The sequence below is a fragment of the Equus caballus genome, chromosome 26 (assembly GCF_041296265.1).
Source record: "Equus caballus isolate H_3958 breed thoroughbred chromosome 26, TB-T2T, whole genome shotgun sequence".
Lineage (NCBI taxonomy): Eukaryota > Metazoa > Chordata > Mammalia > Perissodactyla > Equidae > Equus > Equus caballus.
In genome coordinates this window covers 47,414,557-47,677,730 of record NC_091709.1, presented here as the reverse complement: position 1 = coordinate 47,677,730, position 263,174 = coordinate 47,414,557, and the positions used below count along the sequence as shown (strand labels likewise).

Here is a 263,174-nt window from a genome sequence, read left to right as displayed (position 1 = left end):
AACCCCAGGCCACCAAAGTGGAGTGTGTGAACTTAACCACAATGCCACCGGACCAGCTCCCTATGGGCTTTTGACAAATGCATAATGTCATGCATCCACCATTACCATTTCATACAGAGTAATTTAAGCACTCTGAAAAGTCCCATGTGCTTCACCATCCCATCCCCAGCCCTCCTCACGAACTCCTGGCAAGTTCCATGTGGTTGTGAATGGGACAGTTTTGTCTTTTTTATGGCTGAGTAGTATTCCATTGTATATACACACTACATCTTCTTTACCCATTCATCAGTCGATGAGCACCTGGGTTGCTTCCATGTCTTGGCTGTTGTGAATAATGCTGCAGTGAACATAGGAGTGCATAAGTCTCTTTGAATTGTTAATTTCAAGTTCTTTGGACAGATACCCAGTAGTGAGATATAGCTGGGTCATATGGTATTTCTATTTTTAATTTTTTGAGAAATCTCCATACTGGTTTCCATAGTGGCTACGTCAGTTTGCATTCCCATTAGCAGTGGATGAGGGTTCCCTTTTCTGCCCAGCCTCTACAACGTTTGCTATTTTTTTCTTGGTGATTGTAGTCATTCTAATGGGTGTAAGGTGATATCTTAGTATAGTTTTGATTTGCATTTCCCTGATGATTAGTGATGTTGAGCATCTTTTCATGTGCCTATTGGCCATCTGTATGTCTTTTTTGGAAAAATGTTCATATCCTCTGCCCATTTTTTGATTGAGTTGTTTATTTTTTGTACTTCATTTGTGTGAGCTCTTTACGTATTACGGAGATTAACTCGTTATCGGATATATAATTTGCAAATATTTTCTCCCAGTTGGTGTTGTTTTTTTATTTTGATCTTGGTTTCCTTTGCCTTACAGAAGCTCTTTAGTCTGATGAAATCCCACTTGTTTATTTTTATCTTTTGTTTCTCTTGTCCAAGGAGGCATGGTATTCAAAAAGATCCTTTTAAGTCTGATGTCAAAGAGTGTACTGCCTAGATTCTCTCCAAGAAGTTTTATGGTTTCAGGTCTTCCCTTCAAGTCTTTGGTCCATTTTGAGTTAATTTTTGTGTGTGGGGGAAGATAATGGTCTACTTTCATACTTTTGCATCTGGCTGTCCAGTTTTCCAAGCACCATTTGTTAAAGAGGCTTTCCTTATTCCAGTGTATGTTCTTGGCTCCTTTGTCGAAGATAAGCTGTGCAGAGATGAGTGGTTTTATTTCTGGGCTTTCAATTCTGTTCCATTGGTCTGTGTACTTGTTCTTGTTCCAGTACCATGCTGTTTTGATTACTATAGCTTTGTGATATATTTGAAGTCAGGGATTGCAATGCCATCAGCTTTGTTGTTGTTTTTCAATCTTGCTTTGGCTATTCAGGGTCTTTTGTTGCCCCAGATGAATTTTACGCTTCTTTGTTCTATTTCTGTGGAGAATGTCATTGGAATTCTGATTGGGACTGCATTGAATCTGTAGATTGCTGTAAGTAGTATAGACATTTTATGTTTATGTTTATTCTTCCAATCCATGTACATGGAATATCTTTCCATTTCTTTATGTCATTATCGATTTCTTTCAGTAATGTCGTGCAGTTTTCTTTGTATAGGTCTTTCACCTCCTTAGTTAAATTTATTCTGAGATATTTTATTCTTTTTGCTGTGATTGTATTCTTGAGTTCTTGTTGTATTAGTTCATTATTTGAGTATAGAAATGCTACTGATTTTTGTAAGTTGATTTTGTACCCTGCAACTTTTCTGTAGTTGTTGATTGTTTCCAATAGTTTTCGGATGGATTCTTTAGGGTTTTCTCTATATAAAATCATGTCATCTGCAAACAGCGAGAGTTTCACTTCTTCACTCCCTATTTGGATTCCTTTTATTTCCTTCTCTTGCCTAATTGCTCTGGGCAAAGCATCCAGTACTATGTTGAATAAGAGTGGTGGGAGTGGGCATCCTTGTCTTGTTCCTGTTTTCAGAGGGAGAGCGTTCAGTTTTTCCCCATTGAGTATGATGTTGGCTGTGGGTTTGTCATATATGACCTTTATTATGTTGAGGTACTTTCTTCTATACCCACTTTATTGAGGTTTTTATCATGAGTGGCTGTTGGATCTTGTCAAATGCTTTCTCTGCATCTATTGAGATTACCATGTGGTTTTTGTTCCTCATTTTGTTAACGTGGTGTATCACATTGATTGATTTGCAGATGTTGAACCATCCCTGCATCCCTGGTATAAATCCCACTTGATCACGGTGTATGATCCTTTTAATGTATCGCTGTATTCAGTTTGCCAATATTTTGTTGAGGATTTTTGCATCTATGTTCCTCAGTGATATTGGCCTGTAATTTTCCTTCTTTGTGTTGTCCTTGTCAGGCTTTGGTATCAGGGTGATGTTGGCCTCGTAGAATGTGTTAGGAATACTTCCATCTTCCTCAATTTTTTTGAATAGTTTGAGAAGAATGGGTAATAAATCTTCTTTGAATGTTTGGTAGAATTCTGAAAAGCCATCTGGTCCTGGACTTTTATTTTTGGGGAGGTTTTTGATAACTCTTTCAATTTCTTTACTTGTGATTGGTCTATTCAGATTCTCTATTTCTTCTTCATTCAGTCTTGGGGGATTGTAAGCGTCTAAGAATTTATCCATTTCTTCTATGTTGTCCAGTTTGTTGGCATATGGTTTTTCATAATATTCTCTTATAATCTTTTGTAAGAAATCTAAAATTTTGATACGTTGTGTTTTCATTTTCATCCAATCCAACATGCTTTCTAATTTCCCTATTGGTTTATTTCATTGACTTCTGGGTCATTTAGACATCTGGGTTAAGTCTCTAAATATTTGGAGATTAGCCAGCTTTTTATTGATTTCTAATTTATTTCCACTGTGGTCAGAGCATACTTTGAATGACTTGGATCCTTTAAATTTATTGAGAATTGTTTTATGGCCCAGAACGTGGTCTTAGGATCTATTTTGGTAAATTGTCTGTGTGTAGCTGAAAAGATTGTGTATTCTGCTGTGGTCGGGTGGTGTGTCCCATATTATTAATTTGGTTGATACTATCATTCAAGTCCTCTATGCATCTACTAAGTTCTCCGTCAATTTGTTCCATCAATTACTGAGAAGGGTGTTAAAATCTCCAACTATAGTTGTTGATGGAATTGTCTACTTCTTCCTGTGGTTCTAGCAGGTTCTGCTTTATGTGTTTTGAAGCTTTGTTATTAGGTACATAAATGCTCAGGGTTGTTAAGTCCTCTTGATGAACTGATCCCTTTATTATTATGAATAACCCTTTTTATTCTGTATAATGTTCTTTACTCTGAGATCCACTTAGTCTGATGTTACTGTGACCACTGCAGCTATCTGTTAGTGTTATCATAGTATATCTTTTCCATCCTTTTACTTTTAACCTATTTGTACCTTTATATTTAAAGTGTGTTTCCTGTCAGCAGTGTACAGCTGAGTCTTGCTTTCTTATCTAGTCTTACAATTTCTGTCCCAGTTGGAATTTAGGCTATTAGAAAATCAATGGGATTATTAACACGTTTGGGTTTAAATCTATCATCTTGCTATTTGGTGTAAATTTGTCTCATCTGCTATTTTTTCTCTGATTTGGATTGAGTTTTTAATTCCACTTATCTCCTTTGTTGGCTTATCAGCTTTAACTCCTGTTTCTCTCTCATTTGTGGCCATAGGTATGTAGTGCCCATCCTGAGCTCCACACAGCAGCGTGTGTGACCACAGTGCATTCCCATCCCTCCCTCCCAGGCTTTATGCCCTTGTCCTCTCACATTTTGCTTCTGTGTTTGTGATAAACCCCACAAAACACCATCAGGATTTTTTTTTCTTTAAGCAGTCAGTTATATTTTACAGGGATTTTAAAAATAAGCCTCTTCTGTTTATCCACATACTTTCCTTTTCTGATGCTTTTCATTCCTTTGTGCAGGTTCAGATTCTCCTTCTTCCTGAAGTTCTCCCTTTAACATTTCTCATGGTGTGTGCCCACTGCTGCCGCTGGAGCCGGGGGTCCAGGGCTCACAGCGCTGGGGCAGAGCGTCTGAGTCCCAGGGCTGCCCCCACTGAGGTCCAGCCCGTCCCCACCCACCTGAGCTTGGGGAGGTCAGTCCATCACCTGGCCTGAGCTGTCACCTGCAGTGCGGAGACCACCACCAGAGCTCCTTAACCACGAAGACAGAGCTGGGAGCAGGGGCATGGCAGCTGTTTAAAACATCGAGCCACTCGGCAGCCTAATTTTGAAAGTATGACCCTAAAACTATCCCTGAATAGGTGGCCTCGGTTGTACCCTCCAAGGAAGGGAGCACATGTCGAAACAGGAATCAGTCTTCTCTTTGTTAGACATGGGGGTCAGGCGTGGGCTTCCACCCAGTTCTCACCACCTCAGTCTCAGGGGACCAAGGCCAAGGGCTGCGGGGTGCGGTCACTAACACACCCCATTTTTCTCACAGGCAGTTTCTTTTTTTTTTTTTAATTGAGTTAATGATAGGTTACAATCTTGTGAAATTTCAGTTGTACATTAATGTTTGTCATTTGCGCTGCAGGTGTGCCACCCCACCCCCTGTGCCCACCCCCCATCTCCCCACCCCCTGGTAGCCACCAATCTGTTCTCTTTGTCCACATTTTTAAATTCCTCATATGAGTGGAGTCATACAGAGATTATCCTTCTCTAACTGACTCATTTCACTTAACATAATTTCCTCAAAGTCCATCCATGTTATTGCAAATGGAATGATTTTGTTCTGTTTTGCAGCTGAGTAGTATTCTACTCAGTAGTATATATATACCACATCTTCTTTATCCATTCATCTGTTGCTGGGCACTTAGGTTGCTTCCACATCTTGGTGATTGTAAATAATGCTGCAATGAACGTTGGGGTGCATAGGACTTTTGGAATTGCTGACTTCAAGCTCTTTGGATAGATACCCAGTAGTGGAATGGCTGGATCGCATGGTAGTTCTATTTTCAATTTTTTGAGGAATCTCCATACCGTTTTCCATAGTGGCTGTACCAGTTTGCATTCCCACCAGCAGTGTATGAGGGTTCGTTTTTCTGTACAACCTCTCCAACATTTGTTACTATTAGTTTTAGATATTTTTGTCATTCTAATGGGTGTAAGGTGATATCTTAGTATAGTTTTGATTTGGATTTCTCTCACCGGCAGTTTCTGCTCATGCTGAGAGCATCTGTGTTGTCAGCTAAGCCGTGGGTTCCTCGTCTGAGCTGTGATGAGCTCTTCCTTCTTGTCACCCCAAGAATCGTCGGATTCCCCCAGGACACGGGGTACAGAGGGCAGTGAGGACAGTGTTCGGGGGATCCTGGCACCTCCCAGGATGAGCAGCACCAGCCAGTGCCACTCTGTCCCCACCTGCCATCCACCTGTGCCAGGTGAGTCAAGATTTCGACACTTGAGAGAACAGGGCACTCACACAGCTCCATCTGGTGACTGTGGTGTCCGTCGGCCACACTGGCCGCACCCAGCGGTCAGCCCTGAGACCTGGCTTCAGGATTTGAGAGGCAGCCCCTCCTTTCCCCAGCCCCAGAGCACCTCCTCTGCCTGATTCAGGGCAGTGAGTGACCTTGGGTTGGGTCTCTGCACCTCAGTCCTGGTCACTCGCACAAACCCCAGCCCTGCCTAGTCACTCTGCTGTGGCCACACTAGGGGACTGCAGCTGGAGCTTGTCCCTCCTGGGCAGACCTTCACGTGTCAGGGGCCTCCCTGGCACCCCCACCTGTCCTCATGCATGTAGACCCCACATGCCAGAGAGCAGAGACCAGAAGGCCGCCCCCGGGCCTGGACGTGGGTCACAGGGTTCAGGAACACATAGGAACAATGAGGCTGGCAGCCGCGCCTGGTTCACCCAGAGTGGACGAGGGGCCAGGGAGGTGGCAGGGGAGACACAGCAGAGCCGTGGCACAGGAGGGGCATGCATGGGGCTGTGGTGGGGTGCGGGGGCACAGGGAGGGGACACCGTTCACCAAGGAGTGTTCTGTGGGCTGCAGATGGCCCCTGATCCCGCCCTGCAGCAGCTCCAAGCAGGACTGGGGAACCAGGCTGGCGGCATCTGTCTTCAATCCTGCGGTCAAGGACAGGTCAGCACCAGCTGTTCCTCAATGTCTCCTTGTGCATCATCAGCTCTCACACCCACCACTCAGGCTGTCCCCCCGGGCTCAGCCCCTAGGCTGCCCGCATAGCCACCCACACAGCCGCCACCCACCAATACACGGTGTTGGGGGTTTAGTCTGCACGGTGCTTTGAAAAGAATTCAATTAGCTTTAATTAGCACAAATTTAATCAATTTTAATTAGTTTTAACTAATTTTAAACTTTTAATTAGTTAGAACTCAGGGTTTCACAGGAAAATGTCAGATTCCAGGCTCCTCCTGAGAGCCAGCAGCACCAGGAACCCGTGAGGGGGGGTGGTCAGCTTAGCTGAGCTTCGCAGGCGGCCTGGCCCCAGGGCCCAGCCTCCGCCTCCTCGCTGCCTGTCGCCCCTGCAGCCAGGGGCCTGCAGTCTGGGCCAGCCCCACACTTCCATCTGGGCTGGGCCCCTTGCCCCATCTGAGCAGCACCACACAGACTGAGGGCCCGGGTGACAGCGCCTGGGGCAGGAGCCGCCCTCCTCTGGGGACCCAGTCACCCTCTGCCTCTGTTCATGGGAGCGTGGTTGTAGCCTGGACGGACACTGCTGGTGGCCACCCAGGTCCTCCGGCCCGTCTTCCCACTGCTCTGTGTGCCCCCCACACAGCTTCTTCCTTCTTCATGGCTCTGACCCCCGGCCTGGGCTGTCCTGGGGCACAGGCTCCTGCCCACCAGAGAACAGAAGGGCCAGAGTTCACGGACTCCCTCGCCACACAGCGCCTTCCCGCCTCCCCCAGAACAACCGAAAGCCATGGCTGAGGGGCAGCTGGACGTGGCAGCCCCGTCTGAGGCTGGACAAGCCCTGAGGGGCCTCTCTCGGGGTCAGGCAGAGTTGGGACATCACCTGACACTGCGCCCCCGCCTGCCTTCCTCCGCCTCCCTGTCCTGCTTCCCCTCCATGGCCCTGGCCTTGCCAGCTCGGGGGACGCAGTGGCCCCTCAGGGTCAGCAGAAAGAGGCGGTGGAACCTGCAGCCCCAGGAGTCAGTGTGTGGCCTGGTCCCAGGTGGGACACCCTCACCCCCAGGGCCACCACGCCACCTCGCCCTTCCGCTGTCAGCTCCAAGGGCCACAGGGGCAGGAGCCTGGTCAGCACAGGTCCCAGAGCTGGGAGGGCAGTCAGGGCAGGCGAGGACAGGTCAGGGCAGGTGAGGGAGGGCGAGGACAGGCGAGGGCTGGTGAGGACATGTGAGGACAGGTGAGGACAGGCGAGGACAGGCGAGGGCAGGCGAGGGCAGGCGAGGACAGGCGAGGACAGGCGAGGGCAGGCGAGGACAGGCGAGGACAGGCGAGGACAGGCGAGGACAGGCGAGGACAGGTGAGGACAGGCGAGGACAGGCAAGGACAGGTGAGGACAGGCGAGGGCAGGTGAGGACAGGCGAGGACAGGTGAGGGCTGGCAGGGACAAGTGAGGACAGGTGAGGACAGGCGAGGACAGGCGAGGACAGGCGAGGACAGGTGAGGACAGGTGAGGACAGGCGAGGACAGGCGAGGACAGGCGAGGACAGGCAAGGACAGGTGAGGACAGGCGAGGGCAGGTGAGGACAGGTGAGGACAGGTGAGGGCAAATGACAACAGGTGATGTGAGGACAGGCGAGGGCAGGCAAGGACAGGTGAGGGCAGGTGAGGACAGGCGAGGACAGATGAGGACAAGCGAGGGTGGGTGAGGACAGGCGAGAACAGGCGAGGACAGGCGAGGACACATGAGGACAGATGAGGACAGACGAGGGCAGGTGAGGACAGGTGAGGGCAGGTGAGGGCAGGTGAGGACAGGTGAGGACAGACGAGGGCAGGCGAGGACAGGTGAGGACAGGCGAGGACAGGCGAGGGCAGGTGAGGACAGGCGAGGGCAGGTGAGGACAGGCGAGGGCAGGTGACGACAGGTGACGACAGGTGAGGACAAGTGAGGGCAGGTGAGGACAGGCGAGGGCAGGTGAGGACAGGTGAAGGCCATGTGCACTCCAGGGCTCTGCTTTTCCAGTCCCACATCTTCCTGCAGAAACTGCTTCCACTGCCCTGAGCCTGGTTGCTCCTGCTCCCAGATGTTTGTGGTGCGCATCGTCTCACACCATTGAGCATTGTTACTACCCACTGACCCTTCTGCCAACAGAGACTCCAGCAGTGACCGCTGCTGCTGGGCTCCAGCCTCAAGGTCTGTGGCCCCCAGCTCTGGGCTCCTCCACGTGCAGAGCCCGGGTGATCCCCACAACAACCCTGCATGCCGGCAGCAGCCTGGCACGCTGGTGTGGACTCAGTCCACTCTCCTACCTACGCACAGGGTGGCCGTCTCACTCAGCCCCTCGGCTCTCGGGGGATCCCGTGTGGGTCACTTTGTGCCACATTCCCTGCCCTTGAGCAGAGCCCACTTTGAAACGCAGGTGTGTGGTCACATGGCCCTGGTCCCCCTGCACCCCACCCAGCAGCCATATGTGGTTCTTGCATCTGCCCACCAGTGGGGCTGGGATGCCTGCCGGAGCAACCCCTGCCTGCGCCCCATCCAAGCCACGGGGCCCTGCCTGCTCTCCTCTTCCCTCGCCTCACCCCACTTGCTCACCCGCTGGCTGGATCCCGGACGGTCCAGGTGGGCCTGCCTGGTGCCATGTCCACCTCAGCTCTTAGGCTCCAGAGTGTGTTGTCACTCACAGATCCGGGGCAGATACCAGGAGCCGCCTGCCAGCTGGTGGCCACGTCCCTGACACGGGCACATCCCAACAACATGGCACTCAGAGGAAGGCACTTGAGAGCCTTGGTGCAGCATGGTGCCGCCTGGAAACTGGAAACTGCTCAAGCGGCAGGAGATACGTTTTGGAAACATTATAGCATGAACCAGCCCTGTCAACCCTGAATTCCTGATATGCAGTCCTTCTGGGGAGAGGTGGGGGGTGGGGGAGATGGCTGGTTCTCCATGAAAACATGGAAGCAAGGCAAAATGTTAGGATTTGATCAATCTAGATGGAAGGTTAACAGTAAAAAAAAGTAAGTATGAACGCCCCAAACACTAAGAAAAATTTTCACCTATTAATTTTTAACAATAATAGAAGTAAAAATAAGGGCACAGCAGGGGCCAGCTCAGTGGCATAGCGGTTAAGTTCACAGGTTCCGCTTTGGCAGCCCAGGGTTCGCTGGTTCGGATCCCGGGTGCAGACATGGCAGTGCTTGTCAGGCCATGCTGTGGCAGGCGTCCCACATATAAAGTAGAGGAAGATGGGCACGGATGTTAGCTCAGGGCCAGTCTTCCTCAAAAAAAATAAGAGCACAGCAGCATCGTTCACTACAGTCAAAACGTGGAAACAACTCCTGTGTCTGTCTGTGGATGATGGACAGACAGAGTGTGGTTTATACATTGGACTATTACTCAGCCTAATAAAGGAAGGAAACTCTGACACCTGCTACCACGTGGGTGAACTTAAGGACGTTATGCTCAGTGACATGAGCCAGTCTCAAAAGGCAGATGCTGTGTGATCCCACTTCTGCGAAGGACATAAACTTGTCGGATTCATAGAGAGCAGGAGGGCTGGGCGAGGGGAAGTTAGCATTTAATGCGGACGGAGTTCCAGCTTCACGAGACGAAAAAGTCGTGGAGGTGGATGGTGGTGATGGTTGCACGACAATGCAAATGTACTTAATGCCCCTGAACTGTACACCTAAAAATGGTTTAAACGGTCAATTTCGTGTTATGCCCATTTTACCACAACAAAAAAGTAAAATCTGATAGCAAGGCCCAGGGTTGCCGTGCCGTTGGGGAACGGGGGTGGAGACAGGTGCAAAGGGCAGGAGCAGGCAGGACCCCTCAGGGACCCATCCTGGGGACAGCCTCTGGGTCGGCAAGAGGACTTGCCCTCGGTGTTTTGTGACAACCTGGTCGGGTACCGCGTCTGTCGACAGGTCTTAAACATTCAGCATCTCTCGTCCCTGTGGATGCAGATTGAACCACGGGCACCCGCAGAACAGCCAGACTGACAGGACTCGCTGACCTCGGAGCGCAGCGCCCGCCCCCCTCTCTCCTTTGGGGAGCAGTACCCACTTCCCAGAGGCCCCCACAGCCCTCCAGCCCCCATGGGTCCCGCTCCTGGTCCAGGGCTGGCCCGGCAGACACTGCCCAGCCCCGCAGGCGGCCAGCGTTACTCCCTGCGTCATGTCGGCTCTTCCTCTGGACAAGGCAAAGCAGTGCTGTGAAGGCGTCTTGAATTTGGGAGAATCTGTCTGTTCAGTTTTCTGGGAGGAAAAGAGCTTTTATGGTCCTGAGACTTGTGTAAAAATGAACAAAAAGCAGTTGTGTAGTTTGTGAAATATCCTCCTTCCACCCAAACGTGGGAGCAGGACTGGTGGACCGGGAGACACTTCTGTGTCCGGGGACGGCGGGCAGGATGCAGGTGGGGCTCAGCCAGCGCCCAGGAAGGGCTCAGGCAGGCTCTGAGTCTGGGCACGCTGCTCTGGGCAAGGCACATCCTTCTGTCCCGGGGATGACGGTGACTGGCTCGTCCCTCCACCCGGGGCCCTCAGGAGGTCCTGCACCCCGGGGGCTAGGGCTCTACCCACAGGGGACTACTGGGCGCTGGCCCTGGGCCAGCCTCCAAGTAGGCGGCCTGTGCTCCCCAGCCACACTCCGTGGGCAGCAGTGACCAGCCTGGTCCCTGAGCGGTCCTAAGTGTCCCCAGGACCGATGCATCGCGCAGCAGCAGGCAGAGCCACACTGCCCCCATGTGGCAGGCCCTTGCCCTCTGCACCGAGGCTTGTTGACGTGGGTTCATCTGGTTCCTTCTTGAACAGACCAGCAAACAGCACAACTCACACAGCGCAGGAACAAGGCACATTCGGTCTTATGCTTGTCCTTGGGGCCAGCACCTGCTCAGTTCTGCGCATGTCCTTCTTTTGGGCCCTGAGACCTGGTAAGGGGACGGTCCATGCCCTCAAGCATCCTAGGGGCCTGGATGGGCCAAGAGATGACACGCAGATCAACAGGTGAGAGAACCAGAGTGTGCACCTGGGGGGGGTGGGTAGGGCAGGAAGGAGAAGAGGGGTGCTCCACTGACCTGTGGTCTCTATGGCTGGACCTTGCCATCTCAAGCTCTCTTAATGTCTCTACATGCTTAAACACGCACTGTGGCTGTGAAGGGCGTCGCACAGTCGCATTGCACGTTGCAGATGAGTTTGTTGTCTGCCTCTTCCAGACGTTGCAGTTCTGTGCACATGTCTAGGCCATGGCTGTAAGGCCCATGGTGTCCTCGCACCGTGTGCCACCACTTATGTTGCCAGGGCCCAGTGTTACCCAACCAGGTTCGTGTTTGCCCATCACCCTGAAAGCCAACTACTGAGACACGAGATTGTAACAGAGAGAGGGTTTAACCACAAGGCAGCCAGGCGAGGAACAGGAGCATGAGTCTCAAATCCGCCTCCTGGAAAATGGGGGCTCAGGGTGTGCATGGGGTGGGGCCAAGGTCTGAAGTGTGGAGATAGATGACTGGAGATGAGGAGAGGTGATGGAATTGATGATGTGGGTGAGCATGGTCACACTCCGTAGCTCTTCACGGGACGCGTGTTCACAAGATGGCGGCCTCATGATCTGAGGGTGGAGATTTAGCTCCTTGACGTCAAAAAGGCCACTTGTTGAGCATTTGCACAGACCCAGTTAACAGATTGGTGGTCTCAACTGGCCTGAACTGGACAAGGGGTCTTAATTCCTGAAAAACAGCTCAAACATCTGTCTCCATGTTAACCCAGGCGCCAGGGGGATGTTCTCTATAGGAACCTAGCGGGAGTCAGATAGCATATTGCCCAAGCAGCAGTTAACAATGAGTGGATGAATAACAGAAAGCTGTAATTAATAATTGCGAAAGAACTTCAGTTACTAGCTACCTGATCATCAACGGCTCGCGGTTCACTGGTTCCACCAACTGACGTGCATGAGTTGTCTCTAGCATCTCTTTCTTCAACAGCTGCACTTCTGTTCCCCATGGTGGGTTCTTCTGTCTGATTCGGCTTTCCTGAGTGGGATGTTCCGCAACGACAAAGTCTCATTTAGTTTCTCGCACCAGCAGGCAATGAGGTCTGTGTGTCTTTGCCCTCTCGGCATTGAGAAGTGCCTCTTTTTCCCTTTTTGTCATCTGGCTCAGTCCATGGGGTCTCACGGGCCCCCTGAGCAGCCCTCTCTCCCCAGGATGCTTTGAAAGTAGCAGAGAGAGCAGTGGAAAGTCACCCTGCCTCATCGGTGAGAAGGCCCTAGTCCGGGCTGACCTGACACGTTCTGCCCGTGGGTGGGTGGCAGTGGGTCCCAAAGGTCTGGGGAGAGGAGGTGACCGCTGATGCCGCGGAACGTGGCTCCCCCCATCCGGCTTCCACGTGCAGGGCACCAGGCCTGCAGGAGAGACCTGGGCTGGAGGAGGGAACTTTGGGAGGTTGAACCAGGGGCCCGGCCGGCCTTGCCACCCCTCCATGAAGCCCCTGAAGTCAGATGGAGGCTGAGCCAGTCATTGATCCTCCCAGAGAGCCCATGAGATCAGTGCCACCTCGGCCCCTCTTTGCCTGGCATGTCCTCCCACCTGGCCTGTCCCCCGCCTCCATTCCCTCTCCTGACCCAGAGCAGAGCCCTGACTACAGCATCCTTATGGTGTTCCTCGAGTGGGCACCAGCCCCTGTTGACACCTCCTGGCCCAGGAGCAGCTTGGCCTTGGGTGGACCACAAACCACTCACACTGACCCATCCCCCAGCTCTCCCAGCAGTGATGTTACCGGACATGTCTGAATGGCCCAGCTAATGAGGGAAAAGGACATTTAAACCTCTTTGGAATCACAATAATAAATATCAAAGAACAATAGGAAAGTGCTCAAAAGACATTCAAATAACCAGTAGAAAAGGGCCAGTCCAGGTGGAATTTGAGTGTGACCATTTTGAAGCCTGTCCTGCCCGGTTCTCATTTTCAGAATCCGTCCCTCCCTCCAGGAGCACTGGCATCCTCAGCCTTCTCACCCACATGGAGTGTCACCCTCACTGTGTGAAGCCTCTGGGGTAAGTGGGGGTTTTCATCCAGCCCCAAAATCACTGGTGGGGTTGCTGGTTGCAAACAAGCTATTTTTTGAAACCTCTGTGTAACATTATTCTTAGCCGTAAAAGACTAGGTGCTTTGCATCTTAGGTAGGGAACAAGGCCAGATGTTGGCTCTCACATGACAGCCAATGTGATAGATAATACAGGAAGAAGAAATAGAAAATGTAACAATTGGAAAGGAAGAGATGAAGTCTGTTCACAGATGACATGATTGTCACTGCAGGAAATAGATCAAAAAATACTAGTATTAATAAGGGAAATTAGCAAGGTTACAGGATACAAAGTTCATTTACAAAATCAATTGTATTTCTATGTACTGGAGACAAATAATTGGTAAATGACATTTTTAAACACTTCATGTACAGTAACATAAAAAACATGAAATATTTAAGAACTAATTTAATGGAAAATGTGCATATTCTTTACACTGAAAACTATAAAGTGTTGCTGTGAGAAATCAGACAATCTAAACAAATGGGGAGATATACCATGTACATGGATTGGATGTCTCACTATTAGGGTGAATATTCTCCCCAAATTGATCTATAGATTCAGTGTAATCCAACCAAAATCTCAACAGGCTTTTTATTTTGTGGAAATTGGGAAGCTGACTCAAAATTTATATGGAAATGTAAAAGACATACAATTTTGAGGAAGCAGAGCAAGTGGGAGAGCTCATACACGCAGAAAACCAAAGCGAAAGAACAGAGTCCAGAAACAGCCTTATATGTACATAGACAACTGACTGTCAACAAAAGCATCAGTATAATTCAGCCAGGGATGGGACAGTCCTTAGATCAAATAGTGCAAGAACAACTGGATATCCACAGTCCATTCACAAACTCTAATTTTTTTTTTTGAGGAAGATTAGCCCTGAGCTAACATCTGCCACCAATCCTCCTCTTTTTGCTGAGGAAGACTGCCCCTGAGCTAACATCTGTGCCCATCTTCCTCTACTTTATATGTGGGATGCCTACCACAGCATGGCTTGCCAAGCGGTGCCATGTCCGCACCTGGGATCCGAACCAGTGAACCCAAGGCTGCGAAAGTGGAACATTTGCACTTAATCGCTGAGCCACTGGGCCAGCCCCAACACAAACACTAATTTGAAATGTGTGATGGACCCAGGTTTAAAGTGAAATCTGTAAAACTTCTAGACCTGTGCTGTCCATTGTGGTAGCTCTGGAAGACGACATGAGTGGAGCCATATTAAAACAGAGCCAGAGCAGCCATTTCAGAGTGTTACCACACAAAGGGCACAATCTGCTTGCCGCGAGACAAAAGCCAATCATCAAGAGGCAAGATGGTGGCAGAGAAAGGGCATTTTATTACAGCTTTCTGGCAAGAGGGAAGATGGCCAACTCATGTCCAAAAGAGCCATCTTAAGGGGGGCACAGAATCTGGAAGCAGCTTATAGGCCAGTGGGTTATAGGGGAAGGGGCTAAGGAAGTTGACCCTCTGGTGCTACAGACTGGGAGTTGCCACACCAGATCTTTCAGTTGTCAATGATGATGGCCATCAGCATAGACTCTCTGTTTGGGGGGGTCATCACATTCCTAAGGAATTCAAAAGAATGAAGTTATCATCTTATCACAGGTGGGAGATACGTGCACAAGCATGGGTCACAAAATCTATAGAGCAGGTGAGTCTCCTGGAGGGTGCTTGTCAGCTGGGTTAGTTAGTCAGAGGTCATTCAAAGTTACAATGTTGTCTCTTTTCTACAATCTGGCTTCCCTTATGTCAACCTTGTGCTGAGCCAGTATCAATTCCCCCTTTTTGTTTTTCGTCCCTAAATCTTGAGGGACATCCTGTTGATGAGGGGCATAGGTTGTTCCATCTCATCAAACCAGTCTCTTAGTAAGATGGTGATTCAGGTGGGCTCCCAAAGTTAGGCCTATGTTGTGTAAGGAAGTAACTAGTTATTTAATAAGAAGTATTCTAGAGAAACAAAAAGAAAAATGAGGTTGATGGTGGGAGAAAATTATAAACCAGTTCCAGAGCCCCAGGGGCAGCCAGTCAAGAAGACTTATAGATGTCAGGGTCAAAGCATCTTTTGCAGTTTGAAATGTCCCTGATGATGTCGTCGGGTGTTCAGGCATCTTTCTGAGGGGCTTACACAGCAACAGACATGAATCTCTCTTAAGTTTATACCAAGTCCACCAGCTTCAGTTTGCAAGGCTTCAGGAAAAAGGGCAGGTTCAGTTCTCATTGATTCCAAGTGAAAATGATGGAAAAGGGGCCGGCCCTGTGGCTGAGTGGTTAAGTTTGCCTGCTCCACTACGGCGGCCCAGGGTTTCACTGGTTCAGATCACGTGTGCGGACATGGTACCGCTCATCAGGCCACGTTGAGGTGGCGTCCCACGTCCCACAACTAGAAGGACCCACAACTAAAATATTTACAACTGTGCACTGGGAGGATTTGGGGAGGAAAAATAAAGCAGAAAGAAAAAAAAAAGATTGGCAACAGTTGTTAGCTCAGGTGCCAATCTTTAAAAAAAGAAAAGAAAATGATGGAAGAAATTGAAAATGTTAGTTTGGAGATTAGTAGCCAGATATTTCAAGAGACTAGAAGAATTCAGGATCCAGTCCAGTTAACAGATATAAAACAAAAACCTCAAAGACAATTAACACAACTAGAATCTAATATCCATGAATGTATAACATAGTTTCTACTGAAACATAATGTTTCTCTCTAAATTACACTCATTTTTACCAAAGATAGGCAATTAAGACTCATTGGTTTGCAAAATAAGTCTAGTTTCAATAAAACTTAATTCAATTCTTTACATAAGTGCAGCAAGAATAGCCATTGATCATATAGGCTCTTTTAAATCTGCTTTGCTGGAGCTTTTTATAAGGAATCTCAGGTTGAACATTAAAGGCCTCTTGAGGCCAGAAAAGCCAAGCCAAGGACTTGTCATCAGACTTTGCCTGTAATACCTTAGATTTGGGTGAATTCCTCTCTTCTCTTGAGGTCCCCCAAAATATTTCGAGGTTCCAGGCACCTGCCAGATAGGTGACCTTCGTTACTTACCCAGTTGCTGGAATCCCTGTAAAGAGGTGCCGGGCCAGTATTTGCAAGTGGTCTTATTCCAGGAAGTCACCCTCTCTTCCTCAAAAGCTGTGTTGTCATATCTCTGTATGTTTCTCTCAAATGTGACATTACAGTCAAAGCCTTGGTAAGATAACCAATGTTTCCAATTGTGTCCTGCTGTAAGGAGGACAGATTCTTATGGAACTTATGCAAATAACTATACTGCCACGAAAACAATACGCACTCACTAAGAGTTTCCAAATTCTGGAGGGATCAGGTAGAGAGAAAACATAAATGTTTAAATTCTGCTTACAAAGGTATGATCTCACCAAACTGCTATAAGTCATAGTTAGCTTAAGGAAAAAAAGAAAAAGATTTCCTTAAATCTGAGAAAGCAAAACATCAAAAAAATCAGCAATATTTCAAATGAAAAATCATAAAAATTATAATCATCCTCACCAGTTCATTCAGTCCTATGTAATCGATTCTTGATTTTAATCTTCTGTTAATAGTTTCACGAAGTCATCAGTTTCTCTATTAGAGTTCTGTAATTTCTTACCTAGTTCAGTTTTACAATCTGAAAGTTTATCAGATACCTGTATTCTAGAGTGTCAGAGTCCTTTCCATGAATTTCTCTGAAGATGAAACATATTTTGCAAAAGCATCAGAGTAAAACATTAACTGTCTGTAAACGACAAGATTCCAAAATGGCAACTGACAAAGAAATTCAGTTAATTTTGTGACATACAACACTTTAAAATAATAACCAGAATTATCACTGACAACGAGGATAGATCAGAATTTTAGGAATGTTATATAATGTTTAGAACATTTATATCAATAACATTTACCCACATGATACCACATAAGATGGTTTACCACCACTTATTTGACAATGCGTCCTATGCAATTTAACATACCAAATAAGTCTAATAAGTTTAGTATCTTCCTCCTTATAGGAAGAGAGAGTAAATTTCTTTGAGAAGTCCCAGGGGCCCTCTGAAAAGTCTCAAAGAGAAAAAAAATCTTTTTTTTCCTTCTTCCAGGTCAAAAGAAAGACTTCATTCAGGATTTGACTTTTTCTTTTTGACAAAACAAAAAAATCTCTATTCTTTACACTGTCTCTACTGGAAACATATATCTCACTTTCCTTGAATACAAAGATGTTTTCCTCATTAATTTTTAGTAGCCTTAATCACATATATTAATTAGAATTTTTAACCTTTACAGACCCTAGTAAAAACTTAAAAGCAATTATGAACTGTATTTTATATTAATATTCTGTGGTTTGGCAAATTCATAAACACTTTTTAATAATTTCTAGAAACATGTTACTTCACAGAACAACCTTTAATAAAATACAAGACATGTTTACTAATAGACCCAAACATATTTTAGTTTTTCTGTAATAAGAAGCCAAAAGTAGATAAACCAGATCTAATAATTAATCTCTAATATTCTATCTTATTTGAAAATGATCTGGATACTCAATGAATTTTCATCATTCAGTTTAACCAGCAAAACTTCAATGTTTCAAGTTACCAAAGAGATTTTGGAAGCTATTTTAAGTACTCATGTCATAAACTATAATTATTGCTAAAAGTTTACCTATAAACTCGTATCTCGATTACATCCAGGCCATTTGTTTGTAACAATCATATTTAAATTACTCACAAAAATTTCATGTGACACTAAAGCAGTTAGCCATAAGCTTAAGTTGTTTTAAGTACATACATCATAACACGTAATCATTGTTAAAAAGTTTTCCCAAAAACGTTTATCCTTTTTAATTTATTTAGTTTACCTGTTTCCAATAATTACTTAAATTGCCTACATAACTTCATGAGACATTAGACAAAATCAGTTATCATTCTGAGCTATTATTTTGCTGCCCAGTTTGTAAGAGGCATAACACGGGTTTATTTGACTAGTGAACCAAGGCTGCACGTCTGCATCATGTCCAATGCTGATAACTCTGGAGGACATGTCCATTCTCATCAAACCAACAATCTTAAATAAGCTTTCCGTTACCAAAGATTAATTTTACCATGCTAACTTGAATGACATTTGGGTTAATTTATTTTCCTTTTAGAAATAATTTAGGTAAGCACTTACTTTAAGCCAATTAAACAGAGCCCCTCATACACATATAATGTACTTATAGACAGATACACAGAGGCTGCACAGCTGTTGTTTTAAAATTACCACCATGAATCAGGTACAAGGCTCCCTAGTTATAAATCTAAATTTTGTTTTAAGTCTTTTTTGCTAATATTTGTGGAGAAGACACTCAAAATGCTGGATTTTTGGTGAGGGCACTCTTATGGCCATTTTTCCTGGTTTTTCCTTTTTTTTCCTTCAGTCCTAGGAATTAGTGATGAGCTGGATAACAGTTCCTGGAGAGGCAAGGCCACAATCCTTTATGAGATAAAGGAACAGGGTGGAACCTGAACCACCTCTGGAGCTGCTTTTCCAGGCTTACAAGGATTTTCCAAGGACAGTTGCTCTTGATTTCTCAGAAATTTGGTTGTAACTCAAATGGCATTATAGGTTGATCTACCTTCCAACTACATCACAAAGGCACAGAGAAACGACTCAAGTTTTCTCCAAGATGGAGTTTCTGGGTCATATTTGCCTTATCAGTTTTTAACGTCCCAATACCTACAAGCATTTATGGCTTAACTATGGATGCAAGCGGCGTCCCCAAAAGAGAGTGCAAAAGAAGAGTGAAGATCTAGAAACTTTACTCTCCAAAGCAATCCAAGGAAGCAAAGGCTTCCGCTGCACTGACAAGCAACAAAGGTTGAGATGACAAAGGCCCTAATGGACTGGGACCCCTCATGACCAGAGAGGTCACAAAGCCAAGCTCTCAAGACACAGCACTAGACAAAAGAAAAGAAAAGTTCATCTTATAGCCACATTAACAGTTTTAGCTATGCTTTGGGTCTCTTGGAGCCAGACTAATACCTAGGGGGGAGGTGCTGCAGGGTTGGGGATTGTGTTTGCTTTACAGAGTACCTCGTCATTGCACATTTTCTTGAAGTTGGCAGGGGACCTGTGTCATCTATGCCGTTCCATGACCAACTCATCCTTCCATGGGAGACTTCTTGAGGTGGCGAGCACCCTAATGGCTCTTAACTGCTCAACCCACACCCACGAATAGTGCGGCCCTTTTGGCTTCCAAGAGCCCTTAGTGACAGCTTCCCCCTTATGTGCACACTCCATAGGCCAGCCCTGCAGCAAAGCCCACTGCAGCCGCCAAGACAACAGGCTCACAGAGTGCTTGCATCTTGCTCTATGGTTTTTCCTTTTTATGAAAAGTGACATACACACAAAACAAAGCTACAATATGGTTTCTTTTCTACAATATGGCTTCCCTTATGTCAACCTTGTGTTGAGCCGGTATCAAGAGGAATTAACTTGCAGGTCTCATTCTCTTTATCTCCCAAACTGGACCAAACTGCCAACATTCCAAAAAGTCAGTAAGGACAAGAATATCCTGTTTGTAAGGACTGATGAAACTAGACTTTGCTGATGACCGGATCAATAACCAATCAATGAAGTCTAGCCTTTTGCCTGATGACGAATCTCAAGCCAATCTATGAAATGCAAACCCAGCCTGACCTCATCTAGCACCAACGTATACTTCCTTAAGACAACTAACCTCATCTTCCTCCTCTTTTTCCATAAAAACCCTGAGCCCCTCTATTGCAATCAGGACACTATTTGGGTTTCTACCTGGATCTGTGTTCCCTGAATTGCAATTCTTTGATTCTGAATAAACGCTTTGCCTCTTAAACTGGTTTCTGTTTTTGTAGGTTGACACAGCCTTTAGCTACACACGATATTTAAATTTAAATTAATTAAAGTTAAGTTAAAAATTCAATTCCTAGTCACATTTCTAGGGCTCACATGCAGCTGGTGGCTACCACATTGAATAACAGAGATTTAAAACATTTCCATCATCAAAGAAAAGTCTATTGGACAGCACTGTGATGGATGAAAACATAGGAGAAAATCTTCCCAACCTTGAGTTGGGCAAATACCTCTCAGGATGCAGGAAGCAAGAGTCATGAAAGGAAAAATGGACGGACTGGATATCATCGAAATCAAATCTTCTGCTCTTCAAAGGATAGCTTTAAGCCAACAAAAAGACAAGCCACACCTAGGAGAAAGTATTCGTACTCCAGGCATCTACACAAAACTTGCATCCAGAATACATAAATAATTTTTACAACTCACTAAAAAGAAGACAACCCAATTGTTTAAACAAGCAAAAGATTTGAACGGACACGTAATAACAAAGACACACAAATGACTAAGGAGCACATGAGAATGTGGTCGGGCTCACGATCATTTGTCATCAAGGAACGAGATACTGTTTCACTCCCACGAGAAAGACTAAGGTTTACAAGCTGACAGTACTGACCGTTGGGAAGCATGCAGGCACGTGGTGGTGCAACCTCGGAAGACAGTCGGCAGTTTCTTGCAGAGCTAAACACGCACCTACAGTAAGACCCACCGGCCACTCTTGGGCATCCATTCAGGAGAAGTGAAAACTTACCCTCACACAAAACTTGTGCACAGACGTATGCAGCATTTTTATTTATAATCGCAAAAACTGGCAGTGACCCAAATGTCCATCAAGGAGTGAAGGATAAACACACGGTGTCCTTCCATACGATGGAGACACTCAGAAGAACAAGGAAAGAGCCGCTGAGTGAGTCCCAGAAATGCTGCTCAGTACAGAGTCCATCCTGCCTGAATCTCTCTACCTGCAAAATGCTGTCCCCGGGAGCATGTCAGTGCTCTCCTGACGCTGGCGTGCAGAGAACAGCTGGAGGGCTGGGGGCTCTCCGGGTGGGTGGAAACGTTCTGTGTCTGGATGTGAGCAGAGGTGATGGGTGTGTGGTCAGAACGTATTGAACGGCAAACTTCCAGCGGGTGAAATTCATTGCATATGAATTGCACCTTGATAAAATTGATTTTTAAAACCCTGCGCTGCTGGAAGTGGGTGAAAGGCCACTGGGCAGGCAGAGAGCAGGGAGGCCTCCCCCACCTCCCTCCTTCCTCCCCTGAGAGGCAGTCCCGGCTTGTGGTGGTGGGCTTGGTGGGGAGAGGTCAGCTGTGTTCTTGGCCGGGGCACACTCTCGGCCACACAAGTCTGCATGTGATTTTACACGTCTTCTCCCACAGAGACCCCCTCCCTCTGCCCCTTCTTAGCCCCAGGGGCTGCCCTCCTGCCCTGCAGGGTCTGTCTCTCCCCAAACCCCAGATTGATGCCCTCAGATGTACCAGGAATGGCCCCAGGTCGTCAGTGCAGAACACTGAGCAGTGCCTGCCAGGGATCCTCCTGTCCTCACCTCACCATCCGCCCCAGTCCCGAGTCCCTCACATTCGGTCAGCGTCCCTCCTGCCCACCTGGCCCAGGGCAGTGCCTCCTCCTGGTCTGAGTCACTCCATGGTTTGGGGCTTCCTCCCTGGGGGAAGGGTCCCTACCGCCTCCCTGAGACCTCTGTGTACTACAGGCCACGTGGGACTTGGCTCTCTGGCCCCCTCCCCAGTGGTGGCCAGTGGTCCTTGCCCGTCCTCTTCCCACGTGCCAGACCCCACTGTGGACACTACTGCCACGTAAAAAAAAGTGACATTTCGAGATATGAAGGGTGTGCTCTCGTTGGAATTTCTTTGACTTTTTTGTCTTATTTAGTCCTAAAAATGAACTTTAAAATTTACTTGCCAAGGTTCGTAAATAGAAAGATCCTCCTGAGATTTCAGCGGAACTATGTTAGACCAGGAGGCAGCCCTGGCCAGCGCTGACCTCTCTGCGCACTGAGCTCCTGCCCAGGGTGGAGCTCAAAGCCCCAGGGCCGCGCAGTCTGGCCCCACCTGGGGCTTTTCTGGCAGTGTCCCCTGCACCTGCGTTCTGAGCAGCTTTCTCCATTTCCCGGGTGCCTTTGGGGTCCCCATCTTCTTGGACCTCCGGCAATCTCCTCTGCTCCCATGTGCAGGTGGGGCTCCAGTCTTCCCACCTTCACGGACCCCAGGCGGCGAGCGCCTTCCTCGGCACTGACCGCGGACATGCCATTTCACTGCAAGCTCTGTGCCGTGTTGTCTCATGGTTTTGAGGAACTGTCTTTTGGATTAAAAACATCAAGTTTTATTTGCTTTCCAATTGATGAGTTTCCACTTTTCTCCTCATTACTTCATTCTTTCGTTTGTCACGTTGTTCCCTTTCTGTTCCAGTTTCTGAGTTAACTGCTATGTTTCTTTAATTTGAATAATCAAACCAGGAAACAACAAACAACTCAGTTAAGTGTGAGTTCTCCTCCGAGGCCCTTGGCCAGGTCCCCTTGGCGTCTGTGGCCAGCACTCACTGCCACCACCCACAAGCAGACACGACGTGGGCCTGGGCTGCCTCGGACCCACAGCCCACCCGGCAGCATGATTGAGGATCCTCAACCAGGCCGTTTTATTGCAACTTTTTGCTTCATTAATATTTAGTTTTTAGAGTTAAGATCTGAGAGCATGGCCTAAGTGGTTTTTCATTTTTTGAAATTGTTTTGAGCTTTGATTTGCAGTGTGGTTTAGGGCCATCTTTTAAACTTTCTCATCAGAGTTTGGGGGAAAATGTGTATTCTCTCCATGCATACTGCATTTTATATAAAAAATAAAATCAAAATCGCCAACAGTTGTATCGCCAGGCTGTTATATCCTTATTACACATTTCCTGTGCTCTGCCGAGTTTCCACGAGAGGCGACGTCCTGGCACACCTGCGGCCATTTCCACAGCTCTGTGCAGCGTCGTGGGACTCTGCTCTGAGAGTCCTGTGGATGTGCTGTGCTCCCTCCGAGCAGTTCACTCTGGCCCCAAGTTCTGGTTTCTCTGTGTCACTCTGTGTCGCGCACACTCTCTCGCTGCACCGGCCGAGATCACCTCTCAGCCTCTCCATGCGCACACTTCCTCACCACCTTGCTGCAGGCGCGGCCCTGGCGGATTTTGCTTTTCTACACAAAGGCAGTCCACTGGTGTTCCTGACCGCTGTCCCAGCCAGCAGCCACCCAGGCCGCTTCACGAGGCAGCCGTGGTGGGCACCTGCGGCTTCCCTGGGGAACAGGCATGACGGATCTGAGGACCCAGGGCCCAAGAAGACAAGCCTGACCGTGCATCAGCCCCGGACAGCACCTGCTCACCGTGGTTAGAGCCAGGGCACGCTTCTCGGCCTCAGGGCCTGAACTGCTGTTGGGGAGGCTGGTCCAGTGCCCGGGGATGTCCCAGAGGGAGTGGCAGATCAATGTCGGGAGACCCAGGGGACCGCGTGGGGGAGGGTTGCCCAATCCACCAACTTGAGTGGATTCTCTCAGCCACCCCACCTGCTGCAGAGTGGGACAGGTGTCCCCAAGCCCCAAGGCTGCACACAGGGACAAACTACAGCCCTCTCTTCAGGTTCAGCGAGGACTCCGCTGGCTCATCTCCTTCTTAGCAGGTTTTTTCCCCTTTACATTATAAAGCTGATGATGTCCTGGCTGTGAGCTTGCTGTATAACTTTGCGATATGTCACCATTGGTGGAAACTGGGGAAGGGCACGTGAGCTCTCTGTGTTATTTCTAACAACTGCGTGTGGATCTATAACTGTCTCAAAATAAAAAATTAATTAAAAGAATTATAAGGCTGATAGCTTATATAATTAAAGAAATAGCTACCCAAGAGTGAAGATGTTAGAACATGCAGTGGAGAGTATTTCACTGCATTCTTGCTGCATCTGGGGACACTGTGCGTATGTACAATTGTTTTAATCCTCGAAACTTCTAGCAGCCCGTTGGTCTCGACTCCTTTGCCTCCTCTCGGCCAGCCATTATCACCACAAGGCTGTGTAACAAAGGACCCAAGCTCAGCAGCCGCCAGTGGAAAACATTCTTCCCCCTCAAGGGTCTGCGGCCGCCTGGGGATTGGCCTGTCCCCGGGCTCCGGGCTGCAGGGGGTCTGACTCCTCTCTAACGGCTCTGGTCCTCCTTGGACTCTCAGCCAGCAGGCCACGTTCTCAGAGCGAGAGGCGGGAGGGAGGGGCCAGTCCGCCTCACTGCACATTTCACACCTCCACCCCGCTCTCTGCTAAAGCCCGCTGGCCGAAGTCCAGGGGGAATGACTCTGTCCCTGAGGTCACGACAGCCACGGTGGGGTGGGGGAGGCACAGAGCAGGCAGCTCTCTGCTCCTGCAGCCCTGGGCACCCACCTGTGCTTACACGGCTCCCCGTGCTTGCTCCTGCCCTGAGACAGCGTCACCCGATGCTGGCCGAGGGCTCCCTACCCCTGGGGTGGAGCTAAGAGCACTGGAGTGTCCATTCATCCTGGTGGAAGGACTAGGCCCATTCCCCGAAGTCCTGAATTCCTGGTGTTCTCCTGTCTTAAGACGCTCGTGCAGAACTGCAGACTGTGGGCCTCCCTCGGGGCTTGGCCTCGGAAGTGCTCGGATCCAGAAGCCCCCTCCCTGAGCGGCTGTCTGGACTCTTCAGATCTACTTGCTGAAGACTTCCAGGCACCAAGGAAGCCAGAACGCTCTTCGCTGGTGAAGCACATGCCGGGAAGCCGGAGCTGTGTACTGAATTAAGAACACGCAGATTGTGACCTGCTGAATGAGGGCACATGCCACTCACACGGGGTCACGGGCAGCAGGCGGCTCCCTCAGCATCCGAGCTCCCAGTCTGGGGAAGCGAAAACCCAGGAGTTATTTTGAATGCAGGTGCGGTTTCAATACACCCACACAGTGGAAGCAGAGTGCCAGGATCTACTCAGAGATCCCAGGTCAGGGACCACAGTGAGCTGGGAAAAGGGCCATCCTCTGTCCCGGGTCACGAGCCAGCAGGAGACGGACAGCAGGGTGGCAGGCACCTGTTACTTACAAGGTGGCTCAGCCAGAGGTCACTAACTTTTTGGGACCTAACTCTGAGTGACTATTTTAAAAGTTGCCCCGGGGAAAAGCAGAGCAGGAAGTTGCGGCAGGCCTTCCAAACCCAAGTGCTTATCTAAATATCCAGACTCTGGGCGTGAGCAGGGTTGTCATACATGCCAGGGCAGCAACTCAGAAAGCGAAAGCTGTTTTCCTCTTTACAAGGATGGACGAATGTTCGAAGCAGCGCAGAAAGACTGTGGGGTCCGCTCCACCCCGCAGGGACCACCTCCAGGGCGGGAGCCAGGTCCTGGGCCCCTCTCCGTGGAGGACGCTATCCCTGGCCTGACCCTGTGGGAGGCGGGACCCTGGGTGCCCTTGTGGGGATCTTTCCTGGAAGGTGCTTGTTGGGGTGCTTACGGCACTCATGTGTGTGCACCTGTCTGTGTGGCTGTGTGCATGTGTGCCTTCTGCACATGTGGGCTTGTGTGCATGTGTGTGCACGTGTGTGTCGGCCTTTGGTCTCAGCCCTGCTTCCATAGTGACACCATCACTTGCAGCCGAGGTGGTGGGGAAGGCAGGGTCCATCCCACCCACCTTCCAGGCCAGAGGCCACCAGCTCACCAAGGGATCCTGACCACTGAGACAGCCACGGTATGCTAGGCAGGTTCATGACTGTGTGTCCCTCTCTCCAGTGCTGAGCACCAGCCTCTTGTCCGGCCCCTCCACCCTTCTGTCTCTGTCTCCCTCCCTCCTCCTTCTCTCCACTCCCTCCACCCTGATGCTCATTTCTGTCTCATTCGGCAGAGGTGAATGGAGGTCAGCGGCGGTCAGGTTGGCTCCTCTCCCTGTTGGGCATTTTGCGAACAAGGAGTCTGCTCCCCAGCTTTGCAAGATAATCACGTTCCTTCTCACTTCTCTCCCAAACAGAGCTCTCCAAGACCACCCCCAAACCCCGTCCCTCGGGCCCTCCTTTTGGAGGGGGGGGCATCTCCCTGGGTCAGAGGCCCGTGTGTCCCAGCAGAGCCTGAGGGCCTGGGCAGGAGCCTGCAATCAGAGGACGAGTCCACCTCCTGCCACCCTGGAGCCTGGGAGAAGCCCCCGAGAGAGAGTGGGACGTGGGTGACCGGCCAGGACCCTGAAGCCTCTGTGCGGCTGGGGGAGCAGGGACAGCTATGTTCTAACCGGCATGTGGGTTATGTCTCCCAAGACGTTGGGCCTCGCCACCTTCGTCCACCGTCCTTGGTCAGCAAAGCCTCATTTCAGGCTGTGAGGGGTGGCTGAGGCTCGGGACGTGTGGAAGCTGCACCCTTGGGTGACCGCAGCTTGCCTGTGGGACCCTTCTGTTTCCAAACTGCCCGCTGACCCCAAGGACGAGCCTCCCTTGAAGACCTGCTGGGAGGAGGTGAGCCAGAGAGACAGACGCTGGGGGCTGGCCTGGGACAGCGCTGGGCAGGCCACGGGCTGTCTTGACCTGGATGGTGGGTTGTGAGTTCTATGCGGTGGTGGGGAAGGAAGGGGGCATTGGAGGGATAAAGGACACTGTGGGGGGTGGTCCCAGGAGGTAGTAGTATGGCGGCAGTCACAAACTGACCGGCTGGGGCCCTGCTTTAGGGGGGAAGCAGGGCTGGGTGGGCCAGGGTTGGCTGTGGCTGCCACTCAGCACGGGTGCAGAGCCCACCTGAGCCCCTTCGGGAGGGGAAGGGGTCTCCGTGGGCCTGCAGACCCTGGGCATCCCTGTGAGTCAATGTGACTGCAGCCCACAGGCGGTGAGGCTGTGGTCAGCGCCCCTGGGCCCATCCTGACCCTCTGGATCGTGGTCCACTCAGTGACCGGCTCCCGCTCCCTCCACCACCCCCACAGCAGTCAGCCCTGCCTGCATACAGCCCGTCCTTCAGTGTCTGATGAATTTATTATTAAGTACACAACAACCACCTGAAGCTTATGACAACTAAAGCACAAGATCCATTCCCAAAAATGACTGCTCACCCCAAACCACCTGTTTTTGTAAGTCTCCATGTTTGGCAGTCACACTTTCTAACCAGCTGCACTGCAGAGCCTCTGGAAGCACAGACCTGCCACCTGCGGCTGCCCCTCGACAGCGGGCGGCACACCAAGGATTCTGGCAGCCCTTTGGCTCAGGGCCACCTGCTCTTCCCCGGAGAGCTGCACCTAAATGACGACTCCCATAGGGCGCTGTCAGTCACCACGGCCCCACCAGACACTGCAGCCTTGGCTAGCTTGTCTCGGGGGGCAGCGGTGAGTGTGGCCCCTCCACCTGCAGCCCCTGGGGCCCAGCTCTGGCAGGAACCCTGGGCCGGGGAAACTTCCAGAAGCTCCGCCCAGCACAGCAGCTGAAGTCAGCTGGGGACTGGAGCGAGGCTCCGGCCAGCCAGCATGTTACTCTGGCTCCATGCTGCAGAGACGGAGCACCAGGTGAGGGCTAGGCTAGGAAGCACCTGGCCCTCGCTGCAGGAACCTCCTGGGGCTGCTGCTCTCTGCACATCCATGCTTGCTGGGAGTGCCCACCCCTTCCTGCACCCAGGCCAGGTCGTTGACCGACCACCCTGCTCCATGGGCAGGGTCCTTCTCACCAAGCATCGTGGGGGTCACTGACCTGTGCTGCCAGAGTCCCCACTGCCGTCCATCCTGCTCACCAAGGGGCCGCACTGTGGTCCAGCCTGTTCCCAGCGGGGGGCGGGAGGGGTCCTGCCAGGGTGCCTGCTCCCTCCTCAGCTCTCCCTGACATCCTGGGAGCCACCCCAGGCGCCACGTAGGAGCCAACCCTTCTGGAAGGCCCCAGAACAGGTGCAAGGCTGGAGCAGCAGATGGCCAATCCCACGCAGGGCCCTGGGCAGGGGTGGGGGCAGGTGGGAGCCTGGACAGGCACCCCACACTCCAGGAGACCCCGCGGCCCTCATACAGCCTTGGTGGGGCTGTCGAGCAGACGCTCCCACCGTCCTTCGGTTAGAAGACCCAGGCCCCAGTTCCCTGGCCAGACCACAGCCGGGAGCGGCTCACTGGTGCTGGGCGCCCAGTGGCCCAGGCCTTCGTGCCTGTGTTTTGGGCAGGGCGCGGGTGTAGTGAGGCTTCTGAGGCTGTGAGGCCGGGATCCCGGCGCTCCTCCTTTCCCAGCAGAGGGTAGGGGAGAGCAGTGGGGGCATCTGAGGGGCTCCCTGTGGTTCCTCCAGCTGCCATGTGGGCTGCCTCCCACTGCTCCAGCCTGAGGGGCACAGCCCACGCAGCCCCCAACCTCCCTGACCATGCCCGGACCAGCCCCGAGGGCTTAGCTTGTTGCCCAGTGACTGGAGGCCAGTGCCCCTCATGTGTCGTGGGCCTCACTGCACCACGGACAGGCCAAGTCCAAGGGGGGGGTCTGCGGTGGAGAGTGGGGAGAGGCATCAGCAGGGGAACTGCAGGTGCCCACAACTGGGACTCCCTGTTCCCTTCCTGGGCGGGAGTCCCACAGGGCAGCCACCACATCCCCAGGGCATGCCTTTCCTTCTGCTCTCCAGCCAGACCCCCTGTTCCTTTCTTTGTGCCCCTCCCCCCACCTGCTTTGCCTCCTTCCTGATGGGCGAGGCCTAGGTCCTGCCCCAAAAGTGTGGCCAGGGTAGCATGACCACAGGGGACCCTCCCGTGTGCTGCATGGGAACTGCAGGCCTCTTTGGGAGAATGGCTGGTGGCCAGTGACCCCCTTCCCACACTGTCCTGCAGTGGCCCACAACCTGCTGGGTTGTGCAGTCTGGGACCTGTGACTGCTTCTCTCCCAGTTGGCTCTCCTTGCTGGTAGCCTGGGCATGGGGGGCCCTGGGCCAAGTGGCCCCCTCCCCCCACCGCCCCCCAGCTTCCTGCTCCTCTGCACACAGCCTGGCTGGCTCCTGGTCAGTCCTGAGGGAGGACTAGGAGATCCCAGGGTACCATGGGGGCCTGGGCACTGGGCGCATGCCAGGTTGGGGGCTTGCTATCTGCTACCCCGAGAGCAGGCATCTGTGTCTGGGCCCTGCTGGAGACCCCAGGCAGCCACCAGACCAAATGTGGGTCAGGGCGAACCACCCAGGCCGCTGCTGTGCTGGGGGAGGGGACTCCACTAACCCCTGCAGTCCTGTCCTGGCGCAGTGACCACGTCCCAGGCTTGTGCTTGTGGGTTTGCCAGGAAAGGGACGTTTTAAATGAGCGTAGAAGAAAAGCACTTGAACTTCTTGCTCAGGACGGCCGGGGGAGGGAGGCCGGGGTCAGGGGCCGGCACTGGTCCAAGGGGCGGTCGCAGCTGGGTGGGGGTGGGAGTCCTCCCTCCAGGTCGATCCGGACAGCAGGACTGCCAAGGGGCTGTGACCAGGGCCGGGCGCCTCCGGGGTAGGCAAGGGGGCCCTGAAGGGGGCCGGAGGGGGATCAGTGGGACTGCGGTGGGGGGGTGGGAGGTGGGGTGGGCGGTGGTGGGGGGGTGGTCTTCCCCCTCCCCCCGCGGTACCAGCGGGGGCTCTAGGAGGAGGAATGGGGGTAAGGGTATGCAGCAGGTGGCCAGTGGGGGCTGCTGCGGGAGGGGACGGAGGTAGGCGGGGGATCGGGGGGAAGGTAGGGGGAGACGCAGAGCGGTGGCCAGTGGGGGCTGCGGGAAGGGGACGGGGGTCCAGTGGGGTATCCGGGAGGAGGAAGGGGAGGACGTAGCCAGGTGGCCAGTGGGGGCTTCGGCAGGGCGCGGGGGTTCCAGCGGGGGATCCTGGAGAAGGAAGCGGGGACGTAGCGGTGTGGCCAGTGGGGGCTGCTGCAGGAGGGCACGGAGGGTCCGGCGGGGCTCCAGGAGGGGTGGTTGGGGCCCGCGCCACACCGCGTGTCAGGGGGCGGTGACCGGCCGGGGATGGGGCGGGGCGTCCAGGTGACGGCCCGGGCACGCGGGCCGAGGGCGTGTCCCGGAAGCGCCCGCCTCCCGGAAGCGGCCGCGGGGCACTCTGGGCGTTGTGGTCCGGGCGCGCGGGCGGGAGGTCAGTCGGGGCCCCGCGGGAGGAGGAGGAGGAGCGGCTCCCGCCCAGGTACTGCGGCGGCGCGGCGCGTTAGGGGCGGGTGCAGGTGGATGCGGGCCCCTGGCCGCGCGGCGCGGGAGCCGGGGTCTCGAGCGCGGTCGAGGGTCAGCGTGCGGCCCCGTCCCCGCTCTGCCCGCCGGGCCCCGCCGCCGAGTTTGCCCCCCGCGCTGGCGGCCGCGCATCCCGCGGGCCCCTCCCCCGGGCGCTCGGAGCCGCGTGGGGCGGCCCCGCGCACGTGCTACTGCGGCGGGAACCGGCGGCGGGCGGCCCCGGGGAACGCACGTGTCCGAAGGGCCCCTAGCGCGCCCGGGGTCTCGGCCGGGCGGCTGCTCGTCTGTTCCCGCTGAACGACGCCCCTCCGGGCAGCCCTCGGCGCGGCCGGCGCGGAGCGCGCGAGGTCGTCCCGCAGCCTCAGCCGGTTGCCCGCAGTCCGTCCTTTCCTGAGGGTCTTTCAAGCGCCTCCGCGAGGGGAAACTGTGCCCGGGTTCCTGTTTACTCCGGGTCTGAACGCTTGCCCTAGAGGGTCCGGGGGAGTGGCCCAGGCGCACCCGTGTGTCCTGGATTCCTCGCCCTCTCGGGGTCTCCGCCCCAGCCTGCTCGGTCTCAGGATACGAATCAGAGTCTGAGCCCGCTCGGAAGTCTGGAATGCATGCAGAACAAGCTGTTTTCCGGGCCGCCCACAGTGCAGGCGCGTTCCTAAAGTACCTGAAGCTGCCTGCTGGGCGCCTTGCGGAGGAGTGACCAGGCGCGCCCTCCCTGAGGGAGACTGGAGAGCCCCCTGCAGCCCTGATTGAATCCGCAGACCCAGGACCCTCTGGCCCAGCAGAGCTGCCCCTCTGCAGGTGTGGGAGCCCCGCGCCCGGCCCAGGGTTCCCCGATGGCTTGCACCCTGCTGCCTCGGCTGGACAGTATCGCTGGGCCTTTGCATTCTCTTGCGTGTGCACCGCTCATTGCTGTCCTTGGGAGGGTCTTTGCTGTCCTTGTCCGTGCTGGACAGAGATGACCAATGCCTCCAGGGCCTCTTAAACTCGTGGGTTTGGTATCTACAGCAGTGGTGGCCGGAGGATTTCATTTTATTGTTTGGAACAGGGAAGTCTGTCATCTGACCTCGGGAAAGCATGTAAGGATTCTTACTTTTACTAACAGGTGTTTGAAAATGTAATGAACCTCCCTGGTTAACCTGTGGCAGTAGCGGCTGGTTTAAAACAGAACGAGAGAGCTGATGTTTGCCTTTGTTCTGCTCTTGGGACCCCGTCCCTCCTAGGTGCTGGGAGGACAGAGCTGGGGGAGTAGCTAGTGCCCCCCCCCCCCACCCCCGCAGGTGCTGGGGTGTGGTCAGGGTCAGGTCGGTGTGGGAACTGTTGAGACTTCTCCTGAAGGCAGAGGTGTAGGTCCCTGGTCCTCCCCCATGACCCTCCCCCATGACCCTTCTGGCTGGAGGTACTTCTTTGGGTTGCCCTGAAGTTGCCTGGGGCTGGGCTGGGGCCAGGCACTGGGGGTCCAGGCTAGTCCTGCTGCCCGCTTGCCCTGAGCTTGGGCACATTTGTTGCCTCTGGGCTCCTTTCTGTGGCTCTGAGCCGGTGACAAGGTCCCTCTGCCTCGGCTTCCTGGAGCATGGGGCTGGGCCCGCCTGCGGGTTTGGAAGAGCAGTCTGCACTTTCTGGGCGGAGGGCTTTGAGCCTTAGCCATGCAGCTGACTACTGGCACCTGTCAGTGTCGGTGGTTGTGCCCACCCCTTGTGAGTTTAGTATACTGACAAAATGAGACTTGAGGCAGACGCACCCCCCTGAGAACACGGGCAAGGCCCTAGTCTTGCTGTCTTCTGCGTCTGTGCTCCCTTTGGCCCTCAGTCCCCAGCACAGATGGCCTTTCCTCCCCAAACGCTGAGGAGCAGGGCCCGAGGCCCCCACTGAGCCCTGGGGAGGAATCGTAAATGTGTGTGGGTCGTGCGGCTCAATGTTTTTTCCGTGGTGGCCAGTGTTAAAAATGGCTTTCAGATAAGACCGTGGATTCTTGGCCCCTGTGCCTGTATGGCAGCTGCTGCTCCTGGGGTGGGCCGAGCTCCTCCCCTGGCCCTGTCCTGCCTGGCTCACTTCGCAGTGACCTCCTCGTCCAGCCCAGAGGAGGGGCTGCAGGTGACAGCCCCTCAACCTGTCTCAGGAGTTTTTGAAAGCATGTTTGTGACAGTGCAGAGCAAAGAGACACAGGAGCCTCAGGAGCCTCGTCTCCCCAGTGGTCCCTTCAATTCAAGTCAGTGTTACCCCTCACGCCCCAGCTGGTGGTCTTGCCTGCAGTGCCAGCTCCTCAAGGCCGGCCCCTTCCTTCTGTGAGGCCATTTGGTGGCATTTCAGCCCGTGAAAGGTGACCAAGCTCAGCACTGCCGCGTGTCGTCCCCCGCCCCCCCAGTCTGTGCTCTACCCTGGGACCCCTGCAGCACGACCTCATCTCCACCTCATCTCGGGAACCAGGAGGTGTCCTGAGGGGAGGTACAGACCAGGCCCCACCCCCATTGGAGGAGGGGCTGCATCAGGGGAGGGTCGGGAACCTGCGAGGATCCTGCACCTTCTGTGCTCCTGCACCTTCTGTGCTCCTCTGTGCTCCTCGGGTTTCCTCGCAGGGTCTGCCTCCTCCTGGCACGGGGCAGGGTCAGGGGCCGGCCACGTGGCAGTAAACGTGCTCTCAGGACAGGGGCTGCCTTTGTCCTGGGCGGGCGTCTGCGCTCGGCAGCGCTCCTAGAGCCCGCTGAGTGCTGAGCAGAGGGGGCTCAGTCCCTCCTCCTGGTGTTCGAGAGGGCAGCTGCTCCTACAGACCCTGCTGGGACTCCGCGAGGACCCGCCGGCTCTCTGAGCCAGTGTTTGTGGGGAAGGCTGGTGCCCAAGGGGAGACCCACGTCAGCTAACAGGCCGCAGACGCAGAGGGCGGTCCCCAGAGGGAGATCAGGCCCACGTTACAGAGCCCAGGGCTCCGAGTGAGCTGCAGGGTCCATGGGTCCTTAGCATCCTGTGATCACAGATCAGAAGTGGCCCGAGGCCTGGGCCACCCATCTCCTCCTCCTACCCCCTACCCCCCTTCCCTGGAGGAATTCTGGCCTGGGCTTCTCTCCCGAGGCTGCAGCTGCTCCTTCCCTCTGGCTGTTGTGTAACTCAGTAGACGCTGGAGGACTTCACTATTGTTGCTGCTCAGCAGGCTGAGTGCTGCACTGGGCAGTGTCTCCAGACGGCAGGATGGAGCTGGAGGGGCAGCTGTGAGGGCAGGCGCTTGATGGGGTCAGCCCTGGGGGGGCTGGGAGGGAAGGGGTGAGCTCGTAGGACACACCCTAAGAGGTGGCGTCAGGAGAGCCCTGATGTACACCCTGTCCCGTCTGCCCTGCTCCCCGGCGTCTGCAGACACTCCCCCTCTGTGAGCTCCTCGGGCATACGGGGCTCCCTGCCGTCACCTGGGATGGCTCCCTGTGTGTCCACCCTTGTGGGGAGTAGGGCTGGTCCACTGCTGCGTTGTGACCCTGGAGGCCTCTTGCAGCCCCTCCTGGCTGGGCCCTGGGGGGCTCTGGGGGCCAGGGGCTCACCTGATCAGTGGTTGGGGTGGGGTTGCCGTGCGTGCTGTCTGGGGATCCTGGATGTTCAGAAGGAGCTGTTTTCCATGACCAGCCAGGAACCCCGAGGCGGTGTCCCACTGCAACATGCCTGTCCCCTGCCATGCCCATCCATCCCCTGCCATGCCCGTCCCCTGCTGGGCGTGCCTCTGGGTTAAGGTGCAGAGTCCTGGGCTGTGCCCCAGACCTTCAGACTGCGGTGTGGGGCGGGCCCAGCTCAACTTTCTTTAAGAAGCTCCGCCTCCGGTTTCAGAAGCCACAGGGGTCTGGGAGGTAGAAGGGAAGGCGGTGTGTTTGGCGCTGGTGTCCAAGACGGTTGCCTGGGATCTGGGGACACCAGGTAAGGGAAGTTCCTGTCGCTTCTGGAGGTGACGCCTTCGGAGCAGGAAGGCCAGGTACGGGGAGCTCTTGAGCCCCCGGGGTTGAGAGGGTGGGGTCCCCCTCCTGGGGACCTTGGGCTTAGTTCTTGGCTTTCACCCCACCAGGCGCTTCGCTGGTGAGAGTGCAGTTGCTCCCTCCAGGGGGCCGTGCGCTAGGGGAGGGAGGGACCCGAGGGCGTCCTGGGGCTGCAGTGAGGTCTCCAGCTGGGTGCGCAGCTCTGCCGGGAGCCCCTCCCCTCCTGTTTCTGCAGCTGCCAGGGGGTCAGAAAAGCGGGCACTGGAATCTCTTATGCAGGAGCTGCGTGGCTTGTGCTCCGTGCTGGGCTCTTTCCTGGGGGCCGGGGCGGGGGCCGAGTTCCAGCTCCCTCCCTGGCTGATTGATTCATTCGGACCCTTGAGAACATTGGGGGGCTGTCCCAGAACCCTTTAACTCCTGGGGCCACTGTTGCACCCCATCGTCCCCTCCCTTTGAAACTCTCTGGAATTCTCACGGCTGCCTCTCACTCCCGCCCTGCTCTTCCTTGTAGCCCCCAAACGAAACACCAGCCCCGGCTTCTCGAGGGGTTTGCCATTACCCCCCTTTTCTCTGAGTCACAGAAACAAACACAGGAGCTTTGAAGGTGGAAGCCATCCCGCTGTCCCACACAGTTCCCTCTGCTGAGGCCCAGGGCTGCGGGTGATAACCAGGCCCCTGGTGTGAGGTCTCACTCTGCTTCCGGAGCCCTGGGGGTCTCTGCAGTCACCTGGCTTTCGTGGGCCTTGTCATGGGAAGAGTCAAGAAGCTTCCTGCTGGGTGGTCCCTGAGCCACAGGCTGGCCCCAGCGCAGGGGACCTAGTGTCAGGAATCTGGGCGGCTTTGCCTTGGGGCCCCTGGACCCCCAAAACTGGTCCCACATCTTGGGAACTTTCTGTGCCCACTGCTTGGGGATTAGAGGGGATTCCCCCCAAATCCAGACCCGCTATGGACACCCTCCCTGAACAGCCATGCAGTGGCACGGAGTTGTCCAGCGTCTTCCAGCCCAGCTGCCTCTGCGTCCAGGGCGTCCCCACCTGCTGAAGCCGGGGGAGCGGTGAGCCCTCCCCGATTTTCACTGTCTACTCAGCGTGGGCGCCCGTCTGCACCTGACATGGTTCTTCCTGGCTGCTGGCTTTCTGACTTGCTTGGAAAGGAACCTTCTGTCGTGCCTTCAGTGGAAAACCAAGGTCACGTGGCACCTGGAGACGTAGTAACGAAAATGAGCAGCAGAGAAACTGCATTGAGATCCATAGACGTGGTTATCTGCCTCTCCATGTTAGAGGGCTGATTAGTAGGGTCAGAAAGGGGCTGCTCACCCTGTACCAGAGGGAGGCCCGGGAATGTTGGGAGGTTCTCCTTGCGGGAGGCACACGGGCTGGGCAGGCCGCCTGAGCCACTTCTCGAGGGCCTGTTGGCTGGGATGCTCCATCTGGAATGAGTCAGGCCCACCTACCGCCCACGCTTCACTTCGGGGAACCTCCGGGGATACCAGGGACCCTAGGCTCCAGGTCTGGGCCTCCGTCTGTCCTCTGCACTGCCTGCCTGTCACCTTGTCACTCCCTCAAGGGCTCCTGCCTCACTGTCGGCTCTACCTGCCAACCCCGTCTGCTGCGTCCCCCGGTCTTGCGTGGAGTCCCCGCCATGGGTCGGTGCTCCAGGCTGCAGTTCGTGCCCCTGGCCTCCCGTCACTGACCACCTGTGCTGTGGCCAGGTGTGTGCCTGGCCTCCTGGCGGGACGAATCGTGCATCCCAGCAGGGCCTCTTCCTGCCCACACCCTCGGGGCCACCTTGGGGCCGGGCTGCACTGCAGTAGCTGTAGCTGGGATTCCGCACGTGGACGCGTCCGGGCGCTGTGACACCAGCCACCGGAGCAGGCTGTGTCCCTGAGACCTCTCCCGGGAGAGACATGTGCCCAGCCCCGCAGCCCCAGCCACCTGCTGTGAGCGCTTGAAATGAGTCTGCTCTGCCCCAGAAACTGGATTTTAGACTGTATTTAGTTTTAGTTAACATTGTGGCTATTTGTGGGACTGCAAGCCCGGAGGCCCCTGGAGGTGGCCGCAGCCTAGTCTGCGTGGACCTGGTGCCCAGGTTGTCTCGGGCTGGTGGCCCCCTCCCTGCTCGGTGGGTGTCAGTCCTATCTGAGTGAGAAGGGGAGGCACCTTTCAGCTGAGTTTGGGGTGGGGGGCCCGGCTGTCGGCTGAGCTGTCCTGACTCTTGACTCTTCTTGCAGGAGCAGCATCACCTCCCGTCCCCCAGGCTGCGCGGGGCCTGGGCGGCATGGCGCCCTCCGGCCAGGCAGCAGAGAAGCAGGCGCCCCCGGAGCCGGGGCCGGGCCGTGAGCTCAAGTCCTGGCGGTGCCTGGTGTTCTATCTCTGCTTCTACGGCTTCATGGCGCAGATGCGGCCTGGGGAGAGCTTCATCACGCCCTACCTCCTGGGCCCCGACAAGAACTTCACGCAGCAGCAGGCATGTGGGGCAGGCGGGTGGGTGTGGGTGGTGCAGGACTTAGGTGGCACGTGGTGTCGCAGGTCCTGCCCCCCGGGGCCCTTCGCACTGAGGGGCCTGACTCCCATCTACTAGCCAGCCAGTTAGAGTGACGGCAGCCCACGTGGGGGTCTGTGTCTGTGGGTCTCCGAGGGAGGGGGTGCCCCCTGTGCCCCCAGCGCAGGCTGGGCGCCCTGGTGAGAAAGCCTGTGTGTACCCACCGGGCACCGTCTTCCAGCAGAGACTTGGCAGCGTTTGCCCGAGGAGGTTACCCAGGGGATGTTCCTGTCCCTCGGCGGCAGGACACAGGGTCTCGCTGAAACTTGACGAGCGAGCTTGTGCCACATGGGCCCTGGGCGCAGGCGGTGCAGAAGTGGCAGCGGCTGCCTCCCAGCGCCTGCCTTCTCCATAGAACGAAGCAAAAGGAGAACGTGAGGCCCGTGGGCCCTTGGTTGATGGAGCGCCTGGTCAGGCTCCCGTCCCAGCTGGGTCACCACCGTGCTCACCTCCCTCCGCGTGTCCCCTGGGCTGACTCGCTCTCTGCTCCCAACCTCCATCTGTCCCCTCCACCATGGCCCCTGGCCTCTGCACCCCTTGTTGCCATCGCTGGCCCTGCAGGGTCCCACGACACTGCTGGATTTCTTCCGGAAGCCCCTACCCGTCTCCGTCTGACCCAGGGCTTGGCCCCTGCCCGTCACAGACCCTAGAGTTTCTTTTTTCCTTTTAAGGAAAATGAGCTGTGAGCTAACATCTGCTGCCAATGCTCCTCTTTTTGCTGAGGAAGACTGGCCCTGAGCTAACATCTGTGCCCATCTTCCTCTACTTTATATATGGGACGCCTACCATAGCATGGCTTGATAAGCAGTGTGTAGGTCTGCACCTAGGATCCGAACCGGGGAACCCCAGGCTGCTGAAGGGGAACGTGTGAACTTAACCACTGTGCCACCAGGCTAGCCCTGCAGACCTAAATTGTTTAAGTCCGTGGCGTCACTGTGCCGGTGAGGTCTGTCCCCTCAAAGTAGCCATCTTGGGAAGATGCCCATGACTGGCTCAAAGCCCTGGCTGTGTGATTGTGTGCGACGCACAGCCACTGCTGACCGCTAGAGCGGGTCACTTCCCAGGTAAGGCCCGGGTGGGGACTCTGCCCATCCTCTGGGGCTGGGGCCTTCAGGGTTGCCTCCGTGCCCCCCAGACTCCCTGCCTCTTCCGAGTAAGGGGTCCCTCACCTCCCTTGCTCACTGATGGCCAGAGGGCTTTCCCCTGCTCTGTTGACATTATTTATAGGAATAGGATATGTGTGACGCTTCCTTAAAATAGGAATAAGAAAAATACAGCAAGAAAGTTGTAAATCCCATCCGCCCACCCTCTCGGGTCACATGTTAATGGATTGAATCCAGTAGTAATTTCCCAAAATCATGCCACTCCACCAGGCCCTCGGGTACCTGCAGAGGGTCGGCAGAGGCAGGCTGGCCCGGTGGGGCTCGGCCTGCGGGTGCTGGGAGCCGGGCCTTCCAGGCCTGGTCTGGAAAGCACCCTGGGCCGTGCCCGCGGCAGCCTCTGCGGCCTCTCCTGCCGCGGGACTTGGGCGAGTTACCCGGTAGGTTCTGGGGGGGCCTTCCCTGCGTCGTGCCCCGGGGGGCTTGAGCACAAGGCATCCTGTCTGCTCCAGTGGTCTCCAGTCTGTCACCACTGCGGGAAATGCCGATGCAGTGCACGTCCTGGGCACCACCTCTGCTCGCTCCGCATGTGCAGCCGGCTTCCCGTGTCCCTCTGGCCAACTCCTGGGTGGCCATGTTGAGTTTCTGCCCATCTGTTGGAGGCAAAGGCCATCTTGCTGCTGGGTTAGCGTTTCCTAGGTTTCTGCCCTGACCAGCCTCTCCCTCTCTGCAGGGCTGTCTGCCTTCTGTGCCATGTGAGGTTCATGGCGCTCGCGGGACCTGATGACCGACGGCCTGTGTGTCCCGTATCTCTGCCATCTGGGCCCATGGAGTCCTTTATGCTGGGGCTGTGCATTTAGTTTGGCCAGATCCTCCCTCGTGGTGGCGCTGAGTGTGGCCTCCCGCCCTCTGTCCTCCCTGGTTTAGGAAGCGGGCTGTGAAGGTGCAAAGGCCTGCTTTGTACCTTTGGGTTGAGTCCCGCAGCCCCCCGCCCTGCCGATGGTGAGCGCCCGCCCAGGACCCGTCACAGCAGTCCCTCACCAGGGTTGACACGGCCCGTCACCCCATCACTGGTGGGATTGCTGGCTGTCCTGCTGCATGACGCTCCCTGCCCTCTCATCAGGGTGGACTCGGGGCCCATCCAGGTGCTTCCAGGTGTCGGCTCTTGATGCCTCCTCTTGGATTTCGGGTCACCTGTGGCCTAGCCCTGCCCTGCCCCCTCATCCACTGATCCTCAGAGCCCCCTTGCCCCGTCCTGCTGCCCGTCCCTCCTGCTGACCCCACATCCCTGGCCCCACACCCCAGCTCAGCCTGGCCCCTGGGGAACCTCTCCCTTCAGAGAAGCTGCTGTCCTGCAGCTGCCTTGAACCAGGTCTGGGCACAGTCCTGCGCTCTGCCCATCAGCCTGGCCTTGGCCTGTCCAACCACTGAGGTGCTGGGAGCATGTCCAGGCTATGCTGGGCACAGGCCAGTAGGAGGCCGTCCTTGTGCCAGTGCCGGGCCGCCTGCCCCAGGGACTTTGTGGGCGCCCCCTGCCCCCAGCACCTTTAGCCTGTGATGTGAGTCAGTCTCCTCTGCTGGCTGGTTTGAGGGGGGAGGGAGGAGGGGTCAGGAGAGGAGGACAGAAGGAGGGAGACAGAGGGAAGGAGGAGTAGAGAGGAGGGAAGGAGGTGGGGGCAGGAGAGGAGGAGGGGAGGACGAGACCAGCTGGTCTCCCCAAGGCTCTGACCCTTCCGGCTCTGACAGGGAGGCCCCCGCAGCTGAGCAAGCTGTCTGCCAAGAGATCTCATTAACCAAGGGGCTGTTTACTGTTCCTGGAATTTTCCGTAAACTCGGCCAGACCCCTGTAGCCAGGCCCCCGTGGCTCTTCCTGACCAAGCGCAGGTGGTTCAGCTTCCCCACTGGGGACTGACGTGCGCTACAAACATCCCCGAATGCCCGGGGGACCTCTAGTGCTCAGTGTTTTGGGGACCACAGGCTTTGGGGTCAGCCTCGGCTCCCAGTGGGTGTGTGGGTTCAGGAGACCACAGGGCGCAGGACTTCCCGTTGGAGGCCTGGCTGCTTCAGTCTCCCGGTGGCTGGTGAGTGGTGGGCGGGAGGCAGCCCCACATGCAGACCCGGGCTACTCTGCAGAGGGGGCCTTGGTGCCTGCTGACGTCGTGGGGCTGAGGGGCACCCGGGCTGGCTCGTGGATTGCACTGTTGAGTTAGCAGGTGGTCAGGCCCAAGTCAGGGTTAGCACTCTCACTCTGGTGGGACCAAGGGAGGCTGCAGCTGCTGAGAGCCCAGCAAGGCCCCCGGCTCACCTGGTGCATGCCCTGCCTGATCTGAGCTGTGGCTGGGGCCCCTGGGTGGGGTCTGCTGTCAGGTGGGGTCTGGCAGGGCTCCTGCATGGGGCTACCGGCTGAAAATCCACCTAGGCCTCAGGAGATGCTCCAAGCCCAGGTGCCTCTCATGTCCGTCCCCCAGGAAGGGGACAAGGCCAGAGACCTGGGCCTCTGCCAGGCTGGGGCCACCTCCTATGGAGTGGCGCAGGTGAGCCCAGGGCAGCCCCTCCCTGGGCAGCCAGGGGGAACTTCTGGCTCTTGCCCTGAGTGGTCTGCAGTGGTGCCCTCTGCCCTGTGTCCCCAGGAGGGAGCACTCTCGCTGTGCTCAGCTCCTCGTTTGTGTGGAAGGAGAATGCGCTGAGGCCACAGGCGGCTCCCTTGGTGAAGGTGGGAGTCCTGGCTCCCACAGAACGCGTTCCCCTGGTCCCGCCTGATGCAGGGGGCCATGGCCCAGTCCTCCTCCTCCCTCGAGTGGGCTGGGGCGGGGCAGCCAGGGGCTCCCTTCCAGCGTCCCTTGTACCCTGGAACTGAGCAGACTGGCCACTATGCGGCGGAAAGCATGAGGAGAGTCCTGTCCTGTCTCCTCTCCTTTCCATTCTCTCTTCTCACTCTCCCTCTTTCTCGTTTCTTCCATTTGTCAACCGTAAAAAACAGAAGAGCCAGTTATTTTACCAGCAAAATGAGCTTCTTCAGGAAGAGCGCGGGAATTGCAGTTGGGGCTTCCTCCGTGGGGAAGGGGAGGCTGGGAGGGGCCGGCGGGAGGTTCGGGTAGCCGCCTCTCTCTGGCTGGGCTGTTGCTGGGCCCGGAGACATTCTCCCTTCCCGCTGCTGGGGAGCCGAGGCTCCGGAGTGCCGGGTGTGGGAGCCCCTTCAGCTTCCCGACCCCGTTTTAGACGAGGTTCCCTTTATTTGATTTCACCCCCTCCTCTATTCTGTGTCACCGTCGTGTGAGCTTTCCCTCCCTGCCCCCGTTTGCCTTTCCTCCAGGACCCGGGCAGCTGTGCTGGGTGAGTGTGCAGTGGTCGCACCCTGACTTCCATCTTGGTAGATTGAAGGCAAAATCAAATCATGTTTTTATTTCATTAAAAACAAGCCTAGAGGGCCCGGCCCCATCGCCGAGTGGTTAAAGCTCTGTTTCGGTGGCCTGGGGTTCCCAGGTTCGGATCCTGGGTGTGGACCTGCTCCACTCGCCATCCATGCTGTGGAGGCTTCCGCATACGGAGTGGAGGAAGATGGGTGCGGGTGTTGGCTGAGGGCGAATCTTCCTCAGCGAAAAGAGCGAAACAAAACCCAGATTAGCATGACCTAACATGTAGATAGTGACTATTTTTCTGGTAATCACCAGCTTTCTGGAGGCAAACGAGTCTTCTCTGTGCCACACTGGTTGGCAGTGGAGGTCCGAGCACAGCCTGGCACAGGAAGCGTGCCGGTGGGGTGGGTGTGCTGAGGGCGAAGCGTGATCTGGCGCGGGCTGTGTTACTCCCTGTTTTCCCCGCTGCTTGGACCGTCCTGACGGGCTGTACGTTTTAGAGGATGTGGTGGCCTGGGGCAGCGCTCCCGGCGTGGTCTTGGTGGGGGGCGTGGGGTCACCAGCCTGCTGTCCTACAGGTCACCAACGAGATCACGCCGGTGCTGTCGTACTCCTACCTGGCGGTGCTGGTGCCCATCTTCCTGCTCACGGACTACCTGCGCTACAAGCCGGTGCTGCTGCTGCAGGCGCTGAGCTACATCTGCCTGTGGCTGCTGCTGCTGTGGGGCCGCTCCGTGCTGCACATGCAGCTCATGGAGCTCTTCTACAGCATCACCATGGCCGCCCGCATCGCCTACTCCTCCTACATCTTCTCGCTCGTGCGCCCCGCCCGCTACCAGCGCATGGCCGGCTACTCGCGCACAGCCGTGCTGCTGGGCGTCTTCACCAGCTCCGTGCTGGGCCAGCTGCTCGTCACCGTGGGCAGGCTCTCCTTCTCCACGCTCAACTGTATCTCGCTGGCCTTCCTCACCTTCAGCCTGCTCCTCGCGCTCTTCCTGAAGCGCCCCAAGCGCAGCCTGTTCTTCAACCGCAGCAGCCCTGTGGGCAGCGGGGCCACCCCCTCCGAGCTGGACCGGATGAGCCCGGGCCCCGGTCGGCCTGCGGGCAGGAAGGCTGGCTGGATGCTCTTGGACACCCTGCGGCGCTTGACCCTGGTGCGCATGCTCTGGGAGCTGCGGGACAACCTGCGGCTGCCGCAGCTGCGCCTCTGGTCCCTCTGGTGGGTCTTTAACTCGGCCGGCTACTACCTCATCGTCTACTACGTGCACATCCTGTGGAATGTGGTCAACCCCACCAACGACACTACCGAGGTCTACAACGGGGGGGTCGACGCCGCCTCCACTCTGCTCGGTACGCCCTACCGTCCCCGCCCGCCCTTCCTGCCCTGCAGGGACGGCCGTGACATGTCCTATCTCCCCAGGTGCCATCACCTCCTTTGCTGCGGGCTTCGTGACCATCCGCTGGGCCCTGTGGGCGGAGCTGGTCATCGCGGGCGTGACAGCAGTGCAGGCTGGGCTCATCTTCCTCATGTACAGCACGCGCAGCATCTGGCTGTGCTACGTGGCCTTTGTGCTCTTCCGCGGCTCCTACCAGTTCCTGGTGCCCATTGCCACGTAAGTCGGGCCGGGCGGGGTGGAGGCAGGAGGGCGCTGGCCCAGGCAGCTGCTGAGAGGCCAGAGCCCAGGGCCTGGCTGTGGGCAGGCAGCTGGAGGGCCATGCACTGTCCTCCTGCCAGGTGGGGCTGTGGGGTCATCGGTGTATATTAAGAGGCCTCCCTTCTGGAATGTTCTCTGGGGAGTAGAAGAAGTGTGTGCCGGGCAGTGAAGCAGGGCTGGTGCTTTTGCACACATGGGAGGAGCAGTGGCCCCTGGACACCTTTAGCCAAGGGCCCAATTGTCCCCTTGTTCACAGCACGTCCCGTCCCAGCTGCTGTGACCCCGAGACTCGGCACGGAGCTGGCCCCTGTGGCGGCGCCTCCCACCGGGCTCCCTGGTGGCCCTTGTGAAGTCCCTTCTCCCAGCCTCCCCCCGTTTCCGGGGCCCCACGCGCTGCTGCGGTCCCATCTTGGGTGGCCTGGAGCCTTTCTCCTCTCCTGCTGGAAACTGCGGCTCACGGCCAAGAAGTGCCCAGGTGTCCCAGCTTGCCCTCCGCCAGGGCTCTCCTCATGCCCTCGTATTGCTCACACCGCTGGGGACTCTCCTGCTCCTGCCCAGGGACGTCCCAAGAGCTACCTGCCAGACCGCTGTGCCTTCCAGGACCCTCCCTGGCCCGTGTGCTGCTTGCTCCTAACACCCCCAGCGTGCTCCTGTGGCCTTTCACAGCACTACATGTTCACCACACACGCTCATCCCCCACACACTCACCCCACACACGCTCACCCCCCACACGCTCACACCCCGCACGCTCACCCGCCACACGCTCACCCGCCACATGCTCTCCCCGCACACGCTCACCCCCCACACGCTCACCCCCCACATGCTCTCCCCGCACACACTCACCCCCCACACGCTCACCCACCACATGCTTACCCCCCACACACTCACCCCCAACACACTCACCCCCCACATGCTCTCCCCCACACGCTCACACCCCACTCGCACACAGGAGCCTGTCTCCCGCCCCCAGCGCATGGGTCTTTGGCCCTAGTTCCCGTCTAGGCCTCACCTCCCTGGGCCCCCAGGCCTCGCCTCCCTCTGGTCATGCCTGCGTCAGAGCACCTGTCCCTCCTCGTCTCGCGCTCCGACAGTGCCCCAGGCTCCTGATGCCTGCTCTTGTCACCCCACGGTGTGGTGGCCTGACTCGTGCCCCCTCACAGAAGCACCCAGCACCCACACCTCCCTATCCACTTTTGCCACACCTTCCCGGGCTCCGAGAACCTGATCAGGCTCGGGTCCTTCCTTTCCCGCACTCGAGGGCCAAGCGCTGCCAGATGCCCTGCTGCACGCCTGACCCGCTGGGGTCGACTTCTGCGGATGATGCCCTTCCTGCTCCCCGTGCCCATGGCCCAGGCCTGGCCTTCCTTGCAGTCTGAGGCTGTGTCCTTCCTCCCGCCCCACCCTTTCTCAGCCCCCAAAGGTCCCAGAGCTTTCCCTGTGGGCAGGCGCTCTGCGCTTCTGTTACCATCAGTGCTGTGGGGTGGGGGGCGCCAAGCCGTCCTCCCTTCTCCCCGTCCCTCCCTGCCTATCAGGATGGCACCCTGGTTATAACGTCCATCACAGGAAATGTCAGGTACGATGCAGAGAGGCACGGGGAGGAGCACAGACTTGCTTCTCAGACCCCTGTCCTCCTGCTGAAAGTCGGGGGTCTGCCTGACGTAGGGCTCCACAGCCCTGCCCGTCTCCCTTAGCTGTGTGGGTCAGGGTCGGCACAGACGGGGCTGGTCCTCCTGGTGACGAGTGACACGCCACACGGCCCCTCCCCAGTTGATGGGAATGCCACGTCCAGTGTTTTCCTGTGCCACACAGCACTGAGGGCGGCGTCTTCTCACCTACACTTTTCTTTCCAAATTCTGATTGTGGCCCCAGATGGGTCCGAGAGGGGGCCTGGCCATGTCAGAGCATGTGCTTTAGAAAGGGGCTGTCGGTGGATGCTGTAGATGCCCACTGGGCACATGCAGCCCCTGCGGGTGGTGGAGGGCAGCCCGCGGCCTCTGGCCCTTCCTTGATGACGGTCGGCCTGGCTCTTCCCATTCATGGACGTGGACTCTGTCTGCTGGGTTTTTCTCCTTTTGCACGTCATGCACTTAGACCTCCAGATGTGCCGGGAGTCTCGTGTCGTGCGTGGGCTTTTCCTTCACGCCCATTGCCGAGTGGTGGGGCGAGAGTGAGACCCTTGGGTGGGACGTGGCTTCACTGGTGGCTCCTGGCCCAGCTCTGGTGTCGCAGGAGCTCGTCTGTCACCCTGCACTTTGGTGACAAGCTCCTTCCCACGGTTGGCCTGCCGCCTTCACCGTACGACTGCTCGTCCCGTGTGTGCCGTGTTTCCTGCTCCCCCAACCCCAGCCCAGTGGAAGCCCCTCGGCCACTCTTGTGAAAGGTCTGGATGTTCCTGTTGGTTTATTCTTCAGAGCTTGAGAGTGTTTCTTGTCTGGTTGCTTACACTTTGGGGATTTTGGTTGGAAGTACTTTGGAATGTTAATCTTTGCAGGACTGGCACTCTGAGCGTGTCGGTTCCCCTGCTCTCCTGTGCGACTGTCCTGTGCCTGATTTATTCAATCACGTAGTGATGGGAGACTCTCATTCCTCCTGCTGCTCTGCCGGTCCTCGTGAGAGGGATTTTCACGGATTCTGCGTTGATTCTCACTCTCTCTGCCCCTTGGCCACCAGGAGACGTTTAAACGTCTTGCCGAGGCTGCGTTGGCGCCTGGTTCTCTGTTCATCTTGTGAGGCTGCGGCAGCTTGGAGCGCGTGCCCCAGGAGGGGTGGGCCGCTGGGCCCCAGGCTGGGCTTCCGGGTCTCTCGGGGCCTCAGTGGGCCTGGTCAGTCCGCAGGCCGTGCAGGCTGTTCCTGGCGCCCCTGGCTGCCCAGGGAGCAGCTGCTGCCCCCCGGCGGGTCCTCTGTGCGCTGCGGGCACCTCGCGTCGCCCCGTCGAGTCTGACCTGAGCCTGCTTCCCGTTCAGTTTTCAGATCGCATCTTCCCTTTCTAAAGAGCTGTGTGCCCTGGTCTTCGGAGTCAACACATTCCTCGCCACCATCCTCAAGACCACCGTCACCCTCGTTGTTTCCGACAGGCGGGGCCTGGGCCTCCCGGTCCACACGCAGGTGAGCCCCCGTTCCAGGAGGGAGGCCTCGAGGGGGATGTCCCGGCCAGGGCATCCTGGTGTCCAGCCACCGGTGGCATCGCCCCCTCCAGGGACCCAGACACAGATCCACTGTGGGTGGGGCTTGCCCAGGGGGCCGGGCATCTCCAGCTGGACACACTGGACCGACTGGGTCAGAGCAGGAGGTGAGAAGCAGCCCCGGGCAGGAGGGGAAAGGTCAGAGGGCAGGGCAGCAGGGAGCCATGGTGTGGCTGCCCGGGGCTGGCCTGTCCTTCCTCCTGGGGCCCAGGTTGGGGACATCAGCATCGGCATGGCTGATTCCAGTTAGATCTCTGGGACCTCCAAGGTCGGCCTAGATGCGGGTTGCTCTGGAGGGGCTCCTGCTGGCCTGGGCGTCCACCACGCTGCCTGACGTCACTGGGAGGACAGAGGCGTCCCCGTGCTGTCCTCGCTCACTGCCCTTATTCAGGTACCTGCCTGTGACGTCAGGCGGTGAGACCCGGGCCTGGTTCACGTGACAGCTCCTTGCCTTCCTGTTGGAGGATGGGTGGAAGGAGAGCTGGTGGGGTTGATGTGGGTGCGCGCTGGCCCCTCTCTGGTCCTCTTCCCTTGGTCCAACTCTGGGCGTGTTCTCAGTGCTTCTGAGAAGAGGTCAAGAATTCCTATCCACTGTGAGGTTGGGGGGCACTTGTGTGTGACTCCTGTGGTCTCAGGCAGGGCAGGACCCCTCTGGACAAGCTAGAACTAGCCAGAGGATGGGCCCTCAGGAGGGGTGGTGACTGGGCTTCTCGGGGACCACCCCGTGCAGCCTGTGGCCCGACAGGCACCCTTGGCCTGAGGGGACGCAGCCTCCATCTGCTGGGAGCCGGGACCTCTGTGGGTCCTGGGCTCCCTCGAGGTCTGACCCTCCGTCTGAGGGTGCTGAGTCTGCATGGCCTTGGTGACCCCATGGTTGGCCAGGCAGGAGGTGCCGGGCAGGAGCAGACCCTCTCGTCTAGAAATGGTCCTGGGGGTGGAAGTGCCCCTTTGGGGAAGAGCATCAGGGTCTCTCACCCTTGGCGTCCACATGGGCAGGTCAGTCTCAGGCCTGCTTCTGCAGGGCCCTCCAGACGCACAGCCCCTGGCTCCCTGGGCTGGACACTGGGAACTGTCTCAGGGTTGGCGCAGCCCCTCTGTGGCCGAGCTGGACTCAGGTCCACAGGTGTGTGGACAGCTGCACCAACCAGGTAGGCCAGAGGGGCCATCGGGAGGGCATGAGCCCTGTGCCCAGGGATGGACATACTGGGGGCCTCCCTTGCAGGGGTGTTGGCCGGCAGATGCTTCTGCTGACTGTCCAGGGAGGCCTCCCCCCAGAAGCAGCAGCCTCTGTGAGGGGAGCACCCCTTGGCCCCAGGCCTTTCCATGGAGCCTTGCCTGGCAGTAGTCCAGCTGGCCTGGGAAGAGCCCTCCATCCCGGACCCCCAGTTCCTGCCCAGCAGAGTGGGGCAGTTAGTGTGGATGGGCAGAGGCCTGTCTCAGAGAGATCCCTGATCCTGGTGGACCCAGCCACGTGGCAGCTCTGACCTGCCTGTGGGCCCTGACCTTTGAGGTCCCTATACCTGTCGCTGTCCTGTGTCCAGCCCGTGGGTCCAGGCAGTGTGCATAGAAGCAGGCCTGTCACCCAGCGCCCACGCGTCCTCCCTGAGGGTGGGCCTCCCTCGCCGCCCTGGCGCAGCCCCGCCCCCTGCTGGCTCCTGTCCACGTCAGGTCGCATCGAGAAAAGCGCATTGATTTTTCTGTGGCTGGTTTCACTTCCGAGTTAAAGAGTAACTGGAGGAGCAGATGGCGTGTTTGCAGTTAGAGGCTCTGGCGGTCGGGATGTAGGAAGTGGCGCTCATCTTGCTCGCTTGTGCCCATTCTCAGTGCTCCGTGTGCCCCTCACGTCTGCCTGAGGGGTGGGGACAGGCCATGCAGACACGGGGCCAGGACGGAGCATGGGGATCGGGCCTCTGTTGGCTCTGTTTTAAATTAAACTTCCTGTTTCTGGGTGACGCACATTCATGTGCACCTGGGAGGTGCTGCAGATCCGTGTGCCCGTTCCTCTCCCCCGGGCACATGCTCCGTTCTGCGGTGCAGCGTCTACCAGGATGTTGACCTCACTCAGTCTGGAGTGAGATGGTCCCCTCCCCACAGGGTCCCTCCAGCTGCCTTTTCACCCCAGCTGACTCCCTTCACATCTCCCCCCGACCCCCGGCCACTGCAGTCTGCCCCCATCTCTGTCACGTTTGCGTTTCGTGGGTGTTATTTAAATGGAATCTGGCTTTTTTTTTTAAATCAACCTTCTAGGTCTTTTTTTGAAAGATTCGCACCTGAGCTAACAACTGTTACCAATCTTCTTCTTTTTTTTTTCCTCTTCTCCCCAAAGCCCCCTAGTACATAATTGTATATTCTAGTTGTGGGTCCTTCTAGTTGTGGCATGTGGGATGCTGCCTCAGCACGGCCTGATGACGGTGCCATGTCCGTGCCCAGGATCCGAACCAGTGAAACCCTGGGCCGCTGAAGTGGAGTGCATGAACTCAACCGCTCAGCCACAGGGCCCGCCCTGGAATCTGGCCTTTGAGATCCATGGGGGCATTGCTGCCCCCCTAGCTGATGCCTTTTCCTTGCGCGGTGTCCCTGGTGTGGAGGGACGGCAGCTCGTTTACCTGTCCACGTGAAGGACTCTGGATTGTTTCCAGCTTTGGGCTGTTGGGAATGAATCTGCTATCAGTGTTTGTTTACAGGGATTTGTGTGAACGTGGGTTTTCGTTTGTCTGGGACAAATGCCCAGAAGTGCAGTTGCTGAGTCACACTGTTGTTGTGTGCTTTTGAAGACGCTGTCTGTTTCCCACGGTAGCTGCACCATTTACATTCCCACCAGCCACGGACGAGAGATCTGGTTTCTCCGAATCCTCATCAGCTTTTGGTATTGTCACTGTTTTTTTTTTATGGTGAGGAAAATTGGCCTCGAGCTAACATCTGTTGCCAATCTTGCTCTTTTTGCTTGAGGAAGATTATTGTTAACATCTAGGCCAATATTTTTCTATTTTGTATGTGGAACACTGCCACAGTATGGCTTGATAAGCAGTGTGTAGGTCTGTGCCTAGGATCCGGACCTGCGAACCTCAGGCCAACAAAGCAGGGTGCACAAACTTAACCACTATGCCACCAGGCCGGCCCCATCACTATTTTTTGTTTAGCCATTTTGATGGGTCTGGGTGCTATTTTATTGTGGTTTTAATTTGCATTTCCCTAATGGCTAATGACGTTTTCTCTCCACGTGCTGGTTTGCCGTCTGCACATTCTCTTTGGTGAAATGTCCCTTCACTCTTCTGCCCATTTCCTGTTTGGATGGTTGTCTTTTTACTCTTGAGTTTTGAGCACTATGTCGTGTAGTGTTAGTCGTTTGTAGGATACACAGTCACACATCACCTGACAACAGGGATACCTTCTGAGAAATGTGTCCTCGTTGTGCGAACATCACAGAGTGACTTGCACACACCTGGATGGTACAGCCTCCCACACACCCAGGCGTGTGTGCTGATCTTACGGGACCACCGTCATACGTTCAGTCCGTCGTTGACTGCAGTGTTATGTGCTGCCTGACTATATGGTTTGCAAACGTTTTTTCCAGCTCTGTAGCTTGACTTTGTTATGTTTGTAGAGTGAAGGTTTTTAATTTTGATAAGGTCTGATTTGTCCATTTTTCCTTTTATTTTATTTTATTCTTTTGAGGAAGACTGGCCCTGAGCTAACATCCATGCCCGTCTTCCTCTACTTTATACGTGGGACGCCTACCACAGCATGGCTTTTGCCAAGTGGTGCCATGTCCACACCCGGGATCCGAACTGGCGAATCCCGGGCAGCCGAGAAGCGGAACGTGCGAACTTAACCACTGCGCCACCGGGCCGGCCCCCATTTTTCCTTTTAAAAAGAACTCTTTGCCCAGCTTGGGATCTGAAGACTTTCCCCACATTCTTTTGAAAAGCTTTTTAGTTTTCCATTTAAGGCTGTGATCAGTTGGAGTTAATTTTTGTTTAAGGTGTGAAGTCTGCATTAAGCTTCATTCTTTTGTCTGTGGACGTCCAGTTGCTTCAGCACCATTTGTGGGGAAGACCAACTTTTCTCCGCTGACTTGCTCCCTCACCTTTGTCAGCATTCAGCTGGGTGTGCTTGTGCGTCTCTGTCTGGGTGCCCTGTTCCCCTGAGCTGTGAGCCTCGCCTTCCCTGTCACCACCTGTCCTGCTCACACAGCTGTAGGGTCAGTTTGGAAATTGGGTAGACTGGTTCCCCCAACTTTTAATTTTTTTTCAAAATTGTTTGAACTATTATAGTGTCTTTCCCTTTCCCTGCAACTTTTAGAGTAATCCTGTCTGTATGTACAGAAACTCTGACTGGGATTTTGTTAGGAGTAGCACTGAGCCTGTATATCGTTTCTGGGAAACGGACAGCTTTGCCGTGTTGAATCTTCCAGTCTGAGAACACGTCTGTCTGTCCATTTATTTAGAATGTCTTTGGTTTCTTTCACATTTTGTAGTTTTCACCACACAAGTACTGCACGTGTTTTGTTAGACTGAGACCTAAGCGTTTCAGTGCTTTTTGAGCACTTGTCAGTGATGTGTATTTTTAATTTCGGTGTCTACATTAGTCTGCTAGGGCTGCCTACTTTCAAGATTCTCCCTCCGTCTTTGTCTTCAGCTCTCACAAGTCTGACTTTGGATTTGTTGGCCTGGTTATTCTGGGTTTGTCCTATTTGGGATTCCCTCAGCTGCTGGAATCTGTAGGTTCATGGCTCTTGCCAGACCTGGGGAGCTTTCGACCCTTATTTCCTCACTGCTTTTGCAGCCCCATCTTCTTTCTGCTTGTGGACACAATGTTACGTCTTTTGCTTATGGTCCCAAAGAGAATGAGGCTCTGCTTTTTTTCCCATCTATTTTCTTTGTTGTTCAGCTTTAGTAGTTTCTGTTTTGTTTTCCAGTTCACTGATTCTTTTCTCTGTCCCCTCTGCTCTGTTGTTGAGACCGTTCACTGAGTTTTTATTTTAGTGATTATTGTATTTTTCAGTTTTAAATTTTCCTCTTTGTCTCTCCTGTTTCTTTCCTGAGACTTTCTTTCATTTGTTTCAAGCATGTTTGTTGCTCGTGGAAGCATTTTTATGATGGTGGCAAGCTGATAAGCTGGGTCTCTGGGCTAGGTCTCGTGGAATGTCAGCATCCCTGTCTCCCTGGTGCTGGTACCTGCTGGTTGTGTCCTGTGTGGGTGGAGCTCCCCGTGGCTGTGTGTGTGAGCGGTTTCTGACCGACGCCTGGGCCTTGTGGGTGTCAGTATGAGACTGGGTCGTACCTGATCCTTCCGTGTTAGCTGACTGCTGCTCATGCCGCCCCAGCAGGGGAAGTTAGGGGTGTGCACCTCATTCCAGCCATGTGGGGTGACAGTCTAGGCCCTTCACTCAGCCCTCCTGATGCTGAACCAGGCTCCTCCTTATGCTGGGCAGGGAAAGGGTTTCCAGCTCCCCACGTGCCCTTTAGTGACAGGGCTGTGGGGCATTCTTGCTGCAGCTGAGGGGTGAAAGTCCTGACCCTGAGGGGGTTGGGGGTCCCTTCCCAGGTGGTCTCTGTAGGGGTGAACGTTCCAGCTCCCCACTGGGCCTTGTCCAGCACCACCCCAAGGTGGGCGGGGGCCTTGTTACAGCCTGGGTAACAAGAGTGTGGTCTAGCTGGAAGCTCCCCCCTCGTCCTTGCTGGGTGGTTGGGAGGATGGGAGGGTGGGGTCTGGCTGGAGTAGCATGGTTCCCATCTCTCAGTTTCCTGTCCTGCTGGGCATCCCCCTCTGATCCTTTGGCCATAGAAAGCAGCTTTAGTTGGGGCATTTTTTCTGCATTTTTCAGCATTTCTGTGTTGCTGGGTTCTTTAGTTCAAAAAGTCATGCAGCAAAAAGAAAAAGCCCAGGGAATGCATCACCGTGTTGCTGCCTGGGGTCCCAGGTCCCTGGCTGGTCTGCCCCCGTCCACCCGTCAGTCACCTGTGTGCTCTGGGCACACAGAAGCATCACACGCAGGGTCTCAGGCACACCTGGGGGGGAACAGGTGGAACACGTCACCTCCATCTTCATGGAAGCACAGTTCTTGGCGACTCATTTCCTGGTGTTGTTTCTGACAGTGGGCTTCCCTGAAGGGCTGACAGCGCAGTGACGAGGGGCTCCAGGGGGCTGGCCTGCAGAGCTCTGGGCTCTGGGCGGGGCCCGCGCTTGTTCTGGCCCATAGACACCGGGACCTCCCCGACCTGTCTCCATGGTCTTGAGAATCGAGGGGGACATTCGTGTGCTGGGCATGCCTTCCCTTGTGTCACTGCTGTGCAGTCTCGCCTGTCACCAGGGCTGCCTGGCTCTCGGGCCATGGGAGACGCAGACTGCCATCCTCCTCGCCCGGCTCCGCTGAGCACAGATGTCCGTGAACCCTCGGCAGCCGTGGGAACTCGGCCCTCAGAGGGAAGCGGGGCTATGGTCATGGGAAATGAGCAGGGCGCCTCGGGGGAGCTCCCGGAGGCCACAGGGCTGCGGGGAAAGTTCCGGGGTTCTGTGGGAAAGTGGAGGGAGCCCCCCAGGGCGGCGCCCAGCTGTGGCAGGGAGGAGGGCGAGGGTGGTGCTTGCGCACTGTGGGACCTGCTCGCGCGCTGGCCTCTGACCCCTGGGCGCCTCCAAGCCAGAGGGAGAGCGAGGGGGGAGCACACAGTGCCCGCCCTGACTGCCCCTCCTGGGTTGCTGGCCCCTCCCGCCCCGCCCCTCACCTGCACCCTCTCTGTTCCAGTTCCTCGTCTACTTCGTGTACTTCTTGGTGATGTCCGCCGCCTACTTCCTGGGGGCTGTGCTGGTGGGCCTGCGGCACCTCCACGAGCGCCGCCACCAGCCCCTGCCCCTGGCCCAGGACCTGAGCAGCCCCGAGGAGGCGGCCACGCAGGTGCTGAGCGTGCAGGACGGGGCCCTGCTGCCGGACCCAGAGATCAGCACATGGGCCACCGGGCCGGCCTCCATGGAGCAGAGCGAGCAACCGGAGGCCAAGGCCTGACCTGGCCTGACCTGCCCTCCCAGCCCGGCCCAGCGGGTGGCCAGATCCCTGACACCAGAGGCAGCACACCCGTCGTCTCCACGTCCTCACCGAGCCTGAGACTTTGGTCACCGCGCCTCCTGGTGTCCAGGTTTCCAGTGTTGTCCGAATTTCAGTGTTCAGACTTTGGAGCCCCTACATGGTCTGGTCCCATGACCCATGCCTCAGTGAGGGGGCTTGGCTTGTCCCAGGCAGCCCCGAGCCCTGCACCCCTCACCCCCACTTCACCTCTGCCATGGCCTGGGGCCCGTGGGGACTCTGGCAGCTGCTGGCTGCTGTGGGCTAGGTTGCTGTGCCCGGCCCTCATGTGGACAGTGGTGGGTTTCCTGTGCCCACCACACCACCTGCCCCTCACTTTCTTGGGAGGCAAATCCTGCTTGCCCCTGGGGACTGGCAAGGTGGCCCTGGATGCCAGCCCTGCAGACTCCAGCCCCCATGGGGTGTCCTGGGCCCTTGCATTCCTGGGCCTGTGGCTAAACGGTGACATTTCCGGTTGTCCAGGTGCTTGCATTTTAAACAGTGCAGTGTTCCTTTTTTTTAACTGACTTAATTGAGAAACCTCATCTGGCTTCTCTTTTTCTGTGGGAGAAGCTGGGTGGGGGCAGGGCAGCGTTCCCCGCCAGGTGGAAGCAGGACACTGGGCCCTGGGAGCTGGTTCCTCACTTTACCCCAGGCCCTCCATCGTCCTCCCTCCATTCCTGAAGTGGGCTGATGCTGACCTACCTCCTGCTGGTGGAGGGCCGCGTGGGGCTGCTCACATGCCAGCCCAGAGGACTCACCCTGTGCCACCTGGGCATGCCACCTGGGGGTCTGAGAACCAGTCCTGCATCCCCCTGAGGTGTGAGATGGTCTGCTCTTCTCGAAATGCATTAAAGACCACACAACCTGTGTGTGAGGTGGCTGCTGATTCTTTGCGGGCCTGGGGGTGGAGGCTGGCGGTCCATAGGGAGGCCGAGAAGGGCATCCCGGCCCCTGCCCCAGCCACCCGCAAGGACCCACTCTAGGCACTGTGCCCTTGGGCTGAGCTCCCTCCTGTGCCCCTCCGCCCCCGACCAGGGCAGGGCAGCTCAGCAGCGCCGGCGCTCCACGGGGTCCAAAGGGCAGGCCAGCTGCTCGGAGCCAGCTTTCAGTGAGGAGCAGCACTCCTGGCTCAGGAGGGGCCACCAGAGCTGGCTGTACCCCAGGGTGCCCTGAGGTCGGCTTGGGCGAGTGGGGCGTCTTCGGGCATCCTGAGGGCCGAGGAGGAGGCTGTACTCACTCGGTGCTTGGTTCATCACAGCCGACTATGGGCCACAGGGCGAGTGGTCCCCACGCGTGTCCACACAGGCCCGTCACAGCCACCCGAGGACCCTGCTGGGAAGGGGGCAGCATGGAGTCCAGGGCCCAGCAGCATCCTCCTTCCGGGCCCAGACACCTAGTGTGACGCCCCCTCCAGCTGTCTGGTCCTCCCCCCAGCCCCCACCCGCTCCCTCCGCAGCCTCCCCACGTGTGCCGTGGCCCCCTGCTCAGCCTCTGCCATCTCCAGGCCCTGAGGACCTGATCTCTCCTGCTCTCGAGCTCCTCGGCCACCAGGATGGGGGCAGCATTGGTTCCAGGCACACAGTGAGCCTGTGCTCCCTGCGGTGTGCACGGCCCAGCTGACTGCAGCAGTGGGGCACGGAGGAGGCGAGTTCTGGGGCTGGAGCCCAGGCTGCAGAACAGCCCCCTCCAGCCTGGAAGGAGGAGCCTGTGAGGACTGCTGGCTGCCCCCAGGGAGACCCGTGAAAAGAGAGGAGTGCAGCACCTCCACGCACACTGTGTATGCCTATGTTTCCATGCACACCTATATATGTATCCGTGTATGTCTGTGCTCACCCGTGTACCTCGTGCACACCTGTGCTCCCTTAGCAGGATCTGCCAGCTGGGCAGTCCAGGGACAGAAGGCTCCTGAGGCCCTGACCGATGACTCTGAAGGCTGCCTGCATCCAGCGTCGTGTGCAGGGTCCTTTCTTGAGCCTGTTGGAGAGCTGCACCACCTGGCTGACAGGAGCAGCCTGGTTACAGTCCCAGTGCTGACAGCAGACCCTGGGCAGCGGGACTGTGGTCCCCCACCCCTCCCAGCACGGCCCCCAGTGCAGAGCCCCGCTAGCTCCCCCAGAGAGCCCAGAGGCCCCCCCCCCCCCGAACGTCCTTTCCGGTCCTCCTGCAGGGAGGGCAACGACGTGGATTTCCTTTCAGAGGTGCTGGTGTACCCTCTGCCTTGCACACGTGGCTCGTGGACACGGCCCGGTCCCGTCCTGCACCAGCCCCAACCCTTTATGTGGCCTTGTCTGTCCCAAGGCTTGGCGGGGCAGCCCTGAGTTGACTGTGAGCTGTGTCCTAGCCAGGGGCATGCGTGGCCATCGCCCTTGCCTCCAAGGTTTCCTCAGCTCTGTGTCCAGTGCTGGACTCAGGAGGACGCAGTTCTGGCCAGGGACCCAGGCATCCTGGGTTTGGGCCCAGTTGGGTCCCAGGACATGCCCCTGGGCAGAGCTCGGCAGGCATCAGCATTGGGCATCCTTACTCTAGAAACAGAGAGTTGGGCATGGGGTCGGGGCCCCAAGACAGGACGCTGCCACGCCCTGGTTGGTAGACCCCCACAAAACTCTCCCAGCACAGCCTTCTCTGGGGTCAAGCCCTGCACTGGGTGTGACCTCATGGGTTACTTGGGAAGCCGGCCCAGGACAGAGGTGCAAAGACAGGCGCCACATGGCAGGGCTGACTCAAGGGATAAGTAATGCACAGGCCACCTGCATACAGTGGTGTCGGGGGCAGGGGACAGAACCCACGAGGCCCCGAGGAGGTGGGGTCAGCAGCGGGGCACTGAGCTTGGAAACTGCTCCAGCCAGGGGAGCGTTGTTTTGAGGGGCAGTGGTCTTCCCTGGCACCCATGACATGAGCCGTCCTGACTGTTCAACGCATGGGGACGGGGTGCCCCTTCTCTGCTGCTGGCACAGCCCCTGGGCCAGGTCGGGAGGGGAAGAGGGAGACTGTGGGTGCAGCCCCCCAAGGCCCTGTGGCTGGTCTATTTTGTGCACGAGAAGGAGTGCCAGGCAGGAAACTGAGTCAGCACCTGCCCAGGCGATTGAGGGCCCCACCCGGCAGCTGTGAGGCCCCGGGCGCACAACCCTCCCCAGGGCAGTAAGTTCTGGAGTCGGCCTCTTGCCAACAGGGACCCAGGTCTACCTGCTGGTTCATTCAGGCCAACAGGGCTCCTTAGGCACCAAGGACAGCGCCCTGCAGGGCCAGGCTGCGGGCTGGGGGACAGGATGGGACAGGGAGGGGCCAGAAAAAGAGTCTTGCCACCAGGCTTTCTGTTTTAAACTTTTTAAAAAATACACTCTTTGGCTTCCTTTTATTTCTCGAGGATTACATGAAATGTGAACCATACAGGAGAGTGTCCCAGCCAGGTCCCCACCCTGGGGGCACTGGCAGACTCCCTGCCCTGCACTGGGGGCTCCACCACTCCCCCTGCTGCCTGGCCGCCTCTCCGGCCATCTGTCCGTCCGCCCATCTGTCCGTCCGGGCCAGCAGAGGCCCTACTTGGAGGAGGAGGTCATGAAGCTGTTCTCGATGCAGAGGACGATGAAGGCGTTGTGGCAGCTGGCGGATTTCTGCTCCAGCAGCCGGCCCGCCAGCAGCGAGGATGCCTGGCCTGTGGCTGCCGTGGCCTCGGTCCGCCACGTCTCGCAGTAGCTCTCGGTCAGCCGGCGCCCACTGGGGTCCGAGCCGTGCCACACGCTCTTCTGGGGCCTGCAAAATGTGCCAGCCGTCAGTCTCACCTGGGCCAGCTGCCCCCCACCCCCAAAAAGGGCGTTTCTCAAAGACGGAGGCTGCGGCTGGACGTGGGGGCCGCTGGGAGTCAGGCCATCCCTCGTCACTGGAGGCTCCACCACCTCGACCACACCCTGTGCTGCTGCAGGCTGGGGAACAGGGCCTGGAGCCCCACGGCTGGTCCTCCTGGGCTGGGCAGACCTGGCTCTGAGCACCTGTGCTGGACCTCCGAGGACGGCCCTGGGTGGGCACTTCCCCGTGAGGGCAGGAACCCCAGGGGAATCTTGTCTAGACCCCTGTAGCCATGCTTTTCAAAGCGTGAGCACTGCGGGAACAGGCGCCCACACCCCCACCAGCCCTCGGAGGGACAGCCGGTGTGAGGCTGTTTTGAGGGCAATCCGGCAACTTCTGCCAGCTTTTAAGTGCACGCGTTCTCCAACTCGGAAATTCCACTTTGAGGAATTCACTCTACAAAGGAGATGATTCGCCATGAAGTCTCGTGATAGACGGCGGGGCTGGTTAAACCATCGAGGGCATGCGGAGCCCGTCAGCCGTGGGCCACCAGACCGTCTCCCTGACCAGGGCACTTGCCCCGAGCAGCTGGCTAGATGGGGTGTTTATACAACCCCACAGACAACACTTAATTGTTCTTCGTGCTCTGCTGCATTTTATGACTTGAATAGCGAGCACATATCAGGAACAGGGAGGGCTGGGAGGGTGGGGTGGAATCAGGAGCCTCGTCCTTTGCTTAGGTTCTGGAGGACTCAGAGCCACCCCCGGGCTGCTGCCTCACACGGGGACCTACCAGGCGGGGTGCTGCAGGACGTCTCTGCCATCGAAAGAGAAGATGCGGGCCCCGGGCTTCAGCCGGCCCTCGGAGCCCGTGAACAAGGCCTCCCAGCTGGGGAACAGCACCTCGTCCTGCAAGGAGAAGCGCAGGGGGCTTATTCCGTCTGGGCACGTCCTGCCAGAGGGACGGGTGGCCAGGCGGCCTCAGCAGACCCCACACCTTTCCGAGGATGGGCCGGCCCGCAGGACACCCTCCCGTGGCCTGGGGCAAGTCCATGCCTTTGGTCCTGGTGCTGGTGCTCGGGGGCATCCGGAAAGCACACGATCCGTTCGTGGGAAGGAGCCACGGAATAATCGTGAAGGGGCCACGGAATAATCGTGAAGGGCACTGTGGCACAGGGGCAGCCAGGCCCTGGACTGACACTCAAGGAAGGACAGCTTGAAGGATGTTTCCTGACCCTCAGCTCCTACACGGCCATGTGTGAGCCCGGCCCTGCCTCCTATGACTGGAGACGCACACATGTGACTGGCAGGTGGGTGCTAGGGTCAGGGGCCACGTGGGGGCTTCAGGCCCCCAGGGATGCAGGGCCCTGCCAGGCTCTCAGGGGCTGATGGCCCCGTGCCCCCTGACACCCAGGTCCCTGCCCCGTGCGCACAGAGCTGCCGCACCCACCCTGAGGTTGACGATGGGCACACTGGCACGGTCAGCACGGCGCACGATGCTGTAGAGGTCCTGCAGCCGCGAGGACAGGAAGGCGCGGAAGGTGCCGGCCAGCCCCACGGCGCGCGCCTGCTGGAAGCACTGGAAGTCCGCGCCGCGGATGCCGCGCAGGCCGCCCGACTGCGGGCTGTTGAGTGCGATCAGGTGGAGCTGCGGGGAGCCGCGAAGCATCAGCGCCAGCCAGAGGGCCCCCAGGACCTAGGCGCGCCCCTGCCAGCCCCACCCAGCCCTACATGCCCTCGCCTCCCACACCCTGGCCTCCCAACATGGCCCACCCTGTGCCCTGGCCCCAGCCCTCCATGGACAGCAAGGGCAAGTCTGAGTCGGAGCTCAGGCCCCGCCAGGAAGGCCGAGTGCGTGAAATGCCCGCGTGGCAGGCGCTTAGGATCCCATGAGAGCCGGTAGGCCGACCCCTCAGCCGGCTGCAGAGACAGCTCAGTGGGCTGGGAGGCAGCGCCCTCAGCTGCTGGGCCCACAGCAGCCACCGTCAGGCCACCCCCACCTCCACGTCCACCTCCCAAGCAAGTCCCTGTCCTCAGGCCTCACCAGCTGCCTCCGTGGAAAATGGGCTCCCTAGGGCCCCTGTGCCCAGCGCTGTCACCACCGTCGTCCCAGCTTCCCCAGGACATGAGTAAGGACTGACCTTGGAGGCCTTTAACTATAATGGACAGTCACTCACCACCGGCTGAAAGTCCTGGTGGGTGTGGGTGAGTGAGCTGGTGGGGCGCGCCGGCCGGAGGTGCACATAGGAGCCATGGTGCGGGGCTCCAGGGTAGGGCTGGGGGTCCGGCAGACGTGGGGGGCTGGCCAGGATGTCGTCCGCCCGCCAGGGTCGTGCCGTGGAGTGGGGAACCTCCCGCCGGGGGTACGGGTTGCCCTCGTGGAGCTGCACCACGGGGGGCTGTAAGGCGGCCACTTCGTTGTCCTGCGGACCGAGGGGCAGACAGTACCGTGAGGCCCTACCGGGCGCCCTGTGCTCTGCTCTCCTGCTCCAGCGAAATCTGGCTGCCTGGCCCGGGCACCCCTTCATCTGTACCCCAACCTGTGCTCTTGGGCAGGAGAGGGCTGGACTGGAGGCAGAGAGCTGGGGGTGCCCCGAAGTACTGGGGGGAGCCGGGGGTGAGGGGAAGCTGCACCAGCCTGTTTAACGCTGGAATAGGGCCAGAGGGCCCTCTGCTCAAGGTCCCCGGGCTCCGTGACACCCAGAAGCCACCTCCTTGCTGTGGCCCTGGGGCCCTCAGGCCACTACAGCCCCCTGACCTCACGGGCCCCTCCTGGCTGCAGCTCAGACTCCCGGGGACCCGGGTCTCGCTGCCTTAAGCCTTTGCTCCGTTCCCACCTCAGAGATGACCTCCACCTTCGAAGTCCCAGCCCCTGCGCCCCACCCGATTCCCACTTTTTCCCCACAGCAGCGAACACCTTCTGATGCACCATACAATTTACTACCTGCGACCTATTACCAGGTCCCTATTACTCATTAATAATTTGTAACGTATATGTTACATACAATATTATACAGTATATGTAATATAATATGACGTTTTGCTTATCGCCTTTACTGCCCGTCTCCCTGACACAGTGTCAGCTCCACGGGGTGGGGGGCTCTGCTTGTGTCATGCACAGCTGCACCTCACACTGCGAACACTGCCCAGCACACAGGTGGGGCCGGTGACTGTGCTGAACGAAGGACGAAAGGAAGGAAGGAAGCAAGGAAGGGGGACCTGCCACCTGGCACAGGGCCTCCTTCCTGAGCCGCCTGAGAAGTCGTGTCTTCTACTCAGGAGCTCTCAGCAGCTGGACTGACACGGACTTAGGAAAATTCACTATCTCGGCCCCTCTGTCCCCCATCCTCGCTCTCCCTCCCCTCTGGCCCACCCTACAGGGGTCAGTCCCGGGAACACACTCTGCATGAATAAAGACAAAAACTCAAATAAGAAGTGGACTTCCCAGGAGTGGATCTCCCGCCCGGGGAGAGTGACAAGTGTGCACTGAAGGGAGGTGCCCCTCGGGGTCTGCACACCCTACTCCCCAGCAGGGGTGGCCGCACAAGGGGCTCCAAGACCCTAAAGCACCAGGGGTCGTCCAGAAACATGATGCAGCGTGCAGACCACCACACTTGCACGCCCTGCGTCCTGGCCGTGCCCGGGGCCTGGAGCGCAGGTGTCCACTGCACGGTCGTGGAGGGACGAAGGATCCTTACCGTCCCGCGGGGGAGGGGCATCCGGGCGTCCAGCTGGAAGAAAACGTGGGGTCAGGCCGGGGCCCCCAGCCCACCACACCCAGACCCAGGCAGCCTGTCCACTCGCCCGCCTGGCCCTCCCCATTGGACGCCAGCCGGGCTGCCTCCTAGAGCCTGGCCCACGACGCAGTTAACACATCATCTACTATAAAAGGCATAAGGGGTCACTTCTCTGTAAACCTAGAATGGCTCAAGCAAACAGTCTACTAATTAAAAGCTTAAGGAAAGAAGGGTGAGGAGAAACGTGGCTGTCACTGCACGGGGCGCCTGCCCAGCGGGACGGTCCTGACTCGGCGAGGCTCGCAGTGGACCCTCTGCGCGCCCCCCACCACCCGGGGCTTCCTGCTCTGCCTGCATCTTCTCTGGCATCCCTCATGCCATGAGCGAGGTGGGACGGCCGCAGGCCCCTTCCGTGTGAGGGGAAAGTCTGGCCGGAGAACTCACCAGCACCCTCCGGAACCCGTTCCGGACGCGGACGTACAGCTCCTCCCTCTCGGCTACGAAGATGAGCCAGCCCTCCGGCACCTCGGGCACCTTGTCCAGCATGGTCTGGTACGTGGCCCAGATCCTCACCTGCTGGAAGCCAGGCCCATGGGTCCCGCTGGGCAGAGGCACCCTCGGGGCTCACGGGGGGGCGGTGGTGGGGCACATGGTCCTGACAGGGTGGGGCATCCGGGGGGCCGTGTTGGACATTTCAGGAAGCTGGGTGGGGACACAGACGCCCCCTCGTGAGGGACAGTCCTCAAGACTGAAGTGGGCGCCTTTCTCGTCGGGTGGTCCCCTCCAGGAAGGAGGGGCGTCTTGGCATGTAGTCTTTGAGGTGCCCATGAGCACTGTGGGGGCCCGGGACCTTCTCAGGGGCCACCCTCCCAGTCTGCCCACCTTAGACCCCGGGATCCCTGCTTCCCCTTTGGAAACCACGTCTCAGGGCTTCTGTGCACCTGCTCGGGGCAATGCCGGCCTCAGCCGCTGGGGTCCCTGTGGGGTCCAGCAAGGGTCCCTGAGGCAGCCCTCCATGGGTCTCCACGGGGAAGGGCGGGGTGACAGGGAGGTCTAACGGGTTAGGGTGGGCGCTGCTTACCCCTGAGGAGGTGCCCATGGTGCCGGGGGGTCCTGGGGGCCCAGGCGGGCCTGGAGGGCCTGGAACGCTGATGGCTAAGAGAGAAACCAGAGGTGGGATCCGTGGCCCTGGCTGGATGAGGCTGGAGCCCAGGCCCACTCCTGCTTGACTTACTCTGCCTGTAAGGGCCAGGAAAGGAAGGGGGCCCTGGGGGGCCTGGGGGACCAGGGGGTCCGGGAGGCCCCTGGCGTCCTTCATAGCCGATGCCAGGGGGTCCCTGAGGTCCAGGTGGGCCAGGCTGTCCTCGGATGCTCTCTCCCTTAGGACCCTAGGGTGGATGACAAAACACAGAGCATTGTCACCTACGTCCCTCAGGCCCGGGACAAGCAAACTTGAGGGTCTGGGCTGCATCTGCCAAGAGCCCCCGCAGCGAGCACTGCCTCCGAGCCATGGTCACCTCCCCGCCCAGGCCACAGGACCTAGGATGGGACCCCAGGATGGAGACCTGAGTGGCCCCTGGACAAGGGTGCGGTCCCCGGGGGGCCCTCGATCCCCTTCCACCCGCCAGATAGAAGCTGGGGCCCACGGTTCCCTGGAATCTTTTAGGACAGACAGTCTCCCTGAGGGGTCTGGTAGAGTCCCGCTGAGGAGGAACAGCGCCCCCAGGCCAGCGAGTCCACCCTGGGAGGACAGGGGCTGAGCCCCTACCCACCTGCCATATCCCCCCACACAAGGACAAAGAACAGGAAGAGGGCGCCCTTGGGGCCCAGCTCGCAGGCACAGGCTGTGGCCTTGGAGGGCGACCCCATTGGGCTGGACTCGCCCTCGGCTCTGGCCCCAGGGACCTCTGGGGACACCAGTTCTGACACAGGCCTGGGCCTGGGCAGGCATCTGCAGGGAGGCCCGGGGCCCAGACTTACCGGAATCCCAGGGTAGCCCGGTGGGCCGGGGGGGCCGGGCACACTGGAGCCGAAGAATCCGCCAGCTCCGGGCTCGCCCCTTTCACCTTTCTGTCCGGCAGGCCCTCGGTCACCCTTCTCCCCCTGTGGATAGAAATGCCAGTCAGGGACAGCCCAGCTCTCGTTGCCAGGTGGGGAGGGGCGGGGTGTAGGCAGGGTATGACAGCCGGAAGCTTCTGGAGCCCAGGCCTGGCAGGCCCTGTGGGACAGGGCTCGGCTTCCCAGCCTCCCACTGCGCCAACCAGGTCCCCCAAAACTGAGCCAGGACTGCGCGGATCCTGCAGCCAGTGCCCAGCACGGGGTGGGCAGACAGCTCCGCGGGACGACGGTCTGCACCAGGCTCCCCTGAGGACCAGCGCTGTCACCCACCTTCATTTCAGCCTCCAGCTGGAGGAGGTCCAACGGGAACTGCCCTGCGGGAGGCGAGATTGGGTGAGCGTCCTCGCCTCCCCTTCACCACCACCCGCACCTGCCTGCGTCCTCCTTCCCCTCCTGTCGTCGTTTCTGTGTCTCTGGGTAGAGGCTCCACGTATTCCCACTTACTTGCTATTTCTTGATGTTTTGGTTAACGGTGCCTTTTTCTTTCAGTTTTGAGATACAACTGACAAAAAGCACGGCGTGAGTTTAAGGTGTAGCATGATGACTTGACTGACATAGCATGAAATGATTACCGAGTAAGATGACTTAGCATCTGTCATTTCACATAGGTTTAAAAAAACGGTTTTTTTCTTGTATGACAGCTTTTAGGATCTACTCTCAGCAACTTTCCAATAGACGATACAGTGCATTATAGTCACCGCGCTGAACCTGACACCCCCAGGACTCAGTTCTCTAATAACTCACTGGAAGTTTGTACCTTGTGACCCCCCTTTACCCCTTGTCCCCACCCCCCACTGCCCACTTCTGGAACTGCCAATCTGATCTCTTTTTCTAAAAGGCGCCTTTTTAAAATTTCATTTCAAGTATGACGGGTCACTGATTTCTGTAAAGTGCCCTTGTGACCTTGGCAGATTTACTCCTTAATTCTAACAGTTTATTGGTCGATCCTTTTGGGTTGCTGACATTCAAAAAGCATTGTCTGTGAAAACAGCAGGTCTGTTTCTTCCCTTCCCAAAACACATGCCACGTACTTCTCGCCCCGCCTCTCACCCTGGCTGGGCCTGCACCCCCGGGGAGCCCGTGTCCCCCCCGAGGGTGGTAGGTGGGTGTCCAGGCGACACTTGGCAGAGGAGCCCTCTGCCAGCTTCACTTGTGGCATCTCATCCCTCTCAGGCCTGTGAGGGGCATATCAATGTTATCAGCCTTTTCAAAGAACTAACTTTCCAATTTTGTTTTTCCTTGACACTTCTATTACATATGTGGACTTTTTTTTCCATTTACTTCTGATCTTTACTATTTCTTCCCATCTATTTTCTTCAAACTAAAGCTGCTATTGGTTTTCTAACTTCTTGAGCTGTATGCTTAGAAACGTACAGGACATACAGCCGTAATTTTGTAAACGAAGAGTTAAGAAAACCCGTTCTCCTTCCAGGGAGGAAAGTGACCTTGGGCTGACCTTCTCCAGACCCTTCCCCTGGAAACCCGACAAAGGTGGGATGTCAGAGCACTGGGGTGACAAGACCCCCGCTGGGTAGACCTGATGGGGGAGCTGGCACCCCATCAGCCCCACGGAGTTGCAGGGCTGCCGGAGTCCTGGGCCCCCCGCTGGGTAAACGGCCTGGGGGAGGCCAGTGTGAAGCCCTGACAGGCGGGAGCCCCAGCTCTGGGCTCTGCCTGGGCTGTTACGGGGGAACTCCACGCCCACCCAGGGCCAGCCCAGCTCACACGCCGTCGCTGCGGCTCCCGTCCCAGGTCCTTTGGCAGAGCTGGGCGACCCAATGCAGAGGCCCCATCAAGTGGGGGTCTCTCGGCTCCAAGGCCACCACGGGCTGCAGAGGGAGGGCTGAGAGCCCTGCAAGCAAGGCCCTCGCTGCCCCCTCACTACCCTCGACGAGTCCAGTCTGGTCATCCTCCAGCTCCAGGCAGGTCTTCTCCGTTCCCACCAGGCAGTGCACTGCTCTCGGGCGTTTCCATGTCCCTCTCTGATGCTGACTTCCCGCTCCTTCCACTGTGGTCAGATAGCCTGCTCCACATGACCCAGCTCTCCAGAGCCACAGCGTGGGCCACGTGGTAGAGATGGCATCTCGGTGTTGGTGCCAGGCACAGAGGTGCTGGTTGCCACCACGGTTGGGACCCGCCATCTCCCGATGACCTGTTCTTGTGTCTGCTGTTCCATCCCTTACTGACAGCAGGGTTAAAACTCCCTATGAAGAGTGATTTCTGTGTTTTTCCTTTTAGTTCTATCAACTTTACTTTTTATATCTTGGGAGCTATGTCGTTATGTGCAAAGAAACTTAGAATTGCTGTGTTTCCTGCTGGATTTCCTTTTTGATGATTATGAACACTTTCCGATTTCTGGCAACGTCTCCCGCCTTGAGATACACTTGTCTGATTTCACATGCACACACGTGCACACAGGCACACATACACACACACGTGCACAAAGGCACACGTACATGTGTGACCACCTTCCCCAGCTCCCTTCTCACAGAACATCCTCCCTCTCACCTGCAGTCTCGTGTCCTCCCGTTTAGGGGTCTCCTGTGAGCACCATATGGTTTGTTTTTTCTCCACTGGCGTATTTGTCTTCAGCAGGAGCATTTCCCTCTTCACGTGTAACGCACTGATTGTACACTTGGGTTTAAATCAGCTATTTTACTCCCTGTTTTCTATTTGTTCCAGCTGTTGTGAACTCCTTTTCTCTCCTTTTTCACCATCTTTGGATCGAGCTTTTTCTCTGCAATTTACCTTCTGATAGGTTGTTAGGCGCACTCTCCCTCCCGCCCTTGGCTCCTTCCTGGTGACAAGGTGCCTCCTTGCCTCAGTCCAGTGTCTTCCCTCCAGGGTCTCGGGCCTCCACTGTCCTGCGCGGTGTGGAGCAGAGCCGTGGGGGTGACTCTCCTCTCTGCTGCTCCTCCCTCGCCCCCTACCCACGCTCTCTGCTGCGTCACTTCCTTCTCCCCAAAGGGTCTCAGCGTCCCCAACAAGGCAGGTGTGCTGGGAGGGCCTGGCTGCCTGCTGCATTTTCCCCATGAGGGATGTCTTCCCTGCTGCAGAACTCTAAGCGAGCAGTTACTTCCCTCCGACGTTTGGAACCTCTGATGGCCTCCTCTCATTTCTGTGCAGGAATCAGCTGCCATATGAGGCGTCTTTGAATCGTTCCTCATTTTGGAAATCTTTCGGCCGACAGGCCTCCAAATGCTCTTTACCTGGTGCCCCCTCTCTGTGGCGCCTGACAGCAGCCAAGTCCTCACCCTGCAGTGTCTCTGCTCCGTCAGGCTGTCCGTCCTCCTGGAGCTCGCGTGGACTGACCTCCATCCCCCCCTCTCTCGGGCTGTGTCCCGTCTGACAAACTTACACAGGGCCCTCGAGTCCCACGCCGTGGCTTTCAGCCCCAGAATTAAACCCAACTCCTTTCTCCGGGTCCAGCTCTCTGCTGACATCTCCACCATTGTTCACTTTTGAACGTCACTATCACAGCTAAGCCCGAGTCTGGGCGCTCCTTCCTGGTCCTTGTTAAATCCCGGGCCTCAGGGAGCTCGTCCCGTCAGCAAGGTGTGCTTCCACCGCCACCTGGCTCTGACCTGCCCTCGCTCTGGGCAGCAGCCCCCGACTCCTGGAGGCCCCGGCTCTCAGCCAGCTGGCAGTGAGGAGGCGCCTCAGCTCTTGGGGCCCAGCCCCAATCCTCAGTGGGCGGGGTGATGGGACATCCTGCCTGGACATCACCTTGGCCCTGCTTCCTCCAGCCACCTGTCCTTGCAGTCCCTCGCCCTGGCCCCGAGGCTGTGGGGCCGACCAGGTGGCCCCGAATCAACACCCAGCACCACAGGCCCTGTCAGGGCCCCCTGAGCCTGGAAGGGGCTTCCTTTCTCCGGGAGGGCAGGATGGATGACCAGACACACAGCGAGCATGGAGGACCCACCCACCACGCTTGGTGCCCTGGCCCCATCAGCCCAGAGCTGCCTAGAGCACTCACCGGGTGGTCCAGGGGGACCCACTTCTCCTTTGTCACCCTTCGGTCCAGAAGGTCCCTGGTGCCCTGGAGGGACAAAGAGCCAAGTGCCCAGTGTCAAATGTGTGACCTCGACCTCGAGGACATTCCCTCCCACCTGCACATGCCCCCGACCCTGGTGAGCACTGTGTACACTAAGGGGGGCCTAGGTCAGGGAAGGGGACGTCACATGGACTTGGGGGCCATCAGAGCAAGAGCTTGCGGCCGGCAGAAGCGCTCGGAGGTCCCACCCTGCCCAGCGGTCAGTTCCCAGAGGCCACGTCGCTCCTGTGGGCAGACCAGGCGCTTCCGTGGGTAGGAAAGCCAGATCTGAATTTCGGATGGCAAGTGGGTGGCCATTCAGTGTCTACTCCCATCCACGGTTAGGCTGCCTGGAAGGTCCTGCCTGGAGGAACCAGGAGGCTCAGCAGAGGGGACCATGATCAATCGGGACTGGGGGGCGTGGGCCACGGGGAATTCATGCTGCCTCGGGGATGGAGGAGCCCAGGGTTAGTGGGGAGCTCGAAGTCCTGCAGAACCCCGCAGCCCTGTGAGGGGCCCCCGCCCCAGCTCCAAGCCGAGGCCAGAGAGGAAGGGACCCACCCTCCCCGAGGACCATCACCTGGCAATCCTGGAGGTCCAGGGCGGCCAGACTCCAAAAACGCCTGCAAAGATAGGCCAGAGCTGGCTGCTGAGGGAGATGCTCTAGAGCCAAGGCCACCACCCACCCAGGGGTCTCTGAGCCCTGAGGCCCCAGACCCTGTCTGCAAGGTCACATGGGGAACCCGCTCCCAGACAGGGGTGCAGATAAGGGCAGGGAGAGAACACGGGGTTTGGTGTATGGAGCCGTTGTCCTGATGAGACCGGCCCCTTGTGAGTCATGCCATGTCCCTGAGCATCGTGAAATGGGGGTGTCTGCCCCCCAGGACCACAGGGCTGGGAGCTCTGGGCTCAGACTCTCAGATCATAGAGCCCTCCCTTCCCCCAGCCTTACTTCCCCCAGCCTTACAGCCAGACAGCGTGTCTTCTAATCAACTGCCCACCAGGTGCAGCCCACAGACAGGCAGGCCAGGTCCCCCACCAATCCCTCCCAGAAACACCCACCCTTCCCAGAAACACCCACCCCAGGGACATAGAGGCCATGGTTCAGGCTGCCTCTCCCTGGGGATCAGCTCCTCCATGAGGGTCAGCCCCTCCCTGGGGTCAGCCCTTCCCTCAGGGTCAGCCTCCACCTAGGGGTCAGCCCCTCCCTGGGGGGTCAGCCCTTCCCTGGGGATTAACTCTTCCCTAGGGGTCAGCCTCTGCCTAGGGGTCAGCCCCTCCCTGGAGGTCAGCCTCCACCTGGGGGTCAGCCGCTACGTGGGGCTCAGTGGTGGGGATGGGAAGGCGGCAGCTCCTCCGAGGAGCAGTGTAGGGAGGAGGGTAGGGAGGCGATGGTACAGCGAGTGATGGGTGACTCACGTTCGTGTCGTAGACAGGAGTCCCAGGAAGGCCTGGGGGCCCTGGGGGCCCCGGGGGGCCAGGCAGACCCTGCATGGGGAGGACAGAAAGTTCTGGTCAGTCATGTTCACAGCTGGGCCATCGACACCAGCCAGGGTGGCAGACTTGGGAGGAGCATCTCTAAAAATCACAATAAAACCAGAAAACTGAATGCGTCTGACAGCATAACCGAGGAAGTGCCCAGTTGGCTCTGTGGTCCCGGGTCCCTGAGGACAGAGCTGTCCCCTCCTGCTTCCAGGATAGTCATGCTCAGAATGTTCCTGGGAGATGAGCAAGGGCGTCTGGACTGTATGTGAAGGTGGACACGCCACCCGCATGGCCGTGAACTGGAGACCCTTCCAAGTTCAGCTGTGTATTTCCAGGTGAAAGGGCGCCCCAGGAGGCCGCGGCCAGCTTTAGGCTGCGTGCGTGAATGAACCTGCGTGTATCTACTGACTCTCGGAAAGAGAGCAGGTGGCATCAGAAGTACTCAGGCTGAAAGTGAGAGCCCACTGAGCACAGGCGGGGGCTGGGGTTCGAAGGCACCGTCGGGACAAGGCAGGACGGCAAGCTGTGCTTCTCTCCTGCCATGCATCACTCTGCGGGACTGGGCACCTTCGCCACCCACCCGCCACCCTGTGGTCACTCCCCAGGCCACTGTCTCACTGTGGCCGAGGAGGGAGAGGCTGGAGGTAGGACCGGAGCTGGGAGCTCGGGTCCACAGAGGGGCAGGAGGGCACGGAGCCCAGGCCCCTTAGAGGCAGCAACGAGGGGCGTGTGCACGCAGCCACCTCACACCCGCCTTGAACCTCCGGAGCCCGTCTTCCTTCTGACGAGCGTGACCTGCTGTTCCAGCGCCCCTTCAGGACTCGGCCAGATGCTGCCCCTGGCTCTTGATCTTTCACATGCTGAGAGCCAGTCTCAGTCCAGAAGAAGCAACAAAGCCTCGAGGAGGAACCAGCAGCGAGGAACAAACCAGAAGAGGAGATGGCCTCAGGACCACGTGTCCCCAAAGGCTGGGCTCGCGGAGCAGGAGGGATCGGTCAGGGAGGGCCGGGCGGGGGCCGGGGCCCTGACCCACATCCGACTCACACATCCAGGAGGACACCCATGGCGTGCAGGTCACTGGGCGCCTGGTCGGCTGAGTCAGGGGCAAGTGCTGTCTGGACGGCAGCTGTCTCAGGCAGACGATTAAAAATGCCCCACCCTGCTGACGTGACTGAAACACAACCCATGGCTCCAAAGACGGTAGTTACCGAAAGTTATAAAGTGGTGTCGAAAGACAAGGACCCCCGAGGCAGGGAGGGGGCCGGCCCAAACCCACGCCGGCCTGGACGCCCTTCCGAGAACAGCATGCTGGGCTTCCGTCCGGGGCCTGGGTTGTATGTGTGTGTGTGTGCACGTGTGTGCGTTTGCACATGTGCGTGTGTGCACTGTGCACCTGTGTGTGTGGGGGGGTGCTGTGTGTCAGAGGACCAGCACGAAGTGGTCACACCCCAGTGCCACTCAGAAGCAGCTCCCACAGATGAAGTGCAGGCCCTGAGGACATTCCAGCTGTGCCATTCCAGGGCCCTGAGGACATTCCGGGGCCCCTCGAAAGACACTCACCTTCATACCAAACCTGACGCTGGCGTCTCCTGGCTCCCCTTTCTCCCCTTTCAAGCCGTTCATCCCGGGGCGACCCTGGCACAGAGCACAGTGGTGGGGACAGTTGGCCAGCACTTCGGCCTCGGCTGGTGCCTCAGTCCCCAACCCCAGCCTCACACGCCCCAGCCCTTGGGCCCTGGGGGTCTGGCCCTGCAGCTCCTGCCCCAACCCAGGGCCTCCTTGGGGTGTCTGCCCCTTGGGGTCGAGGGGCCTGTGAGCAGGGCCCAGGAATCCCTTGCCCACGTCCTGGAGAGCTCTGTGCTCAGGCAGGGCTGGCCCCTGGGAGGACAGTGGAGGAGTGGCCATCCATCCCTACTGGGCCCCGTGGCTCTGAGCCCGCTGCCCACACACACCGCACAAGACCCCTGTCCTTACCGGCCGTCCGGGGAAGCCAATCTCTCCCTTGTGCCCAGGCCGTCCGTATGGCCCCTGCAGAGGGGAGGAGCCCCATCTCGGTGAGCAGAGCCTGGTCCCACTGTGGGCCCCGGCCCAGCACCTGCCTGCGCTTTAAAGGTGCAGCTGGGAGGTCAACTCGGGCCGCCCGTGCCCGCTCAGCACCAGGCGCTGACAGGTGCCTCGGGTAGCCTTGTGTGACCTTTCAGACGGCAGTACACGTGTGTTCCCTGTGGGAAAGTGGGGGCATACTCACCGGGGGTCCTCGGAAGCCGGGCTCACCCTGAACAGAAAACCAGAAGGCACATCAGGTCACCCCCACTGGGCAACCCTTAGACGGGTCTCACTGCCCATCTGGAGGCCCCAGGGAACGCCTGAGGCTCTGACAACACCAGGGGAGAGAAGGCTAGGATTGGGACCTGTGTCCCAGGGGTGCATGGACAGGGTGCACCCTGGGGGCCCGGAAGCTTGGGGGCCCTGCCCGTGCAGTACCCTGGCCGGGGTCACTACAGGGCCCCACCTCACATGTGACGCCGGGCAGTACAAGCAGAGAGCTCTCTGGGCCTGGGGATCCAGGGACTCACGGCCCATCCCCAAACAATCCTGGGAAGCTGGGGACCCCCTGCAGGCCTGCCCCCAACGGCCACCCGACCCAGGCCCAGCTCCTCCCCAGGACACTCCCCAGGGGCTGTCTGGGGGGGCCACTTGCCGGGAGGGGAGACCCTCAAGAGGCCCACAGCTGACCTCAGCCACACTCGGCTCCCTCCTGAGGAGGGAGGTCAAGACCCCAACCCCAGCAGTGGTGCCCCCAGAAGAGGCCAGAGACACCTGGACAGCACAGGGCCAGGCTGCTCCCACTGGGCAAAGCCTGGGAGCCCACAGCCATGGTCCCCGAGTGCCCTCAGTGGCAGAGGCCGACCAGGGGCCATGTGGGCTCCAGGGGACCTTGAGGACCCTCCCAGTGCGGCTGCGAGAGGGGAACAGACAGGGAAGGTTCCAGAACCCTGCTAAAGACAGTCTCTTACATGGGGTCAGGAGCCACCCCCTCTCAGGAAGACAAACGCTCTGTGCTGCCCCCATGACCCCCTGCCCACAGGAGGGACGAGAAACAAGGCCCAAGGGACCGCCTCACCTTGGCTCCTTTCTGGGAGGCGGTCAGCACTCCGCCATCGGGGCCAAAGACTGCACCCGGCTCACCCTTCTCGCCCTGGAAGAGTAGGAGGAGTGGGGCCTTGCACCCACCATGGCGAGGCCCCACCTCAGGGCTCCAATGGGAGCCCCCGGCATGGGGTGAGGGGGCCCCCTCTCAGGGGCTCTGTGATCGGGGGTCTCAGCCCAGAGCCTCCAGAGAAGTGACCACAAGGAGAGCCCACGTTGGAATCCATCACACGCTCCAGGTCACAGCTCCCCACATGGGACATCTGCAGGTCAGCCGTGGGGGCACCCAGGTCCCCCCCAGCCCGGAGGGGTCACCTGGGTGAACCAGGACTGCCCCTCAGTGTCACAGAGGGGGCTGTTCCTGTAGACGGTGCCTGAACCCCTCACCTTGGGTCCTGGGAGGCCCTGCTGGCCTTTGGAGCCCAGGTCTCCCTTCGGCCCGGCTGGTCCCTGCGGGGAGACAGGCAGGAATGAGGGGCCATAGCAGTGACCCCACCTCTGCGATGGCTGAGCATGCCCACTCCCAGCACGGCTGCCTGGACAGCGCCCGCCCTGAGGTCCTGACCAGTTATGGCCCGAGGAGGGCCTGCCCCACCCCCACCCCCACCCCCACCCCGGACCCCGGGGGCTTCTGCTCCAGTGCCAGGAGCCTCTCAGCCTCTCGGGTGCCACCAGTGCCGGGCTTGCCTGGGGCTCCCGGTCAGGGCAGGGGCGAGGCCACAAGGTGACTTACGGGAAAGCCAGCGAGCCCGGGGCGGCCCTGCGGGAGAGAGGACAGCGTCAGCTCAGGCGGACGCAACGGGCACGCGCGGCTCCCCGACAGGATGGCACCTACCTCGGGTCCTGGCACGCTGGCCACTGCTCTCTATGTGTAAGTCGGCAAAAACACAAAATCATGAAAAAGAAAGGAAAACCACATTTGCAATTAAAACCCCACTTGTGTGCCACCATCACAAGATCAGCAACACGACACCAGGAACTAGACGTGAAGGAAACTTTTCTTTCAACTGTCTTTCCGGCTCCTGCCTCAAGCTCCTCAGATAGAAGAGAAGCTGCTCCTGCACCGTAGAAGCTTCCGGTGACCCTGGGACCGGGGACCAGTCCCCCACCTCCCTGTGCTGTGTGCAAAGGGCCAGAGGGGAGAGGGCACCTGGAAAGCCCGGCTCGATGACCGAGATGCCTATAAGACTCAGCAGAGAGGGAGGCTTCTCTGCTCACAGTTTCTGCTACAGAATTTCCGATTCTCTCTAGACACCCAAGCATGCATCCTTTTTCTCTTTTAAATAATGAAAAAGTCTCAGCAGAAGGAGACACGGTCTCTAGTTCTGAATGAACCAGCAGACTAGAAACCCCAGTGTCTGTGGGAGTCACACTACACGGGGAAGGCTCGCGGCCCTGACCCGTGGGCTCCCAGTCCCACTGGAGTCAGAGTGTGGCCCAAGGCCATCAGGACTGGGCCTGCACCAGCCGGAACCAGTGCTGGGGGTCCAGGCAGAGTGCGTGCCCACCCATGCAGTGTCCTTACGTCCTGCTCCGACACGTAGACGACAGGCCCTGGGGGTCCAGGGGGTCCAGGGAGGCCTGGCTGCCCCACTCCGTCCTTCCCTGGGTCGCCCTGGAAGAGAAGCCAGTGTCCAGCACTTGGATTGATTCCAGGGGGTGCACTGTGATGGCGGCTCTGGCAGGGACCCCCAAGCCCACGCAGGACTCGGAAGGGGATCCCGGAGCCCAGGAGTGAGCAGATGCTCAGGGCTGAGGACCGCGGCCCTGAGAGCTTCTGCCCCAGGCAGGGCAGGCTCCGAGCCGGGGGCCCTGCACACCAGCCCTGAGACCGCCCCAGACCTGAGGGTCTCCGCCCCAAGTCTCCAAGGCCTTGTGGGTGGCGTGGGGTGGAGGGCAGCCCGCCTCCCAGCCTGTGGCCCCAGCCCATCCCCCCACTCACTTTCTCTCCCTGGGTCCCTTTTTCTCCTTTTGGCCCCTGTGGAGACAGGAGGGAAATGGTCATGACAAAGAGAACACCAGCTTCCTCCCCTAAGACCTGGCACCACAGAGACCGGCTCTGGACGAGGACGTGGAGAGCTCCTCCTCCTCCTCCAACCAAATGGGGCCCGAGGGGGGCAGGGGGCTGGGGGGGGGAGCCGGGCAACTGTAGGAAACCCCCTCAGACAGCTGGGACCTCCACTCACGTCCCACAGAGCCGGGGTCTCCGGGCCCCTTGGGGTACAGAGAACTGGGCCAGAGACCCCCGGAGACCACACTGAGGTGCCAGCCCTCACCCAGGCACAGCTCCTTTGGGGGTGCCACCCCAAACAGCCCCGGGCCCAGGGCGGTCACTCACCTGGGCTCCAGCCGCGCCCTCTCTGCCGGGGAGGCCGGGGAACCCGGGACCTCCATCTGCTCCGACTTCTCCCTGCAACGGACACAAGGAGGGGACCACATGTCAGCCCACGGCCACGAGCCACAGCACCCGGGGAGGTGACCAGGCTGGGGTTTCCGTCGGTGACTAGCTCACACCCCTGAGGGCAATTCAACCTGATTACAAGTGTGTGCCTAGGGGGCTGTGGAGGGGAGGAGGGGCCGGGGGCAGGGGGCAGTCAGACAAATTATGCGGCTCCTGCAAGTTACTCGATGGAGCCAGGAGGAGGACTGGGGGGTGGGTGCCCTGTGGGAAGGGGGATGGCTGAGGGGAGAGAGTGTCTTGCAGGAGGGGAGCTAGGGGTGGCAGGTGCCCTGGGGGGTGCCCAGAGGAGGTGGGTGTCCTGGGAGGTGCTCTGGGGGGTCCCCTTTGGAACAAGCATGTCAAATTCTGAGGAATAAAGTCAGGGCCGACACGACACAGGAAGGACCAGAGGAGGGGGGCTGGCCTGGAACGGAGCTTGGTCCCGGGCAGGCCTCCGAGCTCAAGGCCATGCTGGGCCTCAGGGATGAGCCCAGTCCTGATGGGGCCGAGGGAGCCACAGCCCAGTCAAGGGTTCTGGCCTCAGCCTGGGGACCCCCTGCCCCTCAGACCAAGGCTGGTCAAGACCACCCATTTCCTGACCCTAAGGAAAGGTCCTTACCTTAGTGCCCGGTGGCCCAGCTGGTCCAGGATCCCCCTAAAGTGGATAAGAGGCTCTGTGAGTGCAGTGTGCAGGCCAGCCCACCACAAGGCCACCCCTCCTCTGGGAGGAGGGAAGGAAAGGGTCCCCCCGCTCAGAGAGCCAGTCTCATCCTAACGGTACGCAGCCTGGACTTTTCTGGAAATTGCCCCACACCTTCCATCATTTCACTCCAAGAAGCTGTTCCACAGAGATGACTTCATTTTTAACAACTTAAGAAATCTACTAAGTTGGTCCTTCTAAAAACTCAACCTTTTGAAATGTCTCAAAGTTTTTGCAAATCAGAGCAAAACTCCAAAAGAAGCAGGTGCAACGGCAGCAGCTGATCCTACGTGGACCCTGCGCACCTTGAACCCGAGGTGGTCCCACCCGCCCTTGCCACCAGGGGTCAGGGGGCTGGTGTCCTCCAGGGGCAGGGAGCAAAGCCAGGCGGCAGGAAGATGCGGGAGGCTGCCCCCGAGGGTAGGGGGTCCCCCCTAAGCCCTTGTACCCCCAAGTCAGCAAACACTTCAGACACGTGAAGCCAGGGGTCACGATTCCCGGAGCCTCAGAAGACGGGTGGGCGCCACTCCAAGACCCGCAGGCTCCGGGCAGTGGTGCCCGCTCCCCGTTAGGCTTCCCTGCATTTTGCAAACTCCCCTCGAGGAACTCGGGCCCTGAAGCGGTCAGTCCCAGCTAGGAGGGAGGGTGCAGCCTGGGCTGATGGCCCTCTCACTGACCTTGACTCCAGGCAGGCCGGGCGGTCCCTGTGCGGGCAGAGAAGGAGAAGCCCCATTAGTGCAGCGCTGGCCCCGCGGGGGACCTCTCTCCCCAAAGAAAACAAGCCTCCCCCATGCTCAAAGCTCTGACTGAAAAGGGAAGAGCCTCGAGTTTGTCAACAGGAGCCAGCACAGCCCTGAAATCCCACGAGAGGATGGCCTGTCTTCGCACCACCTAGAGCCCCAGAGACGTCATTCGAACCACCTGAGCGGGAGTCACCCCAGCTGGCGCCTTCAGCACAACACCAATAAACCTGCACTTTATTCAACTGAAAATGCATGCACCTGAGCAGACAGGATGCTGCCCAGGGCCCTGGCTGGTCTAGCCACACTGTGACCCCCGAAGTCTCCATCACCTCTAAGGTCGTGAAACAGCCTGCCGACCCCTCCAGAGGTCAAGGGGCACTGCAGCTGTGTACTTGGGCCTAGAACCCTAAAAAGAGGACCCGTGCCCCCTGACCTCGCTGCTGTCGCCCACAGGGTCCTCCCCTCCTTCACATCACGGTGACAACAATTCTGTCACTTCTGGCTCACATGTCACCTGACGCCAAGTGCCACTGCCACAAACCAAGATCTTTAAATATACGAAAGGAGGGCACTAACTTAAAACGGGGGACCCATCCTCGCTTACTACAGAGTTGGTTTCTGCCCAGTGAAAATTCTCGTTAACGGTGCTGAGAATAGGAATCTGTCCCACTGCGCACTCCTGCCGGGCTGACTCCCAGGGGTCAAGCTGGACACTGGTTGAAGGTCTTCCCCAAGTGTCCCGGGCAGGGGCTGTGACGGCCCAGGGGCTCCTGAAGGAGGAAGCGCTGGCTCCACGGCCACGCGGGGCAGCTGCCTGGCCCAGGGACGTGCCCCTCACGTCTGTCTCGTCTAAGCCGCAGTTACTTCGTGACGCCAGTGGCTTCAGCTGACCCCCATCCCAACCAGGGCACACGTCCACAGCACGCCAGGTGGGACTCATAGGAACGCCCCATGTCATTTAGCCAGAACTCTACTCGGCAAAAGTCTGTTACCTCCTAAAATTAGAGCTATGAGAGAACTCAACGACTGATATTCCCCTAAAAGACTCATCTTTCAGGGCCCATCCTGCCCCACGTCATTTATCTCGACCACCAGAGGCACTGCGCCATTTTGAAGACTCGATTCTATTCTCTGGGGCCCCCAGGATGGACAGGGCCCTGGACTCAGGCGGCCTTGCCGGCTCTGCAGGGCTGCGCCCGGTCCACTCGGGCCAGCCCCGGGGACGCCCCCCTGACCAGGCCCAGCTCGCGGGCAGTACCTGTGGCCCGTCAGCACCTCGCGCTGTCGACCAGAAGGGTCCCCCGGAGCCTTCCATGTCATCCTGGAGGAGAACCCACGAGGGACACTCAGATCTGCGTCTCTTCTTGAAGGAAGAGATCGCTCCCTGAGGCTGGCCACTGGCCCGAGGTGGACACCCGGCCACACTGAGCGGGGCGGACTCCAAGGGCTGGGGTCGCCTGGAAGCGACCATGCTTCGTCCTCAGTAAGAACGGTCTGCTGCCTGCAGGGCCCTGTGGGGTGGGGTGGCCCCCACTTGGCCTCTCTTGGGTTCAGGTTCCTTACACCTGGTCTGAGCTGCACTGGGGGCCTGGCCACACAATGCTGTTTAGTTTCCGTTTGTCCCCTTTGAGCATCACGCACGGGACATGATCCCTGAGCAGTGACCGTTTGCAGATGTGGGCCTGCTGCTCCCTCCCAGTGCCCTTGGCTCCACCAGGGGGCACTGTCCAGGAAGAGACGCGGTCAGGAGACACGGCCGGCCGTAAATACCCTGCGGTCAGTGCGCTCTGCAGCCAACCAGCCTGTCCTGCTGGGCCAGCACAGCCCCTCAGGGCTGAGACCAGAGACTCCACCACGGGGCCAGGGACAAGCCCAGGTGGAGGGAGGACGCCGGTCTGGCTGCTGCTCGGAAGTGCCAATCAGGGTGTGGTGCCCCGAGGGAGCTGTGGGCTTTCTGGGGGCCAGGAGCAGTCGGTACTCACAAACCCTGCGGCGAGTCCTGGTCCCGGGGGCCCCGGGAGCCCGGGGGGCCCTGGAGGCCCCGGCGGCCCAGCTGGTCCGGGGGGTCCTGCCAAGCCGTTCTCGCCAGGAGCGCCAATGGGGCCGGGGTCTCCCTTGTTTCCCTGCACAGCGGGGAGAGGGGATGTCACCACTCTCGGCCACCAGGGTGTTGGCTAAACCCCAGTGCGCCCACATTTCCCTACGATGCTTCTTACAGATCTGAAAAGCCAAAGACCCTACATTCCAGGAGGCACGCAAACCCCACAGCACCCGCTTTCCATCCGACTTTAAGAAACGATTTCATCCACTTAAAAGAAAACAACTGAGCGAGAACCACAGATGCAGGCGCCTGACACACGTTCCAGGGGAGCTCAGTGCTGGTGGTTTGGGGCACACTGTGCACGGAGAGCACACGGGGCCCAGGCTTCCCGACGAAGGGATGGAGAGCAAGAGGGGAGGAGACAGGAGGGCCGAGAATGAGTCGGGGGCTGCCAGGACCCTGTTACCACCAGAGGGTGGGGTCAGAGTGGGCACCAAGGCCTCAGGGAGGAGCGGGAGGGCCGGGAGGCGTGCGACATGGGGCTCTAGTCCCACGAGCGTCTGTGACACGCAGCCCAGACAGCCTGGCCGCTCAGAGTTCGAGGGTCCCCAGGGCCCAGCCCAGTGTGTGGGAGGAGGGGACACAGGGACGTGCGGCAGGCAGGCCCTCTGCAGAGGGCTCAGCTCCACGCAGGGACAGCCCTGAGGCCAGGGTCCACCTACCCATCGGCCCAGCCCCACCCCTTCGAGGCCACCTAACCTCCCTGAGCCTCAGGCTCCTGGTCTGTAAAGGACCGGTTTTCTGCCAGGCTGTGGGGGGTGCTGAGGCCACTGGCCGGTAGGGAGGGCAGGAACGGGACCCGCTGCACTGTTCCAACAGCAAGTCCATCTGGACGGAGTGCCACCATCCCACGGCCCGGGCAGCGCCCACCACAGTCTCTCCTCCCGGGGCCTCCTGGAACCTCTCTCCACTTGGACCCCACAGCCAGTGCCATGCCCTCCTCGGCCCCTCCAGTGGGAGTCCCTTCGCTGCCCCCACACCCGTCCTCTGCAGGCGCCCCATCTTCCATTGCCACCTCCCCGAGGGAGCGTCTCTGTTACCTCTTGGCTCCACTTCCACCTGTTTTTATCTAACAGACATCTAACATCCGCTTCGCCCGAGGGCGAGTTTGACCAGAATCTTGGTCGGGATCCCAGCCTTCCATCCTGTTATCGTGTTTAACATCTCACCTAATTTCTGATCTTTAACAAGTTAAGGTTCCTACAAGACAGTTGGTTCTCTGAAACCTCTCTCTAGTCTCTTTTTTTTTCTTCAATTTGCTACTCAGTTTTTAACTGGGTTGGAGGGGTCTGGAATTCTTACTGAAGTTACTCAAGCTTCTTCTAAGCCTGACTCATCTTCGTATCTCAAGATCTAATGCTGGCGTTTGGGATCTGGACCATAAACGTGATCACTCGCTTCCACGGGCCGGAACCTGGTCTCGTCTCTAATGCCTGATTTTGTTCCCGCTGTCTCCTCTCCCTCGTTTTAAACCTCATCAAGTAGGATTCCTGGCTGATCCCCGAAGACTGTACCTACACGAGTGTGTGCATATGTTTACACACACACGTTTCTACTCTGCACCTCGTCTCTTCCTCGAGGCCCCTCCTGACCGTCTCATCCATCGTCGCCTCTCCCTCCCTTTCTCCCCACGGCGTTTTCCTAGTGGACCCCGAGCCTGGAGCTGCGCCACCAGCTTCTGTCAGTGACGCCCCTGTCACTTGCTGGGGAAGCTTCTGGTTAGTGCTCAGCAGGTGTGGCCCTGGGGAGCTGGATTCTCCAAAGGGACCCCGGGGCTGGCTGTGGGGGGGCTGGCACAGACCCAGCAGTGAGGCCCAGCCCTGGGATGGCCTCCTAGGACCAACTCTTGTGTGACAGCATGAAGGACCCCCTCTGGGGCCCCCGGCAGCACCCCAATGTCTGGCATCCTTCTCCCTCCTCCTAAAGCCCCTGGGGAGCCGCTTTATAGTGTAAGTTTTCACTGGGAGCTTGTTTCCAAAGGGGTCGTCAGCTTCTAAGCACATCTGGTCTCATTTCATCCACAGACCAGGACTCGAGTGGAAGGGACCATGCAGGACAAACGGGATGCCCGCCGCCAGCGCTGGTGGGGCGGACGGAGCCGGGGCTGCAGGCCTGACCCCACCATCAGGCCCAGGAGAGCTGGCTCCCTCGGCCGCCAGCGCCCACCCTGCCCGGCCCCCTCCCAAGGGCGCTTCCACCCAGCGGTGGATCCCATCTGGAAGAGCACAGACCCAGGCAACCTGTCTGTACCTTAGGTCCTGGGGGGCCGGCTTCACCCTGCGGGAGAGACAGAATAATTAGCACAAGTCAGACCAACATGCAGCCAGCGAGAGAACAGCAAGCAGCGCTCCACTCATTCTACCCCACCCCGGGAGGTCTGGTTTATGCTGACTGAATCGTCTCGGATTTTCCTCCCTCCGGGTCTAGGAGCCCGGATGCCTGACGCGCCACTCCTGGAAGACACAAGTCTCAACTCAGAGTGTCTCCTCTTGGCCCCAGGGCAACTCTGTGGTCCCCGCCATCACCCGTTTCAGGGGGAGACGAAGGCCTGGGGAGGCCTGGGGTGAGGGGTCAGGACTGACCAGCTGCCAGGCGCCAACGCTTCCCTCAGGGAGTCTTTGAGCTCAGTTGGCAGCAGAGACGAGCTCTGGGCACAGGAGAGGTCCCTTAAATACCCCCTCCGCTCAGCCCAGACAGCCAGGGGCTCCCGGAAAGTTTCAGGGGGGCATCGTCTCCCAACGGTTGCAGAGCACCTCCCAGCCATTCACTGAGAAACCTCGTGGAGACCACAGGGCTGTCAGAGCCTGTGCAGCCTCGAAACTTTCTCCATTATCAATGTAAGAGAAATTGAAACTCGAAAAACATTTCTAAATCAGGAGAAGAATCATTCTCCAAAAAACCCGCTAGTCCAACCATCGTGAAGCAGCAGGGACGAGGTCCTGGCTCCTTCACGCGCCCTAGCCGGCTGCGTTCCCAGCGACTTCAGGAGACCGAGGCCCCGGCCGTGGGACCGTGACTGCAGCAGCCGGTGACGGCCGGGTGTGGAGCAAAGCCACCACAGCCTCAGGCATCACCACACTTGTGGCATTCCTCCTCCACGAAGTCACCAGGACCATGTCCGCAAATATCTGGGGCTGGGTCACTCTCTGGCCACACCACGTGGCACCTGGTCACCTCCACCCCTGGCGCTGGGGAAGTGACTTACGAGGCTGCCTTTCTGGCCGGTCCCTCCTGGCCGCCCGTCTCTTCCTGGAGGCCCTGGGGGTCCCTGTGGGGAGAAGGGCAGAGTGTGGGGCCATGTGGGATTCAGGGGCTGAGAAGGATCCTGGGTTAGCAGACGACCACCTGGGTGTCCACTCATTTCCAGAGACCCGAGGACACCGGAACGTTCCCCAGACACGGCCCAGAGTCCCGGCTCACAGGAGACCCGCTCACGGGAACGCGGTCGAGAGCTCAGACGGCTCTGCTCAGGTGTTTAATTTCTTCCCTTTCCTTTTTTAAGACGTTTTTGAGTTGCTGATCAAACTGGGGAGGATGAGAAGGGCCGCCAGACCCCGTGCTGAGGGGGGCCGCCTCACTCGCTGCCGTGGGGACTTGCCACACTGGGGGGCAGGCCGTCAGTGGGACGACCCCACACTCTCACTGGATGGTACGTCCGCGGCATGTCACCCAGTGAAAACCAGGCCACACGCACCTGGTTCACGTGGCCCGATTACAGCGGCCACACCTGTGGGCACCCGCCAGGCCACTGTGACCCCAGTGCTGGGTGCAGGGGGCCGCCAGGGCTCTGAGGCAGGGCCGTGACAGTGAGTCGGCTAAATGTGGGCTCCTCAAGGCCCCAGGGGCCTCCGGGCAGCGGGACCCACCCCCGACCCTGTCAGAATCGTTCCCAGAGTCAGCCTGTGGGAGGTCAGCCAACCCACTGAAGGCCAGAGAGGGCTGGGGCGCTACGTGTGGTCACCCAGCCGTCAGCCTTGCAGGTTCCTCCCCACCCTGGGGCCAGAGCCAGGAGCCCCCTCCTTGCCAGGATTCAGGGAGCGGTGGTCAGGACAGGGGAGTCCAAAGGTGGGGGCCTTGTGCTCAGACAGGGGAGAGGCCCCACGCTGGGTGTTCACCCCCTATTCGTGGCCGAATCCCAGAGGGGACAAGGCGGGGGCAGGCCTTACCGGGGGTCCGGGGAGCCCGGGGGGCCCCTCGCGCCCAGGCACGCCGGGGAGGCCTGCAGGTCCTGGGACGTCTGAGCTGTTCATACCGAAGCGGCCTGGCTCTCCAGGCAGGCCTGGGACGCCAGGAGGCCCGGGGGGGCCGGGGAAGCCTCGTGGGCCCTGGAGACGGCAAACACAGAGGGTCAGGCCCACAGCACCTACCAGGGCCGCCTCCCCGGGCCTCGTCCACTGGCCGCTGGGCCAAGGGATACTCACCCGGAGGGTCTCCAGGTCGCCGCCGAAGCCAGACCCCTCCATGTCAATGAAGGTCTGAGGGGGAGAGCAGGGACACGTCCCCAGGGGCCCAGACCCCTGGCCCGGCTGGCCCACATCCCCCCCGCAGCCCGCTCGCCCCACGAAGGGTTGCACCCTGAGCACCGCTCGAGCCACCAATGGTTCAAGACGCTGACGACGGGAAGCGGAGAGAGTGCACGCGGCTCCCCGCTGAGAGAGACTGCAGGGACTCCTGCCTAACCTGCAGCCCACAGCCCGTCCGGCCGCCTGTCCCCCCAAGGCAGAAGCTGGTGCCCTGGGCCTGGACGCCCTCCCGTGGCCGGCCCCGGATCTGAGGAGCGAGGCGTTAGGAAGCCAAGCACGAAACAGGACAGGAAGGCCCCTCCCACCTCCCGGGCTGGTGGGCCAATCCCTACAGGCAAGACTCACCAGCTTGTCAGGTCTGAATGAGGGTCCTGGTGGTCCTGGAGGCCCTTGGGGTCCTGGGGGTCCTCTTGGCCCAACACCAGGATCCCCCTGGGAACACAAGACAACGTGTCACACCAGGGTACACGGCTCCCGCTGGGGGTCGGGGTCCAGACTAGCGCCCGCCCCAGACCCAGCCAGGCTGACTCTCACCTTCTCACCCTTGGGGCCCAGGTCTCCTGGGGTCCCCGGGAAGCCCTGCGGCCCAGTGTCGCCCTGGAAGACAGAGGTCATGTAGCTCAGTCAGGGAGGAGGCACGTCTATCCTGTCCCCGTTCGAGCCACCACCAACACGTGGCTTTGTGCTCTAAGTGTGCAGCACGGAGCAGACGGAGCCAAGCCCTCAAGGGTCATGGGAGGAAATCGGGAGGCCCCCGGCCCCAAGTCAGGGCCAAGGGTGCACAGCTCCAGCCTCAGGGACCCCCAGGGCTCTCCACAGGGGCCCATCTTAGAAACAGCACCTGGGAGAGTCCACACAGGGGTGACAACGGCATCCCCAGAGATGTCCTTGCCAGAGCGAGTGCACTGTCCCTCACGTGTGTGCATATGTGCCTGGTGTGTGCCAGGTGGGGAAGTGGGCAGGCGGCCCTCAAGGCCTAAAGGACCCTCACTGTGTCTGAACATCCACGTGCACATGGGAAGACCCCACAGGCTTTGTCAGACTTGAAAACTCCAGTGCAGCTGTCAAAGCTAGCTTGTCGATGGAGTCATTCGGATCCTGGACACACGTGCACACACACGCACATGCACATAGGCATACACGGGCACATGCATACACGCATGTGCACACACGCACATAGGCACACACAGGAACATGCATACACACATGCACGCACACAACCCGCCCCGTGGGAGCCCCCTGGACTGAGCACTGGCTACCCTCCTCACTCATGGATCAGTCTGACTGCAGAGCTGTCAGCTACGAAGGTGAGTGAATGGTCACTCTGTTGTCACTGTGACAGCCCCTCGGGCCCGAGTCCAGGGTTGACCATGGACAACCCCTCCCACCTCCTCTGTTACCATTGGTCAGGTCTGGTGGTTCCCAAATCTTTGTTTGTGACTCACTTGTGTCATTGTATCGTGTTTCTTGGAAACAGAATTTCTTGACTTAAAAATCCAAACTAAGTGTTTTAAGACAGCAGCTCTCCACCTACTGAAACCACGACAACCCCCGCTGACACCGCCACACCTTGCTTCTCTGTGGTCGTGCCCCGTCCACCTCCCCTCTCGGGGCAGGTTCTTGTCTCCTCTGTCACGTGTTTTTTCCACCACGAGTTTGGCAGCTATACCCTTTATTTCTTTTTTCTCCTAGCTGTCAGCCTGAACGTCCCAATGCACATGCATAACTCTATTTTTCCATCGACACTGAGACTTATATTTTCTTAACAAAAGTGAAATTGCATTTTCACAATGGCTCCATCACGAAACCCCTTCACTTTGCTGAGTGTAGAGTGTGGGGCAGAGGCCTGAGGGTCTGACACCGACGCCAGAGACAACACCCGGCTCAGAGAGAAACGCAGACTTACAGGTCTGCCATCTTCACCGGGATCCCCCTGAAATGTGCAAGAGAAACCATTAGCACTGGAATCACACCCCATCCGCACCCTGATCTGGACATGGACACGGACCCCTGCAGATCTGCACGCCCACATTCTCCGTGTGCAGGTGAAGGCCTCCCCGCCAATGCACTGCAGCCTCCATCTGCGGCCAGCTGGCCCTGAGCTGGCCCTGCCTCACACCCTCCCGCTCCCCCACAGACAGGAAGCCGGGGGCCGTCCTGGGGTCTCCTGGGGTCTCCAGGGTCCCGAGGGCCTGCTGCTCTGCCACATCAGCCACAGTCGCACCCTCTCCTGTCCTGCCCAAGTCCCCCACCCCCAGCTGGACCGAGGGGAGACACATACTCACCGGTTCACCGTCCCTTCCGGGGGCACCATCCTTCCCTGGGGGCCCTGGGGGCCCGGGGGGTCCCTGTGGCCCAGGGATAGGCTGTGCATCGGGGCTGTGCATGGCCGGGCCTGCAGGACCCTGGGGACCAACTGGACCAGGTAGGCCAGGCTCCCCCTTCTGCCCCTTGAGGCCTCCCTGGGGATGAAGAGAAGACAGCGCAGGCTGGGGGACCACACACGCTCGCCTGCACGCCCGCAGCTGCGCCCTCCTGAGCCCTGGGCTGGGCTCGGTGTCACATAGGGGACACAGAGTGGACACACAGAGGACATGCATGGTGGAGTGGACACACAGTGGACATGCATGGTGGAGTGGACACACAGTGGACGTGCACGGTGGAGTAGACACATGGAGGACACGTATGGTGGAGTGGACACACGGAGGACATGCAGGGTGGAGTAGACACACAGTGGACGTGCACGGTGGGGTGGACACACAGAGGACATGCATGGTGGAGTGGACATACAGTGGACGTGCACGGTGGAGTAGACACAGTGGACGTGCACAGTGGAGTGGATACACGGAGGACATGCACGGTGGAGTAGACACAGTGGACGTGCACGGTGGAGTGGACACACACGGACGTGCACGGTGGAGTAGACACAGTGGACGTGCACGGTGGAGTGGACACACACGGACGTGCACGGTGGAGTGGACACACGGAGGACGTGCACAGTGGAGTGGACCCACGGACGACGTGCAGGGTGGAGTGGTCACACGGAAGACATGCACGGTGGAGTGGACGCACGGTGGAGTGGACACAGTGGACGTGCATGGTGGAGCAGACACACAGTGGAGTGGACACACGGAGGACGTGCACAGTGGAGTGGATACACGGAGACGTGCAGGGTGGAGGTGACACACAGTGGATGTGCACGGTGGGGTGGACACACGGTGGAATGGACACATGGAAGACGTGCACGGTGGAGTGGACACACGGTGGATGTGCAGGGTGCAGTGGACACACGGAGGACGTGCAGGGTGGAGTGGACACACCGGAGGACATGCACAGTGGAATGGACACACAGAGGACATGCATGGTGGACACAGAGGGCCAGGCACAGCAGCACTGACACCTACAGGGCTCTGCCCATGTGCCAGTCGGATCACGGGTTCCTCGTGTTGCCAGCCAAGGAGCCACTCCAGCTGTGGCTGCCAGGGGCTGCTGCTGCTGCCCATCGTGTTCAGGTCACAGGAGGGACTCAGAGGAAGGGGCATGAGCCCCAGGAGCTCCCTCAGGCCACAGTGAGCAGACCAGAGGCACCAAGTGCTCTGGGTGCCCGCAGTCCTGGGTCAGGGGCGGTGGCCTCACCTCTCGCAGGCTGCCCCCAGGGCTCCAGGCACTGCCGTCCCACGTGGCGGCGGCTGGATCTGAGCCGGGGAGGGTGTGAGCTGGGGGAGGAAGAGGTGGCTGTGAGGTCCCGGAGCAGCGGCCCAGGTTCTGCTCTCAGCTGGCTGCCCCGTCCCCAGGGCTGCCCGCCAGCCAGGCGGCACTCGGTCCTGGCCTGGAGCACACTTTCTCTCTCACACACACTCACACACACACACATACACACACTCTCCCTGAGCCATTTGAGAGTCCACTGGTTGCACTTATCGTGACCCTCCTCCCCTGAAGGTCACAAGTCTCCTGAGAATGAGGACATTTTCGGGGGAAACGGGGACGGACGGTCACTAGGCAGTTCAGCGTCTTTACACACAGTGATAACAGGCAGCCCGGATTCAGATTTCTCTGCTGCCCCCCAGCGTCCTCTGCAGCTTCTTTTTGGGGGCGGTGATGGAGGGGGTTCCGGGACCCCAACAACAGTCCTGTCTGTGGGCCAAATCAGCCCTCGGCCTGGTTTTGTGGGGCCCTGCTTCCCAGGAGTCAAGAGAACAAGAAGACAACCCAGAGCAGAAGGTCACATGGCCCCACGCGGCCCCAGGAGCGCAGCAGCGCCCGCCCGGCCTAGGTCATCTCTGCCCCCGCCTCCGTTTACGGACTTCTCCACAACGGGCTTCAGGAGGAACGCCCTATGTGACTGACACGTGGGGTGAACTCTGAGACCTAAGCTTCTCACCCAACAGCGCCAGCACCGCGGAGTCAATCAGAAACTCAGGACTCAGGCCACGCCGAGCCCCGCACTCCTGGGGCCCGCCGAGGCCTCGCTTGCTGAGGGTCTCGTGGAGGGTTCTCGGCCCCCTCGCTGGGCCTTGACAGGCGCTCTGACAGTGCAGCGGCCGAGCTTGGGGACTGGACGGGGTCTGAGGCCCTTTGGCCAGACGTGGAGTGGCTCATGTTCTCCAGGGCTGCGCCAACCTCCCAACTCGCACGGCCCTGTGGGATGCAGGTCCCCATTTCCAGAAGAAATCAGAGCCACATCCATGTGCCACAGCAGGGGCTCCGGCCGCCACCCTTGACCACGGCCCTGCCCCCGCTCAGCTCACTCTGCTCATAAGCAGTGCCCTCAGGCCCAGGCTGACGCCCCTGTGGCCCCAACCAGGCCTGACCCCACCCACTGTGGACCCACCGCGCCTCACAGGGCAGCCACAGGAGGGCAGCCCCACCCCTTCCTCAGGGACGGTGTGGCTGGAAACCTCCCAGGACACAGTTGAGTATTAGCATGATTCAGGGCAAACTTACAATTCCGGCCTCAGTGAGCCTGTGAACTGCGGAATACTGTTGGCGGAAGAGAAGCCCTAAACCAGGGGCCTGTGCTCGTGGGTCAGAAGGCACAGTGCCCTTCAGACGTCCATGCAGCCCCGCAGCTGATTCACGGATTCAGCGATATTCCCATCAAGCCCCAGCAGGCTGTTCTTACTGAGACTGACGAACTGATTCTAAAATTCACAAGGAAACGCACAGGGCAGAACACACTGAGATTTGGTGAAAGGGGGACCAATTCGGAGGACTCGCATGACCAGGTTTCAGGACTTAGGATGAAGCTGCGGTAACGAAGGCAGCGTGGTGCTGCCATCAGGACAGTCAGACAGATCCAGACAGAGTCCAGAAACAGACACCCACACACACGGACAGCTGAGTTCCAACAAAGGATGGTGTTTTTGATAAATGGTGCTGGAGCAACTGGACATGCATATCAAAAAAAAAACAAAAAACAAAAAACAAAAAACGGGGGCCGGCCTGGTGGTGTAATGGTTAAGTTCCACAGACTGCTTTAGTGGCCCGGGGTTCGCAGGTTCAGATCCCAGGCACAGACCTACACACCACTCATCAAGCATTGCTGAGGCACACCCCACAAACAACATAGAGGAAGATTGGTAAAGATGTTAGCTCAGGGCCAATCTTCCTCACCAAAACACAAATGAACAAGAACCCAAAAAGAGCTACGATGCATACTTTATGCCATATACAAAAATGAACTCAAAGTGGATCACAAACCTAAATGTAAAACCTAAAACCATAAACCTTCCAGAACACAGTGGAAAACCTTTGTGACCCTGGGTTAGGCAGATTTCTTGCATACGACACCAAAATTAAGATCCATAAAAGAACGAACTGATGAATTCCATTTCATCAAAAGAGAAAACTCCTGCTCTCCTAAAGACACTATTAACAAAATCAAAGACAAGCCACAGACTGAGAGCACCCCTCTGATAAAGGGGTCGTACCCAGAATACACAAAACTCTCAAAACTCAGCACCAGGAAAACAAACGGGGCCACTAAAAGACGGGCGTGAGATCTGAACAGATTCTTTACTAAAGACGACACGTGAACGGCAAACAAGCCCATGAAGAGATGCTCGGCATCACCAGCCTGCAGGGAATGCAGATTAGAACCACGACGACACCACCGCGCATCTGTGAGAACGGCACCACTGACTCCACCGTGTCGGCGAGGGCATGGAGGTGCCGGGCTCCGGGGACGCGTGTGCAGCTGCTTTGGGAAACAGTCTCCTGAACAGAAACAGCCCCATTGTGATCCAGACACTCCACCCCAGGTGCTCATCCGACATGGGGAAAGCAGGTGTCCACACGGAGCCGGCAGCAAAACCCCAAGGCGGCCTCATCGGCGACAAGTGCCCCCGGGCAGGGGCTCCAGGGACAGCCTGTCCACCCACACGGGGAAATGCCACTCAGCCCCAACGAGGAGCGAGCTGGTGATAAATCTCAACATGGACAAGTCTCAGACGACAACACTGAGTGAATGAATCCAGACAAAAAGCACAGCAGCCCTCCAGGGCCCCCAGGGGACGTCCTGGACCCCAAATGCTCCCTATTTCACAGAGGTGCTGGGCAGACATTGTCTTTGCTGCAACGCCACCTCCTCTCTCAAAACCTACTCTCACGTCCCCCTCAGGACCCGCTGGCCGCAGGCTGGGAGGTAGCAGCTGACTCGGGCAGGCCCTGAGGACGGTCCCACCAATCCCCGGAAACAAGAACACAAGAAACAGGACACGTGGAGGAGGTGGCCACGTCCAGGCAGCAGCTCTGCCCTGACTCCTCCTGCGGCTGCTCGTTCCCACTGATGACCCCACAGCCCCGCGGCAAGGGTGCCAGGCAGGTGCTGCCCCCTCCCAGCCACACACACACACTCATATACACACATGCACACACACACACACACACCACATACTTATAAACACACACCACACTCATACACACACACACACACCACACATTCATATACACACACAGGCCACACAATACACACTCGCACACATACACCACACACTCATACATGCACACACACTCCACACACACCATTCATATACACATGCACACACACAACACACTCATACACACAGGCACACACCCCTCACACACTCATACACACTGCACACACCCACCACACCCAGAAAAGAGCTTTACCTCCTAATGAAGACACAGTAGTTTCTTCCTCAATTTCTTCAGTTCTGGAATCTTCCACGTCGCTGCTTCCAGCCAAGGGTGGTGAGGTGACTGGGGGAGCGTCGGGGAGGCCAAGTGTCAGGGACGTGCCCTGGCAAGGTGAGAGCAGGGGAGAATGCTCCGTTAGGCAGCCAACGGGGACGTCCTGTGGATGCTCCTGCCGGCCACTCTGCCAAGTTTAGACTTACTTGGTTTGTAAAATGAGATATTTATGGACTTGAAGAAAGACAAGAAACCCTCAGGGGCTTCGTCTCAAACAGGAAGAAGCCAGGACCCTCCAGGCTGTCTGCTCTAAGCAGCCTGTGGGGATGTGGCCCCCCCGCCCTGGAGGCCCCCCGCCCTGGAGGCCCCAGCCCTGCGGCCCAGCAAGTCATGAAACTCCCGCGCCCGGAGGCTGTCCACGTGTAGGGACAGGCCAGAGCCCGCTCCCCTTGCTCAGGCCCAGGACAGCCCCTCAGGGACGCTCCAGGGCCCTGGCTCCTTCCTGTGTCCGGACGGGAAAAGGCGGTGAGGGGTCCACAGAGTCCCAGATGCCGGCCGGGGAGGCAGCCTCCGGGATTCTCCGCACAGGCTGCGTATGGCTGCACCGTGTCCCCCGCGGGTCAGGACTCGACTCCACACCCAGAGATTCCCACCCTTGGGGCACAGGGCCCGCTCTGCTCTGAGACCCGTCTTCCCTGTTCCCAGAGGCACCACAGAGCCTCAAGGGTGTGGACACAAGGGGACGATCAGATATGCAGTCAAGACGCCTCCCACATACCACATTCCACACACTCCCTGGGACACTGTACACGGGTGACGGTCATCCGCGAGGCTTGGCCCAGGGCTCCCCCCACTGACTGGCCGGAGCCAGACACCAGGCCTTCCTACCACTCTGTCATCGCGGGCAAGGCCCCCAGGGACCCCGAGCCCGGCCGGCCCTCGACAGGCCTGCCCACAGGACTTTCTGAAGCAAAGCCTGGCAGAGATGGGTGTCTAGTTACAGCACCACGGGTTACAGGCAGACGATGAAAACGTGTGAATGGGGACCCCATTTTTGGTCGCTGACCCCTCCAGGGTACCCTAGGTAGAGACGGGAGCTCGGTGGGTGAAGGGGCGTGTTCCCTGATCCAGCCCCATCTGTGAGGAAGAGGTTTAGTGGTGGAGGAATGCATAGGCCAGCTGACCCAGGCAGGGCCACAGGGGGCCTCTACCCCGTGGGGCCGTATCCAGGGGGCCCACACCCCCACAGCACAGATGGGCTCCTAGTGCCGCTTCCCTCAGAGCTGCTGCCCCTGCTCTGGCCAGCACAGGGCCACGGTGTCCCCACGCCCCTGAGTGGGTGGGGGCCACCCACCGTCCCCCCAGGACGGCCGGCACTCTGCCCCATTACGGCCCCTAGATGTCCATCCTGGGCCCAGATGACGTGAGATGGATGCTGGGCAAGGGGACAAGCCATGGCCGTTAGTCCAGAGGGGAAAATCCGCGTCTCTTTCACGTCCCTGAGGCGCCCCTCCCTCCTGCGTGTTGTTTCGGGGGGTGAGTTGGCCATACCCATCCGGCCACCCGGGAACCCTGCCTCACCCAGCCCCCCACACGCTTCCCCGTCTCGCCTGATTTACACCCCGCCAGTCCCTCACGGTCCTCCAGCCTAACGGGTGGCAGACAGAAGGTCGAGGGCACTTCGGGACCAGCGGAGCGTTTAGAATCTGACACAGAATTTCCAAGCACGTTCCCCACAGCAGAGACGAGAGGAGGCCTGGCCCCACCACTGGGACCGGGCCCTGGGCCGAGACCCGCCTGCCCCGGGTCAGGGGGTCCCGGCCTCGCTGCACTCACCGGTTCCTCCCCGAGACGCTCCCGGGGCTCCTCGAGCCCGCTGCCGAAGTCTCCGGATGCCTGAAGGTGTGGGGACAACAAGGAAAGAGATGGTGACCAGCGGGCCTGGGAGCAGAGGACAGTGGGCACCCCACCCCGCCCCGGGCAGTGTTGAGGGGCTGCCTCCTCTGCGCCCGTCCTGGAGGGCGAGGGCAGGGTCCGGGGCCTCGCCTGCAGCGATCAGCCTGGCGCTCAACAGGGCCTGTCCCATCCGACCAGGAGGATGGCCCTTTGAGTCCACTGTGCCCAGCCAGACGTACAGAGAACCTGAAGAAGTGTTCTCTTTCTCTTGCCCTCTCACCCTGCTCCAGGGGCACCGTCCGGGATGCGCCAGAGAGCCTGCAGACAGATGCTCGGCACAGATTTGTCCACGTGCAGGCTGCACTGTGATGGACGCAGAGCGCAAGCCGCCAGAAACAGGACGGGATGGGACAACCTCACTCTGTTCACAAGTGCGTCCACTGGAGGTGCAGCTTGTGATCTGGGGTCTCCCCCGGGACGTGGCTTTCCTCCCGTCCCTCCATCCTCCACATACCTGAGAACTAGAGGTTTTCTTCCCCAGGTCTGACGCGACTGTGTGCACCCACGCACACACTCATGCAGCACAGACTCACACACGCACACCTACACACGCTCCTGCACCACAGGCACACTCACACATGCTCATGCACCACAGACACGCACATGCTCATGCACCACAGACACACACTCAGGCTCATGCACCACAGACTCACACCCACACATGCTCACACACCCACACATGCCCATGCATCAAAGACTCACACACACCCACACACACTCACACCCACACATGTTCACACACCCACGCAGGCTCATGCACCAAAGACTCACACACTCACATACATGCACACTCACACACCACAGACTCACACACCCACACACACATGCACACTCCATGCACCACATTCACATATTCACACATGCTCATGCACCACAGACTCAGATGCTCACACACCCATGCACACTCACATACCACAGGCTATGTTCACACACACGCTCACGCACCACAGACTCACACATGCACACCTACACACACTCATGCACCACAGGCACACTCACACATGCTCACGCACCACAGACTCACACTCACACACCCATGCACACTCACGCACCACAGACTCACACGCTCACATACCCATGCAGGCTCATGCACCAGAGACACATACTCACACAGGTTCATGCACCACAGACTCACACGCTTACACCTATGTAGGCTCACACACCACAGACTCACACACTCACACATGCTCACGCACCCATGCACGCTCATGCACCAAAGACTCACACACACACACACCGCAGACTCACACGCCCACACACCCATGCACACTCATGCACCACACTCACACATGCTCATGCACCACAGACTCAGACGCTCACACATCCATGCACACTCATGCACCACAGGCTATGTTCACACACACACGCTCACGCACCACAGACTCACATGCTCACATACCCATGCACACTCACACCCACTCATATTTTTCGCTATGGTGACTACTGTCGACTGTATTGCCCACCCAGCTATTCTGGGGCCGGCTCCCAACATCCACTTTGTGTGCAGAATGTGTTTTTAAACGGAGACTTCCAGGCAGGAAAAGGCTGACGTTACAGGGTGAACACAAACGTTATCCCAGGCTCCTGGTACCCCAAGGGCATCTTCAAAAGTGACCTTTCCAGCCCCATGGCTTTGGGGTTCCAGGGAAAGGCCAGCCCCACCAGCTTCGGGTCCCCCTCCTACAGGGCGGGGGTGGGGGAGGGAGCCCAGGCTGCACAGTCACTCACCCCATCGTCATCGTCATCGTCGTCCTCCAGACAGTGCACGGGGCTCACATGGGGGTCCGCGCGCACTCTCAGCTCCGCGATCATCCCCTAAACGCAGAGGGAGAGAGGTCACCAGCGGTCCAGAGGCGGGGCCCAGGGTCTCCCCGAAACCAGGGACAGATGGGTCAGGGGAGGGGGCGAAGGGGTGAGCAATGAGCTGAATCTGAGTCCAGGCGGCTTCATGGACCGACGGGGGTCTATCCACGGAAGACGCCGCGGGCAGCCAACAGGGGCCCGGGAGAGAGGAGGCCACCGCCCCTGGGGCCCGGGAGAGAGGAGGCCACCGTCCCTGGGGCCCGGGAGAGAGGAGGCCACCGTCCCTGGGGCCCGGGCCCGGCTGCTCCTCAGCTAAACCAATGAAACGCAGTGGGGGTGCGGGGGGTGCGGGGCGGGGGCAGGACAAGGCCACCTCTCCACAGTAAACAAAGGCAGGGCTGGGACAGCAAAGAGCCCGCGGCACCCGGAGCGAGCTCTGTGCTCTGCGTTGGGCACCTCCACTCAGCCCAGGGCCCATTCTGAGGCCACTCCCTCACTCGTTCACTCATTTATTCACTCCCTCATTTGCTCACTCATTCATTCCCTTACTGGCTCATTCTTTCGTTCATCCACTCACTCATTCCCCCTCTCACTCACTCCACACACGCTCCCTCACGTGTTCTCAGCCCTGCCCTAGGCGCCAGGACGCAGCAGAGAACCGGGCCCTGCCCCCTCAGGTCTCAGTGTGGAGAAGAGGTCAGTGGTTGGAGGGTGCCCAGGCCGGACAGTAAGACAAGGACGAGGAGTGTCACTGGAGGTGGTGTCCCTGAGGGACACAGGCAGATGGCGCTGGGGGCATGGGGAGGTCAGGGGGCAGCAGACACCAGCCGGGTAACGTCCTGAACTAGGAGGCCGCCCCTGGGAGAGGACAGGGGACACCGGCTTCAGTGGGAGGTCGGAAGCCTGAGGGAGAAAGCAGGGGCCACCACCAGCTGAGGACAGCACGGGTGGCGAGGCTGCACTGGGGCCTTCGCCATGAGGCCCCGTGACCCCCAAAGGGCAGGGACGCATGGCGACGGCAAATGCAGGTCCTAAACCCCGGCCGAGGCCTTGGAGCCAAGCACACAAGGATGCCGGGTCCTGGGGTCCCTGACGCTGTGTTTTAAAGGCTTCCCTGCCTGGAAGTTACGAGTGTTCACAGAGGCTTTCTAATATTCTCTCTGTGCTTTATTCAACGTTTTAATCCACTGGGATTCACTTCGGTGCATTTTCCCTAAATACAGACCTCACTTCATCAATTCTAAGATGCACATTTAACCACTTAGAACAGGTCAGGGGTCAGCAAACATCCTCTATCAAGACCAGAGATAAGTCCTTCGCTCTTTGTCATAACCTCTCTCCGGCTGTCCCAGGAAATCGACCGCAGACGGCAGGGAGGGGCTGGCGTGGCTGTTCCAACCAAACCTGGTGGACACACGTTTTCACTGCATGTAATTTTCACGTGTCACGAAATACTATTCTTCCTTCAATTCTTCCAACCATTTAAGCACGTGAAGGGCCCCCTGCCTCGCGGGCTGTACTGAGACAGGGGCGGGTGGAATGTGTCCTGAGGGCTGTGTACTGACCCCAGCCGGGCTACTCTGTTTATTCTTCTCAGTGCCCTTCGGACTCCCTTTATCAGTTGACCCTCGACCTCCTGATCCTCCTGCTCCCCGCCAACAAGAAGCATGTGACAGCAAACCAACAAACACCCCCTCACCCGAGGGCTCCGTGCATCTCTCGTGGCTCGGCTCAGGCCGCTGCTTCCAGGTAGCACTCCTGGATTCCCTCCCAGGAGGGCTGGCACCTCCAGGGGCCAGTTCTGCCCGACTCCATATGCCCACTGAAGGTGAGGCCTGTGGGGCGGTGTCCCATCTCTGTGTGCATGTGTGTGTGTGTCTAGATGTGTGTGCACCTGCGTCTCTCTGCACCTGTGTGCGCCTGCATACGTGCGCGTGCAGGCTCAGGCACACACCTGCTCCTGGGAGGCGGATGAGGACTCTCGGACTCAGGCTGGGGGAGGGCTGAGGGAGACCCCTGCAGCCCCCACAATTACTGTGAGGTTGTCATTCTCCCCAGCACCACTCCCAGCCAGGCCAGTGCCTCAACTCGCAAGGGGAGGAGGAGGCCAAGGACGCAGGCGAGGGACTCTGGCTCCTTTCGCACAGATGTCACGGGCAGCGGGCACCGTCTGGGTGACCCAAGCTGCTGCTGCCTCGCAGCCGACACGGGGGGAGCGTGCCAAGTCACTGATGACCGCTTCCTGCCTCGAGGTCCATCTCCGGAGGCGGGAAAAACGGTGTCCACTGGCGGGACCACCTCATCATCACTGATCTCCCCTCGTAACCACGGCAGGCTCCAGAGGATCGAAGGCAGGAACTGCCCGTGGCGCCGTGGTCAAGGCCCGCCCTGCCCTGGGCAGAGCTCGGGGTGGGGGTCCTCCTCCCGAAGCTGCAACCCACAGGCCTCCCGGGGCCAGGGCTCCAGTCCCAGGGCAGCGAGCAGGGGATCTGGCAGCAGGCGGCAGCTGGATTATTCGAGGGACAACTGTCCTTCCCCCCAAATTCTGGGATGCTCCAACCACCATGGAGGGCGGCCGCGCTGTCCAGGAGGGGCGTGGGAGCATGCATGTGCGTGTGCGAATGTGTGTGTGTGTGAGCAAGCACTGTGGGCATGTGACCACTGAGAGTGTGAGCGCCTTGTGTGGCATGTATTCGAGTGTGAGCATGCGTGTGAGCACAGGTGTCAGGAGGCGCAGAGCAGGAGCAGGGCGTCCCGAGCCGGAATAACCAGAGGGCAGAGGAACAAGCGCGGCCAGGCCAGGCTGCCCCCCAAGGGAGCTCCCCAAGGACACGCGGCCGGGGAAGGCGTCAGGGCCCCGAGGCCACAGCGCCTGCTGCAAACACTGAGCCGACTCAGACCAAACGTTACGAAATCCAGACACTGCGCTTTGTCACTAAAGATGGTCTAAAACATGACCCGTCACGGCCGCCCCGAGGGCCGCACATCCCACCGTCGTGTGTAGACGGTCAGAACCCGACGCTGCGAAATTGCGTCACTAAAGTCGCTGGTGTGGGGGCTGCCTCCCTGGGACCCCGACTCCTGGGCCCCCAGGACTCTGGGGTGGCCTCTGACCCGCCCGTTCGGCCCCCCGGAAGGGCCGTGCCCTGGCTGAGGGGCCTGCATGGGGGAGGGGCTGCAGCGCTCCTGGCCGCCCCCGCCTCTGCCGGCTGACGCCCAAGTCGGCCTGGTCCCTTACCATCGACCCCAGCCGGGGCTGTGACGGGGCCAGGACGCCACCGTGCCACTTCTTTACACCTCTGTACCGAGCGGCTTCTGACCACCTCACTTGCATCAGACTCAGACCCGTCCCTGCCTTGCTGCACGAGGGTGTCGGCTCCTCCGAGCTTTCCTCCCAGGGGGTCTCGCCCACACCTTCTTCCACTACAAACCATGTCCCCTCTGTCTCCTCCCTCAGTCAGCTTAGGACGCTGCACAGATGCTGTGACCTGTGTCTAGGTCAGGCCGCCAGCGTGTGACTTCAGAGAGCGTCAGAGGGGTGCACAGTCGTAAAGAGGGGTGTCGGGAGGAACAGGTGACAGGGACCTCGGGGGCCCCGAGTCCTCCCTCAGTCAGCAGCGGCAGGTATGGTGTGGCTGGCTTAGGGGCTCTGGGGGAGGGAGACCTCGGGGGCCTGGGGGTGCCCACACTTCCTCTGTCTGGTGGCCCAAAGCTAGCGATGCCGGTGGGCATCCTGGCTTCAGTGGACGGGGCGCTCACTGTTTATGTAATGGAGCCAAACAAGCCTCGTGCTGTGAAAAGTATCAACCTCCAGTGCGTTTGTCACCGAACAAAGTAAGTGACCACCCACCCCGGAGGGCCGCAGCGGGAGAGCAGCCCCCTCCTGTCCCCAAGCACAGTCCCGCTCCTGGTGTGGTGCCCGATACCGACAAGGGGTCAAAGGGCCTTCTCGGGCAGCTGTTCTGAATAAACAGGCCACCGAAGCCTAAAGAGACCAGAGGCGGGGGGCGGGGGGGGGGGCCTGATAAGATAAAGCAAACAGTGAACGAGAAATGGGGACGCTTCCAACGAAGAAATCAAGTCAAGAAAAGTGTGCTGCAGAGCATTTAAAATGGTAAAAAAGAAGATGCAGAACCACAGGAGAGAGCTGGAAGTCACGCTTTTAGCAGGTCACGCTTTTAGCAGAATGTTGTAACAACCGGATGGAATCAATATTTCCCGGGAGACATTCATCATTACCAAATTGGACTCAAGAATAAACCTGAAAAGACTAATGACGTTTAGGCATTTTTCTGACGGGAGAAAACAATGCAGGTTCTGTGCAGATGCGTCTGGACTGGCGCCGGGCTGAGCAGCTGAGCGGCGTCAGCGAGGGGACGAGCGGCCTGTTCTGGAGACGAGGGGAGGGAGGGCCCAGGCTCCTCGCAGCTCCCCAGGCTCTGCGCTGGATTCTGCCAAATCTTACAAACCACACGACTCCAAGGATTCTTTCCCAGGAATCTCAACCCAGAAAGTCTGAGAAACCTGGTACTAAACCCGTTTTGTCTTCCATCCTTCCAGACAAGCCTGCCCCTCCTCTCATCTGATCAGACACCCACAGGGAAAACTCTCGAAACTTCCCATCCTCGGGGACAGACGGAGCGGGACCGAGCTGACTCAGCTGGATGTGACATGAGTGAAATCAACTGGAGGTCAAGCAGGACACAGCCCAGGGCCACACAGGAACCACACACGCTTCTGTTTCTGTCTTCCTAACCTTCAAAGACTGCTGGGATGTTACATGCTGTGGGTGTCTTCTCCAGGCCAGACTTCACCACATAAACACTTTAAATATCCCAGCAGTTAAAAAAAAAAAAAGGACAAGGTGTAAAGGCAAATGACAAACTGGGAAATAAAATTTGCAGTGTACACAACAAAGGATCGGTTTCTTCCATATATAAAGAGCTTATATAAATCAATGACAAACGGTTGAACTCATCAAAACCAAAATGCAAAGAACATAAACAAGCCAGTCACAAAAGAAGAAATACAAACAGCCAAGAAACACATGAGAAAATTAAAGCTTGTTTTCACTGACAACCAAGAAATGCAAATTAAAACACCCAGACACTGTCTGCCTACGTATCCAACTGGCAAACGCATTCTCCAGAGATGCCAGGCAGCCCTGGCGAGGCCTTCGCTGCACGGTGGTGGTGACCACCACGCCCCTCCATCAGCACCGTGAGACAGGTGACCACTGCCCCATCAGCACACGGGCAGCTTCTCTGTCCAAGTGTTGAAGACGTCTGGAACTTGGACACTTTTCCATCCTGAAACGCCTGGGAAATCTCACACAAGCTGCCAGTAAACAGCCCCACCCGGGTCAGGACGACTCTCCGACTTCTTTCCAGTTAATCACATTCGAGCACCAAAATGAAAACACAAAGAGGCCCAGTTTGGTATCAAAGTCCTGCTGGCTCCCAGACCCCAGGGTGAAAGCTTTTGCCAAAGGTGAAAGGTCAGCTTTCAGAACACAAGTCGCCAGGACTTAGAACAACTTTAATCAAGCAGCCTTTGTCTGGGCAAGAATTAACCTTCTGTCCCCTGCGGACACATCCCCCGGGAGCTCACACAGGGACCCCTGTCTGGAGCCTGGGCAGGGGTGAGCCAGCTGCAGACCAGCTCCAACTGCAGAATTCGGGGGCTGTGAGTCAGCCAGCTGAGGGTGCCCACCCTGAGCTTCCAGGAGGTCGGGATTCCAGAGGTGTAGGGGCTGAGGGCATGGGAGAAAGACTCCATTCCCGCTCTGGGATCTCCCTCCAATCCAACATGAAGGCCAGGGTCAGTCCCAGGAGGATGGGGTGTCCCTGGGGAGCCACGGCCCACCACCGCTGGGGAAATGCCATCCACACGGCTCTGAACCAGAGCCCTGCCCTGGGCTCACAGGCCGTGGGGCCGCTGCACAGCTTGGTAGAAATAATGACCAGCACGATTAACGGCGGTGCAGTGTGAACCCCTGGGCCCGGCCCAGCTGGTGCGCAGCCTTCACGGGTGCAGCCAACTCCTGGAGGGCCCAGGCTCAGGGCTACACTCTGCTCTTGCTGTCTTGAAATTTCCATCGTTCAGGGTCATGGAGCTGGGCCTAGACACAGCCCAATACTCACACCCGATGGGGCAAGGTAGGGCCTGGAGCCCCAGGGGCACCACAGCACCGACCACAGGTGCACACACAGGAGAAGGGGCTCTGGACAGTGACAAGGGTGGGCGTCCACTGAGGAACGAGGTCCCAAGGGGGCCAGTTGGGCTGGGGGTGTCACTGCAGCCCGGGGAGGCCCTTATTGGGGTGGGAAGAGGCCAGAACACGGGGGAGTAAGTGATGCAGGGGAGCGGGCTGACCCAGGACCCCGGGGCCACCCTCGAGGTGGGGGTCAAGGGTTCTCCTCCCCGGGGCCTGCCGCACCACGTGGGCAGCCCTGTTGTCCCTCGCCCCCACTGGCCAGCACCCCCAGGCCCCCCGGGCTGCCGGGGCCGGCGCGCACGGCCGTCGGTTACCTGGAACTTGTCGGGGTCCGCTCGTCCGGCCTGAGCCACGAAGACGCGGGCGCCGGGCTCCAGCTCCACGCCGCGCGCGGCCCGCGCCAGGGGCACGCGCTGCACCTCCTCGCAGTCCACGAAGAGCGCGGCGGCCGCACCGTCCACGCTGAGCGCCAGGCGCGCCCACTGGCCGGCGAAGGCGGGCAGGCGGAAGGCGGCGGCCACGCGTGTGCGGGCCGCGCCCGGCTCCGCGTGGAGCAGCTGCACGTCCTGGTGGCCGTCACGCACGGCCGCCAGCTTCACGCCCAGCGAGACCACGGCCTGCGCCGCGTCCGTGACGGCGAAGAGCACGCCCGCGCCCGCCGTGTCCGGGCGCACGTGGAGCAGCAGCGAGAAGTCACGGAAGAACCGGCTCGGGAAGAGGTCCCGCGCTGCCTGGCCGCCGCTGGCATCCGGGCCGAAGACGTAGGCCGGCCCGACGTCGGGGTCGTCCACCCGGGAGACCTGCGGGGGCGGGGGGTCGCCGAGCAGCTGCAGGAGCCCCACCTCCGTGCGTGCGCTGTCTGCCGAGAGAAGAAAGACACAGTGAGGCGCGTGCAGGCACACGGGGGAAACCGAGTCAGGAGAGCCGCCCACGTGCCCGGCACCCGCCCCCCTCTGGGCTCTGCGGCTGGGGACACCCACGGCCACCTATCTCATCCAGGGGCCGGGCTGGGGTCACCAGGAGGCCACAAGCCACTGCAGCCTCCTTGTCACCAGCCCGCCACCCAAGAGGGACACGGCAGGGACCGTCCCAAACCAGCGGGCGGGCTCGGCGCCCCCATCAGAGCAAGGAGCCTGCCCCCAGCCAACGCTCAGAGCCCACCCCATGCTCGGACCTGCCTACTACACTTGGACCCCATCTCTATCCCTGGCCGTGCACCCTGCCCCAACTCCCACACTCAGACCCCATCCCCACCCAACGCTCAGACCCGCCCTCATGCTTAGACCCCATCCCCATGCTCGACCCCACCCTACGCTGGGACTCCAACCTCCCTGCCCGCTCTGGGACCTCGGCACACATGCAGACCCCACCCCACCCCCACCAGCCCCCACTCTGTCTCCCCAACCTCAGCTGCGACCCCACCGCAGAAGCGTGCCATTGCGCCAGTCAACGCACCCCACCCCCACAACACTGGATTAGGAAAAAAAGAAAAAGAAAACGGCATCCTGAGGTGTTCCTGCAGTTTCATGCCCGTTAGGAGCCAGCCTGGAAGCCAATTAAACTGCTGGGAGGTGGCAGGTGAGAACTGGCTGTTTCTTACGGGACGCTGCTTATCCTGACCCAGGCCGGTGGTTCCGTGTCTGGGCCCACCCTCAGCACAAGAATCCCAGCAAGTCCTCCCAGGTTTGTTGGGGGTTTTGCAGGGTGTGGACAGCCCAGCAGCTGCTGCGTGGGGCCCCCGGGGGCGGGGGCTCGGCTCCCGTCCCCTCCCACCATGTCCACACTGGTGCCAAAACCGCCCTGAACTGGAGAGGGGCCTTGAGACGGGCCAATGGCTGGCGGGCGGTGGGCTCTCTCCTGAAGGGGCTGACGCTCACGCTGGCGCAGGCCCACACGGCTCGTCCTGCCTCCGATGGCCCGCAGACTCTCATGCGTCCACCTCACTGTCCTCAGGAGCCACGTCAGAACGTGCCCCGTCTGTCCTCCTCGGCCATTGGTGTCACGGAGCACGCATTCTCACGAGACATCCCACCTTGGAGCCCCCTCAGTGGGAGAGCCCAGGCTGGGGACACGGTCATGGTGCCCGGGTTCTCCCCTCATTTCTTGTCCAGATGGGCCCAGAGGCCCTGCCCATGATGCCCACCCTGGCCTGACTGTGCGCCTGGACCTGCTGGAGCCCTCGGGCACAGCACAGAGGACGCCACTTCCTGGGCATGTAAGAGCCGCGAGCAGCCTGGACTGACGACCTCGGGGCTAACAAGCTGTGGGGCCAGGGGTGACGGGGGCCGAGGGCAGGCCCTAATCCTCTGTCCACGGAGTGTGGTCACTGCTGGACAAGGAGACGGGGAAGCAGCAACTCAAGGAGAGGCCCACTCCTCAGCAGCTTCCCTACACCCACGCTGCCAGGTGGGGCCGGGACGATGGGCCGTAGTCTGGCTGAGGGCCCAGGCCCCAGGGCTTTTCTCTCAAGACCCCCACCTCCAGCCTGGTGTGGTCTACCTGCCAAGTGCGAGTCACACGGGAGATGCTCTTCTGGGAAGGGGCTGTGACCAGGGGGGTCCCGAGGAAGGCTGCGGTGAGCCTGCGAGGGCCAACTGTGAATGTGTGCTTGAACCTCTGTGAGAGTGAGTGTAATGTGTGATGTGTGTGTGTTTGTGTGTGGTGGCCACCTGGGGTCTGGTCCCTGACCCCTGAACACAGGGCCAGGCTGACCTGGGACTTCCCAGGGCAGAGCAGAGGGAAGAAATGCTGAACCCCGACTTCCTAAGACAAGCTGTGTCTTTCACGTAGCTCCTTGAGAACAAAAAATGAAAACAGAAGAAAGAGACAAGAGCCACCCACATGAGGACGTGCACCTTGGGGACCAGCCAGTGCTGACCCTCCAGGACAGGAGCGTCTCAGCTCTGCGCGGCCCCGACTTCTCGCCACATGGGCAGCACCGCCAGCTAGCAGGGCCACGCCTCGACTTCACCCCATCCCTTGCAGGTAAGACCTCCACACAGACAGGAGGTGGGGAACAGCCAGGAACAGCATAGACAGCAGCCTCCGTGGAATGATGGCCGGGCCGCAGACCTGTGAGGATGGAGGGCCCCTCGTGGGACCAGGGGGACCTCACAGGAAGACCCAGGGCTCTGGGAGAACGGTGGTCACTTCCCACTCTAAGACAGACACTGCTGTCCACCAAGATTGTTGCTGCTATGATGGTCCCTTTGTATGAGAAGTGTCCAGGGCCCAAGTGTCCACTTGGGGAGATGCTCAAAGGTTAGGAAACAAGACTCTCACCAGCCTGGGTGCCAGTGGCCCTGGTGTCCCAACTCGGCTGTCCCCAAAGTTAGGCATGGATATGCTCCACCACTGCCCTTCGTCCCGGGCAGCTAGAACTTTTCCAAATTAAGGATGTGAGAAGCAGCAGCCACTGACCTCCTGGGCTGGAAGTCATCGGCACATTACACGGGCAGCCCCAGGGACTCCAGAGATGCATAAGCAGCTCCTTTCCAAAGTCCTCCCATTTCCTCTCCATGAAATTCCTCCTGGTTCCCATGGGGAGCAAGCCTCCGAATGCCACGGCTCTGAGATCACTGACCCATCCTCCAAGGATAGGCACCGCGGGTGGAGCATGCTGCCACCTCCCTGCAGCCCTCCTGGCAGCTGCTGCGCTGGAGGCGCTCGGCCCAGCTGTTCTGGGCAGGAAACCAGTATCTCTTCAAAGAGTGAATGCTGTGTGGCGCGGAGAGCTCAGAGGAACGCCCTCCCAAGAACACGGTGGGCGGCGCCTTGGTGAGCTGGGACCCCTCTCATTGGCCACACTCCCCTCAGATCAAGGAACCGGGGGCCGTGCCTGATTAAAGATAGTTTCCCTTTCAGCAAACAGGCCAGCCATGACCAAGTGGGATTATTCCACTACAACCAAGTGAAATTTATCCCCAGGGATATAAGGCTGCTTCAGCATTCATGAGGCAGTTATGGACGCCATCATATCAACAGGCTGAAGAAGAAAAAAATCACATGGTCTTAGCAACAGATGCAGAAAAAACATTTGACAAAATCCCACACATACTCATGATAAAAACTCCCAGTAAACTAGGAATAGAGCAGAATTCCCTCCACTGGATAAAGAATATCTACAAAAAACCTACAGCTAACATCATACTTAATGGTAAAAAACTTGAAGCTTCCCCCTAAGGTGAGGTAGAAGGCAAGGCCGCCCCCTCGCACGACTCCTTCTCGACTTTGAGTGGAAGTCCCAGCTAATGTAGTCAGACGTAAAAATGAAATAAAGTCACACAGATTGGGAAGAAAGAGATAAAACTGTCTGTTCGCAGATGACATGATCATCTATGTAGAAAATCCAAAAGAATTGACAGAAAAACCTCCTGGAACGAATAAGTGATTATAGAAGGTTGTAAAATATCGGATTAATATACAAAAGTCAGTCACTTTCCCATATACCACAAGGAACAAGTGGAATTTGACACTGAAAACACAATACCCCTTATATTAATTCCCCCCAAAATGAAATGGGTATAGATATAACAAACATATGTACAACATCCACATGAGGAAATGACGATGAATGAAATCAAAGAACTAAATAAATGCACACATATTCTGTGTCCATGAACAGGAAGACTCAGTATTATCAAGATGTCAGTTCTTCCCAGCTTGACCTATAGATGCAACGCAGTCCCAATAAAAATCCCAGCAACTTATTTTGCAGATATCAACAAACCAATTCTAAAGTCTATATAGAGAGGGGCCATAAGACCCAGAATAGCCAACATAATACTGAAGGAGAAGAACAAAGTTGGAGGACGGATGCTCCTCAACTTCCAGACTTACTATGAGCTTCAATAATCCAGACAGCATGGCACTGGGGAAAGAATAGACAGATCAATGGAATGGAAAAGAGAGCCCGGAAATAGACCCACATATAGTGAACTGATGCTTGACAGTGGAGCAAAGGCAATACAACGGAGCAAAGATAGTCTCTTCGACAAATGTTACTGGAACAACTGGACGTCCACATGCAGCAAACATGAATCTAGACACAGACCTGACACCCTTCACAAAAATTAACTCAAAATAGATCACAGACCTCAATGTAAAATGCAACTCTAGAAACTTCCTAGAAGATAACATACGAGGAATTCTAGGTGACCTTGGGTATGGCGGTGACTTTTTAGATACAACAGTAAAGGCACGATTGTGAAAAAAAGAATTGATAAGTGGACTTCATTTAATTTCCTTAAAATTAAAAACTTCTGGGGCTGGCCCCATGGCCGAGTGGTTAAGTTCGCGCGCTCCGCTGCAGGTGGCCCAGTGTTTCGTTGGTTCGAATCCTGGGCGCAGACATGGCAAGGCTCATCAAACCATGCTGAGGCAGTGTCCCACATGCCACAACTAGAAGGACCCACAACGAAGAAGATACAACTATGTACCAGGGGGCTTTGGGAAGAAAAAGGAAAAAAATAAAATCTTTAAAAAAATAAATTAAAAACTTCTGCTCTGCCAAAGACACTGTTAAGAGAATGAGAAGACAAACCACAGTCTGGGAGAAAATATTTGCAAAACAAATATCTGATAAAAAGAAATATATCCAAAATATACACAGAACTCTTCAAACTCAACAGTAAGGAAACAAACAACCCAATTTAAAAATGGACCAAAGAGCTTAACAGACACCTCACCAAAAAAGATATACAGACGGCAAGTAAGCATATGAAAAGATGCTCCACATCAGATGTCATCAGGAAAATGCAAATTAAAACAATGAGATATCCGTACACACCTATTAGAATGACCAAAATCCAGAACCCGGACGACACCAAAGGCTGACAAGGCCGTGGAGCAACAGGAACCCTGACTCATTGCTCGTGGGAATGCAAAATGGTGCTGCCACTCTGGAAGACAGTTTGGTGGTTTCTTACAAAACTAAACATACTCTTACCATACAATCCAGCAAACGTGCTCCTTGGTATTTACCCAAAAACTTATGTGTACACAGAAACCTGCACATGGATATTTATAGCAGCTTTCTTCATAATTGCAAGAACTTGGAATCAACCAAGATGTCCCTCAGTAGGTGAATGGATAAACTGTACTACATCCAGACAATGAATATTATTCAGCCCTAAAAAGAAATGTGCTATCGGTCATGAAAACACAAGGAGGAGCCTTAAATGTATATTATTAAGTGAAAAAAGTCAATCTGAAAAGGCCACATACTGTATGATTCCAACTATATGACATTCTGGAGAAGGCACAACTATGGAGACAGAAGATCAATGGTTGCCAGGGTTGGGGGTGAGGGAGGGACGAATAGGAGGAACACAGAGCATTTTTCGGGCAGGGAAACTACTGTGTATGATACCACAAAGGTGGACACATGTCATTACACATATGTCCACATCCACAGACCGGACAACACACAGAGTGAACCGCAAGTAAACCACAGACTCTGGGTGACAATGATGTGGTTTATCCATCGTAACAAATGCGCCATGCTGGTGGTGGGTCGCTGATAGTGAGGGAGGCCGTGCTTGTGTAGGGGCAGGACGTATCTGGGAAATCTCTGTACTTCCCCTGTGAACCTAAAACTGCTCTTGAAAAGTCTTTGAAAAAATCAGGTAAACGATAACAAAAAGTAAATAAATATTGCAACACTCTTATCAGATAAAGCAGAACTGAAGTTGAAAGCCATTAAGTGGGACAAAGGGGATGATACTTTTCGACAATCCACTGAGACATGATGATCCAGGTACCCCCCCAACATGCACCCAACAACGGTGCCCCCGAGACACACAGCGAAAGAGGAGGAAGTCCTCCTTCAGGATGCAGACCCCGGGACACTCTCTCATCCCACTTTCCTGTTAAAATAGAACCTAACAGCCGCAGGGAGACACACGTCGAGAGAGACTTCCTGAACCTGGCACGGTGTTAAAGAAAGTTCCATACCTGCCTCTTTAGGACAGACAGTAGCAGTGACAATCAGAAATGTCTGGGGTGGGTGGAGAACCTGATCTTGATATCAAAGAGAGAAATATACTGAGAGCAAACATTTCAAGAGACATCTCAAACCGTAAAACTTGACTAATAACCATCCTGAGCAAAAGGAGAGGCGGCCCCCGTCCCTGGGTGAGACCACGGGATGCTGACACGTGTATAATATCCACATTTGTCTACACGTTCCAGACCAGCCAATCAAAGCCTCAGGGAATGTTTCTGACGATCTAGAAGAGCAGATGCCCAAGGACGTCTTTGCAGGAGGCTGTGAATCCCCTGAGCACAAAGCGGTACCAGGCACGGCTGTCACCCAGCGCCCAAATCAGGGCCCGCACGGGGCGCTCGGCCAGCGTGTAATTAACAAAGACGTGAATGAACGAGGACAAACGACTCGGAGGATGAGCAGGGCCGTTATAGCTTCAACTAAGAGGAGCTGGGAACACCCAGAGGTCTGTCAGAGGGGAGAGGGGTGAAGGAAGTACCAGAACCACACAGAAGGACGGGGGCGTCTCCCTGTGATGTCACAGGGAGATTTCTGAGACACGCTGTTAAGGAAAGGAGGAAATTCCAGATACACAGGACGTGATCCCACTTGTGCAAAACGAGAATGGAGAGTACACACACATGAGCACACACACACGCACATGCACACGCACACGCTGTGGCTGGCAGAGTAATGGCCCCAGAGACGCCGATGCTGGAACCTGTGAATGTTACTTTACACGGCAAAGGGGGCTTTGCAGACATGACTTTGGTTATGGCCCTTGAGACGGGGGATTATCCAAATCTAACCATATCGTCCTTAAAATGAGAGAACCTCCCCCGGCCAGGGACAGAGAAAGAGTCGTGACAAGGGAGGCAGGCAACTAGAATGATGGCCGCACCAGAAGGACCTGGCCGGTGTTGCTGGCTCTGAAGATGGAGGAGGGGCCCCCAGCCGAGGAATGCGGGGCCTCCAGAAGCTGGAAAAGTAGGAAACAGAGTCTTCCCTGGATCCCCAGCAGGAACACAGCCCCGCAGACTGTTTCAAGTGTTCTCCACTTGAGCCCAGTGAAAGTGATTTCGGACTTCTGACCTCCAGAACTGGAAGGTAATACGTTTGCGGTGTTCGGAGCCACTAAGTTTGTGGCCATTCGTTATAGCAGCCACAGGAAGCTGACGCACACGCATCTGTGCAAACCCAGAGGGGACGGGGAGGGCCCCATCCCGGCAGGAGGGCGCTCGGGAGCTGCGTTCAGACCTCTTTGTGTGGCTTGAATCTCGATGGCAGTGTGTTCATGAACTAGTTCTGGGATAAAAATCTAACACAGGAGAGAAGCAGCTGAGGACAAGACGAGGGGTCCTCAGGGGTGAGAGTGGCGGGCGAAGGCGGTCCCCCCGGGCCAGCATTTGCGGCTTTTCAGGAAGGAAGGATCTCTGAGCCAGGCCGCTCTGCACACTCCCTCCTCCTCAGGGCTGAGGCAAGTGTCTGCAGAACCTGCCCCTCCTGCGTGGGGCTGCCCACCAACACCTGACAAAGGGGCAGCAGGAGGAGGCGGGTGGCCCCCCAGCAGTTGTATTTACTTCAAAGACACGTGGGACTCCCAGGACACTAGGCGTGTTGCTTGGAGAGGACACGGCAGCGCCCACAGCACAGCCCCTTGCCAGTCACAAGGCCAGTCTCTCTCACACAGAGTGGCCCCAGTAAAGGTGGTGGCAGGTGAGTCTCCCATGTTCTCCAAGAATCTGGAGATCCAAAAAAGGGCTTAGAGGGAAAGCCAGGTAGGCAAATGATGACAAACAAGACCCTGCCCTGGAGTCACTGACACACAGAAGTCCTCCGTGGTGCAAAGCTGAGTGTCTACTCCCCAGATGTGTGGGACTCTCTCCAGACACACATTTCAAGATAGAGACAAACTGCACATGTGACAACCACATTTCATATGATAAACTTGATCCGATGCATGGATGGATAGATGGTGGGTGGTTGGAAGGATGGATGGATGGTGGATGAGTGGATAGGTAGGTGGATAGACGGATGGGTGGGTGGGTGGGTGGATGGATAGGTGGACAGATGGGTGGATGGGTAGATGGATAGATGGGTGGGTGGGTGGATGGATGGATGGATGGGTGGTTGGATGGATGGGTAGATGGATAGATAGGTAGGTGGAGGGACGGGTGTGTGGTTGGATAGATGGATGGTTGGATGGATGGGAGGACAGATGGGTAGATGGACAGATGGGTGGGTGGGTGGGTGGGTGGATGGATGAGTGGACGAGTGGGAGGACAGATGGATAGATAGGTGGTTGGATGGATGGATAGATGGATAGGTGGACAGATGGGTGGATGGGTAGATGGATAGATGGGTGGGTGGGTGGATGGATAGATGGGTGGATGGGTGGGTGGGTGGGTGGGTGGATGGGTGGGAGGACAGATGGGTGGATGGATAGATGGGTGGGTGGGTGGATGAATGGATGGGTGGACAGGTGGGAGGACAGATAGGTAGATGGGTGGATGGATGGGAGGTTGGATGAATGGGGGGGTGGATGGACTTGTGGGTGAGTGGGTGGGTGGATGGATAGATGGGTGGGTGGGTGGACTGGTGGATGAAAGGATGGAGGTGAGTGTGCTACCTACCTGCACAAAATATAATAGTAACAATGACTCAAGACTTTTCAACTGAAGGGGAAAGTGCTCAAAAATGACTTCCCTGTGGCAGGACAGACACAAGGGGAAGGACAGTGTCAGGGAGATGTTCTCACAGGCCCCATCTCCCTGCCAGCCTGCCGCTGCATGGGCACCATCACAGCCGCCATTTGCTCCTCCTCAGTGAGGCCAAACGTGGGTTTTTGTCTGCACCATGTCCCCCATGAGCCGCTCTCAGATCAGAAAGGAACAACTGTTGGAGACAATGGTGAGCTGGATGCGGATGGGGCCGAGGGTCAGGAAAGCCTGTTCTGAGCGCCGTGTCTCCCTCGCTCTTCCTCCGTGTGGCTCACCGGAACGGCACGTGATTCTTGAACCTGCAGACAGTCTCACCCACTGCCTGGGGCACGCGGCACCCCAGCAAGAGTTAAACACAGGGCACCACGGCGCATGGGGAAAGCTCAGCCAGCGTCATCCAAAAGATATTTATCGGTTGCCAAGAGGTGAGAGATAAGCATAAGTATTTTCCAGGAAGGTGGTCGCATCTGGTTAAAGTTAAATGGAAACCTCAAGTTAACTGAAGCTTTTAAACAACAGTAACTGTCCCTGAAGTTCACCTTCTATGAAAAGACTGAGATCCATGCCCGGCAGGCAGGAGGCCCGGGCACTGGTGAGCCCACGACAGAGGAGCTCCCACGGTCGTGCGGGCACACCTCCCCGGACGACGGGGCAGCTTCAGAACCGTCCGCCGCAGAGAGGAGACCCCCGCACGGCCCCATGGCCACTGTGGCCCCACAGACCACCACGCGCCACGAGGTGCCGTGGGCAACCCACTCCCCTGGGGCGGGGGGGGTTCAGCCATCGCGTGTGTGACCCAAAGGAGGGGTGAGCACAAGGCGTGGACACGGCCGGACCCTGGCCCACCAGCTGGGGTCCAGAGCACCACTTGCTGAAATGACTGGACTCGTGCGTTGAGACGAGCGACAGGACCCAGGCGTGATTCTGCCCCCAGCACCTAGGCAGAATCTGCACCCGCTGTGTGCCCTCCCCACGCTCAGACCTTCTTGGCGCCGCACACCCCGTCTCTGGTCTGCACCCCTTGACAGATGGCCTGCACTGTTAGGGTGGATGCCCCCTCGTCGCCGGGGTCCCCACAGCCCGCGGCTCTGCGTCTGCCATGTGCACGGTGCTTAAGTCCAGTCCTGGAGCCCAGCTGCCCAGGTCCACCTCCTGGCTCCCTCTTGGTGGCTGTGCAGCACACACATACACACATGTGCACGCGTGCACACACACACGTCTTTGTCCCCCCAGACCTTAGTTTCTGCCCTGTAAGCAGGGTCAGAACACGACCTGCCTTCACTGTCATTCCAGGGGCAGCCAGCTCCAGCCATGGTGTGGGGGCTCCCACAGTGGCCCCTCCTTCCTGACCACGTCCCAGAGCCCCAACCACTGGCCGCATTGTCTCCAACGTGCTGGCGCCAGCCCCTCCCCCACCCCGCTCCCCTTGAGGGGACAGGGAGGCACCTCAAGTGGGCAGGACAGAGCTGTGGCCCTCAGGCGGGTGTGCTGGGATCAGGTGACCCATCCACGCCCCACTGGCCCACCGAGAGGGGACTGGGGGCGTTTCTGCCCTGGGGCCCGCCACCCTGCAGGACACACTCCAGAGGAGGGACACAGATGGTGGTGTCATCTGGTGGGCAGCTCTGGATGGGTCCTGGGAGGGAAGCAGCACCTGCCCCTCGGGCCCCCTCTCCTGCAGAGGTTCCCCTACACTGCAGCCTCATCATGCACCAGGGCGGCCTGAGGACCTCACTCGGCCAGTGACGCCTGCACTCCCGATGGGCCAGGAGCCTCACACTCGTCAGCAATTCGGGGGAGGGGCTAGGGACCCCTCGGTCCCTTCCCTCCCCACCACAGTCTGCCCCCATCACGCGAGGTGGGAACATCCACCCCAGCACAGGGGGCTGGCCGTGGGTGGTCCCCCGCTGAGAGGCCAGAGGAGGGGAGAGCACTCCAGCCCTCAGCCCTGGCTCCCCTGGGACCCTCTCCAGCCAGGCCATTCCCAGGGGGGGTCCCCGGTGTGACGAACATCTGACACCGGCCTCTGTCCTGAGGGGGTGCGCACAGTCAGTACTGACAAAGGAGTCCCCCAGGACTCCACTCGGAACAAGGCCGCCCTCGCAGGCCGGGGACCCTGCCAATGTGTGCAGATGTCCAGCAAGAAGTCCCCTTCAGGCCACTTGGCTGACCAGACCAGCTGCGGTTAGAGAAATTCCACACCCCACGCAGCCCTGCCCGGGCCTCGCCGGCATGAGAACTGCCCTGCACCGGCTCTGGGCCTGGACCCTTGCGGCTGGGCCCCCCGCCCAGAGAAGACCTGGGCAGCAGTGGATCTGCGTGTGTACAGGGCCCTGGGCAGGCAGGCCCAGCCCCACCCTCCCTCCCCGACCCCCACCGTCCTTCCTCCGCCCAGGAGGAGGAGGGGGGTGGGGAGCTGTGTTCAAGCTGCCGGGGCTCCTTCACAGGGCCGGGGCCTTCCTGGCAGAACGCCTCCCTATGGGGCTGCTCCTGCCCCCAAGCTTGGCGGGGATCAGGGAGCCTAGCAGCAGTGGCCGGGTGGGGGACGCAGCCTCCAGGAGTCCTGTGCCAGCCTAATGTTCGGGGTTCCGGGCACTGCGTGTGTGTAGGATGTGGAGCGAGGCTCACTGCAGCTCCCCCTGCCCTCGGGGTGAAATCAGAGCCCGCGGTGCTCCCTCGCTCCCAGAGCAGGCCCTGTGCACGCGGTTCCCTGCAGACGCTCCTGCGAGACCTTGGGCGGCCAGGCCACGGTCGCCCCCAGAGCAGCCTCCCCGTCCGTCTGTCTGGCTCAGTCGGCGTCCCTCCCTCCATCAGCCCCTGGTGTGCTGCTTCCTGAGCTTGGGCACTACCCGCCACTGGCACTTGTTCCTGCCCCGGCCTGTGGCCTGGGCGCTGCAGCCCCTCCTTGGGGCACCCCAGGCCTGGCCCAGGGGCCAGGGAATTACCACGCATGTCCCTCAGGGGCCCAGCAGAGGAACACCCCTCTTGGGGTCCAGTGCAGCCACCCCATCCCCACTGGCCCAGCTCCAAAGCCCAGTGACTGCAGGGATCGATGACCACAGGGATAGATGACCACAGAGATCGATGATCACAGGGACCGATGACCACAGGGACTGATAACCACAGGAATAGATGACCACAGGGATCGATGATCACAGGGACCGATGAACAGGTCAAGGCTGCTCCCCAGGCCACCAGGGGGGAGGGGAGAGGAAGGTAGCAAGACACACACAGCCCAACACAATGGGGCCGAGGACGGTAGGTGCCAACGGGGAGCGGGCACTGCTCAGGGCCAAGCCCCACCCATGGAGGGAGAGGAGCCCGAAAGCTGTGGCTGCCCACCCTCCCCTACCTGCCACGTGGAGATGGGAACATGGTCCAGGTGGGGGACGAGTCCCAGGAGTGGCCCTCGCACCGGCCAAGCTGAGGGGCTGTGCTCTGGAGCCAGGCTGGGGTGGGCCCCAGATGAGCTCCGTGGACTCACTGACCACTGGCCTGAGTGAGACTCTGGACCCTCAGAGCAGCAGCCCCTCCCACGGCATCTGCCCCTGCAACCCCGGCCCGTGCAGGGGGCACCGCCGAAGGACGTCAGACACCACAGCAAGGGGCTGGGAGCAGCGGCCAGAATTTGGTGGGAATCTTGGCTCCCATGGGCAAGTCATGTCATGGCTGTGTGCCTCGGTTTCCCCTCTGTGACAGGGGGTGCAGCAGGCTATCTCAGAGCCGTGGGGAGGGCTAAATGAGCTAAAATGCTAAGGCAGGGGCACTCCCCACGCATCTCCCCACACACTTGCGCACTTCCAGCCCCCTCCAGACCTCAGCCTCACCCCTGCAGAAGGGGCATCACTCCCCTCCTGCCTCCCAAGGGAGCAACGGGCACCTGAACTTAAAGGCCCAGCACTGGGGGTGGGGCAGGCTTGGCCTCTGTGCCGGGGTCCCCCAGCCCGGCCGAGCTCGCCTGGCAGGGCACAAGGGAATGGGGGGGAAAGCTGGCCAGCCAGTTACCTGCAGCCGGCCCAATGAACACACAGTACCCATCCTCCTGGGCAGGGAGCGAGGCACAGCTGACCGGCAGCCCGCCCCCGTCCAGGTGGCTCCAGCACGCGTCCTCCAGGACCTCACAGAACTGGCGGCAGGGCGGTGGGGCGGGGGGCGGGCCGCAGGGGGGGGCCAGCAGCAGGCAGAAGAACCAGGCGAGGAAGCGGTGGCAGTGGGTCCGCAGGAGGCCCCCCCAGGCACGCGCGGCGGCCTGCACCTCCTCGCTGCGCACATGGTGGAGGTGGTTGGGCAGCCAGGAGCGCCCGATGCCCAGGCGGCCGCAGACGGGCAGGGAGGGCGGCAGGGGCAGGCAGCGGCCAGCGGCATTGTGGACAGGCTGCCCGGCAGGGGTCAGTGGGTCAGCCCCGAGCAGCGAGGAGTTATTAGCAAGACCAGGTCCCACAGAATTAGCCACGTGGGGAATCCAAGCACCACTGTCCCCAATTAAAGCTGAGAGTGCGATTTGAGACAGCTCAGTGGGAGAGTCAGAGGAGAGAGCCGAGAGGGCAGTGCCCAGCGAACCCGTCACCAGGGGGAGCAGATGGAGCGAGTGCCTGCCGACGTCAGCGTGTCGGTGCTGCTGGCCGGGACGGGCTGCCACGGGCAAGAGTTCTTCACCATCCAGATCCTGCAGCTGCCCTGGGGACGGCCGGCTTCCCCAGAGAGGGGCCCCGCCCAGCGTGGAGGAGAGAGCTCTACCTGGGGACGGTGGCGGCAGCGAGGGCTCCCTGAGCAGTGCCTGGGGCGTGCCAGGGGAGGGAGGCGGCTGGGTGGGCACTGGCGAGGTGCCGGCCTCGGTCCTCTGGGTGACAGGAGAGCTTGGGGCCCCGCTACTTGGCCAGAGCACGGTCCCGTTCTCCTGAGAGGCGCTGGAAGGCCCAGGGAGGGTGAGGAGGTCCGTGGGGGTCGCAGGGGTTGCCGTCCCCGCCCTGGTGGAGCTCTCGGCGGGGGTGGTGTTGTCCCACAGCCGGACAAAGTTCCGGATGCCCATGGCCACGTTCAGGATCTCGGCCCCGACGCCGGCGATGTTCTCTGGGCTCTCGGTGGAGGCCGTGGGGGCAGCGGAGGCCCGGCCCAGGCCAGCCTCCAGCCTCTCCGGGGGCAGCTCACGGCTGGTGGGAGCTGTCCCCTGCTCGGTGGGGCCATCCTGGTGGGCCACGTGCGTGGTGGTGTCCTCTGTGGATTGCACAGATGGGCTGCCCCGGGGCACGGAGACCGGCGGGGCTGAGGGCCCTTTGGTCCCAGTGGACCACGGCCAGAGGAGGCTCAGCAGTTGAGCCCGGGCGGCCCCGAGACAGCAAAGCAGCAGCAGCAGGCGGAGGCGGCTGCTGGGGTGGGGAGCCATCGGAGCTGTGTGCGCTGCACGGCCTGGGCTGTGGCCGCCGGCCCCGGGGGTGGGGCCAGCCAGCTCCCGCCCTCCCCACCCACAGGCCTGCAGCCAGCTCCCCCATTCATGCTTCCCGCCAGCTCGCTCTTCCACCTTCCCACTCTCACAGAAGAAAAAAAGGCACAAACCCCTAAATCAAGGTGACAGGCGTGCTGCAGAACTTCTCTTCCCCTCCTTACAGTAGCCACGGTCCCCAAGAGGCCAAAGGGACCTTTCAAGAACATGCAGTGGAATTGCCAACTCCCTCCGCTGAGCTGGAGGGCTGCCACCAATCCCCCTGTCGGGGTGTGGGCATGTGGGCTCCGGCCAGCACCCCAGGCCCCTGGAGCATGGCAGGGGCTCCTCGATTCTGTGCCCTTCAGCCTGGGTGCCCTCTGCAGAGCCCGGCTCCAAGAGAAAGCCCCGGCCCGGCCCCCTCAGGGCATCTGCTCTGGGCAGGGCTGGGAACCCCAGGACACCAAGTCGGTGGCCCCCGGCCCCCTGGCCCACTACCCTCTGCGCTGGGAGCCACTCCAACGGAGAACAGCCCGGAACCTGGCCTGGGGCCACCGCTCTGGGGTAAAACTGGAACTTGACAACGCTCAGCTTGTTGCAAGTCCAATTCTTCTGTTGCAACTGTCGCCTCTAAGACATTCAACACCCAAGGGGCAAGGGGGACGCAGGGGCACAGGCTCCCTCCCGCTCAGGGATGCCGTGCCCCTCAGCCCGCCCAGCCCTCTGGCCTCATCCTTCCGGCTCGTCCTCCAGCTCCGGCCCCCCGCCCCATCCTCCAGCCCCCTCGCAGACGCTGGCCTGTCCTCGCTGCATCTCACCAGAGACCAAGCGCTGGGTTCGAGCATTGGCAACAATGGCCTTTTCTCCTTTTTCATCCTTAGGCCAGCCCAGACAACAGCCGCTCCTCGTTCTCCATTGGTTAGAAAGGGGCTGTCCGGGGCTGACCCTGCCCTGCGTCAGTTTCCACCAGGCTTCTGCATCCAGCCGGGTTTCTAAGCCAACTCTTGAGAATTGCTTGAGAGGGAGAGAACACAGCAGCCATGGGGCATGGACATGGAGGCAGAGGAGAGTCACGGGCCTTATCAAGACAGACAGTGCCAGGCACAGCAGGTTCCAGACAGACAGATGTCCTCCCCCAATGCCTCTGCCACAAACCACAGAACTCAGCCCCCCATGTGTGGAACAGGGGTGCTGTGCCAAGGCTCAGGGCCACCTGGTCACCCCGGGGCGCACGAGATGGGGCTGGGTGAGCGAGCCCTGTCCAAGCCCTGGGTGCCAGTCCAGGGGCAGGGGCCCCATCCTGGCCTCCACTCAGCTCCACCATTCCAGGTGCCCCTTCTGGGCAGTATCCCTGGAAGGGACGGTCTCTGGGCATTGCTGCTGTCGCTCTGCAGGGCACCAGCCAGGCCAGGCTGTAGCTGGACACTGCCCACCGTGTCCCGACTCCTTCCCGTCATAAAACCTCGCGTAACACTTTCTTCTGTCCAAGACACTGAAAGCCCGCTGCTCTGTGGCCTTAAGTCCTGCCAGCGCCGGCCGTGGGCCTTCGGGAGAAGGCTCCGGTCCCTGGGAGCAGCCTGCTTGGTTCTTAACGTGTGGCCCAGGGGTGCGACTTTGATTATGGCCATCACTCTCCCCACACGGCCAGGCTGGCCCCACTGCCCACCTAGCACACACCTTCTGTGCTGCCCCGGGAGGCATCCCCGGGCCTGGGCAGCCGCAGGAGGAGTGCAGGTGAGGGGCGGGCTCTCCCATCAACAAAAGGACCCCGGGGGACAGGAACCGCTCCAGGCTCTGGCCCAGCCTGAACACCCCAGCAGGGCTGCCTGTAAAGCAGAGTGTCCACAGCCCGCCAGGCACAGTGCTCAATGCCACGCTGGTTCTGTGAGCCTGTGACTGCGTGGCCCTCAGCCTGTTTATGGATGAAGAAACTGAGGCACGGGACCAGAGGCCTGGCTCCAGGTCACAGAGCCCAGAAGAGGCGGAGCCAGAACAGAATCCAGGCAGTCTGCACATGTGCACTCCCCCAACACGCTTACACAAACACCTGCTCATTCACACACTTGCACAAACTCACACTCACGTACCCACACTCACTCTCACTGCCACATATGACCACACACATGCACACACTCACACAACCACACACACACAATCATACACACTGTTTTCACCACCGCAGTCTACACTAGATCCCACGTGCTCTGCCCCCCAGGTGCCTCTCTGCCAAGTCCCCTCAGAACCCCGCCTTCTCCAGGCTGCGCTGGGGGCCTAGGCCCTCCCTCTCCCCAGGGCTGGGTTAGGCAGTGACGGCAGCCATGGTGAGACAGCCCTGAAAACGTGTCCCCAAGCGTCCACAGCTCAGGACACCGAGATGCGATCGATGGAGAGCCGTCTAAAGGGCAGGCCCGGCTGTTTGGGATCAGAACTCGTGTTTCAGGACAGCTGAACACCATGTGCCCTCTCAAAAGGGGGGGGCATCCCATATGCAAACATCTGTGTCTCGGCAAGCCCTCATTCCAACATTAGCCCCACAACACTCAGAATTCTTAGAAATGCCCAGAGCACAGTCTCTGCTTGAAAATTCACTGCCACTAATGCGATTTTATGCCTAAAAGTGACTCTGGGAAATCTAGGACAGAACTTCCCGAGGCCCTGCCTCCTGTCCTGGCACAGATCGGGGAGGGGGTGCTGGCTCACTGTGGCACAGCTCCTGACCCTCATCAGGCTGAGGCTGCCCCGTGGGCATCCCGATGGCCCTGGGCATTCGGTCGCTCTCTGAGGCCACTCGCCAACTGGGCGGGCCCTGCATTCCCTCTCTCAACCCACCTTCGCGGCAGAGCCAGGAGTGAGGAAGTGTGCCGGCAGAAGGGCCACAGCTGCCGCCATCGGGGGGCCACGCTCTCGAGGAGGGCAGGTGGCAGCCCGCCATGCTGAGCACCCGCACCTCGATCTTCCCTCCACCTTCTACCCTGCTCCCTCCACCCCTCACCCACTACCCTCACCCGCCACCCTCACCTGCCACCCACGTCTTAACACTCCAGACCTCGCCCTTTCTGCCCACCTCTGCAAGGCCACCAGCACCTCAGGTATTTCTAGGACATCACATGTTCAACCTTCTCTGGAAAAGGCCAGCGCAGCCCTGCCACGTTCCACAGCTCGGCCCCAGAACTCAGCTCCTGCCAGGAAGCAACCTGCCAAGGTGCCACCACACAAGCCTCCGTGCACATGCGTGCACATGTATGCTCGCACGCACTGCAGTCTTTCACACACATGCATGCACAAGCATGCTCAGTCACACATGCATGCTCACTCACACACGCAAACTCATGTGCACGCACGTGTGCATGAGAGTATGCACACATCACATATTCACAAGCATGCATCTCACACATGCTTACATGCACTCATGCACATGCACACTCATTCATGCACATGCACTCATACACATGCACACACAAACTCAGTCTCCAACAGGCTCACACCACACACACTCACTCGCATGCTCACACACAGACCCTGCAGCTTTCAGAAAGGCTGCAGTGTGGACCAGGTTCCCCCAGCAACCTCTCCTCAGCAGGGTGTGGCTGCAACAGGCCCCCCTGCCCCACCCAGCTCCTCGGGGACGCTGCGGGGTCTGAACCTCAGGGCCCCAGACGGGAGCTCAGGGTCATTGCCATCAAGCCCTGTCCCACTCAGGCCCGTCAGGAGCTCCTTGTAAAGGGCCCTGCCCGGCTCACACCGCTGGAGTCTGTGCGTGCTGCCAAGGCTGGATAACCTTGCCTGAATCGCCCGTGGGGATGAAGGAGGGGACACGGGTATTGAAGGGAAACCACTTGAAATCGCTGAAACACCAGTGTCTTTGGGTAAGATGCTGCGTTTCTAAAGACACTTGATTCTCGAAGGCCCCGAGGCCAGAAGAGCCTCAGTGGTTCTTACGATCCAATCCGTTACAACTGCCAGCCAGCGCTGGGACCCTCCCGCGAGGGGAGCTGGTGGAACTCGGACCCCTGGCCGATGGCAGTGCCCAGATCTGCCCGCTCCACTCCAGGCTGGGCAGCCAGGAACCATCTGAGTTTACCTGGGCAGCTCCAGGCCGGGCCTCGGGGCAGGAAGAGCACAGTGTCAGGAGCTCCCCGGGCTCTGGGGTCAGGGGTCAGCCCCTCAACTTGGTGATGACGTGTCAGAAGTCAGGGGTGGGCTGGAGGCTGGCATTCGGGGCTCCTCCCCCATGGGCTCCAGCCCCACACCGACCAGAAGGGAGCCCCCAGAAGCAACTCCCAATGAAGGCAGCGCCGGCTTGGGGCAGGCGGGATGGCCCCCCGTCGTCCTTGAAGTGTCGCAGTGCCTGTGTCCCGCAGGTCCCGACCCTGAGGCCAACAGGGGAAAGCATCTCTCTCCAGCGCCCAAGCCTCCCGCGGTGGCTCAGTGCTTGGGAATCACCCAGGGCCCTGCGGGGGTAGACCCTCTAGCTCCATCCCGCTGAAGCCACAGCTGAAGCTCCCTGCACACGTGACCCCGTGTTGGGCCGGGTCCCTGGCAGGACCTGGGACAAGAAGCCGGCTCCTGTGGGGCCTGAGGCGGAAAGCCTCTGCCGGCCTGGGACCAGCGGCAGAGCCGTGCTCTGCCCCAGGCCCTCCAGCAGTGTGGCCAAAAGGGTCCCACGGGTCTGAGCGTCCATCTGGCCTTGGCGGACCCTGAGGGCACTGCCCCCCATGGAGTGGGCCACGCCTGGCCTCCCACGGCTTCGATGTCCCTGCATGGGCTCACCACTGCCGGCCGCCAGCCCGTTGGGCTCAGCACTCAGCTAAGAGCCCAGGGCAGGGTTGTTTCTGGGGAAGCTAGAGATGGCTGAGAAGACACCTGCGTTTGTCTGAGTTTTCAGAGTGGCCAGCTGGGGAATCCGCCTGACCATGAACACTGGTCCCGAGAACGGGGATGGCGCCTCCTTCCAGGAGGGCGTCCTCTGGGGCTCCCTTGGCAAGCTCTTGCTTGTGCAAGGGAGGCCGCAAATGCACGGGAGCAAGCCCACCCTTGGCCCACCAGCTCCCAGTTCAGGAAAGACAGGGATCCAGGAATTCCTGACAAGCTAGGAATTCACCAGATCAGTGGCCAAAAGCAGACAGCGCAATTTCTGCTCTGGTCTCCATCTGGCAAACTCTTACACATCCGTCAAGACCCCATCCCCTGTGCTCAATATTCTACGGCTCCCAGACAGGGCTCACTGCTCCTGGCTAGGATGCTGTCTTGGGGGCGACGCCCCGCTCCTCAACGGTGTGTTGGCTGTTGTTTTTATTAACCTGGTGCCCGTCTGTATCTAGATTTCCATCCCTGCTTCGTGAATTAAGGCAGATGTTCCTGTGTGGGTGGGTTCCTCCTCCCACCCTGCCCTTCCCCTGCCTGCAGAACTGTCTCTGATGACCGTCCAGACTCAGCTGGAGGCACACACTAGATTTCTGTCTGAAGCCTCTGGCACCAAATACACAAGTGCACTTGAAATCATAAAGAATTTGGACCTGAGTGGGAATATGTGCGAGGCCCCATGGGGAAGAAGGAGTGGCTGCCTCTTTCACAGGATTCCGAGACTACCTTTGGAACGAACCCATCAAACACCTGCATCTCGTAGGTGCCGGCTGCCCCCTAGCACAGCTTTGGGCAGATTCGCTCAGCCGGACTCTCTCGGCCTTCATCTCCCTGCACACGGGGGACCACCTGCTTCTGCCTGAAACGCCCTCTTCTCTGCTCCGTCCGTGACACACAGCAGCTCACAGCCCAGATCAGCCGATTCCCTTCACCCCTGTCTATTCACCCCCAGGGCTCTCCACGCTTATGCATGTGTGTGCATGTGTGTGTGCAGGTGTGCATGTGTGTTTGTGTACACACATGGACAATGTGTGTTTGTGCGTCCATATACGTGTGTGTGGCATCTGTGCCTGGACGTGTCTACTGGCTCCCATGCAGACAGTGGTCCGGGAATTCCTGGATGCCTGGGACACTCCAGGCCAGCACAGGAGTCCTGCCAGGCCGCGGCCGGATGCTCACCCCAGGGGTCGCACAACTACACCGCGGGCACCTGGGCGGGTGTTAGAACTGCACAGGGAAGGTACTGAGCGCCCACCCCGTCTGCAGGACTCTCGTTTTGAATGACGCCCCAAACCCACCACCTTCCAGTACTGTGAAGCCATCTTGCTCCCTCTGGCCGGGATGTTAGCGGGAGGGCATGAAGGCTGGGCTGTGCTCAGATACCACTCTCTGTCACACGCGCCGCCTTGGGCCTGCCTGAGGGCACCCGCCTCCTCACTCCTCCCCAGAGCAGACGCATCTGCTGCTGGCACAGGGGGTCCCCTCTGAGGTGGGATCCCTTCCTCCAAGCACCTGAGGCCATCCCCTCAGGGAAAAGCCACCACCCTGCACCCCACCCCACCTCTTCCAGAAGGTTCTGCCTCTTGCCCTGCCCACACCAGGGTTTGTTCCGTCTTGTTGGCCCGTCTGGTCTGGATTCCTGAATAATGTGGTCTTTTATTTTCATTTTCAAAGAAGCACAAAACACCCACGTGTGAACAGAGAACTTGCTCTGAGGAGGAGGCGAGCCTGTCTCAGGAGTGAAGCCCTCAGCTGTGGCCTTGGGGATGGCGCTCAGGGTGCCTGACTGTCAGAATGCTCTGCGGTAACCACGGACGCTGCCACTCGTGCTGAGGCCCCTCCCGGTGGCCCCAGGGCTGCTCACGCCGAGGCCCAAAGGTGGTGGGATAAGGGCATGGAGAGGCCACAGCAGCTGCCCGCGCCCCTTCCTGCACTCGGCCCGACCCCTCACACTGTCCCTACCCATGGACGCTCCCTGAGCCAGTGGTGTCCACAGAGACCCCTCCTCAGGTGGCCCTTGGGTCCTCTCTCCTGCTTGGGGACCAGAGACTATCTAAGGCCAGCCCTGGCAGGTGTCCCCAAGCCTCCGAGGAGCAGACCTGGGGACCCATGCCCCCAGCACCCACTGCTGGGACACGATCCCAGGGTGGCAGCCCATCAGCAGAGGTCTGTATGCTGTGGACACACTTCCAGCTCTTCCGAGAGGAAAACACGACTCTTCATCTGTGGTGCGGCTAGTTTATAACTGTCGGCAGTGGCTGAACGCTCTGCCTAAACTCTGCTTCTCCTGGTGACTTTCTCCAGCCACAACGATGAAAGACGCAGCTCTTGAGATGCCCGTTGAAGGCTCCGCTGGGGAGGGGCTGACGGGCAAGCTCTAAACGGGCCCTGGACGGTCGCTGCACCGGCCGGGCGCCTCCCAAGGCCTCCCCTTCCAGCCACTGCCCGGCCCTGGGGCCGTGCACTGGGAGGCCGGCAGCCGGGGCTACAGGTCAAGACCCACAGGCACGTCCCCTCCCTGGCTGGTGCTCAGTGACCAAGCAACCCCCTGACCCCACTGCCAAGCAAGAGCCGAGCATGCAAACCACAAGGCTCCAGGGACAGTGCGACCCCACCAGACTGCCCAGGCTCCCCTCTCACTCAGTCCTCGGGAGTGGTTTGAACCCATTTCCTCGTCCGTGGGGGGACAGCAGAGACGACCTCCCAGGATGCACAACCAGGCCTTCCTCAGCTCTCCCTCGACGCACCCCCTGGGCTGAGCCCCCACATTTTCGAGGCTGTGGTGTCCCGCTGCCTGGAGGGGAGAATGATCTCACTGCGCCCCCCCCCCCCCCCCAATTCCTCCATGGGTTATCGACGGTGGACCCCGGGAATAGACGCCCAGGCGGCCCGGCACTCAGCAGGGGGCTGCTCCTACACCCCACCACTGCCCGAGAGTGACGGAGGCACACGACACCCCGGACCTCCCCTGGGGGTCTGTGCAGCCCCCAGGGAATCCCCCCGGGAAGCCACCAGACAGACAGAGACCAGCTGCTGGGAAGGACGGTCACTGGAGGCAAAAAGTGGTCGAGAGCAGATTCTCGAGGCGTCCAGTGTCTCGGGGAAAAGGCGCCTTCCCGGCGCGGCCTGGTGGCCACTGTAACACCCCCACCTCCCGCCTCCTGATGGGCTGCCAGGGAGAGGACACGTGGCCATCTGTCCAGAGCGCTCACCAAAGGCCTGAATCCAAACATGAGCAAACAGCTGGACGAGTCAGACTGTGGGACATGTCACTGGACAGCTGGCCGGACTCTCCAGAAACCTCCCTGCTGGGAAAGACAGGGCGGGGGCAGGGGTGGGGGGCCATCCAAAGGAAGGAGGCTGAGGACTCATGACCATCGAGTTTTGACGGTTCCAGGCCAACAAGCAGAGACGAGAGACAGCTTGTAAGGGACAGGGTTGGGACACTGGAGGACACCGGAATGCGGTCTGCATGGCAGAGGACAGACTATCGTGGGTGTCCTTGCTTTGGAGAAGCATGCAGACGTGCTAGGGCAACGGGTCAGGAAGCTGCAGGTCACTTCACCACGGAAAAGTGGGTGTGGACCTGCGTGTGGATACCCGTGCACCTGCATGTGTGTGTACACGGTTATGTGTGTGGATGTGCTCGAACACGGAAGCTCTCACGAATGGGTATGCGTGTCCGTGGACACCGACGTGGACGGGAGAGGACAGCATGCCTGGGAAGACCGTGGCGGATGTTACCGAGTGCTGAATTGACGTGAAGGACGTATGTGAGCGAACCCTGCACCGTCCTTCGACTTTCCTGCAGGTTTGAGATGTCCTGAAAAGAAGAGTTGGTAGGAAAGCAGAGATTTCTTTCCAAGGTCCTCTTGGAACACTCCTCCACGAGCTTTATCTCCGGAAACGCAGGTGACTCAGTGGAGGGTGGCGAGAACTGCTTTCCAGGCACCGATCCACGTCCCCAGGGCCCGCGTGGGTGTTATTCCTGCCGAGCCTCCAAAACCCCCTGGCAGGTGGCCAAGCGGGGCGGGGAGAGGCACGTGGCCTCCCCGTCTTCCACTGACTGGAGGGCGCAGGGGAGGTGCCACGGCCAGCCCAGCGAGGGTCACCAATTTCTCCTAGTGGACGCTGTAACCGAAGCTCACTTCACACAAAACAGAAGACGTGAAGTGCTCTCTCAGACTAGAATTTTAGACTCCACGGAACCATCTGACATCCACCCGAAAGCAAAGCAGATATTTTTGCAGACTCTGAGAACTCCTTTAAGAACCAAGGGGTCCTCTCCTTTGTGCTTCTTTTTTAAGACTGTCTTGGCTATTCCGGGTGCCTGAAATTCCGTATGAATTTTAGGATCGGCTTGCCACTTCCCACAAAGGCATCAGCGGGCCCCTGGGAGGGGCGGGGGCTCTGTGTGTTGTCCTGGGGAGAGGTGCTGTCCTGACAACGCTACATCTCCTGATTCGTGAACACATGATGCTTTTCCATTTGTTTAGATCTTCCTTAATTTCTCTCCACATTGCTTTTTAGTTTTCAGAGTATAAATTTTACACTTCTTTTGTTAAATGTATTCCTAGGCATTTCATTCTTTTTGATGCTTTTCTAAATGGATTTTTACCCCTTTATTTCATTTTTGGTTGTTTATTGAAAGTTTGTAGAAATTCAATTGATGTTTTTTTATATTGGTCTTGTATCCTGCAACCTTGCTGAACTGACTTATTAGCTTTAATAGATCTTTGTGGATGCCTTGGGACTTTGTATACATAAGACCACATCCTCTGTGAACAGAGGTCAGTGTTGAGTAGAGGTGGTGAGAGGAGACGTCCTGTCTTGTTCTCGATCTTGGGGAATAGCCAGCCTTTCACCAGTAAGTACAACATTACATATGGGTTTTTAGGAGATGCCTTTTATCGGGTTGAGGACGTTCTCTTCTATTCCTAGTTTATTGAATGTTTTCACCACGAAAAGGTGTTGAATTTTGTCAAACGCCTTTTCTGTGTCTATTGAGATGATCCTGCGATTTTCATTTTTTATTCTATTGATATGATGTATTATATTAATTTTCAGACATTAAACCAACCTTGCATTCCTGGGACAAAACCTATTTGGTGAAGGGGCCGGCCTGGTGGCATAGCGGTTAAGTTCACACACTCTGCTTCAGCGGCCCAGGGTTCACCGGTTCGGATCCCAGGTGCAGACCTACGCACCACTTGTCAGGCCATGCTGTGGTAGGTGTCCCACATACAAAAGTGGAGTAAATGGGCACGGATGTTAGCTCAGGGCCAGTCTTCCTCAGCAAACAAAGAGGAGGATTGGCAACAGATGTTAGCTCAGGGCTAACCTTCCTCAAAAAAGACAAAACAAACCCAAAACCCACTTGGTCATGGTGTATAATTATTTTTCTATATTGCTGGATTTAGTTTGCTAGTATTTTAAGGACTTTTGTGTCCATATTCATAAAAAATATTGGCCTGTAGTTTTCCTTTTTTTGTGATATCTGTCTGGTTTTGGTATCCAGTAATATTAGTCTCATAAAATGAATTGGGAAGTGTTCCCCTTCTTTTGGGTTTTTGAAAGAGTTGGTGAAGAACTGGTTTTAGTTCTTCCCTAAATTTTGGTAGAATTCAGCAGTGAAGCCTGGCTTTTCTTTGTGGGTAGTTTTTGGATACTAATTCGGTATCTTCATTTGTTATGGATCTATTTAAATTGTCTATTTCTTATTGAGTCCATTTCAGTCATTTGTGTCTTTCTAGGAATCTGTCCATTCCGTGTAAGTCGTCTGGCTTGTGGACCTACAATTGTTCATAGTATTGTGTCAGAACTCTGTGTAGGGTTGGGGCGAAGCTGGAGGACCCACACCCCAATTTCAAAACTTACCACAAAGACACAGTAACCAAGACAGTGCGGTGCTGGCACAAGGGCAGTCTATAGATCAGTGGAACAGAATCGAGGGTCCTGAAGTAAATTCATGCATCTGTGGTCAACCTGACTTTTGACAAGGATGCCAAAACCATTCGCTGGGGAAAGAACAGTCTTTCCAACCAATGGTGCCCAGACAACCGGACAGCCACAGGCAAAAGAAGGAAGTTGACCCTCACTTCACACCATATGTAAAACTAATATAAATGAATCAAAGACTTAAATGTAAGAGCTAAAACCATAAAATTCTTCAGAATAAATAATAGGAATAAAACATAGGAATAAATCTTCATGACCTTGAATTTGGCAAAGAATTCTCAGCTATGATACCAAAAGCCTGAGCAACAAGAGAAAAAATAGACAAATTGGACTTGATCATAACTGAAAACCCTTGTGCTTCAAAGGACACGATCAAGAAAGTGAAAAGACAACCCACAGAATGAAGAAAATATTTGTAAATCACATGTCAGATAAGAGACTTGTATCTAGAATATACAGAGAACTCCTACAACCCAACAATAACAAGACAAATAATCCAATTAAAAAGTGGGCAAAGAATCTGAACAGACATTTTGCCAAGGAAAATATACAAATGGGCAACAAGTACGTGGAAGGATGCTCAAATCAGTCCTCAGGAAAACACAAGTGAAAACCACAATGAGACACACTTCACACCCACTGGGATGGCCGGAATCAAAAAGTCAGATAACGGCAAGTGACGGCCAGAACACAGAGAAACCGGAAGCCTCACCCACTGCTGGAAGGAGTGTCAAATGGTGCCGCCATTTGGAAAACAGCCTGGCAGCTCCTCAAATGATTAAACATAGCTCCTAGGTCCCAGAAATCCACTCTAGATGTGCACTCAAGAGAAACGGACACAGGTCCACACAAACACTTGTGCACGAATGTTGACAGCAGCAAGACTGACAACCGCCAACAGGAGGAAACAAGAAAACTGTCTGTCAGCTGCTGAATGGATAAACAAAAGGGGGTCCACCATATAAGGGAACATTCTGCAGCCATGAAAAGGAAGGAAGTTCTGACACACGCTGCAACATGGACAGACCTGAAAACATTATGCTAAGTGATGAGTAAAGCAGGTCACAAAAGGCCACATACTGTGTGACTCCACCTACAGAAAATATCCAGAATAGGGAAATTCCTAGAAAGTAGGTGGGTGGCTGTTTAGGGCTGAGGGACGGGGGATGGAGGTGGGCAGAGACGATAAAGAGTCTCCTTTTGAAGTGATGACAGTGTCCTGAAATTGACCGTGATGATGGTTGCACATATCTTTGAATAAAAGACCACTGACTCGTACACTAAAGTCAGTGAATTGCACGGCATGTAAATTATATCTCAATAAAGCTGCTTAAAAAAAGAACTGCGGGGACCACGTCATACTTTTCACATACTGAATACTGCCTAATTTGCATTTGTTTGTTTGTTAGTATGATTTTTTTCATACATTTGACGAAAGTATTTCTTTCCTTTATAAATTCCTATGCATTTTTACTCACTTTTCTAAAGCAGTATTTACCATTTTTTTAAAACTAGGGACAACGGCAGTGGGTCATCTTTGTCGCATACTCCATGTCCTAGTGAAGTAACCCTCACAGCCATCCTCCCACCATGCCCGTCACAGTCAGGGAACCCGGAGCTCAGGGAAGGAGGTGGGCCGGCCCTGAAGCAGGGACGGGGCAGCGAGGACCCTCCTGGGCCGAGCCCCACACTTCACCACGTCCCTGTGTGTTCATTCCTCACCTCGTGGGGACACGTTCTCCTTTGTTCATTCGACAAATATGCACTGAGCTCCCACTGCGTGCGCAGCCCTGGGCTGGGCACTGAAGATGCATCAGCCCCGAGAAGGAAAAACCCACCACAAAGTGGACACGAAGGAGCTAAACCAGGAGGGGGAGAGCAGAGGACACACGGGGGACGGGGACGGCCGAGGCCAGGACGTGGGACAGAGAGGCAGCGCCCCTCAGAAGACGATGGAAACCAGCAACGCCCCCCCACAAGGAAGCAGGTTTCCCACAGACAGACACCGAATTCTTGTGTGGTGACGCGGTGTCCCTCCAGGAAGGGCCAGACACCCGCTGGGCCACCCAGGAGGGGGACAAGCAGTCCCTGCTGGCCGGCGGGGAGGAAGGTGCCCTTTCTAGGAGTCTGAGGGTCAGCCAGCGCCCGTGTGCCAGGGGCCCTGTTCACAGATCCTTCTCCAGGCGCGGAGTCCTGTCCAGTCTGTGAACAGACCGCACGTCGGGCCACACGGGGCTGGCAGTTCAAAGGGAGGCCCCTGACCAGGAAACCAGCGTCTGGCTAGTGTTTTCACAGAGCGTCACGTCGCTGTGCATCCTTCAGCGACGTGGAGAGAAGTGGCCCCCCCAATGTGGAGTCATCCCACAGCCCCAAATACAGGCCCAGGACAGCCTGGCCCCTGCCCGTCCAGAGCCCACAAGAACACGGCGGAAGGAGGCGAGGTGCGGCTGGTGCTCCCCACCAGGCAGGGCCCCCACTGCCTCCGAGTGGGCTCCCAGGGCTGCGGGGGCGACAGGAGGTCAGCCGTGGCGCCACGGGGCCTCTGAAGCTGTGTGCGGTCAATTAGTTTTTACGGGTTTGGCAGTTGCTCATTAACTGGGTTTCTAATGGGAGGCCGAGGGCCAGCTCCAGTGGCCGGGTTCCCACGGGGCGGGGGCGGGGGATCGGCCGACCTGCTGACCTCACCTGGGACGGCTGCGCTCCAGTCTGGCTGGGGGACGGGTCAAGCATGTCCTAAGTGCCGACACCCTGAATCCGCCAACACCCCCTCAGTCCCCACCATGACCTCAGCCCTGTGCCTGGTCAGGGCCACATGGCTGACGAGGGCAGGCTGGATGGGGGGCCCCAGACCCCACTCCTGACCACGAACACCAGGCCGGCAGCACCTGAGTCTGCTCCTCGCCCCGATCTCCAGCCCCACAGCAAGTTTCTGGAAATAGCAGTTAAAGGGCGAGGAACCTTGGGGCGCAGAGGTGGTCACCCTGCACATGATGGGTGTTTCCCTCATGGACACAGAGTGAGGGGACCCACAGCCCACGGGGTCTGCAAACCCACCGTGGACACTGACCCGGGCAGACGGAGGCCCCTCGAGCTCCTTGGGATCGGGGGACGGGGCCACCCTGCAGGCGCCACACTCCGGGGCTCGAGAGGCGGCAGGAGCTCAGCGGCCCCGTGGCTGCCGCTCCCCTTCTTAGTTCGCATCCGCCTGAGTCATCCGGGCACCGGGACTTCCCCGGTGGCAGGACCCTCACTGTCTCACAGGGAAGAGGACACAGTCTGCAGGGTGGGAGCCCCGGCCCGGGATCTGACGCCGCCTGCCGCCACGCGAAGGGCCCGGGCTGCTCGCCTGCAGGAAGCCGGACACCAACACTCCCCGATGACAGGGATCCCAACGCCACAGAGGGGGCACTGGGCAGGTGGCGGGGTGTCCCCCGTGGGCGAGTGTGACATTAACGATGCAGAGCGGGGCTATGGGCTTTGTCATCATTCTCGCCATATTTGTTTTAATAGTTATAAAAACCAAACGCACTGATAATTAAAAATAAAGGAGAAAAAGAGCAAGATGCAGGAGCTGAGGAGGCCAGGGGTCAGGATTCCCATGTGCCCCGTGCCGGGGTGGCGGTGGGCAGCGTCCACTGGCGTCCAGATCCAGGGCTGCGGCCCCAAAGTGGCCAGGTGGGACCGGCCCACATGAGGGCAGCTGAACCCCCGGGATCCCGAGGACAGGGGTGAGCGAGCCTCTCTGGGACGGCTCCTGTGTTCAGACACGACCAGAACCAGCTTGCCTGGATCCTGGGGGACCATCTGTGTCCTTCCTGCACTGCTGGTCGCCGGGCAGCATGACCCACAGGCTGATGGAGCACATGCACGTGCACGGCACACCACAGGGGCCGGGGCTCCCGGGGGGGCGGGGGAGAGACAGCGTCAGAGGCAGTGCAGGGGGTTGAATGGTGGCCCTCACAGATTTACCTAACGCCCCACAGCACCTGTGAACGTGACCCTATTAGGAAAAAGGGTCTTTGTAGATGCAATCAGTTAAGGGTCTCGAGATGAGCGGGCCTAAACCCAGGAAGAGACAGAAGAGGAGGAGACACAGCCGCAGGGAGACGGGCCCGTTAGGACGGAGCAGGGACCGGAGAGATGCAGCCACGAGCCAGGGACACTTGGGCCACGGGGCCTGGAGGAGGCGGGAGGGACCCTCCCCAGAGCTGGAGGGGGGCAGGCCCTGCGACTCCTGGGTCTCAGACTCAGGCCTCCAGAGCTGGAGACCAGGGGTTTCTGCAGCCTTAGGCCCCATGTGTGGTGATTCTCAACAGCAGCCCAGGAGACTCACCAACTGCTAAGGACAGGTGGGTGCAGTCCAGGGGGGCGAGCGGCAGAGCCCACCAGAGCCTCACGGCTTTCCTGAGCACTCAAGGCCACTGACCCCACACCCAGCCCAGCCAGCAGTGCTGGCACCCTTACCTGCAGTGGAAGCAGCCCCTGGCAGGGGACTGGGCGTACTGGGAACATAACCATCTGTGCAAGGCTGAAGCTGGAGTGGAGCAGAGCAAAGGCCCTGTGGTCACCAACGCCTGCCCCAGCCCCTCCAGAGGCCAGCCCGAGGAGCACACCACACTTGAATGAAAGCCTACAGGTGGGCAGGGGAGTGGGCCACAGTCTCGTCACAGCCGCCCCACGCAGTCCAACCAGGCCCCTTGGTGAAGCTCTGGCACCACGGTGGCCTCCATGGGGAGGCAGCCTCCCATCACTGTCGACTCGAACCACAAGAACGTGACCTCTCCTCCACAGACCTCGGCCAGCAGGGGCTGGTGGTCCCAGCCCAGCTGTAGCTGCCCACTCTGCTGCCCAGATGCCCCTTCCCATGCCCTCCGCACCCTGGCAGCCGGCAGCCATCCCGGGCTTCATCCCGGCCCCTGCTCCCACGTCCCCGCTGGGCTCCTCCCTCCGCCCAGCATCCTGCACTGACCTTCGTGTCCCAAGGCCTTTCACTCTTCTCAGTCCTTCTTCTCTACTTATTCACCATCTTTACTCAAATAAGCCGAGGTTTTCTGGTTTGGGAAATCAAGAGACACTGAGAATCCCACTCAGGTCCCAGGGAAGATTCCCGTTCACAGCTGGCGCTTTAACAAAACGTAACGATGTGTTTCCTCAGCTCTAGCCTCTTGCTCTTCACTGTCACACGTTTGTCCCTAAGTGGAGCCAGACTGGGGCCGTCGGGCCTGAGTCCCAGCGCCAAGCCTGGCTTTCTCACCTGTGCCCCCTCGAACGCCCACCTCTGGGCTTCTATTTCCAGGAGAAAAATGTCCCGTTTCCTTAAAAGGATGGAGCAACTGCAGGAAACACAGCTCTCAGGGAAGATCGGCCCCCATCCCACCCCGAAGCAGCCTGGGGGGCCTTTCTCAGCCAGGGCCTGGGGGCTGCCTGGACCCGGAACCCCCTCGGCTACCCCACCCCCAGGAAGACGAGCCGTCTGCGTCTCACACGGGCCCCTTGTGGGATATGCGGGGGGCTCTGCCCTCCCACCCCCAGGGCAGACCCACTCAACACACCAGGAAGCCCTGCCCAGGACACACAGGGGACCACAGACCACCTCCTGCTGGCACCGCCTCCCCCTGAGAAAAACAAAACCTATTCTGTTCCACCTAATAAACCAGGCAGGTGGCAAGGAGGGAGACGTGTTCAAGGGGCCCACAGGGGCGAGCGGCATTCGATGGCACACCCCCGGCCCCCAGCCATGTGCTGGAAAATGACAATGCCCGGCTTCCGAGGCCGACCGGGTGCTGAGGGTCGGGGCTGATTCTTTCCTGATTGTGATGCTGGGAGGTGGGCTCCAGCCAGGACGGCCCTTCAACCCCCAGGGCCTGGCCTGGAGGGCAGGAAGGTGCCCCGTGGTCTCCACCCTGGGCACAGGGAGGCACCCACCGCAACCTGGGAGAACAGCCCCATGGCGTCCGCTCACCCCACCCAGTTACCGCTGGAGAAGGGCCGCCCCGTGCCCAGCTCGGCCCACTCCCACCTTCTAAGCACAGAGTGCTCTGACACCACCCCAGCCCGGCCCACCAAGCATTCTGTCTCCCGGGTCTGGGATACAGTCCAGCCTCAGGATTTTGGAAAGCTCCCAGGTGATTCCTACGGGCAGGTGGGTGTGAAATAAAGTCACACAGACCCTGGTGGTTTCCAGGCCACGTGGAACAGACCCCGGGCTCCTGGAGGAAGCAGTCAGCCCTGGTCCTGAGCCTGGGGAGCCCACTCTGCCCCTTGCACGGGCCACACAGTGGGCTTGTAGCTCCCGATTTCCCCCCAGAGAGCAAGGGGCCCCACCGAGGGCCACCCACTCAGGGCCTCTCCATGGCTGAGAGGCCAAGGGGGACTCGTAGCCCCCGGTGGCTGGCATCCAGATCCTCCGCCAAACCCCCCTGGGATGGCACGTGCTTGGAGAATGCAATCAATTCCACCCAGCATCTGGGGAATGTAATTAGGAGGGTGAGTTGGTGCCAGAACAGCCAGGAAACAGACAGCTGTGGTTCGGGCCATGCGGCTCCTTCTCCTCCTCCGGAGAGGCCCAGAAAACCGGGGACGGCCAGCTGCCAGCACCCCCCATGTGTCCCCACTTCTGCCTTCTCACGCCTGCTGGCAACGGGGAAGGAACAGGGCTGGCTGGCCCACAGGTCCTGTTTCCCGCACAGGCAGCCACCAGACACACCTCAGTCTACACTGCTCCAGTTCTCGCTCCCGGCTGAACACAGCACTGGAGGCCCTAACTCAATGCTCAGCCTTGAACCAGCGCCAGGGGTCGGGGGTGACACGGACGCAGGGTCCTTCCCACGCCAGGCTCTGCACTTGGCCTGAGGGTCGCCCGCAGATGAGGCTGCCCCGCAAACCGCCAGCCACACTCTCCGCACCTGCCCAAAACTGCCCCAAGGCCAGTAACCCGAGGAAAACTGCGCTCTGGATGCCGACGGGTTTGCAAACCCTGCGGCCGCCCCGTGCGGAGAAGATGCCCTGGTCACGCCGGGGACGACGGGCTGCCGTGCGGGGACTGACCGCCAGGGGGAGCCACAGACCCAAGGATTCTGGGCCAGCACAGAATGCCCAACCGGGGGCTGAACCCAAAGTTCACCCTGTCTTCACTTTGTGGGACTTTTAAAAATTATAGCGTACATATTGTAACACAAAGGCCTAGGAAGTAAAAGCAGACAGCCCTCCATCCACAGCCCAGGGACCCGTCCGTTTCTCTTCCTCTGCCCGCACGCAGGCAGGGGGAACCAGAGGAGAACTCCAGCTGCGCTCCCTCCATCACTGGAAGCTCCTGACACCCAGGGCTCCAGGCAGGCCGACCCGGGGCGACCGTGTGCATCAGAAACACCAGCTCAGGCCCATTTCCAGGTCCATCCCTGCTGCCCGGTGGGTCTTGTCTGGTTTGGTGGCTCTAAATGATGCTGAACTCAGGTCCTGACAGGTGGGTGGTTCTGTGTGTGGAGCACAGACTTCTAAAGACCGGATCACCAGGTCACAGCGAGGAAGACCCCAGAATTTAAGGAACAGAGAGGCTCCAGTCCCTTCTGAGGAGAATGCGTGATCCACGTGCCCACCACGGTCACGGGCGCAGCTCCTCACACTGCCAACAGGATGGTAGGAAGGCGAATCTGGTTTCCTCCGTGGGATGAACATGTTTTGCATGTGGGATGGACATGGATCTTTGGGGCCAGAGGGCAGATGGTGGTGGGCAGAATAACGCCCACCAGGACGTCCACATCCCACTCCCTGGGGCCCGGGAATAGTTTGTGTTAACAAAGGGGAATGAAGGTGCAGGTGGAATTAAGGTTGCTAATCAGCTGAGCTGAAAGATCCTGGATTATCGGAATGGGCCGAACGCACTCACAAGGGTCCTTAACTGGGAAGAAGGAGGCAGGAGAGCGGGAACCAGAGAGATGGCATCTCAAAGACTGAACTGGTCACTGCTGGCTGTGAAGATGGGAGAGGGACCATGAGCCAAGCAATGTGGTGCCTCTAGACAGGAAACGGACTCTCTCCTGGAGCCTCCAGAAAGAATCAGCCCTTGACACCGAGATTTTAGCCCATTTCAGACTTCCAAACACAGAACTGTAAGAGAATAAATCTGTGTAGTTTTAAGACACTAAGTTTGCAGTCACTTTACAGCAGCCCCGGGACACTGCCTGCCTGCCTGCTCCGGGGCGGGGCCCTTTGCACACGACCACTGGCACCGTGCCTCCTCGCTCACGGGTCCCTTCTCTGTCCTGGCTCTGCTCCTGGGGGCCCCTCCCGAAGCGCCCTTTGTCATCAGGGGCACATGCTTTCTTCTGTCATCCGCTTTGCAAATACTTTCTTCTGGTTTGTCCTCCTCATCTTTCTTCTGTGCTTACTTTTCATTTTCAGGCAGTGGCCCTTCCATCCTTTCCTCCCTCCCATCTTCTGAGGGTCCTGTCATGTTTCAGTGCCCTCACTGTGAGGCCTCGGGATATCCCTGAAATGACAGCCTCATGATTTCAGTTTCCTTCTTAACCTCTGGACCTTTAGGCCACCGCTTCTCAAACTGCAGGCCCCTAATCTACTGTGGCAAATACTTTCGTAAAATGCGATAAAAACATCACGGTGATGCCCTGCTGCTGTAAACGTTTCTACACAGGTGCTGTCACTCTGCACTCACCTCAACACAGACCCGGGACGGCTCCCGTGCGCTCCCAGGAGCACTGGCCAGCCGTCTGGACTCTGTTTTTACGTCACATGTGGGGGCATCTGAATCTCTTTTCTTCCAGCTGCATGGACACACCTGCTAGAGCCATTTCATATGCAAACCACTCTCTCCACGAGAATAACAAGGCTACTTTATCCACGTAATGCACGTTACTGCAGCTAGGGTGGGCCCGGCGCCCAGCAGTCCTGAGCAGGCAGTAAACATCCAGGAGTGACCAGGGTTCATCGGAAAGCCAACTGCAAACCAGGCCTCGGTCAGGCTCAAACCCAAGGGCCTCCCCACTTCCTGGGGTAAGCTGCCCCTCTAACCAGACCACCAGCCCTGCAGACAAGCCCAAGGCCAGGGTGTGGCTCGCTGGATGGGGGTAGGGGCAGCCTGCTGAGGCCGCAGAGAAGCAGGACAAAGAGGGAGAAGTCAACGGAAAGGATAAGGGTGGGCGAGCTGTAAGCCCACCCTCTGCACTGCACCCAGTGTCCACGGGCTCTGGAGCCCCTACCCGGGGTGTGAGTGTGCAAGAAGGAGTGTGCATGTGTGAGCACGTTCGAGAACGAGTGTGGGGGGTGACCATGTGACTGTGACACACTCTCCACCTCCAGAACTCAGGCAATCGAATGAGCCCAAACCTGGGAGGGGACAGTGCCTCCCCCGGCTGGAGCACAGGGCTGGACACGCGGGGTCACTCCATCAGTCCTGATGGCCCCTCCTGTCTGCAGCCTGGCAGCGAGCTCCGTCCTGGCCTCAGTCCAGCCGGTGTCCAACAACGGTGACCTTCTGGCCTAATTAAAAGTCCTTCTGGATCCAGATAAAGCTGGAAATGGATATTCCATCAAGCTTTAAAATCACAAGAAACGCGGTCTGCAGGAAGTTATACAAGTGAACATCAATTCATCCGGAGACGGGTTTGTTTTCCTGGGGCACCAGCCAGCCCCTCTTCACAACGCGCTCCTGGCTCACGCAGGCCATTCCCCCCTGAGCTCGGCTGGACGGCATCCAGGAAGGAGGGTGGCCTCCAGGCCACATCCATCAGGAGGTGACAGTGCACCTGTGCTCCCCCGTCTACCCCTCCTGACGGGCCGCTTCTCAAAGGATGTCCCACCTGCATGGCCCAAGACCACCTGTTCTCATGGGGATCCCCCAGGCCAATGTTCCACGGGGACGCCAGGAAGGCATGAGCACACCATCAGTGGTGTTTTAGATGAATTTCCTTTGAAAATGTTCTTTCTCAGAGACGGTGTTGTCTACAAGGGCCCCAAATCATCCTGGCTCCGTAGAGCGAGCCCCAGAAGAGGAGCCGGAGGCCCCAACACATCCCATCCAGGCCCCGCCCAGACCCGCACCTGCTGCTCTCCTGTGAAGGGTGGGGGGCTGGGTACTGACGGCTTCCCACCTGCCAGCCACACCAGGAGGGGCTCCCCAGCTTATGGAGGGAAGTACGTCCCCCTCCTGATGAAGAGTCACACGCCCGCGCGAGGGAGCCCCAAGGGGGCAGGGGGGGACCAGGGTCATCATGACGTCCCATGGTGCCCCAAGGCCAGAAGTGGCCCCTTCACCCCATGGGATCCCCCTCGGTGGTGTCAGCCCTCCATCTGCTCCCACGTGCAAGCTCACACCTCTGCTGCCGGCCCCCGACCTGGGCCCCTGCCCACCCCACCAGCTCACAGCACCCCTGCAGCCCCGCTGAGGTCCTCCCCGAGCCCGCCAGCCTGTCCCTGCCTGAGCCACCCACTGAGACCCACCTTCCCCGCCGGACCCTTGGGGCCAGCTGGGGCTCCCTCTGCCAGAACGGGAGCAGTGGCCTCCAGCACCCACCAGCGACGGGGCTGCCCTTCCAGATGGCTCTGTGGCCACAGCTGAGTGCCGGAAGCCGGAGAGTCATTCAAACTGCTGGTCCTCAGCACTCAGCCCGAACACCTCGCCATGGACCAAACCACTCCCTCTGGGGAGGCCGGAGGCAGGGGCACTGCTGAGCCTGCAGACAGGGGTCGTGTGGCAGGGATGCGCCCTCAGCCCCTGGACACAGGGGCACCAAGGAGTGAGTTCATCACCTTCCCCTCAGCCTGCCCAGAACCCTCACCTGCACTGGCAGGCCTGCCTGCGGGCTGCCCTCCACCCGGGGTGTGCACGAGCTCCTCCCCACCTCATGCCGTGGGGGAAGGGGACGGAGGCTGAAGCGACAGAAAGCAGGGCAGCTGGTGCTCCAGAGACAAACCCACAGAGCATGTCCCTCCTGAGAACCATGGGGAGCAGACACTCCCTCCCTGACGTCCTCCCCACCCCGAGGAGGGTTTGCCCAGCTGGGCTCTCCTCACACTGTAGCCTGTCTGTGTAACATGAACAGCGACGCAGCAAAGCTTCCAACTGTCTAGAATGGCCCGTTCAAAGGCCCTGGGGTTGTGCCATACCCAGAGCAAGCCCGGTGCCACCCAGCGGAGATGAGCTGGGCGTCTGCAGGAAGCCGGGGTGGGCTCCGGGGGCTGAACGCCACCCCCACGCCGGACCCCCGGCCAGGAGGAGTTGGCGCCCCCACCTCTTCCAGCTGCCAGCCTGGCCCTGAGACATCCAGACCACCTGTGCTGACACACCCTCACCAGGTGAGAATGAAGCTGAAGGCACAAGGTCCGAGCTGCAAATTCGGTCTCCTGCTGTCCTGGTTTCTTCTCCACGTTGATTTTAAACGTGTTGTGACAGCCCTTCTTGGAGGCGGTAAACATCTGAAGTTCACCTGGACTGAGGCACGGGGTCCAGGGCTGCCTCGAGTTCCCCCAGGTGATCGAGGAAACCAGGCATGTCTGCAGCAAGGGCCAACAGAGGGACAAATCCTCTGACTGGGACGGCGACCTCGGCCTGGCGCAGACGGGAAAACGGCCGGTTACCCAGCTGGGGTCAGTGGTCTCAGGGGCTCCCACGCCTGTCCCGGCACAGGGCACCCCGCCTCTTGCTCCCCGAGGCCCGGTGTCAAAGGGCAGAAACGCTGCTGTCCCTCGTCCTCCGAGGGCTCCACTGTCACCTCGCCCCACCCCTCGAAGCCACGTCCCCTGGGCTTCTAGAGCACGCGCCCGTGGGACTGGGCATCCCTGAGAAGCTCCCCCATGTCACTTGGCTCCTGTCCCCCAGCTAAACGCACCCCAGCACCACTGCGCCATCCTCACGGCGCCTGGTGTGCCCGGTGACTAGTGAGCCCATTTGCAGGAGACAAAAGCTGAGGCATAGAGAAGACACAGGACTCACTGAAGTCACACAGCCGGCCGGAGAGGTGCTGGTGGTCGGCGTAAAGAAAACAATGAGAGGGGCCGGCCCAGTGGCACAGTGGTTAAGTGCACATGTTCCGCTTCGGCGGCCCAGGGTTCACCGGTTCGAATCCCGGGTGTGGACATGGCACTGCTTGGCAAGCCATGCTGTGGTAGGCGTCCCACATATAAAGTGGAGGAAGATGGGCATGGATGTGAGCTCAGGGCCAGTCTTCCTCAAAAAAAAAAAAAAGAAAAGAAAAGAAAACAACCAGCGACAGGACGAGGACTCATGACCCCCATGGCTCCAGACGCAGCCGACACGGTTCCTTAAAGGGCTACCCTGGACCTGCTCCTGCAGACGGCGCCTGCCATAAGGACAAACCCGGACAGAGGCCACGAAGGCCGCGGTGGACGGGCCTCGCACAGGCCCTGGAGGAGGCCTGTTTGATGGAGCCGAATCCAGCTTCCTGGCCTCTGGGACCCTCCCACCTCCCAGGAGGGGCCTCGGCCCCAGGAAGCGCAGGTGGCCTCCATCCCTCCGCAGAACAGGGACAGCCCCCTCCACGCACACGCCACGACCTAGTGTCTGAAAGTCTGTCAAGAATGTACCTAGAAAAATGAGGATTTTTTAAAAAAATTTTTAAAGATTGCACGAAATGTTCCGTGCCATCTTCCAAACTTCCCACAGACATCTGAACCAACTCGACATGTTTCTCTGTCCTTGTTCTTCTATAAGACTCATAAGGTCAAAAGAAATTAAACATTAAAGAGAGTCTGTGACCTCTTTCAAAATGAAACCACTGTAATTATTTTCTTTGGCTAAACTATTCTGTCAAGTTTCAAAGAGGATTAACATCTGTGCAAGCTGCTGTTTCTCTAGAACCTATTTGGAGTTTTCTCATACAGTCGTTACGGGAAGAGGGGACAGGGCGCCCTACTGGAGGCATTTCTTGGGGTCAACTTAACGGTGCTTTTGACCTAACGCTGCAAGTCCGGTGGGCGGCCAAGGGGTCATCCCGACTCGCGCAGTCCTTTGTTTCTGACCACGGGGCGGTGAGCGAGCTTCGGGGAGGAGGAGCCCAGACTGCTCCCTTCCCAGGAGGCACCTCAGCAGGCCCCAAGTCACGTCTTCACAGCACAGAGCCCACAGGGGCGAGAGAAGGGGACCCCACCCTGGGTGACCTGCTCCGGAGCTGTGCGCCGTGTGTGGCGGGGGACACGCAGGAGCATCGAGACGCCCGGGTGCAGCAGAACCTCAGGGGGCTGCCTCTGGAGAGCCCACCCTGAATGGGGGCCCACTGCTCGGCCCTCGGGGCAGGCTGGTCCTGGCCAAGCTCACAAGAGGTGCCTTTGGGGGGTCCCTCCCCCACCCATGGTGTCCTCCCAGGGACCCAGCCTCAGAATGGCCTGCCCCACCCCCGGGTCTCCACGCCCTATAGGCTGCCCACCCAGCCCGAGGCCGTGCCCTCAGCCAGGGCCAGAAGCAGAAGAGACACCTGCCCAAGGGTGGGCATCTGCTCCACTGAAACCTGACAGCAACTTGATTGGAACAAGTGCCTGAGGACAGGAAGCATGGGGTCCCTGGGGGCCTTCTGCAGCCGCCTCCCACCATGGACCTGCACCATCAGGGGGCATCGCTCGGGGAGGCCCTCAGAACCCCCCTTCCTCCAAGGTCCACCTCTGCCCATGCCAACCCCGGGCCCAGCCGGCTCCCTGGTCCTTACCGGCCGGCCCCTGCATTAGTCTTGGGCCTGTGTCCAAAACTGTCTCAAGTAACAGACATTGAAAGCCACAGAGAGCCAGGTTGGGGGGGGGGGCATCTCTGGGGGCCTCGGGGACAATTCTGTAGGGTCTGGAAATGTATCCAGCACAGCTACTGGGGCCTCAAGAATGTCACCATCTTCTGGGGCGCTGGGAACCCCCATCAGAATGAGTCCTCCTTCCCTGTGCCATCAGGGCCTGGCTTCCGCCCCCGGGGCCCCTGTGGCTGCTGTGTGGGGTGAGTCCTGCCCTCCGCCTCTCCAGAGCTCTGAGCAGTGGGAGGCGGGTTCACACAGCCCCCACCCCATGCTTGCATACAGCAGGCGTTGAGTGGAGGCCTCTGCAGATGCGGCCCTGCTGCCCTAGGACCCCAGCGAGCTGGGCAGGACCCGCTCTGCTCTGTCTCCGGCCCCTCGCAGCCTTGCCTGACAGCCCAGATAAGCCGCTATGAATGGAATGTGACCTCCTCCTGGGATGTCAGCCCCCAGCCTTGCAAACAAATCACCTGGAAGACAAATGACCAGGCGCCTGCTGGACGGAACCAGCCCGTGGGTTACAGACAGCGGGCTGCACGGCCCCCCACATTCCTGTACATTCCTTCAGATCCCCACCTCAGTCCCCGTGCTGCCCGCCAACCCGCCAACCCACCATGTGGGATGACCGAGCCAGCGGAGCCTCGTGACCCCAGCTTCCCGGGCCGGCCTAGCCCCTGCTGACGGCCTGCTTGGTGGAAGCGCTGGGGCCAGGGCATCTTCCGGCAGCCTGCCTGCCGTGCAAGGCCTCTCCGTGTGGTCTTTGCCTAGAAATAAAAGCAAATTCACCCAAAGAACCACAAGACCTGAGGCCAAGACGAGCCCTCTCTGCATTCTTGGGCTTCCAGCGACTTAGGCAGCCACCCACGTCCTCCAGCCGCCTTTGTAACAGGACCCAGGGTCACCAAGCGTGACCCCGAGCCCGCCCTGGAGGACCCAGCCCCTCCTCTGGGCAGAAGCCCAGGGCGCGCCCCCTGGAATCCTCTCCCAGGCACCCAGGCAGGTGGCTGAGGTCATGGGGTGGCGGGGGGCTCTCATCCCACCACGGTAATGGGTTCATGCCACCTGCCCTGGAGGAGGGCCAAGTGATGAGAGCTAGGGAGGGACCTAATACCTGCTGGGAACTTCAGCTTGGACCCACCGTGGAGAGTCCTGGTCCATGTCAGGCCACAGCCAGGACCCCGGGGCCACAACCCTGCTCAGTCGACACGACGCCCCCGGTCCCCAGTGTGGAGCGATGGGCCCTTCTGCGGGACCAGCGAGGGTGGGCATCAGGGCGGGTCAGAGGCAGCAGCCCAGGGAGCCAGGCCAGGGCTGGAAGCAGGAAGGGGTCACACAGCAGCCGTCACCCAGCTCACAAAGGAGCTGAGACAGCGGCCGAGAGATGCTGAGGAGGAGGAAACAGACACAGTGAGAGGAAGACACATCCAGCATCCATCTGGTGTAGAGAAGGACCACCGACTCGACTTGACGGCCATCAACGGTCACGGCACCGAAAGACTCATGGCCCGAGAGGCACGTGCTGCAGATCCATCTGTCTGTTGCCTGCTCCAGGGTGCGGATGCTCCGTCATCTCTGGGTCCTGGGTGCCTGCTCATAGCTCGCTCGTCTGTTCAGAACTTCAAACTGGAAGAAGATGCCTCCAGCCCCATTATGGGACCATGGAGAGGAGAAAAGAGGAGCTCTGGGAACTGGGCCTTCTCAGGATGCAGTTCTGACCAGTGGAGCCTGCACTGCTGCACACAGTAGGTGGACACACGAATGGACAAGTGAGCGCGTGGATGAACACAGGCCTGGGCATCGGGGCCAGCGTGCCGGAGAGTGCCCAGCTAACACGCTCTGCCCTCCTCTGGCGCACGCGCCTGCCTTCCTTGCAGCGACCGTGTTCCTACCGGCCCCTGGCCACCTCTGCTGAGCTCTGTGATGCTGAGTCAGAGAGAACGGCGTCTCTGCGTCCTCCCCTCCCTGTGCCCTGGCCTTCGGTCTTCGGAGAGGCCACGGCCTGGACACGATTCCACACGGGGCACAGAGGAGGACTCGTAGATACGGCCCGGGACCGCTGTCAAAGGAGGTCAGTCTCTAGTCCAGAGACGTCCCAGTTACATAAAAGATGTTTCAAAAGTTAAAGAACCTGCAATAGAATATTGTGCAGCCATAACCAGGAACGAGGCACCAACACACGACAATGTGGGTGAAGCCGGACAACGTGAGGCTCAGTGAGAGAAGCCAGACACAGAGGACAAACGCTGTGGGATTCCATTTGCATGAGGCCCCGGAAAGGCACCTCCCCAGAAAGGAGGCAGACCGGTGCGGCCAGGCCCCGGAGGGTCTGCTCACGGGCATGGGGTTTCATGATGAGAACCTTCTGGAACTAGACAGTGTGATGGTTGTATAGCACTGTGAATGTTCTAAACGTCATCCAACTGTTCACTTTAAAGTGGCTAATTTTATCCCATGTGAATTCTACCCCAAAAATAAAGTTAAGGAATTCAACTGTTACCCAGCTGACAGAGGAGAAAGCATACGACACACACGGACACCAGCCACCTCGCGTCCCGGAGTCTCCAGAACTCCAGTCCCAGTCCCCGGCTGTGCTGGGTGAGTCACTGCCTGCACTGGACCATCGGCTCAGCCCATCTCGGGAGGCCTCACCGTCACACAGCACGTTTAAGGCGCAAGGCCTTGCTTGCTCCGAGAGCGCCCGTGCCCACACCCTGCACAGCGCAATGAGATGCGCCCTCAAAGGTGCTCATGGAGGGAGAGTAGGGGGCAGTCAGGAGGGCTGCACTGGGGTGGTGTGAGCACCTCCGATCGTCTGGTCCTCCGGCTCCCGGGACGATGCCAGGAAGCAGCCATCGCCACGGAGCAGCTGGAGCCACAAGAGGCCCCAGGGCAGTGAGTCACTGCGTGTTAGTCAGACCTGAGCTCAGTGCCCAGGTGCCAGCCCGCATTCCTGGGGCCTCAGCTCCTGGCCTCGCCTCCTCTCTGCTTGTTCCATGGGCCCCGCACACCCAGCCACGGGCCCAGCGCTCCCGAGCTGACTGACAACAGGTCAGGGTGAGCTGTGCTGGGCGACAGAAATCAGAATCCAGAGCCTGTGGGACTCAGGACGATGGCCAGCTGGGACCCCACCATCCAGCAATGGGGCTGACACAACCACCGCAAATCAAGAGGGCAAAAGGGACGTGGTCAGCAGTGGGTCACTTGGCCCGACCTCGAGCAGAGGCGCCGGCAGTGAAGCAGGCCTCCTGGGGCCCCCCACCCCCCCGGCCTCGGATGGCCGTGTCCCAGCACGCAGGCAAGCGAGTGAGGTCACCGCTGCAGTGCACGACGGGCAAGAGGGGGCCTGCCCAGGAGGGGCGGGGCCTGCTCAGGAGAGGCGGCGCCCGGCCCACGGGTTTGGCACCCTCACCAGGCAGCATCTCGGCCAGCGCCCAGGCGGGGTCTGGTGTCTGGGCGGCCACAGGAGGCAGGGCTGTCTGTGATCGAGGGGGAACCCACACCTGCCTCCTGGGGTCCATGCCCAGAAGTGAGTGGGGGCGAGGGGCAGGGAGGGGGCCAGGGCCTCTCCGGGAACATTGTGCACACGTGGGAAAGAGAGAGATGGCACAGGAGGGGACACAACACTTTGATGTAAAAGCTCTGGTGGGAGGGAGGCTGACAGGGAGGAAGCAGCAGAGTGATGAGCAGCAGCTCGGCCGGTCCAGCTCGGGGCCATCCCACGGTCACACCAAGTCCAGGCGTCTCGGTCGACGGGGCCCCTTATAGATGCTCCAAAGAAGGCTCAACACACACGCACGCAGTCATGGAAAGAGATTACCATGGCGTTAGGACAGTCTCTTCCTTCAGGACCCGCATCGGGGGTGTGACGCCCACGTGCCCTGGAGGATGTCAGCTCAGACCCCGGCACTCCCTCTGACATGCTCAGCCCTGATGCAGACCCTCGGACAGCTCCTTCCACACTGGGCCCGTGAGCGCGTCCACTGGGGTCCTCCCACCTCCCAGCCAGCGGCGGCTCTGGGACCACCAGGGAAGAAAGCGATGAACCCAGTGAGTCCACAGCCAAACCCTAAATCCAGGGACGCCCGAGTCATCAACAAAGGATGCTGCCTCCGGGTCCGGTGGGCGGACGGAGTCCAGCAAATGAAGGCAGGGATGCACCTGCACGGCGCACACCAGGAGCCAGGAGCCCCGCGGCTGCCTCAGACGCAGCCCCACTTCAGGCTCAGAGCTCAGCTCAAAACTTCCAAAATTCCAGCAGGGAAAACGCTGGGCCCTGTGCACAGTAGGTGCTCAGAAAAGGAGGACAAGACACAGGAGGAAGCCCAGCCCTCCCAGGCGAGCTCCCCACCTTCTCAAGATGACGATCTCCATCGTCAGGGACCCCACAGACTGCCAGGCGCAGACACTTCAGCTAGGACACTCCTGCCCTAAGGGCCTGGGGTGACCCCAGGCTTGAGCCCCCACACCCCCTTGCCGGCCACCATGGGCACTCAGGCTCCAAGGCTGGCCTCCCAGGTGGGGACAGAGGACATGCCACCACGTCCTCAAAGCCATGAAGCCTCAGTGCTCCTGTGCTTCTCCAGCAAGCACTTGTGGTTCACAGGGTGCAGCCACCACCCTCGCCCTTCCCGGGGCACCTGCAGGCTCCTCTGGGGTCCAGGCGGGTATAAACGGAAGCCACTCATGGTCCCCAGGCTGCTCTTTCTGATGTGGTCCCCAGGCCGGCCCCGCGCAGGCCTGCAGAGCCTGGCTCTCCCTGGTTTGCTTGGGCAGGAGGGGACCCCGAGCCCCCCGGGCCCTCGCACGCCCTCCAGAGCGGCCAGTGGGCACAAGGGGAAGCGTTCCTGCTCCCCAGTCTCAGGGATCACAGACGCCCCTCCGTGGTCCCTGTTCCCTGGCATCCCAGAGTCATCACAGCCTCAACCACGTGTGGACTGGCCCACAGCCCGGCCAGAAGCTCGCAGTCGGCCGCGGTTCCCTGCCTGTCCACTTGTGAGGGTCACTGCCCGTCGTATTCAGATGTCACACCATCCCCCGAGGCGGGGCTGCAGGAGGCTCAGCGAAGGCTTCAGAATGACTCGGTTAAAGACAAAGGGTTTAAAAACACGGATGTCAACTGGGATCTGGGCAAGGCGACCGCAGAAAGACAAGAATTTCAAGACGGACCCACTCAGCCTGGCCCGAGCCCTCTCGCGAGTGAAAGCAGTGACAAGAGCCGCGCGTGCCGCTCCAGTGGGGCTCGGGCAGAAGGACACGCGGAGCGCCGGCAGCCGGGCCACTGCGCACACGGGAGTTTGCCCGCACAGACGTGTATCTGCACTTTCCAGCTGATCAATGGGAGTCCTGACGGCCGAGGCTCAGGGCACCGTCTCCCCTCCCTCGCTTCCTCTCCCCGCCTCTTGCAATATTATTAGGGTTTAAACTCAAACAACTAAGTTCACATCCGGGTGCAGCCACTTCCTTCAGGGCCCGGGAAGAGCCCTCAGCCTCTGGATCTGTCCTGCAAAACCATGCAGCCTCCTGGGGAGCATGGGGGTCCCCACCAGCCTCCCCCCGGGGGGACCCCCACACCAAGCCCTCCAAGAGTTTCCTTCCTGGCACCCACGTCTGCAGCCCCAGGCCCTGCGCCTTCCCCCAGACAAGGAAGGGGGGGGCCTTCTGGCTTCAGGAACGGGAGCCCTGCAGGTGGCCCCTGGGCAGCCTGAGCGCCACCCATGCCAGCCCCATCCAGCACCCCCGGCCCCCGTGAGGCTTTACAGCAGGGAGGTGCTGAGTGAGCTGCGGGATCCTTATAAGAGGAAAGGAGGTTTAGGAAACGAGAAGTCAGAGCTGGGGCCGATCCCACACAGACGGGAGGCCCAGAGACAAAGATCCTGCACCACAGTTACCCAGAGTGACAGTGAAGCCCACAGCCGCACCGCAGCCCCCGGCGTCCGGAAAAATTTCAGGTTTGTTGTCCCTGCTTTTGTCAGCACAGGGCTGCTGACCGACTCAAAGGCACACAGGTTTGGAAGGCCCCCACGGCCGGCCCAGGCTCCTCCAGGGCTGTGGCTCCACCCCGTGGCCCTCAGGGTCGTCCTGTGAACTGAGAAGTGCCCTGCTGCCTCCTCCTTGAGGCCCCCTCCTGGCCCTGGGGTTTTCATGGGGCCTCAGGCTGCCCAGGAGCAGTGGCCTGAGAGCCTCCAGGGGCGCCCCTCACTGCCCAAAGCAACCGCAGCAAACGCCCACGAGGCAGGAAGGGGGAACGGACAGACAGCCACGGGCCTCAGTGGGGCCAGGGCTCAGACCGTGGGAGACTAGTGGGGTCCTGGAACCTTCAGAGCAGAGAGCTGCCTGGTGGGAGCGGCTTCCCGGGAGCTGTGGGCAGCGGACGGCGCCCGTCCTCCCAAACCGCAGGCCAGAACCTCAAGAATGTGTCCTCAAAGCCCCTGTGCTCTGAATTCAGGGCACGGTCCACACCTCAGAGTCAGTTTGAGAGGCCGGCCTCGCAGACGGGCCCACTCGTCACCATCATCCTCTCGAGGTCTCTCAGCCGGAGCAGACCAGAGGCCGCGCCCCTCACTCAAGGTGACGTTCTCCGCAGGGGACTCCAGGCCGGCACCAGGCAGCTGGGGCGGTCACCATCCTGCGGCTTCCCCCAGATAGTCGCCCAGGGTCCCACAGACAACACACAGCAGAGCTGGGCACCAGGTGTGTCCACCTGCAACCCGCCCACCTCCCCACCCCCTTCCCTGCCTTAGTGCAAGAGGGACCTCCCATCCTCTCTCGTGGTCCGAGCTCATCACCGACAGGTGGCACAGGACATGCTCAGGCTGTGCAGCCCGCCAGCAACAGCCAGGGCCCCATTGCACTGCAGGCCCTCGATAAACGTGGATTTGCTCTTCATCGGTGTGCAAATCCCTGTCTCCTCCCCAGGAAAGGGCCAGTCATCACTAGGGACACTGAGGCAGGCGCCAGGGCAGGAGGCAGCCCGCCAGGGTCCTTAAGCGAGACCCTCTCCCGACCCCACGGTGCCAGCGCCCAGCCTCAGTGACTGTCCAGGGCCCGGCAGTGGCTACCCAACCTCCCCCAGGCCTCGCTCAGTTTGCCGGCCTGACTTGGCTTCCCCGGCATGCAGACCCTGCGGAAAGCAGCTCTCCACTTGCCCACACCCAGGTACTGCTCACGAGGTTCCGCCTTAGATCCCAGATCAAAAAGCCGAGCAGGAGCTCCTGGTGGGGAGCTGGCCATGCCTGGCCACTGCCCGCACGGGCGAGGCTGCCGAGCCCTTGTCCCGAGGCCGCCCCAAACTGACCGGCGAGGGCTACACCTCAGGACCTGGAGCCAGTGCGAAGGCACCACCGGGGCCATCTTCCCGTAGCTGTGACAATACATCTGGGGTGAAGACAAAGTTATCCCTCTGAACATGGGAGGCAGGCGGCAGGCCTGATGGGTGGTTAACGTCTGACGGAACCCAGGAACCCGAGACGACTGGCTTGGCAGGAAGCCGGGGGCTGCTCGGCCACTCAGGGCGGGGGGAAGGTGCCTGCGAGCACCGACCCAGGCTGACCCTGCGGAGACGCGGGCTCAGGGAACCAGGCCGCCGGTCCTGAGGTCAGGTGACCACACCCACCCCGGCCTGTTTGTCCCACCTGGGAAACGCCCTGGGCGGCAGCTCCCGCATCCCCGTCTCTTCGAGTCACCTGGACACACCCTGCAGGGTGAAGGGGAGGTGACAGAAGCTCTCGAAGGCCCCAGGCCCAGCAGAGAGACAGCCCTGGGAGTGGTCGCTCTTCGTTCCCGGAGCTCAGCAACGTGACTTCCACGCTCGTCTGCGGATAAAGGAGCATCAGTGACAGCTGCCACACAGAACAACACCAGAAACCTCCTGGACCTTCTAGAAACTGCCCACCAAGTTAAAGAAGGGTCCCCCGCAGCACAGTCGTCTCCACCCGGGGACAACGCTGGCTCTCACATGGCCGGCGAGGGGAGAACCCACGAGGGTGCCCTGTGCCCTAAGACAGCCCCTCGAGCCCTTCCTGGTCCCACCTGGCCTCCTGCGCTCACGCATGCTGATGACCAGACCCACCACGGCTGCCAGCATTCCTGCAGACGCCTCTGCATCCCAAGTCCCTGCCCAGGCCCATCAACACTGTCCCGCCATGACCTCAGATAGGGGACCGACCGCCGATGCACCCTGACCTAATTCATACAAAATCCTCATTCAAAAGTCCCTCCACAGGCCCACTTGGGAGGCATTTATTGGGCCTCTGCTGTGTGCCCGGCACAACACTGGGTACCAGGGGGCCCCACCATGGTAGGAGGACGGCAGCCAGGGTACCAATGCCCAGGGCTCCAGGCGGGGGAAAGGTGGGTACCCGGAGCAGAGGGTGCAGGTGCTGGGTCTGGGGGCAGTTGGGTCCGCCAGGCAGGGAGGAAGTGGAGGGGAAAGTGCCCCCTCAAAGGGGGCCCCCAGGGAGGGGCCCGTGGCCTCTTCCCTCCAGGTCAGACTGGGGACCAGCCAAGGAAGCCCCTCCCTGTGTCCCCAGGATGCCGGGTGTGATGGAGGCAGGAGGGAGGGAGCCTGAGGGGAGAGCAGGGGGTGCCAGGGCCTCTGAGCCGACTCCTGGGGGCATCTGCACTCAAGTTAGACCTCAGGGTGAGCCTGTGAGTGTGTCTGTGTGAGTGTGAGCATGTCTGTGTGTCTGTGTGGTGGGCACATGTGCATGTGTGAGTATGCATGCATGGGTGGGCACATGGACATGTGTGAGCATGTCTATGAGTGTGCGTGTGTGTGGTGGGCACGTGGACATGTGTGAGCATGTGAGTGTGAGTGTGTTGGCTTGCACGTGGATGTGTGTGAGCGTGTCTGTGTGTCGTGGGCACATGTATGTGTGTGAGTGTGGTGAGTGTGCTTGTGTGGTGGGCACGTAGATGTGTGTAAGTGTGTGCACACAGACATGTGCGAGCATGTCTGAGTGTGCACATGTGGTGGGCACGTGGACATGTGTGAGCGTGTCTGTCTGTGCACATGTGTGGTGGGCATGCGTAAGAGTCACCACTGGCCGGACATCCCAAAGGTGCAGTGGCCTGAGAGGAGTGGCTGCCCGCCCTCTACACCTACAGGAGGCGTTGTTGACGGGTGCACTGTCACCTCCCGGGCAGCAGGCTGCTGGGCCTCGGGGGCAGAGATCACAGAGGCCGGTGACCGCAACGTCTGGCTGCTGACCCCTGGGAGCCAGCGGGAGGGAGGCCCCGTACAAGGCAGGCAGCTGGCAGTGACGTTGGCTTCAGCCACCTAGGAGCAAAGATGCAGCCTGCTGACCCCCCCCAGTGCCCCACAACCCTCATGGGCAGAAATCACGGGAGGCCGGCAGGAGCCCCAATGGAGGCGGAGTTCTCTGATCAATGAACAGGGAGGAGCCAAATGGAGCCTCCAGCTTCTGCTCCTGAGCGACTTTCAAATCTGCTGGCTGCAGACCGTTCTCACCCTTGCGGAGCCTGGTGGACAAGGGCCAGGAGCCGGGGCTCAAGTGCACGGGCGCTGGGCCGCCCCACGTGGCCTCGCACGCCGGGAGGAGGCCATGAGGGCTCACAAACGTTCCGTGGCCCCTGAACCCCAGCCTCCCAGGCTGCATCTGGGCCACATGATGGACAGGACAAACGGGAGTGCGGGGACCATCACCTGACCGAGGCCCCAAAGACGGTCGTCAGCGGGAGAGGGCCCTGCCGACCATGTGGACCTGTCTGCCGTGCTCTGAGAGGTCAGGATCACTTGTCACCACAGCGCAGCCTCCTACTCTCCTCCGGACATGGTGCCTGACTTCCGGCACCCGGCCTCACTCCGCCCCCTGCCCTCCAGCTACTACCAGCCCCTGGAGGCGACGATTCCTGCTGCTCAGCCCAACTCCTACTCAGGTGCTGCCTCCACGTCCAGCTGCGATGCTCCCCGGGAGCCGGGCACAGACCCTGAATCCACGGGGCTCCCCGAATGCCGACAGCAGGGTCCCTTGGCAAGGGGCACTGAGCGCACAGCACACGACTCAAAATTTCCATAAGGACAAAACAGGCACCGGCATCATGGCTCCAGACACTTCCAGGGACAAAGTCCAGTCTCGCCCAGAGCCCAGCTGTCTGTCTGTCCTCCAGGAGCCTCAAGGGTGCTGAGTGGGACACACACAGGCACCAGCTAACCAGACATGAAGTAGGAGCCAGTGGAGATGCCACTAGGAAGCTGCAGGGAGGGACTAGTCTTCCAGCTGAGACACGGGCTCAGGGTGGACGTGGGCTGTGGGTGGACGCGGGGCTCAGAGTGGACACGGGCTGAGGGTGGACGCAGGGCTGAGGGTGGACATGGGGCTCAGGGTGGACACAGGCTGCGGGTCAATGCAGGGCTCGGGTGGACGTGGGGCTGGGGGTGGACGCGGGCTGGGGTGGACACAGGCTGGGGGTGGACGCAGGCTGGGGTGGACGCGGGCTCGGGTGGACACAGGCTGGGAGGGGACGCGGGCTGGGGTGGACACGGGCTCGGGTGGACAGGGGCTGGGGGTGGACGCGAGCTGGGGGTGGACGAGGGTTGGCGTGGATGTGGCTGGGGGTGGACAGGGGCTGGAGGCAGATGGGGGTGAGAAGCACAGATGGGTCTCGGGCAGCAGTGCCCTTCATCCCTTCCAGGTGAAAGGCTGGAACGTGCAGCAGGATGGACACCCTGGGGCTGGGGTGTGGTCCACACAGCCTCCAGTGGAGCCTGCACTGCGCGACTGCCCACCTCCCCCAGCCCCGGGGCCCAGCGAGCGTGGCTCCTCCTGCCCTTCCATCCTGTGCCTGCACCACCAAGTCTCAGTGGCCAGCCTGAGGGCAGCTGGCCTTCTCCCTGAGGTCTTCCCTGCCCACTCCCCACCGCTGGCCCTGGAAAGTTCCAGAGAGCAGAGGAGCGGGCCCACACCCTGGCAGAGCCTCAGAACGCCGGCCCCACCAAGTAATCCGGTTGCTGGGATACGGGTGGGGGAGACTCACAGCCCCGCGGGATCAGTGCCTGCACGGCCGACCTTTCCCCTCCTTCCCCAGATGTAACGGGGACCCAAAGCGTCCGTGCCATGAGCTGATAGCACGAATAAAGGAGGAAGCTGCTGTGCTGCCTCGTGGGACACTCCTGCGGCAGGAGGGCCATCCGCTACCTGCTCCCGGGCTGCCATGGGAGCTGAGCCCAGCCGCGGGCCGAGCTCAGGCCTGCACAAAGGGGCTTTCATCCATGGGGACCTCACGTCTTTAATTAGCCACGAAAGAACCCGAGACCATGGCCTCCCCCTGGCCCTGCGCACCCGAGGGGGCTGTTCCATTAACTCTGGGCTGCCCACAGCCCTGCGGGCCGGACGGGTACAGCTCCTGGGCCAGGCCAGGGGCCGGGGCCCCACCTGCTCTGCGAATGCACCCAACAGGTGCGGGGCCTGCTGGGTGCTCAGTGTCCACTGCGGACCTGGATGCCCCTGCACATGGCCTCCTGCCCCTAGGGGCTGGCGTGTGGCTCGAGCAGAGCCCAGAGGTCGTGTGGGCCCCCCGAGCACATGAGAACCGATCGCCAACAAGTGGCATGGGAATTGTGCTATTTACATCTAATTTCATTTTTCTCCAGAAGCTGATCTGTTCAGTCTTCTTTTCGTGCATAAAAGCATCTACACGACTCCTCGTCTGAGTCAGAACTGCCTGGGCCCGGCCCTCAGGCCGCAGGACAGATTAAATGACCCGTATTTGAAAGCAAGATCGCGATCGCGGGCTGGTTCCCAGGGTGACCCGTGGGGAGGGAGGCTGCAGGCGAGGGGAGAGGGCGTCTCGCTCCCTCCCCCACTTCTCCTGTGCTCCTATATGGTTCGGGGTTTCAAATACTAAGTGTGCCTTTCTGTTCAACTTGCATCAATTGACAAAATGAAATTGTTTCAAAAATCATGAAAACTGCACAGTACGACCAGGCGTCCCCAGATCCGTTCCCTAAACACGGTGCCCAGCCAAGGCTCTGGGAGGGTCTGCCCGCCCGTCCTGCAGTACCAGCCTCTGACATTCACCTGCTGACACAAATCCGCTGAGAAACTCTCGTGCTTCGTGGAAATTACAGTCAGGCCAATGCACAGCTGTGCTCCCATCCCCAGGGCACAAGCTGGGGTGGAGGCAGCCGGCCCCAGCCTCACGCAGCTGTGCACCCCGCAGCCCCAAGAGAAAACTCGAGCCCCACAGCTGGCACTCACGATCGGCCACTGGTCCCATGAACGGCGCAGGCTGTTTACCGAGGGCTGGCCCTACCCTTGTGCCACACCCTGGGGGTCGCAGGGCCCTGGGCCCCAGCACCAGGCACCCAGAGCTCAACCCTCTCGAATGTTCTGAACTCGGGTGCTCCAGGTGTGTGCATCCTAAACACGGCCCCAGAAACCCCAGGACAGGGCCAGCCGTCTCCAGCTGGGTCCTGAGCTCTCTGACCTGGCAGTCACTGTAAACACAAGATAAGGGACACCTGGGGCAGCCCAGTGTCCTCACTTGTCTTTTATGGAGAATGATAAAGTCGACCTGCACACGATCCCCGCGGCCTCCATTCCCGCGAGGTCCAGGCAGGTGATTCCCTCGGCGGATGGCTCTGCATCCCGTGCCTTCCCAGCTGTCCAGGCGGCCACAGCAGGTAGTTTATGGAGCATAGTCTGTGCTGGCACCATGGGCACTGGAGGCTCACAGGCCAGAGGCGAGACTTGGGAAACTGCAGCTGAGGGTGGGGAGACAGCTGGGGGGACCCCTGAGAGGTGATGCTGCCCTAAGTCCCTGGGAAGGAGCACGAGCCGCCCCCCTGCAGCCGAGGGTGTGGAGGGGACAAGAGGCGGGCAGCGCCAGCTCCAGGAACCAGGGCGCGGCCACCGCACAGAATCTGGGTTTCTTCTGCAGGGCTGGGGTGCCCGCCAGGAGCCAACCAGAGCTCAGCCTCACCAGTGGCAAAGGGACCATCCAGGGTGGCCAGGCCAGAGCCTGGTGGTGATCCTTTTTAAGATCCCATGACGAAGCCTGAATGCGGAGGCTCCCCACATCACCTTCACCGGCCACATGGCAGACAGCTAGACACCCCCAGGCCACGCCCCCCACCATCTGGAACCTGGGCCCTCCCCTCCCTGGCAGAGCTCCGTCAGGGGCCCTGGCTCAGCTCCACAGCAGGCAAGAGCGTGGATGCTGGTGGGCCGGGGGTCCTGGGTCGTGGGCACAGCGGACAGCCCAGGAGGAGGTGTGTGAGGGGGGCTACTCAAAGGGACAGGTGGGCATTGTGGGCCGGCGCCCTGAGGCCCACAAGCAGGCACCTCCGTGGTCACGGGCACTGAGACGAGGTGACCAGGCAAGTGGGTCCATGCAGGAATCATCGGAAGCCCCCGGAGGCCGGGCATGAGCGCTCCCACAGACCTGCGTGAAGGGCCCCTTCTCCCAAGGAGGAGTGGCCTGAGACGGGGCGTGCCTGGGGTGTCAGGTCAGGGTGCGGGCCGGCCCGCTGCTGCTGGGCCCCCCAGGAGGATGCAGCCTTTAGGAACCGTTCTCCACCCAGAGCCACGGCCTTTCCAGCTCAAGCTGGAAACCACTGCGAGTTCTGGAGCTGGACGGTGTGACGTTGGCACCGCGATGTGGACGGCCTCGGTGCCACTGAGAATTGCACGCTGGAAAGTGGTTGGGGTGGAAAACTCTACATTCTGGGTGTTTTTCCATAATAAAGAAAAATTTTTAACAAAGTTAAAGAATAAAAACCCCACGGCACTTCCACTGTGCGATATTTCTCAGGAACGCGTTGTCCACTGAGCGGCTCTGGGGACACGAGCCGAGACCCCGCCTCACCCGGAGGACCGGGCCAGGATCCATGAGCCAGGGTAGCGCCCTCCACACGAGTTCTGGATCCTGAAGTTCAGCTGTCCACGAAGACGACAGAGCCGAGGAGGCCCGAACCAGCCTCTGCTTTATGGGTCCTTGGGGTCGAAGGTCAGGTCCACAGCCAATAAAGAGCTAGACATCAGGTCTCTAGCCTGGTCTTCCGCGGTTTCATGTTGGCAGAATTACTGCATGGACGCCACGAAAACACTTAATTCACTTTTTCAGGAGACAAAGAGGACTTGCAGACAATCTCCACAGTGCTCCCGACTCCACGTGCCGAGTCCTCTTCCCGGCACATTTGATTTTCTCCCCCATCTATTCTTCATGTTGTGGATTTTTATTCACAGGACAGGGACACCACCACGAATGGACTTTCCCGCCCTTCCCGGCTCCCGGGCGTTCGGGCTTTCGCCAGGTGAGCAATCTGCTGGGCTGGGCACAGGACTGACCAGGCGCACAGAGGCCACCCTGCGACGCCCAGAAAACAGGCTTGGGCAGCAGAGGGTGCACAGGGCAGAACCGGCCAAGCGGGGGGTGCGTGGTCGTGAGAAGGCGGCAGGCGGCATCCCCCAGTCTCTTTCCTGCAATGGGATTCTCCTCGTGCCCTGACAGTATTCCCCACAAAGTGGCCCCCTCCCATCGTGGTCCTTGAGTGTGACGCAAGCTGCGGGCCGGAGGTGGCTCAGCTTTACCTGGGTTGACACGACCGTGACAACTTACTCAGAGAAGCTGAGGCAAGAGCGGATTAAACCACAGCCGGTGTGTCGTCTTCACCGACGCTCACCCCAGCCCAGGGGTGGGTCAGAAAGTTCATGAAAGGGCTGGAGAAAGCAAGGGTCAGCCTGTGCCAACTACGAAAGAGCACAGGACACGGGCAGGACGCAGACACCACAGGAGCTGGGGCAAGCGTCCCAGGGATGCTCAGACTCCACAGCCTGGGGAGGGGGCCAGCTGGGGCCTGGGGGGACCGGGAGCTCCGCAAACCTTGGAGGCAGCAGGAGGACATAGGAGGCCAGGACAACACAGACACACAGGAATAGCCCTGAGTGAGAGGCCCGAGTGCCCGGGGGGACCAGGTGACCCCAAGGTCCGGGCAAAGAGATGGGGCCATCCAGAGGGTAAGTTAAGAACCATGAGAAAAGAAAATGGGATGTCCAGAGCTCAGCAGAGACACATCGAGTGACGGTCACAGCGAGTGACAGACACCAGGCAGCGACGTGGGGACCCAACCTTGTCTCTGGGCCCCTTGTCTTCCAGAAACCGAGCCGCAGGATGAGAAAAGAGGCCGGAGCCAGCGGCCGGTGCGGGCGGTGCCGGCTCCCCGGATACACAGTCTCCCACAGGAAGTGACATCCCAGCAACATCTCCTGAGGCGCCAGCAGCCGAGAGAAAGGAGCCGCTCCCCATCGCTCAGCGAAGCCCCCAGCAAAAGCGCATTCAGGAACAGAACCAAAAACAGGAGGGCAAAGGGCGAAGGAGACGCTCCCAGAACCTGAACTCACAGACACAAGCAACGAGGGGTCTGCCAGCCCTGAGGGTCACGTCACCAAGGAATGTCGCTCGTCACCTGAGAAACTGAGGCAGAGAAAGACACGGAGGCAGAGACTCCTAGGCAGGGAGGGTGGTAGGACGAGCCCTCTACTGTGTCCCAGCCAGGGGGTGGGGGCAGCTGCAGCTCCGGAGGCCAGCTATTAATTGTTTACTAACTAGTTAGGCTTCAATCACCAACTCAACCAGCATGTAGGTCTGCTGAGCGTGAGGTCATACACCAGCCTTGGCAGACGCCGGGTGACACCCAGGGAGGACGGGCGCTGCAGCCCAGAATCCTCGGGCCTGCCCAGGACCTGGACTTCCAAATCGAGCGGGCAATGCTGCCCTGGCCCCCTCCCCGCCCCACAGCTCGGGGAGGGGCTCACGCCCCCGCATCCCCTCTGCCAGCACGGCCGGCTTCACAGAGGACATGGCCCCCACGTCCCAGTCGTCTGGCCAGGACGTGGCCTCTGGAGCCAGCCCAGCCCTGGCTGCTCCCGACCCGGGACGGGCCTACAGACCCGCAGAGGGGCCCTGGGAGGCCTGTCTGCTCCCGAGCGTCAGGGGACGGGAACTCTGCACCCCAAGGTCCTGGGCCCAGCCCCCAGCCCTCCCCACAGCCCCGCGGCACTGCACTGAATTCCTCGCCGTCTACAGGGCACGAAGCCGGGCCAGGCTGAGCTGTCGGCCGCTCGCTCGCCCTGCCCTCTGTTGCTTTTGCCAAACGCCTGAGCTCTCAGGAAAGGTCCCCGCCAGAGGACAGGTCAGACATGCCCAATATATAGAGGCAAATGAGATGGAATTGAAAGTCTCAGGAGCCCGGCCTCAGGGATGTGGCCAATTCAGCTGATTTCACCAGTAAACCGAGTCCAGTCACTAGGTCCCAGTGGCTCTGGGCATCCCGGATAACTGAAGGCCCCCAGCAGCATCCTGGATAACTGAAGGGCTGCAGGCTCTCATCCACCCGACAGACGCCAGGTGCTGACCCTGCCCAGCACACAGCTTTCTTCACGACAATCCTTTGACCACACACGGCAGCGAGCGGCAAATGGCACTTTCTGGGAAACTGCTGTGGGACCATTTGCCTTGTTCTCCAAAAATCTAACAGAGTGGGCTGCTGTGTGACCTTGTGGATGATAACGCACGCCTGCCTGCCACCCTGCGAAGGCCCAGGGTCCCAGGAAAGCCCCCCGCGCACCAGGTGTCTGATGACAGCAGGCAGCACCCTACCCTGGCAGGACGTCCCACTGTCACGGACCCGCCCCCACTCACCTGCTCTCAGCCCCAAGGCCTCCCTCCCCTGTTCGGGCTTCCCACCCCTCCACACTCACTGTGGCCAGAGACAGCCCCTCCGTCAGCCGTTCCCCAGCCCAGCCCCGGCATGTGTGAGCCCCTCACTGCCACCCAGGGTCTGCCAAGAGGTCATCCTGGGGGCCTGAGAACAGGAGGCCCCACTGAGCTCTGGAAAGTTCCTAGGGCCGGGGCCCCATCTCTACCTTCTCCCTAGAGAGCCATGGCCCAGGGGTGCTAGAGGCACAGGATGAGAGGGGCTGACCTCAGGGGCCACCAGGGTCAGGAAGGACAGCCCAGGCAGGGGTCCACACAGCCGGGAGGACCGAGGCCGCAGAGCACGTCAGAGGGTTCCACACCACTCCCGGCTCCCACAGTTCGCCCCTTTCTGTGACCTCGCCATATGCTGCAGTGTCTTACGGCTGCGGCAACAAATTTCCACAAAGTTAGTGGCTTAAAAGAGCACAAGTTTGTCCCTTCCCAGTTCTGGAGGTCAGAAGTCTAAAACCAAGGTGGTGGCCGATTGCCTTCCTTTCTAGAAGCTGTCTCCTTGACGGTCCGGCTTCTAGAAGCTGCCTGGGCTCCTTGGCTCGTGGCCCTTCCTGCAGCTTCAAAGCCGGCGGCGTTCCCTCTTCCAGGCTCTGGCTCCGATCTCTGCTGCCATCATCACATTTCCTTTCCTGACTCTGACCCTCCCGCCTCCCCTACCCCTTATTAGGACACCAGGATTACACGTGGGGCCCACCTGTGTCATCAGGGGCCACTGCCCCAGCTCAAGAGCTTTAATTGCACCTGCAAAGTGCTTTATACACGTAAGGCAGCTGGAGAGAGGAGCCGTACAAACAGGGCCAGGCCGGGGTTGGAGTCGACAGGGAGGGCGGCCCAGGTCTGTTTAAAAGGCCGGCTTCCCACGGTGACAGGGAAGCTTGTGTTAGGATGGGCTCCATCTAGGATGGGTGATGTCTTCTTTCTGGTTTGCAAACCTCCGGGGCAATCCAAACCATCTTCACAATATAAGGTTACGAATGACAACCAGAGCAGCGCAGACTCTGGGTCCACTCTGGCTGGGCCGAGTCCTCCGCGGGCCGAGGCTCATTTTAGCCAGGACGCAGGAAGGTCCTGGCTGCCCCAAGGGGACTGGTGACCCTGGATCGAGATGGGGCCCCCTCAGTGCCATGGGGAGACAAGGACAAGACACCAGGCACAGGCTATCAGAGGTCACTGCCGACACTGCCTGCTGGAGTGGGCGCCGCCACCCCACAGCCTCGGCGGGGCCCAAGGAAGTGAGCAGAGTGACAGCCAGAAGCTTGAAGTGGGCAGGAGGGCCCGGGGTCTGGAGGTGCTTCTTGGGCTCAGAAGGGGCCACCCACCCAGAGGGGCCGAGAGGCTCGGAGGGCAGAGACGGTTCAGTGCCAGGAGTGAACATGCTTTGGGGGCAAGGAGGGGTTCGGCTAAAACAAGAATTTCCATCAGAGAAAGCCTCTCCCGCCCCATCATGGGCTGGCTCCACGGGGCATCTGCCGCCTGGCGGCGGAGCCCCTCCAATCCCATCCAGGGTTTCCTAGGGCCCCTGCCTTTAAACACCCTCAGGCCACACGTGAGGGGCCGGTGTCTGAGCAGGCGGCCCCTGGGGGAGGTGCCCGGGCGCCCTGGGGTGGAAGCTGGAGGGGCTTCTACCCTCCTCAGCGCCCAGGATGGGTGGGGAGGACCCTGCAGGCGGGCGCAGGGGTAGCATCAGCCACTTCCCTTCCTCCCGGCTGGAAGCTGAGGTGACAGATGACAGAAAGGAAGTGAACGCCGTCCTCTGAGCTCTCCCCTCTGAGCCCTCTCAAGCTCGCCACAGCACGGACGGGGCCTCGATCTGGAACCGGCCTGTCTCCCGGAAAGCTCCTGGCCCGCTTGCCGGCTCACAGAGAATGCGAGGCTGACCTTCTGCGGAGTCTCCAACAGCCTGGGAGAACGTCAGAGGGAGAGGCTTTTAAATTACAGCGGCCCTGTGACAAACCCAGCAAGCAGAGGCAGGGCAGTGACCCTGGACCCCCTGACAGGACTGCGGTGGGCACGACACGCTGGGGCGAGGCCAAGAGCACTTGGAGGCCCTGGGAGGGTGGGGGGGCGCTGCTCTGTCGGATGTAAATAACCGTTTCAGCAGGCACAGCCCATGGCCAAGTGAGAAACACGTGGACCCAGGTCCTGCGCACGGTGCACACCAGGCTCTCCTGCCAGGCCTGGCCCTGACCACTGGGCATCCCCATCACGGTGTCCCCAGAGCCTAGCGAGGGGTTCTTGGGATACATCTCAGGAGGCTGATGTGTGATGTGTGCTCCCTGCAGGAACTCCTTTTCAACCCCACAGTGCACCACTGTGCTGTCATGCCCACGAGGAGCCACTGTCCTCATTTCAGATCAGAGACTGAGGCAGAGGGAGGGTTAGTAACATCCCCAGGGTCACACAGTGCTCAGGGGCCGAGCTAGAATTAAAATCTGGAGCCTGGGCTCTCAACCATCACAGTGGACGGGGTCCCATCCAGGAACACAAAATGGAAGGCTACACATTGGCCAGGCTGCCTGCCGGCTGTAATATTCCACCATTAAGTGACTCCATCATTATTTTCTGCAAGGACTGGCTCCAATTCCAAATCCACAAAGGCGGAGTAAAGAAGATAACAGCTAACAGATAGTGAGTGGCCCTCCCCACGTGCACTGCTCACTGGCCTTGCACACCTTCACTCACGGGGTCCTCACTACCCCTCATCGTCCCTGTGACTCGATGAGCCCCAGGCGATGGGCTCCCTGAGTGTGCTCCTCACTCCAGTGTCCCACCTCTCAAGGAAGAGGCCGTAAAAGTGAAGAGGAAACAACTCCATGCTGTAAGAAATGCCACATCCCCAGTTAAAGGTGACCACAAACTAGAAAAATAGGCAAAACGCGCCCTTCAACCACTGACACCACAAACAGACAAAAGCAGGAAAGACAGCACAGCAAGAGAGACGCATGGCAGTCGCCAGGAGAAACACAACGGCTGAGTAACACCTTAGAATATCCACGCTCACCAGCCACGGAAAGTGTACAACACAGAACGCTGAGACGGTATTTTCCACACACAGTCAGGCACCGCATCACGATGAGTCAGTCAACGATGGTGGCCCCGTGAGATCAGTACCACACGGCCTAGGTGTGTGGGAGGCTGTACCATCTAGATTGGTGTAAGTGCACCCTGCGACAGTTATACGACCACATGGCGTGTTTCTCAGAACTCATCCCCATCATTAAGTGGCGCGTGACTGCATCAAATCAGCAAGATTTCTAAAGTGACAGAGCCCAGTCCTGGTGGTTGGGGCTGGTAAGCCACTTGTAAATTAACGTTGCCCATCTGGAGGATGCCCTCCTGCTCCGGAAGGTCCCCAGACGCAGCCCCACACTCAGTCCCAGCACCGGCGAGGGGGTCCCAAGCAGCACGAGAACACGGAGCGCTAGATGGATGCAGACCACACGGTGCATGCACTTCACCTGCCTGGGAGACAACGGTCTGCACTGCCCTCCCCACCGTGCACTCATCGCCTGGGCCGGCACCCGGGGACCCACTGCTGTTCACCTTCCTGCCTTTCGGGGCAGGCAGGGTGCCTTGCACAAAAGGTGCCAAAGATGCACCTGGGAGAGAAGTGAACAGTCCAGGGACAAAGAGGCCAGGAGGCCAAGCTCACCCGAGGGACCAGCAGGATGGCTGGCCTCACCACCCGTCACCTCCAGCCTGGGCCAGCCAGGGGTGAAAGTAAGGCCTTCTGAAGTTCTCCAGTAAGGCTGGCCCCCAATTCCCAGCCTCTGACCCCAGCAGCCTCTTCAGCCCTAGCTTAGAAGAGGCCAGACACTGGCTCCATGGGGTCAACTGGCTGGTCCAGGACTAGAGGACCTCAGGGGAAGATAGGGCGACCTCGGGGGATCTCCTTCCTCCCCGAGGCCCGCTCTGCATCAGACCTGCTGGGTGGCTAGGTCTCTGCTAGCCTGGCTGGGCAGTCTGCCAAGGGTCCCGGGACTGTTCCACCCCCACCCCCCCATGCCCCTATCCTCCCGACGGCACAGGGCAGGGCCCAACTGTTTCCAGCTTGCACCATCAGCAGCAGCATCCACGTAAAACGTGAGATGCCTCCCAAGATGAGGCCTCAGTTGTCCGAATGGAAATGCGGAAGAAAGGCCTCTCTTCACCTGGGACGCCCTGGGGCATCCGGGTTCAGATCCAGGCTGAGGCGCATCCAGGCCCCGCCTCCCGGGCAGCTGAACAGGCCCCTCCTTCTGAGCCTTCCTCCCAGGACTTGAGAAGCTCGCCATGCACAGCAGGCGCTCACTCACACCGGGTCCTCCCAGTGCCGCCTTCTCATCAGTTCAGGTCACCCCGGGGCTGAAGGGCGCCTCTCGCCCCAACTCTGCTAGCAGGTTCTTTGCAGACAGAGGAGACCCAGCTGCCAGAACCCGGTACTGTCTGAAGATTTCTAAACTTGAATTCAAAACAGAGGAGGCCTAACTGTGGCTAATTTTGAATCGACTCAAAAAAAAAAAAAAACAGTGCAAAAATGTAAAAAGGAATACTTCAGACCAAAATTAAATGACTGACTGAATAAATAAAAAAATAAATAAATAGCACATGAGATCTGCAAACTTCCAGTCCAGGCTCCACCAAAACCAACCCACATGGTCTCTGCAGTTTAGATCCAGGCTCTGCCACGTAACCCACCTCTCAGCACTCTCAGGGCCTACCCAGTCCCCTTCCAGCACCACCCTCAAGCCTCTGGCTCTGGTCTCATGTCCTTTGTGAGAAAAACACCCTATAAAGGTCCACCCTGACCCCCGGCCTGTGTCGGGGCCAGCTGGACCCAGCACTCGCTTGTGCCTACCACAGAGCCCCGTGGTCTTCCAGAGCCCCACCAGCCACCCCAGCTCAGTGCTGGGTGCCCTTGCCCCATCCTGCCCCATCACGGGGGATCAGCCCAGGAGTGACCTGTCTGCCGGCATGAAATTCCAGAAAGATGTACGGGCCTGTGGACAAGTTCTCCTTTCTGGGGCTCTCGCTGAAGACAGCCAGAAGGCCATGCTGGGGCTTGCTGTGCCAGAGGAGGTGGGGAGGCAGGACACGCTCCTGCAGGCGCGGCGGGCGGAACACAGACACTGCCCTGCAGCCTCCAAATTTCATCTGACTCAGCGCATCCCTGATCAAAAGCTCCTGCTGACGGCGTTCTGCAGTGGCCCAGACCCGCCAATCGAAAGCATTTGCCTGTTGGCCAGCCAGCATCACTCCTTCAGCCCCCACGAGCATGGGCCATGCCAGGAGCAGCAGAGAAAAAGCGCCCTGCCCGCTGGGGGCTTCCTATCTCCCCGAGCAATACAGTAGCTGGTGCAAGGATACAGTGTGCGGTGCAGAGATACAATGTGTTGATGTAAAGACACAATGTACGGGATAAAAACACAAACGTAGGTCATGCACAGTGTGTGGTGTAAAGGGCTTTACAAAACGACCACCTGCTGCTCACAGCACCCAGGGAAAAAGGAGCTATTCATGCCCCAGGTTGGGGAAGGAACCGAGGCAGTGAGGGGAGGTGGTGCCGCAGGGTCAGGCCCAGCTGCCCCAGGCCCTCTGCTGCCTCAGGAAGGGGCCAGGCCTGCGCCGACCAGCCCTAACATAGGCTCCTTCCCAGAACAGCAGGAGACAGGGAGGAGCTTGGAGGCCCAGTGATTCTCAGGAAGGGGCCCGGCCTGGCAGAGGACTAGTCCCAGACCCTAAACCATCAGGGCTGGGAGGCCCTGGAGGCGAGAGAAGCCACGGGACTACCAAGGTGGGCAGGGCTGTGGAGGTCCCAGAGCACACTGGCGGCACCCCCCAACTGTTCTCATTGCTTTTCTGGGCCACTGCTGTCAAAATGTACCAAATTTAATTATCTTGCAAGCATGCCGGACATCTATTATAATTTTCTCAATATTTTACCCTTCCCCTCTCACCAGCCAGCCCTGGCAGTCTAGTGGTTAAGATTTGGTGCTCTCACAGCTGCAGCCCAGGTTCACTTCTGGTCAGGGAACCACACCACCCGTGTGTCGGTTGTCATACTGTGGTGGCTGTGTGTTGCTGTGATGCTGAAAGCTACGTCACCAGGATTTCAAATACCAGCAGGGTCTCATGGTGGACAGGTTTCAGCAGAGCTTCCAGACTCAGACAGGCTAGGAAGGAGGACCTGGCTACCTACTTCCAAAAAAACTGGCCATGAAAACCCTATGAATAGGAACAGAGCATCGTCTGATACAGCCCTAGAAGGTGAGCAGATGGTGGAGAAAGAGGGCAGGGCTCCACTCTGCTGTGCGCAGGGGCGCTAGACTCAGAATCCACTGGACGGCACTAGTAACCACCACCTCACCAACAGCATCAAGTTTCGGGGAGCTTTACGTGTCGGGTCCTGTGATGTCCACCTGAAGACACCAGCCAGCTGGTGCTTGGTCAGCTGTTCTCTGGAGAGGGGCCCCTCTGCTGGGCACTTTGTCTGGTTCTCTCACAATTAACCAGAGTCTCCGAGGACAGGGCCAATGTGAGAGTGTGATATCTGTGATCGGCCCTCCCAGGCAGCTGGGCAGCCACAGCTTGACCAGGGCTACAGATGGGCCTGTGCCACGGGGTGATGGCCGACCCACTGCAGACAGAGCTGGTCTGCAGGCTGCTCATCAGCCACAGCTGCAGCAGGACCGGCTCGCCCCGTGCCATGCCCTCTCTGATCCCTGAATGCTGAGGGGAAGCCAGCCCCGGTCCTGGAGCCTGCCTCAGCCGACTGCCCTTCCCAGCAGCCCTCAGGCCATTCAGGAGAAGAGGCTCGCTGGACATCAAATCAGAAGACTGCGTTTTCCCCCATCCCATCACTCACCAGCTGTGAGTTCTGGGGAGACCCAGTCCTTACCCAGAAAGTGCCATGGTGGGCTAGGGTCTCCAACACACACTCCATCACTGGGCCCTGGAGGGGCTTGGCATGTCCTGACCCGACAGCCTGGAGAGTCTGATGGAGCCCCGTTCAGGGGGTGGGTGGACAGCACATTCCTGAGAAGCACCAGGTCACCGCCACCCTGGACAGACAGCTGAGCGGTGGGATCATCATGGGGACTCCTCCCTCTGGGCAGTCCCTGGGGGGCAGCTCCCCATCCCAGCTCGGCCCCCAGGTCTGCCCTCTGCAGCCCTGGAGCTGTCTCAGGAGAGGGCGGTGACCCACACCAGAGGACAGGGCTGGACACCACACAGGCCCCTCCAGCGCTCCCAGGGGCCCAGAGAACCCAACCTTTTCAATAATCCGGGTGAAGAAAGAAAGAGGCACTTTTGGTGGAGAGAGAGCAAGTACATGAGCATGCATGTGTGTGCATGCGTGTGTGCACATTTATGCGTGTGCATGAGTATTTGAAGGTGAAGCCCTCGGCCGCGTGCTCTGGATGGAGTCAGCCACACTCCTAGGTTTCTTGCACAGGATTCCCCCCTCTCCTCCTTCTTTTAAGGGAAAACAGGAGTACCCTGAAAAACAAGTTCTGCTGAAATTCAAAACTGTCTTCGGAGGTGCTGCCCCTGAATCCTGAAGACTTCCCAGTGGGTGAGCCTGGGCAGCAGCTTCTCCCAGAAACAGGCCTGCAGTGGACAAGCGCGCTCCCCTCAGCTCAGGTCCAGCAGCACCCAGGTGCATGCACCCAGGAGGATGGACACCCACGTGTGGTGGGGCCCAGGGCCTTGGTGATGTCCTGTCCGAGCCCACTCCTAGCAGGCCCACCGAGGGAAGCCGGGGTGAGGGGCAGGGACCCTGCACTCAGCCTGGCCACTTGGCTTTATGCCAACTGACAGAGAGCAGGAAGTCCTAGTGGTGAGAGGGGGCGGGATGTACAGGCGGGGGTGGGGGAGCTGACAGGTCACATGGGGGACGAGCCAGAGACAAGATCCTCGTGGTGCAAAGCATCCTGCAAATGTCGGCGGGACACAGTGCTTCTTCCTCAGCCCTGACTCGGAAGGACTGACTCACAAACACTTCCCACGGGTGGAAGGCCCTTCACCACACGTGGGTCCACAGACACCCACCAGGCAGGGGCTGCAGGCAGCACTGAGCCCCCAGGGCCCTAAGGACCACTCAGCCATGGTGCCACCAGCTTTCTGGTTAGGAGGGAAACGCAGAAAATGCCACTGAAGAGCATCAGAATCACAGCGACCAATCCGAAAACAAAACAGCCGAGGACTATTTTTTGGAGTTTCTCTTTCTGGTCAAGCGCAGCACAGACACAGATATAGAAAGGCGCATCATTTCTGGTCAGAAAAAAATCTGCGCATCAGCAAGCTGAGCCTGAAGCCTCTGATTCCCAAGGACGACTTCCAAGGGTTTCTAGAACAAACTAAGCCCCTGCTAAGTCAGGGTGTCACACACAGCAGCTCTTCTCCAGTAACACCCGGAGGGGTGGTTTTCATCCCATTTCGAGGGGACTTGGTCCCAGCAGGGAATGGAATCCGAGTTCTCCTGAGAGGGGGAGGGGCGGGTGGGCAGCACACAGCCCCTGCTGCGTCTGCTTCCTGCTTTAGCCTCCAGGGTACAGAGATGCCGCATTCCATCAGGCACCTCGGACTCGGCCTTCCTTCCCACAGGACCAGGGGCTGCGCAACCCCCACGGGCTGCGCAACCCCGGCTGCAGCCACATGGTGGGACGCAAGATAACACACACACCACTTCGAGAACTGGAAGTCTGCATTCACTCAAACAGCTTACTCTTAGATCTCGAGATTTCGTCCCGCTGATGCTCACTGACCTGGTTCACACTTCCCACTCTAAGGCAGACAAGTCATTATGCTCGACTCCTTGAGGACAAACTCGGGAGCTGGGCGCTCCAGTGTCCACTTTCCTCTTGGTTCCATGATGATAAAAGAGACCCCAGACTTCCCAATTCCCACACATGCAGCCCCAGTCAGGTCTGGGCCCTGCGGGCATCAGCATCCCCAGAGCAGCTAGCAGTCTGAGGGGTTGGCCCTGAGGCCATGATTAACGGCGTGATGTGGCCCGGGGTGGTCAGTAAGAACCCAGGCACCACAGAAGCAGGTAAGGACAAACAGCTCTCTAAATATTCCCTGGAGTGAACACAAATAAATTAGGAATTATCTGCTCTCCAGCCAACAGGTGCTTCTCAGCAGATCTTATTTATAAGGTAGTTAGTTTGTAAAAAGTCTTTGCAGCTATTAAACCTGGTGACTGACCGAATGGAAACAATGAAACAAATCATAACTTCTCTCTCCCCAGAACGAGTTCCCTCCAGTCAGGTCCCTCCTTCTCGCCAGCAGTGGCAGCAGGTGTGTCGCTCCGAGGCGACCACGGTCAACATCCTCCTGCTCTCCCTCCGATGAGAGGGCTGCCTGGAAGCAGCCACAGGGCACCGCCTTCTGTTTCTACCTGCGATGAACCCAGGACTCTGGCGGTGGCGGCCCCCCTGGGGTCTGGCATTTCCCCCCTCGCCACCTCCTCCCCTGCCTTTGTTGGGCTTCCCGGGAAGAGGACCTGACCGGCCGCGTGGTTAGGGACAGGGTCCCAGAAGCTGGTGGCAAAGGGAGTTTCGGCGGCGTTCCTGCCGCACAGCTGACTGTCCACGCGGGAAAGCGGCGGTGCCGGCCGACAACGGACTTCTGCGCATTGTTCTTGGGCGACTGCGCTCGGCGCCCGGCCGCATCAAAGGGGACCGCGCGCAACCCGACACCGCGGCGGGCGCGGGGACAGAGGCCTGGCGGCCGGGGCGGCGCACAAAGGCTGGCCCCGGGGGAACCGGGTGGTTCTGCCTCAACAGGTTGGGAACTCCACGACGGCGCTCGGTGCGGCACCGTCTGCCCAGGAGACCTGCCGGACCGCGCGGCCACTCCGGGGCCGGGAGGCGCGACCCACTGTGGCCGCTCAGGCGCTGGGAGGGACGAGGCCAGTGACGGCGACACAGGCCCGGCGGGAGGGAGGGCGGCGGGTGGCCCAGCGTCTCTGGAGCCACCGCGCGTGGAGCAGCCGCCACCACGACCACAGCCCCAGCCCTTCGCTGGCCCTCGGCCGGCAGAGCGGTCCGCCGAGCGCACCAACTTCCCCGCGGAGTCGCCGAAGTTTGCTCACAACGCGAGGGACTCGGGGCGCAGGCCGCCTGCACGACCCCCAGGCCAGCCCGCTCCTCGGTCCCGCGGCGGCCGAGGGGGCACGAACCCCCGCAGCCAGAGAATGAATGGCCGGCGCGGGGCCCTCGGGACGCGCGGCCCCGGCCCGACCCCGTTCCCCGCTGGCCGCCGGCCACCTGCGCGCGTGGGCAGAGCCGGGGCCGCGTCCCGGGACCGAAGCCGAGATGAGCTGGAGGTGAGGAGGCCGCCGCCCCGCTGGGACCGGCCGGACACCGCACAAGGAGCGGCCGGAGGCGGGCGGGCCTGGCGCGCCAACTTTCGCGTCGCCGGCGGGTCTTACCTGGCTCCGCGGAGGCCGCGCGGACCCCGAGCAACAGGACCAGGGGTGCGAGCACGTCCAGGAGGCGCCGCCGCCGCGGCTGCAGCCAGAGCCACCTGCGGGCGACAGGCCACCAGTTAGGGCGCCGCGCGCGTCCCCCGCCCGCCCGTGCGACCCCGCGCCCCCGCCCGCCCCGCGGCCCCCACCTCGGCGCCATCTCTGCCGGCCGGACAGTCTGCGCCGCGGATGCTGCGCCCTCAGCCGCGGTGCGCCCGCTCGGCCCGCCGCGCTCCGGCCGCCGCCGGGGACGGGCAGGGGGCGGGCAGGGGGCGGGGCGATGGGGCGGGGGACCGGCAGGGAGCGGGGGCGCCGGGACGGACCGCCCTGGACCGGCAGGGGGCGGGGCGCAGAGGGCGGGGCGGAGGAAACGGGCCGCCAGGGACTGGCAGGGGGCGGGGCGCAGGGCCCGGGGCGCAGGGAGCGACCTACGCGGGGCGGGGACCGGGCGGTGAGCGGGGAGGGTGCGGGGACCCAGGGACAAACCCGGCGCAGATGGGGTGCGGACCGGGCAATCGGTGACTGGCCGCTGCCCCGGGTCCCAGCAGCCAGGGGTGGTTCTCTCCCCGGCCCCGGTCCCCAGCGCGCCCCGGCCCGCACCCCCAGAGGGAGCTGCCTGCTGCCGCTGCGCGAGGCGGCACGTGGGGTCCGGGCTCCGAAACCCGGGTACGGCCGAGGACACTCAACGTGTTAGCCCGCATTTATTCGGGAAGGTGTCCTCCGCGGCCCCTAGGGGGATTCGCTCTCAGGCCCCGAGTCCAGTGGGGGCAGCGGGAAGGCGGGCGATTTGAACAAAGACGTTTATCTCCAGGGGACGGCGGATGGCGGAGGAGGAAGCTGGGTGCTTCTGCCCAGCCTCGTGGGCGCAGAGGCCGCGCCCTGACGGCGTATACACCTCGCCGCCCCCGCGGGCTCGGGGCCCAGACGGTAGCGCTCCCCCGGCCCGCCCACTCCCACGCGCGTCCCCCGCCAACCCCCGTGGGGTCCTGCCCCCACTTTAAGAGACGCGAGGGACGGTGAGAAGCCCAGCCCGCCCCACCCGGGCGCGCCCCTGCCCCCAGAACCTGGCCCAGGAGGCCCCGCTCCCTTCGGAGGCCCCGCTGCCCCTTCCCAGCTCCCCGCGGCTCCCGGAGTTATGGCCGCTCTGGGTCCATTTCCTCAGGCCGGTGCTCTGAACGCCCACCTGACCGCAGGCCTCGGGCTCTTTCCTCCGGGCCGCTGTGCAAGGGGTCCTGTCCTCAGACCCGCCAACAGGCCTCTCCAGGACAGCCCCTCACACCCAGTCTTCCAGTCAAGCGCGTTTCCCTGGACCTCGGCCCCCCCGGACCCATGGCCCTGGGCTCAGGAACTTTTTGCTAAGCCTTCTGGATTCTCCCTCCCTGACCCTTCCTGACCGAGTTCATCTCCTGCCTGGACCCCTGAGCAGTGTCTGCAGTGTAGACTCCCGCCTGCCTCACCTCTCTACACTTCCCTCTCCCCCACAACCCACCCACTAGCGCATGGCGCTGGACGCATCCCCTGAACCACTGACTTTAGCTTCTCCAGCCCAGAGTCCAAGTCCCTGGCCTGGCCAAGCGGGTGCCCTCCTCCCCGACCGGGCAGCTTTACCCATGTGCCCCTCTCACACACCTCGAACATCTACCCACTCCTGGCCCTCTCCACCACCGCCTCCCTGAGCCTGGCAGCCCGGGCGCTTCTCCGGGACCCTCCTGACAGCCCGACAGCTGTCCTCAGCACCCCTTCCTGTCTGCTGGCTGGCTCTCCCCCAGCAGCAGAGGGGTGTGTCACCTCCTCCTTCCCCCCTTCCTCTTCAAAGACCCCTGGCCCTGCCCGCCTGGCCCCTCCATCATGGTCTGCCTGTGCACCTGGGGTCCTTCTCCAGATTGGATGAGAAGGGTGTTCGTGGTCCACAAAGGGGAGAGAAGTCAACCTGCAGGGCTGTGGCCCATATTTTTTAAAACGAAAGAGAACAGCATAGAGTACAAATGATTAGCACACTCTCTTTGGCCAAACTTCTGTTTCACATGTGGATGGAGGGGTTCATGTGGTGTGTGTGTCTGTGTCTGATGGGCGTTTGTACAGTGGGGGTGGGGGCATCTGTCTATGTGCTGTGTTTGTGCAAGCGTGTGTCGTGTGTTTTGGTGACTATGTATGATGCATGCATGTGTGCCTGTTGCTGTGTCCACGCGGCTGTGCGTGTGGTATGTTCATGTGTGTGGCAGACATGTCCTGGGTCCTGATGGCATCCCTTTCTGCACCTCGTGGTCCATCCTTCCATCTGCCTGTCCATCAGTCCATCTGACAGTGGGGCCAAAGCCCTGCTCCGGGGGCAGGAATTTGAAGGGCTGGGGCTCTTGCATCTCCCATCTCACCCGCCCTCCAGGCCCATCCTACTTCCACCCAACCCCTCCCATCTTAAACGGATGACTCACCTCTGCAGGTGTGACTGATGCTGGCCCCAGGGCCTGTCTGCGGCTCCAGGAAGGGGTGGTCGGAACAGGGGGTCAGTGGGGTCAGGCCTCTCCCACCTCCTCCCCTCCCCTGGGCTTTCCCACCTCTCTGCGCACCAGCAAGGGGGAGCCCACCTTTGCAGGCTTTGAGGGGAGGGCCAGCTTCAAAGATCGTTCCGTGTAATGAAAAGTGCTGTCAACAACAAAATGTACAAAAATGAGGCTTTCTACTGTGAAACTGATTGCTCAATGCATAGCTGTAAAACGACGTATTTTGCACTCATTTTTTTCCCCTGTATCTAACCATAGAGCCATTGCTATATGTCTCCACAGTTCCCAGGGAATCACATCTGGAAAAAGATGGAAAATATTTTCACATAGGAAAATATTACAGTTTTATTTTTTCCTTTCTATATACAAGAAATATGTGATCATTGTAGAAAAAATAGAAAATATAGATGTGCACATAGCAAAATAAGACCCAGATTTCGCTCAGCTAACTCTGTGCTGTGGGTCTTTCTGCCCTTGTCTACGAAGACTCCGGGTCAGTGGGAATGTGCACAGCCCCGAGGTGGGCGCACGCAGACCGCCCTCTGGGAGGGACAGACACAGGTCAACTCATCCAAAGGCAGGAAGTCCTGGCTCTGCTGAGTGCTGGGGAGAGGGATCCTTGGAGGATGGTTTAGGCAGCAGGAGGTGCCCCCAGGACAGTGGGGACTCCAGGCCAAGGGTGAGAGGCTATCCAGGAGCAAAGGCCCCGGGTCGTTGGAAGCACGTGGCCTGGAGGAAGGGCTGATGCTGCGTGTGCATGGTGAGGTTCTCAGACACGTGGCATGTTTGTAGGGTAAGTGGAGAGGGCGGCTGTGGAGTTGAAAGAGAGACGGGGAGCAGGCCTGGACTCCAGGGTCCCCGCCAGCTTTCTCATCTGTTCCTTGTATTATTTTCATCTCGCTCCACGCTGCAGGTCTCAGGGCTCCTTCCACCAGGAGAAATGATAGAAATGACAGACTTGCTGCGGTTGTCCCCATCTCATCCCCGAGAGATGCCCTTATGGTCTCATGGACACCGTCCAGCCGTTCCGGGCAGTCACTGCACGATGCTTGATTGACAGTCCCGCCCACAGCTGGAAGCAAAGGCTCCGGGTCCACTCACACGCCACGCTGGTGTATTTCTGTTTTTGTTTTAAATTGACACAGGGTTTCCCAAAACCACAGGGGATTCCCTCAAGCCCGGAGCCTCGCCATGGGGTGTCTGTTCTGCTGTGGGCAGGCGGGTCCTGGCGTGGGGACTGTGGGCTTGTGCAGGGAGAGAGAGGTGGGAGACACAGGGGAGGGGCCACCATGGCCAGGTGACATGGGAAGGTCAGGACATCAACCTCTGCCCAGGCTGTCCCTTCTCCCTGTGTCCAGAGAGGCACCACCAAGCTTTCTGCAAGCTTCAGAAGTACCTTTCACCAGGAAAGCAGGAAGTTTGCAAAAGCAGAGCAGGCTGAAAAGCATAGTGTTTCCGGAAAGTGTATCTAGTTGATTCCAGGTCACGCACTTCAGCCCTCAGGCCCTGAGCACACCGTCCACCGGCATCTGAGATGCAGCTGGGGCTGCTCAGGGCCCAGCCGTGAGGATGAGTGGACACAGCCCATCGTGGCTGTACACCCTGGCCTCTGCTGGGCTCTCACTGTCCCCAGGACTCCTGCACTCCCGTCACTTCACTCTGTTGCCCTGGTCTGTGTTCCCCGAGCCACCTGTGACTGTATGAGCAACAGTCTGTATTTGCTGGTTTCTGTGCTTTCTGGCTACACAGCTGGTCCCCCACCTGGCACCCAGGCCACGCACATGTGTGTTCGACCTTCTGGTGTTTGCACCTGCAGCCGTGGGGTGCGGGCTGCCTCTGGTGGAGGCTCCATAACACCTGCTGGATGACAGACCTGAGGAGCCAGCTGCCTTCCGTGGATCTCAACCCTCCCCGCTGGGCCTCACCGTGGAGGGCGGCTCTGCCGGGCTTCAGCCTCTGACCAGCCCGACCCTGGGCACTGCGGCTGGGCAGCCGACGGAGAGGTTTTCACGGGGGGATTTATCCCGGCAGAATTTGGAATCAGCAAGTGAACAATGAGACGCCCATGAAATGGAATATTATACTCCCGTGAAGAAATCTGATGAGATAAATGTTCACGTGGAAAAGCTGTCCAACACCACGCCGGCCCTGTGGTGCTGAGATACGAAACAGGCATGTGAGGAAGGTGACGAGCCCGACTGTTGGGAGTGGTTACCTCTAAGAGATGGAGTCGCAGGGAGCTCCAGGCTTTTCTCTGTTCTCTTCCACATTGTCAAAGGTTCATACAATAAATGCTTATATTAATTTTATTTTTTTTAATTTTTTTTGAGGAAGATTAGCCCTGAGCTAACTACTGCCAGTCCTCCTCTTTTTGCTGAGGAAGACTGGCCCTGAGCTAACATCCATGCCCATCTTCCTCTACTTTATACGTGGGACGCCTATCACAACATGGCTTTTGCCAAGTGGTGCCATGTCTGCACCTGGGATCCGAACTGGCGGACCCCTGGCCACCGAGAAGTGGAATGTGCGAACTTAACTGCTACGCCACCAAGCCGGCCCCTATATTAATTTTAGAGCGTGACTTTCCCTTGTTCCACTGCTGTAAGAAATGTCTCAGCTCAGGTTGAGTCAGCGGAGGGAAGGGAAGGGGTCCTGGAATTCTCAATACCTCACCTAACAACCTGGAACGTTCTAGTCCTCAGCACGGCCTTGTCCCCATGGAGAGGCACTGAGGGACATCGGTACAAAAGGAGTCACACCACCCTTTGTATCTTGCACGGTGTTGCCAACACACACGGGTGGAAGGAAGAGGCCCAGGTGATCCTCTCGCCCTCCCATTTCCTGGCAGCTTGGCAGCCTTCCACCGCAAACAGCACAGCCCCGTGCTTCCTTCCTCAATGCGCGGCCCTGGCAAAGCCTCGTCCAGACAAGTCAATCACAGAGCGCCACCCTCACTCCACTCCAGAGGGGCTGGGGTGATTGCTCAGTGCTAAACAATCCCCAGATACTAATACACGCCCAACACCACACACTCACACACACACACACCCTGGGTCTGTTCACACTCAAGATCAGTGTTAAAACATTTCCACCCCTCCGCAACTCCTGACCCCACTCAACTATGGGAGTGGCCTTTATCCTCCTCTCCCCACCCCACCCTCACTGTCGACAGCACCCCCTGCTCAGATCTCAGCTTGGCTGGCCGGTCTGAGCCAGCCGCCCAGCACCCAACGCCACGTGGCGCCGGTTCATTTTCTGCAGAGCACTGACGGCTGTCTGATGTTCTTCTTCCTTCATTTGTTCATGTATTCGTCATGGCCTTCCACCTCCTTCCACTGGAATTCAGGCCCCGGAGGGATGGCTTCCTGGCTCTGTTCACCACTGAACCAAACGTGGGAAGGAAGGAGCGAGTGCAGGCGCATTGCAGGGGTGACGCCGGAGCCCCACTGCACAACCTTCAGGAGGGACTGGCTTGTCCCTACCCCAACCTCCAACCTCCTTTCCCCGGCACCCTCCCCACCCACCCTCACCCCCATCAAAGTGTGAGCCACTGGAGACATACAACTAACACAGAATCATAACTCACCATAAAAATCCAAATGTTACCAATAAAGCTGAAGTCCCGTCTGACCTGCCTCCTCATCTGTCTCCTGCCAAGTGTGGTCTCTACTGGTATCCTTCTGCTGGTTTTAAAGAAATGCGTTTTGTAGATATTTGTTACTCTAGAAATATGGGAGGTCGTCTTGTGAAATTTTGAAGGCATCCACGAGATAATACTCATGGTTCTAAAACTTGCTTTATTAACACAATATATGTGATAGCTCTTTCCATGTCAGTGTATATAAATGTGTTTCGATGACGGCACTCATATTCCATGGTAGGGAAATGATACTTAGTGATCCCACCATTGATGAGACCCAGGTTGTTTTCAAGCCTTTGCTTAAAATAATGTACTGCCTTGAAAAGAGGTGGAAACTGAGAAAGAAGGAAACAGAAATGCTAAAAATGAAAAGCACAGTAAATGGGATGAAGAATGATCTCGACAGGCGCATCCGTTAACTAGACTCAGCCAAGGGGAGAACTGGGCGTCTGAAAATAGGTCCACAGAGATTGTCCCAACTGAAACACAAAGAGAGACAAGAACGGGGGAAAAATGGAGCCGTGCATACGAGAGCTGAGGGGCAATTGCAGGCAGTCTACTGTACGTGTCATTGGAATCACAGGAGGAAGGGAGAGACAGCAAGGGGGCAGAGGAAATATTTGAAGAGAAATGGCTGAAAATTTCCCCAGATTAATGACAGACACCAAATCATAGATCAAAGAAGCAGAGAGACATGCATCAGACAAATGATCCCAAAAAGTAAAACAAACAAGTAAACAAAACCAAACAAAGCCCCACATGCACAACATATTCAGCCTACTGGGGAAAAAAAGCACAGAAAACATCTCTACGGCAACCAGAGCAAAAACACAGACACACAACATGCAGAGAAACAAAGATAAGATTGCAGCAGCATGCTGTTCTGAAGCCACGCAAGCTGGATCATAATGAATCTTTACAGCCCTGAAAGAAAAGAAGTGTTGATTCAGAATTCTATACATTCTACATATGCAGTGAAAATATCTTTTAAAAGTTAAGGATTAAAGAAAGACTATCTCAGTCCAACAAGAACTACAGGAATTTACTGCTGGCATACCTACTCTACGAGAAATCTTAAACGACGCTCATCAACCAGAAAGAATATGACATGAGTCTGCCAGCTGAATCTTCACAAAGAAATGAAGGCTACCAGAAATGAAGAAATGAAGATAAGATAAAAATTTCCCCTTATTTTTAATTGCTGTAAATAATAGTTACTGTCTCAAGGAGGAATAGGAGTCCTGTACTGTGTTGATAGCAGGCACAAAAGTAAAATGTATGGTAACAACATCAGGAAGGATGGGAGGCAAGAACTGGGAAAATATTGTTGTAAGGTCCTTACACTACTCTGTGAAGTGGAATAATACTCTTTGAAGGTAAACTCTGGTTAATTTAAGGTTTATATCATAAACCCTAGGGCAACCACTAAAAAAAATTTAAAGAAGTATAAGTAATAAATCAAGAGGACATAAAAGAGAATGATTAAAAAATGTTCACTTAACCAAGAGAAGGCAGAAAAAGAGTGAAAAAGAAACAAAAACAGATGAAATAAATAGAAGGTACCCAGCAACATTATAATTTTAATCCAATCCTATTAATTTCACATTAAATGTGAATGATCTAAACGCACCAGTTAAAAGGTAGAGATGGTCAGAGGGGACAAAAAAACCCAACTATTATGTCTACAAGAAATCTGCATTAAATATAAGACATATACAGATTTAAAGTATCAAGATGAAAAAAAGACATACCAATCCCTAGCTAAAAGAAAGCCAGAATAGCTGTCTGGGTATCAGACAGACTTTAGAAAAAGGAATGTTATCACAGATAAAGAGGGACGTTACATAATCATGAAGGAGTCAATTCTTCAAGGGGATATAAGATTCGTAAATGAGCATGTACCTATACAACAGGCTTCAAAGTATATGAAGCAAAAACTAATTGGACTGGAAGGAGAAATAGGAAGATCCCCAATTCTAGTTGAATATGTCAGCACTCTACTCTCAGTAATTGTTAGAACAAGTGGACAGAAAAATCCGTATGGGTATAGAAGACATGAAGAACACACTCAGCTGCCTAGACCTCACTGATATTTACAGAGCGTGCCACCAACGATGCTTCTTGACAAGGACATATTCTTCTCAAGTGCACATGGACAGTCACCAAGATAGACAATATTCTGGACCGTAAAATATACCTTAGTGAATTTGAAAGAATATAAATCATACCAAGTATGCTTTCAGGGCAGGATAGAATAAGAAATCAAAAATAGATATCTGTAAAGACCCAAAATGATTGGGAATTTTAAACAACACATTTCTAAATAAACCATAAGTCAAAAAGGCATCTCAGGGAAATAAAAAAAATTATTTTGAATTAATTGAGAATGAAAATACAACATATCAAAATTTGGGGGAAGCAGGTAAAGCAGTGCTCAGTGGGAAATTTATAGCACTAAAATCTCTTATTATGAAAAAGAAAGATCTCAAAGAAATGACCTCAGCTTCCAACTTACACAACTGGGGGGAAAAGAGCAAATTAAACACAAAAAAAGTAGAAGAAAGGAAATAATACAGATCAGGACAGAAAACAATGAAATAAAAACTACTGAAACGAAATGCTGGCTGGTTTTTGTTTCTTTTGTTTTTTAAAAACTCTGGCCAGGCTGATCGAGAAAAAGGAGTGCTGACATGGATTCTAGTGTCAGGAACAAAGGAGCAGACACCACTGCCAGTCCTGCAGCTTTTCAAAAGGTAATAAAAGAGCAGTGTAGACAATCTTATTTTATGCTGTCTATCCCACGGCTTAGATGAATGCACAAATTCCTTGAAAGACACAGATTATCCACCCTGATATAAGAAGAAATTTTAAAATTCCAAATAGCTCTATATCTGTTGAAGAAATTGAACTCACAGCTAGAAATCTTCCTTGAAAGGAAACCCTCGTCCAGTGCTTCATTGGTGACTATCGCAAGATATTTGTGAAGAAATAATGGCAAACCTACACAAGCTCTTTCAGAAAATACAAGAGGGAGCACTTCCCGATTCATTTCATGAGTACTGTCTTACCCTAGCCCCAGACAAAGACACTACAGGAAAAGAAAACTGTAGACCAATATCCTTAATGGACGTACATGTAGAAATCCTTAACAAAATGTTAGCAAACAAAACCCACTAAGATGTAAAAAGGATAGTACATCATGACCATGTAGGATTTACTCCAGGAGTGAAAGTTTGGCTTAACATTAAAAAGTCAATGTAATTCACTGTATAAATAGAATAATGGAGAAAAATCATAGGGTCATTTCTTGAAATGCAGAAAATGAATATGATGAAATTAAACACCCATTCATGCTAAAATCTTCAGCAAATTAGGATCAGAAGGAATGAGGATCAGCCTCATGATGGGCATCCACAAAAAGTTTGTTGGTAATGTGATACTTCATGCTGAAAAACAATGCTTTCTCCCTAAGACAAAGAGCAAACAAGGAGGCTACTCCCAGCATTTCCATTCAGTGTTGTTCTGGAGATCTCACTTGAGAAAGGTCTTTAGTTCAGAAAAAGTAATAAAGGGTGTACAGATTGAAAAGGAGAAAATAAAAGTGCTTATTCATACATGAGAAGATCACATATAGAAAACCCTAAGGGATCTACAAATAATCTATTAAAATTAATAAGTGAGTTTACCAGGGTGGCAGGATATAAGGACAATACCAAAAAATTGATTACATTTCTATATACTAACAATGAACAGGTGGAAATTGAAATTTGAAGCAATACATATACAATAGCATAAAAACCTGAACTATCTAGAGATGAATTTAATAAAACATGCAAGATTAGTATGCTAAAACTATCACAGATCACTGAGAGATATTAGAGAAGTTCAAACTAGGAAGATAGTTATGTTGTGTGTTTGGATCAGAAGACTCAATATTGTTAGGATATTGATTCTCCCCAAATGGATCGATGGATATAACACAATACCAAGCTAAGCCCCAGCAGGCTTTTTGGTAACTATTAGCAAGCTGATTATAAAATTTGTGTAAAAATGCAAAGGACCAAGAATAGTCACAACAATGCTGAAAAAGCAAAACAAGTTGGAAAATGTACCCTACCTGATTTCAATAATTTATTATAAAGCAACAGTAACCAAAGCAGTGCAGTATTGGAAAAAGGATAGATAGGTCAATAGAACTGATAAAGAATCAGGAAATTGAGGCTGGCCCATGGCGTAGTGATTAAGTTCGACACACTCCACTTCAGCGGCCTGGATTCGCGGGCTAGGATTCCGGAGGCAGACCTCCCCGTCGTCAGCCACGCTGAGACAGCATCCCACATACAAAACAGAAGAGGATTGGCACAGATGTTAGCTCAGGGCAAATCTTCCTGAAGCAAAAAAAGAGGAAGATTGGCAAAAGATGTTGGCTCGGGGCAAATCTTTCTCATGAAAAACACGCAAAAAAGAATCAGGATATAGATCCGTGTGCATGCAGTCAATTGATTTTCAGCAAAGGTGCCTAATCTTCCTCTATGTCCCCATATCCCACCAAGTGTCAGCTGAGTTGTGAGAGAGCAAGACTCACGCGGGTGGGTGAACTCACCCTGGCGTAAAAGCCCTTTGTCCCAAATACAGCTCAAGAGGGTGGCACAACTCTCAGGGAGAAATGTGCCCAGGTGCAGGTCACGCGTTGAGGCGAGCTCGAATCAATGATGTGCCCGCCCACCCCCAGGTATTTCTAGTGACGCAGAGCCTTCAAGTCCAGCTGAAGTGTGCCAAACAGGGGTCATTTTCATCATCAGCATTGCTCCTGGACAACATTCCACCTTCATCAGATTTCCAGGGAGGAGAGCTGGAAAGTTAGATCAATATCAAGCCTATCCAGGGAGGTGATAAAGGGTTATGCTCATCCGTTACTCACCCACCAGAACTGACTAAATAGATCAAGATGGACAAAACCAAGTTTCGGAGAGGATATGGAGCCATTGGAACGTTCATACACTGCTGGTGGGGGCATAAATTGGTCAATCACTTTGGACAACTGGCCATGTCTAGTAAAGCAAAACAGGCGTAAATCCTGACCCATCAATTCATCTCTTGAGAACACACCCAACAGATACGGTTGCATATGTTCCCTAAAAGGCATGTGCCAGAATGTTCACAGCAGCTCTGCTCGTAATAGCCCAAACTGGAAACAACCCAAATGTCCATCGACAGCAGAATGGGAAAGTCAGTAGTGTTAAATGAACACCATGAGAATACTCAGCAAAGATGGGGGATATGCTGCAAGCAACAACATCGATGAACCTCACAAATATTACTGTCGAATGGGAGAGGCCAGACACGAGTACCCATTCTGTGAATCTATGCACACAAAGTTCTTACTGTTTAATGGTCAAAAACGTTGAAATTCATTATTATGGATCACTAAAAAATTGGGACACTTTCCAATTTGTTATGCAAGACAGGTATAACCTCCAGCACCACGCTGGACAAAGAGAGTGACATGTGCACCCACACAAGTCACTCTCCCATTAAAAATACAGAGGCCCAGAATCCCGCCAAGTGGAGCCCATCTCCGTTTACTCCACTCACTGAACATGCACTCATTTCGGGAACGTAAGGATGGGTCAGCGTCAGCACAGCTGTGACAGCACGTCTCCACTTCCAGAGGCCCAAAGACAGAAGCCATGTGACTCTGCAAATAAACTCCAAGACGGTAATAACATTCAGTACCCGATGATGAAACCTCTCATGCTCTGGGTTAAAACACACTTTCTCAATTTGCTAAAGCTTATCTCCCAGATATCTAAAATTAATTGCAAAAGAGTATACATTCTTTTTAAAAATCAGCAAAAAGAAAATGATAAACATTTGATAAGAATAAACATTTGACTATTCTTGAGATCCTAGACAAAGTGATAGGGCAAGGAAGGAACTTTTTTTTTAACCTGTAGAGGTTTTTCTTCCTTATTTATTTATTTATTTTTGTTGCAGTAACAATGGTTTATAACATTATATAAATTTCAGGTGTACTTCCTTATATTTCAGTTTCTGTGTAGATTACATCATGTTCACCACTCAAAGACTAATTACCAGCCATCACCCCACATGTGAGCCTAATCCCTCCTTTTGCTCTCCTCCCTACCCCCTTCGCCCATGGTAACCACCAATCCAGTCTCTGTTTCTATGTATGTGTTTGTTGTTTTTATCCTCTACTCGTGAGTGAGATCATACAGTATTTGACTTATTTCACTTAGCATAATACCCTCCAGTTCCATCCATGTTGTCACAAATGGCCAGAATTCATCATTTCTTATGGCTGAGTAGTATTCCACTGTGTAAATATGCCACATCTTCTTCTTTCTTTTTTTTTGAGGAAGATTAGCCCTGAACTAACATTGGCTGCCAATCCTCTTCTTTTTTTTGCTGAGGAAGACTGGCCCTGAGCTAACATCTGTGCTCATCTTTCTCTAATTTGTATGTGGGACGCCTGCCACAGCATGGCTTGCCAAGTGGGGCCATGTCTGCACCCAGGATCCGAAACAACAAACCCCGGGCCGCCAAAGCAGAACATGCAAATTTAACTGCTGCACCACCAGGCCAGCCCCCACATCTTCTTTATCCATTCATGTCCTGATGGACACCTAGGTTGCTTCCAAACCTTGGATATTGTGAATAATGCTGCAGTGAACATAGGGGTGCATGTATCTTTACCCATTTGTGTTTTCACAGTCTTTGGATAAATACCCAGCAGTGGAACAGCTGGATCATATGGTAGATCTATCCTTAATTTTCTGAGGAAACTCCATACTGTTTTCCATAGTGGCTGCACCAGTTTGCATTCCCACCAGCAGTGTATGAGTGTTGCCTTCTCTCCACATCTTCTCCAACACTTGTTTCCTGTCTTGTTCATTATAGCCATTCTGATGGGAGTGAGGTGATATCTCATAGTTTTGATTTGCATTTCCCTGATAATTAATGATGTTGAACATCTTTTCATATTCCCGTTGGCCATCTGTGTATCTTCTTTGGAAAAATGTCTGTTAAGATCTTTTGCCCATTTTTTAATTGGATTGTTGGTTTTTTTGTTGTTGAGATGTATGAGTTCTTTGTATATTTTGGATATTAACCCCTTATCTGATATATGGTTTGCAAATATCTTCTCCCAGTTGTTAGGTTGTCTTTCTGTTTTGTTGATGTTTTCCTTTGCTGTGCAGAAGATTTTAGTTTGATGTAGTCCCATGTGTTTATTTTTTCTTTTGTTTCCCTGGGCAAGGAAAGAAGTTAAGAATAAATATTGGAGTTAAGTATCTGCAGATGACAGCATTGTCCATTTGGAAAGTCCAAGAGAAGTTAGTCAGAACACTCCAGAGATGTTAGAATAAATAGAAGTTTAGAATGGTGGTCAGAGACAAGGTAAACTCAAAAAAACCCAATAGTTTTCTTATAAATCAACAAGAATCAATTTTAATTTGATGGGGAAAATGTCTTCATGATGGTGACAAGATACATGGACTGCCTAGCGGTGAATGTAGTGAGACGTGAGTACAGCTTGATCACAATGACAAACTCCTGTGCAGGGATTGGAAAGGAGGCCTCGGTAAGCGGGAGGCCCTCCCCATTCTCGGGATGGTAAAGCCCATTGGTTAAGAGCAGATCTGCTGAGCTTAGGAAGAGGATTAAGCACCCAATTGGTGATGGTTTGGTCAGCTCAGTAACACATCCTGTCATCACCCTCCCTCCTTCCCTGCTCCCTCTGCTCCTGCATCACGGTCCCCATGAAGCTCTTGTGCTTAACCCTTGCCTCAGGCTCTGTTTTCAGGGGAACCAGCTGGGACATCTCACGAATCCTTGGCTGAGGGATTTGCACCGAGAGGCGGTGGAGTGGAGAGACAAGAGCTCACGCCTGGAGCCAGCCTGGCCTGTGTCCACTTTCCAGTGTGGACCTTGGCAGGCTCTGTTTCTCCTTTGTGCTCACACCTTCCTCTATGAAATGGTGGTAATGATACTGTTTGCCTCCCGTGCCCAGTGAGGATCCAGTGAGACAATCCACTAAACATCGACCTTGTGAGATGTGGAGGCTGAGGCCAGAGGGCGTGTAGGTGGGTAGGTCATCCCACTTCGATGGGGTCCACGGAGGGGAGGTGATTTTGCCAAGGTGCCGTGGCTGGTGAGGGCAGAGAGGGAAGTCTGTAAAGGTCTAAGGACCTCCAGCTCATCCCCCAGCATGACTGATGGTGGGACCCGGCATGTCCCAACCTGAACTCAGCTTTCTCCAGAATTCCATTCTCTCAGTGCTCCCTCCTTTTGAGAGTGGTGCTCCATCGGCTGCCATCCGGGCAGTTATGTGGGAGACGACTCTCTCACCTTTCTCTCTCCCCTGTATCCCACCCAGCTCTATTGATTTTGTTTTCCTGAGCTTCTCCTGAGCCCACATGCACGTCTCTCTCTACCACTACCACTCTAGTCTAAACTAGGGTGGCCACAAAGTCTCTCCACACTCTCTTCCCTGTTCCGTTCTGTCCCCCACCCTGGAGTGAAGGGACAGCTTCAGTGCTGCTGAGAACCGCTGGTGGCTCTGTCACTCTTACAGTTGGTGCCGTGGCCTCCGAACCACGGCTGCCGGGCCCTGCCTCTCTCTCCAGCTTCTTCCTGAACGTCCCTCCCTCCATCTCCCACCTGCCTTCCACCTTGAGTTCTGGCCGTGCTCCCTCCTGCTCTGAGCCTTTGCTCACACTGTTCCCTGTGCCGGGATACCCATCCTCTCTCTGCACGAGGTCGCTGTGCTGGCTCCTCAGGTCTCACGCATAGAGCCCCTCAGTCTCCGTCACGGCACTGGATTCCCGTCCTGACCGGGATGTGGGCCCGGTACCCCAGCAGCCGGCACGCTGTCCTCTGCAGGGAGGTTGTTCTTGTCCGTCCTCAGCTTCCTCGTGCGCCTTTCAGCGGCTTGGGTTTACTCCCGAGTCGTGGGCTCTAGGACAGCTCATGATGGTCATTTTCTCAAAGTCCTTTCGTGTTAGCAGGGTGTGCCGGCTGCCTTGACGTCTGAGTGACCGCCTGGCCCAGCGGCGGGTGTGTTCTGAGCGCACCGTGTATTCATAACCTGGCTTCACTGCTGTGTCTTACTCGCCACTGTGTGTATTTCAACATGCCAGTCTCCAGAAGCTCCCGGAGAGTTCCAGAAGCACGGCTCTTGCTGAGAATTTTATTGCAGAGATGGGCATCACCCTGTTCCTGCGAGTCCACCTCATCGTTTCTTTGAAGATAGCACAGACGAGTGGATTGCAGCTCGACACGCCCTCTGGGGCTCCTTCATCCTGGTCAGTGCAAGTCCTCCCCTTGGCGGCAGGCTGGTTCAGAGGCGTCCACACCCATGCTCACTAAACCGCCGTCTGGGCTGGGGCGGCTTGCGTGGGGGGAAGATGACAAATGGGGCTCTGACTCGCCTTGGACCCAAGGGCCCCGCTGTCTGGCTGACAGCTTTACACAGCGAGTGATAACCGGGGAGTGTGTGCAAAAAAGGACCGTGGGCCCCGTGCCTCCATCATGCTGCTTCATTCTGGCCTCTGAGCACCGCGTCCACTGCACTTCACGGCTTTCTCTCCCCGAGAGTTTAACCAAAAATCAGCACAATTCCTCTTCCCGTCTGGCTGAGCAAAGCCTCACGTGAAGTGGGCAGCGTGGTGCCCGGTGCAGCTGCCGTCTCCGGCCACACCTCCTCCTCCTCCGTCTCGGGGGCCTCTCGCCCAGGTGGCCCCACCACCTTCCCTGCCTGGACGCAGGGTCCTGGCTCCACAGAGACAGCTCGGGTGTCATGTCTGATGTGGGGCCCTCAGTCCAGTGGGCAGGGAGGGCAGCAGCTTTCGGGGAAAACCTTGCAGGCCCTTGTGGAGCTGCTGCTGAGGACACACAGGCTGCACGGCCGAGGGCAGGGGCCTGGCACTTGCCAGGCTCTCTTCTCGGAGGGCCCTGCCGAGCTTTCTGTTCTGGCTTAGGACTCACCAGCTCTGCATCCTGGGAAAGTTCCTTAACCTCTCTGTGCCTGCGTCTCCTCATCTGTGAAAAGGGAAACAGAGGAATTCCTCATTCCAGGGCTCTGGAGAGCACCCGCGATACGGTGGGGCGAGCAGCAGCAAGCGCTGACACAGAGCGATGGCGACCGCGCTGTCTGAGCCTGAGAAGAAGCTCAACATTGTTGGTCATTAGGGAGATACAACAAGAGCCCGCTGAGACGCCCTGCACACCTGTGAGGACAGCCGGGATGTGGAAGACAGACTGTACCACGTGGTGGCAAGGACATGGAGGAACCAGACGCTCGCCACTAATCTGGAATATAAGGCAGAATGACCACTTTGAAATCAGTTTGGCAGTTTCTTAAAAAGTTCAACGTGCACCTGCTGTATGACCCAGCCATGCACTCCAAGGTGTCGACCCAGGAGGAATGGGAGAATGTACCCACCCAGAGGCCTGCGCCCAGACGTGCATGCAGCTGTGTGTGTAATAGCCCCAAACTGGAGACAGACAAATGTCCATCAGGAGGTGAAGGGACAGACAAGCCATGCGATTTCTCTATGGAGCTCTGCTCAGCAGCCACAGGGCATTAATCAGTAAGCACATCATATGAAATATCAGAACATCATGCCGAGTGGAAGACGCCAGACGAAATTCCGGGAAACACAAACTAACCTGCATCACAGAGAGTCGGTCAGTGCAGGCCTGGGGTGGGGTGGGGGGACGGGCAGGACGGACGACAGAGGGGCACGGGAGACGTGCACATCACATAGGGTTCGTTCACGGGGTGCATGGTCGTGACGGATCCCCAGGTTCTGCAGATTCCAGCCCTATCACACGGCCCACCATGTGTGCTCTTCATCGTACGTCAGGAAAGCTGTTTTACAAACCCCACCTCAGAGACGGCTCAGGTGTTGGTTGTTCTAACCTGTGCCCTCAGGTGGTCGGTGGCCCTGATTGGGACCACCTGGGGCGGAGCTGGTTGGCTGAGATTTAATGAGACGCCACCCTGTGTGGTGGTGGTTGGTGGTCGAATGAGTAAACTTTCCTTGAATTTCACACGGTAGAAGTTCCAAAGGTCAGCTCCACCTTGCTGTTTCCGAGGGTCGGATGTGAGGACCGGGAGCAGGACCTGCCCGAGGAAGTTCCAACACCCCCAGTCAAGCCACAGGCGAGGGGGGTCCCCAATCCCTGGGCGGCTGGGCGGCGGGGCAGAAGGAGGACCCCACCGCCGCTGGGCTCCGAGACGTGCAGGTGGGGGACCAGACACGGCCCCGTTGGAAACGGGTTGCAGTTTTGCGCAGAGAGCTGGCCAGGCTCACCGGGACGTGTGGTCTCTGCCCCCGTTCCTGGCACACGGGCTTCTGAGACGCTCGAATTCCCCGAGTGACGGGGGTGAGGGGAGCATCTGTGGTAACTCGTAACCAGCCCTTTCGCTGCACCTGGTTTGTGCTGAGCAGGTGATGCTTGGAGGGTGGGGCTGGTGGCTGGGAACCAACCCCATGACCAGAAGCGGGAACTTTCAGCACCACCCCCAGCCCGCCTGCCCACTCCGGGACGAGAGGGGCTGGGACTGAATTAATCGCCAGTGCCCACTATTTAATCAATAGCACCACGGGATGGAAACTCCAGGGAGACTTTAAACGAAAGAGTCTGGAGACTTTCTGGGTTGGTGGGTGCCCCACGTGCTGAGAGGGTGATGCCCCAAACTCCGAGGGACAGAAGCTCCTGTGCTCAGGACACTTTTGGACCCCGCCCTGTGGACCTCTTCATCTGGTTGTTCCCCTGTACTCTTTATAAAATCCTTATGATAAGCCAGTAATAGTGAGTAAAGGGCTTTCCTGAGGCCTGTGAGCCGTTCTAGTCAATTACTGAAACCGAGGAGGGGTCGTGGGAGCCCTCGGCTTGTGGCCAAGTTGGACAGAAGTGTGGGACCCTGGGCCCCAGGCCAGACAATCAGCCCTGAAGGGGGGCGGTCGTGAGGGACTGACCCTGCGCCTGTGGGGTCTGCACTGACTCTGGGTAACTAGTGTCAGAATTACTTGGTGCGGAGGCCCACACATTTGGTGTCAGTAGTGTTGTGAGTGTCGAGAAATGGTTTTCCTTCAGCGCCCCACGAGGGAGGCGGGAGGACCACAGAGGCTGCCCTCACCCTAGCCAGCCGCCCCTGCGCCTGCTCACCCTCTGTCCCCTGTCACTGTCACCTGGGCTGATGGCTAAGCTGGTGGGTGAGTAGCTGGGTAGAGTGGTGGGCAAGGGGGCCGGTGGATCAGTATTTGGGGAGTGGGGCATAGAGGCCAGTGGGTGAGTACTTGGGGGGTGTAGCCAGGGGAGTACTTGTGAGGTGTTGAATGAACAGGTGCGGCTGGTAGGATGTATTTATGGGGTGGAGGGTGCTCTCCTGCACTGGGCTGTAGGAAGAGCTGGTTGGGGTTTACTTTGTCCAAGGAGGGCCTTAGCCAGGACAGCTCAGGGTGCAGTGTGGAGACTCGAAGGGGGATAGCTTGGAGAGGCTGAGAGGAGCCGGCAGGAGCTGGAGAGGAGCTTGGGGGGGTGGACTGTGGTTAGGGCTCGTGGGCTCAGGTTAGGACTGGTTGAGCAGGTGGGAGATGCAGGGCTTTATTGGGGTGGTTGGAAAACAGGAGGAGGAGTAGGAGAGCAGGAGGGTGGGGGTAAGAGGGACTCTGGGGTGCACACAGCCCCCTGGGGAGCAGGTGACATCAGTGAGGTCTGGGAGACGTGCTGCCACCTGGTGAGGGGATGCACAGGCTTGGGGACCAGAGGAACCCGTGAGAGACCAGGCCCGAGAGTGACCCAGGGTGAAGCCGCTGGCGTCAGGAGCAGCATCGGGAGAGAGGCCAGCTGCTCCTGGGTCCTTCTGCCGTCCCCGCCCCAGCACCACAGGCTGGGTTGGCACCCTGGTTGCAGGGCCTTGTGGCAAAAGAAAGTCTTCCCAGGAGACTGGGTTTTGGCAGCCCCCAAGCCGGGCACATTTGCGGGGTCTCCACGTCATGCTTGCGCTTTTTTGCCTGAGCAGATCAGAACGCTGGTGCCAGCACGAGCTCGCCAGCCCAGCGCGATTTTCTCAGACACCCTCTTCATGGGTCGTTCTCCCGTGAGCGGCCGCTTCTGTAAGCACACCCACTGTTTCCCCAAAGGAACATTTCACTGGGGCTCCACGTCACTGACTCCACGTCAAGTGGCCTTGACAGGTCTTGGTGTCAGAGAGCCAAGTGCTGTCACTGACGCAGGAGTCTCAGAGGGGATGGGGTGGTCCAGCTCTGGCTGCAGGCTGCCGTGCGGCTCCAAGCAGAAGGCACAATGTCAGCCACTGCCTTGTCCTGCTCCTGACACCAGAGTAAACAGGGCTCTCTCACCCTTACCCCCGGAACTGCCAGCCTTCCAGAACAATCCTGAACCACACTGGGGCACGGTGACAGGGCTGTGCCCAGGAGGTGGCCCCTTAGCCTGCTCCATGAGAATGTGCAGGATGCCACCACGCTCTGGCTGTCTCCCGGCTCCTGCCTTCTCTGGAGCGAGTGCCCGCTGGCAGCCCATCCTGCCACGTGACCGAAGAAGGTGTGGGTCTGTCTCAGGCTCCGGACTCCCCGACCCCTGACCCGACATGATAATAAAGACAAGTCAGCTCAGGGGAGACACAGCCATCGCGGGTGTGGGTGTCCTGCCGCTGCTGTGACAAAGTACACACACTGGGTGACTTCAACAAGAGGAGTCTATCGTCTCACTGTCTAGAGGCCAGAAGTGTGAGGTCCGGGTGGCGGCAGGGCTGGCTCCTTCTGAGGCTGTGAAGGACAGTCTGTGCAGGTCTCTCCCAGCTTCCCACAGCTGCCGGCCATCCTGGGTGTTCGCTGGCTTGTGGAGGCAACACTCCAGTCTCTGCCTGTTTTTTCATGGCCGTCTTCTCCCTGTGCCTCTGTGTCTCTCCCCTCTTCTTATAAGGACACCAGTCATCTTGGATTTAGGGCCCATCCTACTCCAGTCTGACCTCATCTTAACTTAGGTAATTATATTTGCAATGACCCTACTTCCAAATAAGGTCACAAACGGAGATTCTGGAAGGAGGTGCGTTTTGTAGGGATGCTATTCAACTCCACGCACCAGGCTCTGGAGTGGCACAGCGACAGCGGGGCAAATAAACAGGGCACTGTTTCCTAGAAGGCCACTCTGAAAGTGCGACGAATGAAATGCTTGGTTTGAGTCCACACGCGGAAAAATGAAAGACTCATTGCAGCGCATGAGAGGGCTTGGAATAAGTGGATTTTTCTTGCAGTTACAGCAATGCCTTTTCAAAATCCTGCTCCTCGCATGTCACAGACACGCTGGTGCCCCCGCTTTCCCCAGACATTCAGCACAGCTCAATGCCAGCGTCTGCCTCTCTTGGCCTGAGGCTCTCTCTGGCCAGAGCCGGGCTGGAAAAACAGAGGAATCAATACTGCCCTCACCTCGCCCCACGGGCAGCTCCCAGGCCGTTGAACAAACACAGCAGATCCCTTCCTCCTGGAAATTCATTCAAGAAGACACCCACAAACGGACAGAAATAGCATGTCCATGAGTAGAAGACCAAATCTTTGTAAAGACGTCCAGAGCCTCTAAATTGACATTCCACCTCAACACAATTAAAACAAAATATCAAAGGGGTTTTGTGGAACTTCACAAACTGAGTCTAAGATTCGTAGGAAAGAACAAATGCCCAGGAATTGTTAGCATTCTAGAAGAAGAACCAGGTGGGGAATTTGCCCGCTGGGTATCAAGATGTATTAACAGATAAGTAATTAGGACGGCGTGGCATCGGCTGAGGAGAGACGAAGAGATTACTCAGAGCAGAAAGCCCCAAGAGACACCGTCGGAGATGTGGAAACCCGAGGCCCTCGGAGCCCGGCGGGCAAGGATGGGCCTTCCGACCACACAGGGGTGATCAGAGTCCAGGCCACGAAGAGGGAAACTGAGTGAGCCCCTCTCTCAGATTGTGAGTCAAAAAGAGCAAGAAACCCCAAATAGATTAAAGGAATGTAAAGACAAGACACAAAACATTCATTCATAAAAGACAAGACCCATATGTTTGGCTACATTAAAGAACCGTTCATAAAAAGACACAAAATGAGAGCAGGAAGACAAGCTGAAAACTGAGAAAAGACATCTGCCCCCAGTTCAGGATTAGTGTCCTGAACACATAGAGAACGTCTACAAATTAAAAAGAAAAAGGTCAAATGACACAGAAGAAAGATGGGCTTAAGAACAAATGTGCCACAAAAGATGTAGGAATGGCTTGTAAAGAAGTGGAAAATTGCTCTCCCTCGTTAGTAAACAAGGCAAACCCTACCTCGAGGTTCCACCATGTACCCCCAGGTGTCGGAAGGATGGGGAGCGCTCGGAAGCTGCCATGTTGCTGAGGGGAATGTGAAGCAGTCCTGCTTTGGAAACTATTTGTTTCCCGGTAAAATTAAAGATGCATGCACCCCGTCACGTGACAGTGCCATTCTCAGACATGTGCCCTGGAGCAGTGTTCTCTAAACTGCAGACCCATTGGTGAGTGATGAAATCAACTGAGTGGGACATGAGCAGTGATGATGATGATGACAATAAAAAATGTCATGGAGCATTGCACAGTCTAGGGGTAACTACTGCCTTGTAAGCATTGGTTTCCATTGTCTGTGTGTGCCCTGGGTCACCATGAGAATACTGTGGTCAGAAAGCGTGGAAAACACAGTCTAGAGAGACACTTGCACACGTGTGTCCCAGGTGATCTGCACAAGAAGCTTCGTAGGAGCAAAAAACTGGAGCCAACCAAATGTCCTCAGGCATGGAATACTACGCAGACGTGAACATGAACCGCAGGCACCTGCCTGCTTGTGCTCAGATCCACCCCCAGCCTCCCCCTGTGCCCCTCTGCTCTGCACCCAAAACTCCATTTCCCAGTCCCCTGTCGACTGGCTGGCAGGGAGTTTAGCCAATGGGAGGTGCTGGCAAGAGACTGGAAGGCAGGAGAAAGGGAGAAGCCGGGAAATTTCTCCAGTCTGTCTTGTTTGAGGGGCGCGCCTGTCAGGGGTTGCTTCCCTTCCATGCTCCCGCCCCCACACAGCAGTCTGCCTGGGTTCCTGGCAGGTGGCCCGGCTCCTGGCTCAGCTAAGACCCCCTCCTCCCTTCTCCCTCCAGCTGGGGACAGCGGTGGCCTCCTGTGTCACTAAGCTCTGGTTGCCTCACTGTGCCCTTCCACGCCTCGTGTCCAGCTCTCCACACTGAACTCCCTCCACTGACCTGCTTGTCGTGATTGTTTTCCTGGCTGCATCCCACATGATACAAGGAACGTGCATCAACATGAATGGGCCTTGGAAATGCAATCTTGTGGGGAAAGTTTGTGGAAGACTCACAGTACCAGTCTTTATGAAGTTCAAAAAGCAAAACTACATGACTGATAAGCGTCCACGCACGCGGGGTGCAACCACAAGCAGAGTGGCAGAGAGAGGCTTGTGGGGACCAGCTTGTCCTGCTTCTCGAGGCCGGGGGTGCAGCACACAGCTTTGAGGCCCCACCCCAACCACCGGGCCCTGCCAGTTCGGGGCGCACTCTCGATGACCGCACTGCCAGCCTCTGCTCTTCCCCCGAGGGCTTTCTTGGATGCACAGGGCAAGCCGAGTGCCCGCTCCCCCCGCCCCCCGCCCCACCACCATCAGACTCTGAGCCACGTGGTCTGCCAGATGTCTCCAGGGCCCAGGGTGGCGGCTGGCCTGATCACAGCCCTCCCCTGGCTGATTCCCTTCAGTGTCACTGCTCCACCACCTGCCTGTGTCTCCAGGGATGGCCTCCTCACCCGGGAATCCTAGAGTCTCAGGGTCAGCTTCTGGAGTGACCTGAAGAGAGGGGTGAGCTGGGGGCACTGTTACGTTATTGTTCTTTACACTCTGCATATGTTGCAGAAACACACTTCTGGATGTATGACGTCTCTCACAATAAGAAAAGTAAATAAAAAACCCTGAGACCAGAATTACAAATGTAAACTAATTCTTATGATAAACACGGACTCTCCAGGAAAGTTCTTAATCAAAGAGGAGCCGTGTAGGCCAGGTTCCCCTCCTGTGCCATCGGAAGCCATGATGGGGACGTGTGAGCACTCCCGGACCCTGCATCACAGAAGGAGAACTGGGGGTGCTGGCAGGGGCTTCAGGCCGAGAGAAACCAGGCACTGGGACATCCAGGATGGAGGGAGGGCTTGGTGTCCAGGATAAGGGGCTGGTGGTGTGGACTGACCCAGGAGAGGTTGGTCCAGATGCCCCTGCCCCCAGACCCCTCCTCTCCATTGTCCCCCTTCCTCTGAGCCCACGCCCGCTCCTCCATCTGCTTCCCTTTTCCTGTTTCCTGTCGGGCCCTCTCCTCTCTCAGCCTCAGCCTCCCTCTTGGGGTTTCAACAGATGAGAGAAAAGGAAAGAGCAGTTGGGAGGCCTGGGGGTGGCGGGGGGACCCGTGGCCTGCAGGATGCCAGGCCTAGCACTTCCTCCAGCCGTCTTTGCTTTGGACTCACTGGGGCTCTGTCTGCGTCTAGTGCAGATTCTAGAAGAGTCTGAAGCGGCTGTGAGGAGCTCCTCCAGCAGCAGAGCCCTCTGTGCCGCTGACAAGTCGGTGCAAAGATCCCTTGGAAATGCCTTACCTCGTCTTAATTTTATTTACGGCAAAAGAAGAAGGGAACCAGCCCAGGAAGCCAGCCAGCCCCAAGTCACAGGCTGCGAGCTATAGAAATACGGCCACAGGAGCAACCCTGAGTCCCCTGGGCAGCCGCCCACCCACCTGCCCGGCCCGTCATGTTGGAAGGTCCAAGCTCCTCTGAGTCCTCCTCCTCGCTCTGCTGCATTTGGGCACCGCCCCTCGTGCCGAGGACAGAGGTGCTGAGCCAGTGGACGAGATCTGGCACAGGGACCGGGACACCAACAGTGGCCCTGCTGTGAGGACAGAAAGAGAGCCCTCCAGTCAGGCATGTCCCTTACAAACAAGACCCTGGGGAAGGCAAAGGTCCCCAGGGTGCTGGGGGCACGGGGCCACGGAGGGCACCCGCTGACCAACGCAGGTGGAGAGACCGTGCCATGGAATCCCCAGATAAATGGCGGCACCCTTGCCCGTCTGGCTGCTCGACCTCAGCCTTCCCCTCCTAAGGTTTGTCTCGGCCCCGCCCACCACCTCCACCTCCAGGGGCACGAGCGTCAATTGGTCTAGAGATGAGTGCTCTCCCCCCACCCTCCACCCCGCGCTCGGTGGGCATCGGGGCCTGCTGGGATCCCGGCCTGCACATGTGTGCGTGTGTGTGCCTGTGTGCACGTGTGTGTATGTGCCTGTGTTGGCATGTGTTGGCGTGTGTTTTCTGGTTTTCTTATATTAGCTCTAAGTTCAAACACCCTCTTTAGGGTGCACAGTCTTTCTTCCCACACCCAGAAACCTAACAGTCCCTGTAACCTGCTTTCTTCTTCCTTCTTCCCTCCCTCCCTTCCTTCCTTCTTCCTTTATTTCGAGAGCACACTGACAATACATTAAAAGTCATACAGGTGTTTGGATTCTCTGACCCCACAATCTCATTCCCAGATTGAACCATAAGAATTTCTGCTAAGAAGCTTGAGTTTTACCCTGACGGGGACCCGCTGAAGGGTGTTGAACCCCTTCACGTAAGAGTGGTGTTTCAGCGACTGTGACGAGGATGCGTGGGCCCTCACACGGGGACAGCGAAACGGCTCGGGCTGTTTGCGGCTCCTGGGCGAGAAATAGGGGCAGAATCTCTTCCTTCTTATCTCCTCGTACCTTCTTCAAGGCTGTTTTGTTCTTCTTTACGAAACTTCTGGTGCAGAATGCTTACACAACCTATTTTCATTCTTTCTTGTTTAATGAAAGCATTTAATGGCATGGATTTTCCTCGGAGCGTGGCTAGGGCACCCCCCGCCCCAGGGTGTAATACGGAATGTTCTTTCTTTATTTACCGTACATGTAATCTGTAGTTGTAGTTTTTTAAAAAAATAAACATTTTTTTATGGAAACACTCACGCACGTAGAAAAGTACACAAATTATACATGCTTAGCTCTGTGGATTTTCACAGAGTAAACACATCCGTGTAACACGCCCATGGACCCAAGATCAAGAAACTGGATGTTAATAGGACTCAGAGGCCCTGCACGTCCCATCCAAGTGGCTGCCTCTGCTGCCGTCGTGCTTTCAGACTTTACACAACTGTTAGTGTGCGCTCTGGGGTTGCTCGATGTCTGTATTACGTTTGGACGGAAGGTGGCAGCTGAGTGTGGCTGGAAGCCGTCCAGGGCCTCTAGTCTGGAGGTCAGGCTGTGCCAACAAGGACCTCCTCAAGCCGATAGATGTGGACACCACAGCCCACCTCTTGGCTGCAGATCTGGGTCCTACAGCTGTCGGATGAGCCAGTTCCCCCGCAGGGGCAGCTGAGAGGGAGGCTGTGGAGGGAACCAGCTGTGCCACCCACGGACTGAATCCCTCTGTTGTGCCTGGTCTTGAGCCTGCCTGGAATGCCCTCCCGGCTCTCCAGAAGCCTCCTTCTCACAGGTGAGCGTGGCCCACACTTAAACCATTGGCTCAATGTGGCCAGTTCTCCTTGGTTCACCCAGAGCCCACTGGTCACCACGGATGACCCCAGCGGATGGTCCCCAGCAGGACTCAAACTGCGAGGGTCAGGATCACCCACCAGTGCTGCTCCTAGAAATACAGATTCCAGGGCTCAGTCCAAGACCCCGCGGGTCGGAATCTGCGGGGACGAGCCCAGCCAGGTGGTCCTGGGGGGTCCTGATGACGGTTGGTCTGGGGAACTGACACTGGGCAGGGCTGGTGGGTGTGGGACGCCCTGAGCACCCGGCCTCCACGCAGAGGGCTCAGGAGGGAGGGAGGGGTAAATGCCACAGGCCCCAGGGGACCATGCCTCAACTGGGCCGCTGGGCTCAGGGTGTAGGACCGGCCCTCAGAGCCCCCGCCCCAGCCTGGTCTCTGGGCAGACGGGAACTTGTGAGCCAGACGGCAAGGTCGGCTGTCCCAGACACTTCTGGTTTCTGGATGGTGGACTGTAAGAACCGCTGACACCAGGCCAAGGCTCCTGGGGAAGGAGGTAAACTGGGGTCTCAAAATATGGACGTGGGGAGGCACTTTGGGGTGGTCTAGACTCCCCTCGCCTTTTACCTGCTTCCCGAGAAACGTGTGCCCAGCTTCCCCCACCCCCCCACGAAGAGCCACGGCTGGTGGAGCAGGGCCCTGTCCTGTGCCGCTGTCTTAATGGAGTTTGAAACCCGCCACCCCATAACTTTACCCCCTTCGCTGTGACACCATCGAGGATTGAAAAGGAGGAAGTAAAGGCGTCGTTTTCAGGTGCTCTGATTGTTGACAGCAAAACCCAAAAGAGTCCACAGATGAGTTACTATAAATAACAGGAGAGCTCAGTGACGTCACTGGATGGGAGATGAATATGCCAAAGTCAGCTGGTTTCTGTGCGCCAGGAACAGACAGAGGCCCTGGCAGGTTTGAGGAGCCCAATACGGGCCCCCAGGGCAGGTGACATCAGGGAGCAGGGAGGGACATCTGCCGGAGCCCAGAAGGAGCCCGGGGGAGTGGGCTTTCCGGGAGACGTGACCCGTGGTGGGGGGACCTGCTGACCTTGGTGACCTGGGGCTGTGGGACCCAGCATCCGTCCCGAGCTCACTCTGCTCCCCATCCTCACTCTTGCTGGCGGCCCCCTGGGGCTGAAGCCACCAGAAGCCAAAGGGCAGCTCATAGAACAGGAGACTCATGTGGCTGGAGCCGCGAGAGGCCCCACAGCACAGTGGCCAGGGAGAGCGGAGCAGGCAAGCACTGTCTGTTAGGAGAAAACTTGAAAATCGATCATACCCGGAGCTGGAGCGGATAAAAGCACACGGCATCCCTCCTCACTGCTGGGGCGGTTTAAATGAGCAAGGCGACTTTGTGAAATATTTCGACACTCTCCCCTAAATTTGGGCCCCCGGCTCTGCACCTCCCCTCGCGGGATGTTCTTGTTTGTGACCGGGGTGTGTGTACCTGTGTGCACAGCTGCAAGAGCCCGGGACAAACCCTTGAGACCCACACGATGGAACAGCACGCAGCCCAGAACAGGCGACACAGACACAAGCACACAGGTGCGTCACAGCCACAGCGCACGTCAGGAAGGGAGAGCTCAGGGTCCCATACGGCCCCGAGCCCTTTCTATGTGCCTGAAAACAGCTAGGACGGGGGCTGGCCCAGTGGCATACGGGTGGAATTCATGCTGCTTCGGCAGCCCAGGGTTCACGAGTTCGGATCCCAGGCATGGACCTAGCACCACTCGTTGAGCCATGCTGTGGCGGCATCCCACATAAGATAGAGGAAGATGGGCACAGATGTTAGCTCAGCGACAATCTTCCTCACAAAGAAAACATAAAAGGTAAGATAGAAAGTATCTCTCTCTCTCTTTTTTTTTTTGAAACACACAAGATGCAATCCAACTGGGAAAGAAGGAAGGCAAAGGAGAGGGGTCCTGGGACCTGACGGTCTCCCTGGTGCGGCGGGCGACGGAGCCAACCTAGGTGGAAGGCGGCTCTGCAAGGTCCCCGCTGTTGGGGCAGGTGGACACTTGTTCCGTTGCTTAAGGTAACACGGCAGCAGCCGCACGTGGATGAATGGGAGAGAGCCCCAGAGCACTGACCGCAGGGCCCCCAGCTCCGTGCGCTGACGCCTGAAGAGAGGTGTGGGCTGGATTGGCTCTCGCGTTCCTCCACACTTCCTGCGCCCGAGGCTGCAAGGCGGGATACCCGGGGCACGCGAATGTGGACCACAGCCTCTTCCTGCCCTGGCGCCATCCTGCTGTCTCTGCCAGGCTGCCTGGGGAGAGTCCAGAGGCCCTCAGAGCCGGAGGAAGCTGTGACCTCGAGCGGAGAATACCTTTGGGAACAGGATGGATGCTCCCGGGGCCTGGATTCCTGCCTCCAGCTCCAGCTCGGGATTCCCAGGACAGGGGTCACCACAGGAAGGTCCTTTTAAGGGTGTTGTCACCCTGGAGCCAGCTGAGCCGTCCTCAGAGGGGGAGGGGGGGCTCCAGTGGGGACAAGGCCGGCCCAGCCGGTCCATGAGGCAGAAGTGGGCAGAGGCAGTCGCTAGCCTCTGGCACTGCCCATGGCCCCCTGTCACCATCGTTAGGTTGTTCCCATGGGCTCAGAGGCCACGCGGCTTTTAGGAAACAGCCTGAAACCCTGAGAGCCATGATTCGACGTGAAGCTCTTTCTTCGGGCCCAGGAGGGTAAGAGTCCTTGGTTCACTTTCCGTCACGCCCAGTTTGACTTGGTGAGCACAGCTAATCTCACTCACTAATCTCCACATTAGAGCCTTCAGGCACAGATGGGGAGCCCACGAGAGCTGGAGGTGAGTGTGGTAGCCGCCATACACCCGCCCGGGAGTGTCTGTGTCACGGTGAGAACACGCCCACACACCTACTCGCTCACTCTTTCTCATGCTCACTCTGTCCCCTGCGTTGTGTGTCCCGGTTCTCCGGCGTCCGGCCACAGCAGCCCTCCACAGCACCCAGCACCTGGGGCACCGGCAGGGCGGTCCCAGTCAGGCCTCTGGTTTCTTGGTGTTAAAAGCAAAATAGAACATGAATAGTGATATCTGAGGGAAGATTGAGATCTGTGGGGCTTACAGAGTTCTCAGGACAGCGGCTTCAGTTGTCTGTGGGGCCACAATCTACAAAGTCTGCTCAAACACTGAGTTACCCAAAACCGTCGCTCCTGGAGGAAATACAGGGCCAGCCTCTGGGCACGTTTCCATCAACCAGCCAACAGATCACCTGGTTCAGGTGTGTGTCTGTTTAAAGACGCCTTTAACCTACACTGTGGATGCGTTGACCTCGAACTCACGCCAACGGCACCGCCGCGCACGCCTGCAGGAGGCCTGTGAGGACTTTCTCCTGACGTGTGTTTTCTCATGAGGCACGTGGTGGCCTTCTTGAGCCGCAGACACCAGACAGTCCTTCAGGACCAGGCCTGGGGGCGATTCTAAACAATGAACCACCAGCAAAAATTCAAAAACATGGCACGAAATAGACATGTTCACCGTCTGAGAGCTGAGACGAGAAGGCAGAGTGTCGCCCGGTCAACCTCAGCTGGAGCGCACGTGGGCAACTCGATGGCTCAGCGCTCTGCTCGTGTCCGCGAATGACCATGAAAGCACCAGGAGTACTGATTTTGTGGTTACAAATAAATATCAGGGAGCAGGCAAATTTACAAATACGGGACCTGTGAGTAACGAGGCTCGAGTGTGTTTTCCTTGAAGGGAAACAAAGAGATCAGCAGTAATACAGAAAGAGCACCATGGAAGCCGGCAAAATGTTTCTCCAGAACTTAGGCTGCAACGGAAGCCGCCTGGCCCTGGGCCCGCCCCGAGTCTGGAGGCAGACGAGCATCCCAGGGACGGTGCTCCTGGTCTGATCAAACGGGTGTTTCAGTAAGGTTCTCCAGGAACCTGCCGCCCTGCCCACCCACCCACAGGAGGCCAACGGAGGTCCCGGGCGAGCCCTGTGGGGCAGGCGGGGAAGCGGGACCAGGCGAGAGGCCTTTTCATAGAGGTGTGGAGCGAGTCCTCCGGCGCATGGCTCCTCGTCAGTGGGGCTGGCTTCAAGTACAGTCGAGCCCCCCGTGAGGCTGTGGGATCCTGGGACGGCGAGTTTAAAAGGAACGTCAAAGAAAGATTTGTCACGGATGAATCATCCGCCACTGTCCCTTGGGATGGCTCATTTAAAAATAGTCGTAACTTTTCCAAGGTCCCTGTGACTCTCGGGGTCTATTTTGGTACAAAGTTCGATGTGAGAGATATGAGAGCATGTGGGACCTCTGCAGAGCAGACCTGTGAACACGTCCCAGCTCTCAGGCCGGATTAAGTGGAGATTTAGGTTTGACTCCTGCCTTCAATAGCCTTCAGAACAACATTTTTTATCTGGAAACAAGACTGAAAGCTGGCAGGTTAAAGTTCTTCCCGTAAATGCACCCAGGTGTGTCGTCATCGTCCCCCCACCCCTGCCCCCACAGACCTGAGAGCCGCAGCTGTGAGCTCTGCCCATGAGGCCAGCTCAGGTGGCCGCCCTGGGCCGCCTGCACGCCTGCCTAGAAGGCCAACTCACTGGCCGGGGAATTTCTTCTGAAAGGGATGGTCCTGACCCCTCCGGGCCGGTTCCCAGGGACAGTGGCGCTGGTGCATGCTGGGGGCCACGCCGTCCAGGATTCCTCACATAGCTCAGGATCCCGGGAGGGTGGGGGCCCAGAGGAGGGAGCTCGCAGTTCGGCTTCCACGAAACCAATGGCTCCTTGGAGCACCTTCTGTGCATTTTAAACTTCCTCCTGCGCCCCTCCCTGCCCAGGGTCGGCCGTCGTAGTCCACCTCGACTGAGAGGCAGGAATGAGTAAAATCTGGGAGAACTAGCCTCCATGTAGGAAATACGCCCTCAACTTTTGTTTCTATTTTTTTAAAAGAAAATCGTCCCTTTCCATTGAGCGAAAAAGCACGGTTCACGCAGAGACACATTTGTCTGCATCTGAGTCAGCACGGACGGGCGTGTCAGCTGCCTCATCGTCAGCCTCTGGTGCTTGATGGAGCCATCTGGCACGTCCACCACTCCCCAGCAAGGCATCGTGGTGCATTCACAGGCATCCTGGAGAAGGACGTGGCTTCCGTAAAGACGGCCCACTTGTGTGATGAGTCTGATTGGGGTCTCTCAAGAGCACAGTCTGAGTGGTCCTGGACCCCCACTGGGCTATGGAGTGGAGGGCAAAGGCTGCTCCTTTCCAATCTAGATGGGCTTCTGCCTGGAGATGCCTGCCTGGAAGCACCCCTCACTCCCAGGGAGGGTCCTGCCGTACAGGACAGAGGCACGATCTCACTGCCCCACTCCTCTGAGTCTTCCCCACTGGGACGCCCACAGCCTGCTGGGGCGGGGGCTACTCGACTGGTGGACCTGCCCCTGTCTCTACCCTCCCCCGGTCCCTCTCCTGCTCTCCACCTCCATCAACACCTCTACTCCTATCCCCATCCTTATCCCTATCACCACCTCTACTCCTATCCCCATCCTTATCCCTATCTCCACCTCTATCTCTATCTCCATCCCTAGCCCTATCTCCACCTCTATCTCTATCTCCATCCCTAGCCCTATCTCCACCTCATCTCACGTCTTCTCGTCTGTCATCTCATCTCATCTCATCTCATCTCCATCTCATCTCATCTCATCTCATCTCATCTCCATCTCATCTCATCTCATATCCATCTCATCTCATCTCATCTCATCTCCATCTCATCTTGTCTTGTCTCTATCTTGTCTCCATCTCATCTCATCTCATCTCCATCTCATCTCATCTCATCTCATCTCATCTCATCTCCATCTCATCTCATCTCATCTCATCTCATCTCCATCTCATCTCATCTCATCTCCATCTCATCTCCATCTCGTCTTGTCTTGTCCCTATCTTGTCTTCATCTCGTCTCATCTTATCTCCTTCTTCTCTATCTCATCTCATCTCGTCTCCAACTTCATCTCCACCTCCATCTCTATCTCTAGTTCTAGCTCTATTTTTAGCTCTTTTCATGTATCTTTATTGAGCAATGAGTGGCCTCAGAGGTGGTCACAAATGCTTTGGGGCTGACTGACCCTAAAAATGGTCTATGATGGCCAACCCAAGCTGCACACAGGGCAACTGAGGTCCTACCACTATGACTCGGCCACAGTCACCAAAAACCTGAAGGGGGTGGAGCCCAGGCCTATCCCAGGTCTCCTGACTACCAGCCTCCCCCCCTCCCCCATGCTGATTTCAGTGACAGCATCCTTGGCTCTGGCGGAGAGGAATGGGCGAGAATCAGCAGGTGGTTCTGGTGAAAGCCTTTCTTGAGGAAGAAATGAACAGGGGCCAGAGTTTCCTGCTGGAGCTGGAAACACCGATGGCTGGTTGACGGCAAGTGTGACTGCCCGGCAATGCTGGTCTGACCCCAGTGCATGAGTCCTGGGGCCCAGCTGAAGAGAGCTCCTAGAAAATAAGAGGCACTTTCTTCTCCTCCTTCTTGGAGGCGTCTGTGCCTCAGAACATAAGTTTTCTTTTGTCTTTACTGAGAAAGCACATTCTGTTATGGGAAAATGAAACCAGAGAACCCACTCCACCAAGAACTGTGGGCAGATAAGCAGAACAACGCCCCAGCCGGTCCCGTGGCCACGGACAGCACCGCACCTCCCCGCGTACCCCTGCCCAGGCGTGCACACTCCCACGCCTGCCATTTGTCCAAGGGGACAAGCACCCCAGGCCAACCCCCCAAAAGTGAGGTGGGGCCTCTCAGCGCCCTCTCTTCATCGCTCAGCGTTTCCGGGCTTTCTGATCTCTACACCTTTAATCGTGTTCCTGTTGGCACTGCTTTTAAATGAGTGACAGAAATCAGACACCTCTGCTTCAGTGATAGATTTCTGACCCCTATCTGGCTTTACTGTTTTATTCATCTAAAAACTTTGCCTCTTAGGCATGAAGAAAGCTGCTCTGCTTCTTGGAACTTCTGTCACGTGCTGGGCGCAGCCGCCACCTCGCTGGGCCTCCAGGAACTCTGGGACGGGTTCCCCTCCTTCACAGATGGAGAGATGGAGCCTGGGGGCCGAGCCCGCCATCCCAGCAGTGGAGCCTCGGGGACTCCGGGCCTTTGCTGCTCCCACCGTGAGGCATCCTTCTTACGCCAAGATCCTCGACCAATCGCTGTTGATAGATTTCATTTCTACCGAAGCCGAGGGCCAGCTTGGCTGTGGCACCCGTCTTGGCAGCACAGTGGGAAGTCACCTGCAAGCTGAAATCCCACTGACGCCAGGCCCCACCCACTGGGGAGGGGGCTGGATCTTGGTGGAGGGGCCTTAGTGTGTCTGACAGGCTCCTGGTGATGCAACTGAGCAGCCAGGCCTGAGGACCCTGGACCAGAGGGAGTGTGCCCGGGAGACGGTGCAGGGCAAGGTCAGAGGTCTCACCTGAGACAAGCAATCAACGCCCAGTGGAGGCACAGCTCGGAGACAGGGACAGGACCACTCTGAGCTTCACCCTATGGTTGTCATCCACAACTCACACAAGCCTGAATTTAGGGGCCCGATGCCCATGCTTGAATAGCAGCTGGATTCCTTAGGACTCACTCCTGGGGGTGCTGGATGCCCAGCCCCTCTGCATCACGGCAACCCACCGCCAGTCAGTGACTCACGGCCGCTTCCTGCGAGGCCCAGAGAGGGCGGCCCACCATGGCGACAACGGGAAATGAGGCTCTTTCAGGAGGGTAATGAACGGCCCAGTGCGTGGCGGCCAGCCTGGCTTTGGGATTCCTCATGTCCTCGGGCTGGTGCATCTCTCGGTGGTACAGACACCCCAGTTCCCACATTGGTGCGCTTCCTCCTGCCCTTTGCCCCTTCTCCGAACACCAAGAAATCTTATGCTAAAACTTGCTCATCACACAGAGTCCCCGGAACCCACACTCCAGCCGCCGATCCGCCCAGGGCTCTGGCACCTCATCAAGGCAGGCGTGCGTCTGACCCCAGCACTGAGCAGTTCCTGGGAACAGGGGAAGAATCGCTCGTCTGGCCACTGTCACTCTTTCTCCTTGTTTCTGTCAAGTCTATTCCTCAGGATGGCAGGAGTTGACCTTTAGGAGAAGATGCAGGGGGAGAATCGGCTCAATTCCTGTGTTGTGAGAGAGCAAGTTTAGAAAGAGGGAAAGGGATCGTGTGCGTGTGTGTGGGTAAGTGAGTGGAAAGACGGACAGATGGATGGATAGACAGATAGGTGGATGATAGATGATAGATAGGTGGATAGATCGATCAATAGCTAGTCAGATAGATGACAGACAGGTGACAGATGGACAGATAGATGACAGATGGGTTGATAGCGAGGTGACAGATAGAGAGACGGACGGATGACAGATGTGGGAGAGGCTGAGACCGAGGTCGGGTCTGGAGAGTGTGGAGCAGTCACGTCCCTGCGCAGAGTAGACACCACGCAGGCCCTGCAGTTGACGGGCCCAAAGGAGAACTCAAGAAAGAAGGAGCAGAAAACAAAGGGGTGTTTTTCTGAGGAAGAGCACAAGGAATGTGATGGAAACGGGTGGCCATCGTGCGAGGCTCTGTCGAGAGGGGCTTGCAGCGCACTCGGGGCCTCAGACCCTGGCTCCGGGTCACTGTGGGCATCCTTGACCCGGTTTAGTAACCCTCCCCATCCCCCAAAACCGCCCCCAAACTCCCCCCCCCCCCCCCCCCCCCCCCCCCCGCCTCAGGGCCTGCTGGGCGTGAGCGGGAGGGCGTGTCCCCGACTGTGAGGTTGGGGTGTCAGGCGTGGTTAAGGGCACAGGCAGGGGCTTGGCTGGGGCTGTTGGTCTGAGGGGCTGGACGTGGGCTCCGAGGAGGGGCATGGAGATGGGAGTGCAGAGGGACCAAGGCCGCGTGACCAGCCAGGCCGTCCTCAGGGGAGGCCGCTCGTCTCCGCCTTCAAGTCTGTGGATCCAGGACTAGATTCGGGGAAATAAGTCACAGGAACTGGCTGGGGACGTCTTTGCAGGAGATGTGTTTGCGCTATCCTGCTACCTGAGCAACAGGGGCTCCCTCTGGGTGCCCCAGTGCTGGGTAGGGTGGGAGGGCTGGGTGGGATGTGGGAGTCAGAGGTCCAGCATCTCTGGAACCGGCTTTGTGCTCCCGCTGGATCTCAGACCACAACCCATTGTCATGCAAAAAGGGGCCCTGGAGATACCATCTCCCCCATTGTCAGGTCCTGGGGTGAAACAGTGGAGAACCCTAGACCATAGCCCCGCTGGGCCCCTGAACCAGCCAGAGGGATCCAGGGGTGTAGAACCGACTTGGGATTCTCCATGCGGTTGGTTTAAATTTTCAGGAAGAGCCTGCCTTGAGGTGGATGTGTGCATTTGTTGGTGAAAACTTTCTCCTTTCTGGTCTTTAAAGGAGGAGTAGGAAGAATCTGGGGCTTGCTGGAATCTTCCGTGCAGAGCGTGGGATGGCCGTGCTCACGGGGGGCTCGCTTCTAAAGTTGGCCCAGGGGTAGAGCTGGTTGTATTCTTCCTGGAATGTGGCTTTTATTTTGTAACAAAGCAAATGTTTTAATGTTTGTTTTCCTTTAACAAATAAATATCGGCTCCAACAAATGTCGGGGAAAGGCTGCAATAATAAACCAAGCGATCATGATTAATGGAAGCAGAAAAATGATCCTTTCCCTTTTCCTCTCCCAAAAATAGGTCCCGAGTGGGATTTTCCAGAGAAGTCAAAAATATCAGGACTTTTTCTCCTCGGCGCTGTGGGCCCTTCAGAGCCGGGGTGAGTTTCCATACTTTTGGGGACGAGCTTTTCTCTGCCTGGGGGACCCTTGTCTGAAGCCTTTCGTCTGCTGTCCACCCCCCGCCCAGCACAGCGGGGCCAGGACCCCCTCAGCTCCAGGGGTGCCTACTGCGCCCAGCAAGTGTCTCAGGTCACCCCTGTGTCTTAAATGCTACAAGACTGCACCCCGGGGGCTCTGTGGGGGTGGGGCGGCCCTTCTGAGTAGCCGCATCGGAGCAGGGGGTCTGAGCCTTTTGATTCCATCCCCCATCCACTGGTCACTTCTTCCGAGAACAAGCAACAGCCACCAATGCCCCATGGCCCCAGTGCGAGGAACTCCCAGGTTGTCAGATGGTCCCGGCCTCGGAGCCTGTGCGGGGCATGTGTCTAAACACGGTGCTGACGTCGTCCTCCAAACCAGCCAATGTGTCTGCCCACCTGAGTCACCACCGAGAGGTCTCCGGAGCAAGAGTGATGGCTGCCTGGAAGAAAGAGTCAACTTCTGATCTGACCACACTCACACACGCACACACGTGCACGCACCACACGGATACACACACACACACCACACCCTTACACTCACACACACTCCCACTGCCCGGAGCTGGGCCACGGGTCTCGGGCCAGCCTTCCCAGCTCTCGTTTGCCGTTGTCACGAGAATCGAGGCTGGTGTGGAGGGTCAGGTTTGGGGCAGGGAAAGGAGGTCGTGGACCCCAGTCTGGCGAGCACACCCTCTTTTCAGCGGGCCTCTCCAACAACAAACCCAGCAACAATTCCAGGAGGCAGCTCCTTTGCTCGGGGCCGGGATGACATCATAGAGGAAGGGAAAACAGAAACCGCGCCAGCAGTCCAGACCCAGCAACTGCACACAAAAGGACGCATGGCCGTCCCCATAACCAACGTGGCCCGCAGCCCAGACGTTGTCCCTCCCCAGGCAGGCAGGCGGCCCCACAGTCAGTGCTCTCTTCCTTGAAAGGAACACAGCAATAAAAATATCTGTCTGACCTGGGTGTGAGCACCTTCAGCCTCGCCATCAGGTGGGGTCTCCAGGACCCTCCTGGGGCTTCTGCTGTTGTCAGAAGAACCTCGCTGGGTATTGGCCTGGAGGCTGGAATGCGCTGAGCGGTGAATGGCTCCTGGCGCTCCCACTAGGGGTGGACACGGTGTCTGGGTCACTGTTTGTTCCCTCCGGCAGAGCTCCTGTGGGGGTGTGCTGGTCCCTCTGGATGGTGCCCACCTCCAGGGGTTCCTTCTGGGCAGTGCCAGGAGCCTCATGGTGGCCCCATCCTAGATTAGGGGCCGGGGAGACCTGCCCCAAGCCAGTGCCACCCTTCTGAGTTCCTCAGTTTCCCCCAAAGCTGCCCAATCCTGCCCCCCTTTTGCACCTAAGGCTGATTCAAGTTGATGCACCGGGACCTGGACCCCCACCCTGGGCTAGACCCTCTGCAGGAGGCACAGGAGCCTGGAGCAGCAGGGACTCAGCTCGCACGGTGATCAGGGACTGACAGATGCCCTCATCCAGCAGGAGGCCAGGCCCCAGGCCCTGGAGCACCCGGCTGTGGCCCGGCCCAGCCTCCTGGATCCCACGAGCTTCTCCGGCTTCAGCTCCAGGGGCTCTGGCTGCTCGCTCACCTCATGGCCTGCCAGGCCCTCCCTGAGTTTCTCACCCATCAGGAGGACTCCCGTGGAGACCCTCGAGTGCTCTACCCCAGGACTGGTCCAGGCCAGCTTAGGGGCAGTGAACACAGGTCTGGACAGGGGTCAAGAGGAACCTCTTCCCTTCTCAGACCCACTGGCCCTGACCTTCAGGCCTGTGGTCTCACGGCCAGCAGGGTGGGGAGACCCTTGGGTGGACCACCCAGAGCTTCTGCAGTTACTGTCAGTGCCTGAGCCTGAAAAAAGACAGTGGAAGTGGGGGTGACAGGAAGACACCTGGACTCCGATGAAGGGGGATCTTCTCAGCTGGTCCACTTGGATGTGGCCCACCCAGAGGGCTGTGGGCAGGGGTGCCCATCTGCTGAGCACCTGCAGGATGTGGTGGCCAGGGAGCAGCCCTGGAGCTGGGCTGTCAGGTCCTGGCTCTGCTCCAAACGGCTGAGTGTGAGCAAGTGACCTCCCTTCTCTGTAAAACGAGGATGTTTACCAACCCCTGCCTTGTGGGGTGCTCTAAGGATGAAGGGCTCAGACCCAACCAGTCCAAACTAGTGACAGTCATTCACGTGTTCCCGGCACCCCTTGGCCTGCAGCGGGCAGTGGCGGACGGGCCTCTCACTGACTGTGAGCCAGCGTGTAGATGGAAGCAATGGTCCACACTCACCCACCCTGGGTCCCCACCTTTGCCGTGTGACTTGGGGTCCCTCACACTCTGACGCTGGCCCGGCCTGTGACTCTCTGGCCCGTGTGTGTCAGCAGATGTGGTGCAAGCGGAGGCTTGAGGAGCACGTGTGCAGCCGACGTGTTCATCTGCTGCCTCTGCCTCCACCATTGGACCAGCCTGGGCTAGTCTGACAGAGGAGGGAAGCCTGTGCTGCAGTGCTGAGATGTCAGCCAGCCGAGCCCTCATGTGAGATCCTGCACAGGATCAAGGTGATGCGAGGAAAACACCCACGTGTGTCGGAGCCAGACCAGCAGGAGCTCAAGACAGACAGAAAATCCTCAAAGCAGGAGAAGGCAACGTCTTTCAAAGGGAACCAAGCCTCACAGCCAACTTTCCTAAGGAGGCAATGGCAGTCTGAAGACGATGGAACAAGATCTTGAAAATGCGGGAAAAGTGAGTCCAACCAGGGATTTTATTCTTTTTTTTTTCCCCTTCTCCCCAAAGCCCCCCAGTACCTAGTTGTATATTCTAGTTGTGAGTGCCTCTGGTTGTGCCATGTGGGACGCCGCCTCAGCACGGCCTGATGAGCAGTGCCATGTCCACACCCAGGATCCAAACTGGCGAAACCCTGGGCTGCTGAAGTGGAGCGCGAGAACTTAACTACTTGGCCACGGGGCAGGCCCCTATGAGATTTTTATTTATATATCTACCTTTTTACTTTGAGATAACTTTAGACTTTATTCTTAACAAGAGTTACAAAAACAGTTCCAAGGGTCCCCATGTATCCTCCGCTGGGTGGCCCCTCATGTGCACATGTTACATCACGGAAGGATGGGGCCTAGGAAATGACCACTGATACAGTACGCTAACTAAAACACAGACTCCACTAGGATCGCACCAGGCTTTCACTAATGTCCTTTTCCTGCTCTTGGACCCCAGGTGGCATTCATTGTCACGTCTCCTTGGTCTCCTCCAGTCTGGGGCCGTCTCTCATTCTTTACCTCTCTTTCATGACCTTCACACTCTCGAAGAGCACTGGCTAGGTATTCTGCAGAATGACCCTCAGCTGGGGTTTGTCTAGTGTCGTCTCCTGATTATGATGGGGTTTCTAGAAAGACCACAGCAGGGGTAAGTCCCCCGCACATCCTATCGGGGGCAGCAGGACATCAATATAACTTATTGCTGGTGACACGACCTGGCACCACTTGGGTGAGGCGGCGTCTGCTCAGTGTCTCCAGCACAAAGCTCCCAGCTGCCCTCTGCACGCTCAGTCCATCAGAAGCCGGTCACTAAGTCCAGTTCACATGCAAGGAGGGGAAAGTGGTTCTGTCTCCCAGAGAGGGCACGACAAAGGGATTTGTGGGCTTACACTAAAACCACCACAATACTTAATATTTTGAGTGTGCAAATATGCTGTTTTCCTTTAAAGTTTTTCCCACTAACTGCGATGCTTGCCGGTAGATCCTAGCTTCAGCCCTCACTGCTGTCGTGTCATGATGACGATTTCCTATTTCCCTCATTCCTTCTGCATTTATTGATTGGAATTCACTGTAAGGAATAGCTCCCCCTTCTCTCTCGTTTGTTCATATTTTCAATCGTTATTTAAATCAATGAGGACTCATGGATATTCTATTCTTTGGGCTGTAAGTCAATAATATTATTTATGTGGTTGCTCAACAACCGAGCATCTGATATCCAGCAAAGACAGCCTGCAGAAATGAAGGCAAAATAAAGACATTTTCAGACAAACGAAAACAGAGAGAATTTGTCTCCAAAAAACTGGCACTGGAGGAATTCCAAAGGGAGTCGTTCTGATGATGGACGGTGGTCAAACACCGAAGGTCACACACGGAGGAGGGGCGACGTTGACACGAGGGAGATGTGGAAGTGTCAGTGAATACGTTGACTGAAGAATCAAAAACTAACGTCTGGTGGGTTTAAATAGACTTGGAGTGAGCCTCATGGCCAGAGTAGCAGAAAAGGTAGGAGAGGAAGGTGTTGGTATTCCACTGATACATAAGAAGTTACGCAACTTTAGCGGCTTAAAATAACACAAATTTATTATCTCGAGTTCCTGTAGGTCCGAGGTCTGGCTGGCCTGACTGGGCTCAGCCTGGGCTCTCACACGGCCAGAGCCAAGGCCTCGGCTGGGCTGGGCCCTTGTCTGCAGGCCTCAGGGAGAACCCACGTCCAAGCTCACTCCTGCTGTTGGCAGAGGTCAGGCGCTCGCCCTCACACAGCTGACCCAACCCCCCCAGAACGGCTAACATTCAGAAGATTGACAATTCCCAGTGTCGACAAGGACGTGAGGAACCGGAGCCCTCAGGCGGCACTGGTGGGTGGGGAGATTGTCACAAGCTCCTGGAGGACTGTCGGCCTGTTTCCTGAACTTTAGGCTTTTCGTACCCTGTGGCCCAACGCCTCCACTGCCTGGCATGTGCCCTGCAGAAGTACCAACCATGTTCACCCAAAGATGTGTGCAAGATTACTTCTAACAGCATGAGTCAGAATACCCCAAATCAGAGAGGACAGAGGAATGGTTGTGGTACGTCCATACAAGGGAATTCCGTGCTACAGTGAACTGAACTCCTGCTGTTGGCAACAATGTGGCGCGTCTCACAGACACGCAGCTGAGTAACAGCAGCTGGACACAAAGAAGGTGATTTAAGGAGGCGCCCCCTGTCAGGTTCATGCCATGTGGGGCCAGGAGCTGAGAGGGAGTGCCCTCTTAAGTTTTGCCCCCTGGGACCCCAGCTCACCTCTCCCTAGTCCTGGCCCCAGCCCCCAGCACGGCTTCGATTACCTGATGGCCATCGGCCTCTTCCCTCTCTCCACGCGGAGCTCCCGGGATGGAGGCTGCAGGAGCCACTCCATGCGGTGCCTGGCACGCAGCAGCTTGGCGAGGATTTAGCGAGTGAATTAAGAAAGGAATGTTCAGCCAGAAGCGTCACGACCAGATTGACTGGATGCTGGTGAGTAACTCTTGGGGATTCTGCTGAATCATAGCTTCCTGTCGGTTTGGACGTATTCTTAATTGTATGTTCTGAACAGATGGAAATGTCTTGGCCTCTGGGACTGAAACATTGAATATTTGGTAAATGCAGCCAGAAGGAATCGGCCGGAATATGACTCACACGGGCCGTTTGAACTCTGATGGGGTAAACAGACTACAGCGACTCCTGCTCATTTAGAACCAAAGGAAGTTGGGAGCTGAAGCACGAACAATGAGGCGGTGGCCAGCCAAAGTCTGAATGGCCCGTTTCTAGCTTTGTTCCCATTACATGGGGAACCCGTGACACTCGCAATGTCCCCAGAGCATCTCGGGGAGATGGGCTGAGAAAATCACCCCATCAGCATTTCCATTAATGATCAATTAGAGGTGTTGTGGGCAGTCCATTCCCAGGGAAGACGAGCCAGGCCCAGATCTCCTGTAGAGAAAGGGGGAGAAGATGAAGCCGGGAGTGAGAGCCAGGGAGGCCGCACAGCCCGGCAGAGGGAGGTCGAGGGGCCAGAGCGGGAAGCGCAAAGGGCTTGGCTGGACTAGTGTGGGGTCTGGACTGGAGCTGCCTAAGAGAGCAAGAATGTGTGAGAACGAATGAAGGATTCTGACCCCTATAATGTTCTTCAGGAGGCACGGTGACGCGGGGTGGATCTGTCAGCGAAGCTGGGCTCCCCGAGGACACTCCTCGCAGAGACTGGGCCCGTGGAGCTCCGATCGGCTGCACGCACCCCACAAGAGACAGGAGACGAGTAGGGCTGACGTGTCAACATCGGGGTCTGCTAGCTGTCCTGCAGAGCACGAGGCCAGCTCACCCGGCAGACCTTATGAGAAGGAGGTGACATACTGAGCTAGAGTCATCGACAGCCACACGACTCAGTCATAGCTGGTCACTTTCTTTCTTCACACTCTCTCAATTTGTGGAAGAGCAGCATAAATGATGCTGTGAAGAATTTCCCAGTGTTGTTTCTCATCCCTAGTTGTTTTTTGCTGCGTGCAGCCCTTTCCCCTGGAAGCTGAGGCCCCGTGGTCTCCAAAGTTGGGCTGAGTCCTGACATGAGGATCTCCAAGCAGTCACTTCCCCGTGAAGCCCATCCCAGGGCCGGGGGAGGCAGCCGCGGCGTCCATCAGCAGGGCCCGCGTCTGTGGGAGGAGGAAGGACTTCTGGATTCCAGGCCCTGGCGGAGCACACAGCGTTTGCTCCAGAACCCTGGGAGGGAGGCCTCGAGGAGCCAGGACGCCCTCCCCTCCCACCCACCCCAGGAGACAAGCCCTGGTCTGGCTGCATGGAGGAACCTGGAGGAGCGGAGCCGGGTAGAGCGAGCTGAGTGTGAGGGAGGGGCTGCCCCTGGGGACCCTTCCCGCCCACCCCAGAGTGGGGATCCCAAAGAGAGAGAGACCCAGAATTACCCAAGAGAGTATGTTAACCCGACAGAAAGCAAGCGTGAACCCAGAGGAGACTAGATCACCGTGAAAGGGCCCCTACAGAAGCCGATGGCAGAAACAGCTCTACCCTGCTCGTCTGCTCCCACATGGCTGTCAGAGCCTCCTCAGGGGACCCAGCCCCTCGCCCCGCACCCCAGGAGGCGCCTTTAAACGAGAGCTCATTGGCAGGAGCCACAGCAGAAACAGTAAGGATGTTTCCAGCACCTGCTGTCACTGGATCTAGTTCCCACTGGTCCCCCTGAGGCTCAGCGTCTGCGATAGGTGGGTCAGGGTCCGCAAGAGGGGCTAGATTTGATCCCTTTTATCTTGAGTGGTTTGGGGGAGTTCTCATGGGGTCTTTGGGGTTCAGAGCCCTAGGAGATCTGGAAGCACAACACTGCCTCCAGCAAATCAATCCCACTGCTGCATTCCACCCCCTTCTGCGTTCCACTCCCAGGGCTTCTGTTCTCACCCTCACTTCCGGCCGAGGGCAGCGCAGTCCCTCCTCCCACGGCCGGTTCCTCCCAGACTTCTGCACCAGCTCCCGAGAGCCCTGGCCTGGTGGCACCCTGCCTCAGCCGCTCATTCGAGACCCACGTGTGTGGACATGCATGAGCAGCCTGTGTGCACAAAATGCTCCCTCATGACACTGGGGGGGTTATCCTCCACGTGAGAAATTAAAGTTCTGTGCATGTTGGTTTGCCTTTTTTTTTTTTTTATCTGTGACTTGATTAAACAAGAAAACTGAAGGCGTGGATTACTGGGGATAAGGTGGGGGGTGGGGGGGCGTCCACACGTTGTTCAGCTCTGTGTCCTGTGTCTGGTTCCTTCTCGTACCCACAGACTCGACGTGGCCTCAGAGGTGGGGCGAGGCGGTGGGGGCTGAGGCCCGGCCTGCCTCCCAGTCGGCCCCTTTGAGGCTCACGATCTATAATGCCATGGGGCACGGTGCTGGCCAGGTTGTTTGAGGAAGCTGCTCCCACTGGGCAGATGGGAGAGGCTCGGTCTCACGTGCATGAGTCGGGGGCTGGTCCCACTGCACTGCCTCCTTCCTGCTGATTAAGGCGACTCCCTCAGGCCCACAGCTGATTAGACATCGATAGGAACCTGGATGTGTCAATAGCCCTTTGAGAAAGAGCTCATGCAGACGGATGGAAGGGGGAAGTCAAAGTCAGACTCACTGCACCCCACCCCCAGTCCTGGGGGTACGGCCGTCTATGACTGTGGGCCGGGGAGAGCCCAAGGTGGGTGGAGTGAAGGCCTGGCCAGGGGTCTGGGGGTCAGGGAAGGAGGTCGTGAGCTTGGCAGCCCTCTGGGCTCAGCAGCGTCGCCGGTGGGTCAGGGGCCTGGGAACTGGAGTGGCCCTCTGAGGTGCTCGGGCCCAGCCTGGTGGGGGAGGGTGTGGCTCAGGCCCCTTCTGCCCTGGACAGTGGGGCTGTGGCCCAGATGGCCACATCGTCCTGGCCTTGGAGACCGAGAGCCATCTGCCTCCCTGCCCACAACCCTGTTCCGTGGGAATCCCAGGCCCCTCAGTCATCTGCAAACTCTCCAGGGCTTCTGTTCTCACCCTCACTTCCGGCCGAGGGCAGCGCAGTCCCTCCTCCCACAGCTGGCTGCTCCCGGACTTCTGTGCCAGCTCCCAGGACACCTGGCCTGGTGGACACCCTGCCTCAGCCACCCATTCCAGATCCATGTGCCTGGGAATGAGTGTGTGTGCATGCATGTATGCAAACATGCAAGTGTGTGTTTTTGCATGTGTGCGAGCATGTTTGTGCATGTGTGCAAGCATGCATGTGTATGTTTGTGCATGACTGTGCATGTGTGTGAGTACATGTGTGTGCCTGTGCACGTGTGCATGGTGGGAGGCCAGTTACTCCCACTCTTGGCTCCCAAGGCCTGGCCATGGGGTGGCCCTTCTGCCCCTGAAGATCTTTCTTTCTGTCTTCTGCCCTGTAGCATCCCCCACAACCAGAGACCTGAACAGGAGACGGGGAACCCCTCGGAGAGCATTCCTGACGGGATCCCTGAGGTGGGAGGGTGCCCAGGCTGCGTGCAGGGGTTGAGTTGGTGAGGCTTCATGTGGAGTCCAGCAGGGTGACCAGGGTGGTGGGGTCTGCCTGGCACTGTCCGTCCTACAGTGGGGACAGCTCATCTAAACTGCTGACCCACCTGTGTTGTGAAAGGGTTGGACAGAAAGGAAAAGCTCAGGCCCTTAATGACGGAGAGGCACAGGGCAGAGTCCTGGTCCCGGGGTCCCGAGGTCTGCCGCCTGGCACAGTGCACAAGCTGAAGAGGCAGGAACAGGGCAGTGGTGAGGCCCAGCCTTGCAGAGCACGTGCTGGGGTGGGAGGGAAGAGGGGCAGCTGGCTGCAAGACCTTGGAACCCATGACTGACACTCTGGGTGGCCTTCCGTCTGCTGGGACATGACAAATAAACGGCAAGCAATAGGATATATTGGAGTGTATGAGGAAGTGTTTGATGTAAAATTAATTCGACCTGAACGTGTTTTTCCAAAAGGGCCTGACGTGGCCCTGGCCACTGAGCTTGCATTGTGTATCTGCTTTAAACATTTGCTGTATCCCAAAGACAAGAACAAAGCCCTTAGAGATAAGGATGTAACTTCCTCCACATCGGCATTTCCTTAAGGATAAGCATCTCCCAAAACTAAGGGTTGATTGCTGACCTGCTGTGCTCACCTTCTGACCACCCAGCTGGAGATCACAGACTTCCTGTGTCCATCAATCGCCGTTCCAGCAGAGCAGTCTCGTGACTATCGTCAAAGGGATATTCCCGTCATATGTGACACATCCTCTTTGACAGTACATAACCACTCTGTACACCCCACTTCTTTGGAGTGTTCCTTCCTTTGTGAAAGGACTCTCCCGGGCTATATGGTCCTCAGATCTGGCTCAGAATAAACTCACCCCAATTTTGATTTATAGATTGGTTATGGATTATTTGCTTTGACAGACATTCCTGACCACCAGGACCAAATGCAGCCAACAAACGGACTAGATCTGAAAAGGCAGCCCGTTGGTTGGGGGGATGGGTGTCTGGCCAAGGGAGACACACCAGGAGGGGAGGAGAGTTTGACAAAGGGCTGTTTACAAGGACTGGTGCAGTAGCTAGAGTGTGCAACCATGGGAGCTGCTCCACCTGGGCCTGCGGGGTGAGGGAGTGACCAGCGAGGGGGACGCTTTGATCCCTCTCTCCTCCACTGCCGTCCTCCAACAGGGCTCTACTGGGGAAATAGAATTAAAAACAAATCTCTTTCCAACCCAGAAAACCTCCCCATGCAGGTAGACGAGAAAGGACACAGCTCTATTACTGAGCGAGGGTAAGACCAGAGCGTGATGCCAGAGAGAAGCCCAGCTCTTAAACAAGCAGGTTTTGTGATCTGAGTCAGGGGACAAGTTAGGCCCGTCCCCTCCGAGGACACGGGGAGATGGCTGGCTTCTTGCTGGAAGATTATAGTTCAAAGAGCTGGCTCCCAGGCCCAGAGGGAGCATTCCTGAGCCCTGAGGCTGGCGGGGCGGAGGCTTAGGAGCCATTAATAAGATTTACAAACATTTGGAAAGGACGGGAAAGGAGAGGCTGAAAGAGTGGGGGAGGAGGCCTCTTCTCTCATTTTCAACAGGGAGGAAATTCGCATTTGCCCTTACAGCTCAGCACGGGGCCAACCCCAGGGGGTCCCAGGGCCCCAGTGCTGGAGCAGATCTGGGAGGTCTGTGGGACAAGCAGAGGGAAGGACCTGGAGTCAACGTGGGACATCGGGCACAGCTGGCTGCTGCGGGACCCCAGTCCTGAGAGGACCGGGCCACGTGGCTGCCCACCCCGCCGTCCCACCCGGATTTTGTGAGGGTGTTGGTAAATGGCTGATCCGGAGGCGCGGCCCGCTGCTTTTCCCAGCCCACGTTCTCTTACTGGAAAAAAACCTAACGAGCATTCTTTGTAACAGACCGATGTTAACAAGATCCAGCAAAACCCATTTCCCCAAATCACAGCCCTGGGTGTGTGAGAGTTTTCATCTAACCGCATAACCGAGGACACCCAGCAAGCCGGGCCTGGGGTGGCGGGGGGACGTATTGATGGAGAACGCAGCCGGACGGTGTGTCAGGAAGGAGCGCCCACTCCCCACCACCCCGTGCAGTTTCATTGTATCTTCTCCTGTAAAAGTTCATACTGAGCTTACCACTCATGTACTTTGTATCCCAACGTACTTTGGGACAACGAGGTGGCCTCTCACACTGGTGCAGTGGGTTCCATGAGTCAGGACAACCAGGCAGAACATCTGCGGGGACAGTGAGCCATCTTGGGACCTTCTTATCAACCCGTGGGCCAGAGCAACACCCTGGCTGCTGGCCTGGGGCGGGGTGGGGGCTGCTACAAGGATTTTTAAAAGGAAATAAAACATTTGTAACGGTTTATCAGCATTCCAAAGAAACACGAACTCTGTGTGGGTACCTAGGAGCTGAAAGAGGGCCAGGAGGAGGCTCCTCCTCCAAACATCCTGTGGGAGAGGAACAAAAACCTTTCCTCCACCCTCTTAAGTTCAGTCACAAGGCCTGTGAATTAAACTCACAAAAACCAGATTAACAGGACTAAAGGTTCATTTCACCTGCACATGGTCAGGGGCGGGGGGGGTATTGGTGCTCAAAGAAAAGAAAACTCCAAAAAGGCAGTTAGACCCGGGCGGTGGGAGGTGGGTAGGTGGAGGTTATATACCATTTTAACAAAGGGTGATACTTGTGGAGAAGAGACTAAAAAGAGAGAGGGGGTTTGGTTTTTGGGGGCGGGGGGCAGGGTAAGTCGTAGGAAGGTGACGAGGGAACAAGGGGAAATAAGAGCTGTTCAGGGAGGCCTGCTGTGCAGGCTCAAGTCCGAGAGTCGTCTCCCGAGGACGCCTCTACCAACGGAAGTTCTCTCTACTGAAGGGACGTTCGTGCCCTAATTTGGGGCAGAAGGAGGAGGGCAGAGAGCCCCCTGTGTTTGCTGTTTCTAAATCGCCTTTAGCTCAAAATCCCCCTCATGCCAGAGGGGCCTGCCCTGGGGTGGCCTGTTCTGACTCCTTTCCATCCAAGATCACATCGGTGTTTTTAGGGAAAAGTAAGTTCAAAGCAGCTTTATCCACAGCTCCCCCTGGTGAGCAGCCCCCTAGTTTAGGGCTTGCTCTTGAGGACGTTCTTCACTCCTCGGTCATTGCCCCCGGGCCCCGCTGTGTCCTCCGGCTCCGGCTCCGGCAGAGGGATGGACCAGCTGGCGGCCTCTCCTCCCGCGCTTGGTTCCCTCGGTTCCCCCTCTCCTCCTCACACTGAGGAGTCCCCACCTGGTCCCTCCTCCATCCCCAAAGCCCTGACCCCACCCCAAAGGCATTGAGGGTGAGTGGCCTGGGCCCCGTGACCCCAACCCCGCAGCTGGGGTCTCTGAGGCAGAGCCGGGAGGGGCGGGGCCAGGGCCTGTCTGTGAACGGCTGGGACACTTACCTCGTCTCCCGCTGAGACTCCCCGAGCTGACTCCCAAGCCGCGTCGTGTCCTCTTGTTGTCTGTGTGCCTGGCGCCAGGGCCCTCCCAGCGTGACCCGGCTTCTTGGCCAGATTCCGTGTGGGTGACCAGGCCACGCAGGCCACTGAGGGGCAGCTGAGACAGCAGGGAGGCCAGGCCCGGGGCCCCAGAGTGTACGGGCTGAGCTCCTTCCTGGGCTCCGTGGCTTTCACATCAGAGCTGCGCCCACCGCCACCCATGGAGAGCGAGGCCCATCTCAACACTGGCCACTGGCCACTGGGGCTGCAGCGCCCAGGCCCCTCGCCCCGGGGTGCACCGAGAACCCGGTCCTGGCACCCGCCCGGCCGTCCCCACTGCCAGCCCCGTGGTCCTCCCTGGCATGGAGCTCCGACTGTCCCCGGGCTCCTGGCGCCATGGCCCCTCTGCTCTTCTAACAGATGCTGGTGGTCTGTCACCCGTGGACGTGTGTTCACTGAATTCAAACATCTTCCCTTTGCACCTTCTGTTCAATTCCCCCAAAATGATTTGCTTTCAAGGTTTGTATTAGTTTCCTGTGGCCACTTAACAAATGACCACGCTTAGTGGTTTAAAACAGCACAATTTGTTCTCCGACAGTCCTAGAGGCCAAAAGTCCCACATCAGTCTCACGGCCTTGATTGGGCTGCGGGCCGGCTCCTGGCCGAGGCCCCGGAGGGGGTTTCCCTCCTCCTCCTTTTCCAGCTCCAGAGCCGCGCGGTCCTCCAGCGTGGCCGCATCTCTCCAGTCTTGGTCTCTGCTGTCTGACTGCCTTCCCTCTCGGGCCCTCCTGCCACCTCACGAGGGCCTGAGGGTCATCAGGGTGGCCTCCTGTCTCTGCTCCTCGGCGCCCTGAGCTGCTCTCTGGTCTGAGACCCACGTTTCTGTCAAGGCTGCACCGGGGCTCAGGAGCACGGGGAGGGGCTGGAGACATGGCAAGGAGTTAATCCCATGGAACCCCGGAACAGTGACATCTCTGGCGAGATCGCATCGCTCCGGAAGCTGCCTCCTCCTGCGCTGTAGTGAACGAGTGGACGGGTGCCTGCTCATCCGTGTGACGGTCCCTGGGCCACGGGTGAATCTTACGCCCAGCCCACGGCCACGTGGCAAGCTCCCCTCCAGAAATGCCACCCTCCTCCACACCAACGTTCAGGGTTCTCTTCCCTCTGATAAGGCTCGCCTTCCTTCGTTGTCCTTTCCTTTAAAATATTCTTTTATTTTCTGTAGTTTTTAGGTATAAAACAAATTTTACAATCCCTTTAAGCTCGTAAAGGAGTCCTTTCGGGATTGTCCTCATGATAAAGGGAGCCCTTGGCCCCAATGTCCCCTCAGCCGGGAAAGTCGTGTCGTCTTCAAATGCCCCGTGGCTTCTCTCCCTCTGGGTCTCCTGGAGATGCCACCTCCCCAGAGGGACCCCGGCTCCCATCTAGAGTGGCCCCATTTACCTCCTTCCTACCCTAAGCCAAGCCGTCACCGTGTTCTTGCTTCCTTGTCACTGGCAAGGATGGAGGGGTGGGAGGCCCAGGAAGCCGGGTAGGGTCTGTCCTGTCTCCTGGGGTCTCCCAGGGCCTCACAGGGCCAACCCCCAGTGGGCGCCCCACAAATGCAGTGACTGGATGAGAACTTGTGAGCGTTCCAGCCCCCACCCGCCCAGTGGACAAAGGCTCTGCTGGTGCAAATCCTCTTGAAAAGCTTACAACACATTACCCAGGCACGGTGGTGCAGCCTTTAAGTCCGCACAGTCCACTTCGATGGCCCAGGGTTCACGGGTTTGGATCCCGGGTGCAGACCTACACACGGCTCGTCAAGCCACGCTGCGGCGGCGTCCCACAGGTAAAGTGGAGGAGGACTGGCAAGGATGTTAGCTCAGAGCCAATCTTCCTCATCAAAAAATAAGTAAACAAAAGTCCCCTTCCACTGGGCTGCCCACAAGGTGACCCGCCTGTCTGGGCGCTCTGGTGATAAGCGCGAGGGTAAGAAGGGTCTGGTCGGTTGCCTCACGGTTCCCGGCTGGTGGGAGGAGGGGGTGGGGGTGCAGCTCACAGGACCCCGGGCAGGACTCAGGCTGAGCAGGTGGGGGCAGACCGGCTTTAACCTCAGAGCTGGCCGGGACTCTGGGGAAGGCCCCGCCTCCGGCTGCCTCCGCACTCAGACCCCCGTGCGCGGCCCACCCATGCGGCCCACATGCTCTGGGCACCAGCCCACTCGCCCTCGGCAGGGTCTGCAGAGCCCGCCCATCCCCTCAGGCCGCTGATGTGCAGACGCTGCTGCCAGATGCTCAGCCCCTTCCTGTCCACCTGGAGGTCAGCTCCTCCGTCCTGTGCTGCCTGCAGACCCCAGACCCCCAGGACCCTAGGATCCTAGAGTCGCCCTTCTTTGCCACCCTTCTGGGCAGCGGGAAGCCTGGTGGATCAGGGCTTCAAATCCAGGCTCTGTGTTTCCCCGCCCACCACCCCTTGTGCCTCAGTTTCCTTCTCTGTTGATGGGGATGATAAGGGTGCCCGCGTCGAGCTGTGTGAGGACTGAGTGAGTCAGCACTTAGAACCGGCACCTAGGGAGTGCTAACCAAGGGCTGGCTGCATTCCACACAGGAACTGAACAAGGACCGTGGAGGAGCTGACCCCAGCCCCGCCCCCGCCAACGAGCTAAGGTCCAGGTCTGCGCCCAGCGGCCAGCGGTGCCTCGTGTGCCGAGGAGGACAGTGAACAAAGGAACGGTGGGCCCGTGGCCTCTGGCTCGGGGTCGAGCGCCTGTTCAGTCCTGGATTTGGCTGAGAATCCAGGTCCTCACCTTGCTCCGGGGTGATGTGGAAGTGGCCATGGTCCTGAGAGCTGGGGACCGTTTTTGTCACCATGGATCAGATCTGCCATCGAGAGGGATGCGCCAGTCCACAATACACCAAGCAAGATGACCAGGGCAGCCCGGGAAGCAGCCTCGGCGGGTCAGCCTGCTGACCACTCAGCCGCCTCCTCACTCTTTGAGCCTCACCCATCTGGCGGCTGTTTGTCTGCTGTCCTGGGTGGGTGCTCAGCTGTGTGGTGCCGACCCTTCCCGGGTCAACCATGGAGCTGAGTCTGGGCAGGACCGGGGCTGCCCATGCACCCTGCGTTGACGGAGGCCTCCCTACCAGGAGCAGGGGCTCAGGAGAGGCCGCGGAACCCCGAGCAGGCTGGGCCAGCTCCCCGTGCAGCTGTCTATTCTTGTGATTTACACCAACGCCGGGGTTTACACAATGGATGGAACGTTTTGAAAACCAGAGGACCAGGTGATGTTGACTGTTCCTTCCACATTTGACAGGAGATAAACTGGGACTCAACCCACTGGCCAGGAGACACCTCAAGGATGGAGGGCTCCTCGGTCTCACTCACAATGAGCCACCGCGCCTGGCACAGCACCCGGCCCGTGCGTCCAGTGGTGACTGACCTTAACTTTGTGTGAAGAAAGAAACGAGTGTGAGTGGACACACGGGCTCATCAGGAAAACATCATCAACACCGAGAGCAAATGCAAAAACTGAACGTTCTTTCTCTGTGAAAGAACATCTCGCTGGAAAACATGCAGCTCCAGGGAGCTAAGGTCAGCCCTGGAAACGCGCAGCGTCAGCACTTTGACAGCAAAGCGGCTTCGTAAACTTCAGTCCGAGCCTCGCTCGTTGTGGTTTGAACATATGGTCCCTTCCCTTGAGAGAAACAGCAATTTTTTTCCCCCTGACTTAACTGTTCTTATTTTTTTAGTGTTTATTTTGAAACAATTTCAGATGTACAGAAAATATGAGAAAAGTTGCAAGAACGGAGAGGGAAATTTCTGTAAAACGTTTACTCTGACTTACTAACTTTGTCCCATTTCCTCAAACACCTCCCTCTCCGCCCCCTCTACAGTGTTGCTAGAACCCCCAGCAAGTGGCGGGGGGACATCGTGTCCCTTCACCGTAAATGCTTCAGTGTGCGTTCCAGGGGCACAGACGTCTGATTGACAATCTATATCAAGTTTTTGTCAACTGTCTCAATAACGTCTGTTCCCATGAAGGGTGCTGCCCAGGAGCACACATCAAATTGAGTCGTCACACCTCCATCAGCCGCTTGGCCTTTCTGTCCCGTGGACCCTGCAGTCTCTCGAGCATCACTACTGGCAGCGTGTAAGAGGGAGCCAGTGGGCAGAGTAGAAATGTGGCTTTCAGGGTCTCAGCCCCAGGGCTGAGTGCAGAGGGTGGGTTGGGGTGAAAGACAATCCTTTAGTAACAGGCACACTTTCCAAACTGTATGCCCCTGGTTTTCCTGTCTCGCCTTATTGCATCGGCTGTCGTTCCCAGGACAGCGTTGAGCAGAGGTGGTCAGAGCAGACAGCCTTGCCTTGTGCCCAAACTTAGGGAGTAAACATTCCACACTCCATCGTTAAATCTGATTTTAGCTGTAGGTGTTGCACAGACGGCTCATATCAGATGAGGAAGTTCCATTTCATTCGTGGTCTATTTAGAATTTTTATCACAGATGGGCATTGAGTCTTTGTTGAATGACTTTTCTGCATTTATTGAGGTGGTCATATGTTTTATTTCTTTATTCTACCAACAAAATGAGTTACATTGATTGGTTTTCAACTATTAAATAAACCTTGCATTCTTGGGCTAAACTGTGCTTGGTCTCACTCCAAGATTTATCCTTTTTATTTATAACCTAAGATGACTCGCTGATACTTTGTTAGGTATTCTGTGTCTATGTTCATGCAGGCTATCACTCTCTAAGTTTCTCATAACGTCTTTTGAATCAGATGTGGTATCACAGGTATGTCAGCCTCATCAGATGAGTTGGGAATTGTTCCTCCTTCTATTTTCTGATGAGCTTGTGTCAGATCGACGGTATTTCTTCCCTAAATCTGATAAACCCACCAGAGAAACCATCCAGTCGTGCAGTTTTCTTTGTAGAAAGAGTTTGGGTGATGAATTCAATTTTTAAGAGTAGACACAGGGCCATTCAGATTTTCTATTTCATTTAGTGTTAGTTCTGGTAGATTATGTTTTTCAGGAATTTGTGTCACTGAAGTTGTTGAATTTATTGGCATAAAGTTGTTTTTAACATTTCTTCATTCTCCTTTGATTATCTGAAGGATCTGTATTAATATCCCTTCTATCACCCTTGATTTCTGTCTCTCCACTTTTTTTCTTGGTCATTCTTGCTAGAGAGTTATCAATTTTTACAATTTTCGAAAAATCAATTTTTGCTTTTCAATTTTTTTCTGTTTATTTTCTATTTCATTAATTCCTGCTATTATTTTATTATTTCTTTTACTTTTTTGGATTTAACTTGCTTGCCTTTTTCTAGTTTTTTATGGCAAAAATAGATAATTGATATTAAGCCTTTTTGTGTGTTTCTAATATAAGCATTTAAAGCTATGAATTTCCCTCAAAGCACCTCTTTGGCTGCCTTCCATAAGTTCTCACATGTTGTATTTTCATTGTCATTCAGTTCAAAATATTTTCTGACTTTCCTTGTGATTTCTTCTTTGCCCCACAAGTTATTTAGAAATACTGTTTAGTTTCCAACCAGTTGAGACTTTTTAAGATATGTGAAGCATGTATAGGAAACATCGAGGGCTCCTCACCATGTGCCAGACCCAGTGCTCTTTTCAACAACCCTATGAGGGAGGACCTGTTACTGCTCCCATTTTCAGGTTAGAAAACTGAGGCTCAGAACAATTACATGAACTGTCCAAGGTCAAACAGGTCAAACGTGGCCCAGCCAGGCCCTGAACCCCCTTCTGCCGGACTTTAAAGTTGACGCTTCTGACAACTAGTGTGTGTGTGTGTGTGTGTGTGTGTGCGTGCCTGTGTGCATGTACATGTGTGTGCCTCTGTACAGCCATGTGTGTGTACTTGTATGCACACACATTCGTGTGTCAGTGTATGTGCACGTGCGTACCTGTGTGTGCCTATGCACAGGTACACATGTGGACTGGTAAGTATGCCTGTGTGCCTATGCATGTGTGTCCATGCACATGTGTCTGCCTGTTCACGTGTACACATGCATGCCTGTGCACATGTATGTGTGTGCCGTACGCATGCACGTGTGTGCCCTGTGCAAGCACGTGTGTACCTGTGTGTGCATGGATCAGTTCACTAGAGCTGCTGTGACACAGTACACAAACTGGGAGGCTTCAGTGACAGGAACTTACCGTCTCTCAGTTCTGGAGGCTGGAGTCCAAGACGGAGCTGTGGGCGGGGCTGCTTCCTCCCGAGGCTGTGGGACAGTCTGTCCAGGCCTCTCTGGTAGCTTCTGGGCAACCCCTGGCGTTCCTTAGAAGCATCACCTGATCTCTGCCCCGTGTTCATGTGGTGTTCTCCCCGTGTGCATGTCTGTGTTCATATTTCCCCTTTTTATAAGGACACAGTCCTATTGGATCGGGGCCACCCTAATGGCCTCGTCTTACTTGGTTTTTCTGTGTTGTGAGCTGAACTGTGTTCCCCAAAATCCGTATGTTGAAGCTCTGACCCCCAGAACCTCTGAATGTGACCCTATTTGGAGATGGGCTCTTCAAAGAGGTGATTAAGGTTTAACTGATGTCCTTATAGGAAGAAGAGATCAGGACACACACACAGAGGGATGACCACGTGAAGACACAGGTGAAAGACGGCGTCTACACGCCAAGCAGAGAGGCCTCAGGAGGAACCAGCCCTGAGAGACCTGGATCTCGGACGCCCGGCCCCAGAGAGTGAGAGAATGAATGTCTGTTGTTTGAGTAGCCTAGGCTGTGGTACTTGTTTTGGCCTCCCGAGCTGACTAAGACCCTCTGCAAAGGCCCTATTTCCAAATAAGGTCACGGTCTGCAGTGCTGGAGGTAAGACTTCAATGTGTGAGTTCTGGGGACACAATTCAGCCCATGACATCATGTACGTGTGTGTGTAGGTATATGAACAGCCCATGACATCATGTACATGTGTATGTAGGTACGTGAACAGGCATTTGCACGCGTTTGTGTGTAGACTGCATGACTCTATGTACAAAGGACACAGGTGAAGATGCTGGGCCCGCTGTGGGGACAGGCCATGCTGGGGGAACTCAGAGGACTGGGCAAGTGTCTTCCTCTTGTGCTGACTGCCCACTCCCACCAGAGGTCTCAGCCGCCCAGCGATACCCCAGCCATCCTGGGGGGACTTTCCCACGGGCTGCTGAGGTCAGGGCAATGCGGCCCTGCCACCCTGGCTGTGGGCACTTGGACTGGCAGTGGTCACCCACCTGCAGCCGTGGGGAGGCCCCACGAGGAGGATCAGGACAGCGACACAGAGGCACCACGAGTGCTGTATGTGGTCAGGCAGAGGTGACCGCCCGGCACCAGAAGCCAAGAGCCAGAGGAGGCTGGTGAGCGGGGTCAGTGGGGAAAGCCAAGCTGAGCGAGGACACCTGAGGGGACAGAGAGCAGGACAGGAGGGCCAGGTGTGGGGTCTGGGAGGCCGTCCAGTCTCTGGGACCCGGGCCTGTGTTCCCACAAAGACCCCAAGCAGCATGGGTTTCTGGTGTTTTTATTTCTGGCGTATCCTGTGCACGGCCCCTTTTACTTCGGCCCCCCCCAGTGTCTGGGGCCCCATGAAGACCACAGAGCCCCTCGGCCACCATGGCCATTCTGGGGAGAAGAGGGCCGCTGGCTCCGGCAGTTTCTGTGCAGGCTGATGGCCGCGGGGCTGCCCAACAGCCAGGGGCTGCCCCAGACCCGCCAGCTGGCCGCCGCCCAGGGCGTGCAGTGCGCAACCAGCAGGAAATGGGTCCCAGATGCTGGCGGACGGCCCAGGCGTGAGACTCCAACGTATGGACAGAGGCTCGCTGGTCAGATTTTCCAGGGCTGCAGCCACGGGGTCGCCAGGGTGGGAGGAAGGAAGCGGCCCTGGGAGGGAGATAAGCCCCCCTGCTCCCACAGGAAGGGTGGGCCGCTCAGCTCCTTCTGGACCCTGCTTCCCCAGAAACCGTGGGCCCAGGTTAACCCCCGGGCACCTGTGGGGGCGGGTGCAGAGGTGAGCTGGCTAGTCAAGGCCACACACAGACCAAATGCGCCCCCAAGGCAGGGGCCCCTGCTCAGGCTTCCGGGCCAGGAAAGGAATGGAGACCCCGCTCCGGTGCTCCCAGTGCTGCAGAGGGGCAGGCGGGCAGGGGCAGGCCTGGCCTTGCTGGCCTCAGATCCACAGTGCTCAGGAGGCCCAGAGTGCGAGCCGAATGCACGCCCTGCATGAGGCCTCTAACCAGCCCTCAGAGAAGTTCCCTGCATTTCTTTTACTTTTCAGCAGCACAACATTCCTCGAATGCACGGGGGCTGGTGCAGCGCTGCCTGAGCCACTCTCCCCCATGGGTCTTGCCCAAGGCTCTCCCCGACTGGCCCCGCCCTGCTGTCGCCCTCCCCTGGCACCCCGAGGCCCCTCGCCTGCCTCTCCTGGGTCTGGTCTTTGCAGGAACCTGGCAGCTCCCAGCTCCTGGTCCTCCACCCATCTTGGCAGGTTCTTGTCCCCTGCAGCCCAGAAACGGGGGGGAAGAGAAGCAGTGGCCAGGGTGGAGGACGGCCCCTCAGGATGGAGATCCGTCCAGTTGCGTCCAGTCTCACGGCCTCCAGCACAGGCTGGTGGGCTTGTCCTCCCCCCTCAGGCCGTCTGTAAGCCCTGAGCTCCTGCGTGAGCAAAAGATGCAGCGCACAGGCCAATCACCGTGCCCCAGCTCACGCCTCGGTCCACCTGGTCACCAGCGCCTCGCCACCACTGTGCTTCTGGGTCCGAGGTCACTGCTCCAGCTGCTGGTCACCTCCATGTTTGACAAAACTCTGCTCTTAAACTCCGAGATTTTTCTGCACAAAGTGACCTGTTTACTGGTGAACAGGCGGAGTTGTCTCCGGCTGGTCTTTGGTCAGTGTCCTAGGAGGCGTGACAGGGAAGGAGGTGGCTGTCATTGTTGGCCCCACCGAGACCTTGGGGAGGTTTGAGCTGGTGTGCCTGGGAACCCCGGCCCAGGGTCTCCCCCAACCCCCACCTGCATACAGCAGGCGCTCAGTGCTGCTTCACTGAGAAGCCGCAGGGTGACGCACTGCCCCATAGGCGCATCTCAGCTCGATGTTGGCGGTCCTGGCCAGAGGATTCCGAGTGTCCCCTGCCCTGGGACACGCCCGGCAGTCGACAGTGGTGTCGAGGGACACAGGGTGGAGCTCTTCCACGGTGCCGAGGTTCGGGAACTGTGTCCTGAAAAATCCTTGGGACCAACTTTTCTTTTGACTGGGGGGGTTGCGGTGTGGCCAGAAGTCTTTGAGGACGGGCACAGGACAGGCCCCCATTGGCACCTCCTTGGCTGCTCCCCTGCACGAGTTTCCCAGGACGATGTCTCCCTCACCTCTGCCCTCTGCACCCCTCCCCGACCTCACCCCCACGATCCCAGCCTCTTTCCTCCCTGAAATGTGTCCAGAGCTTCTTCCCCAGCTGGGGCCACACCTGGGTGAAAACACCGAAGCTTGAAGAGGCCTCCCAGAGGGGAGGGTGGGAGCCCTCTGCAGAGCCGGGCATGGCCCTCCCCGGAGAAACCCTGGTCAGAGGTGAGGGCGGTAGTGGGGGACCTCAGCCCCGTTGGATCAGATGTGGCAGAAACCTGCCCTGGCTGTTCTGAGCCCAGGGAGCATGCGGGAGGTGGAGGTGGCACCAGGCACCTGAGGATGCGGCATGAGGGTTCTCCCAGGATGTGGGGTTTTCAGTCTTAAACCGGGGAGGTCCTGGTCCACTCGGGTCGGGGTCCCTGGAATCTAGATGTGAATATACACTCATATGTGTGTATGTGGATGCCTGTGTGTATACAGTATGTGCAAGTGTGTGGTATGTGCATATGTACACACACACTTCTAAATTCAGGGGCTACTCACATGAGTGATGTAGAAAGACGCAGAGATCGAGGGCTCCGAGTTTTCCTCAAGCAGGGAGCGTCTGAGTGCTGGCACAGAGATGGGAGAGCCAGCTGCCCGTTTCCTCTTTCCTCCAGGGCTGCAGGCTCCCATGAGTCTCCTCAGAGAAGACGGTGAGTCCTGACAGCTTGAAGCTTTCCAGAGTCACGCACATGCACATGTACTTATGCACACATCCCACAGACACACATGAACACACCCACACACACATGAACACACCCGCAGGCCCCGCAGATCCCGTTACTCAGAGTTATATGAAACATGCCTCCCCCGACGGCTGGCCCCACTGGCCCCCCAGGAGGGACTCGGTGCAGAGAGAACTTCTTTCACACAGCGGGGCTCACGATGCCTCGGTCGGTGCAGCTCAAACTGCAGCACGTTCTGCTCCCAAAAAGCAGAAGTCGTCTGGCCCCGAGGACCTCCATGCATTGTGCATCGGTCGTGCTGCTGGTGCTGAGGACTTCGATGCCAGCTTGAATGGTGCTCCCTGAATGTGGTACCGCCCACCTCGGGGATATGGGACCCCAGGGCCCTCCGGCAGCCCAGTCAGAGTGGACACAGGGTTTGGCCCAGAGATGTGCAGGGGTGCCCATCTCCCCCCATTAGGGCAGTGCACGGCCTGGAGACTGTGGTGTCAGGGGGCCCCTGGCAGGGCCTGACTCCATCACTGGCTCGTGACCTGACAGCCTGTCTCTCAAAGACACATGTCCTGGCTGCCAGACTCCAGGTTCATGCATCAGAGTCCACGGATCAGGTTCAAGAGACCACAGATAAATGCACTGATCTGGTGCTGCGTGCTGGGCAACGCTCCCTCTTACTCCTCAAGTCCCCTGCTATGAGGAAGGTCCTGGGTCATCGTGTTGCTCATTTTACAGATGAGGACTTTGAGGCCCAGCAAGGTTAAGAACTTACCCAAGTTCACACAGCAAGAAGGAGGTAGAGAACAGGTTTGGAGCAGGATCCAAGCTTCCCAGGAGGCTGATGAGGTGGTGTCTGGGGCTGAAGATGACCCAGGAGAACCCGGAGGAGAGCCGGGCACTCCTGAGAAGGCTCCTGATCCAGGGCTCTTCCCGCTGGGCCACCCCACGAGAAGGGAACGTGCAACATCCCTAGGGCCCCTGCCATTGGCCCCTGGGGTCTGGGACCCCAGCACCCTGTGCAGCTTCATGACGTACATGTCATCAGTAAACTGCTGACAGGGGACAGAGTACCCTCTGATGCTGGCTGGGGAGAAGATATGGGCTTCGGCTGGGCTGTGTCTGAGCGATGCGTGCGTGTGTGAACAAACAGCTGGGCTCCCACAGGGAAACCGAGTCTCCATCATCCTGTCTCCTCCAGCGGCTGGCGTCGTGCAGGGCACGGCAGGGGCGTGAGGCCACTGGGGACCAGCTGAGCCAATGGTCTACCAGGTTTGCTTTGGTGGGAGCCCAACTCTCCTCACCTGACTCGAAATCCAGCTCCACCCAATTAGCAACAACGAGCCAGACACTCCAGAGGCCACTCTGCAGACACCAGAAAACCCTCCCAAACCTCTGCCCTTGGCTTGGCCTGGTGTGGAACAGATGGACATCTACAGGAGCAAAGGTCAGACGCCTTCATCTCCACCAGGCCGCCAGCTTCCTCACTAAAGGCTCTTGTACCTCAATCCAAGTCCCGTCGTCATCCTCATAGCAGAACCCGAAGACCTCTGCCAGGGAGCACTGAGCCGAGGCTATGTTCAGAGGAGGGGCTGTGCTGGCCCTGGGTGGGCCCACTGACCACTAAGCCGCCCTGCCTTCCTCACCTCCTTGGGGGGCATGGCACTGTGTCACTCATCCTGTCAGCTCTACCCAGATACACCCAACACCATCCAGATGTGGTTTTCTCCCACATTCCGACACACAGAGATCTTTATTTTTAACAGCTGCATAAGATTCCATTGTCTGCCTATGCCAACACTCATTAGCATGGGGGTTGTTGCCAGTCTTTGCTCTGTTGGGTGGCATTGCAATTACTGTCCTTGCGCATCCGTGCACCCCCCCACACACCCCCCACTAGTCTCTGCACTGTCTGTTCCCTTCACTTGGTTTGTTGGTTCTGCGTTCTCTCCACCCTTGAACAGAACCCCCGAGGATGGGGCCTTTGTCCTTTAACGGTGGGTCCCAGGACCCAGCACTGGAGACGCCCCCCCACCATGTTTTCTTCCAGAAGCATCACTGCTGTAGCTCTCATGTTTACTTCCATGGTCCACCTGGGAATTGACCGTTGTTTGTGGGGTCATGTACAGCTCGTTTCCTTTTCTCCACATGGATATGCAATGAACCCAGAACCACGTATCAAAGAGATCTTCCTTTACTAACCCACATTTGTTATCAATCCAGTGTGCCCTACATGAGTGTGTCCATTCCCTCCATTTCACTGATCTACTTGTCACCCAATGTTAACTACTCTAGCTTACTACTTAACTACTTACTTAACTACTCTAGTCGCTCACTTTGCAAGATTGTCTTGGCTATTCTTGTCCTTTTGCATTTCTAGGTAAACTTTAGAATCATCTTAGCAATGTCTCCACCACACACACAAACATACACCTGTTGGGATTTTAATTAGGATTATATTGAATCTATAGATCAATTTTATGTCTAGTTTTTTTCTGTGAGGAAGATTGGCCCTGAGCTCACATCTGTTGCCAATCTTCCTCTTTGTTATGTGGGACGCTGCCACAGCACGGCTTGATGAGTGGTGCTAGGTGCGCAGCTGGGATCCAAACCTGTGAACTGCAGGCTGCTGAAGGGGAGCGTGCGAACTTAACCACTGTGCCACCAGGCCGGCCACCAATTTTACGTCTTTATAACATTTGTCTTTTAACCCATGAATATGTCATATCCCTTCATTTATTTAAGTCTACCTTAATCTACCTTAATCAATGTTTTATAGTTTTCAGAATCTCTTGTTAGATTTATTACAGGTGGTTGATATTTTTTGATGCTATTGAAATGATATCATTTTAAAATTCTCATCTTCTAATTGTTTGTTGCAGGTCTATATAAACATGATTGACCTTTGTATATCTTATATCCAGTGTCCTTGCTAAAATCACTTTTTAAAATAAGAGCTTTACTAATACATATTTCACATGCCATATAATCCATCTATTTCAAGTGTTAAATTCAATGTTTTTAGTATATTCACAGAATTATGCAACCATCGTCACAATCAACTTTAGAACATTTTTATCACCCTCCCCACAAAAAAAAACCCATAGCTGTGCTAGCTTCACTTTTAATCCTAAACGTCTATCTACAGATTCTTTGGGATTTTCTACAGACACAACCGAATTCCTGCTGTGCTGTAGTTACGGAGCCTGGAAGAACCCTGGAAGGTTTAATAAAAACACCCGCCTGCTGGCGACGGAGAACAAACAGGGCTTGAGAAGGGGGAGCCTGAGTTTGCAAACGCGCCGACGCGAACAAGACAGCCAGCTCAACGTGGGCGGCACAGCACGCACGTGCATATGTGTGTGTGTTCCAGAACGGCTAATTGCAGTGTGCATTCTAATCCTAGGTATGGTTTGAGAATCAGTCGGATGTAAACAGCATCAGGAGGTGTGAACGATTCCAGTACAAGCTGCCGAGGGCCTTATCTGCATAGGCATCTCTGTACATACCTCCTTCTGCTCCCCAGAGAAAAAGAATGGATGAGCCAGGCCACACAGGGGCAGATGGAGAGGAGGGATGGGCGTGGCCAAGCCTGTCCCCTCACCCGGGCTGCTGGCATGCCAAGGGTCCCCAGACAAACCCTAGTATCTGGCAGCTGTTTCTTGTGGGAGGTGTCGCCAGAGACATCAGCCTCCTCCCATGGGAGGTATTGGCGGTGACCGGCAGGGTGTCGTTCCCTGTGGTCCTCGGAGAGCGAAAGCATCTGTCTGTATAGAGAGGTTGCTCCCCAACCTCCAGGTGCCTGGAACAGATAGGAGAAAAAATTCTGTGTCTCAACATTTTTTCTGGGTCAACCTCAGATAAAATGGGAGGAGAAGACTCTGTTTAAGAGAATTTCTGCTTATGTAAGGTCAGCATGTCACACAGCTTGTGATTTTCAGGGGAAAGCGTCAATAATAATGTAGGAATTCTCATTTAAACAAATTCACACATTTTATAATTTTGATATTCACACTAGTATGAAATGTCAAGGTTTAAGAGCTAACATTAAATTTCCAGGGACAACTGGGCGAACCTTCTCTCCAGTGAGAAGGAAGTCCCCCACTGGCTGATTTCTTCCTTCCTTTCCCTCCTCCCCTCCATTCTCCTGCCCTGGGACTTCCCGAAACTCGGACCGGAGGAGAACAGTCTTGAAGAATGTGCTGACTCCGACTCCAGCCTGACACGGGCAAGAGGATCTCAGCTCTGGTTTATTTCGACAAAGCCTGTGCCTTCTAAGAGGAAGGAACGGTGCTGAAACCCCAGTTTGAAATATGATGGACTCCTGGGCAGAAAAGCACTAGTAAATGAGCAAAGAAACCAATGGACGTGTGGACGAAGACTCATACAGGAAGAGACGACAAGTGTCCTCTGTTTCCATGAGAACTCCAACCAGTAACACTAAAACGATCTTCTGACACTGAACTGTATTTTGAATCCAAGATTCTGCCTTGAGTATAAGCACACGCCCAGAAGAAAAAAACAGCTTCTGAGCTACTCATCTGTAAATTGGCGGCACCCGAGGAAACAGATAAGATAATTCACTTGTGGATGTGTGCCCGAAGCGCAGAACAGAGGCTGGCTGTTAAAACAGTTCCTCCAAGGCTAATATTTTCAGAAGGAAAAATATAACAAAGGTTATTACCACCACATTAAATCTCTGTTAGGTTCCGTTTTACTTTTAACCTAATAAGAAGGAGCTAAAATAGTGCACACGTGTCATTGTGTATTTATCAAAACCCATAGAATGTTCGACACAAAGGGTCGACCGTAATGTAAACTGTGGATCTTAGTTTAGAATCGTGTATCAATATGAGTCTCAGCTGTAACAAACGTAGCACGTTCGCTAACGCCTCCACATTAGCGATAGTGGCCGCTAGATGGGGGTAGGGGTGGGGGTGGGTGGGATATGGGAACACCCTGTACTTTCTACCCAGACTTTCTGCAAACCTACAAATGCTCTAAAAAATAAAGTCTACTAATTAAACATTTTTAAAAGGGAGCCAAACCACAGTCCCCTTCTTTAATAAACCCTATGTGGTTTTTCCTAGTAATAATATTAATCATCTTAAATGTCAAATTTGGAGTCCTTCATATCAACATTTTGGAATATTACATGGTGTAAGAACATGACATTTTAGTAATTCTCTGTTTGGTCATTTCATTACCTGGTGTTACAAACTAAACATTTTGTAAGTGACTTGTAACATACATAACTGCTCCCCTTTCTTTAGTTCATAAATGGGAATTTACAGGCGCGCAGATGATATTATAATATTATAAAGATCTATAAAATTGCTGCGCCTCGATTGTCTCAGTCTGTTCGGGCTGCTGTGACAAAATACCACACGCTGGGTGGCTTATGAACAGCAGACATCTGTTGCTCCCAGCTCCGGAGGCTGGACGTCCCAGACCAGGGTGCCAGCACGTCGGGTCACAGACTTCCGGTCGTGTCTTCTCGTGGGGAGGCTTAGGGAGGGCTCTGGGGTCCCTTTGACAAGGGCACTAACCCATTCATGGGGGCTCCACCTCTTGCCCTAACCTCCTCCCGAAGGCCCCAGCTCCCAACACCATCGCCTTGGGGTTAGGATTTCAACAGACGAATTTGGGTGGTGGGGGAGTGGACACAAACGTTCAGACTTAGCATGAAAGTTAGGGGGAGGTTTAAAGGTAAACATTTCTCATGACATTAATGTGAATTGCATTGTATCAGAATCTCATTTCACCGCGGCTGCTGACAGTCTCAAACGGCCTCTGCACTTTGCGCAAATACGACCTTAAAAATAAATACCCGAGTTTCTTTTAAAAATTAGAATTCAACACCAAATTGTGAGTTATTAAAAAAAAGTCAAAGACAAATTCCAGGCAAATCCTGCAGACCTGTGCTCATCTGGCTCTGTTGACACACTGGCATCTCCACAGGGTCGCGTGGGGACCTCACCCGGCTCCTCTCATCTGGGCGTCAGCCACAGTGGCTTTTCCTGAAGCCAGAACAAAGCAGCAATGTGACCAATGTCTAAGGTGTCATCTCTGCAATGTGTTTAAGTGAGATGTGGTTCTCTTTCAAACTGAGGCTTGTCGATCACTTTATGGGCATCATTTAAACATAATGTTTGGCGTGACCATATCTAAGGTGGCACAGGAACACTAATATGAAAACAGGAAAATGGGGCTGAGAAGGAAAAGGCTGATTAATCAGAAAAGTGGGAGCATAAATGTAAGGGCTTTTGCAGTAAAACGAAATGAGAAAAGAATCGACACATTTCCTGGGCCTGTCTTGTGGGTGGATGTGCTGCGCTTACAACCAACAGTAGAAGCCACCCACCTTATAAAAGCAACATGCACGTTACCATCACTCCACTCACCATTGGATTCCCGGGGGCAGAAGGACCTGGGAGGGCGTGTCTACCCTAAACCCCGTACGCGTGGCCGTGTATGTGTAACTGCGTGTGGAGCCAGCATGGCGCCTGGCAATCGCAGTGAGCCCCCAGTGTCACAGTAGGACAAGACAGACGCCCTCCCAGGAACCAGCTGCCATGACCCGGCGAGGGCTTGCAGTGAAGACCACCTCCAAGCAAGAGGCTACACCTCCGAACGCAACATTTAGTTATTGGACAGGAGCGAACACCACGGAAGGGCTTATCCTGTCACAGTCACACAAAACGTCACCCGTTCTGGGAGCAGGTGGACTGTATATTATTAAAGAAATATACGCAGAGGCGAATCGCAAAATATACACCTATAAGATAAAATCTCACCGTCTGCCCACTATTTTCATGTGAGCATGAAGTTTTTTTTTCTGCTTTATCTCCCCAGATCCCCCCGGTACACAGTTCTATTTCTTAGTTGCAGTCCTTCTAGCTGTGGGATGTGGGACACCCCCTCAACGTGGCCTGACGAGCAGTGCCATGTCCGTGCCCAGGATCCGAACCCTGGGCCGCCGCAGCGGAGCGCGCGAACTGAACCACTCGACCACGGGGCCGGTCCCCGTGTGAGCATGAATTTTTACATTATTTTAGACTCATTTCTACTGTCAACACCACCACCAACAGGCGGACATGCTCATCTGAGGCAAGATTTTCAGCTGGAGAAATAATCGTGTCGTTCACGAAACTGTTCATCAAGAGAGAAAACCCAGCGTGGGTCCCTGAAGAATCTGAATCCGAGTTGCCATGAGATGTTGTAGCTAAATTGAGACATCTTGGCACACATTCCTGAGTTCCGAGTCTGGTTTCCGATGTGTCCCCAGAGTGCCAGGACCAGAGCCACCATGGGGACGGCCTGATGGGGACCGGCAGCCCGGTCTTGGCACAGAAGCTCCCCGGTTCTTGCCAATGGGATGGGCTCCATCTCAAAGGGCTCACACTGGTCAAGTGGTGACAACCTGGAGCTGAACGAAAACAAACCCACAGTCCCCTAAAAGAAGCTTAGTCTCTAAAAGTTGCAAGCTTCTCGTAGTAAAGGAGAATCCCCTTTTTTCTTGTCAAATTAATAGCACTAAATGGGGGTTACTTTAGTCAGCAGAAATGCTGCTAATGTGAGTTGCTTCTGATCGTGTATCTGCTCTCGAAAGGCCTGGTTTCCTGGGGCGGCTGCAACAAGTACCACAAACCCTGTGGCTTAAAACAGCAGACATTCATCCGTTCGCGTCCTGGAGGCCACAAGTCTGAGGTGAAGGTGTGGGAAGGGCCACGCTCCCTCCCGAGGCTCTGGGGAGGGTCCTCCCTGCCTCTTCCAGCTCCTGGTGGCTCCGGGCGTCCCTTGGCTTGTGGCTGCATCGCTCCAGCCTCTGCCTTTGTCTTCACCTGTGTGTCTGTCTCTGTGTCCGGATGTCCCCTTTTATAAGGACACAGTCATATTGGAATAGGGCCACCCCTAGCGACCTCATCTTAACTTGATTAAAACTGCAAAGGGCCTGTGTCCAAGTATGGCCACAGGCAAGGGCTAGGATTTCCATACATCTTTTCAGGTGGGACACAATTCAACCTACAACAAATGTGTCTGCGCCGGGGCCGGCCCGGTTCCTGTGAGCAAGGACTTCTCCCCAAGTCTGGGAAAACCTCACCTGTCAAGGCTGTGTTAGTTATCTGTGCTGCATGACTAGTGGCCCCCGTTGCATGGCTTACAGTGACCTGCAGTCACCTTCCTATCACCACGCAGCTGAGCTGGGTGGTCCTGGCTCAGACCTCTGATGCTGCAGTGGGCTGTCCCTGGCTGCGTCACCCCAGGGTTACCAGGGGTTGGCAGATCCAATTCCAGGTGACTCACTCGTGTGGCTGGCAAGTTGGGTCTGGCTGTTGTGGGGGAGGCCTCAGCGCCTCCCTGAGACTCAGTGGCCGGCCATCATCTGCATTGCAGGCTGGGTTTTCCCAGTGCTGGGTGATGGTTTCGGCTCTCAGCTCTCGGATCTGGGACTCTTTCTCTTTCCTGTAGGCTCTAGAGAGAAAAGCAGGTGCTCTTCCTCTGTCCCTGGGGGGTTCCTGGCAAATCCACAAGAAGGTGTGTGCAGGCGGCAGGGTTTCCAGACATACCTGTGGCCAGGGAGCTCTCTTTCTCTGGAATGATGAAAACACCTCGGAGATTTTCCTTTTTTCTCCCAGGTGTAAAACCCACAGAACCTTCTACACTTTGTGCTCAAAGCTAGGCCAGTTGCTTCATGTACTCGGGGCGACTTGTCTGGAAACCACCATGACGTGTCACAGATTTTAAGGCTGCCAGAGGGCACTTGATGCTCCGTGGGGGCTGGGGGGTCCTTCTGGGAAGTTCCAGCTTCTCACTCTTTATTTAGGGGAGCTGAAGGGCCTGAGGCAGGGCCTGAACTGCACCCCGGGGAGCTGGCCTGCCACGTGGACGCCAAGCATGGCGCTGAGGGGACCCCCAACACCCATCTCCCCAGGGCCGAGGGCCCACTCGGAGGACCCCAGGGACGGCAAAATGACATGATGCTCCTCGAGTTCCCCTCCCTTCTGCGGCCTGCCCCCAGCTGCCACTTCCTCAGCTGTTTTAATGTGCTGCTTTGATGTGGCTCTCAGAAATGCCAGCTAAGGGACTCTTGCACCTGACACGGTGGTTCCCCAGCCCTGCCCGGAGGAGGCCATGGTCCTCACCCACGGGCCAAGCTCCTGCCCCAGCCACCCCCACCTCGGACCTGGGGCGCCAGGGTGCCTGATGTCACTAAACTACTGCTCCCCTTCTGGGCCACGGAGGTTGGGAGGGGCGGCTGCTGGCCCTTCCTGGCCTGGTGGGGTGGCCACGGTGCTCAGCACCTGCTGTCCCACTGCACCCACGGTCCTCTCACTCAGGTGTAGGGGGCACAGGCCAGCTCCCCTCCACCCTCCGGAACCTCCCAGCCTAGCAGCTGCTTCGAGGGCTCTTCCATCACCACAGGTCTGCTTGCCGCCCTGGGCTTGAAAGCCGGGAGGGGGCCCACATGTCCTCAGGGGAGACTGAGGCCCACAGACGCTGTGGGCAGCCGGGGCTTGGGGTGGACCCCGCTGGCCCGGTGCTGGGTGGTGGGCTGGGGATGAGACCAGAGCCCACGGTCAGACTTCGTGCCTGGTCTCCCGCCCCCAAAAAACTGCAGAGGGGCCCCCAAGCCTGCTTTCCAACCTGGTTCCTATCCGTTCCCCTTGACAGGAAAGAGCTTCTATGGGGAAGTGAATCAGAGGCTGAAATCTGTGTTCAGGCCACCGTGGGGGGAGGTTAGCAAAGCTGAGACTTTTTCACACCTGTCCAGCTGGCCGGGTGACGACTCCAAGAATCGCAAGATGAGGTGACAAAGACCAACACAAAGCAGGCAAAACTCAGTTAGGTCTGAAGTGTTGGCACCGAACGATCAGGGGTGGAAAGCAAATGGCTGTCTGAAGTGAAGGGGCAGGAGGGGCCGGGGGTCGTGAATGTGCGTGCTGAAGTCCGTGTGACCAGAGAGAGGAGGGGGCGTGTAACTCCCAGACCACGGAGGAAGACGCGCAGTGTAACCGATCGTCCTAAGGGGCCCAGTCACTAACACCAGGGGCTTAAATGCATTTCATTAGAAATCAAGAAAGACTGGAATTCAATACACCAGGCATATAATTTAAGGATTTGGGCAAAGAATAACAAAATGAACCCCAAGACAGATCAAGGAAATCACTAATAGAAGAAAAAGGGAATTAATGAGAGAGGAAGTGGAGGCAGGATTAGGCGCATCAGAGCCACAGCCCTGAAACCAGGGAGACAGGGAAACACCAGCAAATTCCCCGAGAAAGGGGCCCCTCCCCGGCATGACTCGCTCAGAAAGTATAAATCCCCAAACGAAGATGGAGCTGCCCTGGGGGACCCGGGAGGATGGCGGACTTCACAGTCGGAGGCGGCTGGGAGTCCGGCCTGAGAAGGGAGTGGTCAGGGTTGGGCGGATTCCACTGAAGACGGAAGGGCCGAGGACCCCAGGTCGTACAAAGCATGGCTGAGGTTCCATAAGGGGGACACCCTGCCCCACGCGCTCTGACTGGAGGGGCGGCTCCCTTTAAACACTGAGATGTAGGGGGCCGGCCCCGTGGCCGAGTGGTTAAGTTCGCGCTCCACTTCTGCAGCCCAGGGTTTCACTGGTTCGGATCCTGGGGATGGACCTGGCACCGCTCATTAGGCCACGCTGAGACGGCGTCCCACGTGCCACAACTAGAGGCACTCAACTAGAATATATGACTGTGTACTGGGGGTCTTGGGGAGAAAGGAAAAAAAAGAAGATTGGCCATAGATGTTAATTAGCTCAGGTGCCAATTTAAAACAACAACAAAAAACACAGCAAGGTAAGGACACAGCGCTCCTGGCTTCCCCCCCCCGCAGTGCATGGATGGCCACCCCCGTCACTCCACCAGACGGCCATCGTCTGCCTCATGCCTCCTTCGTCTATATCAAAGATTTCTGAACTCCTTTGTGCCGGCACCCCCCAGGCACTGGGGGCACCTCACTAGAGGTACGTGCTGGCAAGGGGGTGCAAAATGGGTGCTGGGGGGGTTCCAGGTGGGGCCTCCCTGAGAGGCTCTGGAGGAGGTGAGGTGGGGCAGCACCGCAGGCAGAGGGCGCAGCCGACGCCCAGACGTGGACAGGTGGGCCTGGGGCGGTCAGGGCACGGCCAAGGGCAGGGTGGGAGGAGGGGGGCCCGGGGTGTGGCCAGCAGACTTAGCCCAGTCCATCGACTTCTGGGTGAAAATCAGCTGTGTGGGTGAGGGAGACGAGGGGTCCAGGAGGAGAGGGTGAGGTCTCGGCTTGGTGTCAGCAGGGAGGCTTGGGGTTCACACCCATCTGAGCCCTGGCGTCCAGTGCAGGCCTCGCACGCAGGAGGCCGTCTGCTGGACGTGAGGACAATGATGAAGACGGGGCCCCTGATGAATTCCGGGGCTCTCCAGAAAGACGGCGTCTGATTACCCAACGTGCAAATTCTTTAGTTACCAGGGAAGACGCAGATAAATGAAAGGGCACATGCTGCTCGACAGGACGCGCCGGGACACAGGTGCCTCTGGCTTATTTACCACTCACAGCTCCTCTGGCTGCTGAACTCCCTCCTCTGCCTCTCCATCCATCACCAGCCCCCACAGCCCTGGAATCCCCACAGACAGGAGACCGGTCTGCAGCAGCGTCCACAGAGGAACTCACGAGGGTCTTGGGAGCACGTTTTGCGATCCTGGGTCCTACTTTATGAAAGGAGGGCACATCCAACCCCTTTATCGGCTGACCAGTGACCTGGGCAGGACCACCTGGGGCCGAGGGCGCTTCTCCGGGCGGCTCTGGTAGGCGGGAAGCTGGTGCTTCTCCAGGTCCCTGTGGGCTGGTTTCAGCATCTGAAATATCTGAGATTCCAGCGGGTTCCTCCTCACAACCCTGCTGCTGGGCCAGTCGGGGGAACTGGAGCGTGAGAAATGCACGGGAGGGGGCTGCCCGGGCCGGATCCGTCATGGCTGGTCGTCGGTGCCCATGGTCAGCTGCCCCAGGAGCAAGATGAATGAGGCCCCGCCTCAGTTTTCTCCTTGTGCTGAAATCGTCTGGCCTCACACTGAACTTCAGATGCAATTTCCTTACATCTGCTCTGTGGGAGGCACGTGGGCAGAACGCCTGCAGGACTCGGCCGTCGCAGTCGAGGGGAAAGGGAGAAATCTGAAAGCTTGAGCAGTTCCCCCAACATTGCTAAATTAAGCCCGAACAGTGGAGGATTTTTTGTTGTTCATTTTGTTTAGGTTTCTCTACGCCCTGGTGGGTAGACGCTCAGAGGGGAAATTGGCCCAGTTTTAGACCAAATAAAGAAATTGCATTCTCTTGCCATTGGTGCAGTCTTTGACTTTACGCTAGTGTCACCTGTGAAAGCCGGAGCCCCAGGTGGCCCGATCTCTGCATGGCTCCAATCTTGCATCTTTCTTTCTAAGCGAGGCTGGAGCTGCACATGGGAACCCAGGTCTGCCGAAGGCGGTGTGGGCAGTCGGGCTCCCAGGCCACTGCCCGGGTGCAGGGTCAGTCCAGCCGGGTGGGAGGGGTAAGAGCCGGGGACTGCAGTGCTGGGGGCCGTTGGCTCCCCCAGCCGACTCAGCTGATCAAGGCCCAGGCCAGGCCTGGGGCAGTTCAGGCCAAAGAGCTCAGCTCAGGCCCTCCCGCCAGGACCAGGAGAAACCCGCCCTACCCCTGTGCGGGCACTGGGCTGGCTGATGACACACCCGGCCTTGTACCGTCCAGACCATCTCCTGGGGAATAGTGGCCGCTCCTTCCTAGCTGGGCCTGTGGGGTTGGCCCCCGTTTGCCAGCTCAGCACACGAGGACACACGTCTGTAGCAGATGCCGGCCAGAAGGAAGGACCTTGCCAGCCCCTCACGGAGCCTCCCCATCCTGCCCTTATTGTGCCCAAGGGGGAACAGAGGCCGCGTGTCTAAGGGCCCCACCAGAGACCACACTGTCAGAAAGAGCTGACTCAGGGCCAGGGCCCCCTCTTGATGCCCAATCCTGGCCCAGCCGCCTGCCCAGGGGACGCTGGACACCACCACCATCTTCAGGGCCTGGGCTGCTGTGTAATCGGGGGCACCCTCCTGCTGAGGGTTCCTGGCCCAGAGTTTGCACCCACCTGACCCAGAGCTCGCCCCGTACTCAGGGTCACCTCCACGTCACAGCCCGCCTCCCACGTCACAGAGCCTCGGGCCTTGCTGGGGACGGGAGGATGTCCACCGGCACCAGCCATCAGGGGCCTGGGGAGGGAGAGGGTGAGCGCCAAGGCTGACAGCCGGGCACACGGTGGGGTGGTGCACAGTGGGGCAGCGCACAGTGGGGCAGCCCACCCATCCGCCCCATCAGGGCCTGAGTGTGGCAGAAGCCCATATTCCCTCCCCTGAACCTTGAGTGGGGGGCCCAGGGCCCCCCATCCCGTCCATCTGTGGGAAGGCGTGATTGCCGAGGCCCAGGGAGGCTGGGCCCAGCCCTGTGTCCTGCTTACAAGTAACGGGTGAGAACTCATACCTCCAAATCCAGGCTCGGGTCCCCCACTGGCTCCCACCTCCTAGCAGGGCAGGAGACGGACACACAAACACATACACACGTGCACACACGTCTGCAAGCACACACACCCACACCTGCCTCAGGGGCAAATTTTAAAGAAGAAGATGCCAAAAAACTCACAGTCGTCAAGATAAACAGTATCTTAATGCACTATTTTAAAACTCAGAATTAATGCAAAAAAATTCATTATAAAAACAAAGACTTACTTCTTTCTAAAAGAAAATTTGCTTTTTCCAGAGTCTGGGGCGATGTCTAGCTTGCTGTGGCTCTTTGCTCTGGTGGCTTTGTCTCCTGTGCCTCCATCACATCCAGAGTTCAGGGAAGAGTGACCTCAGAGGCGTGTCCTCAGCCTATGTGTTGAGCAGGTGACTAGAGTGACGTGCTCCATGGGCGTGTGGCAGCCACAGCCCCAGCCACAGCCACAGTGGTGACCACTTAAGGTCGGGCTCCCGGAGGCATGTCCACCTCCCCCCACCCCCACCCCTGGGCTCACTTTTCCTTCCCTCCGGCCATGTTGTCGGTTGGGCCGTCTGCCTGTGGAGCTGGCAGCCTTGCTGGACACCGGAGCCGCCACAGGGACCCTGGGCCTCCTTCCTGGGGCAGCACTTCCCGTGAGTAAACAGCTAGGGGCCCCCGTTGGAAGAGAACCGGGTGCTGACCCCTCTGCGCAGGGGTGACGCCGGGTAGAGGTTGAACCGTGTCCTCCGGAGCTCAGCCTGGAAGGAGCCGAGGCGTTTGGACATCTAGACTCGTGTCCTCTGGTGGACCCGAGCGAGGACCCTGGAGAGAGGGCCCACGTGGATGCCGCGTTCCTGTGGATGGAAGCTCTGCACGGAAATGAAGGGTCTGCTTTATCCAGAGGGCAGGGCCTCCCCATCAGGGTCCTTGAATGGGCTCCGCCTCCCCCAGCCCTGCTGCCCGCTCTGCCCCAAGGGCTCCCTGACCCGGCAGAGGCCCCACCCAGGGAGCTCCCGGAACCTGGGGGAAGTTTCCCGACCCCTGAGCAGCAGCCCCAAGCTCGGCAGGAAGCAGCTTCTCCCCACAGCTCTGCTTCAGTCGGCTGGGCCCGAAGTCCCCACACCATGAGGGTCCCCGTCAGGTGGGGTCACCAGGGGGACTCCAGGCATCGGGCGAGGAGCCGCCTTGTGTGTAGACCTTTGCTTTGATTTGCGGGATTAAAGGAAGAAGGAAAAGCGTTGTGAAAAGCCCGCCAGCTGTGCAGGATGCCTCCAGGGCCCGGCCGCCCTCGCCCTGAGGTCCTGCATCCTGTGGCCTGGTCGGGTCAGCCCACAGCAGCCCTGGCCGGACAGCAGAGGACGAGTAGTGAGTGAGGGCCCCCGTGGTTGGCCGCATCACCGAGGCAGGCCACCACTCCCACCAGGCGGCCTCTCCAGACCCCTCGGCCTGCGGGTTCTGGAAACTGCGCCTCTGACTGCAAGGGCACGCTGTCCTCAGCCGCCCCACACCCTGCGGTCCCCTCATCCTAAGCTCCTTGGATTATGCGCACATGAAGCTGCCAGGCCGACCTCTGACCAGTGCGTGGCTCAACCAGTGTCCATCACGGGTGGACAGCCCCCTGCCCGAGGCCACGGTGCAGACCTACCTCCCAGCAGAGCCTGGCCATGAGGGCTCCCATCTCCCCGCTGCCTGATTTCCTTAGCAAACCCAGCCTGACATTATTTAGAGCTGGGTGCACCATCCAGCTTAGCCTCCCAGGGCCCAGGGAGGCGTTTGAAGAAGCTCATCCAGAAACATCCGGGCAGGGCCACCAGCAAGGCCTCCACGTCGGGGGCATTAAGGGAACCATCCCCAGCAGAAGGCGGGGTGTCTCCTCAGGGGCCTCGGGTCACAGCAAATGTGCCCTTCGGGTCCTGGGTCATGTTTGTATTTGGGGCCAGGCGACGTGTGACTCCAACGGGAACGTGAAATCTGACTATCAGACTCCCAGATCCAGCCAAGGGGGCTCCATTCCCACCTATACAACAAGAAAAAAGCTGGACAAACTGAAAAGAAACAAGATTTTGAACCCATCAAAGACCCTGAAATCTGGAAAGAGTCAAGTTCCACAGGCAGGACTCCAGCAGCTGCCTCCCTGAACAGGTGCTGCCAGACGCCCCACAGGGTAGAGAGGAGGCAGCCAGAGACGGTCAACCAACCACCAATTCCTGGGTGGAGGCGTGGGGATACTTTGCGGATGGGGGTCCCACCTGCAGGGGAGATGGGGAGAGTCCTAGAAAGTGTCCCTGTGGTGCTGGCTGAGGAGGGGGCACCCAGACCACTGCCCCCTGCCCCCACAGAGCCCAGAGGCAGGCGAGGGCTGCAGGGGCAGGACCCCTGGAGGGCAGGAGCGTTCAGGAAGGCCACACCTGAGACCAGGTTGCCCATTCCCAAGGCTGAGGTAGGATGGGAACATCAGAGAATGTCCCTCTTTGCCCCACTGGGTGTGGCTGCAAGAGATGGATGTGCTCTCAGGGAGGGAGGCCCCAGAGCTAAGCAGGGGCAGACACAGGGACGGCTGGAGGAATTTAGGGCCTGACTCCTGATGGGCTCAGCACCCCCACGGAGGGGGGAGCCCTCTCCTGCCAGCACAAGGTTTGCGTACATCCAAACTGGCTCGTCTTCCCCGGTGGTGGGGGTGTAAAACGGTGCAGCCACTCCAGGAAATGGTTCTGCAGTTTCCTATAAAACTAAATGTGTGACTTCCATACGACCCCACAATTGCTCTCCTGGGCATTTATCCAGAGAGACGGAGACTCAGTTCATCCAAGACATGTCTGCACACACAAAAACTTGTGCAGGAATGTTTACAGCAGCTTTATCTGTAAGAGCCAAAGACTGGAAACAACCCAGAGACCTTCAGCAGTGAGCAGTTAACCAAACTGTGGTCCACCCACACCACGGAATACTCCTCAGTGATAAAAAGGAGCCAACTATTGGTGCTCACGACAGCGTGGCTGGACCTCCAATGCATCATGCTGAATGAAGGAAGATGAAAACCACACGCTGTGTGATTCCAGTGACAGTCATCCCTGGAGAAACAAGGTGACAGTGAGGAAGACAGCTCAGCAGTTGCTGGGGTGACAAGTGGGAGGAGGAGGTGACTGTGAAGAGATAGCACGAGGAGTGTTTTGGGGTGACGGGTGGTCTGGATCCCGACGGGTGGTGGTCGTGCACAACTGTACATGTGTTAAAATTCGTAGAACACAGTACAAAAAGTGATAAAGCCATTCACAAGGTCCAGCAAACAAATAAACTATTGGATGGTAACTCAAAGAATAAAATAAATAGCCAGGAGTGCATGCCGCTATAAGTAATGACAGAGTAAATAAATAGAGGAGAAAGAACAAACTCTCCTTCCTCAGAGACGCACTCCAACTATAAACGCAGGAGGAGAGAGGAAGTGGAAGGGCAGCCTCCAAACCCCTCGGCAGGAATTGCTGCTGCAAGAGCCACTGGTGGGTGCAAAACTCAGCAGGGGAAGCCTGAGGAGAAGCAGGATCTTTGCACAGCCTGAAATACCTCCCCCAAGCATTTATTAATTCCCTGTGTGCTTTGAACACCTGTTGATAAATTCCACCTTCAGGAGGTGGAGCCAGATTCCCCTCCCGAGAGTGTGGCTGATTTAGTGACTGGCTCCCCAGGAATAAAGTGGGGAAAGGGAAAAAGGGAGCTTTACTGTGGAGAAACCAGCAGACACCATCCTGACAGCACCTGCGCTGGGGTGACATCATGAACCCCAATATGAGGTGAGGAGAAGGGCACCTCACGTCTACTGTGTTCCCGCCAAACATCCCCAAGTCTAGTCTAATTGTGAGGTGATGTCAGACAAGCCTAAAGCGAGGGACGTTCCACCACATGCCCGACCTGAGCCCCTCCCACGTGCCGAGGCGCTGGAAGACAAGGACAGATGGACGAGCCGTCGTCACAGGTGGACGAGCTGTCGTCACAGGTGGACAAGCCTCGGGAGACCTGACGACCAGGGCAGCATGGCTCCTGGACGGGATCCTGGACCAGAAAAGGGCGTCCGTGAGAACAGCGTGACGTCCTCAGAGTCTGTGGGTGGCTGACCATCATGTGCCGGGGACACCTCCTAGTTCCACCCAGAGTGCTGTGGTCGCCGGATGTCACCACCAGGGGCGGCGGGGGAGGGTGGACGGACCCCGAGATTTTCACAGCCCTTCTGTAGGGCTAGAGTTATTTCAAAATAAAAAGGGTTTGAACATCTTTCCGTGGGGAGGTAGCTTGCTCCTGCTGAGCTGGGACAGCGACCTTGAGGCCAACCCACCCTCCTCTGTGGACCGAGGCAATTTATGACCAATCCGAGGGGATTTCATATTTCAAAGAGCTGCGAGCCGTAATTTGGCCAATTGTACCTGAAAATATTTCCTACCCCCTGGCATTTCGTAACAATGAGACGATTCTTCTTCATCGCTGAGAAAGCCATTTCTTCCCTGATATCAGGAATGTCCTCCAGGAGCAAACGCTCACGGGGTCCTACGCGTCATCACAGATTCTCCGTGTCAAAGGGGCCTTTGTATTTTGGCAAGACATGGTTTTCTTGATTTCCTGTTCCTTGAAGATGCACCACCTCCCCAAATTTGACCCTCCTCACCCCTGGTGCCCCCCAGGCGGGCTGCACTGCTCACCCTGTCTGCGTGGCCACAGGTCACCGTGCAGCGTTGGCCGAGCGCCCGCCTGAGGCTGGGTCTGGCGTCCCAGAGACGCAGGGGCCGGCTGCAGCCTCGAGGGGCTCACAGGCTCTGTGTAGACGCGGACACACCTGCGTGGGAGGGCCAGGTGCCCAGGCCCAAGGACACCATCAGGGAAGGCACCCACGTGAGTTAAGCTCCTGCTGCAAGCCCACTGGCCCCAGGGCCTTCAGAGCCTTTCTCTCATTTACGCACATCATCCTTAGAGGAAGCCAGCGCCTCCAGCATCATCGCCTCCATTCACAGATAAGAAGCTGAGACTTGGGGCCAGGCTCCCTCCGGGTCTGGGAGTGGACATGCTTTCCCGGGACACAGAGACCTCATTCCCCTCCTGTGCACTAGGGGTTTCCCCTGTATTTCTCCCCAGCCCGGACCCCCTTAGAGCCCCAGGCTCAGAGGGCAGCTTGGCCCAGACACCCCACTGGATGTGCATGAAGCTAATGCCCTATCTTTACCCTGATCCTCTTCCCCAAGGGTCCTGAACACCCACACACCCAGAGCCGGAGCCCCCAGGCCACCAGACAACCCTTCCCCATCCCTTATGTCTACCTCTGTCCTGTGAGCTCAGCCTCCAGCAGCCCCGACCACCTCCCTAGACCCTCGTCCCATCCAGCCCCCACCATCAGGCCTCCACCGGACCCTTCCACTGGCTCCTGCCCTTCGAGGACACATCCCGGGCTCTCTGGGGCCCAGCCTCTCCTCCAGGCTCTCCCCTGCAGCTGTGTTTCTGCCTCAGGGGTCTCCTTCCTCCCACAGCCCTCCCTCCCGCCTCAGGACATCTGCACAGCTGTTTCCTCCTGTTCCTCCAGCTGTCCCCTGGACCCCTGCCCCCAGATCTCCCCTGAACATCCCCACACTGACTGGCCACTGTCACCCCATCCCGTCTCCCACAAGGCCTTCACTGCTCCCAGCAGCACCCCTCACAGCTCTCACCCAGTGACTCACCAGGGCCCTCACTCGGGTGGCGCCTGCCCCATCGACGGTGTGTTTTTCCCCACAACATGGTCCATAGCGCCTGCCACACCGTGGGAGCTTCACAAATACTCATGGAACGTTGGGTGCAAATAGTGTGGTGGGGCTTACCCTGGCTGTTTGCTCCTAAATCCACGGTCTTCCATGGCACCTAGGCTTCTCAGGCAGTCAGGGGAGGCTTCCTGGAAGAGGTGACATGCGACCCAGGCTTTGAAGGCAGAACTTAGCTCACTGGGCAGCAGAGGGTAATGCAGCAGCCCGTGAACAGAGTCCGGTGGGAGTGGACACCTGTGGAATGGAGATTTGGAAAACCATAGCCGGGGGGCGGGGCGGGGGGACACGAGGAGAGAGGGGGACAAGTGCACAGGAGGGGCCGGCTGGGGCCTCGGGGCCCAGCCACAGAGCATGGGACTGCCCCGCAGCAGTGGGCATCCTCAGAGACGGCCGAGAGAGAGCACATGACCTGTGTTTTAGAGGAAAGCGTTCTGAATAATGCCAGTGTGGGGGTGGCGGAGGGGAGGCCAGGGCAGGGGGTCGGTGTCTGGGGGTCCTGGGGCCTGAACCCCGCAACTCTAGTGCTTCTGAGCAGAATGGACGGAGCCAGAGGGGACCAGGGAGCCGGCGCTGGGCAAGCTGGGGATCGGCCGGATGAATGGGTTGCTCACCGAGGTTTTAGGTTTGTGTTTATTTCAGAGCACAGCATGCGTCTTGGAGAAAAATTGGAAAATACTGACAGCTGAGAAGTCAACGACAGGCGGGAAGATGAAACGGGAGCCCTGACCCTCCACCCAGGTGTGGCCGCCTGCCTCTGACGCTGGCTCTTCCAGCAGGTTCTCTGAGTTGTCATTCGTACATCATGTCCTGGGGGTCCTCCCCACTGGCTGGGAGTCCAACCCGGAGGCTGTTCAGACAGGCACGGCCCCCACGGCCAGTTCTGGGAAGGGGTGAGCAGGTGGGCCTGCCAGCTTTCGGGCAGTGACCTCGGGGGGCCCATCAGCCTGCACTGCAGCCTGGAGAGACGTGTGCTGTGCACCCAGACGGCCCCAGGCCCCAGCTGAAGGAAGAGTCTTCCGGGGCTCAGGCTGGAGAACAAAGCCCCTTGTGTGCCGTCCACTCCAGGCAGGACAGAGCCCCTTTCAGCGCCGGCCCGGCTCCTTCCACGTTCAAGGCCAGCTCGGCCTCCTGGCTCCTGGGGGCAAGCTGACGCAGTCGCCGCCACCGAGTGATTCAAAAATAGCCCGCAAGGACGGCCACGGCCACCGGGCATCATTGGGGGATGGTCTCGGCTTCATCCACTCTTAGTTGGGTCCCGAGTCAAAAAGCAGAGTGGGCCTTCCAAGGGGTGGGCTTCTCAGGGGCTCCGAGGGCGAGGGCCTCGTCAGCTCCGTGAGAAGGTGCCTCCCAGGCAGGGCGGGCTCTGGAGGGGCCTGGGCTGCAGGCCTGAAGGACCAGGGGAGACCCTGGACCAACCAAGCCCTTCGGAGGACAGATGAGGGACCACGGCCCATGAGCAACACTGTCCACAGGGGACCACAGCCCTCGGGGGCCACAGCCGCGAGGGGAAAGGTGGCATTGTGCAGCAGGGAGAGCGGGGATGGGAGCCCAGGGCCCGCTGTCCCCCTCCACCCTGGGAAGGTCTGTGTGCCAAGGTCAGGAATCCAGACATCAAGGTCAGCGAGAGCGGAGGGTGGCGGATCAAAGTGCCTTCTCCCCGGCCTGGTGGGGCCCGGCTTTCCTGTGCAGGACATGCCTTCTGTGCGGGCTGGGCAGGGGGGCACCTGTAAGAAGATGTTGTATGGGCCCACCACCCCCTGCCCACTCTTCCCTCCCTGCGGGTGCAGAGCTGGATGTCCCAGCCCAGCAGAGGTGGACTGTGGCTGGATGGAGGGACAAGGACGATGTGATACCAGTGTGGACGCGGGAGGGAGGAAGTGTCACAGGAAGCGGGGCCTATGGTCTAAGCAGGCCAGGGATGGGAGAGGAGGCCCCCGCCCTGCTTGGCCCCCAGCCCAGCCTCCCATGCACCCTGGGGCATGTCCCTCCACCAGTAGGTCACCCACCCCTCCAACGACCTTCCCTGGGGTCCCAGCTGCCCGGCTGCCCCTTCCTGCTCCTGCTCGCTGCAGCCCCAGCTTTCGCAGTTTGGAAACACTCGTTATTCACTTTCTTGCCCCCACCCACCTGGTCTCCAGGCCCCCAGCACTGTTTGTTGACTGGGCTGGTGAGCGAGAGGCAGGTGGGGAGTAGGGCCCAGGCCAGTGAAGCCTCAGGGCTGGGGTCTGTAGCATCAGGTGGGAGAGTGGGAGGACAAGGGTGGGGGCTGGAGTCGTGAGGAGGTCCCAGGGCAGGGGGTCGGCGTCTGGGGGTCCTGGGGCCTGAACCCCGCAACTCTAGTGCTTCTGAGCAGAATGGACGGAGCCAGAGGGGACCAGGGAGCCGGTGGAGGCGGGAGGGGAATTCTCCCGGCAGCCCCACGTCCCTGCTCCCACCTCCACCAAAGTCACGCCCGCCACGTGGCCGACCCGCACCACCATCTCCACGGGGCCAATCCTGCCTGCCCAGGGGCCTCCAGGATACCACCCCCACCCCACCCTCCATGGTGGGCTCCTGGGCTGGGCCCTCTGGGCCACGGGAGCCAGTCCCTGTGTCTGTTCTGTTTCCCTTTCCTCCTTGGGGCTCCACCTGCTCCCACAGCCTCTGCCCTAAAACAGGGAGACCCCAGAGGGAATCTCCGCCCTGGAACGTCCCAGGTCCAGACGCCCACCGTGGCCTCTCTGCTGCCCTAGGAGTCCAGTGGGATCCAGAGAGAACATGTGCAGATCCAAACGCAGATTCCTCCCCCACTACTGCTTCTCCTGGTGCTGCCCCCACATGGTGAGACCATCTCAGGGGGGCTCAGCCCAAGACCCAGGACCACCTTCACCCTCCACAACCCCCATCCCACTCCATCACTCCAACAGCTGGCCCTGTGCTGGACCTCCCAAATCGCTCCAGAACCTGACCGCCTCGCCCCTCCCACCCCCACTGCCCTGGTCAAGCCCACACCTTTTCCCCTGAGCCCTGGATTGGCCCCTGCCAGTCTCCCTGCCTCGCCCTCCCTGCTTCTCCTCCTCAGGGCAGCCCGGTGAGCCTGCCCACGTTGTTTAAGGCAGATGACGTCCTAGCTCTGCTCAGACCCTCGCAGGTTCCCTCCCTGCAGAGGGAACAGCAGAGCCCTTGGGGGCAGCCTCCAGCGCCCCCGCCTCCCGCACATCCACACCCAGAACACTGCCCCGGGTCTGTGCCCTTCCTGTCAGCAGCCCAGCTGTCCCCCCCCCCCCCCACCGTGTCTGCAAGGACGCTCCCTCCTTCACTCACCAGTGTCTGCCTCGCGTCCCGAGGGGAATCCCCTCATAGGAGGCCCTGGCTCGGCCCCTCCCTGCTTGAACCCTGTGTGTTAGCGCTCCTGTGTTCCCTGGCGCTGTCGGGCCCCCTGCATGGGGCTTCCCTGGTCACTGCGTCTCCCGGCCCCGGGGGCAGGGTCCGCCTGCGGTCAGTGGGCGCTCAGTGGCACGGGTTGAAAGCATGAACACAGGGAGGAATGGCAGGTTTGGGCGGGAGGAGGGGCTGGAGGGGAAGGTTGGGGATGAGCCCAGGGAGGAGCTGCCCAGGGCTGGACGGTGCAGACCTTGGGAGCCACGTCGCCCTGGAGACTGAGCGACGGGGGCGAGAAATTCAGGCCCAGCACACCACCACCAGCCCCGCGGTCACGGGAAGGAACGAGTACGAGGTTCTACGAAGAGCAAAAGTGAGAAAGCACTGGGACACCAGTGACCGCAATCAACGCCGGCCCCCAGGGCAGGAAGCTCGGGCAGCCTGCAACCCAGACACCAGGTGGAGCGAGCCAGGAGGCTCCCACTCCTGGTTAAAGGTTCCCCAAACGTACGAGGGTTTCATTCATTCCACTAGGATCTGCAGAGTGCCTCCCCATGCCGGGCACCATGCTGGCCCTCGGGACACGTCGGCCGGTGAAGCAGACAGGTCCCCAAATACCCCAGAAGTTGTTCCCACAGGGGAGCAAGCGACCGGCAACAGGATCCTGAAGAGAGAGAGCGCATCCTGTGTTTGTTAGAAGTGACACGGGCCACAGAGAGAGACTGGAGAGTGGGGCTGGGTCAGTGTGGGCCTCGCCGGGACGGTAACAGCAGATTGGGATCGTGGGTGGGCACACCACGTAGAGCCTTGCAGCGTCCCCCTGGGTCTCCTGGGACACTCGCTGTGGGACCCAGCCACCACTCAGAGAAGCACAAGCCACGTGGAGAGGCCCCGTGTGGGCATGTCGGCCCGTCGCCCAGGTGGACCCCCACCTCACAGCCAGCATCACTGGCCTGCTCTGCGAGTGAGCCATCTCACGTCCAGCCCAGCCCAGCCTTCAGATGGGGCAGCCCCAGCTGGCTTATCGCTGCAGCCACCCCACCGAGCCACTCGACCGGCAGAGCCTGAGAGGGAAGCCAGGGCTGCCGGGGCCTGAGACAGTCTCTGATGAGCTCCTGGGGACACCGCCAGCAATGCTGGGCTGAGAACCACAGCAGCACATCCAGGGGCTCAGCCTAAAATCAGGGGCAGGTCCTTCCCACAGTGACGAGGGGAGACCAATCATTCTTGTCACCTGCTACATCCTGGGGACTTCCTAGCCACACTGGCCCCATCCAGTCCTTGTGAAAACATGGGAAGCACAGGAGTTCGGGGCCTTGAGTGTGTTCCTCACCCTGTGTCCTGGGCCTGCCACATTCACGGGCCCAGGAGGTGGTATGATGGCTGAGCTATACATTGGGGCAGCAAGCACAGCCTGTCTGCCCTGGGCCACTGCAGGACCATGCCGTGCTGCAGGACCATCACCCATTGGCGACATGGGACAGCTGGTTGGTAGAGGTGCCTCAGCATGGGGGGCTCTGATGAGAGCCTGTTTGCTTGCTCACTCATTCATTCATTTGTTCATTCGACACCCAGGGCTATCAAAATGCACACAGGGGGCCAGGTTCAATGCCAGGTGCCGGGGGTCCAACCATAAGCCCCCTCAGGGAAAAGACCATTAAAATCCGGTCCTGGTCTCCCGTTTCTAGCATCTGTTTACTCTCCTGATTCCCTCTGAGAGGAATAGAAATTACGGGGTGGCTTGTGTGGGTGTGCGTCCTCCTGGGGACACACTGGTCAGAACCAGGTCCACTCCAGCCCCTGGACAGCAGGCGAGGAGGAAGCTCAGGCCGGCATCTCAGGAACGTCTCGCTGGGCTCACCCATTGGGCATCGTCTCCCTACCGGACGTCTAGCCATCAAGTTGTGTTTCTGAACTGCCAAAATATACGTATTATTTGGGCCCAGCCCAGGTGTTCCGGTAGAGCGTCTAAAAATAAGCCAGAATCGCTGGCTCCCACGGCTGAGTCTCCAAACACCGGTGACTCAGCCGGGACCAGGAGTTTCGTCATATAAGGATGCAGATGGCCAGTGCTGGCCGGCCCAGAGCTCTGCTCCCTTCGCTCCCAAACCCCCCAAGGCCACAGTGTTGGTTAAATTCATTTAAACCCAGAAGAGCATCATGGGACACAGGAGGGACCCCAGGGTGAAGTGGGCGAAGGGCAGTGGGCCGCGGCAGCCTCAGGTCCGGCGGCAGGCCCGGGTGGCAGGGGGGACCTCGGGGTCAGACGGCACCAGGCTGCTGGACGGGGCCTTATAAGGAGCTCCCGGGGCCTCTGCACAGGCTCCCAGAATAGCCTCCCGACCTGGCCCTTGGACGGGCTGGCGCCAGGGTCCGGAGGAGAGCGCCAGGGGAGCTGGAGCAGAGGCGGGTCAGGCCCACTCTCCGGCTGGCTTCCTTCCTCCCCGGTGGCTGTGGGAAGGGAGGGGAGGGACAGGTGCGGACGTGGGCCATTGTCCTGGCCCCACCTGGGCTGGTCACTGCTGTTTCAAACTCGTGAAATGAAGCACAAAGGATTACAAACTGACTGTGCTGACATATACGGTGACAAAATACTTCTCAGTGTGCGACTAGAACGCATGTGCTTCTCCCCTGAGGTGTTAACAGCAGCATCCACAGCGGAGTCCGCGGCTGCCACAGTCATCTCCCGTCCAGGGTCGAGAGCCCCGAGATGCACTAGGACCCCGGAGGAGGGCCCCAGGCAGGCGTGCCTCGTGGCTTTCAGATCCGACGTCTCCTGGTCGTCACCAGGATGATTCGAACCCATTTCATGTCTCTGTTTCTCTACCGAACTTTCCATCTGTGCACACACACGCTCAAACATTCACACTCACACAGGCTCGCACACGTGCACACACTCTCCCTGCTCTGACGCAGCCCCTCCCTGTGGGGCCTGGCCCCCTTCCCGTCTCCCTGTGCCTGTGGGAGGGCAGGTGTCTGCTGCCCTCTGACCCTGGTCTGACTTGGAAACGAGTCACCGAAAGCCCTGCCATCAGGGAGGGCCGCCCGGTGCCTGGGGTCACTGGGACATCTGGCCACCTCCTGTCTGGATGGCCACGCTGGACAGGGGGTAGCGACTCCCCCTCCAGGCCAGGAGGGGCCCCCAATCCTGGAGCCCGTCCCAGGAGAACTGTCGGGGGTGCACACAGACCCTGGAAGGGGGCCAGAGTGTGTGCAGTGGCGAAAAGATGCCAGAGGGAGGTCTGGGACTCGGGGGGGGGGGGGGGGGGGCGTAGACCTGGAGGGGCGTGAGGGGAGGCCTGGGGAACAGAGGGGAGGCCTGGGGTGGCGGGGGGGAGGCTTAGTGGGGCTGGGGGGAGGCCTGGGGGCCGTTGCCCAGGCTTGCAGCCCTGGTCCTGCCTGCCCCCCTCTGAAACCCCCAAGGCCCACCCAGGCTTCAACTCACAGGCTAGCCCTGCCCACCAGCCCGGCCCACCAGCCTTAGTGGGACCCCCGCTCCTTGTGTAGCCAGGCCCGCCTCAGACCCCATCCTGCTCCCTCCTCGTGGGGCTCGCTCCCCTCCCAATGCTGCCAGAGCCAAAGCCTCCTTCCCGTGGGTGGAGGTCGGCAGTTGGCTGCCCCCTGTAGGCCACGGTGACAGTGACGGAGGGAGGGGAAGAGTGGGTCCCAGGCCCCGGAGCTCCTCTGTCCTGCTGAGACCCACGGGCACACAGGCTTTCTGGATATGTGTGTGCTGGAGGGGGTCCCCACGTTAAATAGCCCCCCAGGAGTCAACTCCAGGGTGTCCCCAGGAGTGGCCTCTAGGAAGAGGTGGGAGCTGCCCCTGACCCCAGCCTGGTCCTCCTCCACACTTGGCCCCCCTTCTGTAGGGGCCCAGCCCCTGTGAGCTGGGGAGGGTGGTCGGGGGATCCAGGGCAGGGGGCGGAGGCGCCCAGCAGGTAGTGCCCCCCTGCTGAGCCTCCAGGACCAGCCCCATGATGGCATCCAGGTGCGGTGGGATCCCCTCAAGGGCCGCTTGTCCCATCCTGGACACGCCCCACTCTGGGTTGGCCTGAATTGAGGGTCTGGGGCGATGGTCTCTGAGCCAGCGGGGCAGGCCTCGGCCTGGGTCTCAACGTCTCCACACCCTTATCGCAGGGTCTCCCTCATTTCCTCCGCAGCTGGGGCACCCAAGAGATCAGGGGCGGGTGGTCTGGCCTGCGGACACACCCGGCGACCCTGGGTCCTGATTGGAGAGGAGAGTGCCGTTGAGGGCACAGAAGTGGCATCCGGCTAAATCGGGTCCTCGTGGACTGACAGAAATGTAGACGAGGGAAACGGTGAATTTTCAGGACGGAAACTGCTGTGGATTATTTCTGTGGCCACGCCCAGCAGGGAGGCTGGAGTCTCACCTTCCACACTCTTCTCCCCATGGTTTCCTGCTACGTTCTCGTTAAAACCAGGTTCTCAGATGCCCAAGTAAGAGAGGAGGTCGTCCTCCTGGTAAACAGGCAGCTCAAGTACCCCGCCCCCACCGAGATTCCGTTCCGGCACGCGCGCAGCACACGCGGCCGCTGGAGAACGTGTGACTCCGAGGTGGGTATTTCTAAGGCACCGGGCAGTGGCTGAAGGTGGTCCCCCAGCAAGCCTGGGCACCCCCGGGGCTAGGCAGGAGCGCAGCATCGCGCCCCACCCAGCCCTGCTGCGTCAGCATCTGCGCTAGAGCCCAGGGGACGCCAGAGCCCCGGGAGGCGCATCCTGGAGGTTTCCAACGGGCCCTGCGGGTAACGCGCAGGGTGATCCTGCTGCGCCAGCTTTACTCCAAGACTGCCTTCTCCGAGCTCCAGAAGCCCCGAGGGCGCGGCGGCGGGAGTGCCTTCCCCCTCCCCCAGGCCTGACAGCCGGCGTGTGCGTTTCCCGCTGCGCCCCGGGGTGCGCAGGCCGCTCCGGACAGCCCGAGGGCGTGGACGCGGACTCCGCCGAGTCGGGGCTCCAGGGCTGGGCTGGGTTCACGTCTGGAATGAAAAGGAGAGCGAGGGCGGGGCTGAGCTGCGCACAGAGACTGCACGCAAAGCCTGAAGTACGGGCTGCGGCGCTGGGCGGAGGTTTGCAGGAGACCTGGCGGGTCCCCAAGGAGCAGGAGGCCCCGAGGTCGCCGGTGCTCGATAACCGCCCGCGTGCGCCCAGCCCGCTCCTGCCCACGCCTCAGGGGCCGGGCTTTTTCACTATGACGACACTGTGCCTGTCATCCTGAGTTGTCTTATCCGCCTACCTTCTTACTTTGTCCCCGGGTTCTTTGGTCTTAAAAAGGTTGACTTCTGTACTCGTCCAATTTCTCAGTCTGCTCCTTTGCGTCCTGTGGGGGTGTGTCCTGGCCTCCAAAAGCTGCTCCTACTCCTCCTGGGGCATGGGTCTGACTCCCACATGCACTCTTCCGTCCTTCGCGCCTCACTCCTCATTGAGATGCCCCCTTACGTGTCCAGAATCCCCACAGAGGCAGGGAGCTTGTCCTGCACTCTCTGTTCTCTTCCACTGCTTTTTATCTCTATTCCTGCAACCAGAAAAGCCCTGTTTTGGGCTTGAGTGGTAAAAGGCTCAGAAGAAGCCAGAAAAGAAGATGACTTCTGAGATGATGAAGAAGACTCTGATTTCCTTATGAGTCTACGTGTCTGTTAAGGCAACTTCTCCTCTCAGTTATTTGTTTTAATACTTTTAGGGAAGGTTCAGGTCACGGCAAGTGAGCAGAAAGTACAGAGAGGTCGCTCGGTCCCCCTGCCCCGGTGCACGCACAGCTCGTCCACGGTGAGCAGCCCCTGCAGAGCGTGCACCTGTCACGATGGATGAGCCTCCGTGGCCACAGCATTGTCACCCAGAGTCCACAGTTTGCATTAGGTTCACTCTGGGTGTTGTCCATTCTGGGGTTTGGACAAATGTGTACTGACACGTGTCCATCATTATAGCATCGTACACAGTATTTCCCTGCTCTGAAAATCCTCCGCGCTCTGCCTCTTCACCCCTCCTGCCACTCCTAGAAACCACTGATCTTTTTACTGTCTCTGTAGTTTTGCCTTTTCTGGAGTGTCATTTGGTTGGAATCATCAGTATGTGGCGTTTTCAGACTGACTCCTTTCACTTAATAATATGCATGTAAGGTTCCTCTGTGTCTTTTCCTGGCTTGGTAGCTCATTTCTTTTTAGTGCTGAATGATATCGCATTGTCTGGATGGACCACAGTTTGTTTATCCATTCACCTGCTAAAGGACATCGTGGTTGCTTCTGAGTTTTGGCAATTATGAATAAAACTGCTATAAACATTTACATGTGCACATAAGTTTCCAACTCCTTTGGGTAAATACCAAGGAGCACGTTTCCTGGATTGTATGGTAAGAGTATGTTTACTTTTGTAAGGAACCACTAAACTGTCTTGCAGAGTGGCGGCACCGTTTTGCATTCCCACGAGCCATGAGTCAGGGTTCCTGTTGCTCCACGGCCTTGTCAGCCTTTGGTGTTGTCTGTGTTGTGGATTTTGGTCATTCTAATAGGTGTGTAAGGGTATCTCATTGTTGTTTTAATTTGCATTTCCCTGATGACATCTGATGTGGAGCATCTTTTCATACACTTACTTGCCGTCTGTATATCTTTTTTGGTGAGGTGTCTGTTAAGGTCTTTGGCCCATTTTTAAATTGGGTTGTTTGTTTCCTTGTTGTTGAGTTTGAAGAGTTCTTTGTATATTTTGAATGCATTTCCTTTTATGAGGTATTTGTTTTGCAAATATTTTCTCCCATTCTGTGGCTGGTCTTCTCATTCTCTTAACAGTGTCTTTGGCAGAGCAGAAGTTTTTAATTTTAAGGAAATTAAATGAAGTCCAACTTATCGATTCTTTCTTTCGCAATCGTGCCCTTAGTGTTGTATCTAAAAGGTCACCGCCATACCCCAGGTCACCTAGAATTCCTCCTATGTTATCTTCCGGGAGGTCTATAGTGTTGCGTTTTACATTTAGGTCTGTGATCTATTTTGAGTTAATTCTTGTGAAAGCTGTGAGGTCTGTGTCTAGATACATCTTTCTGCATGTGGATGTCCAGTTGTTCCAGGACCCTTTCTTGGAAAGACCATCTTTGCTCCACTGTATTGCCTTTGCTCCTCTGTCAGAGGTCAGTGACTGTGTTTGTGTAGGTCGATTTCCGGGCTCGCTCTTCTGTTCCATTGATCTTTTTGTCTCTTCTTTCTCCAGCGTCACGCTGTCTTGGTTGCTGTAGTTTTACATGGTGAGTCTTAAAGTCGGGGAGCCTTGGTCCTCTGACTTCATCCTTCCTCAGTACTGGATTGGTCGTCTTGGTGATTTTTCAGAACTGTCTCAGTTTTTATACACCTACTGTTTCCTACTGTCAGGTTCCATCAAAAATCTTTAGGAATTTGATTAAGATTGCTTTTACCATGTGTCCCAGTGTGGGGAGAATTGACCTGTTTGTAGCTTTGAGCCTGAGGATGTGCACCTGCACTACCCCACCGCATTGAAGGAAACAGCCCTGGAGGGGATTGTCAGAGCTCTCTTTGGGGAGGTCCTGGGGCTGGTGTTCCGAGCCGACAGGATGAAGGCTCCCGTCTGGACAGGGACTCCCAGAGGGGCAGCTCGGTTAGGAGTGGCAGAGTCCAGGAGGGAGGAGGACCCGTGCTCTGTTCCCACGCTCTATCCGCAGTGCGGGGAGTGGGTGGGCAGGGCCTCTGATCCAGTCTGCACTGAGGCCGGGGTCTAGGGGCCCAGCTGGGCAGGTTCAGACAGGCGGTGTAGACTTGTGAGCAAGATGGCACAGGTGTGCAAAGGCCCCTCCTGATTTTTCTGGAGGCCCTGACCCTCTCGGGATGTTGTACAGCCCCGGGAAGGTTGACACGATGCTTCCTGAGTCCGGGGGTCAGGGGGAGGTTGCACACCTGCTCCACGGGCAAGTTTCACAGCAGCCGGCGCCTGTGGGCCATTCCAAACCCTCCGCCATTTGGCTGTGTTGCTTCTGTCTCTGGAGCAGATCAGAGTTCCTACGTCCGACCGAGCAGCTGATAGACGTCTATTTATTTTGGCAGGAGGAGTTTGCAGGAAATGAACAGTGGCCAAAATTGTTTAGTCTCCCGTTGTTCTGCTGGCTCTGGAACAGGCTGGGGTACCCAGCCACAACCCGGGGTCAGTGGGGCTGCTGGGAAGAGAGCCCCAGCACGTGGGGACCCTCACCTGGACTCAGGATTCGGTCTTTCTCCTCCAGGGCACTAAGCCAGCTCCACTTCGGCCAGCAGCACCGAGGAGTCGAGGCCTGGCCAGTTTCAGGGGCCCCGGGCATCTTGAAGCAGACCCCACCGCCCAGCTGTCCTGGCTCACCTGTGTTCTTGCTGTCACTTGGCCTGGAGCATCCTCCCCACTTCTCCCGTGGACACACTGAGTGTGTGTGTGCAAGCACAGGTGTGTGCAGGTGTCCATGTGCCAGTGTGTGCACAGGCACGTGTCCACACACGTGTGTAAGTGTAGATGTGATTTGTGTGTCAGCACGTGTACACGTGTGTGCGTTCGTGCACGTGTGTGTGTGTGTGTGTTCCTGGTGTGGCTCCATCACCCAGGACAGCGCTCGCCATGGGAGTCCAGTCTCATTGTTAGCCAGAGGCAGGCCCCCTCCAGTCGGTGCCCAAGGCCAGTCTCATGGGCAGGCTCGGACCTTTCCGGAAGTGTTTGGGCGTCCTGAGCAGGTGGCCCTGTGGACGGGGAACAACTGGTTTCCCTAGAGCAGCCGTCTGACCTCAGCCAGGTCACTGACCTCGTCTGGGACCTGTTCTCTCTCCCATTAAAGGACAAGCAGGTGCAGGATGCAGTACCAGCCGGGGAGGCCTCAGACATCCATCCTGAGTTTACGGTGAGGTGGGGCTCCCCACCGGGCCCCCAGGTCCAGGAGGAGGCCGGTCCACAGAAGCCAGGCTCGTCGCAGGGTCAGTCCTGGCTCCCGGAGTTCCCTGATCGTGGGCTCTCCTCTGTGCTGGCCTCACCGGAACAGAATGGGGCTGCCGGGTGCTCGTGTGGCATTTTGCTTTAATTTTCTGATCAGTGTAGAGAATATGAAAAGCCCAGGAAAAACTCTTATTTTTGGAAATTTCAGAGTCTAGACTTATTATCAGCAATTAATTTTCTTGCCAAAGAGTCAATCGGCCTTTCTCTGTGCAGCCTGAATGTCCCCTCATCCCGTCACCTGTAATTTTAGAGGAATTTGAGAGGATCCATCAGTGTCGTGGCAGCCACAAGAGAGCCTGCAGACTGCGGCTTAAACTACAGAAACGTGTCCCCTTGCAGTCTGCGGCCAGGAGCGGGCTCTGGGGGAGGGTCCTTCCTGCACTCCCAGTTCCTGGGGCTCCCGGCATCTCTGGCTTGCGGCAGCTTCACCCCAGCCTCGGTTTCTATGGTCATGTGGGCTCTTCCCTGCGTGTCTGCCATGCTCTCCTCTCTCTCATACGGACGCCTGGGAGAGCGTTTAGGGCCTACCCGGTGAAGCCAGGACCACCTCCTCATCCTGAGAGCCTCAACCAGACCTGCAAAGACACTTTCTCCTCACAAGGTCACATTCACAGGTTCCAGGGCCTGGACGTGGGTGGGGTGGGGGCGTGTCTCGGCCCACCACAGGCTGAGGACGAGCAAGTTCTCGTGAACCCCCTGCTTCCCCGGATCCCAAGCCCCCACAGAGAGGGGACAAGAGGCTGTCTGGAGGGAGGAGGATCAGCCAGAGGGCTGGGGCTGCTCCAGCACCGTTACTCAAGGACATGGGGTGGGAGCAAGACCGGATCAGAGGCCCATCGCCGCCCACTGCCCTAGTCCCTTCTGACCCGCTGGCCACAGGGCCTTGGCAGGCAGGTGCCATCTGCAAACGATGGCAGGGACCCCTGGGTCTGAGGCCGCCTGCTGCCTGCTTGCAGAGATGCTGCCCTCGGAGGGCTCAGGCCCCAGGCCATTGCACACCATGTAATACCCCAACCCACATTTTGGATGCTGGAAGGCTCGATTTTGCAATTCTCCTGTGATGTTTACAAGAGGCTCTTTCCATTACCCCAGCGCACTGTAAACACGCAGGGCCAGGCTCTCAGCTGCGTAATTGTGGTTTTGGTGGACGGTTCCAATGACATGCTCAAGGTCCACGGTTATCCAGACGGCGTCAGAATCCACACAGAGTAGAGCCCGGCAGTTCTCAGAGCTCCCGCCTCGCCTGGAGGCTGTGGGACACTCCTTCCTGCTGGCCTGCTGTTACCTCGGGTCCCCCTCCTGAGAGTAGGGACTGATCCGGCCCCTCAGAGCCCCTGGCCCAGAGCAGGGGCACAGTCAGCAGTGGGAAGGGAAAGGGGGACATCCAGCCCCCTGATTTCACTGAGGTGGCAGCTCTCCTAGAGCTGGCTGTATTGTGAGCGTGCATGTGTATGAGCACATGTCTGCAGGTGCATGTGTGTGCAAATGTCCTCAGGGAACAGACGATGCACCCCTCACCACTCAGTACGTTAGGCTCCATCTTTTTGTGTGTTTGTGCACGTGTGCGTGTGTGTGTTCCTGCTGTGTGTTTGTGCATATGTGTGTGTTCTTGCTGTGTGTTTGTGCACATGTGTGTTCCTGCTGTGTTTGTGCACGTGTGTACGTGTGTGTTCCTGCTGTGTTTGTGCATGTGTGTGCATGTGTGTTCTTGCTGTGTGTTTGTGCACATGTGTGTGTGTACTTGTGCACCCAGCTCCATCTTTCTCTTAGTCTGTCTGCTCCAGGCCCCAAGAATGCCTTGCCCGTTGAAGTGGAAGGCGCTGCAGGCGCGGCCGACACTGCCCTGTGCTGGGTGGCAGGGGTGTCAGGGCTGCCTGCTCCTAACCCTGAGTGGTGAGCAGGCCTGCAGGGGCCCTTAGGTCCAGCCTCCTCCGGGATGAATGGCAAATGTCAAAAGCAGCCCCGGGGGAAATAGTTCCCACACCTAATCATGTCCCGGGAGAGGTCGGGGCGTGGGGCCTGGGAGCACATGACGGGCGAGAACAAGGTCCCTTTGTGTGTTTGGGGCAGCTGTGGCCACGCAGTGAAGCTAAATGGGCCGGCTGTCTGGTCGCCTGGCCTTCCCCTGGGGACAAAAGCTCTCCCACTTGTCACATCAGCGTCTGAGAGCTCCCATCATGCTGAGCCCTGTCCCTGGACCTACAGGGCCCCCAGGACACTGGCTGCAGGCAAGGACCGCTTTCTCCCCGTGGAACATTTCCAGGCCAAGATATTCTTAAATATGGAAATTTTTTATGGGAGCTGCTGGGGCAGCTGGAGGTTGGTCAGTTAAATCCGCTGAGGCTGAGGCCGAGTCCCAGGGCCTGAGCTGAAAATGAAATGTGAGGGGCTGCAGACCAGCCTGGGATCTGTGTGGGCACCTCCACGGCCTCAGGGCGGCAGGTCTGTGCCCACCCCACCCCCCGCTACAGCAGGGCCCCGTCCCCTGCCTCCACCCAGAGACCCCCAGAGTGGGGTAAACCCGCAGCCCCCAGAGTCTCCCCCTCTCTACTGCCCGGCCTGACCATGGGGCTGCCCCAGGACAGCGGAATTGCCCTCATCCCCCAGGGCTGGTGTGGAGTGAATGTTCCCTTCTTCTACATGAGAGACGTCACCCTTGGTCCCCAGGCTATCCTTGTTCTCAGAGAAAGCATGCCTAATTAGAAGACACCCCCGACCTCCCAGGCAGGCAGAGAGGGAGTCCGGTGGGGGTCAGGGCCCCTGGGCAGTGGCAGTGGGTCAGGAAGGCAGCCTGAGGGGGTGGGGCACAGACAGGGGGACCGGCAGGTCAGGAGACTGGATCCCGGGTAGTGGGGGCTGTTGCTGAGCAAACGTGCGGAGGCCACAGGGAGCCAGCTTCTGGCTGGTAGAGGTGGGAGTACAGCAGGTACACAAAAGGAGGGTCTGTACGTACGATATGTGTATGCACAAAAGGAGCCCGGGACGAAGCCTGAGGGCTTGGCGTGGAGGCCTTGGGGGGCGGGGACACTGGTGGTAAAGACATGCTTTAAAAAACAGGCGCGTATCGAAAAGACCCAGAAACCAGCCCCAAGGGGCTCCCACGGGAACAAATTAAAATAAATAAGCACAGTAACAGATAAGAGCCCACGGCATAAAGTGAGACTATGGGTCTCCGTTGGCATAAATAAATTTAGTTAATAAATGGGGAAAAGAGAAAGCTCTTCCTCGCCTCCGACTGATAAATGATGGAATCAGGAAATCACTACTTGGCAGCCATTCTGGAAATAATTCAGGCAATGGGAACATGGGAAGACGTAACTAGGGAAGGTGGAATGAGCAGACCCCTCAGGTCACCCGCAAAAGGCATATGAATTACAGAGGAGCTAACTTTCCAGGGGAGACCCCTGAAGGCCCCGTGTCCACCAGACGGTGGAAGTTAATGCCCCTAGGAGTGGACACAGGGAGCCCAGAGGAGCCCACGCTCCGGGAACAGCCAGGTCTGATGAGGGAAGCATCACACAAACCCAAATTTGGGGCATTTCACTCTTCAACAACGTCAAAGAGATGAAAGTCAATGAAGGACTGAGGAAGCTTCCAGATTGAGGGGGAATGTGGAGACACGCCACTGGACGTATCGCGTGACCCTGGGTTCAATCACTTTGCTGCAAAGGACGTCACAAGGACGATTGGCAGAACCTGAGAGACCTCTAGGTAAAGACCAGAGGCACTATTCTTGCAACTTTTCCTTATGTTTGAAATTATTTTGAAATAAAAAGTAAAATTTCTTTAAAGAGCAGTTCCCCGTGTGGCTGGTCTCCAGTGCTCTGCAGCTGACGTTGTCTGAACGGGCTTGCCCCTGCCGGTCTGTGCAGAAAGCAGGGCCAGGGGCTCCCGAGGGAGGCAGGGGCCGTGCCTCTCCAGGGTGCCACAGAGTGGCAGAGGAGGGAGAGGAAGCTGTGCCCCCAGCACAGACACACGAAGCCTGGGACGTCGGAGCCAACAGGTGGCCCTATGGGGAGGCCAACGTCTGTCACGCTGCCCTCTTACCAACACCAACTCAGAGGGGTGCACACGGTGGTCCATGGGGGACTGTGAGCCTCACCTGCTCCTCCCCTCCTCATGGCCGCCCACTGTGAACACCCACCTGGGGGTCCTGCTCTGGTGCCCAGGCTCTGGGTACCAGTCAGATTTCTGCCCTGACATCGTGCCCTGCAGCGAAGGCCGCGCTGCCCATCCACAAACCTGGCTTTTGGCTCCCAGATCCACAACGCAAAGGCCAGGCGGTCATGTGTGCCGCAGTCCATGGGACCAGCTGCCACTGGGCTTCATCGCACACCTGAGCTGAGCCAGACGATGGAGGGGGATCCAGGGCCACCGGCCTTCCAGCCTCTGCCTGCAAGGGACCCAGGGGCTCACAGGCTGGACATGGGGTGGCCTCGGAGCTCCAGGAGGGGCCCCTAACCCACTCTGACCTAAGTGGTCAGACTCCTCCAAGACCCTTATTAACAACCCGAATTCCTAGGCCCCTCCATAGCCCTGACCCAGAATCTCAGGGTGGGGGTTGGGGGGCAGGAGGCCAAGTGGACTGTCACACCGGGAGGGGGACCCACGTGGCCACTGCCTTCTCCTCCTCAGTCCGGGAAGTCCTCCCGGCTGCACTTGTCTGCCTGTTTGAACAGCAGGCCCACCTCTACCCAGGTTCGGGACACACGTCCACTGTGACACAGCCCGAGCCCACTCGCTCGCCACCCGCACAGCAGCCGCCACGCCTGCAGAGCCTGACTTTGTCCTGTACCCCACTCTCCTCCTGCCTCCTGCCCAGGACCCCGACTTCTCCTGGCCTGAGCCCCAGGCCGACATTCAGCCACACCTCCTGGCAGTCCTGCCTCCGGATCTTGGCTACACACCACCCAGAAGAGGCCCTGACCCCTCTGGGTGCTCACCTCCCATGGCTCAGCCCGGCCCAGCCCAGCCCTGCCCTGCCTTGTGCGGGAGGGCATTCTCTATGATGGGCCCACGTGTAAGGCCTGCCTGCCAGCTCACACCCAGCCTGCTTGGTCCTGGGAGGGTGGTCTCTCCCTGAACCCCAAGTCAGCCTGTTCATGAGTGAGCCCCCAGCCCATAGCCGCTGCTCCAGAGGGGAGGCATTGGCTAGTCGTTAGCAAACACACTTTACAAAGGAGTCCTGTCTCTGCCAGTTATCAAATTAATTCCACATGGAGTCATAGGGGAGGAAGACAATTCCTCAACCCTCTAGGTCCTTCCGGCTGGTCCAAGCATTCAACTGACACGAGACAGAGTAACAGGAGAAAAGCAAAGTTCAGTAACATGTACACATGGGGGAAATCCAGGAAAACTGAGCAACTCGCCAGAATGGCCGAAGCTGCCACCTTAAATACCATCTTCAGCTAAAGACAGAGGAGGATGTTTGGGGGGGGGGTGGTTTGGGACTTCAAAGGGGAGGAAGGCAATTTACATGGAAATGGAAATGGAAATGTTTGTTAGACAAATATTTCCTGGGCCATGTACAGACAACGTGACCCAGAAAGACATCTGTTGATAAAATGGGCCTTCCTGTCTACACAGCTGGAATTATCTGTGGTGATGGCTCTCTTCTGGGGCCAGGCCTTCTAGCTTAAAGTCTTTTAGGCAAGTGGGGGAAGGTCAAAGTTTCTTTCAGAGTCTCCTGTCCCTAAAAATAATCAAGCCAAAGAGACACATTTTGGGGTGGCCAATTCTGAGCCCCAACAGAGTCAATACGTAACATTTAAAAATGAGATCACAATCAGAATTGCAACAGGTATGAAATTGGACATTTGCACTGTAGCCTGGACACTGTCAGCAGCCGCCAAGCCACACGTGCACAGGTCTTCTTGGAGGGGAGTGATGGTGTGATTTATGGGAAATATATATATTTGGTCATTCAGACAACTGAAATATGTCCCTCAGATACATGTGCTCTTTGTCCACAGCTCCTGGCTCACAGTTCCTGAAACCCTTGGAGTTTCAGGGTGGGGTCTGGTGACAGGGGAGCCGGCTGCACAATCAGAACCAGTCCTACCCCCTGCTTTCTGGGGAGGGGAGGAGCTCGAGGTCGAAGCGGTCGCCAGTGGTCAGTGACTCGGTCAGTCGTCAGTCATGTCTACGTAAGGAAGCCTCCGTTCGTCCAAACCCAGAAGGACGGCTGCTCATCAGCCTTTTTCAGAGAGCTTCCACGTTGGGCAACCAGAAGCTTCCACGTGCCACCACGCTGGGCCCCAAGCTCCAGGAGGACAGAAGCTCCTTTGTTTGGGATCTCGCCGTATGTGTTTCTTCATCTGGCTGTGGATTCCTATCCTCTAATATCCTCTGTGATAAATCGGTGATCCAGAGAGTAAATGGATTTTCTCGAGCTCTGTGAGCTCTTCTAACAAATTAATTGAACCCGAGGAGGGGGTGACGGGAACCTCTGATTTCCAGCCAGTCGGTCAGAAGCCCGGGGAACAGCCTGGACTTGCGATTGGCATCCTGAGCTGGAGGGTCGTTGGAACCTCTGGTTTGTAGCCGGTCGGTCAGGAGCACAGGCAACAACCTGCGACTGGCATCTGGTGGGGGGTGGCCTGTGGGACGGAGCCCTTGGCCTGTGGGATCTGATTCTCCAGATAGAGAGTGTCAGATCTGAGCTGAACTCTCGGACGCAGCAGGGTGTCTGAGAACGGCTGGCAGTGTGGGGAAACCGCCACACACATGGTCGTGGGAACCGGGTCCAGGAACACTTTGCAACGAGCCTCCTGAGTCGAGGCCGAGAACGGGCTGCTGGACTCCTGGGCCCCTTTCTCCTCCAAGAGTGAAGGTTGTGACTGGGGGTGAGGGCTCAGTGGGCAGATTCCTCAGAGACAATTTGGGGCAGTAACTCCCACCCCAGCCCTGAGGGACGAAGATGGTAGCAGGTGACCAACATCCAAGTCGAGCCTATGTACGAATCAGTCCTTGGGTGAGACAGCACAGACAGTCTGACACGTGGCCCCTCAGTCGGGGTCCTGAGGACCTGGGTCTGAGTCCCTCCTGAGGACTCTAGGACTTTGCCCAGCAGGAGCAGAAGAGGTTGTCTACACTGCCAGCGTGCCAAAGTGAGGGCTGTGGGAGCGTCCCTGGTCGGGATGTGCTCTCCATGGGAGAAAACCACTGGGCCGTTTGGCCTCCTGCCCAAAGCCAACGAGTGAGGCTGGGTCCCCACAGCCAGCGTCAGGAGACCAGGGCCTCAGGGGACCCCTGGGAAAGGGGCCATCGCCCACATCAGCGGGATTGCTCTGCGAGGGGCCCAGCGGGAAAAGCTGACTTGAAACAAAACGTCCGTCGTGGCCATGCCGGTCAAGGAAGACCTCCCTGGCCCACCGCCCTCCCAGAGGGTAAGACACTGCAGCCTGGGGGCGACCGAGGCAGAAAGACGCTGGCCAGTCCCTGTAGCTGGAAGGCCACCGGCCCTCAGCTGCCCCGCCTGAGGGCCGAGCGCTGACTGGGACAGGACGGGGCCCCCGTACCCGTCAGCCTGGGCATCTTTGGTGCCCGCGCTAGACTCCGTGCGTGACTTTAATTGCAGGACTAGCCGTGCCCAGAACATTCCAGAGCCCTGGCCAGGTTTTCAAGCTTGCACGAGCAAACCTTTCCTCTCCGAACTAGTTTTCAAGGAGCAGTGAAACACAAGAGTAAAGATGCTTTTACGTCTGTGGGTCCTGTACACCCGGTGCACTGCTAAAATAAAATCTCAGGGAACTTTATGTTGGAAAACGTATTTTTCAGCTTGACATCAGAAAGAAACCAGGAAGCTGTAGATGAGACTTTGTAAAAATAAAGCATCTCGATCAAAAATTGCTATGAGTAAAACTTGTGGACAAATCTGTTCCAATTCTCACGCTGGATTTTCATGATAACATTTCAG

General features: G+C 57.6%; 2 protein-coding genes and 1 non-coding gene across 19 annotated transcripts; 1 reads left to right on the top strand and 2 right to left on the bottom strand.

Annotated features, from left to right (window-relative positions):
- Positions 1 to 29,367: 29,367 nt before the first annotated feature.
- SLC19A1 (solute carrier family 19 member 1) lies at positions 29,368 to 53,877 on the top strand. 10 transcript variants are annotated; one of them, XM_070252693.1, is made up of 7 exons: positions 29,385 to 29,458; positions 34,623 to 35,822; positions 36,342 to 36,577; positions 41,687 to 42,458; positions 42,529 to 42,721; positions 45,727 to 45,868; positions 52,691 to 53,877. In XM_070252693.1, the coding sequence occupies exons 3-7, from the start codon at positions 36,389 to 36,391 to the stop codon at positions 52,946 to 52,948; spliced, it is 1,554 nt and encodes a 517-aa protein (XP_070108794.1). In that variant the 5' UTR covers positions 29,385 to 29,458; positions 34,623 to 35,822; positions 36,342 to 36,388; the 3' UTR covers positions 52,949 to 53,877. The 10 variants fall into 10 exon arrangements, with proteins under 10 accessions (XP_070108797.1, XP_070108794.1, XP_023486074.1 ...); XM_023630309.2 differs by lacking the exon at positions 29,385 to 29,458 and adding an exon at positions 33,499 to 34,055 and having other exon boundaries at positions 35,078 to 35,298; XM_023630310.2 differs by lacking the exon at positions 29,385 to 29,458 and adding an exon at positions 33,967 to 34,110 and having other exon boundaries at positions 35,078 to 35,822.
- Positions 53,878 to 56,316: 2,439 nt separating this feature from the next.
- COL18A1 (collagen type XVIII alpha 1 chain) lies at positions 56,317 to 166,494 on the bottom strand. 8 transcript variants are annotated; one of them, XM_070252597.1, is made up of 43 exons: positions 165,973 to 166,494; positions 165,788 to 165,882; positions 146,274 to 146,453; positions 99,267 to 99,811; positions 92,661 to 92,747; positions 90,813 to 90,872; positions 88,956 to 89,085; positions 85,458 to 85,537; positions 84,107 to 84,283; positions 83,728 to 83,754; positions 82,356 to 82,418; positions 82,167 to 82,253; positions 81,720 to 81,773; positions 81,465 to 81,623; positions 80,504 to 80,566; positions 79,549 to 79,575; positions 77,180 to 77,320; positions 76,456 to 76,518; positions 75,132 to 75,158; positions 74,374 to 74,409; positions 73,653 to 73,724; positions 73,257 to 73,292; positions 72,840 to 72,929; positions 72,150 to 72,179; positions 72,048 to 72,074; positions 71,702 to 71,764; positions 71,289 to 71,363; positions 70,413 to 70,439; positions 70,139 to 70,192; positions 69,725 to 69,799; positions 68,099 to 68,167; positions 67,260 to 67,302; positions 66,623 to 66,685; positions 62,917 to 62,960; positions 62,509 to 62,631; positions 61,763 to 61,916; positions 61,610 to 61,683; positions 60,973 to 61,104; positions 60,490 to 60,522; positions 58,969 to 59,214; positions 58,242 to 58,439; positions 57,585 to 57,700; positions 56,317 to 56,758 (listed from the first exon to the last, which is right to left on the bottom strand). In XM_070252597.1, the coding sequence occupies exons 1-43, from the start codon at positions 165,981 to 165,983 to the stop codon at positions 56,545 to 56,547; spliced, it is 4,170 nt and encodes a 1,389-aa protein (XP_070108698.1). In that variant the 5' UTR covers positions 165,984 to 166,494; the 3' UTR covers positions 56,317 to 56,544. The 8 variants fall into 8 exon arrangements, with proteins under 8 accessions (XP_070108698.1, XP_070108697.1, XP_023486073.1 ...); XM_070252596.1 differs by having other exon boundaries at positions 60,973 to 61,101; positions 165,973 to 166,115; XM_023630305.2 differs by lacking the exon at positions 146,274 to 146,453 and having other exon boundaries at positions 165,973 to 166,115.
- On the bottom strand, positions 142,487 to 142,629 carry MIR9026 (microRNA mir-9026). Its single transcript, NR_128040.1, has one exon. It is a non-coding gene; the product is annotated as a microRNA mir-9026 (primary transcript).
- Positions 166,495 to 263,174: the final 96,680 nt, after the last annotated feature.

Coding starts and splice junctions, on each gene's coding strand:
- SLC19A1 (XM_023630309.2), top strand. CDS start 35,223: ATGGTTCTTCCTGGCTGCTGGCTTTCTGACTTGCTTGGAAAGGAACCT. Junction 36,578..41,686: donor AGAACTTCACGCAGCAGCAG/GCATGTGGGGCA, acceptor GCTGTCCTACAG/GTCACCAACGAGATCACGCC. Junction 42,459..42,528: donor CGCCGCCTCCACTCTGCTCG/GTACGCCCTACC, acceptor CTATCTCCCCAG/GTGCCATCACCTCCTTTGCT.
- COL18A1 (XM_023630301.2), bottom strand. CDS start 114,040: ATGGCTCCCCACCCCAGCAGCCGCCTCCGCCTGCTGCTGCTGCTTTGC. Junction 82,419..83,727: donor CCGGTGAAGATGGCAGACCT/GTAAGTCTGCGT, acceptor TCTGTCTTCCAG/GGCGACACTGGGCCGCAGGG. Junction 60,523..60,972: donor ACGGGTTCCGGAGGGTGCTG/GTGAGTTCTCCG, acceptor GTTTTCTTCCAG/CTGGACGCCCGGATGCCCCT.